The sequence below is a fragment of the Vulpes vulpes genome, chromosome 1 (genome assembly GCF_048418805.1).
Source record: "Vulpes vulpes isolate BD-2025 chromosome 1, VulVul3, whole genome shotgun sequence".
In the NCBI taxonomy this organism is placed as follows: Eukaryota; Metazoa; Chordata; class Mammalia; order Carnivora; family Canidae; genus Vulpes; species Vulpes vulpes.
Genome location: NC_132780.1, coordinates 79,871,378 through 80,135,654, shown reverse-complemented (window position 1 = coordinate 80,135,654; position 264,277 = coordinate 79,871,378). Strand labels below are relative to the sequence as shown.

The window sequence follows — 264,277 nt, the reverse complement described above, 5'->3', positions numbered from 1 at the left end:
ATTTGCTGGTAGGGGAATTCCAGCTCATTCTTCGGATCTCTTGGACTTGGAATAGAGCTTTCTCTCCTAAATTGTGCTGCTTCTGGAAAGAGCTAAAACCTGAAATTTCCAGGCAAAATAAGTCCTCTGATAGGAAGGACAATACCATGGCCATTTGGATATTTCAGATGTGCTAAAATTCAACACTTTAACCACTAGAAGTTATCATGATAGCATGATAATAGGTGGAGCTAGGAAAATCATTTGCAGAAAGCAACTAAGACAATAGGATTGGAACAATTTTTTTAAAAGATTTTATTTATTTATTCATGAGAGACACACACACAGAGAGAGGCAGAGACACAGGCAGAGGGAGAAGCAGGCTCCATGCAGGGAGCCTGATGTGGGACTTGATCCCGGGACTCCAGAACCATGTCCTGGGCCGAAGGCAGGTGCTAAACTACTGAGCCACCCAGGCATCCCCGCAACAACTTTTTAACAGCAAAAATTTTCTGTAAATTGCTCTACTTTCTCCTTTAAGATATAGAAGTATCTTGTGATCCAAAAATAGCTGGTCTCAGCATTATTTCAGCAAAATTTCCCTCAAAATAGAGTTTTGCCTTCTTTTTAAAATGTTATGATCTGCATGATTCTACAGAACTTAGTTCTTAGCTCTTAGTTCATCTTGGAATAAATGACAATTTAGTGGCCCAAGGAAGGGGGTCAGGCAGAGTAAGTTCTTTGTTAATAATTCTGACTCCCTTGAGTATCCCTGAGTGGCTCAGTGGTTTAGTGCCTGCCTTTGGCCCAAGGCATGATCCTGGAGCCCTGGGATCAAATCCCACGTTGGGCTCCCTGCATGGAGCCTGCTTCTTCCTCTGCCTCTCTCTCCTCTGTGTGTTTCATGAATAAATAAATAAAATCTTTTTAATAATAATAATAATTCTGACTCCCTTCTGGATTGCAAGAGGCTATGAGGACCCCAGGATAAATCCCAGGGGCAGGAGAGGGGGTGAGGGAAGCACAGGACTTGGGACTTGTATCAGAGACACAAGACATCACTGTACCAGAGCTTTTTCCCCACCATGCAAGGGCAAGTGTGGTGCATGTGGCACAGTTCATTTTTTGAGGGGCAGTGAAGTGCATTTTTCTTTCTCTTGTTCTTTCTTTTCGCTCTGTTCTTATAAACTTTGAACTGATTTAAATTTATCGTACTTTCCTCTTTTTTTTTAAAGATTGTATTTATTCATGAGAGACACAGAGAGGCAGAGACATAGGCAGAGGGAGAAGCAGGCTCCCTGCAGGGAGCCTGATGCAGGACTCAATCCCAGGACCCCAGGGTCACGCCCTGACCCAAAGGCAGACGCTCAATCACTGAGCCACCCAGGAGTCCCTAAATTTATCTTACTTTCCTAACACAGTGTTGATATATCCTGTTCCTTAATCATTAACACAGGACATATTTTTCCTGGAATTCTGTGAGGTTTTAGGTTTTTTTTTTATTGTTGTTTCATTTGTTTACTCTTGCTTGACCCTATCTAGAACTTTTTTGAAAATGGGGTTTTTGTTTGTTTCATTTTTTAGTGTCCCAATATCTTTCTGGAGTACTTTATTGCAGTTATGTTTGTCAACTTACCTTTTTTCCCCCCATTCCACTTCAATAAATATTTTCATTTTAGCTTTCAGATTATATTTTCTTGAACTTATTTTGTTAAACTAATTCTTCCAAGTATAATTAAATAAAACTAAAATCAGTCTTTGGATGATTATTGACTTCCTATGCTCAGTTTCAGTTGCCTGTCCTCTGGAAAATCAGTGGGGAAGATCAAAATGATAAAGTAGTTTGTATTATATCCTTGTTTGAATTCTTTTTACTTGGAGAGATCCTTTATCTATCCCATTTAAATTCCTCTATGGTATAAATAAAAAATTGTGAAAGCTTAAAAACTAGTAGACACATAATTTTTAATTCTATAAATATGTTCTTTCCTCTTGAAGTCAGGAATAAGACAAGAATGATTCCTATCATATTACTACTCAATACTCTTTTGTAAGCCCAGCAAATGAAATCAGACCAGGGAAACAAAGATGCATAAATATTAGAAAGGACAGGACAAAGAAGATGGTGAGTTAAAGATGGTATCTTGAATTACCCAGAAAAATCCAAGAGAAGCCTTTTCTTTTCTTTTCTTTTTTTAAAAGATTTTATTTTTTAAGTAATCTCTACACCCAATGTGGGGCTCAAACTCACAACCCTGAGATGAAGAGTCCCATGTCCCACAGACTGAGCCAGCTTGGGACCCCAAGAAAATGAAATGTTTGAAGCAGAAACTTCAAAAACAGAGAAAATAACAACAAAACCCATCCATAACCCCTCTAGTTGCAGAAAATATTGTTAAAACTAACACTGTGGTTTATATCTTCCATTATGTTTTTGCACATATGTATGTTCGTGTGTGTGTCTGTGTGCATAATATCTTTATTTCAAACATCTACTATCTATTTATACTGCCATTGAATTTTAGGTAAAATATAAAATGATCCTCAGGAGAGGTTTCTTGGTATCACCCTGGCCAGAATTTAGTCTCTGCTCTGAGAAGGATGATGAAGGCAGAGCACAGAATCACAACACTGACCCACAATTTTAAAACCAGAAAGCCCCAAACACAAGAATATATAAAGCTCATCTGGTAACAAACTTTGACCTACAAGACCTACAGTCTTAATTAGTGTTAATATTTATATGATATTCAAAAAGATCAGTACTGTGCAATGGGAAATTCCTTGAGGCTCCAATGGAGATTTTTATACTCTGTGTCACCTTTCTAAATATTATGAATTCTGAAACACAAATGGCCCCCAGGGCTTTGGCTAAGGGATTTTGTTCCTGCCATATGCTTTGGCAGTTTCAGGCTTGCCAAAAAACGTAAAAATATGCATGTTACCATCCATGACTTCACAAAATTGAAATGGTAATACACATGCATTAGAAAAACTTTAAACCTTTCAAATAAGCCTTTAAACAAATAGGCAGTCCTGGTCTGCATTGAAGTGAAGGGAGATATACCCTACTGCCTATGAATATTTAATATGTGTATGCCTCAAATAGTACAAGTTCATATTTGATGGATAGAGACTTAGCCTAAAATATAGAAGAGATATGCTTAACATAGGGAGAAGGAAAAATAAAGATTATTTATAGGTCCTAAATAATAGACTCCTCCTGTTGTAAGTATCAGCAACTTCATATGAATTAAGCATGAAAGAAGTCTATCATTTCCCATTTATGAAAAGTCCAGGCTTGAATGAGCCACCTGTTGGTCACTGGGCTCTCTGTCAGTCTATTTTCTTCTCTACTGTTCCATTCTCAGGCAGGCTCTTTCTACACAGTGGGAGAGATGGCCACTGGCATGGTCCCTCCAGGCTGCAGTCCCAGAAAGGAAGAGAAAGATTGTCCCTCCTCCTGCATCTATCTTAGTCCTTTAAAATGATTTAGCCTGGCCATGCTAGCATTTCAACTTGAATCTGTTTTAAGGAACAGGGAACGTTGGCCAGCGCAAGTCACATCTTGCGCTTTGTACCTGGCAATCACACTTGAGTCACGTGGGATGGGAGAAGTGTAATCACAAAAGTCAAAGGTGCCACAGCAGATTAATTTAAAAAAATAAATAAATAAAGGATTAGATGTGTCTCCTCCAACACTAGACTCTCCTCCTAAGAAAGACTTTTCGCTTTGCTTAGGAGGATATGCAGGCAGGAAGGGGAGCTACATTGTGCCTGTAGTCACAGAGAACAGAGGATGAGAGCAGCCTACAGGTGCCCAGCCCTCTTGGGTCACAAATGTTGATGGTTCTGCATATGAAAGAGTTCATGGGGGGAATTAAGAGGGATGATATAGGAAAGAGCTTTCAAAGTGCCTCATGCTAAATTAGGCGAGTCTTAAGATGTTTAAAGGAAAGAAGAGAAGTGCATTGCTGGAAGGAATGACGAAGTATTACAGGCAAAGGTGCAGCGTTTATCTGTATAAGTGATCTTGCCCTTGGCTGAGTCTAAGTTGGAATATCCTCCTTGTGAGTAGTTCCCTTTTTCTTCTAAACATGAGAGATTTTTGGATCTCTTTTGAACTGAGACAAGCTGGTGAGGACAGGCTCGTGTTTGATGGATATAGCCCTGCTCCAAAATACAGAAAAGAGATGCTTGACTAGGGGCAGGGGGGGATCATTTATAATCTCTGTGTGTTAGACTCTTGCAGGGGCAAACATCAGAAACCTTCATATGCATTCAGTGAAAGATTAATCTGTTGGCTCATTCAGAGAAATGTTTAGAAGAAGGAGAAAATTTTCTGACCAAGGGTTAATCCCATTTTAATTCTGACATTTGAGGACCAAGAGCATCCTGTATTCAAGCTTCAGTAGACTTCTAAATAACTTGCTGAAGTTTGCCAGGGACATGGTGTGTTGATGATCCAGTAGAGGAGGATGCAAAGGCGAAGGACTGTGTCTGCAACTTTTCTGCAAAATTAAGTTACAGATGCTGTTTGCAAGTCATGACAGAAGAAATCTTCCAATAGACGCTACTTATTCAGTCACGTGTACACACCTAGATACTTCTTATGTTCACATTGTGATTATGTTTTGGATCATCCTTTGTTTTGCCCTTGAAGGAGAAAGATTAAGTCTTAAATGCAGAAGTCAGAGAAAGAGATGATACATTTCGCCTGGCCTAGAATAATCATTTCTCCTGGCCTAGAATAATCCAGATCTGCTGAGTTAGACGCATGCAAAGCTGGATGGCCTCCAGCTACAGACCAACCCCCAATCCATTAGCATTTACTGTAGATTAAAGAAGAGAATAAGTGAGTCCCATAATGTGCTGGGCATTTACACAAATTGTCTTTGGAATTCTTTCAACACTGAAAGGAAGGTATTTTCCCTATTTTAATAAATAAGCAAAATAAGACACAAAGAGTTTTACTAGCTTTCTCATAACCATCAGTTCAAAGGAAGTAAAGCCAGGATTCTAGAACTGAACTATCTAAAATTCAAAGCCTGAGCAAGACTCTGGGCCTGGCTTCATGCTGGGTGGTGTCTTTGGGGGACTAATTAAGCGGTATAACACCTAGCTTTTGGTTTCTGTTACAAATCCACCTCTCCTTACCAAATATAGACTTATGATCATGAAGATAGAATGTAAAAAGCACAATCCAAGGAGCTGAGAAAGCAGACGTGAGTACAACTTTTGCCCATCAGCACTTCACAGACTACCTGAGGAAAGAGAACCCAAATGTGAAACAATAAACAACAACCTAAGAATGGTGTTGGGCTGAGCAACCAGAGAGCAGAAAAGACTCAGAGGACACAGACTCTCGGCAACCCCCTTGTCCATTTCCCCATCCTTAGTAAGACAACTCCCCCTGCCCCTCCTAGCTGGGACTACAGCCACCTGGAATCTAGACTACATTTCCCAGAATCTCTTGCAGCTCAGTGTGACTAAACTCTGTCCAATGGGATGAAAGCAGAAATGACAAGTGCAGCTTCTGGGGAGGATTCACAATGGAAAAGAAAAAACAAACACAATACAGAATTCATACCATACTTCATCCCTTCCACCTTCCTCCCTGTTGGCGCTTCTGCAGCCATCTGGAATCATGAGGAAGGATTGAGAGTGGAAGTCACTCAGGCCAGAGCTACAAGATGGAGGAAGCCCAGAGATGTGACGCTGTGTGGCACAGCCTCTGCTCTGGACTGCCAACCTCCATTCTTCTATGTGAAAGAGAAATAAATGTCTATTTAATTTAAGCCATTGTTATTTTGGGGTTTTGTCATTACAGGCAAATTTAATCTTAACTACTAAAAGGGCACAGTTTTATAGCCCCTCTTTCCCTCTAGATCCTACTGTATGTCTTTTAGGGAGTCACTTAACCTTTCCCAGGATGGCTGGAAGAACCCAACAAGACAAACCAGTGAGAGAGCAGAAAAAGCACTTGGAGATTTTAGTTGGCCTGTTGTGATACAGTATGGCAGGCGGGCTGCAGGGGGCGGGCAGGGGGGAGGATGGAGGCGAGGGTCTCAGGGAGTCTGGGGGTGAAGAAAAGAAAAGAGCTATATTAACCAGACTATTCAACTCACAAACTTAAAATGCTTTAAGAAATCAGAGAAAAGAAAATCTATGTGCTGGAGGAAATGGTGAAAGATTTGACTTAGGAAATGAAGTATGAGATGGGCCTTAAGGAATGAATTCAATTTAGTTTGTAAGTGTGACTCTTACACTTTTTTAAGGCTTAATTTTAATTCCAGTTAGTTAACATACAGTGTTATATTAATTTCAAGTGTATATTATAGTGATTCAACCCTTCCATACATCACCCGGTGCTCATCACAAGTGCTCTCCTTAATCCCCATCACCCACCTAACCCATCCCTCCACCCCCTCCCCTCTAGTAACCATTAGTTTGTTCTCTAAAATTAAGAGTCTGTTTCTTGATTTCTCTATATATATATATTAATTTTTTTCCTTTGCTTATTTGCTTTGCTCTTTAAATTCCACATATGAGTGAAATCATATAGTATTCGTATTTCTCTAATTTCACTTAGCATTTTACCCTCTAGCTCCATCCATGTCTTTGCAAATGGCAAGATTTCATTCTTTTTATGGCTTAGTAATATTCCATTGTTTTTTATATATATATATACACACCATATTTTTATCTGTTCATTAATCAGTGATACTTGGGCTGCTTCCATATTTTGACTGTTGTAAATAATGCTGCTATAAACATAGGGGTGCGTGGATCCTCTTGAATTAGTGTTCTTGTATTCTTTGGGTAAATATCTAGTAGTAAGATTGCTAGATCATAAAGTAGTTCTATTTCTGTAAAAACTCACAGGGAACTCATCAAAAAAGAGTATGAAATATAATAACATATGACTAAAAGGTGGGGAGAAGAGGAGAAAAGAATGGGTTCAAACTCAAATGACCATCGACTTAATACAGACTGCTATATGCAGAATAGGTTATATACAAAACTAATGGTAACCATATATCAAAAATCACTAATAAATATGCAAAGAATAAAGAGAAAGGAATCCAAATATAACACTGAAGAAAATCAGCAACACATGAAAGAAAGACCAGAAAGGATCAGAAAAAAAACTTCAGAAACAACCAGAAAACAATAACATGGCAATAAATACATATCTATCAATAGTTACTTTGAATGTAAATGACTAAATGCTCTAATCAAAAGACATAGCGTAACAAAATGGCTTTAAAAAACCAAGACCTATCTATGTGCAGCCTAAAAGAGACTCTTTTGACTTTTTTTAAAGATTTATTTATTTATTTGAGAGAGAGAGCTGGGAGGGGAAAGAGGAGGGAGAGAGAAACACAAGCAGACTCTGCTGAGCACAAAGACTAATGAGAAGCTCAATCTCCTGCCCCTGAGATCACAACATGTGCCGCTTCACTTAACCAACTGCACCACCGGGGCACCCCCAAGAGACCCATTTTAGACCTAAAAACACCTGTAGATTGAAAGCGAGAGGATAAGGTGCCTGGGTGGCTCAGTCAGGGTCGGTTGAGCCTCTGCCTTCGGCTCAGGTCACGATCCCAGAGTCCTGGGATTGAGCCCCATGTCAAGCTTCCTGCTCAGCGGGGCGACCGCTTCTCCCTCTGCCCTTTACTCTGCTCGTGTTTTCTCTCTTTCTCTTTTTCTCTCCTTCCTCTCTCAAATAAATAGATGAAATGTTTTTAAAAACAGAGAGAGAGAGTGAGAGGATGGAGAAACATCTATCATGCAAATTATTGTCAATAGAAAGCTGAAGTAGCAATACTTACAGTCATGACTCTTTCAGCTACAAGTTACAGAAATGCAATCTAACCTTGCTTTTAAGAAGAAAAAAAAAGTAGGCAGGGAGGGCGTTGGTGGTTGGATCATGTAATTAAGAAGGCAAGAATTAAGCTCAGGAAAGGCTGGATTGAGACCAAATGACATCATTAAGATGTGGTCTCAGCCCTGCTTTCCTGAGATCACTGCATTGTCAGAAGGCAAGTGGCCCATCTGGCAGCTGTGGATTGACAGCCCATCAGCCAGGGGTCTCACGTGGAGATGATCTCCTTCCTTAGCACTGCACAGAAGTCCTCAACTTACCTGACTCCCCGTGACTCTGCTCCTACAGATCTCATCATGTTCCCACCAGTAGTGGGCATGGGGGGCAGAGAGCTCATGTGGCACTAGTCCCTCCCAAACTACTTGGATTGAACTTTTTAAAAGGGTGATGAAAAATTAGAGAGGAAGACAAACCATGAGAGACTCCTAACTCTGGGAAACAAATAGGGTTGCAGAAGGAGAGCTGGGTAGGGGAATGGGGTGACTGGGTGATGGGTATTACGGAAGGCACATGATGAGATGAACACTGGGTGCTATACTATATGTTGGCAAATTGAATTTAAATTCTAAAAATTATTTAAAATGTTGCTGTTGGAAGGAAAAGCAAGACGCTCTTGGCAGTAGAAGGGAAATGGATGCTGGGAAGAATGTTGCATAGATTTCAGGGCATAGGAGAGGAAAAGCCAGAGATGCAGAGTCTGTGGACTGGAATTAGTGGAATGGAATTGAAAATTCATGTCAACAAGAAATATGCTGGCAGGGGACCCCTTTTTCCTCACCATATCAGTTTGCTAGGGCTACCATAACAAAACAGATGGCTTGAAAAACTGAAATTTAGTTTCTTCCAGTTCTGGAGACTACAAATCTAAGAACAAGGTGCTGGCAGGGTTCGCTTCCCCTAAGGACACTCTCCTTGGCCTGCAGGTGGCCGTGCTCCTGTTGCCTCTTCACAGGCTGTCCCTCTGTTCACATGCACCCCTCGTGTCTCTTCTACTTCTTACAAGGACACTAGTCATATTGGAGTAGGCCCACCCATATGACTTTATTATTTTATTTTATTTTATTTTATTTTATTTTATTTTATTTTATTTTATTTTATTAAGTAATCTCTACTCCCAACCTGGGGCTTGAACTCATGACCCCAAGATCAACAGTCATATGCTCTTTTGACTGAGCCAGCCAGGTGCCCCATGACCTCATTTTAATTTAATCACCTCTTTCAAGGCCTTATCTACAAATACAGTCACCTTCTGAGGCATTGGGGGTTAGGATTTCCACAATGAACTGGCGATGGGGGAACATAATCCAGTTCGTAACATTCAGAATTGTCAACAAAGGTAAAAGGGAAACACATAGATCGTGGATTTCTCATATAATTATAGAATATGGAACGATTGCAACTGAAGGGTGTGGGCACACAGTTCTCAGCAAATCTTCTGTATTATCCTATATCAGTAAAAGGGACTGTCTTGAATGGTAAATCTGTCCTGTACAGCAGCTAGTCTTCCAGAACCCTTAGCCTTCTGGAATGGCTCTGCCTCCTCACAACCCAACGCCCAATGTGATGGTATTTGGAGGTGGGGACTTTGGGAAGTGATTAAGATATGAAAGCAGAACGCTCATCCATGGGATCTGTGTCATAAAAGAGACCCCAGAGAGTTTCCTTGCCCCTTCCGCCACATGGGGTTGTAGTGAGAGGAGAGCCATCTAGAAATCAGAAAGTGGGATCTCACCAGGCACCAAATCTGCTGGCACCTTGATCTCGGACTTCCCAGCCTCCAGAAGTGTGAGAAATATATTGCTGCTGTTTGTAAGCCACCCACCCAGTCTATGGGATTTTATTATAACAGCCTGAATGGACTAAAGTTCTAAATCAGGGCATAGCTAAAACCAAGCAAACAAACAAACAAACCAAAGAAACTAAGTAACTAAGAGCCTAGCAAACCAAAAGTGCACTTCCACAAATGCTCTGCAACCAGCTGGCTACCTGTGGGAAGGGCACTGACACTCCAGACCTTCCTGGGCATGACCAAGACATATAGAGCTAGGATAGAATGAAGACCCGGCACCTAATACAGTGTTCTCTCTAGAGGAGACACACAGGAAGCAATAGCTAGGTTGAATTTCTCTAAAATGAAAGCAGAAAGAGGGAGAGAGAGCCCCTTGAGTGTTGAGTTGCCTTTGTTCTGACAACAGACATAAGGTGGAAAAACCCTCAACATCTGGGGCAGTGGGATGGAAGTGAAGGGGTAAAATCCACCTGCACTTTGATTCAGAAGCCCTTGGAACCCTACGCATGATATAAGATACCTTCAGAACGAATCCAAAGAGGAAGGGAAATGGGAGGAGGAGAGGCCAATGGATTGATTATGCTTCTTAGTAACCAATAAAAAATTGACTCTTCCCCAGGCTCATCCTATGGTGCCTATTAGTTCCCCATCCTATGTATTTTTTTCATAGCACTTATCACTGTTTGGAGTTGTCTTATATAATTGTTCAATTCCTTTTTTCTAGTCTACCCCCACCACCTCTAGAATATAAGCTCTAAGACAGAAGGATTTTTTCATGGTTCTTGCTATGTCTACAGTACCCAGGATATAGTAAGTGCTCAGAAAACAGTGTTGAATGAATAAAGGAGAAAGCAAAGGATATCAAAGGCTTCTTTAATAAAATAAAGGTGACCATGCCCAAATAATCAATAATTCTACAGAGTACTTGGCAATTCAGAATGCTTCATACTATAAAGATATTACATAATTAACATACACAGTTTGGTTGGAAAATTTGTGGCAGTATCATGAAAAATCAGCTTAGTTGTTTCCTTATTTCTTTTGCAATATTAATAGGAAAAACAGGGGTGCCCAGGTGGCTCAGTTGGTTGAGTGTCTGACTCTTGATTTCACCTCAGGTCATGATCTCAGGGTCTTGAGATCAAGCCCCATGTTGGGCTCTGTACTGAGTATGAAGCCTGCTTGGGCTTCCAGTCTCTTTTTCCCTCTACCTCTGCCCCTCACCCCTTCACCCCCTCACATTCATGCTCTCTATAATAAAAAAAAGCAGAAATACAATTTTTTAGTTGCTTTTATTAGGCTTTTTGTGAACATGTGTATTAACCATGTCTTTTATATGCTTTGACATCTGGGGCCTTGTGACCCTGGAGGGACTTCTTTCCCAGGGTGATGAGCCAGTTCCAAGAGATAGTAAATAACTCACCATGAGCATGCTTTTTAAACACAAATCAACTAATCCAGAGCCCATGCCCCAACACTCCTTGCTAGGGTTCTTGAACTCTGGGTCACTATCCACTGCCCTAATCACCCCAGAGCCAGGTACTAGACAACTAGGGACAGACCCTATGCCCTAGAGCCCACTGAAATTATTCGAACTAGTCAGTCCTAAACCTTTTTACCATGGCTCCACATTCCTTCCCACAGAAACCACAAGAAAGGCACCTACCCAACTGTTCTCCTTCCTCTGCTCCTAACCACGCCAGGTGCTTGGTGGGCCCCTTGCATGGCATGCCCCAGACTCCTTGGGAGCTGTGAGCAACAAACAGTATTTTTGATAGTAATTGTCTCCTGATCTGTTGATCTTACTGCAACTCAAAATTTCTATGAATATACAGTGTTTTAAAAGTAACATACCAGGGCCACCTGGGTGGCTCAGTGATTGAGTGTCTGCCTTTAGCTCCAATAGTAATCCTGGGGTCCTGGGATGGAGTCCCGCATCAGGCTCTCCTCAGGGAGCCTGCTTCTCCTTCTGCCTATGTCTCTGTCTCTTTCTCTGTGTCTCTCATGAATACATAAATAAAATCTTAAAAATATATATACAAGTCATACACTCGGTTGTAAGTAATAGAGAATCCAATTCAAATTGCCTTTTTTTCCATGAAGGAGATGTGTTGTGGGTTGAGCATCAGGACCATTGGTTCATTTCAGTCTCCACTGATCTTGTCAAAGATCCAGTGTCTTCCAGTCTCTCATCTGCCCTTGGCAATGTCAGCTCATGCCTCCATTCCCTAACCCACAGGCTTCCTTATTCACTGAGGGAAAGAGCCACATGTTCTTCCTTGAACCAGGGAGTCAGGCAGCTTGCAGGAAAAATGTATGCTGAATAGCGGAGTGCATGGGGGAGGTGTGGACACCCAAATGGATGCTGAGCAGTGAGCTAAGTGGAAAGGGGGAAGTGCACATTGAATGGTACCATGATGTCCATGCTGTAACATGACAGGATTTAAATATGAAAAATGAAGAAGTATCACAAGGCAAAAATTTGTATTGGAGTAGGTGGTGATTTAAGAAGAGGGGATGAGGTGCCTGAGTGGCTCAGTCAGTTAAGTATCTTCCTTGGGTTAGAGTCATGATCCCGGTGTCCTGGGAGAGAGCCCTGTGTCAGGCTCCCTGCTCATCGGGGAGTCTGCTTCTCCCTCTCCTTCTCCCTCTGCCTCTGCCTCTCCTCCCACCCCACTCATACTCTCTCTCACAGTCTCTCTTTCTCTCTCAAATAAATAAATAAAATCTTTAAAACAAAAAAAGAAAAGAGGATAAAACTCACAAAGCAGCTCCACTATCAGTATCACGTTGGCAAACAAAGCCTTCTACCTTTGGTGGCTTTTACTAAATTAGAGGGGGTCAATTCACTTATCATGAGACATGATCCTGATTTTGAGATGGCCGTATTAAAAAGGAGGTCATTACATTTATATTTTTCATTTCTATCTTACATTTGCCTGTCTCATCTTTTCAGGTTGTAAACTTGATGGGAAAAGAGGTCATAACACTTTTACAGCGTAGCGGTATTTAAAATGTCAAGAAGCAAAAAAATCAGAATACCTTTCAGCCTCAGAATTTTAATGCATGTTTATTGCTTTTCCTCAACAGTTTCTCTCATTTCATGCATACCCATAGACATTAGTCCTCCGTGACTCCCACCCCCAGACACACATACTTAGTCCAAGGAAAGATGTGCTATCGAACAAACACAATTCTTTATGAAAGTATCAAAGAAGGCTAATGTAATCAGTGTCTAGCGTGCAAGGAATGAAAAAAGCATGTAATGTAGAAAGGTTATTTGTGATCTGCTTCTTGAAAAAAATGTCTGCTTGATTTGTTTCTTTCTGTGTCTGTCTACAATAGAGGTTTGCTCCCCTCTGCCACAGACCCATTTCCAATCACCAGGCTTGTGTGGATTTATGCTCTCTTCCTGATTTAACAGCAACTCCCAGAAGTGCCTTTCAAGCATCGTGAAATGGAGGGTATGTTAGACATTCTGCAAGCATCTATCACATTTATCACCAAATTCGAGATAATTGTGAGCAAAGAAGAATAATTATAAAATTCATATATTATGCTACTGATTAGCCCAACCGTAATGATTTTAATATATGGATCTTGCCTTGATTTTTGCATTTGGTGAAAGTAATATATGGTATGAAAACAGGACTAACAAGCAACATATTATTTGTTCCTTCCAACAAATGCAGAATGAGAAAATGGATGTGAAAGCACTTTGTAAATTCTAAAGTACTATACAAATGTGAGTTATTGTTATTGATTTCATTAGTTGGTAAGTTTTATTGGAGGGAAGAAAGATAAGCAAAGAAGTGCATAGGTTAGCTCATTTCCTTCCTTTACTGGCATTCTAGATGCATTAGTGTTATCTACTTATTTTCTAGGTATTTTAACATGTTCAGATGGCAAATCCTACCCTGATGAATGTTTTCACAGTTCAAAAAGTGGTTTGCTTTTAATGTAATTTTTGAAATGGGCAAAAGACTGGAACAGGCATTTTACAAAAAGAGGTCATACAAATGACCAATAGATATATGAAAAAATATTCATGATTAATCACCGAGACAAATGCAAATTAAACCCACATCTATTTACCATTACATGCTCAACAGATTGGCTAACATTAATGAGAGCTACCAATACTGAGAATTAGCAAGTATGTAGACCAACTGGATTCTCATAGACTGCCAATGGGGATGTAAACCGATACCTTTTGAAAAACTATTGACAGTGTCTGCTGTTTGAATTTATGCGCCTCTTATTACCAAACATTCCCAGGCACATACCATTGGTGGGCAGAAAAAAGACCACCCCCCTTCCCCAAGCTGTCCACCTCCGAATCCTGGGAACCTGTGACTTTATTATCATACATGGTGAAAGGTAAATTGCAGGTGTGATTAGTGTTACAGACCTTGAGATAGAATTATCCTGAGCTATCAGTGGGCCCAATCTAATACCACATCAATCCTTAAAAGCCCAGAACCTTTCCCACTGTGGTCAGAGAGAAAAACTCAGTGAAGGAACAGCCAGAGACATGTGGCCAGAGAAGGAATCAAAGCTATCTTTGCCAGCTTTAAAGATAGAGACAAGGTCATAAACCAAGGAATGCAGAGGCCACTAGCAGCTGGAATGACGCTCAGTTGAATCAGCAAGAAAATGGGATCTCAGTCCTACAGCAGCAAGAAACTGAACTTTGCTAACAACCCGAGTGTGTGAGATAATGCCCAGTGAGACCGTGGCAGACTTCTGACCCACAGACCCAAGAATAACATATGTGTATTGTTTTAAGTGAGAACTTTGGGGTAAGTTGTTGCTGCAGTCATAAAAAGCAAATACAGTACCCAACAGAAATGTGTCTGTGCACCAGAAATCTGTACAACGGTTTTCACAGCAGTATTATTTGTTAAGAGCCCCTAATATCCCATGTGACCACTCACAGTGAAATATCCCATGTGACCACTCACAGAATAGGTAAATAAAGAGGCCTGGGCACACGGTGGGGATGTAGGGAGGTGAGAATAGAGGGTGGTGACAGCCTCCAGATGATGTTTGGTGTCATTTCTCACAGCATGAGTGGAGTACGGAGGACAGTGGGGGACACGCTATGTGGTTTCATGTATGTATATAAAGCTCAAAGCCAGAGAGAACTCTGTTCCACTGGTAGAGGTCAGAACAGTGTTTGTCTTTATTGGGGGGAAAGAACAAAGAAAAGGCACAAGGGGGATTTTGGAGGTGCTAGAAATGTCCTATGTTTTGATCCGGGGTGGGCTTCCCTGCATATACATTATACTTCAGTTGAAAAGTTCATATAAAAAGTAATCTAAAAAAGATAGTAATCTGTCTAAATTACGAAACGTTTAAAAAATATACCTTATACACCACTTTGCAATAGTTATCTTTTCTCTCTCATTTAATTTTTGGCTTTCCTGATCTTTTTTTTAAGATTTTATTTGTTTATTTGAAAGTGAAAGCAGAAGAGATAATACAAGCCAGGGGAGAGGCAGAGGGAGAGGGAAGAGCAGACTTCCCACTGAACAGGGAGCCCGATGCGGGACTCTGTCCCAGGACCCTGGGACCATGACCTGAGTTGAAGGTAGATGCTAAACCAAAGGAGCAATTCAGGCACCCTGCCTTCCCTGGTTTTTTCATCATGGAATATTCCTCTTACGCCAGAGGAATAGAAAAATGCAGTCAAATGCCACCAGGTATCATAGCACTTATGAATGAATTTAAATGTATGCACTGTCACACACTTTGCTTTTAAATTGCATTTATTTGTTTATTTCTTTCTTTAAAGATAATCAATTTTTCTCCCAGAAGCAAGTATTACATTGTTACCATTCTTTTCTACTTCCTTCCAAAGATTTTTCAATCACATTGTATGTGTGTATGTGTGATTTTTTTACATGATTGATAGCAAACTTCTACTTGCTTTTCTCACATGTTATAGCATGTGAGCAGAGTTATAATATCTAATAGCTGAGTAGATGTTGAACCACCAATCATTTGACTAATTCCCCTACTGATGAACATTTTAGGTTGTTGCCAGTCTTTTGCTATTATAAACAACCATGCAATAAATATCTCTAAATGTGCATCATTTTGCATAATTGCAAGTTATTTTTCAGTAACTTTTTTCTAATCAATAACCAATGGTGGATGCTAAGTTTTGTGGGTTTATTTTTCATTTTAAAAATGGACTACAGGGGGGATCCCTGGGTGGCTCAGTGGTTTGGCACCTTCCTTCGGCCCAGGGCATGATCCTGGAGTCCCGGGACCGAGTCCCATGTTGGGCTTCCTGCATGGAGCCTGCTTTTCCCTCTGCCTGTGTCTCTGCTTCTCTCTGTGTGTCTCTGTCTGTCATGAATAAATAAATAAATAAATAAATAAATAAATAAATAAATAAATAAAAATGGACTACAGGGGATCCCTGGGTGGCTCAGTAGTTTGGCACCCGCCTTCCACCCAGGGTGTGATCCTGGAGTCCCAGGATTGAGTCCTGCATCGGGCCCCCTGCATGGAGCCTGCTTCTTCCTCTGCCTGTCTCTCTCTCTCTCTCTCTCTCTCTCTCTGTCTCTCATGAATAAAAAACTAAAATTTTTAAAAATTAAAAAAACTTTTAAATAAATAAAAATGGACTACCTACTGAGAAGAATAGTCTTATTGGTGAATCCATTCATCTAAAGATACGTCAGTACCTAACTTCAGGTTAGACAAAGCCTAAGCAAACAAACAAACAAAAGTTAATCATATATCTACAAAGGATATATTTTTTAAGTGATGTATTAGTTTTGTAAGGCTACTGTAACAAAGTACCAAGACTGGGTAGGTGGCTTCAAACAACAAAAATTTATCATCAGAAAGTTCTAGAAGCTAGAAACCCAGACAAGAGTATTGTCAAAACTATGCCCTTTCCAAGGGTCTTTATTTTTTCCCCCCAAGGGTCTTTAAAGAGAAATCCTTCCTTGCCTCTTCTAATTGCTTCCTGCAATTCTTTGGCTTGTAGATACATCACTACAACCTCTACCTCCAGCTTCACTTGGCTGTTTGCTTATAAGGAAACCAGTCATATCAGATTAGAGGTCCATTCTAGCATAATCTCTTCTTAATTATGTTTGCAATGACACTTTTTCCAAATAAGGTCACATTCTAAAGTACTGGGGGTTAAAACTTCAATATACCTTTTGGGAGTGGGGGAGTAAGACACAATTTAACCCACGTTATGGACTGAATGTTTGTCTTCCTCCAAAATTCATATGTTGAAATAACCCCCAACATGATAATATAAGAATAGTACATTACTTCCTACTTCACTGAGGGAACAAATAAATATATATATACAAGTGTTGTCAGCATTCAGCAAATATTTAAAAAGTGCCTGTGAGGTGCCAGGCCTTGTTGTAGGCATTAAGATGGAACTCTAAAAAAGGAGGCAATTTCTCTGCTCTTTTGGGGCTCAGTGAGGAGACAGACAATAAACAAATAAACAAAATGTATCTTATGTTTAGACATTAATAAGCTTGAAGAAAAAAATAGAGCATGGAAGACAAATGTAAAGTGTAGGGAGCTGAGTTAGAATCTGAGACAGTGTGGTCCTGGGACGTCCCACTGAAGAGCCTCTTGCATAAAAATCTGAAGGAAATGAGCCTTGGGTTGGCTGCCTGAAGAGGAAGTACAAAGGCCTGAGTCAGAAGGAGCATATCCAATCTGTTCGAGGAAGAGCATGGCATCAAAGAAGCTGCAGAATGGGCAGAGGGGGCCAGAGGCAACACCGAGGTCCCAGGGGATAATGGAAGCCTGCCACACTGAGGCCATAGGAAGGACTTGGTTGTACTCTGAGTGATGTGAGAGCCTTAGGCGTGTTTAAGCAGAGGAATCACACCATCTGACATAGGTTTCAACATGGCTGCTTTGTTGGAAACAGGCTGAGTGGGGGCCAAGGGTAGAACCAGGGACACCAGTTTGAAGTTTACTGCAATCATCCAAGCAAAAGATGATGTGGGGTTTGGACTGGGTTTCTGGCAATGAGATAGGGAGGTGTAGCTCTATTCTGATCCTATGCAGAAAGTAGAACTGACAGTATTTGTGGTCAGATTCAAGATGCAAGAGGGGAAAATGCAAAGATAGTCCAAAGGCAGTTGATCTGAGCAGTTGAAAAGACAGCATGCTCATTAACTGAGACGACTCTGCAGGAGGAGCAGGCTCAAGGGAGAATACGAAATACAGTTTGGGATATGCTAAGTCTGAGAAGACAAGCATGAGTCTGGAAGTTCAGGGGAGCAGTCCAAACTCAAGAGACACAGCCTGGAGTCTAGTACCTGAAGTTGCATTGAAAGCCACAAGATGGGACGCCTGGGTGGCTCAGTGGTTGAGCATCTGCTTCCGGCTCAAGGCATGATCCTGGAGCCCCGGGATCGAGTCCCACCTCGGGCTCCCTGCATGGAGCCTGTTTCTCCCTCTGCCTGTGTCTCTGCCTCTCTCTGTGTGTGTGTGTGTCTCTCATGAATAAATAAATAAAACCTTTAAAAAAGGAAGCCACAAGACTGTTGAAATTATGTAGGAGGTGAATACAAATCTGAAGAAAAAGGAAAATAAATCTGGTTCTGGAGTTTAAGAAGTCCATGGAACACCCAGGTGGAAACTAAAAATACTAGCAGAAGAATTTGACTAAAAAAATAGACATTGGCCAATAAGAAATAGCTGAAAAATGAAAGTGAACACTTAGACATGCCAATGTTTACATGGTGGTCAAAAAGTTAGTAAATACAAATTTGGGAGTGGATCAGGGAGGAGGGGAGAGGAGGGCCAGGAGGAAGGCATGTCACAGAGCCAGGCGAGGAAAAAGTTTCAAAGAGGAGAAAAGTAGAACACTGCAGAAAGGTAAGAGGGCTGCAAACCTAACAGGGACCACTGGATTGGGTAATTAGAAGGTTTTTGTTGACTTTAAAAGTCAGATTGCAGGGCGATCCAGGTGGCTCAGCGGTTTAGCGCCGCCTTCAGCCCAGGGCCTGATCCTGGAGACCTGGGATCCAGTCCCCCGTCGGGCTCCCTGCATGGAGCCTGCTTCTCCCTCTGCTTGTGTCTCTGCATCTCTCTCTCATGAATAAATAAATAAAATCTTTAAAAGAAAAAATTCATATTGCAGTAGATGGAGGAATAAATGTGAAGTGAGGAAGTAGGGTAATATTATCTGAAAGGAAAATAAATTCCATCTTCTGGCCTAACAATACACCTCAGGTTTATGTATGACAGTGCTGACCTTTCTTCCCCTCCACCTGTGTGAAGATGTCTAAGCCCTCATTTAGTGCTTCCTTTTGGAGGATCCCATCCTTCCAGATCTGTCTGACAAGTGCAGCATCAATGCTGATCTCTGTTCCTGAAATGTCACCCCTGGCTCAGATCCCAACTCAAACACTCCCCTTTCCTAGAAGCTTTCTCCAATCTTTCCAGCTTGGAGCTATCTTTACCTACTCTGAATTTCTATAATGTTTATCCATACATCTTTTAAAGTATACTTTGCTTTAAACCTTTATTTCCTCTCATATATTTATTGATGTTTTTCGGCTGTTCTTCTCGACTAGACTAAATGCTTCAGACGAGATCCATAGCTGATTCACCTTGCCATTCCCAAGGATATCATATTTCTTTACATTTACACTAGATATTAATATTTAATACATGATGGCTGCTCAATAAATATTTGTGTAGTAAATTAATAAAGGGAGACTAACTGGACCCAACAGTATCCCATAAAAAAGGGTCCAACAATCTGGCACAATGTGCATATCTGTAGATTAAATGCTCTTTGTGGATGAAAACAGGAATTTCAAAGTCAACAGAGAGTTAAATGCCAAATATCTAAGCCAATTCAAAATCCAGAAAGTAACGTAAATGTCAGGCAAGGGTGGAAACACCATAGTAAATCATGTGACATGGGCTAAATTGTGTCCCCACAAAATTCATATGTTGAAGCCCTAACACTCGCACCTCAGAATGTGGCTGTATTGGAAATGAGGCCTTTAAAGGGGTAATTAAGTTAAAATGAGCCCACTGTGGTGGGCTGTAATCCAACCTGACTATATCCTGAGAAAAGGAAATGAGACACACAAAGGCAATATAGGGAGGCCCTCTTTGTAGTCAGAAGTTGGAAAGTGTGATTTGGGGAGGTCATGTTTTCTGCATATAGACAAAGACAATTGTAGTGAAGAGGAATGAGGCATAGGGTGGGGTCTAGAGATGGAAAGCCGACTGAAGATGTTAAATCTCCTGGTCGCAGTGGTTCCAGTGGACCAGCTGGATTCTTACTCTGCTATAGTTCCATTGCTCAACCGTTCCTTAGGATCTGGAGCAAATAAATCCCAGTTTTGGCCTAGATTACTTTTTTTTTTCTTTTTTAAGTAGGCTGCACTCCCAGTGTAGAGCCTAATGCAGGGCTTGAACCCACACCCTTGAGATCAAGACCTGAGTTGAGATCAAGAGTCAGATGCTCAACTGACTGAGCCATCCAGGTGCCCCTTGCCTAAGTTAATTAATAATCAGGTTTTACCCCCCCTGTAACATGGAGTCCTAACTCATTCAGTATCAAACAACTATAGTCGTATTTACATATCCCCTTTCAATTGTGTTAATAAGTATGCATCATTTCTTACAGAATTATAACTAGCAGCCTTTTATATAATTTTTATTTTGCTTTCTTTTAAAATAGTATATTATTGGGCAGCCTGGGTAGCTCAGTGGTTTAGCGCTGCCTTCATCCCAGGGCATGATCCTGGAGACCCAGGATGGAGTCCCACATTGGGCTCCCTGCATGGGGCCTGCTTCTCCCTCTGTGTCTCTGCCTCTGTCTCTCTCTCTCTCTCTGTGTCTCTCATGAATAAATAAATAAAATCTTTTAAAAATTAAAATAAAAAATGAAATAGTATATTATTAATGTTAATATTTAGATTTTATTATATTTTAATACATTAATATCTTAAATGCATATTAATAATAATCAGTAAAAGTTTCATAATAAATATAATATATAACAAGACATAGTTCCCAGGGTATAACATTCTCTCATTGTTGTGATAGTTAACAGTGACCCTTTATTGAATGTTCCTTATGTTTCAGACACTATATATATTATAGTGTGTGTGTGTGTGTGTGTGTGTATTCATCAAAACAACCAGTGAGGAATAATTGTTTCCAGTGTAGTGGTATAAAAACTGGCTTAAAGGGGCAATGTGACTTGCTCAAAATCACATAGAAAGTAATAAACCAAGTTTTGATCTGTCTCAGTGCAAAGCCACCCTCCTTTACCACACAACGTGGCTCTTTACTACCATGGTACATTAGTCTACTCTGGCTGTCATAACAAAATACCCCAAATAAATAAGCCACACATACCTATTTTTTTCTTTTTCTTTTTTTTTATTTTTTTTTTTTAAATTTATTTATGTATGATAGTCACAGAGAGAGAGAGAGAGGCAGAGACACAGGCAGAGGGAGAAGCAGGCTCCATGCACCGGGAGCCCAACGTGGGATTCGATCCCGGGTCTCCAGGATCGCGCCCTGGGCCAAAGGCAGGCGCTAAACCGATGCGCCACCCAGGGATCCCCCTATTTTTTTCTATTCTCAATCAAGGCTGCTGTTTAGCCAGTATGCACTGATCATGGATACTGACCATCATCCCTGGAATCTGGTTCAAATATCCCAGAGAAGTGGGTCATTGGAATTACCTACTGTTTAATGGAACCTGGGCAGGGGGCCAGGTCACAGAAGAGAATGGCTGCCCCCAAGAGAACTGTTGGTTGGAAATGATGAAAGAGTAGTCCTCAGAAGGAGAGCTGGTGCTGTGCAGATCAAGAAATACAGGTCTACCAATTGTGCAGTTCTGACTTTTCTTTTCCAAAATGCTAAGATAAAATAACCTACAAAAGGAAAAGAAAAAAATGTTGGTACTAAAAGCCATCTTTCTCAGTTTTATTTCTACTCTATCACAATTACAACGTGTTTTCAGCATCTTTGTCCAATTTATGGTTAAATGTGGTCACACTATACTGGAAGTCCTTGAAGAAACAAGAGGTTAGGGATCCCTGGGTGGTGCAGCGGTTTGGCGCCTGCCTTTGGCCCAGGGCGCGATCCTGGAGATCTGGGATCGAATCCCACGTCAGGCTCCCGGTGTATGGAGCCTGCTTCTCCCTCTGCCTGTGTCTCTGCCTCTCTCTCTCTCACTGTGTTCCTATCATAAATAAAAAAAAACATTAAAAAAAAAAAGAAACAGGAGGTTACTAGCATCTGACTTAGTGTCATCTTTATATCTCCCCTCGTTGAACATCAACATAGCTCATTCATTTGGTGGTGGAACAGCTTCGTATTTGATAGATCCAATTTCCTCCAAAATTTTCCACATTTAAGTTAAATTGAATTCATTCATTCATTCCTACACTTTAACCTCCCCAAGGCTCTAACCACATGAAAACAGGTCCCCGGTACCCCCCACAGACCTACCCAGACATCTCCCTTTCCCTCAGCATATGTAAATAAAATTTTAAAGACTAATTTGCATACAAATGTAATGAACCTGTTTTAAGTTCTTTAGAAAGAGCTTCTAAATTCTTACTCTTGCATATCCCCTAGTAGCAGGAGATAATTTGACTGCTGAGATCTCATTCACAGAAGAGGCGAGAAAGAATGATTTATTTCTGGGCATGTTTAATTTCATAGACTCTTAGGCTCATAAATGAGTGGTTGATTTCCAGTTCTTCCAGGCACAACCACCCCATGGAGAAAGGATTTTAAAAGATGAAGATTTAGTGAGGGCTTAATAAGTTTTTCAGGCCAGCGCTCAAGGTTCTCTTAATTTCCTATGTACTATTAAAGAGTGACACATGTCCTGTGGTTAAAATGCTCTGGTAGTGCACCTGTGGACAGAAATGACTGGATAACCAATAGGATCTGCCTAAGTGTCCAAACAACAAGCAAACATAACTGAAAATGGCTAACAGATGTGTAGAATGATCCCGGGGTGGCAGCCCGGACCCAAAGTAAAACACTGCCTTTGGGATTAAAGTCAAAGAAACTTCCAATGGGTGCTCAGGATGTGTGTTCCAAAAGAAACCCCAGGGCTCTTGTGGTTTGTTTCTTTCCTTGGCTTGTGATGCTTGCAGTGGGACTGCATTCCCAAACTCAAGAGCTTTTCCAGAAATGCATGGGCAAAGCTCTGCATCACTCCATAGGGCAAGGTATGGCAGAGAAAATACCTTATTATGTATTGTTGGTTTTAAATGAAGACTATCCTAATAAACAAAGAAGCAAATGTTAGAAATCATGCCTAGTCCAACCTGCCAGAGAGGTGGACCCATAAATGTAATAAAGAATGATTTGTCATGGGGAAGCTGGCTGACTCAGTAGGTACAGCATACGACTCTTGATCTCAGGGTTGTAAGTTCAGGCTCTACATGGAGTGCAGAAATTACTTAGAAATAACATCTTTTAAAAAAAAGATTCATGAAAAAAAGATTCATTTATTCATGAGAGACACAGAGAAAGAAGCAGAGGGAGAAGACACAGAGAGAGAGAGAAGACACAGAGGGAGAAGCAGAGGCAGAAGCAGGCTCCCTGTCGGGAGCCCAATGTGGGACTTGATCCCAGGATCACGACTTGACCGAAGGCAGATGCTCAACCACTGAGCCACCCAGTTATCCCTAAAAATAAAATCTTAAAAAAAAAAAGAATGATATGTCAGGGTCATTTTATAAACATTGGTTTAAAATTTTGTTCATAGAGAGCTAATTCTAGGGTTTATTACAGTTTCTTTAATACCTGTGTTTTACACTATCTGGCACCTGTCTAATTCTCCCTGGGGTAAGGTGTCTTGATCTATCATGAGATGAAAATCACAGCAGCACAGGTTTCCAGTCCGTATGCCAGAACATTGCCCCCACCCCCCTCCACACTTTCATTCCCTAAATGTTTGGGAATTAAAGTCATTAATCTTTTTCTTTCTTTTAATCATAAGGTCCCTACTGGCATGGTGATTAGCAATTTTAGCACAGAAAAAAAAAAAAAGAAAAAATTCTAGCACAGCTGCAAAAAAACAGACAAACAGAACAGCTGGGAAAACCTGATCTATTTTTGCTTTCCATTTTGTTGGAAAACAAAATTCCCTTTCGGAAAGAATTTCCCCCCACCCACTCCACTCCATTTATCCTCTCTTTTCTATAGCTTTCATTTGGCTTTTCTTTCCTTAATGCTGCTACCTTTTCATTCAGTGGACATTTCCTTACTTTTTCATTCATTTAACAAATATCTATTTTATCCCTCGTACAGATGAAGTACTCTGCTACGTACTGTAGGGCCGCATAAAAAGAAATCAACCTGAATACTGATATCAAAGGTTTACCATCCTAGTAGAGGATATGTCTGGTACATAAATAAGTATAATCAGGGACACCAGGGTGTCTCAGTGGTTGAACATCTGCCTTTGGCTCACATTGTGATCCCAGGGTCCTGGGATCGAATTCCACATCAGGCTCCCCATGGGGAGCCTGCTTCTCCCTCTGTCTATGTCTCTGCCTCTCTCTGTGTGTCTCTAATGGATAAATAAAATCTTAAAAAAAAATAAGTATAACCAAAAGTACAGGTGGGCAGGGACAAAATAAATAGAAAGTGACACAGAAGCTCAGAAGGTGAAAGATTCACTCCAGCTTGAGGGTTCAGTGAAAGTTCACAGAGGAGGTGTGTAGATAAAGGGCATTCCAGGCAAAGCAAAAAACAGCAAGAGCAAAGCATGGAGGCATTTTAATAATTTTTAAAAACAGAGAGAGATTTAGTGGCTAGAGTAGCAGTTCTCATGATGTGGTTTCCAGACCAGCAGCATCTGTGTTCCCTGAGAACTTGCTCAAGTTCTCAGGGAACTTGACCTGAGATATGGTCAGGTTGAGCCCCACCCCAGATCTACCAAACCCAAAACTCTGTGGTGGGACTCAGCAGACTATGGTGTCACAGGTCTCCAGGAAATCTTAATGCATATTCACATTTGAGAGTCACTGAATGAAGGCATAGGGCACAGGAGGTCTATGGGGGGTGGGACATCAGCTTTAAAGATAAGATTGGGGGAAAAAAAAAGATAAGATTGGAAAAATGGGGCTACATCAAAGTGAGAAACTTGTGCATCCAAGGACACATTCAACAAAAAAGGCAGCTTCCAGAATGGGAGAAGACACAGTTGACCCTTAAATGAGTAGGAACTACTCAAGTCCACTTGTATGTGAATACTACGCAGGTCCACTTGTATATGAATGTTTTTTCAATACATATATTGGAAAATCTTTGAAGATTGGTGACATTTTGAAAAAACTCAAAGACAAACCAGGTAGCCTAGAAATATTAAAAAAAAAAAACACAAAAAATTAGAAGTTAGGTATGTCATAAATGCATAAAATATATGTAGATTTTTATCATTTATTATAAAAGATACACAAATCTTTTATAAAAAGTTAAAATGTATTAAGGCTTGTGCACACAAGCATTTATAGACTACATTTGCAGTCAAGAAAAATGTAAACAAACATAAAGATGCAGGGGTTTTTGGGGGGGGTTTTTTAGATTTTATTTATTTATTCATGAGAGACACACAGAGAGAGAGGCAGAGACACAGGCAGAGGGAGAAGCAGGCTCCATGCAGGGAGCCTGACATGGGACTCGATTCCGGGTCTCCAGAATCACACCCTGGGCTGAAGGCGGCACTAAACCCCTGAGCCACCCAGGCTGCCCCAAAGATGCAGTATTAAATCAAAATTGCGTACAATTTTTTTTAGATTTTATTTATTTATTCATGAGAGACACACAGAGAGAAGCAGAGACATAGGCAAAGGGAGAAGCAGGCTCCTCACAGGGAGCTCGATCCCTGGACCCAGGATCATGCCCTGAGCCGAAGGCAAACACTCAACCATAGAGCCACCCAGGTGTTCCCAAAATTGCATAAATTTAACTGTAGTATATGCTGTACTATTGTGTTATTTTGTAGTGATCTCCTGTTGCTATTGTGGTGAGCTCAAGCACTGGAAGCATCAATGGCAAGTATCTACTTAAAATGCAGTGTGATGCTAATCATCTCCCCCTGAGCACTTTGTCTCTCCAGAAAATTACTCTGGCTCTCCCTATTAGTAGTTAAGTTTTAGGGGAGTCAAAAGTTATACACGGTTTTGAATTGCAGAGGGAGGGTGGTGCTCCTAACCCCAAGTGTTTTTCAAGGGTCAACTGTACTTGCAAATCATATATATGATAAAGGGTTAATATCCAGAATGTATAAAGGATTCCTATGGGGGATCTGGCTCACTCAGTGGGTAGTGCATGCAACTCTTAATTTCAGGATGGTAAATTCAGCCCCACATTGGACATAGAGCTTACTATAAATGATAACTATTATTATTATTATTATTATTATTATTATTATTTTATTATTATTATTATTATTAGGGCACCTGGGTGGCTCATTTGGTTAAACGCCCAACTCTTGATTTTGGCTCAGGTCATGGTCTCAGGATGGTGAGATCAAGGCCCATGTGGAGTCTCCTTGGGATGCTCTCTCTCCCCTTCTCCCTCTGCCCCTCCCTCATCTCCCACTCTTGAAAAAGGGGGAAAAAGGGATTCCTATCATGCAACAACAAAAAATCAACTAACCTAATTAAAAGATGGTCAGGGGTGCCTGACTGACTGGCTTCGTGGGAGGAGTGTGAGATCTTAATCTCGCGGTTGTGAATTTGAGCGCCACATTGGGGGGTAGAGATTACTTAAAAATAAATTAAAATTTAAAAACTAATACAATTAAATAAAACTAGAAAATGGGTAAAGGACTTGAATAGACACCTCTTCAAAGATGATATATAAATAACCAACAAGAATATGAAAAGATGTTCTACATTGGTAATTATCAGAGAAATGCAAATCAAAATCTTAGTAAGATGCCATCTCATTAGAATGGACACTATCAAGAAAAAAGAGCAGCCCGGGTGGCTCAGCGGTTTAGCGCGGCCTTCAGCCCAGGCGTGATCCTGGAGATCCCGAGTCAAGTCCCCTGTGGGACTCCCAGCGTGGAGTATGGCAAAACAGTATGAAGTATGAAGTTTCTCAAAAAAATTAAAAATAGAAGCACCATAGGATCCAGCAATCCCACTTCAGGGTGTTTATTCAAGAGAATTAAAAACAGAATCTCAAAGAGATATTTTCACACTCATGTTCATAGAAGTACTGTGTACAATAACCAAACTGGAAGAAACCAAGTATATATTGATAGATAAATGGATAAGCAAAATGTGCTAAATACAATGAAATATCATTCAGCCTTAAAAAACGTAAGAAATCCTATCACATGCTATGACTTGGACGAACGTGGAGGATATGACGTTAAATGAAATAAACCAGTCACAAAAAACACAAGTATTATATAATTCCACTTATTTGGTATGTAAAGTAGTCAAATTCATAGAAACAAAGTAGAATAGAGGTTGCCAAAGTCTAGGGGGAGGGGGAAAAGAGGGTTGTTATTTGATGCATATGGAGTTCCAGATTTGCAAGATAAAAAAAATGTGTGGAGATCTGTTTTACAACAATGTGAATATACTTAACACTACTGAATTGCTTAAAAATGATTAAGATGCTAAATTTAATCTTAAGTGGGGTTTTTTGTTGTTGTTGTTAATCACAATTTATAAAGAAAAGGAGGGTTGGGATAAGTGAGGGCTTGGAATTCTATGTGCTTTTCCTTCCTTCAGTCTATTATGAGACTATCACTCTTTTCTTTTCTTGAATTTGGTCCTGGGGACCAAACTTTGTGGGAAGTTAGCTTTGTTTTGTTTAGGGGCTTTATTGTTTTTTTTTTTGGCGGGGGGGGGTTACTACTAACTCAGTCTCTTTGTTACATTTCTTGGTTTTTTCCTTTGTTATATTTCTTTTTTTTTTTTTTTTAAGATTTTATTTATTTATTCATGAGGGGCAGAGAGAGAGAGAGAGAGAGAGAGAGGCAGAGCCATAAGCAGGGGGAGAAGCCAGCGCCCTGCAGGGAGCCCCATGAGGTACTCCATCCCTGGACCACGCCCTGAGCCAAAGGCAGATGCTGAAACACTGAGCCATCCAGGTGTTCCTCCTCTGTTATAGAAAATTACAATTTTCTATTTCTTCTTGAATCAGTTTAGGTAGTTTGTGTCTTTCTAAAAATTTTTACATTTCATATAGATTATCTGATTTACTGGTATACAATTGTTCAAAATAGTCCCTTATAATGTTGTTTATTTCTTTAAGTTCTAGCGTTATGTTTCTTCTTTCATTCCTGGTTTTAGTAATTTAAAATTTCCCTCTTTTTTTCTTGGTCAGTCTAGCTAAAATATTGTCAATTTTGTTGATCTTTTTGAAGATAAACTTTGGTTTTGTTGATTTTGTATTTCACTTATTTCCATTATAATCTTTATTATATCCTTCCTTCTATTTGCTTTGAATTTAATTTGCTTGTGTTTATCTGGTTGTCTTAAGGTAGAAGTTTAGATTTTCAAAAAAAATTTATTTATTCATGAAAGACACAGAGAGAGAAAGGCAGAGACGTAGGCAGAGGGAGAAGCAGGCTCCAGGCCAGAGAGCCGGATGTGGGACTCGATCCTCACACGGTGGATCACGCCCTGATCCAGGGGCAGGCGCTCAACCGCTGAACCACCCAGGCGTCCCAGAAGTTTTGATTTTTTATTTGAGATATTTTTTCTTTGTTATTCTAGCCATTTAAGCTATGAATTTCCCTCCGGTCAGTGATTTAGCTACATCCCACAAGTTTTGGTATGTTGTGTTTTTGTTTTCGTTTATCTAAAAGTATTTTCTAACTTCCACTGCTATTTTTTTTATTCATTGGTTTTTTAGGAGTGTGTTATTTAATTTCCACAGATTTGTGGATGTCCCAAATTTCTTTCTGTTACTGACTTCCAATTCCATTCCACTGTAGTCAGCGAATATATGTATATATATATTCATTATAGGCAGAGAGAAGCAGACTCCCTGTGGGGAGCCCAATGTGGGACTTAATCCCAGGACCCTGGGATCACGACCTGAGCCAAAGGCAGATGCTCAACCACAGCCATCCAGGTGCCCCAGGGAATATATAGTTTATAAGATTTTCAGTCCTTTAAAATGTTTTAAGGCTCATTTTATTGCCTGACATTATGGCCTATCCCAGAGAGCATCCATGTATACCTGAGAAGGTATATTCTGCTGCTGTTGGGTGGAGGGTTCTAACAATTATATGTTAGCTCTAAATGGTTTAGTGTTGTTTATTTTATTTCCTTGTTGATCTTTTGTCTATGTACCCTATCTAGTATTGAAAGTAGGGTATGGAAGTCTCCAACTACTATTGTCTATTCCCTCATTTCTGTTGGTTTTTGTTCCATGTATTTTAGAACTCTGTTAAGTGCATATATGTTTATGTGTTAGTTTGCTAGGGTTGCCACAACAGATACCACAGACCGGGTGGCTTAAGCAATAGGAATCTGTTTCCTCACAGTTCTGGGGGTTGCATGTCTGAGAGTAGGGGACCAGCAGGCCTGGGTTTCTATTGAAACTTCTGTCTTTGACTTGCAGATGGCCTCCTTCTTGCTGCTTCTTTATGTGGCTGTCTCTCTGTGCCCCTGGTGTCTCTCCAAGTGTCCTAACTTTCTTTTTTTATAAGGATAGCAGTCAGATAGGGTCAGGAGATAACTTTCAGGCCTTACGTTAACTTAATCACTTTTTAGAAGGCTCTATCTCCAAATACAGTCACATTCTGAGATATAGTGGTGATGAAGGATAGTTGGAAGAAAGGCAGATAGGGACAAGGTTCCTCCCCTGCCCAAGAGGAAATCTTAAGTATTTTACTTCACTCTGGAAGAAGCCCTCCACCCTTTCCCACATAAAAGATAGATGACAAAAACCTGTTTGAGTGACAAACACTTGGAGGGCTATAATCAGATTAAAACAGACCTCGAACAAGCCCATAAAAACCCCTAGACTTAGAAACTCCAACGGCACTCCTATCAGGTCCCCTCCCTCTTCTGGAGCTTTGTACGTCACTCAATAAACTTTGCTTTGCTGCCCAACACTGTCTGGTCTACCTCTTTATTCTTTGAAGGAGAAGGAAATTCTGCAACACCAAGAGTTAGAATTTCAATATGTAAATTTGGAGGCAGGGCACAATTTAGCCCATAACAATTTATAATTGCTGTATCTTCTTTATGGATATCTTTGTCTCTATTAAGATTTTTTTTCTTAAAGTCTATTTTTGTCTGATATTAGTATAGTTACTCCAGTTCCTTTTTGGTTACTGTTTGCTTCTACTTTCAACCTACTTGTCTTTGAATCTGAACTGTGTCATCAGTAGATAGCAAATAGTTGGATCAAGGGTTTGTTTTTATCCATTCTGTCAATATTTACTTTTTGATTTTGAGGGTTTAGTCCATTTGTATTTAATGTACTACTGATAAAGTAGGATTTATGGCTGAAATTTTGTTGTTTTCTGTCTTATGTCTTTTTGTTCCTCTATCCCTCCACTACTATCTTCTTATGTATTATTTTGTAGTATATCATTTCAATTCCTTAGCTATTTCTTTCACTGATGTTTTTTAGCTATCTCTCAGTAGTTGCCTCAAGGATTAAAATTACCTTCCAGGGATGCCTGGGTGGCTCAGCGGTTGAGCATCTGCCTTTGGCTCAGGATGTGATCCCAGGATCCTGGAATTGAGTCCCACATCGGGCTCCCTATGGGGAGCCTACCTGGTCTCTGCCTCTCTCTCTGTGTCTCTCATGAATAAATAAATAAAATCTCAAAAATAAAATAAAATAAAATTACCATCCAAATTATAATAACCTAATTTATTTTTTTCAATATTTTATTTATTTATTCATGAAAGACACAGAGAGGCAGAGAGAGAAGGTGGCTCCCTGAGTGGAACCCAATGCAGGACTCGATCCCCAGAGTCTGGGGATCATACCCTGAGCTGAAGGCAGATGCTCAACCACTGAGCCACCCAGGCATCCTATAACAACTTAATTTAGATTAACACAAATTTAATTTCAATCCTATATATAAACACTGCCCCTGTATTGATCATTCCCTCTCCCTTCTTTGTGCTGTTATTTCATACAAGTTACATTCCTCACTCTGGAAAACAGTATGGACATTCCTCAAAAAGTTAAAAATAGAACTACTCTATGATCCAATAATTGGACTACTAAGTATTTAGCTGAAGAATACAAAAATACTAATTCAAAAGGATGCATGCTCCCCAATGTTTACAGCAGCATTATCTACAATAGCCAAATTATGGAAACAGCCCGTGTCCATAAACTGATAAATGGCTAAAGAAGATATGATATATATATATATATATTATATATATTATATATAAACGGAGTGTGTGTGTGTGTGTGTGTGTATATATATATATATATACTCAGCCATAAAAAATAATGAAATCTTGCCATCTGCAACCACATGGATGGAGCTAGAGATTATTATGCTAAGCAAAATAAGACAGAGAAAGACAAATACCATATGATTTTACACATATGTGGGATTTAAGAAACAAAACAAATGAGCAAAGGGAAAAAAAGACAGGGGGTGGGGCAAACCAAGAAACAGACTCTTAACTACAGAGAATAAACTGATGATTACCAGAGGGGAGGTGGGTGAGATGGGTAAAATAGGTGATGGGGATTAAGGAGTGCACTTGTTGTGATGAGCACCAGTGTTGTATGGAACCGTTGAGTCACCATATTGTATACCTAAAATTAATATTATACCGTGTGTCAACTAAATGGAATTTAAATTAAAACTTAAAAAAAAAAAAAAAGACTATACAAGTGGTGACAATAAGGTGAATGAATGGTATACCCTTTTGAATGAGGCTATAGCCCAAGGTAGAGACAGCTCAATGGTTGACCCTTACTTCTTTTCTACCATTTGTGCACAGGCATGTCCTTAGTTGAGGTTTCTCTCAGTCCCAGATTATACTGCATGATCAAATTAAACTGCAAATTATGCTATCTCCAATATATATTTTTTGTTTTGTTAGGTTAATAGAGATACTTTGGTATTTTATTCTTGGTATATTTCACTCTTTCACATTCTTTGTTGGAAATAATTTCCTACTATATCATGTAGTGTTATTTAATAAATGAACATTCTTGGAAGCCCAATTGATCTTTGAATCCTAAATGAATAAAAAATAAGGCTGTGTTACCTTGATGAATTTTAATTCACATATCTGAGTCTCATTTTCTTATTCATAAATTGGGAATAATAACAAAAGCAGTTAAATTAATGCATAACATAATGGCATAGAGTAGGCATTAAAGAGTGATAAGTACATTATTTTTATTGTCATTTTGTTGTATTTTGTTTCCATATTAAGGGAAATACAACCTGTGCATGTGCAAAAAATGTTACATTTTTATGTTGTGTGCCCTAACACAGGTTTATGATTGCGGTTTACAGTTCTCTTTTAAAATCAGATAGGAGGGGGGGGAAAGTGTTACAAAGAAAAAAATAAAGTTATACTGCATTTTATACCTACCAGTGCCCTTTATTTTCCCATGTGGATTCAAGAATTTCTTAAAGGACTCCCTTTAGAATTCTTCTAGGGAATTGAAATGGTACACTAGAACACAAGCCAGTTTTCTCACTATTTTTATGGAAGAAAGAATTTCCATTTGCCATTTTGGCTGTTACCGTTTTTTCTTGCATTTGGAACCTGGGTGAGAGCTTTGTTTTCTCTGCTCAGTGATATCCTGTGGCCTAGAACAAGACATACACACACACACACACACACACACACACCCTGCCCCAGGCCTCTTTCTCTGATCCTCACCCTTTTCTCTCTGAGTAAGGATGCAAATGCAGAAAACTCTGCTCCAGACAGGGCTTGTAAAGCATAAGTACAATGCTAATGACATTTATTCAAATCTAAAAGAATTTATCCTGGGGCACCTGCGTGACTCAGTCATTATGCATGTGACTCTTGCTTTCACCTCAGGGTTTTGAGATAGAGCTCCACGTTGGGTTCAGCACTGGGCCTGGAGCCTGCTTAAGATTCTTGCTCTCCCTCTCCCTCTGCCCCTTCCCTCCTGCTCACATGCATGTGCTCTCTCTCAAATAAATGAATGAATGAATGAATAAATATATAAATAAATAAATAAACTTTAAAAGGATTTTATCCTGAAGGAAAAATGTGAGGTTTCCCTTAGCTTTGTGCTGGGCTCATTACCTGGAGACTTCCTCCCTATGAGGTCATCCTTTGTCCTACGTTCCTCCTTTCTCTCTTCCTCCCCCTTGTCCCTAAGATAAGGCAGGGTTGGGGTCCTCATGAGGTGATTTGGTCATCTCCTAGTCTGAACCAACTCAAGACCATGGGTCCTGCTGATATGGAAGCAGAAGTATTTTAGGGTCAAAGGGTCAAAGATAACTTGATCTAAACCCAGCCATGCCATTCACTACATGTGTCCCTGGAAAGTCCCTAAACATCACCTAGCCTCTGTTTACTTTTCTGTAGAATATGAGTAATAATATTCACCTTGAAAGTTCCTAAAAAGGTGGCACAAAGCAATGAATGTATTTGATGTGCCAGTATACTGCCGTGCATATAGTTGACACTCGACAATAATTAAGGCAATTACAACTATAGGCCATGCATACAGTGGGTGCTTGAGAATAATAATCATGCCTCCACATTATCCAGGAAAGGGGACTAATACAGCCATGTTTATAATCGTTTCCTTTATTAAACACACCTTACTCCCCGAAAGTTTTTACATCTAAACTAAATTCCAGATTATATTCAACTCTTTTGCTTTGGCCCTAGTTCGGGGGGAGGGGTGGGGGCAGCAGGCAGAAGAAGTGGCCATGAACTTTGTTACCACGATGCTCGCCAGCCTGTTGTAAAGTTACCGTTAATCCTGATTTCTCTGGTACAGCCCACTCAGCTCGACCCCTCTGGTCTTCCTTTGGTAATCCTTTGGCTTCTGTTGTGTTTCACTTTCTTCCGTCTCATCCTATGTGATGTACTTTGTAGGTCAGTGTGCTATTAAGGTTAAGGTCTGTGTCTCTGGGACTTGGATTCAGCTGTCAGCCCTCAGCCTCTAAAACAATTCAAGACAGAGTCAAAGCTGCTCTCGCAGTCAGAGGCTGCAGAAGAAACAAAGGCTGGATTTGATGGACCAGTAGAGGCAGCCGAAGCAGTCCCTTTAGACCTGTTTTCCTGGGGTAAAAAAAAACTCGGAAAGTAAGGTAGGGTAAAGAGTGTTCAGGAATAACTATAAACACCAGCCTTGAACACACATAAAACACGGGTCAGGAAATGCTGGTCCTATTTCATTATTTTTCACAAAAGATTCCCTCAGTCTCCTTTTGCTAATAGATGGTTGCCCTAAATCCTATTCATTTGCTCTTCCTTCTTTTGTTTATTTTTCATTACCTGCCCCACCCGATTTATTACAACACTTAATTGCCATATTCCCTTTTCTTGCGAGTTCCCTTGGCCTTTTACGGAATGGTCACCCTTGTCCTCGTTACAAATCTTTCAAGGTTGTTTATTTGATATAATGGAAAGAATGAAATTTGGAATCTGACGGCTCAGCCACTGGGAGATGTACAACTTGAAAAGAACAATGGCTTATTTCATAATTACCTCCCTCGGTTGTTAGAAGATGAAACGTTTTTATGTATACACAAAATTGGGACCTAGAGCTCTAAAAAGTATAGCTATTATTGCTGTTTTATATAACTCATGCATTTATGTTTTGTATTGGGCGAGACAGGGTTATTTGGCTACAAGGACAACTAACATCTAGTGAGTGGGGCCTGTGTTTAGAGTTGTTTTTTCAAGAATAAGGATAAGGGAGACTGAGTCATTCTTTCACATGTTTGATTTCCCTTCAACCAATGGCTGGCATTTCTGAGGATGAGGATTTACATTTGTCTGTGGGGAAATTTCCAGGGAGGGGAATGGGCAAGATATGAATGCCTAATTAGATATGAACTGGAGGGAGAAACAAAAGTTTAGGATAAAGCCCTGGTTTCTGGTCTGGAAGAAAAGAGGAAGTACAAAATAGAGAATTTGGGAAGAGGAATGTGATGCCAGTCATGTCAGAGACCCAGATCTGACCTCACCGTGTAAGGTCTTCATGGAAGGATGCAAATCTGTGAAGTGCTGGTGCATAGCAGAGGCTCAATGAAAGACAGCTGCTTGGGAACCCAGGTATCCCAAGCACAGGGCTGATGCCGCAGGCACAAGTACAAGGCACTGTCACTGGCCCTGACACGTCAGACTTGTAAGCAGTTATTTTTTTAAAAAAAGACTTTATTTATTTATTCATGAGAGACAGAGGCACACACACACACACAGGCAGAGGGAGAAGCAGGCTCCATGCAGGGAACCTGATGTGGGACTTGATCCCAGGACTCCAGGATCATACCCTGGGCTGAAGGCGGCGCTAAACCACTGAGCCACCCAGGGATCACCTGTAAGCAGTTATTTTAACGTAACTACAGGAAGTGCTAAATTAGAGGTGCAGGAGTGGCATTTCCAAAGTATGTGGGAAGTACCCTTAGCTCAGCCTGCCTATCAGAGATGGCTTCCTTGAGGAAGAGGAACTTTGATGTAAAATCTTTCCTTTGAGGCAAATGCAGTTCTCCAAATGGAACCATTTATAATGTGAATATTAACCCAGAGAATAAACCTGGTTAGTATTCACATTATTGGGGGTACCTCAGTGGCTCACTTGGTTGAGCACCTGCCTTCAGCTCAGGTCATGACACCGGGGTCCTGGGATCAAACCCTGCATCAGGCTCCCTGCTCAGTGGGGTCTGGTTCTCCCTTTCCCTCTGTTCTTCCCTCTCTGTCTGAAATATATAAAAATCTTTTTTTAAAAAAATTCACATTGTTGACATTGGTAGATACTACTCTGCCTTAGGTAACCAGTTCATCTGAAGTTAAGATTGGGGCTGGAAAAGTTTGAGTGGAGGATGGATGGCATGAAAATCCACCACATGGGAGTAGGGTTATCTAACATGGGAAAGCTGGCTAGAATCATCTGGCAGCTTTTTAAAAATTCCCTGTCCCTTTTTATTCTGGCCTCATGACCACTGTCTTAGTTTCCTGAAATAGATGTCTGTCTGGTCTCCTCCTCTGTCAGCTCTCTTCCCATCTCTTCTTCTGACATCTAAAAAAATGCTTCAGTAAAATGTCCTTCAATGGGGTAAGTAGAGAAACTGTGGTATGTCCATACAATGGAACACTACCCAGTCACAAACAGGAAAAATACTGATACAAACAACTTGGAGAAACCTCAAAGGCATTGGTATCACTAAAAGAAGCCAATCTCAAAAGCTGACATAATATATGATTCCATTTAGGGGCACCTGGGAGGCTCAGTCAGTTAAGCATCCAACTCTTTGATTTCAGATCAGGCCATAATCTCTGAGTGGTGAGATCTGGCTCTGCACACGGTGTGGAGTCTGCTTGAGATTCTCTCTCTCCCTCTCCCTCTGCCCTTCCTCCACTCTCTCAAATAAATAAATAAAATCTTAAATATATATATATTATTCCATTTATATGACATTCTCAAGAAAGAAAGAAAGAAAGAAAGAAAGAAAGAAAGAAAGAAAGAAAGAGTAAAACACTACAGTGATGGCAAACAGATTAGTAGTTGCCCCTGGCTTGGGTGGGGGAAAAGCATGACCACAAAGGGACAGCAGAATGGAACAGAACTGTTCTATATCCTGATAGCCACACAAAACTGTACAAGTGTTGAAATTCATAGCACTATTTGTCCCCAGGAAGGTCAATTTGAGATAAGTTAAAAATTAAAATTAAACAAATACAGTGAAAATCCTGTGTTTCTAAGTTTAATTAATAGAATTTCCTCTATTTAGTAGTCTTACTGATGAAAACAAACGAGAAGCCAAACCAGGGGTACCTGGGTGGCTCAGTGGGTAGAGCATGCAATTCTTGATCTTAGGGTTGTGAGACTGAGCCCCACGTTGGGTGTAGAGATTACATAAAGAAGTTAAAAATCTTTAAAATCCAAACCCAAACCAAAGAAAAACCCTTCATAACTCCTAGAGGCCATCCCGAAATGTCCTAGTGCCTCCAAAGATCTGTTACAATCTGACCCTAATTTGCCTATGGGGCTATCCCTGTAATATCATATTTAGCCTTCACCCCAAACACCCCAGAACACACACTGCTCCAGTCCTGCTGAGTTGGACAAAGCTCCCCAGATGCACCAAGCTCTCTCTTATTCCCTGCTGCCTTTGTACATGCTCTCTCTGCAGATGGCTCTCCCAGTCTTCTGCTTCCTGATGTCTCTGTGACCAGTGGGTGCCTCAGCCTTCACCATGTCACCATTCTGGATTTGGTGCATGCTCAGGACCACCTTCCCTGAGCCACCCTGCCCTGGTCTCTCTGTAAGACCTTTGCTCAGAAAACCCATTGGATCCCAGCCCTATCTCCATTTCCCTGATTGTAATCCTGCACTCATGTGGTGTCTGTCCGCAGATCCCATGCTCAGAAGCTGTGGCTTCTCTCTATACGTTCAGTATGTAACACAGGGTCTGGGGGTAGACTTGCAGTTTGAGGAGCAAATGAATAAATGATGTTCCTACCTCATAAGCAGGACCAAAACACATTATAAAGGAATGGAAATGGTGTTTTAAATGATCCCTTGGCCAGTCTTTCTAGGGGGTTCCAAATACAACGGCTTAATGTGTAAGATCAATCTAAACAATTAATAGGCAGGGGGGCCTGGGTGGCTCAGCCGGTTAAACATCTATCTGCCTTGGGTTCAGGTCATGATCCCAGGGTCCTCCCTCTCCCTCTGCTCCTCCCCCTGCTTGTTCTCTCTCTCTCAAATAAATAAATAAATAATATCTCTTAAAAAAACAAAATAAACAGGTAAATATTAACAGCCCCATTTTCCAGATGGGGAGCCAGGCTTCGGCAGCTGTACCCACCATTCCAGGGTCTGTAAGCACAACCACTGTTGCCCCAATAACAACAGCTAATGTTTATCTATTGGGCATCCCCCTGCATCTTTTAGCTCATGGAATCCTGTTAATAATATTGTGTATGTTGGATTTTATATCCCACATGAGAAAACAGAAAACAAAGGTGAAGGTGTTGCAGGATTTCTCTGCCTTTACTGCCCATGGTTCTGGGTCACACCACTTCAAAGAATGAAGAGGTGGTCTGGATGAGAGTGAAGGACAGCAAAGCACGGTTTGTTGAGCAAGAATATAAAGCCCCTGGGGAAGGAGGGGGGGCCCCGAGAGGGTTGCCCCGGAGTTTCTAAGTGTGGTGGGTTTTATGAGCTCTTTTGTGGAACTATCGTCAGCAATCAGGATGTGTTGAGTTGTGCCAATCTGGGCTTTGGTCACGTATCTGCCTGCCTATTAAGTTCATGTCCCCATGCTGATGGTCTATTTGGCTGACATCTGGGAGCTTTTGTCTTCCTGCCCCCTCCCTGTGATAGGGACAAGTGCCTTGTGGTTAATTGTCTTATTTTAGGACCTTTCACAGAAGTCACTTCTGCAAAGGCTGCAAAGCGGAATGCTAGTGCACTCCTGTCTAAGCTGCAAACAGGATGTCAGTGCTGTTTTATCTTAGCTGTCCTGACTCCATATTTTCTTATTGGGGACCCGGGCCCTGACTACACCTGTCCAACTCACTTATAACAAAGAAACATTAAGCAATCCCTCCAAGGTCACACAGGGGAGAGCTGAGTCTGTCCCACAGCAAAGTTCAAGCTCGGCCACATGACCCTCCTCATCACTCCGCCCACAAAGTCTACACTGTTGCAGGCCCTCGATGACCCCCAGGACTCAGCTCCCCCCCCCCCCCCCACCGCCCTGCCCTCACACTTGCAGCTCCTCTCTTTGTCCCCCAACCAGTCTTAGAGAGACTTGCCCAAATCTGACAAGGAGGATCCCTGGGGAATCTCACAAATTCCCATTACCAGTTTAACGATAAAGAAACCCAGCCAGTGTCACTAACCAAGAAAGAGTTCCTTTCACAAATCAAAGCACAAACAAGGCTGTTGGAATCATAGCTAATTTACCTAAGGATAACCATTCCTGTCGGTTTCAGAACATTTTGATTTATAAATTACACCAATTTAAAGGAAGTATTTATAGTCACTGCAACCACACAGTGAGGCCTCGTCCATGGCGGCAGGTGTGAGTTCCAGTTATTGTATACATTTGAAAGAAATAAAGCTTTATCCAGTTTCGATTTGAGAGGCCTAAACACAAAAACAAAAAAAAAGCCCTACAGCTAACTGGAAGAATCAGTTTAAAAAAAAAAAAAAGGAATTAGGACTTTCTAAAACAAAAAAGCCCGTTTGACCTCTATTTAACCTCTGCTAGTCTTCATATTAATTGCAATGCTTGCCAACTCACCACAAGCATTTGCTTGCATGAATTAGCCAGATTTTATTGTGTCCGGAACATATACTAATGGAGCCTGCAGCACAATGGGTAAAAAAAAATCTGAGAAACAGGGGGAAGGGACGGCCCTTTATTACAGGTGGATGAATCTTTGAGCTTCTACTGCAGATTGCGCTGGGAAAAAAACTGTGACTCAGAATAGCTACACCCCCAGCAGGGCTTGGGCCTGAGAGCCTGCAGGCGTTGGCAGATGAGGTGGTTGCCTTCTGTTTTAAGTTGCTTCCCGGTGGCTGACACTTAACTGTAATTGAGACTGAGTTCAGGTTTATTTTTTGCTCATTCCCCTGCCTCCTGCCCTTCTTCCCAAAGAGCTTTCCCCTCAGCCTGGTCCCCACCCCGCCCTCGTCTCCCAAGGAGCCCTGCTAGCCCTGCAATCAGATCACCAGCTCTCCGGAGGCCCGAGCCAGCGGTTCTGCTCTGCGCCTGTCTCGTCAGCAAGTCAGCTTGCAGGCCACACAGGTCGTGGTGCCAGAGGAGCAGGTGAGGATGCGCCCACTCAGCACAGCTGGGAGGTGCTCCCCGCAGGGGACACCTCTTATTCTCAGGTGCGGCTTTACAGCACAGGTTTCTTGGTTTCTCATTGGCAATCAGCTACAAACACAAGCCCTAGAAGAACACTGTCATTGACTTCTTCAGGGTGCTATTCTGGATCTTTCTGTTGTCATTAAGTGAAAAACCCAAAGTGTTGGTTCCCTTGAGTGACTTGAGGGTTGGCCTTCGGCTCAGGTCCCAGAGTTTTGGGATCGAGCCCCACATCGGGCTCCCTGCTCGGCTGGGAACCTACTTTTCCCTCTCCCTCTGTACCACTCCACCTGCTTGTGTGTGCATTCTCTCTCTCTCTCTCTCTGTCAAATAAATAAAATAAAATCTTTATTTATTTAAGATTTTATTTATTTATTCATGATAGACATAGAAAGAGAGAGAGAGGCAGAGACACAGGCAGAGGGAGAAGCAGGTTCCATGCAGGGAGCCCATCGTGGGACTCGATCCCAGGACGCCAGGATTGCGCCCTGGACCAAAGGCAAGCGCCAAACCGCTGAGCCACCCAGGGATCCCCTAAAATGAAAGAAAGAAAGAAAGAATAGAAAGAAAAAGAAAAAGAAAGAAAGAAAGAAAGAAAGAAAGAAAGAAAGAAAGAAAGAAAGAAACCCAGAGTGTCACTTACTCACATTTCCAGTTTTAGCCAAAATCCTAAGAAGAGCCTCAGGCTAGAACACAAGCAAATGAAGAATCTAGAAGAAAATGCTTTTCCAGAACTTGCCCAAGAAGATGCCATATGAACGAACATTATCTTTTGTGGCTGTTCCAGGTTAACATGTCCCTGGCAAAAAATCCCGACAGTTTTAACTCTTATTGTAGGTGCCTTTCCTTCTTTTTCTTTCCTCTGGAGGTTACATGTGCTTCTCCTAAAGAAATGATTAACAATCTATTTCAGCTTTTAAAATCCTTTCTTCATGACCAATTGAACAAAATTGAAAGTCAAATTACCTAATTAGACTTTACAATGTCAGACTGCTAAACTCGCTCTTCCCAAAGCAGAGAGATCAGGCCGCCCTGGGCAGCCAAGCCTGGGAGGACCCAGAGCACTTGCCATCAGAATGAACCCCCAGGAGTTTGTTCTGCAGACCTGGCAGCCTGGTCAACACTCAACCAGCTACAAAGGAGCTTGCAAACTCACTCCCAGATGCCAAGGACAGGTCTCTACATTGCTTCTCAGGAGAGGAAGCCAGGAACCCGACCAGATAAAAAAGAAGGGTGACTGCCCCCTGAGGTCTCTTGGTCTCTCTCCAAGGCAGAGCAGTTTCTGGTTCTCCTTGCTGCGTCTACTTCGTCCTTCTCTCTATGCAAATGGGATGATTTCATAGCTGCTGAAAATATCGTGTAAAAAAGGTAAAATTCCAGGCACAGATGCTGTCATTTTAGGCCAGGACTTGGTGCTCCTGATCCGGCTGTGTTCCCTGAAGCAAAAGCCAGCATGTATAGGGAAGAGCTTTGGGGAAAGAATAAAAGGCTATGTGCAGAGGTATGAAGATAGGAAAGATGAGGGCAGGTTCAAGGGTTGGTGTGCTGGGGTCAGAACAAGATGGAGTTGGGGACGCCTGGGTGGCTCAGCAGTTGAGCGTCTGTCTTCGGCTCAGGGCATGATCCCGGCATCCGGGATCGAGTCCCACATCGGGTTCCTTGTGGGGAGACTGCTTCTCCCTCTGCCTGTGTCTCTGCCTCTCTCTGTGTAGGTGTCTCTCAAGAATAAATAGGTAAAATCTTAAAAAAAAAAAAAAAAAAAAAAAAGAACAAGATAGAGTGGAGAGCAAGAAGGAGAAAGAAGGCAGGGTCAGATCTGGAAAAGCCCTTGTACCACATTAGGCACTGGGAGTTCACTCTTTGAGTGGAAGGTGGGGGTAAGGGAGGGGGTCCACCGAAGAATCTGGAGTGAGAAATTGACATGACCTGATTTGCATCTTAGGAAGATTACTGGAGAAATTCAGTGCTAACAAGGATTGGAGGCAGCCAAGAGCTGTCTGTCTTCTCCCCTACAAGCTCACTTGAGGCTGTATGCTGAATGAAAGCAGCCTCCCCAGAGTTAGAAGAGGCACTAACATTCAGGAGCAAGCAAACAAGGAAGCAATCCTGTGAATTGCTCACTGGGGACCCAGACACCTCTCAGGAAGGAGCCAATCCATGGCAAACGTGACCATGCTCTGAGGGACAGCAGGATGGCAGCAGTTAATGGGGGAGTGCGGGGAGGGAAGGAGGTACACCAACAGATTTCTAGAATTTCTGATCTAAGGAGCCACTTTGATGGTGTTACACTAGTCACCCTGTTCTTACACCCACTCATCCAGAAGGGGAAGTACCTGAACAGCTCTTTTTAATAGCCACCTGCTATTGGGGCTATCTTGGGGCTCCTGGGTGGCTCAGTCAGTTAAGTGTCTGCCTTCAGCTCAGGTCATGATCCTGGAGACCCGGGATCGAATCCCACGTCGGGCTCCCGGTGCATGGAGCCTGCTTCTCCCTCTGTCTGTGTCTCTGCCTCTCTCTCTCTCTCTGTGACTATCATAAAAAAAAAAAAAAAAAAAAAATGATCCTGGGGTCCTGAATTCAAGCCCCACATTGAGCTCCCTGCTCAGTGGGCAGCTTGCTTCTCCCTCTCCCTCTGCTTCTTACTTCCCCTGCTTGTGTTCTCTTTCTCTCTGTCAAATAAATAAATAAAATATTTAAAATAATAATAATAATAATAATAATAATAATAAACATGTCTCAATCACCTTGTTCACCAATTAAAAATGACCTTTAACATCTCTTATTCTAATCAATAAATCCTCTAGTCAGATTAAGTGAGATATTTGAAGGGCTTTCTGGGAATGAGCTTCTGATTAGGGTATTTTTTTTCACCTTAAAAAATTATGGTAAAATATACAAACCCAGTTGATCATTTTAACCATTTTAAAATCATTTCAAACCAGGGGCGCCTGCATGGCTCAGTCAGTGAAACATCCATCTCTTGATTTTGGGTTAGGTCATGATCTCAGGGTTTATGCGATCTAGGGCATGCTGGGCATGGAGTCTGCTTAAGCTTTTCTCCTTCTCCTTCTGCGCCACCCCCTTGCTCTCTCAAAAAAAATTTTTTCTCCAAACCATTAAATACTTCATAGTGTTGTGCATTTTCAGAATTTTTCACCTTCCCAAACTGAAACACTGTCCCCATTACACACTAATTCTCTATTACTCCTTCCCCTAGCCTGTGGCAACCACCAGTCTACTTCCCATTCTAGGAATTTGACTATTTGAGGCACCTCATGTAAGTCTGTCCTTTTGTGTCTGGCTGATTTCACCCAGCCTAATGTCTTCAAGTTGCATTCATGTTGCAGCATATATGTGAATTTCATTCCTTTTTTAAGGTTGAATCATATTATGATCAGGGTCTTTTAACTGTCAACAAAGCACTCCTAGATCGGGTGACCGGATGACTCAGTTGGTTAAGTAGCTGCCTTTAGCTTGGGCTATGATCCCAGGGGTCTGGGATAGAGCCCCTCATTGGGCTTTCTGCTTAGTGGAGAGTCCGCTTTTCCTTCTCCCCCTGCTCATACTCTCTCTCTCAAATAAATAAATACAATTTTAAAAACACACTCTTAGAAAGTAGATTAAAGTTAACTTGCACAAGCATATGCATGTCACACTGGGCGTGTCTGTGTGGAAGCTATCGATTAGGACAATTTAACAAGGAAGAATAAGAAGAGTCTAAATAAGAAGAGTCAATCAATAGCAGTGAAAAATAGATGGAGGGGAACAGGTGCCAAAAACTTCCAGGGGACAGAATTAATCGAGTTTGGCTACTGGATGAGGAAATGAGGGTGATGGTGGAATTTTGCTTGACCCACAGCTTTTGATGGTTTGATAAACTAGCAAGACATGAAATAGAAGGGAAGTAAGTATTTAGGGAAGAGAGGTGAGCTCATTTTGGAGTGCTCTCCGATGTACAAAGAGGGCAGCAGAAAGTCTGTCCCGGATCCCAGAAAGAGACCCGGGCTGAGAGATGCGTGGGACATCCTCGGCAAGTGAGTGGCCGCTGCGGCTGTGGCGGGGCTGAGCTCACTCAGGAAGGAGACAGAATGTGAGATGGGGCAAGAGAAGAACAGGAGAGCTGCTGGGGCAGGGCCTTGATGAGACATCGCCTTGACATAAGGTCGAAAGCACAGCTGCAAGACACCAGTGGGTAGTAGCCCGAGAAAAAGTTAAAACTGGGGTGCCTCAGAAGAAGAGAGTTTCCAGGGGACCCCTGGGTGGCTCAGCAGTTTAGTTATGTAGGACTCCATAACTCCATAAGCAGTTTAGTTATGTGGGACTCCTCCAGCCCAGGGCGTGATCCTGGAGTCCGGGGATCGAGTCCCGCATCAGGCTCCCTGCATGGAGCCTGCTTCTCCCTCTGCCTGTGTCCCTGCCTCTCTCTCTCTCTCTCTCTCTCTGTGTCTCTCATGAATAAATAAATAAAATCTTAAAAAAAAAAATAAAAAGAAGAAAAAGAAGAGAGTTTCCAAGGACAGGTCCCCAGCATCAAACTGCAGAATGGTTCCGAAGACGGAGGCTGAGGCATGTTCTCTGCTGGTGGTGGCTAGACGAGCAGAGGGCAGCTTGCCGAGGGGGTGGTGACAGATGCCAGATGGCAGTGTGTTGAGCAGTGATGGAGGGCAAGGTGAAGACCAATGAACTGTAGAGACTTCTCCCAAGAAACTTGATTGTGAAACAAAGGCAATCTCTAAGGGCATTTACTTGTTGCTTGTTTTTAAACCTAAAATAGATTTTGGGGAGCCCAGCTGCCTCTGTTGGTAGAACATTTGACTCTTGAGCTCAGCACTTTGAGTTCAAGCCTCAAATTGTTTGCAAAGCTTGCTTATAAAAAATAATTTAAAAATAGATTTAGGGGAGCCTGGGGGACTCAGTTGATTAAGCATCTGACTCTTGATTTCAGCTCAGGTCATGATCTCAGGGTGGTGAGATTGAGCACTGCACCAGGGTCTGTGCTCAGCATGGAGTCTGCTTGTCCCCCTGCCTCCCTACAGTGTACTCGCAGATAAATAAATAAATAAAATCTTTAAAAAATAGATTTAAACATTTATATGGAAGAAAAAAGTCAACAGAGGAAGAGAATTATGGAGGGAAGGGATGAGGTCCTTCCTGTGGGGCCCATGGAGGAACACCAGGCCAACATTCAGATAGAGGCCTCTGTTCTCTCATGCTAGGATACCAGAATAAGGACAAAGGCATTGCTGATGCTTTTGGAGTATATTAGTAGGCCTCACGTGGGGATATGCTACCTGGACACACACCCAGAGCCACAGGCCTCCTATAGTGAATGGCGACCAGGGCTGTCTGCTTGCCATGCACCGAGGGCAACAAGGACAACAGCCTCTTCACAGCCATCTCCTGTAGAGGACATAATTATGAAACATGAGACAAAAACATAAGGCCCGTCGTTTACAATTTCAAAATAAAAGGTTTTTTTTTTTTAAAGATTTTATTTATTTATTAATGAAAGACCTACAGGGGGGGCGGGCAAAGACACAGGCAGAGGGAGAAGCAGGCTCCATGCAGGGACTCAATCCCAGGACTCCAGGAGCACGCCCTGGGCCAAAGGCAGGTGCTAAACCGCTGAGCCACCCAGGGATCCCCCAAAATAACAGTTTAACATAAGAGATTTCCTACTGCATTTTGCCCTGATAATAAATAGGGGGAGAGGGGCACCTGGGTGGCGTGGTGGGTTAACCATCTGACTCTCGGCCTCACCTCTGGTCTTGATCTCAGGGTCATAAGTTCAAGCCCCGCATTGGGCTCCACCTTGGGGATGGATCCTACTTAAAAATACATATGTATATACTACATATGGAGGCACATGTATCAAAGAACATAGTGCCTGCTTCTCCTTCTCCCTGCCACTCCCCCTGCTTGTGCTCTCTCTCATTTTCTCTCTGTCACATAAGTAAAAATCTTTTAAAACAAATAAAAATAAAATGCTGTATTTAAATTTACATATATTTGCAATGCCGCTATTAGATCTGAAAATAGGTATTGTTTTAGTGTCATCTTATACATTTCTGGACCCTTTCAACAACCCTGGACTATAAGAAAAAGGCCATTGCATCTCCAGTCCTATTTAAATTGGTTCGCACTGAGCGCTTCCTGAGTTTTTATTTGCACATGGAATTATCACAGCGGATCCTGGCTCTGCGGTCAGGTCCTCTTTGCAGCAACGTTTTTGTTGTGAAAGTGTTTTGCGGCTCTGCCTGCCATTCAATGAGCTCATTTCCTCGTCATACATCTGCCTCTGAGAGCTCCATCCAGATCATGTTGGAAACAAAACCTCGCAGAGCACAGCTGTCGCCAAAATGACATGACAAACGCCAAGGTCTCAGCTCAGGTCTAATGACCTGAATATGCATTTGCTAAAAGTCATTAGAATCTACCACCTTCTTTTATAAACCTCTGAAAATTCTTGGGCTTGCAAATTCCAGTGTGGTTTCTTCATCCTTGAAACACAAACACAGAGCATTTTTAAACACCTTGAAACAACAAACACTTATTATTTCACAGTTTCTAAAGGTCAGGAACCCGGAAATGGCTCAGCTAAGCGGTTCTTGCTGAGGATCTCTGGAGAGGTTGCCTTCAAGCTGTCAGTCAGGGTTGGCATCATCTCTAGGCTCATTTGGAGCTCAAGAATCCACTTCTCAGGGACGCCTAGGTGGCTCAGCGGTTGAGCGCCTGCCTTCCACCCAGGACATGATCCTGGGACTCCAGGTTCGAGTCCCACATCAGGCACCCTCCATGGAGTCTGCTTCTCCCTCTGCCTGTGTCTCTGCCTCTCTCTGTCTCTGTCTCTCTGTGTTTCATGAATAAATAAATAAAATCTTAAAAAAAAAAAAAAAAGAACCACTTCTCAGTGCACTCTCGTGGTGGCTGGTAGGCACCAATTCCTAGCTGGCCCTTGGCAGAAGGCTTCAGTTCTACTATATACAGGCCTCTCCAGTGGGCTGCTCACAAGATGGCAACCTGCTTTTCTCAGAGGATGAGATGAGAAGAGAAAGAAGGAGAGAGAGACAATATACATCCAAGATGGAGCTGAGGTCTTTCTATAACCTAATCTCCGTGATTAATCAGGCATGCAGTCCAATCCCGGTAAAATAACATGTAGCATTATGCTTTGCAGTATCAATGCTTAAGGGTGTGGATTAATAGAAAGAACATATTGGGGTGCCAGGGTGGCTCAGGCAGTTGAGCATTTGCCTTCAGTTCAGCTCATGATGCCAGGGTCTGGGGATCCAGCTGTGTGTTGGGCTCTCTGCTCAGCAGAGAGCTTCTCCCTCTGCCCCTCCCACCACTCATGCTCACTCTCTCTCTCTCAAATAAATAAATAAAATCTTGGAAAAAATCTTAATAGAAAAAAATTATAAATAAGAATATTTAAATAAATAGCATTTACATATGTTGAAACTGAATGATTGTTTTCAAAGATTTTATTTATTTATTCATGAGAGACACACAGAGAGAGGCAGAGACATAGATGGGGGAGAAGCAGGCTCCCCTCTGGGAGTCTGATTCAGGACTCAATCCCCAAACCTGGGATCACGACAGGAGCCAAAGGCAGATGTTCAACAACTGAGCCACCCAGGCACCCCTAAATGTTTTTTTTTTTTTTAATTGATAAGAGTATATAGTCAAAAAGGCTGGAGACTACTGCTCTGGAGAGAAAGAAATCCTGCTTTGGAAATACTTCCTAGGTGCCAGGCACTGTTCTCAGCCTTTTATAGGTTTCCTCACAATTACTCTTTACGTCCTTCTAGTTTTATTCTTACTGTATGGCTGAGCAAACCAAGTACAGAGAGATTAAATACATTGCTGGAAGTCACACAGCTGCTAAGTGGCCGACCAAAACTCAATTCCAGGTAAACTAACAGAAACAGCTTCTCTCCATCCTTTCAACCCCCAGTTTCACAATCCAGTTTACTCTCCATTTACAATTCTCTGATATTAAAAAAAAAAAGTTATATTTATTTACATAATCACTACACCCCACTTGGAGCTCAAACTCACAACCCCAGTATCAAGATTCACATGCTCTCCTGACTGAGCCACCCAAGCATCCCCAATTCTCTGACATTTTCAAGGACTGTGCTAGGTCACGGAGAAACAAAAATGTGTAAATGTGGCCCACCCTTGAGGATACATGTAATGGGGATGCCTAGGTGGCTCATTGGTTGAGTGTCTACCTTTGGCTCAGGTCGTGATCCCAGGGTTCTGGGATCAAGTCCCACATCAGGCTCCCCACAGGGACCTACTTCTCCCCCTACCTATGTCTCTGTTTCTCTCTCTGTGTCTTTCATGAATAAATAAATAAAATCTCTCTGTCTTTCATGAATAAATAAATAAAATCTTTAAAAAAAAAGAGACATGCGATGTGTAAATGAATTAACAGGGAACCACTAATGATAGTTCTGAATTTCTGGTTATAAACCATCTCATTTCCATGGATTTGAGTGACGAAGACTGATTTTCTCTGCCTTTAGCAACATGGTCTCTAGCCTTATTGATTGTATACACCATCAATTTTTTAAAAACTGAGCACCCAGGGATCCCTGGGTGGCGCAGCCGTTTGGCGCCTGCCTTTGGCCCAGGGCGCAATCCTGGAGACCCGGGATCGAATCCCACGTCGGGCTCCCGGTGCATGGAGCCTGCTTCTCCCTCTGCCTATGTCTCTGCCTCTCTCTCTCTCTCTCTCTCTCTGTGACTATAATAAATAAGAGAGAAATATCTTTGTCTGTGGGCCTCCCCAGGCCGGCCCCTCCTCCTTGCTAACACCTTACCGGAGACCCAAAACTGGGCTCACTTCTCCAAGAGTCTAGAGGTTCCAGGCCATTTGACTCAGCCTGCAGAGGTGCCATGAAGAGCAAGGCAGCTCTTGAGGAGTTCCTGCTACAGAACGCGCCCCCATACTGCATCCCCAGGATGTGGAAGGCAGGACAGGGGGAGCAAGAAGTGGGTGGCTGGGGTTGGATGAGTAGGGATAGGGGCCTTCAAATCGGAACAGCAATTTCCACAGTGAATGTTGAACCAGACCAAAATAAAGAAATAAAGAGGTAGTGACAGGAGACAAACTGGAGGTTTTGCAGCTTTAGGAAAGAAGTCAAACGAAAGCCAAGACCAATTTCTTTTTTTTTTTTACCGGTTCCAAACACTTTCCTGAATCCCAACTGTGGCTCCGGCGGGAGAGAGGGGACTCCCATTTAATTATCTACATGGTTTTGAGTTTGGGAATGATAACTTAAAGGAGTTGCTTTTGCAACTTCTGCTGAGAAAAATTATGTCTTTAAAAGGGGAAATTATTCAATAATAAAGGCAATCATTCTTTAACTTAATTGCTAGTTTCTTCACACCAAGCTATCTCATGGGCATCCAAGAAACACTGTAGCCAGAGACAGTGATTTAGTGCTGTCAGCCCTTTCTTTTCAGGAATGGAGACAACTGAGTGTTTTCCTTCCTAGACTGGTAAAAAAGCTATTTTAAACCATTCAATTCTCTAAAAATCTTCTTATCCCTTTTCTCTGCCACCAAAAATTAGGCTTACTATTATTTTTGAAGAAAGGCTAAGATGGATTTTTTTTTCCTCTGCATCTCCAAAGTGTCTAGAAACCATTTTATCTGAATCCAATGAAATGTGGGAAATAAAAACTCATCTCATATGGATATTATAAGGTTAAGTCTAGCTCCTCTACCAATGTCTATGTCTTACTCTGCTTAAAAATTAGCTTCTTAATCTTTTTTTTTTTTTTTTTTTTGCTTCTTAATCTTTTTTAAAAAAGTATTTATTTAAGTAATCTCTACACCCAACATGGGGCTTGAACTCAGGACACTGAGATCAAGAGTTACATGTTCTTCCGAACAAGCCAACCAGGCACCCCCTAAAAAATCAGCTTCCAATGTTGGTGGTCACTAGGTGCTAGCTATCATTATTGAAGCTTTTTAAAAAATATGATTATAAGGCATTATCAATTTGTTAATCTTGGGGATTACATTGCTGCATTGACTTTAATGTCACAAATATTGATAGACAAGCAAATATATAACAGTTATTAAATATAGGCCAAAGAAGGATATGGATTTTTTTAAGCCAGAAAATATAAACAACAGTCAATTTTTGTTAAAGTTTAAATTTACCCTGGGAAATTAACATTTTAAAATTTTATTTCAGGAATCCCTGGGTGGCGCAGCGGTTTGGCGCCTGCCTTTGGCCCAGGGCGCAATCCTGGAGACCCGGGATCGAATCCCACGTCGGGCTCCCGGTGCATGGAGCCTGCTTCTCCCTCTGCCTATGTCTCTGCCTCTCTCTCTCTCTCTCTCTCTCTCTGTGACTATAATAAATAAATAAATAAAATTTAAAAAATTTTAAAAAAAATAAAAATAAAAAATAAAATTTTATTTCAGGCAGCTCAGGTGGCTCAGCGGTTTAGCGCCACCTTTGGCCTAGGGTATGGATCCTGGAGGCCCTGGATCAAGTCCTGCATTGGACTCTCTGCATGGAGCCTGCTTCTCCCCCTGCCTGTGTCTTTGCCTCTCTCTCTCTCTCTCTTTGTGTCTTTCATGAATGAATAAATAAAATCTTTTTAAAAATAAATAAATAAATAAAATTTTATTTAGAGAAAGAGTGCATGTGTGCTGGGTTGGGAGGGAGGGAGATGCAGAGGGAGTGAGAGAGAGAATCTTAAGCAGCCTCCATGTGACCTCTCCACCCTGAGATCATGACCTGAGCCAAAACCAAGAGTTGGACACTCAACTGATAGCCACCCAGGTGCCTCTGGTAAATTGACATTTTAAAACAGGGAAGCACCCCCTCCCATTCTTTATCTGCTTTCTTTTATCTTTCTTTATCTGATATCTGATATGATATTGCTAGATTTACCAATTTGTATTTTCCTAAACATTAGTGATGAGGGAAGCACAAAAGACAAGGGGCTTTGCAGAACCTGTTCTTAAGGGTAAGACGTTCCTCGTAGCTGATCTCACTGCTCCTCTTGCTTCATTTCTTGTTTGGTTTGGTTCCTTTAAGGTCTTTCAAAAGCTGAACTTGGACATGATATCGGACAAGGTGATTACAGGTGGATCCACTCCTTTTTTATTGGCAAGATGAAACCAAGGAGTTAAAAGGGTGTATTTATACAGCGGGGCCGAGTCAGGAAATCTATTGTTTCTGTATTTTATCAAGTCTGATTGTTTCAGAGTTAAAAAGCTTAGAAGCTAAACAAAATACCAACCTCTTAACAGTGTGTTGACATCTAATTTGGTTTAGTTTTCATTTTAAAGGATATTTCAAGCACGCTAGAAAACTGAGAAGACTGGAAATTGAATAAAAACAGATATCTAGGATCTTAATTTAGCCCATCTGAGAATATATAATAAATACATTGCTCTTTCTTTTTAAATTAAACCTCCCCCCTCCCCAGTTAATTGTAGATTCACATGCAGTTGTACAAAATAATGCAGAGATCCCAAATAGCCTTCACCCAGTTTCCCTATGGTAACATCTTGCAAAGCTATATAGCACATATCACAATCAGGATATTGACATTGATACAGTCAAAGTACAGAGCATTCTCATCCAAGGATCTCTTGTTGCCAGAGCCAGAGCCACTCCCTCTTCTCCCTTCCTTAACCCTTGGCTACCCCTAAACTCTTCTCCATTTCTATAATTTTGTCATTTTAAGTATGTTTTATAAAAGGAATCATATAGTATGTAACTTTTGGGGATAGGTGCTTTGCTTTCAGCATTATTCTCTGGAGATTTATCCAGGTGATTATATATACCAATAGTTTGTTTCTTTTTGTTGTCGTGTGAGATGTCTTCAAACCTTTTGCCCATTTTTTCTTCTTTTTTTACTCTTGGGTTCTGAGAATTCTTTGTACATCTAGATACTTGTCCTTATTGGATTTATCATTTACAAATATTTTTTCCCAGTCTGAGGACTGTCTTTTCATTCTCATAACTGGGTCTTAGGCAGAGCAGAAGTTTTAAATTTTGATAATCTCAATTTTTCCATTTTTCCTCTTACGCCTTTTATGTCAAATCTGAGAACTCATTACCTAGATCTATATCCTATGTTTTTCTCTTATTTTTTGAAAAATGTTATAGTTTTATGTTTTACATTTAAATCCACAATCCATTTGGAGTTAATTTTTTTAAAGGTATGAGATTTAGGTCAAGGTTAAACTTTTTTTTTGCCTATGCATGTGCAAAATGTTCAGCACCATTTATTAAAAAGGCTATCTTCCCTCCATTGAGCTGCTTTTGCAAATTGTGAGAAATCAGTTGTGCGTATTTGAATGGGTTTATTAAAATTGTTATAAAATTATTTTACATTCATTTTAAAGGCATTTAGCAAGTCAACTTAAAAGAATGCAAAATAAATCTTAGACCAACTTATCTGCCTCTCTTTAATTTATTACTAGTTAAGATATTTATCAGCTCACACTCTGATTATTTTCATGACTGAAGGCATGTAGGTTTTGGCTGACCAAATATTTTCTATAGTGATTAAATTCTATACTTTACTTTGGAGCAAATATTCAGTATTTTGTAACCTAATGGTTTTCTGGTTAGAAAAATGATAAGCAGTATATAATTGCATATAGATAATTTTATACTTATCTGTAACTCTATACTGGAATAACCATCCTCTTTGGCACGAGTTTAAAATGTATAGTCTTACTATAAGGTATTTCCAACATAACACAAAATTCATTACGCCATGAGGCTCTAGGCTGGATCCCTTCCAGGTGGATTGATTTCCTTGGAAGGACCTGATTGAATATATGTAATTATGATGATTCCAGAGCATAGACTTCCCTTCTCCTAATATCATTTAAAAAACTGTGCAAAAAGGAAATTGCTTTTCTCCCATATCCTTGCTTAGCTGACTGTTAATACCCATCAGGAAGCCAGGCAAAACCAAGAAAGTCAGTTCAATCTCAAAGCTGGAGCAGTCATTCTAGAGCTCAGTGGCACAGTAGCATCACCCAGGGAGCTTTTTACAACCCCGATACCCAAGCTGCACCCTGGACCAATTAAATCAGAATCACTGAGGTTGGGATGCAGGCATCAGTATTTGTTAAGATTCCCAGGTTATTCCAGTATGCAGCTAAGTTTGAGAACTACTCTTTACTTCTTTATGAAACTTATTGTTAGCATAATTTATTACTCAATACTGTGATAGCAGTATACTGGGTTGTCATAATATACTCTACGAACTTATATTCTTCAGGATATAGTGTTCCTTGGATAATTAAACAATCGCTAACATGCTTTTTATTCTGTTGGCAAAAGTAACCCACGTTCAATGTAGAAAATTGAAAAAGCAAGCAAGCATAATGAAGGAAAAAATTATTTTAAATTCTATCTTCCAGAAAGAATTATAGTAATATTCTCATCTTTTTTATAGGCATATATACATACATTAAAAAATATGTATATACATATGTGTGTTTTCAGCATTTATCCTATCAAAATTAATGATAGTGTATAATTTTCTAAGTTATTTTAGATATCTGATAAATAAATTAGTATCAATAACAGAAAGTGTGAAATTAATATTGGTTTGCAATGATAATTGCTATAGTTTTTGTCAAATTTTGCAATAGTCAAAATTGTTGAAAATGTCATAATTTTTACAAATTTTACATACACACCTTGATCTAAGTTATGGATATTAGTAGTTAAGATATACTTTTAAAAAGTCATTTTACATTGCTATAAAACGACATTTAAGGTATTTGACTAAAGGGCTCCTGGGTGGCTTAGTTAGTTAAATGTCTGCCTTTGGCTTGGGTCATGATCCCAGGGTCCTGGGATTGAGCCCTGCATCGGGCTCTCTGCTCACTGGGGAGCCTGTTTCCCCTCTCCTTCTGCCAGCTACTCTGTCTGCTTGTGCTCTCTCTCCCTATCAAGTGAATAAATAAAATCTTAAAAAAAAAAAAAAGTATATGCCTATCCTTTCCAGAATATTTTCCCCCTAAATTGACAAATTACAACTGATACCTCTGCTATCATTGCATAAATTTAGAATTATGGCCAAAAATGCATCATTTGCAGCCAAACTCATAAATATTATGTGAAGATAATTAAGTTATCATTTTCCCCCCAGATCTTTCAATACTTAGATTAGAATAATGATATGAAGTGGCAAAAGCATATAAAGTGAATATAGACTTATTAAATACAGAATGGATTTGCCTCTAGCTCTAATTCAGACTCAAATGCCAGTTGATTTACTATTCTCTGGATTTCAATGGGATATGCATGCATATATCAGGCACATGTGCCTCAATGTTTTCATTACAGGGAAAAAAACTCATACATATTCATTATGGAGTATTTAGGGAAGTCATAGAAGAAAAACAATTTTTTTTAAATAAAAATCATCTATAACTATTGTTAAATGTAAAATAACTCAATATAATTATGGATGCATCTCAATATAATTATGCTGAATAAAAATAGCCAGATCAAGAAAAGTATATGTACAGTAGATGACTCCATTTCTATGAATTTCTATAAAATTCTAAAAAAATGCAAACTCATTTATAGTGACAGCGACTGCCTAAGAAAGCAGGGTGGGGCCCAGGGCAATAGAGAGTGGAATTACAAGGGTACATGGAGAGACTTTTGGGTAAATGATTGTGCTCATTATCTTGACTGTGATGTAGATTCCAAGGAAGTATGCATTTATCAAAACTCATCAAATTGTATGCTATAGTTCTTTCTACACCAATTATACCTCAATAAAACTGTCAAAAAATATTCTAAGGGACTGTTGGCAACTTTCAATCAGGGAATTTGTTCTGTATAGTTTTGCTTGAAATACTGAATACTGCAATCACTCACTAGATATTATTTTCACCAACCCATCATTTTTACTTAGGAAAACACCCCGTAATTTTGCACTCTGAAATACTCAGTGTTTCAAATTCTCTCAGAGAAAGTAAAAATTCGAATATTTTACTCATAATTTCTTCCAAAGAATTCTCGAGAGCACAATAACATTCAAAACAACATATCTAAATGATTATTTCATTTTTCAAAGTTTTCACTGATTTAGTAGCATAAGCAGCTGCAGATTTTGGAATCCTTTTCATGTAATTTATCATGGTCCCAATGAAGTTATAATGGAGTAACATGCTGAGAGGAGGGAAGGGGAAGTATATCTAGTTTTACTATTGATTTTTTTATCTTTTATTCTGATTTATCACAGCTACCCCTCCTACAGATATTGCATTTGTAGGAGTAACCAGAAGTCATTAAAAAAAATGATAATAAAAAAGCAGCCAACAGAATTGAGATCAATCTCCAGGAATATAGACTCTCACCAGGCCTTCAAATGAGATTTAGATGGGAACTCTCTAAAATGGGCTAAAATAGTCAATGGCTCCTGTGTACTTGATTTTGGTAATTCTTCAGGTCAACCATTGGTCAATTACTGCAAATAGTAATTGAAGTATTTTCTGATGTCAAAGACAGCAAACATATTGTAGATCTGAGATTAAAAATTCACAAGGTGGGGGGCGGGGGTCGCCTGGCTGGCTCTGTCAGTTTTGATCTCAGGTTTAGAAGTTCGAGCCCCAGGTTGGGTGTAGTGTTTACTTAAAAATAAATACATAAAACCTTTAAAATTTTTTCAAAAAGGGATTCAAGTTCATAGAGGAACATAAAAATCTCGCAGTAATTTACAATGTGTGTTTCTAATGTCTTTCACAAGTCAGCAATGTTGACTTATGAAACCCAAGTTTTCAACTCTGAAAAGTCCCAAGTTTTCAGCATTTTGCCTGGTACTTAACTCAATAAAAGTCTGTTGAATTAGTATGTTAAAATATAGTTTTTAGGGCAGCCCTGGTGGCTCAGAGGTTTAGCGCCGCATTCAGCCCAGGGTGTGATCCTGGAGACCCGGGATTGAGTCCCACATCTGGCTCCCTACATGGAGCCTGCTTCTCCCTCTGCCTGTGTCTCTGCCTTTCTCTCTCTGTGTCTGTCATGAATAAATAAAAACCTTAAAAATAATAATAATAAAATATAGTTTTTAAAAATATTGGATACTTACAGGACCTGTGTAGAATTTATGAAAAGATTTGAAGTTATGAGGATTACAGTAACTTGGTCGGCCCTAGTGAGTAGGAACCTTCTGGATACTTTCGGATACCCTCCAAAAATTTGCCTGGAGAAATCTCTCTATATATTGGGCAAATCATTAACCACGGTTCTAATCATAAGTGGGTGGAGAGCAGCCTAACCCTAGAAAAATGAGGAGTCAAAGCTATCCTGGCTTATTGGTGACTGCATTTCAATTGTGTTCATACATTTGTTTGTTTAGATTTAGAACATCTTGAACAAAGTGTGGCAGTTACGTCAAACTAGTTCTCAGTGAAAATTCCTTTTTTTTTTTTTTTTAAGTTTTATTTATTTAAGTAATCTCTACATCCAACATGGAGCTTACATTCACAACCCTGAGATCGAGAGTCACAGGCTTGAGACGCCTGGTGGCTCAGCGGTTTAGTGCCTGCCTTTGGCCCAGGGCATGATCCCGGAGTCCTGGGATAAAGTCCCACATTGGGCTCCCTACATGGAGCCTGCTTCTCCCTCTGTCTGTCTGTCTCTCATGAACAAATAAATAAAAACTTTTTTTTTTTTTATACAAAAAAAAAGGACCTCAGGCTCCTCTGACTAAGCCAGCCAGTGTACCAACACAAAAATGAAAAAAAGATATATATAGTAACTTCTCTCAACCCCGCTACCCTTTTTTGTTACTTTAGCTTAATCTTAGATTTGGGTCAGGAGTCAATCTTAAATCTTAGTAAATGAAACAGATATACAAAAATCTGGCTTTATAGTTAACCCAAAGCAATAGATTTCTTCAAGTTTAGAAATTTAGCATTTGGCTGTATTTATGATGTATGTCTACAGTTGGTTGATCTTTGAACTTCTGTATATTGAACTTTTTCTGTAGCTTCTATATGAATGTTGGATTATTAGTCATGAAAAAATAAAATCGTTTATTCTTATAGTTTTCTAGTTTATAATTAGCCAATTCAAGAGAGGAGAGGAGGAATTGGGTTCTTAGGTGATATAGATATTTTGATGTAAGTAATTAGCTCAGAAAAAAAGTAGATTTATTTGGTGAATACAATGAAGTAATATGTGGTAGTTTCAAGGTTGAAAGTTGAGTTTCCATGTTCTAAGTGAAATTGCCTGAAGGCTTTGTAGCTAGAGAATGAATCTGTGAGGGTAGAGTTAAGTGCTGGTTTTAAATTATTTTAATAATTATAGTAACTACTGCCTTTTCAGGGGGTCTGTGTTAACTCAGTGGTAAAATGTTTCACATTTGTGAACTCATTGAAAACGTATTTGAAGATGTTTTGGTACATGCACAAGATGCCCAGCTATGACTTTAGCTTTTATTGGTAAATCTTGTGTGACCTGTCTTTCTGGGGAAGTTACGCATGAAGCATACAAGTTCAGCCTGCTGTACGGGCAACGTGTGTTTGTTTTTCAGAAATCTTAAACTGTTTTTATGAGAGTATCAACTCTCTCAGGGAAACGACTCAACCACCAGCTGCCCCATGGGAGACGATGTGTGGGACACCTGTGTCCTGCTGTTTGGAAGAGAAAGGGCTGCTGGCCAGAATTTGGGGTAACTGACAGCCTTGGACTGAGAAGTGGAAAATCGAAAACAGCTGCCTTCCTCTCTATCGTTGATCCTAATCCACGCAATTCTAAAGGTATCTCCAAAACCCTAAAAAAAGAAAACCTTGGTGACTTGACTTAGAGCCTTGAGGGGAAAGCACAGTAACTCTGCTTGGTACCTAAGAGGCATTTGATAAATATGTGTTGAGAAATAAAGGAATCAGACACCTGGCTGGTTCAGTGGGCAGAGCATGCAACTCTTGACCTCAGGGTTGTAAGTGTGAGCCCCATGCTGGGTGAAGAGATTACCTAAAACAATACAACCTTAAAAAAAAGAAAGAAGGAAAAAGAAATGGATGAAAGAAATGAATATAGTGTTCTGAATAGCATATGTTCTATTATATTGAATGTTCTAAATAGTATATCCAAGAGGTTGGGACATGTCATTGCTAGGGATAATAAATAGCACAACTACTCTTCTTAACAAAAATGACAGTAACTCCCCAGTTTACAAGTAAGATGGAAGAGGATTCTTTGGGCAGTCCAGAAACCAAAGGTGCTTGTGTGAATTTTTTTGTAGATGTCTTTCTTTCTTTCTTTTTTTTCTTTCTTTCTCTTTCTTTCTTTCTTTCTTTCTTTCTTTCTTTCTTTCTTTTCTTTCTTTCTTTCTTTTCTCTTTCCTTCTTTCTTTCCTTCTCTTTCTTTAAGAGCCTGTTATTCTTAATAACTCCTTATCAGGGAGCTGTTTCAGGCAGACTAGGGAGTACTAGAATGTGTGTATTTCTTCTTAAAATAAGGTTTTGCCTGGGCTCCTGGCTGGCTCAGTTGGTGGAGCATGTGACTCTTGATGTCAGGTTTGTGAGTTCGAGCCCCACATTGGGTGTGGAGATTACTTAAAAATAAAATCTTTAAAGAAAATAAGATTTTGCTTTTAAAAAATCAGAATATGAGCATTTTCATGGCCTGAAAAATAAACCCAAAGCAAGCAATTGCTAATCTAGGCAGACACTGGTGATGTCTTCCTCAGCTTGTGCGGTGTATACTGTTGGCTTGAAACCTACGTCCTTGTAACTAGAGCCTCTGAAAATTTGAAAGCTCTATGTGAAAAGCTTTGTTAAGAATTTCCCAAGAACTGAATAAGTATAATCTCACAGAATGGGACATTTTGATAGTGTTTGTACTACGTACTGATACATTTTCATATGTGCTGACGTTAATCATTCTCAATAGGCTTTAATAGGAGGTTTAGCCCTTTGTATCTTAGGTGAGGCCTTAAATGCCGCTTTTCACAGATAACCCTGAGAAGAGAGAACACACTGGAAGCTTCCTACAGAAGGGGAGTGAAGTGTTGTACTCAAGCTCAGTGTGGGATGAATCCTGTCCTTTTTGCCTACCGGCTGTGAAATCTTGAGCACCTGATGTAATTTCTCTACTTCTCTCTAATGGAGGCCTACTTGCCTCCATTCCATTGGTAAAATGAGAATAATAGGATCTATCTCCCAGAGTTGTTGTAAGGATTAAATATGACTAGATATGCAAGGTGCTTTGAACAGTGCCTAGAACATAGTAAGTACTGGAATGTTTCCTAAGTAATAAGAATTTAAGTTGAAATGGATGAAATGCTTAAAAATCATGAAGACCAACCATTTTGCAAATATATTGCTTAAGAAGCGATATATTCCGGAGCAGGTGGCCCTTATGTACTTCTTCAACTAAAAATGATATGTTTAGAAAAATTTTATGCTGGATCACCATATGCCGTTATACTACATGCCACAATTAATTAGGCACAGAATATTCTACCGCCGAACTCACTGCTGGCTGCCATCAATTCTCTACTAACCTGTACAAAATCTGAGTATGGGATATTTATATGGCATCTCGTGTGGCTATTCTGAGGTTCTTCATTCTTCCAACTGTTTGAGAAAACTAAGGCACTTAGTTGTCACTTAAAACTGGGGATAATTTTTGAGTCCTAGCACCTTCGTGCTTAAGTGCCAAGCAATCCAGCTAAAAATGTGATTCCGTTCAAATAGGTGTCGGCTGCGTTCTCTATCTGTTCCTACTATATTCACGAGTACGAAGGACGAGAGCGCAAGCCAACCGGGCTGATACTCTTTAAAGCCTTTATCCGTGGAGAACGACTGACAAATGGCCCGATCTGTGTCATCGTGTCTCCGCCTGGCCGCGAGAAGGGCCCGGGCGTCCAGCATCACGCCCTCCGAGGGGGACCGGGCCATGTCCAGTCGCAGCCTCACTTGCCCGAACTCCCCGGGGAAGGAGGGCAGCCGGTGTCGCTGATGGCATCGCCTGACATCACCGGTTCCGGATGATAGGCGAGCGCCGGGCCCACCTCATCCGTGGCCTGATGCGTTAACCTCTCGGTTCCCTGCTCCTGCCACGTGAGGTGTCCTAATATGGTCGGAGAAGCCGGGGAGCCTTGGCCTGTCTCCGGGCTAGTGAGGGGGAGGCTGGGACCAGCCGACGATCCCACAGCCCCAAGGAGAGCCGCGGGGGCTTGGGGTCCGCCTGGGGGCGACTGGAAAGCGCGCTGCCGCCGCAGCTCTGCCCTGGTTATCAATCATTTAATAAACCTCAGCAAATCCAATCTCCCCTGGGGGCCTTCTGGCCTCCCCTGCCCCTCCGCAAGCCTGGGCGTCCCCCCAGCTGGTGTCGCCGTGCGGGGACCGGGAGGGCCCGCGGGACCCCGGCGGAGGCTCGGGTGCGCCGCGGGTCCCACGGCCCGGGGGGAGATGCTGCTGCAAGGCGTGTCTGGGGCTGCGCTCATGTGATGAAGCGAGGGAAAAACAAGGGGGAGGAGGAGGAGGAGGCAAAGAGGTGGCTTTTTTTTTTTTTTTTTTTTTTTCTTTTAAGGAGTTTGCCGCGAGCGCGTCTCGTTCATTCGCAGTCTGGGCGCGTTCGGAGGAGGACGGCGGGAGAGGAAGGCGCTCCCGGGACCTCGCGGGCGCGCGGCTTCTGCTCCTCTCCGCGTCCCTGGACCCGCGGGAAGCCGCAGCCGCAGCCGCAGCCGCAGCCGCAGCCGCAGCCGGGCGCCTGGGCGCGGGGGAGCCGCCGCGGAGCCATGGGGGCCGGGAGCTCCACGGAGCAGCGCAGCCCCGAGCAGCCGGAGGCGGGGAGCACCACGCCGGCCGAGCCCCAGCCCGGCGGCGGCGGCCTCGCGGCGGAGGCGGCTCCCGGCGAGCCGGGGGACCCCGCCATCGCCGCCGCGGACCCCGCCACCAAGGTACGCGCGCGCCGGGCCACCTGCCCCGGGGGCGGGGGTTGGGCGGGGGGCGGCGTGAGCCCCCCCGTGTCAGCCGGCGGGAACTTCCCGGCGCGTCCAGCCCATCTGCAAACTCGGGAGCACGTACCCCTGTTCCCAGCTCTCCAGGGTCTCACGCGCCGGGGCGGGACCGGAGCGGCGGCGGGCGCGGCGGGCTTGCATCTTTGTCGCGGGTCTCGGGGGGAGGCGACTGCGCCATCCGCAGTAATAAAACCCGCCCCCCGCCCCCCGCTCGCCCTGCCTTTCTCCGCACTCTTCCGGTGGGGGCGACCCAGCCCGAGACTCGCGGGCTGCGCGGGGGAATCCGGGCGGGGTGGGGGGGCGGTTAGGGACCCGCGCGCCGAGGGTCCCGCGCGCCCCCGCCGCCCCTCCCCGCCCCTCTTTCTCCGGGCGGCGGAAAGTCAGCTGTTGGGCCGGGACCCGCGGCGCAGCGTGGCGAGCCAGCCCCGTGGGTGCCCGGCCGCGTGCGGTGCCGGCAGCGGCGGGGCCCGGGGCCACCGGGTTTGGTACCCGGTCCTGCGGCGGCACCGCCTTCCTGGTGCAAGAAAGCCTGCGGTGTAGCTCGCTCGGAGCCAAAGAAAACCTGGGCCGACGCTGCCCTTCCTAAAGGGGTGACAGGCTGCGTAGGCGAGGCGGGGTCCTCCTCCTCCTCCGTTCGCGGCCCGGGGGCTCCAGTGCACGAACACTCCGGGGGAGTCGCCGCGGGTCGTCCAGGGATGCGGTCAGAGGCGTCCGCGGGCACTCCTGGCCCCCTGACTCTGGACGCAGTGCTGAGCCTCCTAGAAATTGTGTATTTTATAGTCTTCTGTCTTCAAAGCTGAAATATTTCTTCTTGGCCACTACAGCCGCCAAGACTGTGACTTGTTTGGATCGTTGCATTTTAGATCTATTTTCCAGCAAGTGTGTTCGCTAGCAAGGCGTCACCTAACCTGTTTTGCGATATCCTGATAGGAAGATGGTGGATAACTTATGCTCATATATTTAAAAAAAAAAAAAAAGAATCTATGTTTTACATGGGTTGGGAAGATGGTGGATAACTTACATATTGATTTTTTTTTTTTTTTACACGGGTTTACAACCTGTGTTGTATCTGAGGATACAAAATGTGAGGACTTGTAGGTGTTTACAGTGTGAAAAACACCCCTCCCCCCTTACAATCTAGGTAAATTTCACAGAACTGTGACCTCATTGCCGTGACCTCTTTTAGCTGCCCTAGTCTAGTTTGGGCTCTTAATTAGATTACTTCTAGTCTTTAATTTATAACTACTTGTAAAACCCATGGTCCCTAGAGCTATAGATACTACCAAGTAAAAACTGCTGGAATATCTAATTTTCTAAGACATGCCAAAGCTTTGGGCATAAATAAGGTGCTAGCCCGTTGAGGTCTAAGTCACATTTTAATACCTACTGTACATCACCTTTTGATGCCAACTACTGCCAAAATGGCCACATAACCAGTATTTTAGAATCTGGTAGTGAACGTAGTTTTAACGTGTAATTGCTAAAAGCTTGCAATTGGAGACATTTTTTTTTTTCTTGGTTTTTACTACTTTCAGGTCTTCTTAACAGTTCATGCTGAAATAGGATACTTAATCCCTTTCCTGGAAACTTGACTTTGTTCATTTAAAAATATTCCTTCCGTTCTTTTTGTCCTTCTGCCATAACCTCACCCTCCCTCTTTCCTAGTCACCATCTTGAAGCAGCCAAGCAACCTCCTTGGAAAAAAAAAAAAACTACTTAAATAACATCTAGACTATCATTGAACTCTCTGGCACACTGCCCAGTTATCAATTTGGAGACAAATCAATACACTTACATGTATCCTTGGAAAATGGTGTCGTTTTTCATTTCAACTAGCAAAATTTATTACACAGGTTTTCAAAAGTCCTTTTGAAAAGAACTCCCTAATTAAGAATGACTCAGCACATAGCTCTTGCCTCCCCTCTTGGCCCTGTGAAACTTCAGTTGCTGACCCCTGAGTAATCCCATCTGCCTTTCCAGGCTCCTGTAGTACCCCTGACCCATCCTAGCAGTTTCTACATTTGTGGGGTTAGTGTTCATCTGGCTCTGGATGCTCCACAAGAGCATGGACCCCCCCACCCCCATGCGTTTGCCCAAGTGTTCCCCCATGTGTGTCATGCTTCCAGGCGTGGAAGACAATACTAGCTCTCTGGTTTTGATTGGATGTTGTCAAGTTGGAAATACCTTGGGCCATCTCCTTTTTCTACAATTTAACCTTTGACTGTGGCCTTATTGTGCTCTGCGTCATGTATCAGATAGGCCAAATAGGCCCTGTTATTAATAGACTGAGGAAATATTTTGGCAAAAAATGCTGATTCAGGGTCTTTGGTTTTCTACTTTTCCAGAAATAAAGTGGCTTGTTAGCATTGCAATTTCGAATTGTCTTTAATCTCAAATAGACAAAATATTATAAATGCAAGTGGCTCAAGTGAGTCCTGAAATACATTAAATTAGTCCTGAATTAGGTACCTGGATGGCTCAGTTGGTTAAGCGTCTCCCTTAGGCTCAGGTCATGATCCCTCAGGTTGTCATCCTGGGATCCAGCCCCTGTTGGACCAGCAGGGAGTATGTTTCTCTGTCTAACTCTCCCGTCTGCTCTACTTGTGCTCTTTCTCTCACGCTCTCTTTCTCAAATTAAAGAAAAAAAAGAAAAGACAACCTTTGAATTAGATATGAATCGCATCTTGAGCTATCTTGATTGGGTGTGTGGACATTTGGGGGTTTAGACTAATACAACCTCCCCTTTCCTGGTAGAGTGCTGATCATTAACTAAAGGCTATTAACAGATTTTTTCCCCCTATGTAATAGTATTTATATCAGTTGCCTGCTGCCTAGTTAGTAATCCAGTTTACTTTTTTTTTTTTTGTAAATTGTAGTTATCTGTCATTTACTAAGTACTCAGCCCTCAAAAGATGTTACACTAATTGAATATCATTTCTATCAGATCAGATGGAGTGTAAAAAACCTTGATTATTGAAGCCTAACATTCAGGCACACTGAGGTACATGTCTTGGGTTTATCTGGTGTATTTCTTTTTATTTATTTATTTATTTATTATTTATTTATTTATTAAAGATTTTATTTATTCATGATAGACATAGAGAGAGAGAGAGAAAGGCAGAGACACAGGCAGAGGGAGAAGCAGGTTCCATGCTGGGAGCCTGATGCGGGACTCGATCCTGGGACTGGATCCTGGGACTCCAGGATCACTCCCTGGGCTGGAGGCAGGCGCTAAAACCACTGAGCAACCCTGAGATTCTATCCTTGGTGTATTTCAATAGAATGGAAGGAGTCTTATCTTACAGTCAATTTTTTACAGTCTTATATGTGTAAATTCTGGGGCGGTGATGGTGTGATCAGTTATTTGCTAGGTTTAATTTTGAGACTTGGCCATTTTGGCCACTGCAGGGGTGGAAATATAAGACTACTGTCTAAAACACTAAATGCAAGTAGCAAATAGAGGCTCCTGTTCCCCAATCACTTGTTTTTAAAAGTTTGAAAGAATATTTTCACTTAGATGTCAATATAGCAATATAGGGTGGAACAAATTTACTTAGTCTCTGGCAAATCTTGATTTCTTGAGCCAAGTTGTAAGTTCAGTCTGGACAATCATAATTCTGTGAATTATTTTTGTTGTATTTTCTGCTCAATCAGTGACTTCAGAGCTGAAAATGGAGCAGTGGTCAGTTGCAACCATGAGGCCCATGGGGACTATTATTCTATGTCCTTCTGGCTATGGTTCCATTAAAATTCTTAGATTTTTAAAAGATTTTATTTGTTTGCCAGAGAGAGAAAGCATGCGCAAAAGTAGGGGGAGCTGCAGGCAGAGAGGGAGGGAGAAGCAGACTCCCCACTGAGCAGGGAGCCCAAGAAGGGGCTTGATTCCAGCCCTGGGATCATGACCTGAGCCGAAGGCAGACACTTAACTGACTGAGCCACCTTGGCGCCCTCCCTATGGTTCTGTTTGGTTACAAGAGCTATGAATCACCAAAACATAAAGCTGTACACAAATAGAAATCATCTGATAGGTAGATTTAAGGATATGTTTGCTCTTTATGCACTAAAACAGACAACTGAATTGGCCAGCTGCAATTCATATTTCTTCCCAGGCTGAGGTAGGATACTTTGTCCCACTTGTCTTCTGTTTACAGAATGGAATGGAGAACGACAATGACCTTAGTGTGATTATGTCACCGGTTTTATAATAAAAGGGCCAGAATTTAGGACGATTAGGAGAGAATTAAATGTTTGTTAACAGTGGTGTAGTGTGTGTGTGTGTGTGTGTGTGTGTGTGTGTGGCTACCTGTGTTCCTGTGGATTTCCCCCAGATTACAAGAGGTGCTGCTTTGTGAGTAGAACGCAGTCCAAAAATTGGAGATGTGGTAGGAGAATGATCGTTTAGGAGACATAGATTGCAGTGCCACCCCTTTAATCCGTTATAGGTTATCCCCGTAGGTTAGTGGATGTGTGAAATCAGTGAAGATTTCCATTCGAAATACTTCTATAATGAACAGGCCTCAAACATGCATCCTTTTGAGTCTACTTTAGGTCTGCTAATGTCTGCTTTGATCACTTGAAAGCAATTAGAATAAAGATTATTCTAATTTGGTATTTTATAGGATAATTAATAAAACAGGGATACTTGGTGGCTTGGTTGGTTAAGCGTCTGCCTTTGGCTCAGGTCATGATCTCAGGGTCCTGGGATGGAGCTCCACATAGGGTTCCCTGCTCAACGGGGAGTCTCCTTCTCCCTCTGCCCCTCTCCCTGCTCATGCTTTCTCTCTCTCTCTTAAATAAAATCTTAAAAAAAAACAAAACACAGAAATAACATGTTTTGCTTTAAAAAGACATTATGAAATTATTTCTTTTTCTCCATCAGCTTTAACACATTCAGTCTTATAGAATACCACTGAAAGGAAAGTCAAGCTACATGGTGCTTATCCTGTCCTCTATAGTTCTATATGCTATAGTCCATTCATGAAGTGAGAAACTAGAATTTATAGCAGTGAGAAAAAGATATCAGTACTTTTATCTCATGAAAAAAGCCAAACTAAATATCCTTGAACACAATTCTTTGTTCTCTTATAACCTGAAAAAAATTATAATATAGAATGTTTCATTTTCAAATAATGGAAAAATATGAAAAAAAGCTGTGTTTGGAAGAGAGAGGCACTGTATATTATAAATGTAAACTTCTTTAAAATTTTCAAAATCTAATTATAATGGACTTGCCTGTTTAGATTTTAGATGATTTTCTTGCAAATTAGCACCTTATTAGAGACTCTCAGGGTAGGGTTTTGTATGATCATCCTCTTGTTTTGTACATCTAATAAAAGGATTAAGGGGAAGATGTTAATCTATAATAATTTCAGTGATACATACTTTCATATTTCTTATCTTGAATAATTTATTTAAACATATAATCTGACTTTCTTGAATCACAAAGTCTTCATAAGATCAAAAGTCCTTCTTGTAATAATTTTTATTTAAAAGCATTACAGGGCAGCCTGGGTGGCTCAGCAGTTTAGCGCCGCCTTCAGCCCAGGGCCTTATTCTGGAGACCCGGGATCAAGTTCCAAGTCGGACTCCCTGCATGGAGCCTGCTTCTCCCTGCCTGTGTCTCTGCCTCTCTCTCTCTCTGTGTCTCTCATGAATAGATAAATAAAATCTTAAAAAATAAATAAAAGCGTTACATAACAGGATTTAGTGTTTATTTTTATTTCTTTTATTAAGTAATCTCTATGCCCAAGGTGGGACTCAAACTTACAACCCCAAGATCAAGAGTCATACCCTCTCTGGACTGAGCCAGCGGGGTGCCCTTAATATTTTATTTTTATAAAAATGTTAATGGTTGAGAACTTTGATTTGTAGAGTATGGTAAAAGTAAAAACCTCCTATTACCTCCTCATCCCCCAAGCATTCACCCCGCTGGCTGGTGAAGAAGCGAGCTTAAGAGTAAAAAGGTGGCTCAGGTACTACTCGTATTTACTCATTCCTTCCCAAATTCATAAATGGTCTTAATTTTATTTGCTTGGACAGGGACCTACTTCTTTAGCAAACAATTTTTAAATTTTTCCTCTGGGAGCAGTCTAAAATCGTCCAGTTGCCAGAAATTTCTTCCTACTTCTGATCCATGAAATTTTGGAACCTGGGCCTGGGACTGGGGGCAGCAGAATTCCACTCCTGGGAAACAATAGGCTGAAGGCCTTCCCTTGGGTTCTGTTCTTCTTCTCATGACAAACTACAGCCTGCCTCTGTTAACTGGAATAAATGTCCTTTCCCAGAAAAAAAAGTAGATGCTCCAAAGCACAGAAACTAAAAGATCTTTCCCAGACCATGTTAGGCTTCTCTTAAGACAAGTATTCATGTAAGTTTAAAGGTTTCTGTCTTCCATGCAGCTTGTCTGTGATCTTTTAAAAAAGGAGGGAACCCTGTGGTTTCATTCTGCCCTGCTTTACTCCCCATTTTAGCAAAATACCAATTTTATGTTTGATTTGTAAAATAGATAAGCCAAAATTTAAGAAGGGGAGATGATTGCAACTCATTGGCTGATCTTTTTTTTTTTTTTTAAGATTTTTATTTATTTATTCATGAGAGACACACACACGGGCAAAGACACAGGCAGAGGGAAAAGCAGGCTTCATGCAGGCTCCATGCAGGGACCCTGATGTGGGACTTGATCCTGCAACTCCATCCTGGGACTCTGGGATCACACCCTGGGCTGAAGGTGGTGCTAAACCGCTGAGCCACCCGCGCTGCCCACATTGGCTGATCTTTTGTTATGTGCAGACGTTGCAAATCTGACTGTACAGTTGAATCACCTGGGAGCTTTTCAAAGACCCCATCCTAGGTGCATTGAATCAGAATCCCAGGCAATGGACTTACTGCTCATCAGGTATTCTGATGTGCCTGGTGTGGCTATCATTGCCTTAAGGAAGGCGTACAGGATGTAGGAGTCAATAGAGGGCCAGGGAGATGTGTTTCAGGCCAACGTGACAGCATAGGTTGACCAAGGTTGGAGCCTGTATGGGAGGGAGAGTTTGAGATGATGTTGGGAGAGTAGGACTCCCACCACACATTTTCAAGAAAAAACAAAGGGAAATATTTCTCCTACATAATTTCATCCCTTTAGTCTACTGTATTAAAAACAAGTGTGCTGAGAGTAGAAGCTTTTCTAAATGGAATGTGCTATTCAGGAAAAATAGATGTTGAATTCAATGTGATTATCTTTTCTGAGCAAGAAGGAGCTGCTTGTCAGTGTTCATTTTCATTTCCACCTGATGCCTCTTAAACCTTCCCTCATTTATCAATTTACAGCTTCCACTGTGCTGGTAAGTAGGGAGTAGCTGAGAGCTCAGTGAATGGTATTTGGCTGGTCCAAAAACCCTTGAAGAAATCTTTTTTTAAAATTTCTTTATGATAGTCAGAGAGAGAGAGAGAGAGAGAGAGAGAGAGAGAGAGAGAGGCAGAGACATAGGCAGGCTCCATGCACCGGGAGCCTGACGTGGGATTCGGTCCCGGGTCTCCAGGATTGCGCCCTGGGCCAAAGGCAGGCGCTAAACCGCTGTGCCACCCAGGGATCCCCCTTGAAGAAATCTTAAAACCTAACCAAGTGGTTGCAGATCAGAGTAGGGTTCTGGCTTTACCCATCCTATATTTACTAGTTAGTCTTGATTGCATAAACATTCTATTAGCTTCTGTACTGCAGGCGCTGTGCCAGGAAATGGGGATACACAGAGTGAGCTCCAAGAACTGAGGACTGAACAAGTCGCAAGCTTTTCTTTCCACATATGTAGCTCCTGAATCTGCTAGAAACGAATTGTTTTATATCTGGAGGGAGAGATCCAAATTTCATTTTCCACACCACACCGGTTACCTGTTGTTTCCAGTAGTATCGATTAAATAGCACCTCCTGTTTAAAATTTAAGTTTCCGCACTAGGCATAAACCTGCTATTGTTTTTTTTTCTCTAAACAAATTCCCTACTGTGCTTATTTGTAGAGTAAATTAAATGCATTAAGGGAGTGGCTAAAATGTAGTCAGTTGTAATAGCAAGCCTGGAGTTTAAAATACTTTTATATTCGACATCTTAGGTGTTACCTATAGAGGCCTCTTTGAGGCAGCCAGCTTGAGCAGTGGAAACTGTTAAAGGCAAAAGGGCCCACAGCTGAATCCAGAAGGGCCCATCGGGTGACCCACCTCAAAATATCCATGAGCCCCAGCTGACCCATGGACTACAGTTACCAAAAAAGGGAAAGTTTCATATGTCCCTATACCTCCTCACCATCCTGCTTAAAAAACGGCCCCCACCTGCTGCCTCCCGGCAGACAGACGCTCCTCTGCTGCCCTGCCCACCGCTCTCTGGCAGTGTGTTCAATAAACATCTGTCTCCTTTGTTCTGCCCTGGAGGAAGCCTGTGCCACCGGCTTCCACCTGATTGTGCCCCACATTTGGGAGCCCCATCCACTTGAGACACCGAGACACCTGGCCTGCCATGGCTCTGGTAAGTTGAAACACCCCTAAATAGAAAAAAGTAAGTGGGAAGCAGATGTTATCTTCTAGACTTAATTTTTCTTGATATGTAATAACATGCATTAAAATCGGTCCAGTATTCCAGGGGCACTTGGGTGGCTCACTTGGTAGCATCTGCCTTCTGCTCAGGTCATGATCCTGGGGTCCTGGATCGAGCCCCACATTGGGCTCCCTGCTCAGCAAGGGGTATGCTGCTCCCCCTCCCCCTCCCTCTGCCCTGTCCCCTGGCTTGTGTTCTCTCTCTCAAATAAATAAATAAAATCATTAAAAAGAAATAGCCACGTGTTCCATAACCACTTACCATGTGAAAGGCATTGGTCTAGATGCTTTGAGAGATGAAGAGACAGGAACACGCAGCATTATCCCCGAGTGCCTCAATCTAGGTGAGGTGATAGGGTCCCTCTAGGAAATATTCAATAACGACGATTCAGACACACTGGAGAGACCATAGAAGAATCACCATTGCTTGGTACCTGTCTTCTCAGTGAATTGTCCAGTTGAATTGTCCAGGTAGCTTCTGGGAAAGGAAAAGGACATTTTGAAAGGTGTGGCAGGCACATGAGGCCATTGGTTGGGAGTCCAGAAAGTGCCAGAAGATGAAGGAGCTGCATGTTTGTAAGGGAGGGGTGGGAATAGCATGATCCATGGGGTTGCAGCCGGGCATCGGGAGATTTTCACAGCAGAGAGCTGGTGAAGGCTGCTCATGAATAACACAGCAAAGATGCAGTTGCCACATGAGTGGATCATCTGGGAGAGTGGGGGGGCATGAGACCAGAAAGCGTGATTGGGGGAGCTTGTTTCGTTATACCCTCTTTTTTTAAATAATAAATTTATTTTTTATTGGTGTTCAATTTGCCAACATACAGAATAACACCCAGTGCTCATCCCGTCAAGTGCCCCCCTCAGTGCCCGTCACCCATTCACCCCCACCCCCCGCCCTCCTCCCCTTTCGTTATACCCTTGATAGTCTTCCTTACTCAATACAATACATGTTGTTGTAGTGCATAAGACAAGATTGTTGATGGATTTTACGGTGTCTAATCTTTGTTTACATTTTCAGTGCTGAGTGATAAGTTTTCACTAAGCCCAATGCCTCTTAGGAAACTTTGGTTTGAAGTTATCCTTCATTTGGATATTTATGTAAAACAGTCTTACTCCATACCCGTAACAAATCACAGGCTGTGCAAAGTTCAACCTTAGGTGTGGTCTGTCGACTTTGAATTTACATGATAGACACTGCAGTGGAAGGGAGGAAGGGTTGGAGATAGGCTTATCATCTGTAGGACCTTGCTAAGAATTAGCCAGCCTCTCTATGATGAATTTTCCTTAATTATTTGAGAAATGACATGTTTAACCAATATTTAGACATGAGTTTTTTTAAGTTTTTATTTAAATTCCAGTGAAGTGAAATAGTGTAATATTAGTTTCAGGTGTACAGTTTTGTGATTCAACACTTAGACATGAGCTTCTGACTCCTGTAGTGTTAATCTAAATATTTAAAAGGAAATTTTTGTTCTTTGGCCCTGTTTTATATGAAGAAAGTTATTGAAAAGTAGTGGAAAATGTCACACTAATGTTTACTGAATCAGTCTTGATTATTACCATCTTTTCTCCAATCCTGACAAAAGTTAGTGTATAAAATTTAAACAAAAAGTAGTTGACAGTAATGGGGGAAAAACCCCAGTTGGTTTGGTTTTAGATCTGATGTTTTTCTTTGTAAAACTTTGAAAAGTTTAAGTTAACTTTAAACCCAATTTAATGGTAGTTTTAGATTCATCTTTTGTTTACAATATAGAAAGTTGTTTTGTTTTGTTTAAAACGAAGGTTGGTTATTCTCTTCATACTAATTAAAGACATAGTAAGGTCTTTTGAATGCTCAAAAGATTTTTGTCGTATATGCTGAGTCTGTGGTGATTGAAGAGGACCAACAATGTTATCTAGAAAGAGATTTCAAGTCACTTCTGGAACCGTGCCTGATAAACAGTCCTCCAGGACAGGGAGGAATGCAAAGAATGCTTAAGTATTCAGGGAACTAGGTCATGGTTTAAAGTATTACATTTGTCAGAGAAAGTTTCTCAAGTAGCCCCAATGGTGCTTGGGTTCCTGCTTACCCAGGGTGCTGTAGTCTTAGGCAAATTAGGAGGGCTGGACTAGAAGTAGCAGACCCACCATATTCGCCTGAACTCGCAACACCAGAAAGACAGTTGAGGCTCTAGGTTAGTGACCAGAAAAACCATAGATGTGATAAATGGGTGTTTTTTTCCCCCTTAACTGCATGATCTCAGACTAGAAATTATTTAAAGAGTATATAGGCAAGTGATGATAGACAGTAAATATATAGGAAGAAAAGGAAATTCAGAATTCCTTTTAAGTGAACTGGGGGTGTTTCTTGGCTGCCAGTGTTAAGCCCTGCAGGGGACCAGATGGGTTTCTTGTAGTTACATGTTGACCACAGTGCCCACATGGACTTAAGCTCATTGAAACCATATTTTGCCATGAACTGTAGCTGAATGTTGGACAAGGAATCATGAACATGACAGGCCCTGAAGGCAAGAGAAAGAGACATACTAAGGTACCAAGGAAGGTGGCATAGTGGATACTATGGATGGAGTGTCCCTAAAATTCATATGCTGAAACTTTAATACCCGATGTGATGGTATTAGGAAATGGGGCCTTTGGGAGGTGATAGGTCATGAAGATAGAGCCCTCATTATATGGTTAGTTACCTTATAAGCAGGGATGACAGACAGCTTGCTTTCTACTAACCATGTGAGGATAAAATGGGAAGACAGCCCTCTGCAAACCTGGAAGAGAGCTCTCACTAGGACCCAGCTTGGCCCACACCTTCATCATGGACTCCCAGCCTCCAGAACTGTGAGAAATACTTGTTTGTTGTCTAAGCTATGGTAACTTGTCACAGCATCCCCAACTAAGGCAGAAGAGATGGAATTTATGGTGAATTGTTGAAGAATGGAGATGCGTGAGAGGAGGCAAGAAAATTGAAAAATAGTAAGATAATAATAAATATTTAAAAGTGATAAAACGAAGCAAGAGGGAACCTTGTCACATTGGGAGAAATACTGAGTGAAAAACAGTCTAGGGAAAGTTGGGCTACCTACTCTTTCTTAACTGCAGAACTTTGCAGAATCTTTAATATCTGGCATCTTTAACCAAATGCAATTGAAAAATGCTGGGCTAGAGAAGAGAATGAAGCTGGAAGAGAGGAATCTGGAGAGGTAGCTTGTGGCTCTGCTGTGGAGAATATTGAATTCTAGGTTTGACTTCTGCATTTATTGTGATTGGCAATGTGAAGCCAATAATTGGGATCCAAATCAACATCTGTTAGCATGTAGGCGGGGACTGCCACTTAGTTTCTAATCCGAGACAATAATTATAAAAGATTAGGGAAATTTGTGCTTTTTGGTGGGGGCATGGGAAAGATGAGTTTTCATTTCATTCATATAAAAAATGATTGCTTTTTTTGTATATCTAATTTTTAAATTAATCACATCACATGTAGAGAGATTCCTCTGGTTAAAATGGGAAAATGTGGAATATGTCCCAGCTTTTAAATGTATGTTATTTGGGAAATGCCTCAGATTATCCTGAGATGAAATATTTCATGCTTTCATATCTTTATTAAGTGATGTCTAGATTTGCGAATATATTTTGGTGGGGGGAGGAGAGAGAAGTAGAAAGTTTAGGCAACAATCAGGATCATTAGAATTGGGGGGGTTGAAGATAGTTTGGATTAATTCCATTGTTCAGATAATCCAGATAATTGTATCAGATTGAGATTATCTTCAGTCTGTAGTGAGTCTAAGAAATGTTTATAGACTATTTCTATGGCATTTAACTGCACGTAGAGCTAAACATCCTAGCAGAAACCACGTTATGCCTTCATACTTTCCTTTAACCGTATTTTCTGGAGCCAAAGACAATTGGACTACTGTGGAGTTAAATGCTGTCAATTATTGTGTTCCTCAAACCCTTTCCAGCTCCTGCAGTGAATACTGGAGGTATTGTAACTGTATGTGAACTTGAACGAAGATCAGGGGAAGGTCAAAATAGAGCCTTCTTGAATGGAATTGCAAATTCTTCCTCTGGCAAATAAGAGTAAAGAGAAATGTCACCCTTTGTTGCTTTTTATGGTCATGAAGAAGAAAAAATTCTCAAAGCTTATGATTCCTTTGCTATGAGCTGATCAGCTGGCTTACTTGGGCTTTGGATTAGAAGTTGAGAAAGACACTGATGTATTTTCTTCAGTCTGATCAAAGCAAATCAGAGCAAATAACTGTATTTAAGATTGCAACTAAGCTAAATTTTAAAGAAGGTTGCCACTTTTAAAACCTAAAAATCAATGTAGGACTATTCTTGTAAGATTATTTTAGGCCATAATAAGCAGGAACAATTCAATTGAAGCATAAGCTACTGATTCTTGCTTCTAAATAAATATTTGCTATTACTGTATTTATATTTTTATTTATTTTTTTGATAGCAAGCATGAGTGAGCATGAGGCGGGAGAGGGGCAGAAGGAGCCAGAGAGAGAATCCCATTCAGGCCCCACCCCCAGCACGGAGCCAATGTGGAGCTCAGTCCCACAAGAGTTGGAGGTATAACCGGATTGAGCTACCCAAGTGTCCTACTCTGTTTTTTATTTTTTAAAGATTTTATTTATTGGAGAGAGAGAGTGCGAGTCTGAGAGAGGACAAGGAGGAGGGAGAAGCAGAGTTCCTGCTGAGCAAGGAGCTGATGGGGAATTTGATTTTAGGATGCTGGGATCATGACCTGAGCTAAAGGGAGATGCTTAACCAACTAGGCTACCTAGATAGATACCCACTGTGTTTGTTTTTTAAGTTAGTGTATGCATAGTATATTAACTGAATTGCTCACTTTTTTCTAAAGTGTAACTTTTGTGCTTATTCTCAATGCACTAACTTGTTTTCAGGGGAAGAAGACTTGTCAGTCCAGGGACTGGACTTGTCAGTTTTGTGTCTTTGCCTATGTTTGACATCTCCACACAGTTGTGCATGGTGTGTTTCTGTGTTGATTTCAAGGTTGAAATCTGTAGAAAATGAATTAAAGATATGCATAAACTGTAAGGTCAAGTATATATGGAAATATTTTAAAAGTTCCTCCTCTAAATAACTGTCAACTCACTAATGTTTGTCGGTTTTGAGTACCCATTAGGTCCCAGGCAGTTTTTTTGGGCTCTTCTACATACTTTTTTTATTTTACCAATCGCTCATAGCTTCTGTGTGGTAAATGGTATCCCTATGAGGGATAGGGATGAGCCAGCAAAATGAAAATTTAACTAGGAAATAGAGCTTTGGTTCACTAGCTCCTGCGCTCAATACTAGAGGTCTCCCCGTGGTTTGCTTAGCTCCCAGTCTTGGGGCTGGTGGGTATGGAACCACTGCAGTGTGTAGGGGGGTCTTGGCTATGAAGCCAAAGAGATGTCTCTTTATTTTTTTTGTCTCTTATTAACTTCTGGATACTCGATAGCTCCTGTGATACCAGTGCCCTCTGTTTTTCTAGGTATCTCATAATCTATTACTCCATCTGTAAATGTCGAATGGTTAGTTTTTATTAGCCAACCTATTTCCACTGACCCCACTCTTCCTACCCCATCATGACCTGGAAATAGCTGATGTGAGGTTGTATGAGAAATTTGGGTTTGGAGGCAAGTCATATAACCTAGATGAATCGATACCACGTATTTTTCTTTTTAATTTGGGTATACTTGAGTGCCAGGCCCATATAATCACCCTCTTTTCCCTTTTGGTTTTGCTCTGCCCTCCTGACATCCCAGTTCATCATCCGTCCCACTGTACCCTGTTGAACTCCATTCCATTTTAAACACATTTCCTCCCTTAGGATCATCCTCCAACTGATTTGCCCTCTGTGATCAGGCATTGTCCTTAGGACATTTTGTCCTCTCCCAGGGTTTTAACACTAAATTATGTCCACCAACTTTCAGTCTCATGTATACATCTGTGTATTAATTAGACAAGTGGACCTCACAAATAACATTCCTTCTGTCCCTTTTGCCTGCTTCTGGGAACCCTCTTGGAATCTGGCCATCTCAGAGAATGGTATCCCAATCTTCCTCTTGCTCTTCCTGTCATTGATCAATGTCCAGACTGCCATGAAGTTCTGTTGGTTTTAGTTCTGCTTCCTTAGACCTTTTCCTTATTTCCCAATTTTAATTATCCTATGCAATATATGCAGCATTCATCTACACTAGTCTTCCTACTGGTCTGCTAGCTTCCTCTGCTCAGGCCACCAAGTGGGTAGGAACATCCACTGCATGTTCATAAGCTGCTTTTGTGCAAAGGCAAACAAAATGGAAATAAAGTTGATGGAATATAGTTTCTAAAAATTGAAAAAACCCACTAGCCTTCCTGCTTCTGGCTATTTTTCTCTACATATAATTGCTTTATAGATGTAGGCGATTATAAAGTAGAAGTTCCCTGGACCCTGTAATTGGAGAGGCCCTCTGCTTGTAGGTATATAAAGCTCTCCAGACTTTGCTTTGCTTTTAGTCATGCACCTATCATTCCCTTATGGTTCATTCCCAAGTTGAGTCTTGAGCATTGAGAGAGAAGACAAAAAGACAATGGTTTACTAAATATTTTTTGATCTTCTATACATTTTTCTTCTTTTCAGTCAATGAATGTGGTAATGAGAAGTTTTCTTCATTGCATGTTTAATTTTAAGAACTTTTCTGTGTAGCACAGCAGCATGGCCTGAGAGAAAAGTCAACATGACTAAAGTAAATTTTCCACCACCATGGGCATAGTAAATACAGAGTATGGAATCTTGATCACATTTGTATGGAAACATAATTGTAGTTTGGGTTATAAATTTATTTTGTTATTAGATTGGCTTTTATTTTGGGAATTCTGTTTGAAGCAGAAGTAGGATCAGTTGACCTAAAGTTTCAAATGTTTGATTTTATTGGTGTTTTAATTTTCAACAAATAGTGTCTGGTGTGAATTAATGAAGTTGAAAAAGTTTTTGTTTTCCTTCTCCCTATCTCCAAAAAGAGAAAATCCCTAAAGCCTTTATGATTTTTATTACAAACAGCAGGCTTAGTATGGGAGAGATCTTAGTGAAGCCATGGTGTATCAGGACTATTTCACAGGTGAATACCATCTCAAAGGGCAGGCTCAGGGCAGCCCTCGTGGCTTAGCAGTTTAGCGCCGACTTCAGCCGGAGTGTGATCCTGGAGACCCAGGATCGAGTCCCACTTCAGGTTCCCTGTCTGGAGCCTGCTTCTCCTTCTGCCTGTGTCTCTGCTTTCTCCCTCTGTGTCTCTCATGAATAAATACATTTTAAAAAAATCTTTAAAAAAAAAAAAAGGGCAGGCTCAGCCCCTCCCTCGTCCTTCTAAAGCTGAGGAGACATTCTACAATGCCTGCCAAGTATAAGGTTTTGACCAGTTTTCTGGGTCTTGGTTTCCTTATACTTTAGAGTTTAAGCCCATTTCCTTTGCCTGCAAACCAAAGGTAGTTTACTACCCAAAGTTTGCAGCCTTTATTTATTTATTTATTTATTTATTTATTTATTTATTTATTTTTAAGATTTTATTTATTCTTGAGACAGAGAGAGGCAGAGGCACAGGCAGAGGGGGAAGCAGGCTCCATGGAGGGAGCCGGACGTGGGACTCGATCCCTGGTCTCCAGGATCAGGCTCTGGGCTGAAGGTGGCGCTAAACCGCTGAGCCACCTGGGCTGCCCAGTTTGCAGCCTTAGATTTATTTTTTGTATGTGTAAAAAGAAGTGTTGATGTGACTTCCAGAGTCCTTTCTTTTCTTAAACTTAAATTTTCTGACTCACGGGCTCTTTCTGAGAGTCTGGTACCTAAAAGCAGAAGTACCACCTCCTGAACTAGTAGCTTTGGACTTTGTCTAACTCAGAACTCATATAGTTATTGCCTTGCAAACTGGTCTATGAGGCATCCATTCAAAAAATACTCCACTGGAGCGCCTGGGGGACTCGGTTAAGCATCTGCCTTCGGCTCAGGTCATGATTTTGGGGTCTGGGTCCTCAAATGGAGCCCCACATCAGGCTCACTGCTCAGCGGGGAGTCTGCTTCTCTCTCTGCCTCTCAAATGAAATCTTAAAAATATATGTATTTTTAAATTCTCAGTTGCTTCTGTTGGTATTTTTTCAGTCATTACTACTTCCTAGGCTCTGTTGAGATCACAGTGTTCACTAACTTGGCTTCCATTACATCTATGTGCTGTTGAATTCTGAAACTATCCATCTCTACCTGGGATACCTATTCCATTGTCTTTCCCCCCCCTCCCCAAGGGAATCTGCTTGAGATTCTCTCCTTCTTTTTGTCCTCCCCCACCAAATATGCATGCACATATGCATACTCTCTCAAATAAGTAAGATCTTTCTTTAAAAGATAGATTTGTTTGTTTGTTTGTTTGAGAGGGATAAGAGTGAGCACACAGGGAGAGGAGCAGACTCCCTGCTGAGCAGGGAGCCCAAAGTAGGGTTCCATCCCAGGACCCTGGGATCATGACCTGAGCTGAAGGCAGGCACTTAAACTGACTGAGCCACCCAGCTGTCCCAAATAAGTAAAATATTTATTTATTTAGTAAAATATTTAAAGAAAAAAAAAAGAATTTGGCTTTAAAAATCTCATTTGCAGAAAATAATATACTGAAGCTTAAATCTGGGAAAACATAATTTTTCTAAAACTTTGTTTTAGGGACAAAATTAAATTTATAAATGTAAATTAAAGCATTCTTATTTCTTGCAAAAGCTTTATTAAGATAATAATTCACATAACATATTTTACCCATTTAAAGTCTGCTGTTCAATGGTTTTCAGTAATTAAATCTTAATTGAAAAATTATCTTTGAACAACTGGAAGCAAATGACTGATCTGAGGTAGGTGCTTATGGCTACTTAAGTCTTTTTTTCATAGGAATTCAGCTTGGTCCTTCTTAATTTTTTGAAAAAGTATAAGGAGGTTCTATTTGAACTTTAGATAGTGTAGGGGTTTCCATTAAATCACTTAGCTAGATTAACTTCCATCCAGTAGATTTAAAATACAATAGAAGAAAATGAACTTGAAAAAAATGTTGCTGAGGAAAATAAACTTGAGGGATGCCTGGGTCGCTCAGTGGTTAAGCATCTGCCTTCAGCTCAAGTTGTGATCCTGGGGTCCTAGGATCAAGTCCTACATCAGGCTCCCTGCAGGGAGCCTGCATCTCCCTCTGCCTATGTCTCTGCTTCTCTCCCTGCATCTCTCATGAATAAATAAACAAAATCTTAAAAAAAACAACAACCCCAACTTGTATATATTAAGGAGAAAGGATAATAATGCTTATTAGGAATCAAGCAATACATAGGTATGTAAAAGCCAATTTTTATTTTTATTTTTAAAGATTTTATTTATTTGACAGAGAGAGTGCACACAGCAGAGGGAACAGGCAAAAGGGAGAGGGAGAAGCAGGCTTTCCACTGAGCAGGGAGCCCGATGTGAGGCTGGATCCCAAGACCCTAGGATTATGATCTGAGCCAAAGGCAGTTGCTTAACTCATTGAGTCACCCAGGCACCCCAAAAGCCAATTCTTTTTCCATACCCATCCATCCCTACCATCAATCACCCTCATCAGATAGAGCCACAGTTAACAGAGATTATAACATTCTTCTTGGCCTGAGAATGGATTACACAGCAGATGTGGAAAAAAAATTAGTGATCACTAGGAGTCAGGTTGGGTTCACTAAAAATAAACCGAGTAACCACATTTTTTAAATTTCCTTTTTTGTTCTTCCTTTCTTGATCTTTTGTTGCTGTTCAGATTCCTGTATTATAGGATTTTTGAGAATGGACTGATAGTGTTTCTGGATTTCACTAGAGATTTGACAAAACTGAATAATTCAGTAACTCTCCTTAAATGTAGGCCAAACATACGGTTGAATAAACATAATTGATGGGTCATCCTAGTAAGAGTTGCCGGCTACAGAACTCTACCTGGCCTCACCCAGAGTTAATATTTTATCAACTTGCATAAGAAGTGAAGGCAAATGTCTCAAATTGATAGATGATTAAAAAGTTGAATAGAAAGCAAATGCTATATTATATATTTTTTTGAATGTAGACATGGCCACAGAGTTGGGACAAAGGGGAAGGACAGTATAGCTCTCCATGCACCAGAGCACACAGTATAGGACAGACAAAGGTACTGGGTCTGTGTAAGGACAGGGAGAGAAGTGCATCTAACAGAACAGAAGAAAAACACCCTGGAATGCATTGATTCTTATGTTTTTGAAAAATCAAATTATAAAGCAATTTGGCAGTGCATTGGACCGTATTAAGTGTTCACATCGTTTATTCCAGCACTTCTAAATCTGGAAATTCAGCAAATAGATAATACAAGGGAAGGAAAACTATATGCCCTGTGATGTTTATTACAGTATTTATCACTGTTTTGTTTAAGATACTGAAAGATCAGCAAAATGAATTATGTGTGGTGCATATACCATATTCTTGTCATTGAGGGACATGAGAAGAATTTGTAGCATCCTGAGCAAATATATGGTTTCAGGATGGGAGAAATATGCAGAACTGTACTCAAAGTCTATGTATGTGGCTAATAGTTGAAAGGAGTACATGAAAATGAAGAGGTGTTAGAATGACAGTGTTTTAGAACACTTCAGTATTTTTCCTTTTTATGATTACTGAAAACCCAGCAGATCAACATGGGAGGGAATTGAAGTTGAAAGGATCTAAATTATAAGCAGGAGGGAAGTAAAAAGCTGGGGGTTTGGGCAGCCCGGGTGGCTCAGCGGTTTAGTGCCGCCTTCAGCCCAGGGCATGATCCCAGGGTCCCGGGATCGAGTCCCACGTGGGGCTCCCTGCATGGAGCCTGCTTCTCCCTGCCTGTGTCTCTGCCTCTCTCTCTTTCTGTATCTCTATGAATAAATAAATAAAATCTTAAAAAAAAAAAAGCTGGGGGTTTTAATTGGTTTTAATCACAATGGTATAAAATGGGGGAGGATGGCTAATACACAGCATTTCAAATATATACTTATGCTGTATTAATAAGTTTGCACTGGTCCATATGGAGTATTGTATTTAGGACAGAGCCACATTTTATTTTATTTTAAAGATGTATTTATTCCTGAGAGACACACAGAGAGGCAGAGACATAGGCAGAAGGAGAAGCAGGCTCCCTGCAGGGAGCCCAATGCGGGACTCCATCCTGGGATTCTGGGATCACGCCCTGAGCCTAAGGCAGACGCTCAATCACTGAGCCACCCAGATGCCTCAGGGCCACATTTTAGTGTCAGATATTGCTACATTAAAGTCAGAAGTGTAGCTTTCAGGTCCTTGACAAATAGTTGCCCTGTCACAGTCCATAAAATGCCAAACTCTGGAGGAGGATTATTTGGAATAAGATGGTCTTCAGAGGAACAGTCCCATTTCCTCTGCAAATTTTGCCAGGTCAGTTAATAGACTTAAAGAACAAAGGACCAGATTTTGTGGCTATAGCCATTGTAAATGATTTTTGATCCCTGTTAACATAGCCTGTTAAATTTCTAGAATGCAGCTGTAGAATGATACCATAGTTATCCTCAGGTTGGTGAAGTATCACTCTTAATTAAGGAGGATTTTTCAAAGGCAAAAGTACCAGAGATAATCACAGGAACTTACAGTGTGAACGGTTCCATGGAAGGTGTAGGATGTGGCTTCTTTTTAGTGGCAGCTGAGATAAATCAAGGGCAAGGTCTCCAGGCCATTTCTTCCCTTTGCCAACAGGGAACATCCATTCTACAGGCCGTTTGAACCTTTCTTTTTGGGGTTGCTGATGGAAAGAGCCCAGAGATCCTTAAGCCCTCCCTAATCCTGATTACTGCACACACTCATTGGATGTCACTTTCTTGCCTGACAAATGGCCATTTTTCCAAGACCCCATGTTATCTTTTTAGTTCCTACTAAACTAAATTCAGGGAGAGCTGAATTTTTAATTTTCTTTTTTGAGCAAGACACCACTATTGGGATAATGGGACATGTTCTTAAATATACGTATTTAAAACAAAAATAAAAGTTTGGCCGCTATGTATATCAAACTAAGTTTCGTGTGAATCTGTAAATAGTGGTCTTATTGCTTATAAGAGAAGGCCTGGGCAGCCCCGGTGGCTCAGCAGTTTAGCACCGCCTCCAGTGCGTGATCCGGGAGACCCGGGATCGAGTCCCACGTCGGGCTCCCTGCATGGAGCCTGCTTCTCCCTCTGCCTGTGTCTCTGCCTTTCTCTCTCTCTGTATCTCTCATAAATAGATAGATTTAATCTTTAAAGAGAGAGAGAGAAGGCCTGATAATCTAACCAAATACCTGTGTTATATGGAAACTTCCAGCTCTGTTCAATGTTTCAGTTTTAGAATAGACTTGTGTTTATAATTTAAAGGGTATCTTCAAATCTCAGACCCTTGTTTTAATATTCCAGAAAGAAAACTAAAACTTGGGATATATCAAGGTTGAATAGACTATATATACCATGTTACAAATGTAGGAAGGAAGCTGTTCCCAATAGTGGGTATGGGAAACATTTAATGTTAGATGAGTGAACTTCATGGTTAAGATGAAAGGTGTTCAATCTTAGGTGAAATCTTTGATGTAGAACTGATTCAAACTGATGTAGGCAGTTTGAATATAGATGCTACAATGGCTTTCCTAGGTTTAGCTGTCACCTATCAGTAGAATCAATAGTAATCCCCAAATATTGCCTGAGTCTGTCTTTCTTTCTTTCTTTCTTTCTTTCTTTCTTTCTTTCTTTCTTTCTTTCTTTCTTTCTCTTGTATATCCTTCCTAAAGTTTTTATTTTGTGCAGAATTTCTATCAATATTCTCTCTTCCCCTCCAACTTTAGTGGAAAGGAAGCTTATTTCTACCATAAGACCTTGCCAAGATATCTGGAGGAGGCTTTCATAATTAAAGAATGTATTTGCTTTCCTTCAGGAATCAACACCACTCAGATCTGATTGTCATGACATTTTACTGTTGCTCAAGAAGCATTGTAGATCTTGTGATTAATCGGAAATGAACACCCTGCAGCAGATAAATTTATCCCAGAAAATATCTATGGGTAATTTTACTTGGAGGTATTTACTAGTCTCAATTGCTGAAAGAGTATTAATTGTTCCTGGTTGTTTTTTTTTTTTTTAAGATTTTATTTTTTCCAGAGAGAGAACAGGAGAGCACAGTGGGAGGAACAGGGGGAGAATCACAAGCAGATAAGCAGACTCCATGCTGAGCACAGAGCCCAACGTGGGGTTCGATCTCAGGACCATGAGATCATGACCTGAGCCAAGACCAAGAATCAGATGCTTAACCGACTAAGCCACCCAGATGCCCCTTGTTCCTGGTTTTTAATTTTTTTAAAAAGATTTTATTTATTTATTCATGACAGATGCACAGAGAGAGAGGCAGAGACACAGGCAGAGGGAGAAGCAGGCCCCATGCAGGGAGCCCGATGTGGGACTGGATCCTGGGACTCCAGGATTGTGCTCTGGGCCAAAGGCAGGCACTAAACCGCTGAGCCACCCAGGGGTCCCCTTGTTCCTGTTTTTTTAAATAACAGCTTTATTAAGATATAATTCAAATACAATTAACTATTGAAAGAGTACAATTCAGGGCAGCCCCGGTGGTGCAGCGGTTTAGCACCGCCTGCAGCCCAGGGCGTAATCCTGGAGACCCTGGATTGAGTCCCACCTTAGGCTCTCTGTGTGATGCCTGCTTCTCACTCTGCCTGTGTCTCTGCTTCTCTCTCTCTCTCTCTGTCTCTATGAATAAATAAATAAAAATAAATAAATAAAGTGTACAATTCAGTGTTTTTTTTAAAGAATTGTTTAACCATCATGACAATTTTAGAACCTTTTGACCCCCAAAAGCAACCCTATAATCACTTCCCTCTTCTTCTTCCCCTTAGTTCCTTGTAACTGCTAATCTAATTTCTATTTCTAAAGAGTTGCCTATTCCAGACATTTCATGTAAATGTATGGTTTTTTTTCACTTGGTGTAATGTTGGTAAGTTTCATCTGTGGCATATAGTACATGTCAGTACTTCATTTCTTCTTCTTGTGGGATAGTAAGATTGTATGGATATACCTCACATTTTATTTTATTTTTTATTTTATTTTATTTTTAAAGATTTTATTTATTTATTCATGAGAGAGAGATAGAGAGAGAGAGGCAGAGACACAGGCAGAGGGAGAAGCAGGCTCCATGCAGGGAGCCTGACATGGGACTCAATCCCGGGCCTCCAGGATCACACCCTGGGCTGAAGGCAGCACTAAACCGCTGAGCCACCAGGGCTTCCCACCTCACATTTTATTTATCCATGCATCAGTTGATGGACATTTGGATTGTTTCCCCTTGTTGGCTATTATGACTAGTACTGTTATGAACACTAGTGTACAAGTTTTTGTGTGGACCTGTGTTTTCCTCTCTTGTGGAGTAGAATTACAGGGTTGATATGTCAACTCTATGTTTAATTTTCTGAGGAACTAACAGACTGTTTTCCAAAGCAACTGCACCGTTTTACTTTCCCACCAGCCATGTAAGCGGGTTCCATTTTGTTTTTAGGGAACTACATTTCCAGTGTGCTTATTCACTCATGCAAAGCTAAAAATTAAGGTTGCCTTCTGAATAAATGTGTGTATGACAAACACCATAATGGATCCAAGCGCACATTGTGCGCTCTGCACCCCTGGCAATTAAAGCAATGTTTTTTCTGGTTTCTGAAAAATGGACCTTACAGCCCTGACTATTAAGCTCTTGTCTTTAAGAAGTTCTTTTTCTAGATGAAAGAGTTGCTAAAATAATATTTCCATGGTGGGCAGGGGGTAATGATGAGAATTTCTGTTGGCTAAATGTTTCTCACCAAATACATGGAAGCTGTCTAACATTTACCAGTCATCAACATTTTGTCAGATTTGTTTTCCTTCTCTTACTGGTATCCCTTTGCTGTTGAACTCTTAGATATCACAATACTTCACTTCGAAAGAGGTTACCACTTAACTCTTTAGAATAAATTCCTCATTCTTAACCACAGTACTGTTATCACATTTGAGAGATTTAACATTAATGTAATGATATCATCTAACAGAGTCCATATTCAGACTTCCCCTGTTATTCCTTAAATGGGTTTTTTTTAAAATTTTTATTTATTTATGATAGTCACACACAGAGAGAGAGAGAGAGAGAGAGAGGCAGAGACACAGGCAGAGGGAGAAGCAGGCTCCATGCACCGGGAGCCCGACATGGGATTCGATCCCGGGTCTCCAGGATCGCGCCCTGGGCCAAAGGCAGGCGCTAAACCACTGCGCCACCCAGGGATCCCCCTTAAATGGGTTTTATACTTGCATTTGAAAAAACCAGGATCTAGGATTTCCTGAAGGTTGTCAAATTTCATTCTGTTAGTTTCTTTCAGTCTCTTCAACTAGAATATGTCTCCCACCTTCTTGTTTTTCATGGGGTTTATTTTTATGGAGAGCCCCGGCTAGTTTCATGCATATTGGGTTTGTCCAATTTGTTTTTCTACAACTAGGTTCAGGTGGATATTCTTAGCCAGAATATACCTCCCTGATATTGAGTACTTAGTATTACATCGCACTAGGAGTCCTAGACCATTGAGTTGCTCCACTGTAGGAGATGCTAAGTTTGATTTGGTTAAGGGCTCCTACCAGATCTCCTCATTAGAAAGATGCTTTTCTCTGTGGGGTAATGTCACACATTGATGTGGACTGTTGTGTTGCCAAACAATATTTTAGCATCCACTGATGATCCTTGCCTGAATTTCATTGGAGCTTTGCAAAATGGACATTCTTATCCACCATTTTTTCCTACTTTTTCTCTACCTGGCATTCTTACATAGAGAAGAGTTTTTCATTTTTACCTTTTTCTGTCCCTTTGTTTTCCCCCTGAAGTTAAAAATATTTTTTCAACAAGTTTATGAGCATATTTCCAATTGTTATTTCAAACTTGCCTCAAGGAAGGAAACCTAGCAGGTCAATTCAAAGACTCCTCTCGATAGAAACATGTAATAGAGCAAAGAGAATGGTTCAATGATTATTGGTTGAAAGAATTGAGACCAAAGTGGTTACCCTTAGTTCTTGAGGATCATCTGGCTGTGAGTGGTGATGGAGGAGGGCAGGTAGGGGACACGGAAGTGATGCACTAAAGTAGCAGATCTAAATTTCATTGAAACATAATCAGAATTTTTTTTTCAGAAATGTTATTTTTTTCTCTTGGAGGAAGTTGTAGGGTCATATGATAAGACAAAACGAAGTTCTGCACCTGACCCTGTCAGGGTGTCTAAGCATTGTAAATATGGAAACTAGAAATTGTAGAAAGATTAAAAAGTAGCAGGGGAAAAAGGTAGAGGTTCAGACTTAACACAGCCATTATCACTTTTGTGTGTTTTTAGAGAAAGGAAAACTGCTTCAGTGTTCATAATTTTTAACTTTGGGGGTTGCCTGGGTGGCTCATTTGGTTCAGTGTCTGCCTGTGGCTCAGGTCATCATCCCAGGGTCCTGGGATTGAGTCTTGCATCGGGCTCTGTGCTCCACAGTGAGCCTGCTTCTTCTCTGCCTGCTGCTCCCCTGTTTGTGCTCTCTGTCAAATTAAAGTCTTTTTAAAAAGTAATTTTTAGTTTCAAAAGCATTAAAAAACAAATTCCAGTTCATAGCCACAATGGTATGAAAATGGAGGTAATATTTCTAAGCTAGTTCTCACAAGCCCATAGGCTGATGGTGTTGCACTAAGCGCCATTTTGTGTTGACAACAAGGATACCTAAGATGTCTTTTTTCTAGCTGCACCTGCTGCATCTGGAGGACATTTCCCTCTGAGGGAATCCAGAGCTAGACAGTGCCCCTCATGTTACATTTGAGGTTTCTGGTGTTTGACTCCTCAGAGCACCCCTTTAAGAATGCATGTCCAGGGGCACCTGGGTAGCTCAGTCTTAATCCTCTGTTTTTGGCTCAGGTCATGATCTTGGGGTCCTGGGATCCAGCCCCTCACGGGCTCCCTGCTCAGTGCTTCTCTCTCTCCCTCTGCTCCTTCCCCTGGCTTGGGCTCTGCCCCGCCCCCCAAGTAAATAAATAAAATCTTAAAAAAAAAAAAAGAATGCATGTCCATTTTACATTGAAAAAAGGGAACAAAACTGTGGAATACAGTTTTGAAAGATGAATCTACCCTACCCTCTATGAAGGTGATATTTAAAAACAGCTTGACTCCCTTAGAAATTCCATCATAGGAGACATCACACTGCTAAAGTTCACATTTTGCTGTAGAAGACCTTTGAATGAATCATTTACAGGGTTTTTTTTTTTTTTAATTAGAAAACACATTTTATATTGATTCAGTAATTCGAACGATAATTTTTTTTTACACTATCACTAGAAGACATAAGATTTTATAGAATTATTTTCCTGCCATCTGTTTCAACAGGACCACCTACATATTTTTTACCCGCCAAGTTGTACATTTATATTTTCCACTCTGGTGTGGGATTGCAGAAAGCCTGTTTTTATTATTTTAGTTGAATGACTTTATGCAGATTAAATCATTAAGATACCTCAGTGGCTTGGAAAACTGTTTTAATTATCTAGACATCTAGACTGGCTTTGTTTAATTGGCTAGCATTCATCTATACAGGAAGAAAATAGCTAGTAAATAATAAAAATTAGATTGAACATAATTATTAATAGACTATACCACTGACCATTTGTCTTGGTCTAACAGTTGTTCATTAACAAATTGATCAGACTGAAATTCTGTGTCCAAACAGAATTATGGTAGTGTTGAGCCTAAACAGACCGTGAAATAGAATTTGCAGAGTTAAACAATAAATTTTGCATTTGATTCCCTTCCATGTTCCCCAAGTCCTTTTAAATCTTGAACAAAATTTAAATGTAGCAAAGCTAAAACTGCAAAAGCTGATTTTCTTAGCATGATGTTCTAGTGGTTGGAGTCATTTTTGCAAAGGCTCGTTAGGAGGGCCAGGAAGGAGGTGAAGATGTACATTTCTTCCTGCCAGTGTTGGAAAGTGATTAAGACATTTTTATAGGTGCCAATACAGTCAGTGATTGCATATTTCTGTTTTTGCTTAGGGCTTTCTTTAGTGGAACTGAGAAAGGTTGGCTAATGAAACCGAGTTAGCTTTGTCAGCATTCCTGGCAGTTGAAGGGATATGGTTCACACCCAGCTCTGCAGTGACTGCAGCACATTTCCCTGTGGACACAGCCTCCCCGATCCTCACACAAAGGGAAGCCAGCAGGACTTGGGAGTGGCTGGAAGAGCACAATACACCTGGAGATCCAAGATTTGGAGGACCTTATTATTTATTTATCATTTATTTTTACCTTTTTCTCCCTAGGAAGTCACTGATTGTGTTTTATCACAGTCCTATACCTTAGATAACCCATTGATTTCTCTGTCCCTTTTTATTGATATATCTATTTAAAAGAAGAATACGAGGGGACCTGTCCTTTAAAAGACTATCCTTCATGGATTGATATGGAAGGATTGACTTTTTCCTGGTAGTTTTGAGGTGGAACTCTTGGTGTGTGCATCTCCACAGGCACATACTCCGTTTAAGCAATTTAAAACAAATCTTGCTCACAGTCATTTGGTTAACAAGAATACAATCCTAAAAACAAATACAACAACTTATAAAATCTTGAAGATACAGAAGAAAATGAATCCGTCCTTCCCTAGGGGTAATTACTTCTGCAGCTGTTTAAAGGTGGGTTCTGTGCTCTGGGGCTCCGATTACCATCAGAGCAGATGGAGCTGTTGAACAAATGTCTGAGCGTGGTTATTATCCGACGGGGCTGCAATAAATGTTTGTCAGTTATAAATGTTATGTAGACTGGAATGCTTTACTAAGCAATATGTATGCTCTTAATAAAAAAAAAACTTGGATTTTTATCTTTATGGGGTGGAATATGCCTATGATAACCACACCCTTGGAGATAAAACTCATTTTCTGGATTTTCTCTTTGAGTTTTTAAAATGTAGGATGGATGGAACAAAGACTCAGACAAATTATTTCTAAATGTCTTGATGTTACAAAAGGAGAACTTTATAGAACTGAAATAATATGAAACAATACCTGTTAAATTCCTTTAACTCAAAATTTGTTGCTTAATAAATAGTAGTCACACAATAGACATTTATTTAATGAGTTTCACACTTAGTTCTTAAAATGAAAATGTTTAAAACTGCAAATAGACTATTGCCTCCTATTTAACCATATTCTTTGGTATACTATATTTTAACAGGGCTATAAATCCTACTTCTTTTTTAGCTTTTCCCTTCTGTTCTTTTTGAAAAAAATATAAAAAGCCATTTTAAATGCTAATAAGAATATACATAGGAACAGATTTTAGGAGTAATGTGTAAATTTGGTAAGAATTTATTCTCCTGCTGTATTGGTTTGCCAGATACTGGTGCATCTCCTAATATTTAAAAAAAAAAAAAAAAAACATTTATCCCTGAAATATATGAGACATGATAAGCCTTTTCTTTTCAGATCCTTAGGGAATAACTCATAAGTGTGTGTGAGTGTGTGTTTAGTAGGGAAGAAATATTTCTTGTACTACTGTGAAAGGGGGATAGTAGAAGTTATTAATCATATTTAAATTTTATTTAAAATCTATAATAATGAAAATGTATCATGCCCAATAATTGAAAATTTCATGAATTAATATTAATTTCTATGTTGAAGATAGTCATTGGGTTTATACTGTATGAATGTGGATAGACTCACAATGAAGGATAATCCAAGTGCTGTTTATCATTATCATAGATGTACCAATTCAATCAAAATTGAATTTTGACTTTGGAAACGTCCATTCTTTGAACGTAGATCTCTTTCTCTCTGCAGTGATGTTATTGGTGCGGTAGTCATGAAAGGTTAATGTCTAGTTCAGGACTTAGATTGGGACAATGAGTTTAAAAGTGTTCTATCAAAACCCCATGCTTTTCTAAAATCCTTCAATAAATTTTTGGATTTGAAACAATGGATTTGAAATTGAAAACAATAGACCTTGAGTGTCATTACAACCTATACTACTTTAGTGGCCTGGAGTGCCCATACCCAGAATCTTATTCCAACTCTTGGAAAGATTCTTGTTAGTGTCTTAAAAGATTGTATTCCCTGGGGCACCTGGATGGCTCAGTCAGTTAAGTGTCTGACTCTTGGTTTTGGCTCAGGTCCCGACCTCATAGGTCATGAGATGGAGCCCCATGTGGGGCTCTGCACTGGCAGGCAGTTCACTTGAAGATTCTCTCCCTCTGTCCCTTCCCCCATTCACTCATGGGGCTCTGTCTTCCTCTCTAAAATAAATGAATAAATCTTTTTAAAGAGATTGTGTGGCACCTACGTGGCTCAGTTGGTTGAGCAGCTGACTCTGATTTCAGCTCAGGTCATGATCTCAGGGTCATGGGATGGAGCCCACATCGAGCTCTGCACTCAGCCTGGAGTTTGCTTCTCTCCCTCTGCCCGTGCCCCCAATCACATTCTCTGCCTCTTTCTCCCTCTCTAAAGTGAATAAAATAAATCTTTTTAAAAAAATTGTGTTCCCTAGTATCATCTTACTAAAATATTTTCTTTCTTTCTTTCTTTCTTTCTTTCTTTCTTTCTTTCTTTCTTTCTTTCTTTCTTTCTTTTTCTTTCTTTCTTTCTCTTTCTTTCTTTCTTTCTTTCTTTCTTTCTTTCTTTCTTTCTTTCTTTCTTTCTTCTTTCTTTTCTTTCTTATGTTACCATGTCACTTAAATATATTACAGTTGACTACACCATTATTTTTATTTGCCAGTGAACACACCGACGGCCGATTTCCATTCTGTAGGGCGTGGCTTGGTTTACAGGCCCTTCTCCTGTTATTTCTGGAAGGGAAGCTTCCAGGCTTCATGACAGAATGGGAAGAGCTTGTGTTTTGTAGGCAAGACATGAATTTGAATCCCCAGTCTGCCACTTACATGAGATAAGTGGCTTAACTTCTAAGTCTTCCTCTACAACTAGGATAGAAGGCTGTTAAGGGCATGCTTTTACAGGGTATGCTAATTTTGATGCCACTGGGAATGAGTAAGTGCTCACATTTCATTGCCACGTGGCTGATATTGGTAGTTTACTTTGACAGGTGAAGGATGGTATCTTTTTTTTTCCTTAAGATTTTATTTATTTATTTGAGAGAGGCAGAGATAGTGAGAGAGAGCATGAGCAAGGAGGAGAGGGAAAAGCAGGCTCCACACTGAGCAGGGAGACCAATGTGGGTCCATCCAAAGGCAGACACTCAACCAGCTGACCCACCCAGGCGACCCCAAAGGGTGATATCTTATGTTTGCTTTGTTTTTTGCATTGCCTTAGTGTCTTAGACCAAATAATGTTTCCATTTGTTGATTGATTTCATTTCACGTTATGAAGGGTATTTATTGCCCACTTGATCTATTGGGGTCTTATTATAGGTTTCAAAACTCATGCTTTATATTTTCACATTTGTAGGCAGTCCCTCAGCGATCTGATTTTTCCAAATTGTTTTTCTTGTGAATTGAGTTGCTGACAGCGTCTTCTCTTGGGTTTCCAGGCAGAGGTCCTAGTCCTGACTTCACCTGTTGTGTCCTGATGATTACACAGATTCCTGGGTTTTGGTGGGTAAAGCATTCTACGTGAGCTTGGGACTCAGTTTCTTGTGGCTCCTTTTTTTTCCTCCACACACATTGTTTATTGAAGAAACACATACTCTGTTCCAGGAGTTATTTCAGACACTTTACAAACATCAACTTGTGGAATTCTCTCAACAACCCTACATCATAGGGAAACCGAGGCATACTCTGTATGGTGGAGCATCTTGCCTCCTGTCACACTACGTCAGTAAGTGGAGCCTGGGTTGAAATCTTGGAGATCAGGCTTCAGAGATGACCGGCTTTACCTCCCTGGGTTTACTTCAATGGAGCATGCTGAGTTTTTCCCTTTAGGTATGGACTGGTCATAACCCAGATTTGGTTCTCATAGAAGCTCACCCCTAACATTTGGCAGGGCCCAGGGCAAGAATATAAATGAGGATCCACATACCACATGTCAAAATATTTTAAATTTGTTAATTAAGCTAATAAACTGTTAAATGAAATGTTGTATCCTCTTTCCTGACCATTAAACCTTCACAATGACCAAGAAGGCCAACTCTCAGCTTAGAAATCTTTTTTTTTTTTTTAATTTATTTTTTATTTATTTATTTTTTTTCAGCTTAGAAATCTTAAACCTTAGGGCTTCCAGGCCAGAATGTGGCGATGCAGGGAGCACCAGTTTCCAGCTTGTTTTCTTCTCACGCCTGGCTGACCCTGCTTACATCTTTTTTTTTTTTTTTTTTTGCTTATATCTTGAGGGGCCTCCAGCACATGCATATGATTGCCCAGTCCCTGTCCAAGCTTTATCCCTACACCCCAACCTTCATCGTAACAGATGCCCTTTGGCTGGCTTCTAAGCTCTGGGAATGCTGTGATCTTGGCCCTGGAGCAGGTGAGACAGTGATTACAGGTGGGTCTCTACTCTTGTTTCCTCTAGAGAGGAGAGGACCTGAGGAGGGCCAGAATGAGACTCTCTAAAGGGAGGGGTTCTTTGGTCTGAGTCTAATGGTGTTATTGCTCATAGGGATTATTGAAGCAATTGCTTTCCCTTGATGCTCTTGTGTGTAGACTTGATGCGATTCCTGCTGTCCTCCTCTATTTCATGTTATTACTCTCGAGGTTCAGGCTAGACAAATGTGAATTCAGTAGTTTACTTAGAGCATATTATGTGTAAGCTGCTGGTTGTGTAAGAGCTGCTGTCCCCACCCTCATGAGTTTATAGTTTTTTCCTTTGGCTTAGCCCTCACTAGTTTCCCACAGTATAGCCTGCATTCGTGGTGTGTAAAAGTACAGAGGTGACTAGCAAAGAATGTTGAGGATTTTGTCCTGATTAGCCCGAGTGATCGGTAAGGAAGGAGGGTAATGGAATGTAGAGGCTCTTCTAGAAGGCTTAGCCTCATGCTATAGATGGAGAGGAGTTAAGATTTAGGAAGTAAAGAAGACTCGCATGGCAGATAGAAAACTGAAGTTAACAGAGGGGTCAGCTCTCAGAACACTGCAGTCTGCAGTAAATCAGACATGCAGTATTGATGCCTGAACCAGAAGCAGAAATCAAAGAGTGGATGCCGACAGCATTGAAAACATGAAATATAATGGGACTTGATGGTGCATCAATATGGGGATGAGCAAGAAGCAGAGAAGCCCAAGAGGATCCCCAGGTGTCTAGGTTTTTGCACACTTGGGATGTTCTCTCTTTCCTGGGAAGCAGTAGTATCCAGAAAAGATGACCCAACTGTTGGGGCCAAGTGGAAGGAAAGGAACAAAAGCAGTGATTTGTTCCTTGTAATGCTAATAGCTGAAATTAACTGGATGCTTACTATGTGTCAGTTGCTTTCTTAAGCACCTCCTAATATGTACAAACTTGTGAATCCACTTTCTACCAATGGCCAAAACAGCAACTTGGGGTGGGGAGGGGAGGGAGAATGAGAGAATGAAGATAAAGATAAAGCCCAAGTTTAGAAACCTTGAACAGGCAGGGTTTTTTCTAAACTCAAACTGGAGGTTACAACCAAGCCTCTAATTGGAGAGCTCTTTTCCTAGTGTCAGGTCCTATGGGCTTCACTCCAAAATACATGACAGACAGATTGGGGGGGATTGTCTTCCCCAGGGTCTCCTCCCTAGTTCCAGTCTCCCTGCCTCCATTCTTGGGTTTTTGCATTGTCTACTTTGCAGCCAGATTGATGTTTTGGGCAATTTTTGTTTGCTTATGGTCAACTCACATCCAATAAAGCATTATAAACCTCAAGTGTGTAGCTTTGATGGATTCTTACAAAATGAATGTGTGTAAAGAGCTCCTGGTCAGTTTTTGTAGGACATTCCCAGTGCCCCAGAAGCCTCTTCCAGAGATTACCCTTTGCTCTGGATGAATCCTGACCCTGACCCCTTCAAAATTCATATGTTGGAGCCCTAGCCTCCAATGTGGCTGTATTTGAAGATAGGCCTTATAAGCAGGTAATCAAGGTCAAATGAGACCTAGAATGGGATCTGATTGAAAGGATTGTGTCCCTATCAGAAGAGCTATCAGAATGCTCTTATTGTCTCTGTGTATCTTTCTCCTTCCTTTGCCACGTGAGTGTACAGTGAGAAGGTGGCCATCTATGAGCTAAGAAGCAGATTCTCATCAGAAATTAAATTGCCTGGCACCTTGACCTTGATCTTCCCAGTATCCAGGAATTAAATTTCTGTTTTTTAAAGTACCCAATGTGTGGTATTTTGTTATAGCAGCTCAAGCTGACTAATACAGAGACTTTGGAAAGTGAACCTTGAAGGTCAGTAAGGAGAACAAAAATGCAAGAAGTTGTATGAGTATGTAGTGGTCTGCATTGCCAGAGTCCATGAACTTTTTTTTAAAGATTTATTTATTTATTTATTTATTTATTTATTTATTTATTTATTTATTTATTTATGATAGAGAGAGGCAGAGACACAGGAGGAGGGAGAAGCAGGCTCCATGCAGGGAGCCTGAGGCAGGACTCCATCCTGCGACTCCAGGATCATGCCCTGGGCCAAAGGCAGGCACTAAACCGCTGAGCCACCCAGGGATCCCCGAGTCCATGAACTTATTTTAAGAATAGTGTGCAGGTTGGGGCGTCTGGATGCCTTAGTTTGTTAAGTGTGAGACTCTTGATTTTGGCTATAGTCATGATCCTCAGGGTCCTGGGATTGAGCCTTATGTCGGGTTTTGCACTCAGTGGAGTTTGCTTAAGACTCTCTCTCTCTTTCCTTCTGCCCCTACCAAGGGCTCTTTCTCTTTCTCTCACTCAAATATATATTTTTTTAAGTCTTTAAGAAAATACTGAATGTCATGATGCAACAGTATGAAGTATGAAGCAACAGAATAGGGAGTGTTTTGGGGTCAAGTAAGACTAATTCTAATTCCATCAGACCATCTTAACTATTAAAGCAGAATGTTGTCTCCTACTCCCCATGGGCAGTAACTGCAGACAGTTTTATAAGACATTTGCTAATTTGTTTTTCAGCCGTTATGACATGATTAGATACCAAATAATATTTTTCTGTCTCAGCAGTGATTCGCTTTATTGAGTTAGCCATTGAACTATTTTTCCTTGCCAGAAGGTGATCAGGCACATTAGAACTGCATTTCATTTTTTGTGTGTCTTTTTCAAGCTGATTACCAGAAAGCTTTTAATCCTCAATGGAGAGTTTATGGAAAAGAGGGAATGGAGGTTTTTCAGAAAAATAAAACATATCGGAGACAAATGAATATTAAACAATCAACATTCTTTTTTGCTGTAACTTGTCTGGTAATCTACTCTTTTGTTTAGAAAAATCTGTTTTATACCAATAAAAGGGGTAGGTTAAAACCAGATAAAATTGGAAAATAACAGCATTCGAAGGACCAGGAACAGAAGTCTGACCCTAACATGAGTGCTTAGATGAGACACTTGAACTAGACAGTGCGTGTAATGATGAAAAGAAGGCATTTGCAAGAACTTAAGCACTATCTTCCATAAGATGCCTGTGTTATTTTGGAGAAAATGAAGTTTGAAATCTACTTTTCATCTTCAGTACTTTTCAGTGTTGTGATACCTTAGGAATGATGTCATTTTAATATAGTTCTTTCAGGGTGCCTGGGTGGCCCAGTCAGTTAAGCGTGACTCTTGGTTTGCACTCAGGTCTTGATCTCAGGGTCCTGAGTTTGAGCCCCACATCAGGCTCTGCACTCAGTACGAGTCTGAGATTCTCTGCTTCTTGCTCTTCATCTGCCTCTCCCCCTGCACGGGCATGCATTCTCTCTCTCAAATAAATAAAATATTTTTAAATAGTTTTTTCACTCCTGTGTATAGGTAATTATGTATTCTGTATCACAAAATGAAACTATGTTTTACTATCTTTAAACAGTCTAAACTTCCAGAAATCATTTACTTTGCTTATGAGGTTTTTGCCATGTGGGTAAGGAATCGGCCATCTCTGTTTAGATGCTAGTTATTAATCAAAGCATTTATGGATGAAACAGCCAGTCTAATCTGTCTGTCTAGGTGTCAAAGCAGATCCTTTGTTCTTTCTGAGATTTCTGAATATGACCTGTTTTAGGTTAGAGCTCAGAGTGCTGGGTTTATACTTTATAGAATAAAAAAAAGCAAGAACTAGAGCTGCCAGTGTGGACCTGACCAAGATCCCACCATTGTTGGCCTGGTGGAGCCAGCTCAGATGGGTGCAAATTTATTAAATTAAGGACCCCAGAGCGTGCTGTTTAAACTGACTTTCCAAACCATAGGTGCTAACGTTAATTATGTGCTATTGTAAAGTTGGTAGTTATAACTCAGGATTGCAGAGATCTCCTGAGATGTTTAATTCATATCTTTGTTGGATTTGGCATACATCTGTCTTGTCCACCCTGACCAGCCCCGTTCAGAAGTAAAAACTTATGCATTTGAAGGGATGGAGTGAATTCTTCCAAAATTAATGCTGCCTTGTAAATCAGGACAGGACTCCTGGTGTGTGTTTATGTGGGTAATGAGGCCTATTCTGTGTTCCACTTTATTGCTGATAAAGCTAAAAATCAAGGTATTAATGGCATTACTAGATGTTCTCTATGATAGCTGGCAGCTCTAAAAGCTATTTTGACAGGTATAACTTATGATTTATAAATTAGGTTAATGGATTCCTTTTTTACTGGAAAATGCACTTGTATGAGATCACTTATATTCGTGTAATAATTAACTGCCAGCGACGAGTGCAGATGAAGAGATTCAAGCTAAATACTCCCCATCCCGAACGCTGAGAGATGGTTATACAGCTTTGTTTCTTTGCAAACTCACCATGATGCTTCACCAGACTGAGTGGACTTTTAATTAGGTAATGCTCTTTAGAGTGCTTGCTTATCTATTAGTGAATATTCTGACCACTTTGTAGGTATCAGAAGCAGAAGTATGAGGGAATAAATTTAGTAGTAAAACCAACCAAACAAAAAAACTCCAAACACCTTGTAGTTGGTGTGCTTTTCACAGGGCTTTGCCGGTGATAAAGCTATTGAACGTCCACTTTTTAGAAACACCTTCCAGTGGAGTGCGTTAGATCCCGAGCAGAATGTTGGTTTATGTGCAATGCAATTTATTTAAGAACTTTGGGAGATTTTTAAAAAGTAGGAAAATAAGGAGGGGCGCCTGGGTGGCTCCTGGTCTCAGGGTGCTGAGATCAAGCTGTGCTCGGCTGAGAGTCTGCTTCAGATTCTCTCTCCCTCTCCGTCTGCCCTGCTAGATCACACATACTCTCTCTAAAATAAATCTAAAAAAAAAAAAAGAGAGAAAAGATTCCAGAGCTACCGTATTTCTATCTAGATGCTGTCTTTCCTAGAATAACTTGAGTAATACGGTCTAAACCAGTTGAGATTTACCTAGGGAAAAGAAGCATGGTGGCTCTTGAACATAGATACTGTGGAAGGCTTGGTTTTGTAAGGGGAGGGCAGAGGGGTGTCCCAGATGCCTCTTTCCTTCCCCAGGTTTTATTAATAATAAATAGCCTGTCTCAGCTCATTCAGAATGAAAACTGAGGGATGCACAGAGACGTGTATTGTATAATCTGGATTGTGACTCTTCCTTCGGCAAAACGATGACTAGTGTATTTAGGGTTTGTGACAGTTTTGTTTTTGTTTTGTTTTGTTTTCATATCCTTTTCCTTCATCCAGAAGGCCGGGTTTGGGAAGAGGCACCTGAGTGAGATTATTTGGAAGCTTACTGTTGGCAGAAGAAACACATTGACCAATATAAACCTGTTCTTAGAATAGTCAGTATTTCTTTATGGAAAATATTGGGGTAAATTTTGGGGTGCCTGGGTGGCTCAGTTGGTTAAAGGTCAGCCTTTGGCTTGGGTCATGATCCCAGGGTCCTGAAATCGAGCCCCAAATCAGGCTCCCTGCTCCATGGGGAGCCTGCTTCTCCCTCTCCCTCTCCCCTGGCTAGTGCTCTCTCTTGCTCACTCTCTCTCCAATAAATAAATAAATAAATAAATAAAATCTTAAAAAAAATATTTTAGTGCCTCTGAATGCTTATAGGACCTAGTATTATGGTGTTTATTTTCTGTGAGTCCTAGTACCTTGATCAGAGCCATATTGGTGACAGGAACACTGGGCAGTATCTGGGTGTTTGCTGAGCCTCCTGTAAGGGGGTTGGGTCAGGAGATCCTTCCAGCACACCACTGCTGCGCCAGCTGGACACCGAGAGGAGCCAAGTTTCGGGCTGGCCGGCGGGACATGAGAAGCAGCGCCTGCTGCCATCTCTTCTCTTCCACCTCGGTCCCCTCTATCCCACCTCCACTCTTCCATCCCTACCAGAGGGGAACTTGAAGCCAAGCCAATTGACCCCTGGTGCTAAGGTCTCAACATTCAGTTAGGCTGCCTCACTGTCTTTTTATGAAATGTCAGCTTCCTTTCCTCTTCCCTTTGTGGTGACTCCCAACCTTCATCAGTTTCTTACACAGGCAGAGGGAGAAGCAGGCTCCATGCCGGGAGCCCGATGCAGGACTCGATCCCAGGACCCCGGGATCACACCCTGAGCCAAAGGCAAACGCTCCACCACTGAGCTACCCAGGTGTCCCTAGTTTCTTCTTTTTGCCTCCCCCTCCTACAAACTCACCCGCATTCTGATTTTCCTTTTGAGAGCTGTTTACCAGCCATGGCAAGTGACCAAACCTGGTGTCCCCATTCACCAACTGTCAGTGTCCTGTGGTCACTATCATGTCTCTGAGACAGTGGCTTCCCTTGTGAAGCACCTGAGCAGCTTTGGATGTGACTGATACCTGGGTACCCCTCCCCACGTTCTGATTTCATTGGGTTGGGCTGCGGCCACAACAACTTTGCAAAGTTTTATCCCCATTTTATAGGCTCAGGATGAGAGATGTGGTCAGACGACTCTCGGCTAGTGAGGAGGCTCAGCTGGGATTCCCTCCCCAGCTGCCTGACGCTAACCCCCTTTCCCTTTCCTGCACTGTGCCATGCTGCTGGGGCTAGAGAAACTTTGTAGAATTTTTACCAGTTAAGGGAATGGCCCTGCCATCACCTGCCTTTTATGAATCTGTGGGCGGAGGCAGTCTTTGTTTGACTCGGACCAGACTTAACTGATAAACACTGGCCGTGCTCAAGGACCTGCAGGACTGAACTCACGTCACTTTTATTTTGGTATGCAGCAGGCCGGCTGAGTCCCAGGGAGCCCAGAGCTAAGCACACACGTCAGAGAATCCCATTTCAATTTATCATTTTAATTCTGCTCTTCACCATCCACAGACCCTAAATGGATTCTCCCAAATGGCATCTTTGAGACCATTATCAGAGCTAAATGTTTAATAACTTTATTAAATAATCCATGCCATGGTGAATCAGAAACTTTGAGATTTTTTTTTTTTTTTACACCAAAGGAGGCATTTCTGGAAGCCCCTCAGGATGGCTTAACCTAGCCCCCTCGCATCCTTCCTTGCTGAGCCCCTTCCATCCTAAAAGCTCCAGGCAGGAGAGGTTCTGGCAGCGGGACCCCCTGCTTGGCAGGCTTCAGAAAGAAGCAGATGTGAGGCAGACGTTTAATCAATTGAAAAGCAGTTCAGAATTCAGTCTGGGAAGCTATAGATACGCGCTTTAGCAAGCACAGCACGGCGCTCTATGGCTTAGCAACGTGTGGCTTTCCTAGTCTGTATCACATTTTTTCGGCGATTCTGCTAGAAGTGTTTGGAGTCGGACATTGTAGGATAGCAGTTGTCGATTCTTTGTTAAATCACATCATCTTTGATAGGCGTCTTTGAAAATTAAGTTCATTCTACTGAAAATAAGACAAGCGATTTTGCGTGTTCGTTTTCTTTTTTAATCAAAGGGAGCTACAGACGTAGAACTGAAGTCACCACGGGGTGATCGATAAATTTGCTCCACCTGGATTTTAATCAGCAGTTATTTTAAACAGTGTGGTTCAAAGGCGGTACGGCCACTACATTTGCATGCCTATCGTGCATGTTATTTAACTCTGACCTCTGTTATCCTCCTAATTAAATATTGCTTATGTTGGGCGAATCTTGCAGTAAACTTACAGTCTCATTTCCATACACTGGGGTGGAGCCTGCAAGAGGTGGTAATTTGTGTTGCCTTGGGCTGCTTAGAAAGTAGTTAGGGGCAGCCCTGGTGGCTCAGTTGTTTAGCACCACCTTCGGCCCAGGGCATGATCCTGGAGACCTGGGATCAAGTCCCACATCGGGCTCCCTGCATGGAACTTGCTTCTCCCTCTGCCTGTGTCTCTGCCTCTCTCTCTCTCTCTATCATGAATAAATAAAATCTTTTTTAAAAAAGAAAAGAAAGTAGTTAGCCTTTCTAAGGCATGCAGTGGATTTCAGAACTTTCTGTATTATTTGAATTCCTAAGCAAGGATGTGGTATCCTATTTTGCTACCTAATGCAGATCCCTTTGAGAGGATCTTAACGAGAGTAATTACATGAGTGTGAAGTGGTGTGTAGGATTAAGTGGGAATTGGGATCTTCTGCGTCTACCACGAACCTAATGAGTATGAACCTCATGGTATAGGGACTCAAAAGGAACAAGGCATGAGAATAGTTAGAAGTGTCTCAGAACACCAATCTTGTGTTCACCAATCTCATTCTCATTGTTCTCTTCACAGTAAGATTTTGATTATTTTGCATTTTGATCTGCAGGGGCCTATGAAGTCATTATGGCAGGCAGTTGATCTACCCTGTGTATCCTGCAGGTGCAACAACTCAAAAGGGAAAAATAATCTGCCTTGGATACTTATGATGTCATTACACTCGAAAATATGCTTTAGGGGCGCCTGGGTGGCTCAGTGGTTGAGCATCTGCCTTTGGCTCAGGGCATGATCCTGGGGTCCTGGGATCGAGTCCCTCATTGGGCTCCCAGTAGGAAGCCTGCTTCTCCCTCTATGTCTCTGCCCCTCTCTCTCTGTCTCTCCTGAATAAATAAATAAAACCTTAAAAAAAAAATGCTTTAGGGATCCATAGCCTGAGATGTCTAACATGGCCAGATCTGGAGAGTCCACCATCAACTCACTAACCAACCGATGTTAGGTGCCTACTACGGTTAAACATGGAAGTTCAGCATTGCTTGGAAGCTTAACGAGAAAGTAATTAACTTCAGAGTGGAGCTTGATTCCTGTCCTTGAATTGTTGGGTTGCTTAGTCTGTTTCAACCAAGCGGACACACCAGTTCAATCATTGTTCCCTTGATTATCTGTATTAGAAAGATTCTATCAGCGATGTAACCTAATATAAGTAAGATCACATTTTCTTGGTTTAAGGGAAGACTTGGAGATAAAGAACACAGTTAAAGTTCAGTCTTTACAGTTCTTTTCCGGTTCAGTGGGGCTGAGCAGTGACTCTTAGCCAGGAGTGTCAGGACCACCACCCAGAAGCAGCACATTTTGGAGTAGAGGATACCAGGAATGCCTCATGCCCTGCAATTCCAGCACATAGTGTCCACATAGGAGGATGCTGGTGCTGTCAGCACGTCAGAATCCATGGCCTAGGATTCATATGTTACTTTAGTTGTTTTATTGAGCATCTCTCTGTTCTAAGTCCGATACAGATGTAAATGTTAAGGGAGCTCCAGACATTCCCAGGTAGGCCTATCACATACTGGAATTCTGGTAGACCATCCTCACGCAGTGAAATCACTGTAGTTGGTAGGTGGTACTTTTTATTTCCCTCATCTCAAGCAGAGATCTTATAAATTCCCTTTGTCTGAAATCAGCATGGTTGATCTCTCCCACCTCACCAGATTTAGAGCTTTGTTTTCTTTCACATACTTTCCCAGAGAACTGAAGATCTTTAATATTTTTTAAAACAACTGTAACTTTTTAAAGTAGGGGAAGATCTGACTGAAAAAACAGATTGCATTTACCCTGGTGTCTTTAGTTACAGGGGCTGTTCATGGATGTGGCTCAAGGGTTGTGTGGGCAGGTCGTTTAAGAAAATGTTACCATGGGGAGCTTGTCTGGCTTAGTCCGCACAGCATGTGATTCTTGGTCTCAGGGTTGTGAGTTCGAGCCCCGCACGGGGTGTAGAGATTACTTAAAAATAAAATCTTAAAAATGTTACAATGATTTCCTCCTTAGAGGTTCAGAGTATACACTATAAAGATTGCCTAAATTTAAGCACATATGCTTAAATTTGTCTAGATTACAGTCTTCTAGGATGATTTGAGCCCAGAATATTACTGAGATAATGCCTGGCACACTGATGTTGATACATCTCGTGTGCTGATATTCTTGGGTACCTGTTTGAAAAATGCTGATCTTTGAGATTTAGAGACCTAATTTATACTTAACATTCCCAATAAAGGGATCACCTAGAGTGGCCCAGGCCTTGAGATTTACATAAACAACATGAGATACATTATTTATAACCACTTAAATATTTGAATACTAGCATGCAGTTGAATTAATTGTGCATGCTAAAAGCAACCTGGTGGTTTTAATGGATTTCTCTTTACTTTCATTCTTTCTCATGCCCAGGGGTGACTCTGGGTTATTCCTCCTGAAACTACATTAAGGACTTGAATGAATTTTGCTGATAATTACAAGAAATAGGGACAGTGACTGTAGACTTTGTATTTGTATATATCCCCTTCACAAAGTGGCATCTAAGGACCCACCGATTCAATGTGCTGTGCAGATAATCCAGAATCTAAAATTGTAAGCATTGAAATCTCCGAAGCATGGACTGTCTGATCGTGTGTGTTTCTTGTGTAAGGCTGGAGAGAAGGGAGCCACATTAACTCTAGATGATAGCGATGAGACCCCTAACCCCCTTTGCTGGGAACTTCAGATTAATTCAGTTTGGTTTAATGTCACCAACCAGGAAGGAGATATTTTTGTTTTTTTGTTTTGTTTTGTTTTGTTTTGTTTTGTTTTGTGTGTGAATATATGAGTGGGAAGAAATGGCATGAAATTGGGGACACCTGGGTGGCTCAGTTGGTTAAGCATCTGCCTTCTGCTTGGGTCTCCATCCCAGGATCCTGGGATGGAGCCCCATGTCAGGGTCCTGCTCAGTGGGGAGTCTACTTCTCCCTCTTCTGCTGATGCTCCCCTCTGCTTGTGCTTGCTTGCTCTTTCTGTCAAATAAATAAATAAAATCGTTTTTTTAAAAAAAAGAAATAACATGAAATTAAAAGCCAGCAGAGAGAGGTTTTATTTAAAGATCAGAAGCTTCAGGCCATCAGTATTTTAAGAAATAGAATTGCTGCCACACTTTTTAGGAGAGCCTCTTTCAGGAGGAAAATTGGGATCAGAAAGATCTCCAAATGTCACTTCTCAAAGATAAGGACATTATTATTATTATTATTATTATTATTATTATTTATTTTGAGAAAGAGAGAGCTTGGGTGCAAGGGGGAGGGGAGAAGGAGAGGGGCTGAGGAAGGAGAGAGGGAATATTAAGCATATCCTACCTCTCTCCCTGCCCTTGCTGAGCAGGGAGCCATGACCTCATAGCCCTGAGGTCAGGACCTGAGCTGAAATCAAGAGTCCATCACTTAACTGAGTCACCCAAGTGCTCTTCTCAATTTCATGTGGTTTGAAGAGTTTTGGTGCAGTGTTTTGGTGATACCTCTGAAACCTGAGAAGCAGGTCATTTTCTCTCTTTAAAAAGCCTTGCAAGTTTTAAGGTCTTCTTTTTTTGTTTTGTTTTATTTTGTGGATTATCTTGCATCCTTTCTAAATCCAAGGACTATAGAATAATAAACACCCACGTACCCATCATTCAGTTTCAGCTGTGATCAACATTGTACTGATCTTATTTTGTCGAATTTTATTTTTTATTTATTTTTTAAAAGATTTTATTTATTTGAGAGAGTGAGAGAGCATGTGCCTGTGCAGACTGGGGGTGGGGGGGCAGAGGGAGAGGGAGAAGCAGGCTCCCCACTGAGGAGGGAGACCTGTATAGGTCTCCATCCCAGGACCCTAAGATCAGGACCTGAGCCGAAGGCAGGTGCTTAACCAACTGAGCCACCCAGGTGCCCCAATCTTACTTTGTCAAAGTTTAATTTTTATACTTTATTTGCTGATCTGAAATACAAGATTGTATTGTCTGCATCATCATTATAGACCTAACGGTTGAAGACTTCATAAAATAACATGACCACATTATTATTGTCAGACTACAGAATTGACAACTTTTTTTTGGAATCTTAAAGAAAACCTTTAAAAATCATGTTACCACTCTTATTTTCATAAGATTTGTTTTTGCATCCCAGAGCTGGACTGTCTCTAGGGTAGAGTGCTTTCATACCCAGACAGAGCATCGTAAGGCTGACTTGTTAGAAAGCATGGCTTGTAGGGGAGGCCATAGAGAGATTAAATAATTCAGTCCAGTTAGCTCACAAAAATTAGGACTATGGCTCATCTACAGTTTTTATAAATATAGATTAGTGATGGAGTCATCAGTTTCCACATTTAGCCTTCAGCTTATTTCTAGAAATTTAAAAATAGTTTGGGAAATTCTCTTTGTGCTTGTGTTTAAATAAAAAGGAGAGATGAAATAGTTTCACCATATTCAGTTGTGAGCTGTTTGGACAGTTTGGTTTAGAGTAAATTGGAGCCATGGCTGTTGACAGTCATAAAAATGGTCAATTTTTTTTTTTTTTTTTTTTACTTTTATGTAAGTTCTCAGCCCAAAATGAGGTTTGAATTCACAACCCTAAGATCAAGAATTACATGCTCTACCAACTGAGCCAGCCAGGCATCCCAAGATGGTCAGCTTTTTTTTTTTCTTCTAAGACTTTATTTACTTTTTCATGAGAGACACACAGAGAGAGGCAGAGACGTAGGCAGAGGGAGAAGCAAGTTCCCTGTGGGGAGCTGGATCTAGCAGGACTGGATCCGAGGACCCCGGGATCACACCCTGAGCAATAGGCAGACGCTCAACCACTGAGCCACCCAGGCATCCCAAGATGGTCAACTTTTTAAGCAGTGTTGGTAGACGGGCACATTAATACCATGCAGCTCTGTGTGGTGGGGGGTGTCCTGTACAATCTTATTCTCACAGTAGGATAAGTTGCCTTTGCTTCCAGACGGTCAGACCAGCCAAGAACCCCAGGCACGAGAGCCGATATTTCTTCAGTCATTGTTTCCTTGTGGCCAAGTCTTTTCCAAAGCTATGGCCTTCCTACTGTAGTGGTGCCCTGTGTCTTGAGCTGCAACCCCATTTGTGTGCAAGATTGGGTAGAGTGAGAGGTCGTCTGTACACAGCTGTTTCTAATTTTGTTAGATCCCCTTGTCCTTTCAAATCTAATGCTGCCAATTCCAACACCATCCTCACTACAAACACAAGAGTTTTTAAAAGGTGGCCTTCGTATGATATAAAAATACTGAAATAGACAGCATACCTTGATTTGTACAAGTGGACTGAGACTCACACAGTAGCTTCCGGGAGGTTTTCAGTTGAGGAAAACTTTCTCAGATATTTATTTGAATCATCAAACAGTCTTAAAATTGAGATGATCATAGTCCACATTTATAATTGGGAGAATGAGCAAGGTCCCTTAGCTGATGAGAGCCATGCTGTGCCGTCTGCTGTTTCCTCTGTACTTTTTATGGTTTAAAAAAAAAAAAAACAGTACAAAATACTCCAGTGTCTCTCCTCCATTTAGTCCCTTGTGTAAACTCATTGCCCCTCTTTTCCCACCCAGAGCATTAGGAAATTAGAGCATTGGCAACCTTCATGCTAGATGTGTTAGTGCAGAGCATGACCCAGTCAGGAAGAATTCTTAAAGCTTTCATTTTAGAAATGGGCCTGGGACAAATAGTTCTTTCTAGATCATAATTGTTGACAGCAAATGGTATAATAAAAACAGGTAAAACTTAGGTTAACGGTTGACTTACTACCAACTTAACATGTGTCAGGGGTTGTTCCAAATATCCTGTGAGGTAGGTAAGATAAATTCTTAGCCATTTTACAGAGAAAAGGAGGCAGGAGGGCAGCCCCCGTGGCTTAGCAGTTTAGTGCCACCTTCGTCCCAGGGCCTGATCCTGGAGACCCGGGATCGAGTCGCACATCGGGCTCCCTGCAGGGAGCCTGCTTCTCCCTCTGCCTGTGTCTCTGCCTCTCTCTCTCTCTCTCTCTTTCTCTCTGCCTCTCATGAATAAATAAAATCTTTTTTTAAAAAAAAGAAAAGAAAGAAAAGGAGGCAGGAGAGGCTAAGGCCATCGATCGGACTCTGCTTTCCTGGCCACCGCCTGTTTGCTGGCCCCAAGCTACCCCGGTTCAGCCTGAGACAATGATGGGATAATTATAAAATGCTGAATTGAAGTACTTAATCGGGCCCCAGAGTATCTAGCCCTCTACTCTGCTTCTGAGCTCACTGTGTCATCTCACCTTGAGGAGGGAATATGGATTAGTTTGCATGAATAAACTCCTGAAATATGATTTCACTGTTGTTTCTTTCTTAAAGCAGTTCTGTTTTCCCATGAAAATTCATGTGACTGGTAGAAATTAGAATTACAATGCTTCACTGTAAAGCAGAATTTTCTTAGCTGCCTTTTGCCCATACTAAAAATAAACTGAAACAAAATAACTTGCAAAGGAAAAGCTCTCCCACCACCCAGTTGTAAAAGTAATCATGTTATTTAGGTAAAAAACAGAAAACAAAAAATAGAAAAATAAAGGATATCATATATTCATAGTCCCTCCCCCAATTTTATTTTGATACATTAGGATATTAACAGTTTAGTAATGTTGCTACTTTATGGTATATTCTTATAGATATATGTCATCATTGGGTATAACTGTTTAGTTCGCATTTTATTTAGGTTGACTATTACAACATAAACCACACCTCCATACTATTGTATTTATTTTTTTTATATTTCTTAAAGATTTTATTTATTTATTCGTGAGAGACAGAGAGCGAGAAAAACAGAGGCACAGGGAGAAGCAGATTCCCTGGTGAGCAGGGAGCCCAATGCAGGACTTGATTCCAGGCCCCTCAGATCATGACCTGTGCAGACACTTAACCTGCCCTACATCTTCATACTATTATATACAAGATTAGGCTATAATCATCCCCCAAATTTTAGATAATTAGAAGAGTTTCTTATTTTATGTTAACTTTTTAAAAATCTTGCATTCCTTCCTCTGTTTTTTGCAGTGACCTTAATTAACTATGGGAATTAGACCCATTTCATTACGTAAAGCATCCCCTCTTCTGTTCCTCAGTCTCTGACCTGAAGGTTTGTATGGTGTTTAGACTGGATTTTACAAAGTTTTCTACTTAAATTAGGTTTTACAAAGCTTTCTGCTTAGATCAGTTTGAAATAAAAATGGTTACTTCATAAAAGGAATGCAAACCTTTTGAAACCCATAATTGTCTTGCTGTTCTGTAAGTGACCTCTAAATTAGAGGGAAACTTTTAGCTTAAACATAACCCAGGCTGGTTGGTATTGTCACGATGACTTGTATTCTTATAGTCTTTGCCATCTTTGTGAAACGAGTTGGCTGGTTATTTTCTAAATTAAGAATTCTACACTTAAGAAACTCAGTGCCGGGGCAGATCACTATCGCACTGAGGCTGCATGTGCAGCGCTGTCACCTGGGTCGAGTCCCAGCTTCTTTACATCCTGGCTCTGTTCCTCTCAGTACCTCTCAGCTTCTGCTTCTATGGCTGCTGTAAAGCAGAGGTGATGATAATCGTTGCCTTAAGGCAGAAGATCAGATTAGCAAATGTATATAAATCCCCTTGTGGGGGATCCCTGGGTGGCACAGCAGTTGGCGCCTGTCTTTGGCCCAGGGCACGATCCTGGAGACCCGGGATCGAGTCCCGCGTCGGGCTCCCTGTGTGGAGCCTGCATCTCCCTCTGCCTGTGTCTCTGCCTCTCTCTCTCTCTCTCTCTCTCTCTCTCTGTATGTGAGTCTATCATGAATAAATAAGTAAAATCTTTAAAAAAATTTTTAAATCCCCTTGTGAAATGAGTCCATGCTACATGCATTAATGTATCAGGGGCCTCTGGTAGCTTGCTGTAGAGCTGAGATATTCTTGGTTCTGTCTTGGTCAATATATATATTTTAAAGATTTATGTATCTATTTCAGGGAGAGAGAGAGAGAAAGAGAGAATGCACCAGGTTGAGTGGGGAGAGGGGAAGAGGGAGAAGGGGAGAGAGGATCCTCCAGCTGATTCCCTACTGAGCATGGAGCCTGACCTGGGGCTCAGTCTCACAACCCTGAGATCATGACCTGAGCTGAAATCAAGAGTCAGATGCCTAGCCTACTGAGCCATCCAGGCGCTCCAAGTCTTGGTCAATATTTTTGATAAACGGTGTGGCTGAGGACATTATTAATGATCACATTTGGAGATCATACAAACAGAGGAGTGAAAGCTCTATGAGAGCAGTTTGGCCCATGGCTCATATGATCTGAAAAGATTTGTGAATCCTGGAAATCTGGGATTAGCATGCTTATAGCCAAGAATCTATGGATTTTAGGGTTCAAAGTATTTTCATCTTTGCACTGATAAAGTGAGTAAAAAGGAAACCATGCCTTCACATATGTATCAGTTATACCTCTTAGTAAAAAAACAAAACTCTCTTTCTCAACACCTTTCCAAAGGGGAAAACAAACAAGTCTACAAAGGCAGATTTTATGTAGTGTTATTATTACAGAGTTTTGTTCTGTTTTGTTTAAATGCTTACAGAGATCATAGGAAGTCCTCTCCTCCCCTTGTACCCTCCCTCCCTCCCTGTTAGTGGGACATTTCTTATTTTAAACACATGAAAGGATCAAACATTCTCCATGCCTTGCTTTTTCCCACTTAAACTGGAGACATCTACCCATATCAGTGTCTAGATTTACTGCATTCCCTTTGGTGCTGTTACCCAGATTGTGTGTTGTACATCACTGTACCTATGCCTGCATAAGTATGTAAAGCCATATCTATTAGAATAGTGTGGGGGATGGGGTGCCTGGGTGGCTCAGGCGGCTAAGCATGTGACTCTTGATTTCGGCTGAAGTCATGATCTCAAGGTCATGGGATCGAGCCCCACAGCAGGGCTCCATGCTCAGCGGGGAGTCTGCTTGAGGATTCTCTCTCCCTCTCTCTCTGCCTCCTCCTTCCTGCTCACACATCAGTGCTCTCTCCCTCTTAAAAAAATAATAGTGTGGTGGGGTGGGCATGCATATTTATGTTGTTCGTAGCTTATTTCCAAATTGCTCTCTAAAGACATTGTATACTGGTTTATTCTCTGATGTTTTCTTCTGCTTGACATTTTTAAAGGTTTACCTTCAAAAACACTCCCTATTAGAATGAAGAAAAAGACATTGAAGAGTTTTCTTTACAGATTTCGTCAGGGATTTAAAATACTCCTCCTTCCACCCTCCCTCAGATAAGGGTGCCTGGCTGGCTCAGTCAGAAGTATGCAACTCTTGATCTTGGGGTCATGCGTTTGAGTCCCACGCTGGGCATATTTATTAAATTTTAAAAACTTAATAAAACAAAATTCCCCCCAGATAATTTTTTTTATTCTGAACATTTGTTTGTGTGTCCTTGTCATATTGACTTGCTTCTGATTGGTCCGACCTACATCCATATAACAATTCTAGTTCTTGCATTTTGCCAGAATTATGCTGATCAGAGCCTCATTTACTATGTGCACAGCAGGATTGTGAGGCCAGTCCCAGCTGTGCTGGTCATCCAGTGAAGATGTCGACAGAGTATCACTTTTGTGGTGAAAGTTACTTAACCAGGCTCCTCTCCTCTTCCCCCAACATCCTGAGAGCTGTCAAGAACTCATCTGTTTTGCTCATAGTTTAACTCCCTCATTAAAGAGCTTAATACTCCTCATTAAAAAGCTTAATACCGGGCAGCCCCGGTGGTGCAGCGGTTTATCGCCGCCTGCAGCCCGGGGTGTGATCCTGGAGACCCGGGATCGAATCCCACATAGGGTTCCCTGCATGGAGCCTGCTTCTCCCTCTACCTGTGTCTCTGCCTCTCTCTCTGTGTGTGTCTCTATGAATAAATAAATAAAAATCTTAAAAAATGTTTAAAAAAAAAAAAAGCTTAATACTCCTGGAGCCCCTGACTAGCTCAGTAGAGATTCAGACATTTTGATCTCAGGGTTGTGAGTTTGAGCCTCTGTTGGGTGAAGAGATGACTTAAAGATAAAATCTTAAAAAAAAAAAAAAAAGGGTGTGTGTGTGTGTGCCTGAATGGCTTAGTTGGTCAAGTGTCCAACTTTGGATCTAAGCTCAGGTCTTGATCTCAGGGTTATGAGTTCAAGCCCCGTGTTGGGCCTCATGCTGGGCATGGAGCCTACTTTAAAAAGAAAAAAAAAAATCTTGGATACTCCTACTGTTTCCTCTGCTCAGAGCAAATTGTGGGGAGTCCTGTGGAGGAGGAAGAGGAATGGAGAAGTCTGATTTTTTTTTTTTTTTCTGCAATGCTTTGGCTGCCATTTTGGATATTCTCTGTTGTTCATAGAGCAATGAGAGGAAAACACGGTTGCTGGAAACATTGAGATTCTTTTTAAAGCTTGTTGAGTTGTAATGTGGTAATACTTTACGGGAATAAACTCTGGCTGACCCACTCAAAGGATATAAGCTTGAAAACATTAAGGGTTTTGATTTGCTCAAAAGAGGCGGTTACCCTTTTTGAAGCACAAATCCAGTGGGAATAGAGGTTTTCTGGTGCTGCTCACTGTGTATAAGTGCAGGGAGCATGTCTTTCAAGTTTAATGTGTATCTCAACAGTCAAGGTTCTATAATTGTGTTTGTCCAAGTGTAAAAGTAAGTACAAAAGGTATGGAGAAATCTGTGAGGGAGCTACAGAGTGGAAGAGCGGAGACATTTTCTTTCTTGTTTGGAAACTTGAATCCTAATAACTGTTTTCTTTCCTGAATTAGATGGCCTTCATATACTTCATCTGGCTCCAACATTCTCATCCCCTGTCACTAAATTGTGTCCTTAGCTCTCGGTGTTTACCTGGGCATAATTGATAAATAAATCCTTGTCTTCTGTGGGCATTTGAATTACAGACAAAAGAGAATGACTGAGGACAAGCCAAATACATATGAAAAAACATGTATTTCTCAGGGCACTGTGGCTCAGTTGGTTAAGCGCCTGACTCCTGGTTTTCTGCTCAGGTCATGATTTCAGGGTCATGAGACTGAGTTCTGGGTTGGACTCTGTGCTCAGTGGGATATTCTCTCTCTGCCCTTCCCCCACTCTCTCCTCTCAAATAAAGCGTAAAAGTATATATTCTTCTCTTTTTACAAATGCTTATGAATATATATATAAGCATAAAGACAAAAGGGACTTTAATGTTAAGGGACAGTGGGCTTGGTTTCTTACAATTTGAGGTGACTTTAACTTACTGATGACTCTCAGAAGCACCTGGATCTTTAACAATAGTATATAAATGTTTGGGGGTGGGGAAAAAAGAAAACACTTTTTTTTTAGATTTTATTTATTTTTATTCATGGAGATACACAGAGAGAGGCAGATACATAGGCAGAGGGAGAAGCAGGTTCCCCGTGGGGAGCCCCATGTGGGACTCATCCCAGGACCCTGGAATCATGACCTGAGCTGAAGGCAGATGCTCAATCACTGAATCACCCAAGTGCCCCAGAAAACACTCTTTTTGTCACAAAAAAGTGAATTATCCATCTATATGGACATATGAGATTTTGTAAACAGTATCTCTCTAAATGAAACTCAGAATGATGGAGATAATCCAAATATGGTTAAGAATGAAATCCTAAAAAAAAAAAAAAAGAATGAAATCCTAATTTTGTGTGTGGAGTGTGGATGTGTCATGGGCTTTGAATGCTCACTGGAGATATCACCTGCTTTGAATGCTCACTGGAGATATCACCTGCGGGGGTCAAAACTTGAGTTGTCCCCTTGCTTTGAGACCCAAGCTATGCATATAATAAAATTGGCTCAAAACTCAGGTTTTAATAATGTCCTTATCATCAGTTGTCTGTTACCAAAGTTGATTCATCAGGTGCCTTTTGGAAGTAGAGACAGTTGCACTGTGGTCACTGGGAAAAACTAATCCACAATGATCAACTTTGTATGTAAGGAGGGCTAGCAGGTGATCTCAGTTTTTAAGATTCATTTGATGTCATTTAATGTGCTTTGTTATATGTATGTAACATTTAAGGGCAGAAGAAAGTTTGTGCCTGTATCCTATAGGTCTTTCCCATTTAAAGACAGTCAATTTGGCTCTGGATATGAGATATCTTGAGTTTGACAATTCATAAAGAAGTATGAGACCTCTTTCAAGAATTGTAGAAATTTTGTAGGACTCTAGGGGATCCCTGGATGGCTCAGCGGTTGAGCGTCTGCCTTCAGCCCAGGGCATGATCCTGGAGTCCCGGGATCGAGTCCTGTATCGGGCTCCCTGCGAGGAGCCTGCTTCTCCCTCTGCCTGTGTCTCTGCCTCTTTCTCTCTCTCTGTGTGTCTCATGAATAAATAAAATCTTTTTAAAAAAATTCTGTAGGACTCTAAACTCTGTAAAACTTCAGAATTCTGTTTCCTAAACAAGGAGCATTGTTTATTGCATTGAAAAATTGAGGTATTAAACCTGCTTTCTCATGATCCCCATTTGGTTTGCCATATCATGGTATGTACATCAATGTTTCTTAGGTTAGAGTCACTGGGTTTCCATGCATCCGACGGTAATATGTGTTTCTTGCTTTCCTTCTCTGGTTCTTCTTCATGTTGTTAATCAAATCTGAGTCTGACATACTAACATAACTAGCAATTTTTGGTCCAGATACTCTTAAAGGCTGACATTCTTGCTAATGGGCGTTGTGGAGACTTCCCCCCCCCCCCCCCCTTAGGGGGGGAAGTCCTTAGGTTTCATTTAAGACTCCTCTATCTTTCATATTTTGGTAAGAGAAGACTTAAAGTGGAAATGTAATCCAAGGATTCTGTCTAATAAATAGACTCAGCATGCACATTTTGAAGCCAACTATTCCATCTGTAGAGTATGTATTAAAGTACAGTGGTATTATTTCAGGAAGCAGCTCATGTTGAAGGGCAACTTCTCTGGGAGCTGGGAACAGCCAGGTGAAATCAATTTAGCTCAGTTCTAGTCTTCTGGATTGACGGTCTTGAACTTGCTATCCCCTCAAGACTCTGATCAAAGTCAGTGGTTTGGCCAGTGTGCTCCATTAGCCTCTAAACAGCATGGAATGATGCCAAGTGGAGTGCCGTGGCTTTGAGAGTTCCTTGGAGTTGGTAGGTCCCTAGACTATGGAATACTCTAAATGGCATTTTATCATTATGCATAGCAACAGGCCCTTCAGCAATCTGTAGTGTTGTGAGAAAAGCCTGGAAATAGTTGGTGGTGAGTGGTGGCCTTTGGTCTATGGTGCCTCTATTCTAGGGTGTGGGACCTGTGGCTAGCCAACCCCCACCCTCTGTGATCACACTGAGTTCCAGTGTCCTCTTCTGTAAAATGGAAATACTCCCCCCGTCCATATTGGTTTTGATAAAATGGTAAGTGTGTATGAGCTCTAAAGCTTTGTCTAAATCCTTATCCTAATGGTTATTGTACTCTTTTTGTAATAGCCTTCAAACTTTTTACCCATATTCTCAGGATTTACAAAATGATATAAGGGCATATCTCATGTCTACTGTTTTGCAACTGAAAACATCCATTGCACAGGTTATCTTGGGGGTAGAGGACAACTGATGATTTTAGTGATATTTTAAGGAAAGAACAAGGACTCACAGAAGCACAAGTTACCCATCTCTCTTTCTTCTCTTGTCTCTGGGTACACTGATCTTTGATCCTTGGAATTCCATATTTGCCTCCTTTCCCTGCTTCCCCTGTACCCTTTCTCACACGCCCATTGTGTGGGAACTTAGATCTAGCTTTGTCTGTACTTCCTCCCTCTCCAGACATCCCATAGGTTAGGGCTCCTCTATTGTGACTTGTATATATTCCTCTGTTATGAGTCAAGACCATTTCCCTAATTGTTTATTTACATGTCTGTCCTTTTGTCTGAGAAGGACATATTGACACATAAGTATATTTTGGTCAAATACGCATCACAAGGAAGTGTTGTTTAAAAGAAAAAAAAATTAAGTAGACTCCACACTGGGCTACTTGTCCATCACTGGGCTTGAGCTCACGACCATGCTGTGCCAGTAAGAGGTGAGAATCAAGAGTCAGTCCCTTAACCAACTCTGCCACCCAGGTGCCTTGAAAAAACAATTTTTAAAAGTCTACTTTTCATAGTCTGTAAGCTCAAAGGGGCTGGGACCACACCTGACTTACTCCTTGTTGTATCTTGAATAGGCCTGGAATGGTGAGTTTGTCTATTATGGTTTTTGGATGAGTGGATAAAGGAGTGGTGTGCTCATTTACCCAGACACAAAGCCCTACCTGCTGGTTAGTAGCTCCTGGGGTACCTTTTGTAATGTAGCTGACTCATTCAGACTAATGCAAGACTTAAATCTTCATTATCACTAAAAGTAAGTTCACATGGTTTTGTGTTCCCTGTAGCTTCTGCAGAAGAATGGTCAGCTGTCTAGTGCCAACGGCTTAGCTGAGGAAGAAGAGTTCAGCCCCCAGGAGGGAGCCCTGAACGGCCAGGAGGAAGAAGTCACTGTCACAGATGGTAAGTGCCTTTTCAGGCTCTGGGCAGAAGCAGGGAGGGACTGAGGGACTTAAAACACCTGCTATGAATCCACTAGAAACAATAAAAACAGGCCTGGTTGGACCATACGATGTCCCACCTGGGGGCAGATGGTGTGGACAACAAAAACAATCCATTGGTTACAAAAGGAACTATTTATCTGACCTTTTGGGTGGCCTCTACACTCAGGTATAAGAAGTTCTGTCAAAATTTGGGTTTTGTCTGGGATTTAGGTTGGATTTTTTTTTTTTTTTTTTTAATAGTTGCCTCTCCTAACTACTTGTCTGGCGTCAATGTGAATTCTTGTTGGAAACTTCAGAATCGTGGTTGCCTTTAAGAGTCAGTAGCTCTCACTCTGGCGAGTAGCCTGCTCCCTTGTCTAGAAGTATATATTTCAAGGCGTATGCCTCTCTGCCCAAACTAGGATATGCTGAGTGTTATTTTTTTTAGCTCTTGAGCCTAGAGGCCCTGTGGTGGTAGTTATTGGAAAGTGAATCTTTCACCACATTGTCACCAGTTTGAGTAGGCCCACGTGAAGTCACGGGACCACAAATAGGGTCATAATCAAGCACCTTGACTGATAGGTCTTTATATAAGGGCCACAGGTTGAAATAGAAACTTTCTCTGTTCATCATTCCATTGAATCATAAACAAAGGAATAATTTAACAACCACTATTGAGGATACATAAAATGGTGATTTGGCATGGAGTGAAGTGAGCTTTCATGCAACGTGAAGAAGACAGATGAAGGAGAAAGTCCCATGTGAGGAGACTGGCCATTGCTTTGGTTCAATGAGACTCTCCTAACATGTGGAACCTGTTTCTCTTCTTGTTCAATGCCCCCATGGAGCTGCTTCCAGCAGCGAGCTGCTTTTGAACTTGGTGGGAAGACTGATCTTTATATAACACCACAGGAATAATATAAAGTTAGAAATATATACAGTCTCACAGAAGGGAGGATTTGCATGACCTGGTGTGAAAGTTTCAAATAATCTCCACCAAAAGAATTGGAATGGCCCCAACTCAAATTCCAAAATCCCGTGCTTTGTCCTTCCCATGGCAACTTTTGAATACAGCCAAGCCACAGCAGTTCTGGAGCTTTCTATGGCCAAGCCACTGTGCTCAGTGCTGCAGGGAAAATGAAAAAACTGACAAACAGCCCACCATTTACCCATCGCAGGGGACAGGAAGCGGGTCTGTAGAAGGATATGCAAGATAAAAGGAAGGTTAAGACAAGGCAATGTGGTGGGTATCAAATGAATTTTGCAAGAAGTGAGAGCTGCTCAGAGTTCTGGTGGTGCAATCCTTTGGGGTCAGATAGTGGGTAAGATCTGGGGACTGAGGGAAGATAAGGGGGTTAGATTTGTTGCCAAGGGATGCGAGCCAAAGTGAGAGTAATAACAGCCAACACTTTGCAAGCTTTTACTATGGGTCCTGGGAACTGTGCCTTTTGTGCCTTTTGGTCTTTAATGAGGTAGGTCATATCAGTGTCAAAAGATGCAAACCCAGATCAGCATATGTCCAAGCATGAGCTCTTAACTGCTGTGCCTTCACTGTACTGGGCATGTCTATAGGCTTGTCTTTTGTGACTGCATCATTTGAACAGAGTAGAATGAAAACCCAGAAAAGCAAGTGTAACAGGGCTGTGAAAGCAGAGCGCACCTGGGGAAGTATTTGGTAGCAGTGTGGGATCACTGTCATAGGCCACCAAGGGAGCCCCTGGGTCAGGCAGGCTTCCTATATGACACTGATGTATGCGATTGATAACAGAAGGTAGAGAAGAAGGAGCAAGGACAGGCCTTAGCAGACGAGTAATTCCATTGTCTACCTGAGCTGCCCCAGGCTTCTGATCATGGCCTTGGCGCTCTGAGCAAATATCGAATACCTCTTGCAAGAAGAATGGTAATTAATATACCTTGTCCTTAAAAAGATACTGAGAAGTTTCCTTGTCACCTAGGAAATGACTGGTGGGTGTCCTAGAGCTGCAGAGGCCACCACCCGAGGCTCTTCCTCTAGGATGAGCTTTTACTGTTTTAGGCAGAGCTGTTATTCCATTGGCTTATTAGGGTCTGCAATAAGCTTGGTACACGTGGTTTTTCTTCTCCCTTTTGCCTGGATAGCATTGTAAATACAGATAGTCTTTATGTTAAATTATTTAAAAATTTGTTCATACTTTAATTTTTTTAAAGATTTATTTATTTATTTGAGAGAGAGTGCATGTGAGCAGGGGAAGGGGCAGAGGGAGAGACTATCCAGACTGACTCTCGCTGAGTGTGGAGCCTGATGCAGGGGTTAATCTCAGGAGCCAAGAGATGAGGCCTGGAGCCGAATCCAGGAGTTGGACACTCAACCGACTGAGCCACCCAGGGATCCCTTTTTCATGCTTTTGACTGCAGTGATAGCCTATGGTTAGATTTTATGCTTATTTATAGAAATGCATTCTACACAGAAGCTTACTATATTGTAAATGAAGGCATAATTTTAGTATGTAGCACTGTCAACAGTAACAAGAATAGATCTGACCCATCTTGTTCCCAGGAGGATGGACCAGCAGTAGAATTTGGTCCTGCCATACATGGATCAATTAATGGGAGAAAACTACGAACAAGGGGCATTCTGGCTAAAAGGTTTTTTATTTAGAGTGGCCAACTCTATTTAGAGAAAGCCAGATGTGAAAGTATCTTCTGACCTTAACCTTCTTGCTTTGTTTCTGAAACCAGACATAGTGGTAATTCAGAACCAATCCTCTTCCTACAATGAAAGTACAATCCTGTTTCCTTATAAACTTTCCTCAAAGGACAGAAGAAAGAAACTGCTTCCTAAATTTCTTTTCGTCTGTGCAACAGGGTTAGATATGTATACAGGGATTCTGGAGTGGACTTGAAGATTATATAATTCCACGGGCCTTCTTTTAGAAAGTACACAATCAGGGTTGAGAACAAATAGTTATTAAAATGAAAATAATTCACAACAGATTACATTAGCCTAGGAGATTTGTCCTTCTGAATTCTTTTCAGGTGGTTTACCGTTTATCAAAAGTCCCTCTGTAGAACAGCAGCCTTTTCCCAACTAGAAAGTTCTTTCATGCCATGCTATTCCTGGCGTTCACAAGGGTCACATAAGTGCCACTTTTTTTTGTGGCAAATCTGCTTCTGTTGAAAGAATTTTTAAAAAAGCCCTTTCCTTCCCAAACTGCCCTTTTTCCTTAGTCTGTAGCTTTTAGATTTTCTAGGAATTAATGCCTCAACAGGAATGATTTTTAAAACATTACATGTTGGTCAAGGCCCAATTTTAGATTTAAAACTTTGCAAATTTAAACTTTAAGATTAAAGAAAAACCCTTAACTTTAGTATCTGTTGCATGGATTTTTTTTTCCAAACAGATGGGAAAATTCAATATCACAAAATCAAAAAACTTAAGACCTTCTTTATTTGGATAATAATATTTTTCATTAAAGTGCCTTCTCAACTTTTTTGCCATATGCAAATAATCAAGTGATTGTCTCAGATCTTAATTTTAATTTACCATTTACAAGGCAATTATTTGTTTCATTTTTGAGATTCACCTTTCTGCAAAGTAGACAGAACAGATATTATAAAGCCGGTGAACGTCATGATTCCTCCATCTCGTCAGGTCACGTTTATTAAAAGTAGCAGCCAGCTAACCAGATGGACAGGCTTTGTTAATGCTGATCAGGATGGTGAGAAATGGTGATGGCCGGGGTGGCTTAGTGGGTTAAACATCCAACTTTTGATTTTGGCTCAGGTCATGATCTCAGGGTCATGAGATTGAGCCTTGCATGGGACTCCCCACTCAGAAGGTATTCTTCTTGAGATTCTCTCCCTCTCCCTTTCTCTTTCTCTCTAAAAGAATCAATAAATCTTTTTAAAAAATGTGGCGAGGAAGGTTACTACTTGCAAGTAGGAGACAATCCTGGGAAACACCCTCTCAACTCCCAAGAAAATTTCAAAAACCAGGAGACACCCAAATGGACAGAAGTCTTTAAGAGAATGTGTGTCCTTACATTCTGCAGGATTCCACTTTTTCTACATCTGGATACTATTCCCCAGATACAGTAACAAAAACGCTATCTAGCAGCTTAATTTGCCCTATTATAGAGAATATCATTTTCCTCATGGTGTTTAATGTCACTGTCTTAGCTTTTATTAAATCTGCTGTTTGAAACCTACCAGAGTCTGGTGTCTAAGTGCCTTTGGGATATGGGAAGGCCAAAAGGTTATTTACTGCCAAGTGATCACAACCCTCCCTGTGGACCTTGTTACCTTACAGAAAATCCATTCTGGAGTTACTGGTAGTTCTTTGCTTTTTTGATCGTTTAATACCTTTATCTGGACAGTGAGTACCTAAGATCCTTTCCAGATCTCTGTTAGAAGATGACCCTCCCCACCCCCATACTTGTTCTTCTGTGAGAGGCTACACTCTTCAGCTGTGAAGAAATACAGATTCCATAGCTTTTCTATTTCAATTTGTGACATAACTGGTACCCTATTAGTATTCTCATGAAGACATACATGGCCTGTTGCCCACATTACTTACCCTCCATTCTTCCTTTATTTTTTTTCACATCAGTTTTTAACATGTGACATAGGACCTGCCCCTTACCTCCACCTCTGCTAAAATATAGGTGCCATGAGGGCAGAGGTTTCTTGGACTGAAGTGTGAGATCTATAAGATGGTTCTGTGCCGAATCCCCTAAACAGTGTCTGACACATAGTAAGTGCTTAACAAATACTTGGACCTCATTTCCTTTGGTGCATTAGCACTAGCAAAGCTGGATCCTTTTCCACACACCATGCTGTGCTCTCACAGGTGCTTACTAGAGGTTATCCAGGTGTTGCCTGGAAATGTGAAGTCAGACCCCGACCTGCTTGCGATGAAGTGACTCCTAGGAATGCTATCCAATGTGAGTGCTCAACCAACAAAGAGACCCCCCCACCCCCACCCCACTCCCGCTTTGGTATTTCGAATACTGTATTATTGCATGACATTTTCTCAAGCTGTATCCTGTTTTGTAATGTTTTGAAAACTAGGGGAGAGCACTCATGAAAATAAACCTTGAACATCATCAGGAGTCCTATACTTTGCAGTTCCTGGAAACCGGTTTTTATTCATTCCTTTGCTCTGCAGGAATGTTTTTAGCGTTCCTCTCTAAAATTACTTATGTCATTGACAAATTTCTGGTAACAAATAACTACTACTTTCATCTTTAAAGAAACAGAATTATTTTTTTAGTAATTAACAGTTAACCTAAACAGAGAAGACTTTCTCCTTCCAACTGCATTCAAGTCTGGCAGTCCAATGAACCTTTATTTTTCCTTCTTACTTGGTAAATGGTAGGGGTGTGAGGCAAGAAGGAGGACTTCTGGTCCTCCATGCCCTTTATGTGTTCAGTTCATTCTCAAGAATAAACACTGCTAAGGCTGCTCTAGTCATTTTTTCTGTGACCTTGAATAGAATCTACCCCTTTATCTCACTGACCCATCAGTTTTCATATGTAAAACAAGCATCCTCAGTTATCTCTGAAATTCTAGGACTCAGTAACATCAGTATTGCTAGTAGTATACATAAGCATTGAAAACCAAATGATGGGTTAGCCCTTGAAGTCACCCTGGTGACCTTGGGCAGGTGGGAATCGACCTGGTAATTTCATTATGCCTTTTTGTAAAAACACTTATAGTCTCATCTCAAAAGTCACCTTCCAGATTTGGGGCCTGACCAGCTCTGTGGGTGGAATGTGCGAGTCTTGATCTCAAGGTCATACGTTTGAGTCCCCTGTTGGGAGTAGAGATGACGTTAAAAAAGAAAAAAAAAAACAAAGAAACCTTAAAAAAAAGTCGTCTTCTAGATTTGAAGTTTAAATTTATGAACAAAAAGTTTAAGAGGGGAGAATTTATTCAAGAATGTCTCAATAGGTAATCATTTAGGTATGAAAGAAAGGTAACATGTCTCCTGCTATATAGGAGATTGGAATTGGTTATGGCCCCATTCAGTGACAGATATTGATAAATGCGATTATCTATTTGCCCTAAAGACTGTCATTCAATCATAAATGACTGTGAAGACTCACCTAAAATAGTTATAGTTGCTTTTTTTTTTTTTTTTAAGATTTCATTTATTTATTTTAGAGAGAGAGTACGAGTGGGGCTGAGGGACAGAGGAAGAGGAAAACAGACTCCCCAGTGAGCAGGGAGCCCGACGCAGGGACTCAATCTCAGGACCCTGGAATCATGACCTGAGCCAAAAGCAGATGCCTAACCCACTGAGCCACCCAGGCATCCCTTTCAACCTTTTTAACATGGACGTGCAGTGTGTGGACTGACACGTAAGCACAAGGCGGTTATCCTGCTATATTAGTTTGTTAGGGCTGCCACTGTAAAGTACCACAGAGCAGTGGCTTCAACAACAGAACTTTCTGTTCTCAACAGTTCTGGAGGCTGCAAAGTCCAAGTCCATCAGCAGGTAGACTTCTCTGAGCTTTCTCCTTGGCTTATGCATGGCCACCTCCTGGCTGTGTCCAGGCTTTCCTCCTACATTACTGGCCACATTACTGGCCTCTGTGCATCTCAGTCTCCTTGTACAAGGAAGGATACCTGTCATTTTAAAAAAGGGCAAAAAAGGATGCCTATCAGGTTGGCTTTCTAAACTTAATCCCTTCTCTAAATAGAGGCACATTCTGATGTGCTGGGCATTAGGCACTTCAACGTATGAATTTGGAGAGGGCACACAGTTTAGCCCAGAACACCTGCCTGCATGATTGATTTAACTTTAAAATCTGGTTTAGTGGCCGCAATGGAAGAAAACTTAGAGGTGGTCTAGACCAGGCTCCTGTCCCCATGCTGGAGGATCTTCTGCTTAAACACAAATTTAGGGAGTTTCTCCATAACAGGAAGCCAGTTACTCCACCTCAGGGAAAACATGCCTCCCTCTCACCCCCCAGCTGTTCTCCTCTGTTCCCTGTGCTGCCTTCTGGAACTGCATAGAACAAACTCCCCTCCCTTTTCCACATGGTGGCCCTCTAAGTATTTGAAAACATTTATCCTGTCTTTGCTTTAATCTTTTCTACTTTAGGCAAAACATTTGCAGAGAAAATAAGCTGTCTCACATTTAAAGAAAAATGCTAGGGTTTATTATATATTTGGAGTATGAATGTGCTTGATGGAAGCTTGCCAAGCATAACTGGGTTTCAGTTTCAATATTCCCTCCTTTTAAGAATAATGTCTCCAGCTCTTTAGAACGTGAGGACTTAGTTTGCTTTAGACCACAAATTATGTACTGAAAGAATGGCTTAGAGAGGAGATAAGTACATTGATGGAGAAGCATACAAAGGAGTCTCCTTATCAAGGATGTTGCTAAATGAGCCAAAGACAAGCAGAGTGAAGAAAATGTCAATGGTTATGTATATCGAATGTTGGAATTACAGCCACTCTTTGGGTATTTACCCATCACGAGCTAAAGATGAGAGTAAGATCATCTCCACTTTGCAAGTAATTGCTTGTCACAAATAAATGGAGGATTCTTTAGTTTCCACATTAGTAGCCTCCTGCAGAGCCCTCAACTCAGTGGCCTCACTAAACTCAGTGAATGAACTTTTTACAAAAGAGTAAGATTTTCCTCCTGTGTGTCATATTTTGGCCATAAACATACACCAGTTGCATTAATGTTTCCCTTCGTCACATAAACACATTAGGATTCTCTCAGTGTTGTCTTGATACATGTCTCACTGTTGGAAGCCATTGCCGACCTGCTTCTTAATCCCTGGGATGGCTCGCAGTGTCCTTTCTGTCCTTAAAGTCTTCTGAAAGTCTGACAGTGATGGATCTCCTTGTGAATCCATTTGTCACACGCTGGGTGACATTAGGAGTTCTTCCAGCTGAGAAGCCCATGCCCTTCACTTCTGAGAAATTATTTCATCCATTCCCCTCTTTTTCCTTTGTTTTCTTTTTGGAATTACTATTATTCAGATTTTAGACCTTCTAAAAGGTCTTAGGAGTTCTTCCAGCTGAGAAGCCCATGCCCTTCACTTCTGAGAAATTATTTCATCCATTCCCCTCTTTTTCCTTTGTTTTCTTTTTGGAATTACTATTATTCAGATTTTAGACCTTCTAGAATGGGCCTCATTAAAACTTTTTTTTTTGCCTCTGTTATTGATCTTCTGTTTGACTCTTATTTCATGGGAAGATGTGATGTCCTAGAGACTAGATTTCATTTTATTATTTTATTATTAATTGGTAAGAATTAATTATTTTCTAAACATTCATTTTTGAAGTATCTGGGTTTTTTTTGGCTATATTACTTTTCTGAGGATCGCTCTGAAGGTTTATTTCTCTGCATAGCCTCTGTCTCTTCCAAATTGCTTTTTTGTCTTTCATAACAGGTGTTTTCATTACATATCTGATTTGGGGGCAGATTTGTCATATTTAAAAATTGATTTGGGGGAGGGCACCTGTGTGGTTCAGTGGCTTAAGCGTCTGACTCTGGATTTTGGCTCAGTTCATGATCTCAGGGTCATGAAATCAAGCCCCGCAGCCGACTCCATGCTGGGCGTAGAGCCTGGTTAAGATTCTCTGTCATTCTCTCCCTCTGCCCTACACTCCTGCTCCTGTATGCTCTCTCACTCTCTAAAAATAAAGAAAGAAGAAGAAACAATAAAAATTAGTTGGTATTTATGTTACTGGGGCAAAACGGCCATCCCTGGATGGTGATCTGCTTGATCTTTTTTTTTTTTAAACATTTTTTAAAAATTTTTATTTATTTATGATAGAGAGAGAGAGAGAGGCAGAGATACAGGCAGAGGGAGAAGCAGGCTCCATGCACCGGGAACCCGATGTGGGATTCGATCCCGGGTCTCCAGGATTGCGCCCCCGGCCAAAGGCAGGCGCCAAACCGCTGTGCCACCCAGGGATCCCTGCGTGATCTTTTTTTTTTTTTTTTAATTTTTTTATTTGTTTATGATAGTCACACAGAGAGAGAGAGAGAGGCAGAGACACAGGCAGAGGGAGAAGCAGGCTCCATGCACCGGGAGCCTGACGTGGGATTCGATCCGGGGTCTCCAGGATCGCGCCCTGGGCCAAAGGCAGGCGCCAAACCGCTGCGCCACCCAGGGATCCCTCCCTGCGTGATCTTAACATGCCTTTACTTGGGCTCGTCAAATTCCCCCAGGAAGACTCGTGTTTCATTGTTCAGGCTCATTTTTGGAGCCTAGGAAGGGAGAGAGTCTGGGACTGGGGTGCATAAACTCACTTCCTTCTCATGATGGTCTGCTCTAATGTGCCTTCGCGTCTCTGCTTTCTCCACCTCCCACTCCTGTGGCCTGGAGACTTTTAAGTTTCACTCTTGTCATCTCTGGGACAGGTGAATGAAGAGTATCTGGCTATTCCAAGTATGGTAGTGGAAACCTAGGGTCTTTTTTTTTTTTTTTTTAATAACAATTTTTTGATTGTGGTAAAACACACGTAACAAGATTTGCCATTCTAACCACTTTTAAGCACCCAGATCTGTGGCATTCAGTAAATTGCCATGTATGTACAGCCAACACCACCATCCATCTCCAGATCCCTTTTTGTCTTGTAAAACTGAACCTCTGTACATTAAAAACAAATATCCAGGCAGCCCAGGTGACTCAGTGGTTTAGCGCCGCCTTCAGCCTGAGGCCTAATCCTGGACACCAGGGATCTAGTCCCATGTTAGGTTCCCTGCATGGTGCCTGCTTCTCTTTCTCCCTGTGTCTCTGCCTCTCTCTCTCTCTCTCTCTCTGTCTGTCTATCTCTCATGAATAAATAAATAAAATCTTTAAAAAAAATATATGTCCCATTCCCTCCTCCCTCCCCCCAGGCTCCTGGCAATCCCCATTGTCTCTGTCTCTGAATTTGATTACTCTAGGTACCTCCTATAGGAGGAATCTGTCCCTGTCTATAAAGTCTTGAGGCCTAGGTGAGTTGTAATAATGTGACCGGATTTCTGTCCATTTTAAGGCCGAGTAATATTTCATTGTACGTATATATCACATTCTGTTCATCCATTCATCCACGTCTTGGGACTTTTGACCAGTCTTCTTGCTTTAGGTGCCCTGAGGCTTTTGGAGATTTCTGTAGCATAAATTGAGTTACTTTATCCACTGCTAGTCTAGGATGCAGGTATATGGAGGTGGTCAAACCAGTTGCCACTGCAAATTTCTTATCTTTTCTCTGTTTTTCTGACCTTGGAGTTTATGCACTTAGTCTTGGTGATCCAGGAGTATGTTTTCTGGAGGGAGTAAAAGTTAGATATGCTGTTATCTAGAATTTACTCTTTATCTAGACAGTAAATTTTACACTGACTTAAAAAAATTATATACTTCAAACACAGTCTAGATTTGTAGAAAAAGTCATCTTTGTAAGTAAGCTGTAATTTATGTGACTACATATGTGATTAAATGTATTTCTTCTGCAAGTGTCAATTTTTGCTTTGCAATTATTTTTTATGCCAATTTAAATATAGGTTGACCTTTTAAGAAAAAAAATCATTTAAAGCACTTTCTTGATGTATATGATCACAGTAAAAGTTGGTGGGAAAAATAATAGATTTTTAAACATATTAACTCATGTTAACAAACTAAGAGTAAATGAAAAAGACAAGGTGTACCTACCTATTAAATCTATTTGTTTTATTCCTTGCCATGTAAAGGTCACCAGGAACTCATCTGTAGTCCAACTAAGTTAGGTTTATTTAAGGGCTCAATCAAGGGAAGATTCCTGCACAGGAGCCCAGCTTTAAATTGGAAACTGAGGTGTTAAGGGCCTTTCTGTGATTATCCTAATAATTTCTATCTAGAAGGCTAGGAAATTAAAGGTATAGAATTGTTATTGGCAAAGTGGAAGGAAGAGGGGAACACTTGGGGATCCTGGCTGGGTCAGAGATAGAGCTTGCAAGTCTTGACCTCCGGGTCATGAGTTCAAGCCCCATGTTCAGCATGGAGCCTACTTAAAAAAAAGAGAGAAAAATGGAAAAAAAGAAAAAGAGGAAATGTTCAGTTATGTTTGAAGTTTCCGAGCCGTTCTCTAGCCACATCTCATTATCTAGCACTTGAAATTCTACTAATCCTATTTGAGATGTGCTTTGTGAATAAAATACATCCTGGGTTTCAAAGTACAAAAAAAAAAAAAAGATTGTGAAATATCTCATTAATCATTTTTTATTTTGAGTATATGTTGCCATAACATTATGTTAATATTGGGTTAAATAAAGCATCATAAAATTAACCTTGATTTTTTAAAAATTCATTTTGATGTAGCTAATCTAAAATTTGACCTTGTGTATGTGACTTGGTTGGGGTTCACATTGTGATTAAGGAGAACAGATGTGGAATGCCAGTGGGTGCTAGGCAGGTCATCACCATTATACCAAGTCTACATTGAGCTAATTTCCACCACCCCACCCCAACTCCCTGACTCCTTTTGGCTACAACTTTAGGCAAATTAAGATCCTGTCTTTCTCTTCTGGAAAAGTGAGAGGAAAAGAAGCTCAGAGTGATTACTTCTAGCACAAGATGATACTTCTCTTCTTAGGATGCATTCCTGAGAAATTGATAATAAAGGGGCATTCTTGCCTTTCCAGAAATATTTTTCAAAGGATTCTTTAAAATGAGGTTTATTGTATTGAAAACAGTATTTCTCCACCTTTTTTTCATTATTGCTCCAGTAAGGGATATTCTTAGATATTTTATTAGCAACCCCCCATAACATTTGAATAGCACAAGATGTATGTCAGTTTGTTATGTACAGTATATCTCTATCTATCTATGCTTCATACACACATAACCTCCCCATTCTGAACCAGTTTTCTTCCCTTTGGAAGCAATATCACCCTTGTTGAGAAGTGCGTGGTTTAAAGTGAACTGATAACTAACATTTATTCTGCTTCTAGAACATACTCAGTAGTGCTAATGTTAACTTTCATTTGTATCTCAGAATAACATTACTGTGAGTGATCTATTTATTCTCCCATGAGTTGAAGCCCAGAGACTTCAATACTTGGCCCCTACCATACAGCCAACAGAGTCAGAACTAGAAGCTTCAGCTTTTGAAACTTTGGAATCCTGTTTTGACAATACTAAAGATGGGTGTTCAGACTTAAGATGAATGGAGAATTTGAACATGAGGCACTCAGCAAATAATTTATTCCTATTCGTGTATCTTACTGGATTTGGTAGTGAAGCAAGTTTTTCTTATTTCATAATTTTTAAAAATCACACTTTTTAAAAAAGATTTTATTTATTTATTCATGAGAGATGCGGGGGAGTGGGGGCAGAGACACAGGCAGCGGGAGAAGCAGGCTCCATGCAGGGAGCCCGACATGGGACTTGATCCGGGGTCTCCAGGATCACACCCTTGGCTGAAGGCGGCGCTAAACTACTGAGCCACCGGGGCTGCCCTAAAAGATCATACTTTTAATCTGCTGTCAGCTTGCTAATTTCTATATTCCAGTGATTGGAGGGTTGGAGATCGTATTTTGGACCACTGTGCAGTTTTTATAAAATATCAGAGGCATTGCTCTGGGGTTCAAGATCTGGTAGTGCTGGACCACCCTGTCCAACCCAAGCCAGGGGTCAAATGTGCTTGCATTCTAACCATAAAAGCAACAAAGTTGTGGAAGATTTGTAAAATGTAGGAAAATATTGGGGCGCCTGTGGGGGCTCAGTTGGTTAAGCATCGGACTGTTGGTCTCAGCTCGGGTCTTGACCTCAGGGTTGTGAGTTCAAGCCCCATGTGGTGCTTACTTTAAAAAAAAAAAAGGAAAATATTGAGTTGAGATTGCCCATCATTACACTATGGTTGGCTTTCATTATTTTTCTTTCTGGGCTTTGTTCCTCAGCCTCACAGATATATACGCATTTTAAAAAGCAGAATTGGGATTCTATTCAATATATAGTTTATATGGTGTTTTTTTGCCCTGAACAAAGGTGTAGACATACATATCCATGTAGCCATTTTCTTTGTCATTAACTGCTTCAAAGATATTCCTTTTGCCAAATACTCCACTGAAGGGGTTAGAGACACCATTTTCCTACTAGTACAACATTTAGGCTTTTCAAATATTATACACCCCAAGCAATACATATTCTCATACACACAAGTCTGTGCTCCTTGTGCAGTGTATTTTATAGAAACAGGATTGCCAAATCAAAGAATATAAAAATGTATGGACTCAATAAAGGGAGAAATAAATACTTTACCTCATTTTTATTATATTTGTATTGAGTCTTTACATATTTTCCCCTCGCTTCTTTTTTTTTTTAGCTGTCTTGTGAAGTGATTTTTAAATCCCCCTTTAGCTTTTCTGTTGTATTATGACAGACCCTTTGAGGAACTACTCAGATGATTTGTCTTGAGGATTTTGAGTCAGAGTAACCATGTCTATATAAACATGTTCAATTCAGCTGGACCATAAAATTCGATTAGCTGGTATTCGTTGGGGTTTATAAAGCATGGAGACAGAGCCCAGCAGAACCTACCCATCCTGCATGTGACTTGCCAACATCATCGAGATAGTGTCTGTGTTCATCTCTTTCAGCAGCTTTGAGCTCACCCTTAGATTGATTATCTTGAAGCCTTTTATTTAAGATTTTGTTTATTTGAGAGAGAGGGAGCAGGAGCAGAGGGAGAGAGAGAAGCAGGCTCTCAGCTGAGCAGGGAGCCTGATGTGGGGCTCAATTCCAGGACTCTGAGATCATGACCTGAGCGGAAGCAGACACTTCACCCACTGAGCCACCCAGGCACCCCTTGAAGCCTTTTAAAGGAGCCACAGTGGTGAAGACGCTCCCTTGGATCTCACCGGCCCTCTTCTTACCAGAGGAGGAGACTTCACAGGTTTTTGGTTGCCTTCCCTCCAACTTTAATGCCACCTTGGAAAAGCAGTGAAAGGGGGTGTAGAGGCCTGGGTTTGCTGTCCACCTCCTCATTTCCCTGGTTCTCATATTTGAGTTTAATATTCAAGCTCCCCTGAAGGCAGCCAGTATCTGTGGTCTTTCTGGTGTCTGGGCCCCTGTCCCCTCCCTCTCAGGAAAGTGTAAAGCACTCATCTTTATGGTGGTTATTTGTCTCCTAGTCACTCCTCCCACCCCCCATCCATCCCCCCCCCCCCCCCCCCCCCCGCCCCCCTTCCCGACTGAGGCCTCTTTGAGTTCCTGATCTGTGTCCCTGCTTTGTGTGACACACCAGGCTGCTGTCCTCCTCTGCCATCTTTAATCCTCTGCACCCTTGGCTTCTGATGCCACTTCCTCCTTGATTGTCTCTAATCTCTGTCCATGTCCATCGTGGTTCCATTTCGGATGATCTCAAGGATTTACACGACTTCACCTGCCCTCTATGGGCATCTCTGAGTTAGGGCGTAACTTCTAACGCCTTGCTCAGCTTGCTCACCACTGTGTCCATGAATCATGCTCCTTGGCATTGCTTCCCTGTAACTTACTTTATTTATTTATTTATTTATTTATTTATTTATTTATTTATTTATTTAATATTTTATTTATTTGAGAGACAGCAAGCATGAGTTGGGGGTGGGGTGGCAGGGAAGGCAGGTGTTTGACTGAGCCACCCAGGAGCCCCTGTAGCCTTTTAAATATCACAGTTCAAATTATGTGTCAGCTCTCCTCCAAAGCTTCTCATGGTCCCTTGGAGTCTTCAGAATTAATATAATAAGTTCCTTAAAAAAAAAAAAGCTTTAAGGAGATATAATTCATATACCGTGCAATTGACCCATTTAAAGTATATTTTTCATTGGTTTTTAGTGTAGTCACAGAATTGGATGACCATCACCCCTTTGAATTTTAGAACATTTTAATCCTCTCCTAAATAACCCCCAAACCTACTAGCAGTCAGTCCTTCTCTCCCCACCAATCTGGTTCTGCAACCATTAATCCATTTTCTGTTGATTTGCCCCTTCTGGTCATTTCATATGAATGGAATTAAATAATATTTCAAGGGGCACATGAGTGGCCCAGTCAATTAGGTATCTGACTCTTGGTTTTGGCTCAGGTTGTGATCTCAGGGTGGTGAGATTGAGCTCCAAGTTTCCTTGAGATTCTCTTTCCTTTTCCTTCTGATCCTTCCCGCTCTTTTCTTCTCTTGCTCCCAAATAAATTTTAAAGTATTTCAATATGTGTTCTTTGAGGACTAGTTCCTTTTTTTCTTTTCTTTTTTTTTTTTTTTAAAGATTTTATTTATTTATTCATGAGAGACACACAGAGAGGCAGAGATATAGGCAGAGGGAAAAGCAGGCTTCCTGTGGGGAACCTGATGTGGGACTTGATCCCAGGACCCCAGGATCACAACTTGAGCTGAAGTCACTCAACCACTCCCAGGTGCCCCTGGGGACTAGTTTCTTTTGCTTAGCAATGTTTTCATTGTTCATCCATGTTATAGCATGCATACTTAATTCCTTTTTATTTCTGCATAACATTCTATTATACAGATCTATCTAATTTTGTTTTTTTAATGCATCAGTTGATGATTATTTGGGTTGCTTCTAGTTTGGGGCTACTATGAATAATGAATACTGTTATTAGCATTCCTGTACAAATTTTTGCATGGATGTAGGTTTTCATTTCCCCTGGTTATATATCTAGGAGTAGAATTGCTGGGTCATATGGTAACTCTATGTTTAACATTTTGAGGAACTACCAGACTGTTTACCAAAGCAGCTCCACCATTTTACATCTCCACTAACAATGTATGAAAGTTCTGATTTCTTGATTCCTTATTATTGTCCATCTTTTTTATTAAAGCCATCTTAGTGGGTGTGAATTGGTATCTCATTGTGGTTTCGATTTGTATTTTCCTAATGGCTAATGAGGTTGAGTGTCTCTTCATGTGCTCATTGACCATTTGTTGTACATAACTTTCTAGAAATGTCTACTTAGAGCCTTTGCCCATTTTTTTTTTTTAAAGATTTCATTTATTTATTCACGAGAGACACACAGGCAGAGACATAGGCAGAGGGAGAAGCAGGCTTCCTGCAGGGAACCTGATGCGGGACTTGATCCCAGGACTCCGGGATCACACCCTGAGCTGAAGGCAGCTGCTCAACCACTGAGCCTGCCAGGCGTCCCACTTTGCCCATTTTTTATTGGGGTTATTTGTTACAAAACTATTAAATTGTCATTCAAATTCGTAAGCCCCAAATATTATATTTCTCGTTCTCATTCAGTTACCATCTTAATTTTGATTTAACAAGAACATGGAATGGAAGGAATAACAAAGTTTCCTGCATAGTGTACTGACCTTAGAGGTCTGAGCTTTACTCCTGCTTTCATACTGATTGATGACTTTTCTTTGTAAATGCAGACACACGGGGGCGGCAGCTGCGCCACACGCCCTGTCCTTGATTACTCAGGGGTGGAGATCAAAGCAGAACCGGCTGCTAAGAGAGTCAGCAAGTTGCCACCTGATCACCTGCTCTGCCTTGTGGTTTTAACTACTTCTTTAGGAATACTGGATCAGATGTGGTAATGTCTTTAGCAATGTCATAAAAAGAGAAGACGTTTAAGAAAATCACACAGCAATATATTTATCTCTGTAAATGTTTGGGGCCTTAAACTGGTAACCAGTTGAGGTTTCTTCTAGTTCAGCTCAGTGGAGCAGCTGATTTTGTTAGATCTTAGACTTCTAGGAAGGAAAGGACCCAATAATACAGTTAAGTAAGCTCAAAGCCAATGTACCTCTCAGTGGAATGTGTGTATTTCTGAGGTGGCACCAGATGATGGCCATGTGCTGTCCCCAACAGCCAGTGCTGAGAAATGATGCATAAGTGAGACCTCAGATCCCTGAGGTAGCCTGGGCTCTCGGGACAGTTCAGGGAAGGGGGATGTAGGCTCCACCCGGGGACACACACTTTGGGCTGATGCTCGTGCTTGGGAGGGCCGTAGACCATTTAATGTAGACCACCAAATGCAGCCTTTTGTGCACAGTCTGTACAGCCGGGATTCCCCAGGGCTGGGGCTGGGGGCGTAAGTGGGGAGACGGGAGGATTCAGAGCTGCCTGGACCCCTCAGCTGTGTGGACAACAGAGGGGCCATTCCACCAGCAATCTCTCACACACACCAGACGCTCAGTATAATTGAGGCAATTTGTGAACCCCACTTAAGAGTCCTCTAGGGAAGATGAAAGGTTAGGATGTGGCTGCTCTGGGCATTAGATCCCAGGCGTCAGGACAAGGAGCTCATCACTCGGTTCCCTGGGGGCATTTACAGCCAGGCTGGGTATTTACTGGAGTATAAGAGGGAAGCCCTGTCAACGGAGAGGCTGGAGCTGATTTTTGTAACACTGATCTGAGTACTAGTAAGGTTGCCTCCTTAACTTGGCTCAGTTTTGGTCTGACCCTGGTGCGTCGCGCCTCCTGGTGGCCAGAAGAAGCAACTAGGTGTGGGCCAGCATCCCCACACTCCTTTTTCTTGACTCTTCTCCACCCTTCTCTATACTGCTCCCTCTCCGCTCCCTCCCAGGCCTCTCTGCCCTGCAAGCAGTAATGAATAAGACCTGAGCCTTTCCATTTGAAGAGAAGAGCAGCAATGGTAAAACTTTCCTTTTGTTGCTGAGGGGAAGAGCCAGTGGTAATGGGGCAAGGCAGGCAAGGCATGGAGTGATAAACAGGGCAAGAATGAAAAGGAGAGGAAGCCAGGGGGTCTAACATTGACATACAAGAGCGTGTCAAAATTGTAAGACTTGTTCATCACTCACTCATGTTGTATCTTTGCATGGAACATTCTAAACCTCCAGGAAGAAGGAATTTGAGAATTTGGGGTTGCCTGGAATTTTTCATGAATGTTCCGTGTAGGTTCTGACCGATTGATTCTCATGCTGTGTGCTTAACTATTAGAGATACGACAGTGTCTGTGTTTTGGAATATGGCATAGTTTGATTTAAAAATTTAGTTAGTGGGATCCCTGGGTCGCTCAGCGGTTTAGCACCCAACCGCCTTCAGCCTCCCAGGGTGTGATCCTAGAGACCCGGGATCGGGTCCCACATCAGGCTCCCTGCGTGGAGCCTGCTTCTCCCTCTGCCTGTGTCTCTGCCTCTCTCTCTGTGTGTCTCGTGAATAAATAAATAAAATCTTTAAAAAAAATTTTTTTTTTTTCAGTTAGCTTCTACCATTAAAAAAGAAAAAACAACCCTATTGCTCCTATTGGGCTTTTTACAAGGTGCCATGATCGAGCGTTGGAGACCTAGAGTTTGCTTTGCAGCCCCCTTCTCGCAGCCTGCAAGAAACGGGACAACTGACCTCAGTTGCCAGCCCTCCGGTGCGTGCAGCTCGTGTGTGTCCAGCAGATGGGGAGATTACACAATACTCCAGGTGCGAAAAAGCAGACCGCGTTTTGCACCTCATCAGCCTTGACACAAGCAAGGATACAGAACGCGGTATTTAAAAAAAAAAAAAAAGAAAGAAAGAAAGGAGGAGAGGGTAGTGCTCTGTGCCGTTATTGGCTTTAAGTCATGCTACGAGCTGGGACACAAAAAGCACGTCGGCGCCAGGAGTGAAGTAACGGTTCAGATAAAATGCTGCTGACTCTGGGTTATTCGGTGCAACTTTTACACCCTCCCCGGTGTCTGCGGAGCCTCGCTGACCGTGCACGGGGACCAGCTCCGGGAGGGGGGCGCCCCTTCTTTAAGGGAAGCACGTGACCCTCTGGCGGGCCGAGGGCGGGGGGCGGGGGGCGGGCCGGGCGGGGGCGGGGGCGGGGCCGGGGCCGGGGCCGCCTATAATCAGCCGGGGAGGTGCATCCCGCGTCCCTTCTGGCCGAGGCTGCGCAGGCACCTTGAGTCCTCCCTGGTGGGCGCAGCAGGACTGCACGGGGTGGGCGAGCGCCCCAGGAGGGCGAGGACCAGCTGTCGCTCTCGTCTGGAGGGAGGTGCGCGAGGAAATATGCTGGGGATCATCACTATCACAGGTAAGGCCCAGGCCAGGCCCCGGGGTTCTGCCTCCGTGGCAGGTGGAGTAACCCCCTCCTTCCCTCTAACCTGCATTTGCCCGGAGAGCTTCGAGGCCCCTGGCCCAGCACGCTGATGGGCATTCGTTTCTGTGTTTGCAGACTTTCCAATGAGAGGAGCCCTCTCTGGGGCTCAAGGAACCCAGCGCACCCCAAGTTTGCTTTTTGCCTATGTGGGAATCTTCCTCACTGCATTAGCGGGGAGACCTTGAGTGCAGTTGAGATACGTGTTAGACTGGGGTGAATGTGAAAGCCTAATCCCTGGTTGTAGTCCTGAAAAAGTAAATTCCTGTGTTTTTTTTTTTTTTTTTTTTTTTTTAAATATTTTACTTATTCATGAGAGACACACACACACAGAGGTAGAGACAGAGGCAGAGGGAGAAGCAGGCTCCCTGCGGGGATCCACATGGGGGACTGGATCCCAGGACCTGGGCCAACTCAGGCGCCCCTAAGTTCCTGTTTTTGAGAAATTACGGTATTTGGCATTTTGACCTGCTTCTTAGAAAGTTCCAGTGAAGATGCACTTTGTGGTTTTAGGAGACTAAAATGTTAGCTCTGGTTAAATGGTGGTTTTGATGAACACAGTATAAAATTGATGGCTAGCAGGTCATAGCATTTAGGCACTAATAGTGAGAATGTATGTGTTTAAAGCATGCTTTCCAGAAATCTGGCTGTAAGTATGAATTATAATACTTAATCTGTACCTCTAGCAAATGAATCACATATATCAGATTTGTAGAAAACACTGACAGCTCTTCTCAGCTGATATTTGATCGTTTATGCAGTTGTGCTCTAGCCTGACCCCTTAGGAACCTGCCTGCCTGTTTTTTCCTGTCTCCTTTCCCATTCAAGAATAAAATGCCTATTGGCTACTTTAGATTTCTAACACCAGCTCTATTCTATTTGACATCACTGCTTACCGGATCAACATATTTTCTTAAGAACACAGTGTAGAATTTCTAGACTCCACACTTTTCTCAATATCATGGCTTCTGCGAAGCCTGCTTCTTCTGTGGAATCTTAAATAAATGTGAAAGATGAGCAAAACTAAAAATATCTCTCATTTCCTATAGATTAGTTTTACTTTGGGATTTCCTTAGAATCCCTTTCTCAAGGTAATGCTGTAAGCCTTTCTACCATTTGTATTGCACTTATGTTTAAGGAGATAGCTAGAATCTATTATTAAATAGACTATACAAAATAAAATAAATTAAAACCAAAATGTTTCATTTTTTCCAGATCATTGCTTTTTCTCTGAATGAAACATAGACATGCCAAACCCTGAGAGAGGCTGCTTGAGAGTGTGGTTTGTGGGGTGTCACGGTTGGTGGTGGGCCTTCTATGATTATATCTTCTGGGTGCTTTTTGTGTATAGCATGATCCATATTATATTCACTGTTTGCTTTATCACATGCTGGATTTCTTATGGGAAAGGAAGGTGTTTCTTTTTGGAAGTAATTAAGAGGGTAACAAAATTGGGGTACTTGGGAGGGCTTTTAGATATTGATTCAAATAAGCCCAATGGGCTAACAAATGAACAGAAACAGTTTGAAGGACGGTCTCATTTTTATGGCAACTCCAAGTAATTGCATCTGTTGCCTTCTGAGTTTCTCTTCTATTAAAATGTTGGTATGGAAGATGTGGCAAAATTTGGTACTTTTTCCTAGTAAAAAGATAGTGCACAGAAATTCTTACCTCCAAAAATGTAACAGCAAATAAACATTTTGCAGTGGGTGAAGGGAGTTTGAACTGTCACACTCCCCCTCCCCCCGTTAGTTATCCTGATAAGGAAGATTTACAGTGACTGGTCTTTAGTTAGTCAGAATCTTGCAAAGCAACAAAGCCTTTTAAAACTGGCATTAAGTGTTAATTAAATATCAGATTACTCATCTAAATAATGTGAAAGGTAGTAATTCTAGTGCTCTTCAGTGCTATGTGGAATATGCATGGAATATTTCACAGTGAACAGGAAGAGATCAGACTCATAACATTTTTGTACTTAGGAAGGAGTTTCCCTTTCTGAAAGCAGGGAAAAGCTGCCACGCACAGGACTGCTCCCACCCCCAACCCTCTACCAGTGAAATTAAGGGAGTAGAACTTGAACTATGAAATGATTGAATATTCACATACGTACTTGGTCTTTCTTGACATCTTACCATCACATCACATGAGCCTTACGTAGCTTAAAACTGGAAAATAGGCATATGGCTGGCTCAGTCAGGAGAGTGTGCAACTCTTGGTCTCCGGATCATGAGTTTGAGCCCCACGCTGGGTGTAGAGATTATTTAAATAATTTGAGGGAAAAAAAAAAGCCCTAGAAAATAAGTGATCAGATATGATGATGGGAGGTGTCTTCTCCCCTACCAGCCTATTAATGGCATGCCAGGAAAAAAAATGCTTTTTAATTTTGTAAGATACTTTGAAAATATCGTCCCTATTTTTTCTGATTTGCACACATTGAGGCTAACTGGAGTATCATGAGGAATTAGGGCAGCATTATTCTTTGTCTCTAAAATAAACAGAAGGAAGAGTCCTCCAATGTTCATGCAAGTTCTAGATGATTTATAATGCCTTTCTCTATGCAAACCATTTACAAGATTAAAAAATATATATATCCTTCACATGGCTGCTTCTGTATACCAAGGAGGCAGGTTAGTTGTCTCAGGACTTATGAGACATTAAATGAGTAGTACCCTTACACCTCTTAGAGTAGTAACTACCACCTACTGAGTGCCCATTCTCATTTTTCTGTGTAATAATCCTGCACAAAGTGGGTATTTAGCCCCCTTTTGAAGATGACAACTTCCACAGTTCAGAGTACCTTGTAAAGGATCTCTTTCTCATCATGTAAAGGATATTAATATTGCTTTAGTGGTGCCCTTATCTTTGTATGCCTGCCTGGATGTCCAAGGGACCATTTAGCCTCATTACTGAGGCCAGGGCCAAGATGATCATCACCTGTACCCCTCTTGTAAATGGGGTTCTGCTTCTCTGAGTTTTAATCCCGGTTAAACATCTCTCCTAGGTTTTGTGGTTTATGAGCATGACAACATGGGGAGTTGGGTGTGTAGGATATAAGGGATAGATTTAGAATGCAGAGAATTTCTGGAAAAAATCCAGGACAATGCTGCAGATCGTAGGAGAAAGTTAACCAGATCCAGATGTTGGCCTCAAGCAGGCCTGATGTGCCTACAGAACAGAACACACTGGTTACACTAAACGTAAAAAATTAATGTTGCAGCTTTTGCAATATCGCACTTTTTCTCCGACAGAATGACTCCATTTGTGCCATGGGAATTTGAGAGGTAAGTTTCGACAAAAGCCTTAAAATTTTGGAATATATGGCGACATGTTTCTTAATTCTTTTCTTCTTTTAAACCTCGAAAGTAAAAGAAACAAGTTATATTCTTATGTCTTAATCTCTTAAGTATTTGGAAGAGTGAAAAAAGACCCTGTAGGCTTTGGACCTGCAACTGTTTATTACATCTGTGGAACTTGTGGGTGGGGTATCTGTGTGGAGCGCAGCATCCATAGCCTCCTAAGAGGCCTCTCCCGTTGACATGCTGACCGGCTTCCCTTCCAAGCCTTCTTGCTGTCTTTGATGCCAGGCGAGAATGTAGAGTTTCTAGCCCAGTTACCACACCAGTGATTAAATGAGCACTGTCTTTGGACTTTACAGGAATTTGGGAAACTTGCTGGATTAATAGCCGTGTTCTTCATAGTAGGTAATTTGGATAGTTCAATTCCCCCATGGAGTGATACTTAACATGTTATGTCAGAAAGGCCTACTCTAAAACCAGTTGTTTCTGAGGAAGGACTTTCTGGGTGCCAGGAATGTACATCCCTGAATCAGTGATGCTTAGATGATCAAGCCTTTTGATCTTCCTCATCCTATCCAATCCGACAAATTGGATAATTAGATAATTAGATAATACTAGAGGGAGCTAATGTGTTGGAAACTATTGCAGAGGAGGTTCTGAAGTCCTTTAAAAGTAAAATTATTAATGAAACATTTCTGAGTGTGATTGCAAATGGATTCTGCTGTGCAGAGTGTGGGTTAGGTGAACACTGGCCTGTCCTTCCTGGAAGATCTTATTCTCACCAGCCTGCTGTTTCTCCTGCCAAACCGGGCCAGCAGGTTTGCTCACTGGGCTATGATCTTGAAATCATTCAGAACCATCATGCAGCCAGCACATAAAACCTGGAAAAAGGTGGCTGCTAACCACAAACTAGAATAGGGATGGGAATGAGGATGGTCTTTTCTAGACATTGCCCCCTTCAGGCAGCACCTGGGAAATGTATTGTGTACAGCTGGGCTGGGAAAGTGGGGGAGAAAGGAGTCCACAAAAAGGGCTGTGGCTCCGTTTGATCCACACTTGATCCAAAATGGGGTAAAGGATTTAGGTCCTCACATGGTGCAAATAAAGGAGGGGGAGGGAGCCATTCAGGATGTGTGTGTCCCTTTTTTCCCCTTAGTATCTATGTTGGGAGTCAAAAAGGAAAACTTAGAGGCAATATGGCATTAAACTGTACAGAATTTGAAAAGGAACCTAAGCTTTATGGATTGGTAGATTTTTGAATTGTCTTCTGGTCCAGGTCTGGGAAATTTGCAAGGCCTCCCGCTTGGCACATTTGAAAACTGTTCAATACTGCCCTCTTCTGTTCAAATACTTGCTCAGGGGTTTGGACGGTGACTTCTAAACGTGAACATTCATCGCATAGTATGGTGGTGAAAAATTAGACCAACAAATGATCTGCCAGTAGGAGGGCGTTAAAATGAATTATGTGGCCATTTTACCATACTTTTGAAACTATTGAATAACTTAGAAGAAAACAATCTGTTTTTTTTTTTTTTCAAACTGTATCCAGCTTTATTAAAGATACTTTTCATAAACAATCATGGTATTTCAGGCAGGACATGGGCAGACGATCGTTAACAGTATACAACAACTTTCAAACTCCCTTCTTCAATGGACTACCAAAATCAGAAAGCCACTATAAAACCCAATGAAGTCTTCATATGATGCTCTGAACAGGGAAAGTTTAGAGTGAGGGTTGACAGTTCACATTTAGCATCTTGTTTAACAACTTTTCACAAGCTGACCCTGACTTTCAGGAAATGAAATGAAAATGGCAGAATTATCAATCTGAAGATCCACAAGCTAAGAAAAAAGGAACTCTTTTGAGGGATGCCATTCTCAGTGGTGACACTGTAAAGTCCAGATGGCCTGACATACTGGGAACCATTTCATGGGGTCAGGTTCCAACAGGTCTCTGGGTTTAAGGGAGTCAAGTCTATGTTGAAGGCAGAGAAGGAGAAGAGGACATTAAAAATTAATTTTAGTTTTTCCACACCACCAAGGTGGCTCATGTGTGTCAACATCAAGGGATCCCTCCTCCTGGGAGCCAAGAGGAAGTTTCTCAAAACTAGAAGGGGAAGGTGTTTTTCACTCTTGTTATCAATCTAGCTTCGGAGATATTCTATTAGTGACATATGCCCTTCCCCCAAAACAACAATGAAGTGTTCCGTGTGCTAACAACATAGCTTAAAAAAAAAAAATTCTGCATTTTTATAAAACTTGATAAAAAATAGTATTTCAAACTGTACAGTCACCAGAAGTACACAGTTATCAAAAATGCAGGGCAGCCCTGGTAGCGAAGTGGTTTAGGCCGCCTGCAGCCCAGGGTGTGATCCTGGGGATCCGGGATCAAGTCCCACATCAGGCTCCTTGCATGGAGCCTGCTTCTCCCTCTGCCTGTGTCTCAGCCTCTCTCTGTGTGTATGTGTCTCTCATGAATAAGTAAATAAAATCTTTAAAAAAAAATGCACAAACTTCACTTGGCATCTCTAGCACCTTCAGCTTTCTGTGCCTGGTCTGTTTTGGCATCTCCATTTTCTGCAGGGTTATTTCCATCCTTGCCAGCACCAGCTTTCCCCTTTTTCCCTTTGGGTACCTTCTCTCCCTTTTTTGCAGGGACCTTTTTAGGCTTGGGCTCTGGCTTTGGAGGAGCAGGTTTAGCAGATAATCTTGCAGATCTCTGTGGCTCATCCTTCACCTTGGCTTTATGTCCTTTAGCATCCCCTTCAGCCTTTCTCTTGCGCATGGTGGCGACGGCGGCGGGACATAAGCGCTGGATGCGGGGTGCGGCGGCACGTGGGCTTTGGCCGGTCTGGGGGTCGTTCTCGGCTCTTCTTCACACTGCTCCCACAATCTGTTATCAGTAGTGATCCTCTCTGGACATTGTCTTTATGCATGTCATTCCCAATTTGCCAAATTTCAAAATCTGTGGTTTATATACATCAGTTTTGGAATTGGTGAAAAAAATAAGTAGTCATGTTCTGAAGAAGACAATGAAGGGGAAAAAATTATAGTTTTTATTTTATTTTACAGACAACCAACCGTTACTTCCTCCTAACAAGCCTTAGCAGGAAGAATGAAAGGTGACCTGCTTTAACTGAGGATGCTAAGAACAGAAACCTCAGGAAATTTGCCCAAGGGCCCAGTGCTAGATGTGGTGCAGCTGAAACTTAAACAAAATCTGTCTCCAGAACTTCTGCTCTTTTATCTTCCCCTCTTCTGAGTTCTCTTAGGGGTTTGGGAGAGAGTAGTTTTTCTGTCCCTTAATACATTGATAGAACTTACATTATGGTATATAATGTGAGGTAAAGAACCAATGTTTTCTACAACCAACCACTACCCTCTCCATTTTTAAAAAAAGATTTTCTTTATTTGTGAGTGAGAGGGCATGAGCCAGGGGGTAGGGATAGAGGGAGAAGCAAATTCTCTATTGAGCAGGGAACACAATGCGGGACCCAATCCCAGGACCCTGGGATCATGATGTGAGCAGAAGGCAGACACCCAACTGAATGAGCCCCCCCAGATGCCCTATTCTTCTGAGTTTTTTTTTAATTGAAGTATAATTAGCTACAATGCTGTATTAGTTTCAGGTGTACAACATAGTATAGCTCTGTACATGAATCACTGCTCACCATGGTATTGTCACCACCTGTCACCATAGATTCCCTGTGATATACTTTTAATCTCTATGGTTATTTTATAACTGGAATTTTGTACCTCTTAATCACCTTTTTATCTATTTCACACATCCCTGCATAATTTTTAAAAACAATAACCTCAAACTTACAAGGTGCAAAAATTAAAAACAAAAGTACAGAAAACATCTATATCCTTTATCTAGATTCATGTACTGTTAGCATTTTTACCTCATTTGCTTCATTATTTGATTTTTAATCTCTATGTTGGAAAAGGCAACAAAACCAAAAACCAGCGTATAGGTTCCTGTTATGTTTTATATAGGCAGGAGATAAAAATTTGTCTGAACCTTTGAGGATGAGTAATCCACGTCATTTGTTTCTGAATGCTCAAGTGTGTATTTCCTAACAAGAGATATATTCTGTTTTATAACCAGAGTACAATTTTCAGTGTCCTATATTTATATCATTACAATAACTGTATATGATCTATCATCCTTATTCCAATTTTGTCAGCTAGTTTAACAATGTGCAGTTTAACAATTCTTACCTTGCATTGTCAGATCCATCCTTGTGTCAGGTATTATGTGTTATATTCTTTAGCTGCTTTTAATCTGGAACATTTCTATAGCCTTTGTCTTTTAAGACACTGACATGTTTGAAGCATACAGCCCTCCTCTCTCCATTTACACTGTATTCCTTTGTTTATTTTCTCCTTTAGGTTATGCATTCTTAGCCACGGATGCTGCTGTGTCCTTGTTCGAAGTATCACACACATTATGCATATGTCTCTAATGGAGATTGATATTAAGATTTTGACAAATTTCCCCATATATAGGGTTTCCCTACCCTTACAGTTATTAGGCATGTAAATATCCTACCCACTCCCTCTCACGTCCACCACTTAGCACCCATAGATTCTTGCCTTATCCAGTTTTTATCGTAACGGATTTAAAATGATAGGTGAGGCGTGATCTTTTGACTCAATATCTGCCAGTGGGTGGGTAGGATATAAATGTTTTGTTTTGTTTTTTTTGTAGCTGACTATAACCACCAAAAACTATTTTTTTTATACTGAAATAGAATTTAAAGTGCTGTCTACATCAGACATAATAAGACACAATAGCGGTTTTTCCATCTAAGTATGGGAGTTGACATGTCTAAATACTTTTGTCATATATGGCTCTTACAGACTGTAAAATGTTACAACTTACAGAAAATAAGAGTTTTCACCCTTTGAAAGTATATGGAATTAATTTTTCCTTTAAAAAGACAAACTTTGTTTTCCTATTTACTGCTCCCCGCCCAACCCCCAGCCTTTGGCCCACCAGAGATACCACACCCCCACTATATGACACTTGTCAAGTCATATGACCATTTAAAAAAAATAGACTGTATAGTTAGAACAGTTGTGGTTCATGGCAAAAATGACTGGAGAGTACAGAGAGTTCCTATATCGTCCCCTATACATGCATCGCCTCTCCCACTATCAAATCTCACACCAGAGTGGTACATTTGTTATAATCCATGAACTACACTGACATATCATTATCGCCTAAAGTCCATAGTTTATATTAGAGTTCACTCTTGGTGATGTACATTCTGTGGGTTTTGAACAAGTGATATAATAATCCTATGTATCTACCCTTATCATAGCTTATAGTTGCCCCATGAACAACATGGGGGTTAGGGGCCCAGTTGAAAGTCTAAATGTAAGTTTTGACTCCCCAAAACCTAACCTACTATTAGCCTGCTGTTGACTAGAAGGGCTACTGATAACTATAGTTGATTAGTTACTGATTATAGTTAATTATATTTTGTATGATAGGTATATGATCTACTTTACTCTTAAGGTAAGCTAGGAAAAGAAATGCTTTTAAGAAAACCATATGAGAAAATACATTTACAGTATTATGCTTTACTTATTGAAGAAATCCATGTATGAATGGACCTGCATGGTTCAAACCCATGTTTGAGGGTTAGTATATAGTTTCACTGTCACAGTATCCTCCATGCTCTGCTTATTCATCCTTCTGTCTCCACAGTCCTTGGCAATACAGATTTTTAAAAATTGTGTCTGTAGTTTTGGTTTTCCAGAATGGCATATGGTTAGAATCATACCGTATGTAACCTTTTCAGATTGGCTTCTTTTACTCAGTGATATGCATTTAAGGTTCTTCCTATCTTTTCATGGCTTTGCCAGCTCATTTCTTTTTACCACTGGATGTGGATATTTTCTGAGGTTTATTCATTCATCCATTCGCATAATGAACATCTTGGTTGCTTCCAGGTGTGTTCAATTATGAATAAACCTATAAACGTCCATATGCAGGTTTTTGTGTGGACATGTATGTGTTCAGCTCATTTGGGTTAGGTACCAAGGAGCAGGGTGGCAGTTTGGCTTTGCCCACAACACGCCAAACTGTCTTCCAAAGTGCAGTAACCACATAATCATTTTTGAAGTCCAGATCTTCCTTCAAGCCCAAAGGCACTGTGATTCCAGATAAACTCCGTCATGGGAACGTGCACGAGGTCCACAGTTCTTGTTCCTAAACTCAAGAATTTAAAGTTCGTACAACCAAGCAAACCCCTTGCTGTGCACAGGATCCCGCTGTCTCTTCATTCACCGCTGTGCACTGCGATTTAGGAGCCCGCCACCTACTAGTGCATGCAGATCAGAGAGGCAGCCCAGGACTCCATCAGTTGTGTGTGTTTTTTTTTTTAAGATTTTAGCAATCCATTCATGAGACACACAGAGAGAGAGAGAGAGAGAGAGAGGCGGAGACACAGGCAGAGGGAGAAGCAGGCTCCATGCAGGGAGCCCGATGCGGGACTCGATCCCGGGTCTCCAGGATCACGCCCTGGGCCGAAGGCAGGTGCTAAACTGCTGAGCCCCCCGGGCTGCCCCGTGACCATCAGTATTGATGTGTTTAGCCGTTTGGCTGTCATTTAGCCATGTCGGGGTTCAGCCTCGAGCGTGCTGGAGTTGAAGGGATCCCATTGTGACGATGCCCCTCGCAGCCTTGCGAGGCCCAGCTCTGGGCCGCCAGGGCCACGCGGAGGCTGCGCCCTCTGTGACGCGCGCGGTGGCCCCCAGGGGGCGCCCTCGGCGTCAGCGGCCCAGTGGCCGTCCGGCGATGGGGCAGGCGGGAGAAGCCGCCTGGGCCTCCCCGGCCCCGGTGGCTCCGCCCTGCCGCCTGGCGGCGCGCGATGCCCTGGTGGAGTAACCTTTGCTGTGAGTAGCGCGCCCCCCAGCGGCCGTTCCTCCGGGGCCCGCGGCGGGGCGGGGGCTGCAGAGGCCGTGAGCGCAGCCCCCACCGCCGCAGCCCAGGCTCCTCGGACCGCTTAGGTCAAGAGAGACTGTGGACTGGGGATTCAGTTTTCCGTGATCCTATGGCCCTTTTGTTTTTGTTTATTCATGGGAGACCCCAGAGAAAGAGGGGGACAGAGACACAGGCAGGGGGAGCCGCAGGCTGCCTGCGGGGAGCAGGACACGGGACTCGATCCCGGGACCCCGGGGTCACGCCCTGGGCCGAAGGCGGATGCTCGACCTTGGAGCCCGCCAGGGAGGGGGCGCCTGTACCCCCCCTGGAAGTGCCCCAGTACCGACCTGTGTGAAGAGACCGGGTCTATATGGCAGCTGTCAGGGCTCTTTGGTGCTAGTTGGCAGCCGTTGGTCTTTGCCTCTCTAGTGGTGACTGTGAACACTCCAGTCACCCCCGAATCGAAGGAAAAAGGGGTCTCAGATGGAAACAGATTTGGGAGCATGGTGGGGGGGCAAAGGGGAGAAAGGCTGGGTGTGTGATGTGACCCCTGTTTTCTCCCACTATGTTAGCAAAAGCGTCTCTGCATTTTTCCAGTGACTTATTTTTTAATTTTTTAAAAATTTTTATTTATTTATGATAGTCACAGAGAGAGAGAGAGAGAGAGAGAGAGGCAGAGACAGGCAGAGGGAGAAGCAGGCCCCATGCACCGGGAGCCCGACGTGGGATTCGATCTCTAGCACCAAAGAGCCCTGACAGCTGCCATATAGACCCGGTCTCTTCACACAGGGTCTCCAGGATCACGCCCTGGGCCAAAGGCAGGCACCAAACTGCTGCGCCACCCAGGGATCCCCTCCAGTGACTTTTAGAAAGGTTACTTAATGAGCATTTGTTTTGCTCTCACGTTTGCTGGCAGGGAATTTAATTTATATTTGTGTTTTTAGTACAGTTGTGCTGGGATGGAGTTTATTGTTGTGGTTTGACTTTTTTTTTTTTCTGTAGTGTGTTTTCAGTGGTAGTGAAAACACTGTTTTCAGTGGTATTTCAGTGGTGTACGTTTAAAAATGTACACATTTTTAAAATCCCATCTCTTTTGTTACGTTAAAAGGGTTTGGGGCAAGTTTTTTTCCTGAGTGTGCTTTTATAGTTGGGGAGATTTATTATTATTATTATTATTATTATTATTATTATTATTATTATTAAAGATGAGAGACACAGACAGAGGCAGAGATGGAGGGAGATGCAGGCTCCCCGTGGGGAGCTCCATGCAGGGCCCGACCCCAGGATCACTGCATGAGCCAAAAGCCATGCTCAGCCACTGAGCCACCCAGGTGCCCCTAATGGGAGAAATTAAAATATATCTTAAATTATTTGAGAGAGAGAGAGAGAGCATGGGGGAGGAAATGAGAATCTCAAGCAGGCTCTGTGAGCCAGGAGCCTGACACGGGGCTCAATCCCTCGACCCTGAGATCATGACCTGAGTGGAGACCAAGAGTCTGTGCTTAACGGAGTCACCCAAGTGCCCCTTAATTGGGGAAGTTTGTACAAAGTAGTTCATGTCATGGAAATGGAATTAATTTAAAGCAATCTTTAAATTTTAATGTAAGGTTTATAATAACAAATGGAAATTTGTAGCATTTTATCTTACCTCAGAAGGTTATATACATGGTGCAAAAAAAATAAATGGGGAGAGAATATTTCCAGAAGATTTGCAGAATATCCATCTTCTAACTTGAAGGAGGGGGTGGGATACTCTAGGGGCATCTAATAACATGTCTAGACAGTCTGAATTTTTCTTTCTTGAAATATTTGCCATGGTGTGGGTGCTGATTATTTCTTTATTGTTTACGAAAGTTTAAAGTTGGTCATGTGTATTCCTGTGATTTTTTTTAAAGGAGAATTTGTTAGGAAGTGTACTTTAGATGAAAATTACTATGTCATTTTTCAGTTGTGGGACCTGAGCCTTAAAGAGCACATATTATTTACCAGTGGTCATTAGCTGGAAATGCTGGTATTTGAACCCACGTCTGTCTGATTCTAGAGCCTGTACTCTTTATAAGAATTTATTTATTTATTTATTTATTTATTTATTTATTTATTTATTTATTTATAACAGAGAGAGAAAGAGGGAGGAAGAGAAAGCCACGTGCGAGCACCAGCAGAGGGAGTGGCAGGCAGAGGGAGAGGGAAAAGCAGACTCCTCCGTGAACAGGGAGCCGGATGCTGGGCTCCATCCCAGGACCCTGGGATCATGACCTGTGCTGAAGGCAGATGCTTAACTGACTGAGCCACCCAGGCGCCCTTAAATTTGTTATTTATTTAATGCTATCTTAGATGCTGACATCTGTTAGAATCAATGAAAATTGGCTGCTTTCCAAAGTTTTTACAGAGAAAGGTAGAGACAACTATGTCACTGATGTCACCAAAGGCTCAGTCTACACTGTGGCATGTGGTTAGTGATAGAATGCTTCCGCAGTGTCTCTCCCTGACTGTCTGCAGAAAACCCAACAGATACTATGATGGAAATTTGTAGACATAGATTTGTAATATTTCACGTAAAAAATGAGACTGTTTTCATGAGGAAGTAAGATTCTATAACCTGGATAAACATAGGAATTTGGGGGAGCATGTTGTATATTATTTCCAAATATATCTGTAATTCATATATTTATGGATACATTTTAGGTATTGGTATGGATACTGCTTATAATTAAGTTTCATTTTACACTGTGGGTATTAAGTATAATTTTATTAAGACCTTTTCTGGGTCTATTTTAATTGACCTTTTTTGTTTATTAGAGAAGGCAGTACATACCCTATAGAGAAAGGAAGAAAATTCATAGAAGCAAAACTAAACTATATCACAGGGGCGTCTGAGGCTCAGTTGGTTGGGCATCTAACTCCTGATTTCAGTTCAGGTCGTGGTCTTGAGGTTGTGGGATCGAGCCCTGCTTTGGGCTCTGTACTGTGTAGGGAGTCTGCTTGAGGTTCATTCTGTTTCCCTCTCCCTCTGCCCCTCCCCCCCGTTCATGTGCTCTCTTTCTCCAATAAACAATCTTCTAAAAATATAAAAATAAAATAAAATATATCACATATCCATCCCCCAGAGATCAGGTGAGGTTGGGATGTGTGTGTAGGGAAGTTAAACCAAAATGAAATCATAGTATATATACTATTTTGGTAATCTTTTTCCTTTTAGTCAGTTTTCAGCTCTTTCCTTTCAGCAAAAGTTCATTTCCTCTAATCCCAAATCATACATTTTCCCAAGACAAGCCAAAAATGTCTTTTGGCTAGTTTGCCCTAACTATCCAATTTAGGACCATGACCATCATGTCTTATTATTATGCTTCTTAAATGTATTAATCTAGCACAGTGCCCTCCTCCCTTTATTAAACCACATTGTCTTACTTTTTAAACAACCTCAATGATTTTTTAAATTTCAAAACTATAGACAAATACACAGCATATACACTTGACCTAATTCACCAGTCATTGATACTCTAGCACATTCTCTCCTGCCCACCCCTACCCTCATTCTCTCCTTAAACTATTTTAAAGTTATTTGGAGAAAATCTACTTGTGTTTTTTATTTTTGTCCTTTGTGATATTGACATATCAGGCCAAGCTAGTTGTTATACAGAATATCCTTCATTGATTTATCTTATTGTTTCCTCACAGATTCTGTTAAACATTTTTGGCAGGAATACTAGAAGTGATTTATTGGCTTTTTCAGTGCCTCACATCAGAAAGCATGATGACAATTCTGTTCCATTATTGGGGAGCTAAGTTTTAGGCACTACCTGCCTGATTGCTCTACTGTAAAGGAAATTTTTCCTTTTGCTCGTGTGTCAATAGACTAAACTATAGGTTTCCTGATAACCTTTGACTCAGTGGTGTTAGCATTGCTTGATTTTTGACTGACTCAAGTTACTACAAAGGTATTGGTAAAGAACAGTTTTCTCAATCTGATTACAACCAACCAACTAGGATTTTTCAAATAAGATGACTGCTTAAGCTATCATAAATCAGAGTTACCTTGCTCTGCTTTCAAGTCTTTTTTTTTTTTTTTTTTTTTTTTTTTTTTGCTTTCAAGTCTTTTCTGTAAAAACTTCTCCCCTAACTCCTTTCTTTTTTTTGTTCCTGAATGGCTGATTTTTTAATGGAGATAGAACTAGTTCAAAATTTATCCAATCACACCCACATTCAAAAGAGTAAAACTTCTTGTAACCACAGTTGCCATGAAACAGTGTTGCCTATTATTTTATATTTAATATAATGAGAAATGATTTTTTACTTTCCCAAGCAATTGAAAGTCTGGTTCCAATGATCCTACTGATGAACTGAGCTAAACTTGGCTTTCTCCTCCCTAAATAACTTTTCTCCTCCCTAAATAACTATAAGAGAAAATCCACTTGTGTTATTTCATGTAAGTGGATCATACTTGATGAATGACACAAATACATCCATAAAGACAATAATGCTCCACATTTTTCAAGGCTGAACAGCTCTTTACCATGGTCTAGGAAGAGCCTGTGTAATCAGCTATAAAAGAAACATTTTTGTAAACTCTTGTCCCTAATAAATGATGTGTGAATCTCAATGCAGTCTGAATTTTGAAATTTTAAAGAAAATGACTAGATCAAGGTGGAAATTCTATCTAAATTTATTGATTGGCATTTTTTCATAAAGAATTATTCCCTGTTCCCTATTTACTCTTTTGGTATCACTCTTGATTCATGGATGATGATTCTTCTACTACTACTACTACTACTACTTCTTCTTCTTCTTCTTCTTCTTCTTCTTCTTCTTCTTCTTCTTCTTCTTTTAGAGATTTTGTTTATTTATTCATGAGAGACAGAGACATAGGCAGAGGGAGAGGTAGGCTCCCTATGGGGAGCCCAATGTGGGACTCAATCCCAGGACTCCAGGATCACACCCTGAGCCAAAGGCAGACACTCAACCATTGAGCCACCCAGGCGCCATGTGCCGTGTCATCCATCGCCCCCCCCCCCCATCATGGATTCTTTTTTTCATTCAGTGTTGTATAAGCCCCATCATTGTCATTATTCTTTATGTTTCAGTGTTTGTCCAGCAGAAACCCCTCAATCTGACTCCTGTGTTCCTCTGAAATACGCTTCTCAGCTTTTGAGCACTGCCTTTCTTTTTTATTTTTTAATTTTTTGAGTGCAGTTGACATAGATCGTTACATTAGTTTCAGGTGTACAGCATAATAACTCTTCAAGTTTCTGTGTTATGCTATTGAGTATCTCCTTTCTGTCATAATAAGTTGTTCCTTGTATTTTCCCTGACCCATAATTTCCCTATGGGGCTCTGGTCTGTTTTTTGGGACTCGTTAAAAAGACCAGCTAGTTGTCACATAGAATGCCTCTCTTTTAGATTGGTCTAGATTCTTTCGTTAGCTTATTTTTCTAAGATGGGATGGATTCTAGATCATCGGTGTGATGACTGATTCCATTTAACCTGCAGCAGAACCTATGCCATCTTCTTGCCCCACTTTAGTGATTTTTTTAAGGTTTTATTTATTTATTCATGAGAGACACGAAGAGAGAGGCAGAGACATAGGCAGAGGGAGAAGGAGGCTCCACGCAGGGAGCCCGATATGGGACTCGATCCAGGACTGCGGGATCACACCCTGAGCTAATGGCAGATGCTCAACTGCTGAGCCACCTAGGCATCCCACTTTAGTGATATTTCAGCTATTTCCATTTAATTAATGTTCTAGTACTTGAGTATATTAACTCTTCACAGGGAATAAAAGGAGCAAAATAGTATCTCTAAACTTGAATTTTTGAAGGTCATTTGAAAGAAGTACTTGCCTCATGTACTGAGATTCTCAAATCCTGATAAGACTGTTACTGTGAAAAAAAAGAAAAAAAAAAGACTGTTACTGTGTCCTGAAATTGCCTGACATTAAAGAAAGTATTACTTGGTTATATTTTTCAAATATGTAATTTTTCTGAGCTGTAATAATTTTCTCCCTTCTTCCCCACCATTCTCCTTTTTCTGTTAATAGTTGGACAGAGAGAGTCTGAAGATGTGAGTGAAAGAGACTCAGAAAAAGACATGGCTGCTGGTTCCGTAGTTGTTCAGGACATCACAAAGGATGGGCAGGAGGAGATGCCTGAAACCATCGAACAGATTCCTTCTTCAGAAAGCAATTTAGAAGAGCTGATACAACCTACTGAGTCCCAGGCTAATGATGTTGGATTTAAGAAGGTGTTTAAGTTTGTCGGCTTCAAATTCACTGTAAAAAAGGATAAGACCGAGAAGTCTGACACTGTCCAGCTACTCACTGTCAAAAAAGATGAAGGTGAAGGAGTGGGAGGAGCAGATGGGGCTGGTGACCACCAGGAGCCCAGCCAGGAGACTGGAGAAGCAACAGCCAAAGAAAGTGAACTGAAACAATCCACAGAGAAACCTGAAGAAACCCTTAAAAGTGAGCAAAGCAGCACACAAATTTCTCTTCAGGCTGAGTCTGGTCAAGCAGCAGAAGAAGGCAAAGATGAAGGCGAAGAAAAGCAGAAAGAACCCACCAAATCTCCAGACTCTCCCACTAGTCCAGTGGCCAGTGAGACCGCGTCACCCTTCAAAAAATTCTTCACTCAAGGCTGGGCCGGCTGGAGAAAAAAGACCAGTTTCAGGAAGCCTAAGGAGGATGAGCTGGAAGCTTCAGAGAAGAAAAAGGAGCAAGAGCCAGAGAAAGTAGACACAGAAGGACAGGAGAAGACCGAAGATTCCTCTGAGAAGTTGGCTGCCCCTGAACAGGCGCACCCACCGGAGACCACCGACAGTGCTAACGCGGCCAGATTGTCAGCGGAATATGAAAAAGTGGAGCTGCCCTCTGAAGATCAAGTGCAGGGACCTCCTGAAGAGAAACCTGCCCCTTTAGCAACAGAAGTATTCGATGATAAAGTAGAGATTGTTGCCGAAGTCCACGTTAGCATGACAGAGAAGACCGAAGAGCAGAGAGCTGAGGTAGAAGAAGTAGTAGAGCCCTTGCCATCTGAAAAAGTGGCGGAAACACCTGCTGAGGAGCTGGTGAAGACCAAAGAAGTGTGCGCCCCTGGAGGGGACCACACCCGGCCAAGCGACCTAAGCCCCGATGACAGAGTGACGACTGCACACCCTGAGGGCGTCGTGAGTGAAGTGGACATGCTGTCCTCGCAAGAGAGAATAAAGGTGCAAGGAAGCCCTTTAAAGAAACTTTTTACTAGTACTGGCTTAAAAAAGCTTTCTGGAAAGAAACAGAAAGGGAAAAGAGGAGGAGGGGATGAAGAGTCGGGGGAACACCATCAAGTTGCAGCAGAGTCTCCAGACAGTACAGATGAACAGAAGGGCGAGAGCTCCGCTTCATCCCCTGAGGAGCCGGAGGAGATTACGTGTCTGGAGAAAGGCATCGCGGACGCCCACCAGGATGGCGAAGCTGAGGAAGGAGCCGTCTCTGATGGGGAAAAGAAGAGAGAAGGTGTTACTCCCTGGGCGTCTTTCAAGAAGATGGTGACGCCCAAGAAACGTGTTAGGCGGCTTTCAGAGAGTGATAAAGAAGATGAATTGGATAAAGTCAAGAGTGCCACCTTGTCTTCCACGGAGAGCCAGGCCTCTGAGTTGCAGGAGGAAGCGAAAGGAAATGGAGAAGAGCAGAAACCAGAAGAACCAAAGCGCAAAGTTGACACTTCAGTATCTTGGGAAGCTTTAATTTGTGTGGGATCATCCAAGAAAAGAGCAAGAAAAGCATCATCTTCTGACGATGAAGGGGAACCAAAAGCCGTGGGAGGAGACAGCCAGAAACCAGATGAGGCAGGAAAAGACAAAGAAACCGGACCAGACGCTGCCTTTGCTGGTTCCCAAGAACATGATCAAGGGCCAGGAAGCTCCTCACCTGAGCAAGCTGGCAGCCCCACCGAAGGGGAGGGAGTTTCCACCTGGGAGTCCTTTAAGCGATTAGTCACTCCAAGGAAAAAATCGAAGTCAAAACTGGAAGAGAAAAGTGAAGATTCTGTAACTGGGTCTGGTGTAGAACATTCAGCTTCAGATGCAGAACCTGGGAAAGAAGAGTCTTGGGTTTCGATTAAGAAATTCATTCCCGGACGACGGAAGAAAAGGTCAGATGGGAAACCAGAACAAACGGCTGTGGAAGACGCAGGACCAGTAGAGGTCAATGAAGAGGACTCCGACGTCCCGGCCGTGGTTCCCCTGTCCGAGTATGATGCAGTAGAAAGGGAGAAAATCGAAGCACAGCAGGCCCCCAAAAGCGAGGAGCAGCCTGAGCAGAAGGCAGCTGTTTCTGTGTCAGAGGAGCTCAGTACAGATCTGGTACGTGGGGTCACGGTGACTGTCCTTGACGGGGCAAGGGCTATTACCAATGTGGAAGAAAGGTCGCCATCTTGGATATCCGCTTCGGTGACAGAGCCTCTTGACGAAACGGAAGATGAAGCCAAGCCCCCAACCGAGGACGTGTTTGAAGGAGAAGTCCTTGCAGAGGAAACCTCTGTTACCAAACCTGTACCAGAGGGTCAAGATGCCATTGATGACACAGTCGTAAGTGAGGCGGAATTAACTTCGGAGGCTGTGACAGCCGCGGAAGCTACCGGGGCCCTTTGTGCTGAAGAAGCAGCAGAAGCATCTGGTGCTGAAGAGACCGCCGACATGGTGTCCGCTGTTTCTCAGCTAACTGACTCTCCAGACACCACAGAGGTAGCAACACCTGTTCAGGAGGTGGAAGGTGGCGTACCACACCTCGAAGACCAGGAGAGGCGGACTCAAGAGGTCCTGCAGGCAGTTGCAGAAAAAGTGAGAGAAGAATCACCACTGCCCGACACCAGAGGGCCAGAAGACACAACTCAGACAACGCGGGAAGCAGAAGCCAAGATACCAGAGAAGGTGGAGGAAGCGGAAGAGGATTCTCAAGGGCTAGACCTGAAGAAAGAGACGGAGGTAGCGCTGGAAGAACGTGCACAAGAAACTGAACCTGAGACTTTGGCACAAGGGGAAGTAATCGTACAGGCCACCCCAGAAAGCTTGGAGAAAGTTCCTCAAGTCACAGACAGCGTGGAGTCCAGTGAGCTTAGAACCACTTGTCAAGCTGAAACCCTGGTTGGGGTAACATCAGAATCGATTCTGGAACAGGCTGTTGCCCCGGACTCAGCCGAAACCCTCACAGACAGCGAGACCAACGGGAGCACCCCAGTAGCTGATTTTGAAGCTCTCCATATAACACAACCAGAGCAGATCCCGGAGATGCACGAAGGTCCTGAGGTTGCATCGGGCGCACCGCCCCAGGTCACAGAAGCAGAGGCAGTTCCTGCACCCGAAGAGGGGCCTCCAGCACCTTCTAGTTTCCCATCCCAAGAAGAAGATAAAGGACATTCAAAAATGGAAGAGATTCTAGAATGCACGGACAAAGAGGTATCAGTGGAAGCTGTACCCACTCTTTCAAAGACCGACGTGATAGAAGAGGAAGGCCAGTTTGCCGATAGGGAAAGCAAAGACGAAGCTCTCGTCGAAGGCCCTGATGTGACAGCGGCCCCTGAAACAACCATCAGTCAGGAAGAGACGAGTGACCTTGCCCTTCAAGATGAAGCTACTGAAGACCCCGAATTTCAGAAGAAGGAGGATGATACCGAAGTCCGGAGCCATACACCCTCTCCCACCCCGGTGGGGAGAGAGTTGGTAGTTCAAGTAGAAAAAGAGGAAATAGAAGCAAAGCCAACCCAAGCCACCGAAGAAGAACTTGAGCAAAAACCCACCACCATGACCGTCTCTGAGGAGCTTAGCAAGAAACTGGTGCAGACAGTTAGGGTGGCCGTCATCGACGGGGAAAAGGAGGTCACCATTTGGGAAGAAAGTTCTCCCCAGCTAGTTGAAGAGGAAGCGGTATGCACAGAAGTCCAAGTGCAGAGCTCTGAACCGTTACCTCTAACAGCCGCAGTGGTGGAGGAGAAGGTCTTCGGAGAAGCTGTCAAGAGTTTAGACACCAGTGAGACCCTGGAACCTGCGGGTGCACATTTAGGCCCAGAAGAAGAATCCTCCACAAAGGATGAAGGCCTGACGGCCCAGCCAGGGGCGGTCGAGGTCGAGGTGCCCACGGGGACTGAGGCTCGGCCAGAACCTGGACCGGGAACCGCATCAGCTGAGCCTGACGGAGGCACGAGCGCTGCCCCGGAAGGAGAGAAAACCGCCCCCCAGAGACAGACCTCAGAGGAAGAGGACGGGCCAGCTGCTTGCCAGGAAGTCCCGGCAAGAGAGGAGGATCTAAAGGCTAAAAACGACCTTTCGAAACTTCAGACCGAGAGTAGTAAACTTGTACAGAATGTGATCCAGACAGTTGTTGGTCAGTTAGGAGGCACGGAAGAAACAGCCGCTGACCTCCAGACCCAGGCTCAGCCGCTGACGGCGGACGGCCAGGAGGCCAGCTCGGAGGCCAGGCCGCACGTTGAGAGGGAAGGAGGCGAGCTTCAGGCCTCTGCACCAGATGGAACCCACACTGTTGGCGCCAAAGAAGAACCCCCACTAACCGCCGTGGAGCAGACCCCTTCTGAGGTTTCTGAAGCCTTGGAAGCTGTGAGTGAAGCTTCAGAAAAGATCACAGCCATCGAGGTAGAAAGTTCGAGCGTCTGTGACCAGCAGCTTGAAGAGGCAGCTCTCCCATCTGAGGAAAAGAAAGAAACAGCCAGAACCGAGCCTGTCCCAGAAGATTGTGATGGTGCCGGGTCAGAAGGAAGGATAGAGGAGTCGCTCTTTGAATCCCAAGAAGATAAAAAAGGTGATGAGGTTGATGACCCTGAGAGCCACCACTCCTCACCCCTGGAAGATTCCGAGGCCCCAGGAGACGTAAGCCAAGAGGCCCCGGACACAGATGGACCAACACGCAAAAAGAAGGAAGGTGGCCAGGAAGTAGAATTCCAGGAAGCCAAAGTCCACAGCAAGCCAGAAGATGAGATTCAAACCCAAACACGGGACGAGACACAGAAACAAGAGGGAGAACCGGCCAAATCAGAACCCACAGGATCCTAATGCATCATGTAAGCAAGCTTCCTTTCCCCCTAAAGCAGTCTTTGCCTCTTTGTGGCCATTTGATGGCATATTCATTCTAAGGGAAACAGGAGTTTAATCCTTATGACTTTGAGCAGAACCTTGAGTTGAATAATAATCAAGGAGATCTAGGCTCCCTTCCTTTGTTCCCCTCTCACCGATGTGCCATTCAGTCTTACTTGTGTCAGGAAAATAATGGCCTCGGTTCACCCCTATGTGACTGCTTTCAAGGAAAATCAGGGGGTTTGTATGTATGTGCGTGTGTGTGCGTTTGTATGTTTGGCTCGAAGGCATAAGAAATATGTTGTGTTCCCAGCACCAGACTAACCAGTTTATTGGATTTTTCCCTATAACCAGAAGTCCAACATAAGTTTATATCCTACAGCTTGAAATTTTAGTTGATAGCTCTCTAGAAAAAAAAATTATCCCCCCATCAGCAGTAACAAGCATTTAAAAATTTCCCAGTGCGTGTGATACGCCTGGATGTTGGTGTTGGGGAGCCACAGCTGCGGGTTTGGGGAGCGCCCAGCCTGACCTGCCGTGGGCCCTGACCCACTCACTTTCCCAGGGGCTGCACTCCTCTGTCAGGGCTTCTGCTGCTCCTGGAGTGAACGAAGAGGAGAGGAGACTTGATCAAATTTTGATTCTTGCTTCCCCCTACAGGTCCACCCTGAGTGTCTGCAAGACCGGAATGTGAAGACGAGTGGTAGGAGGAAATGGACGCTGCTGACAAGACACAAGACCAGTGTTTCAGACTCAGAACCGAAGAACAGGCCCCTCGACTGACCTCCTTTCTGGAGCACCCTGACAACCCTGAGGCTGCATCGGGAGCTAGAGCCATTTAACGTTTCCTCTTTGTAGGGCCACCCCATTACTCTCCCTTGATACCCTTATAATGTTTCTGATTTAAGGTCCTAAATTCTTAACCTGGAACTGGAGTTGGCCAAACCTAGTTCTGCTTCTCAAACTGGAGTATCATCCTTTATGTATTTATATGTATGTTTTAAGTAACCCTCCTCCTGTATCTATTGTATATTTTTTTTTCTTAACAATTAAGGAAATGTGCAGTTTTGTATCACACAGCACGTGGCAGGGGCATGCAGCCGTGGTCAAGCCTTGGGAAGCTCTAAGCCTCAGCTGTAACCTGTGAAAACAGCTTCCTGGAGACAACATTCCTGATCAGAAGCTATAGTTTGTACTTTAAAATCCACTAAGGAGTAGGTCTGTGTTTCATATCGCTCTAAAATTGGTCACTCTCCTATTATGCAGTGTGCTAAAAATAAGCTTTTTTGGGGGGGGGAAACATACAGAATGTTCCATTGTTACTGTGAAATTTTTCTTTCTAGCTCAGTGGGGGTTGGAAGGGAGTTTTTTTCAGTAGCAGATTAACTTTTAAGCCTTTTCTCTGGATTGTGGTGGTTTGGACAGATGAGTGTGCTTAAATCCTGAGGCAAAGCAGTGAGAAATGTTTTTCATCTTATCGAGAAAACAATTTGGCTGTTTTTTAAGTTTTTGATTCTACTCTTCTATGCTGGACCACACTCACACGCAGCATGAAGTCAGTCAGGATCTTGACAAATGGTATTTTGATAGGTACTGGATTGTATCTGTGCCATATTTGTGCCCACTCTTTTAAGGACAATGTTGCATTATGTTCATTTGGATAAACTGTGATTTGACAACTGATTAAAATAAAATATTTGCTTCACTTAGATTTGCTGGTTTTATTAGATACTAGGAAGCCTGGGGCGTGTCTCCTGAGTGCTAAAAGCAGATAAAGTAGAAGTTTCTGGTGTAGTTGCCACATGATGTCAAACTTGATACCAGTTTGAGGTCATGTACCGAGGAACTCCTAGCAGAGAGGCATCAGCTAAAATAAACCAAGGGCTTTTGAGACTGACAGTACTGACACAGTGCCACCATCTGGTGGTGCGTCTTCCTGAAAAGGTCAATTTTCTTTTATTAGTTTCGGTCTTAAACAATGAAAGATATCTAGAAAGAAATCTAAGAAAGCTTAATGATAAAAATGCCTTACCTAACAGGTGCTTTTAGAATTTTTTTAAAATGTCAAAATGATTTATGATTCATGCTAAGATGTAAAAAGTTTTGTCAAATTGCCACAGTCGCCTGTGTACTCTATAGAGTTCCACTTTTTCACATGTAGAAATGGCGTGGCACATAAAGAAAGGTTTCTTAAATTGCACTGAAACGTAGAACTCTGGTGTGCAAACCCAAATTTCACCTGCTAGCTAATGATTTTAAAGCATCCTAGATGTTCTAGAAACATTAGTCTAGCAGAAGGAAAATAGGCTGTTAAAATCAGAAAATAGTTGATGTTGTATTAACAAACCTGACAACCAAGTAAAATGGCAATATTAGACATCTCATGATAACATTATATGGCCTTGTAGTTGGAAAATGTTTAATAACCCTTTAGGAGTTACTCTTATATGTAACAGTCATCCAAGCTTATTATTAAGCTTTAAAATCCCCAAATTAAAAAAAAAAAATAACACAACCCTGATCTAAGTATCTTTTACCAACTGGAGACTTAAAAATTAATCCAAGTGCTGGTGTCAATTTTCGAAGATCAACCAGGAGATAGTAGAGATGAGAGGAATGTCTAAGGGGCTCCAGACAGGTCCAAACACCTACTTCGTCTCTATGGCCCAAGGAGGCTTTGCTTTGAAGAGATTACAGATTCATATAGTCAAGTGATAGATGAAATTTTTTTTTGTTTTTGTGTTTTGTTTTTTGTTTGTTCAAACCCCATCCTGCCATTCCACTCTGTATTTGCTGTTCTCTGACCACATGTGGCCAAGTTATCCTGGCCATTGCAAGTGAATTTCCAGCAGTCGTTGCTTCGTGACTGTGCTTTTCATACTCCTACCTGGATGTGCCCTGGGTTCCTTCTGTACGAGCTCTATACCAATGTCTGTTGAGCAACTTTTATTAACCAGAGGAATGCAATTAACAGTAGCATGAAATAGAATACTGTAGTATAATTCTAAAGCTGCTGTTAATACATAATAGCCAAATGTAAACTGCAAAAGTTCGAACAAGTGCCTATATTTTGCTATTTTTGGCATTACTGTAGAGCCATGTACAATAGAAAGCAATGCAAGACTTGTAAACTTCTCACCTCTTCTTGTAATCGAGGAATACCAAATGCTCCCCCTCAGGTTATTTTGCTAATGGTACACGTAAGTTGCCTCTCTCTGTTACAAATACTGTGTTCCAATATTTTACTTTGGTGTTTGGAGCTACAAATAGTTAAGGGCTGGAAATTTTAGCTTTCAGTAAGCTTCAAGCCTAGCCATTTCTTTTTAATCTGAGACAATATTTGATTCCTAGTTCTGTTTGGGGGTGAATTTTCATTTATCTAAATAAAATGCAATGCAATTAAATACCATGGATTTTCTTTCTGTAATTTCACCTTAATTCAATTTTGATTGCTTTTCTCAATACTGCCCTGATACTCATCACACAATTTAACTTCTACTTTTAATTACTTACCCGTCCTTTGCAACATTTTCCACAAATCATCGTGGGAGTTTGGAATGTATCGGGGATGTGTGTAAATGCACAAGACGCTATCAGCGATTCATAACTGTTTGGGGCCAAGGGCCCCTTTAGTTAGAATCTCATTAAGCCTCTGGCTGACCTCCAACTCCCCAAAATACAGCTTTTGGGTAGTTCCACTTACCTCCCCTGAAATCCCAACCAGTAACTAGAACCAGAGTTAGAAACCCCTTCCCCAACTCTACCATAAAGGAAATGGGCCCCACCCCCAGGGGCTCTAGGTGGTGAGAGGATGGGAGCCAAGCACCCAACCGGTGTCTGTAACTTCAAGTCTACCTGCCTATTCATTTCTAATTTGATTCTCGGATTGGATTTGCTAGACATCCTGGCACAGTCTTGTGTAAATGCAGATTTCTCCTTCCTGCTAAATTCCTTACCATAGCCAGCCTGTGTCACTGGAAGTGAGCTGGGGATTTGGTCTTAACCCATAGGAGAAAGCTGAGGTTTAGATCACCAGCTTTTAAGTCACTTAAGGTTTTTTGTTGCTATTGTTCTTTTTAACCTTTATGGTTTTGGCTAAGGTGACCAGGATTTGGGATGGCATGGTGGTGAAGATAGTCATGACTTCTTTTGATGCTGGCTTAGAAATAAACCCTACTTTTTTGATATCTAACTATAAAAGACATTGTGACAGTGCCATACCTCCAGTTATGCGTGAGTGATCTCATAACTCTGCATATGCTTCCATTGCTTGTTGACATTAAAAATTCTAACACAAGAAATATTACATTAACCTCGTAAGAGCAGCTTCAGGGGCACCTGGGTGGCTCAGTCGGTTAAGCATCTGCCTTCGGCTCAGGTCATGATCTCAGGAGCCCCGAGTCAGGCTCTCTGCTCAGCAGGGAGTCTGCTTCTCCCTCTCCTGCTCCCCACCTCGCTCGTGTTCACTCTCTCAAACCTTAAAAAAGCAGCCTCACTGTAACACGTGATATTAAAGTCATGGCCATTTGGCTGCCAAGCCTTGCGTGAGCTCAAGAGAATGGGACGTAGAATCAACAGGGCACGACGCCTTATTATCTGTCATGGGAACTCGGTGGGTTGAAGGAGGAAGCTTCTGGGTTACCAGCCTGCATATGGAGCCAAACCCTGACCTAGGCGGGGGCCACAGATAGTAGTTAGTTTGGGCAATGTTCAGTGAGGCCCATGAGTTATCGAAGGGCAGAAGCAGGATTGGTAGCTGGATATGTGTCAAAAGAGTTGAGAACAATGAGACAGCAATGGCTCTTCTGTTCTCTGTCCTTGGAGACCCAGAGGGGGAAATAACCTACATGGATCCTGCAATGTGTCTTAAAAGCTCGACACAAACTTTGGTTGGGTGACTGAGCGAGACGAGGCTTTAATTACTTGTCACAGCAGAGTCATTTCAGAACATAGAACTACATGCTTCACGAGTCTTTCCTGTTGCAAATGTGCTTTTAGAAACTAGAAAGCAAAATGCATCGTGATACATTCATATTAGTCATTAGAAGAAAAAAAATTTTTTTTAATTTTTATTTATTTATGATAGTCACACAGAGAGAGAGAGAGGCAGAGACATAGGCAGAGGGAGAAGCAGGCTCCATGCACTGGGAGCCCGACGTGGGATTCGAACCCGGGTCTCCAGGATCACGCCCTGGGCCAAAGGCAGGCGCTAAACCGCTGTGCCACCTAGGGATCACCCAGAAGAGAAATTTTTGAAAAAATATTTATCCATGAGAGAGGCAGAGACAGAGGTGGGGGAGAAGCAGGCTCCATGCAGGGAGCCCAACATGGGACTCGATCCCAGGTCTCCAGGATCACGCCCCAGGCCAAAGGCAGGTGCTAAACTGCTGAGCCACCCAGTGATCCCTAGAAGAGAAATCTTAGTAAGACTGTCCACCAGAGGCAACATCGTGATTGCTAATGACGGCTGTCTCCTTCAAGATTTTGATAAACTCAGAATAAAGACACTGATCTTTCTACAATGTTATGAATATATACATCTTATTCGGACGTGCTCTGTTTTAGACATGAAACATCCACTTGGGTGTCCTCTGCATTTCTTTTCTTTCCTCCCTTCTGCCTTTTCAGCTTCTGTGGCCCCCTGTGCCTCTCCCCAGGAAGACTTAACGGGCCACACATGCTACATGGGGTGGAGGGTCTGTGGGAGGGATCTTAAATTCATAGTGTCCTGGGCACTCCTTGGTTCCTCCGGACACTGTATCATGCAGGGTCCTGGTTCTCTCCCACCTTTATCTGCTTATGGGCATCGCTACCTAACTGCAAAGATGATTCTTTAGTTCCATTTCTTTTTTTTTTTTTTTTTAATTTTTAATTTTTTCATTTATGATAGTCACAGAGAGAGAGAGAGAGGCAGAGACACAGGCGGAGGGAGAAGCAGGCTCCATGCACCGGGAGCCCGATGTGGGATTCGATCCCGGGTCTCCAGGATCGCGCCCTGGGCCAAAGGCAGGCGCCAAACCGCTGCGCCACCCAGGGATCCCTTTAGTTCCATTTCTTTTGCTGACAAAAAATTATAGAAATACATTGAAACTACTAACAGCTTGGAAGCATTTCCCAGCTAGTGTGATGGTAGCAGGAGGGCCCTGGCTGAGGAAATGGGGGCTGTGTACCTACTGCTAGGTGGTTGTGTGGCCTTAGCCAACTACCTAATGCCATTTTGTTGCCTCATCGGAATCCCTGCCTCTTTAACGAAGGAGAAAGTGAAGTGGCCTCCCCAAAAACTACTTAGGATATTTGTTTACTTTGGCTTCATTCCTTTCTACGCTCATAGGTTGTAGGGCCATTTCGAATGAGAAGAGAGAGGTTTAGAATGAAGCTCACTTCTTTCTTCTAAGAGCTCCTGTACCAATGTGTACGGTGCACATATCTTATTAGGGAGCACTTGCTTCAAAGAAAGAAGAATGCTAGAAATGTCACAGGTCCCTGTCTGACCCTTATGAGCTCTCCTGGTCATCACATTTCTGAGAAGCAAGTAGAACTAAGAAAGGACAGTAATAGAGGAGAAATAATACAGTATTGCTGTGGTTCTCAAAACGTGGCTCCTGAGGGTGCCTGGGTGGCTCAGTTGGTTAAGGGTCTGCCTTCGGCTTGGGTCATGATCCCAAGGTCCTGGGATGGGGCCTTGCATTGGGTTCCCTGCTCAGCGGGGAGTCTGTTTCTTCCTCTCCCCCCTGCTCATGCTCTCTCAAAAAAAAAAAAATCTTTAAAAAATATGTGGCTCCTGGTATCATCATCATCTCATTTGACAATCTGTTAAAAATGCAAATTCTTGGGCCTGACTCCAGACTGATTAAAAAGTCTTGGGACTGAATCAGACACTCTGCCAGGCTGAAAGTCTTGTTAAATCAAGTCCTCTAGGAGATTCTGATGTGCTTGTTTCAGGATCACTGCAATAATATTAGGCTGTAGAACGGATTTAAGTTAATTGCCTCGATAGCAGAACAAATAGGTTACCAGGTGAAAAAGCTTTCCCTTCCCTGCTCCAGGCACCTCTGCCCCAGTAATCGCTTCTAGCCTGTAGAAATGTTTGCACATTTGGGAAAATCTCTTTTTTCCCCCATCTAATATAATTTGGACAAACCTGGGTCTGAAACCAAACACAAAAAAGTAGGTCAGGTGAGCAAGAAAAGCCGTGCCTTGTACTTCTTTTGCTGAATCAAAGGCTTGTCAATTACAACAATACAGGACTTGTCAATCGCCCAGGGCTGGTCATAGGTGCATGGTAGGTGTGTAACATCCCTGGGGGAGTAGAAAGAGCATTGCTTTTTGAGTGAGCCACATGGGGATTTGAATCCTGGCTGTCTCTATTTGGCTGGATAACCTCAGAAAGGTTATTTAATTTCTTTGGGGCTCAATTTCCTCATTTATAAAAATGGGACACACGTCTGCCGGGATGGGAGAGTAAATGAAAGCACCTAGCAGACACACACAGTTGAGGATCTTGCATCCCCCTAACCCAGCCCTTCTGTGACAATGCCTTTTTCACAAGGTGAGACGTTCATAATGAACAGGAAATTTAGGCAGGGCAGGTCATTACGTATTTCCCAGAGAATAGCACAAACTTGAGTCCAGAATAACCGTGTTTTATGTTCAGAAATATTTTGATCTGAGAATGAAACCATAGAATATCATTTCATCCTGGTCCATTTTTTTTTTCACGTTAAAGATTCTGGGTCTAATTTTTAAAAAAGATTTTATTTATTTATTCATGAGAGACACAGAGAGAGAGGGGCAGAGACATAGGCAGAGGGCTCCATGCAGCGAGCCGGATGTGGGACTCCATCCCAGGCCTCCAGAATCACGCCCTGGGCCAAAGGCAGGCGCTAAACCGCTGAGCCACCCGGGCTGCCCCTGGGTCTCTTTTTTATGTAGAGAGCTGCTAACAGTTTAGTTGATATTCTTCCACTTGTGTTGAAGGAGCTAGTTCTAGAAGATGTGGATTAGTTGATTTTAAGATAATTAGTTTTTAATTTCCTTAAAAATTTCTAAGCCTAATTATTGCTCACCTGCAAATGATGTATAGCAAGAATTTGTTCCAGACCAAAATGGAGAACTGCAAAACAAAATGCAATTTAAGTATTTTGAGGATTCTTAAAATTGTCCTAAAAATGCAGTCAACCTCAAGAACATTCCATTCCAGTAAACTACTCTGCAGAATATAAGTTTATCTCAACATTCCTTTCTAGTGAATGAGTGGAGGGCTCCCCCTCCCCCACCAGAATTCCCAAGCAAGTTGTAGGAAGTACCCCCCCACACCATCCTCCCCAACCATCCTCCTAAGTGCCTTGATCTTTTTAAACATAACAGTTCAGTGTTTTACCTGAAATGCATGACCAAGGCCTAACATTTTGAACTGAAGGGCTCATTCTGCATGCCTCAGCACTTTCCTTTTCTTGGGAGGGAGGTTACAAATAACAATAGTGGCTGGTTCTATCACTTTTATTTTCTGGTAAGATTTTATTTATTTGAGGGACAGAGAGAGAGAGAGAGAGAGAGAAAGCATAAGTGAGGGGAGGGGCAGAAAGAGAGGGAGAACCAGACACCCTTCTGAGCAGGGAGCCAGATCTGACCTGGGGCTCCATCCTGGGACCATGAGATCATGACCTGAGCCGAATGCAGTCACTTAATTGACTGAGCCACCCAGGCACCCTTGACTTCTTTTCTTTTCTTTCTTTTTTTTGGTAAGATTTTATCTATTTTATTCATGAGTGACACAGAGAGAGAGGCAGAGACACAGGCAGAGGAAGAAGCAGGCTCCCTGCAGGGAGCCCGATGTGGGACTTGATCCCTGGACCTAGGACCCCCGGGGATTATGCCCTGAGCTAAAGGCAAACCCTCAATCACTGAGCCACCCAGGTGCCCTGACTTTTTTTTAAAAGATTTTATTTTTAAGTGATCTCTACACCCAACATGGGGCTTGAATGTACAACCCTGAGATCAAAGACCCACATGCCCAGGGAGGCGCCACCCTCCCCCATGGCTTTATAAAGGAGAATGTTTGGAGTCCACTCCATTCTCCATTCTTACATCATTATTCAAAGCTACTTTATATACAGATGTATATATTTTCCAGTTTTATTGGGGAATAATTAACAAATGCCTTTTAATGGCAATGCTTTCTTCCCATTACAGCCATATTTCCCATGGTAAAGTAGAATCCTACAGTATCTTACAAATTTACTTTTTTAGCTGTATCTGTTGAACAAACAAGTCACTTTTATTTTTAATTTTTTAAGAAGATTTTATCTATTTGAGAGGGAGTGAGAGAGCAAGGTAAGGAGCAGAGGGAGAAGCAGACTCCCCACTGAGCAGGGAACCCCATGCAGGGTTTGATCCTAATCCCAGGACTCCAGGTTCATGAGCTTAATGGACTGAGCAATCCAGCCCCACCCCGCACCATGAGTCACTTTTGTTTTCCCTATGAAACGGAAGGTTGTAGGACCGGTGGCATTAATAAGGGCTGAAGCATGGGGAGTGACAGCTTAAATTAATGCTGAGGCTCAGGTGTTCAGATTGATCATACTATCACCTGAAATTTCCAAAGCTTGCTTAAATTGGTGCCATCAAAAATTAAGAATGAATTGTTAAATTTAGAGCCTTTTGTAATGAAATAGCCAGTGAGCATTCTAGGGTACGGGGGGGACTGGCTGGTTTGTCACAGAGGACGAGGTGGCCACAAGCTAGGGCTAGGCCACAAGCTAGGGCTAAGAGCCCCTGCACCCCACCCATAAGGAGTAGCTGCACACAGCTCCTGCCCCTCCCCCGTCACCACACGGTGGGAAGTGAGCTGTGGCTCCCCCATCTCAGCCTCACCCCCAGTTATCCCTCGGGACTCCCATGACTTTCTGCTCTTGAAGAGCCTCTGGCCGAGTCCCATGTCGCTTGGAGCCTGCCTGGAGTGCTGTGGAGGGCAGCGGGGGCATGCCTGGATTTCCCCTTCCACATATATTCACAGAAGTTAATTTGGCACAAGACTCACATTTAAATTGGGAGATTTGAATATAGTGTAAAAACAAAAAGATGAATTCAGTGGAAACCTCTCAGTATTTAAGAATCTAGGTGAAGGGGCACCTGGGTGGCTCAGCTAGTTCAGTGGCTGCCTTTGGCTCAGGTCATGATCCCAGGGTCCTGGGATGGAGCCCCGCATTGGGCATTGGGCACTGGGCTCTGGCTCCCTGCTCAGCAGGGAGCCTGCTTCTCCCTCCTCCTTTGGTCCTCCCTACCACTAGTGTGTTCTCTAGCTCACATACGTCTGTGCTTTTTCTAAAATAAATAAGAAAAGTCTTAAAAAAAAAAAGAATCTAGGTGTATATAGCATGATTTTGTGTCATTTTTTTGTTAAACACCTCTTGGGGTCTTTTTTTCTTCCTTGTAAAACAAAGATGGGTAGGATGGCCTCCAGATCCTATTCCTAGCCAAGGCTGGCCTGTCCATAGCACCTTCATTTAGTTTACTCATTTGATTTCCACAATGTGATGATCCAGCGGTCATCACTGTCTTCATTTTACAGACGTGCACCATGCCACTCTAGTGAAGGGGGCTGCCCTAAGCCCTGCCGACAGAAGGAGTGCAGCAAGGAGATGCCTCCTCAGGTAACTTCCCCCACCCTGTATCTATTTGGGTAGACAAAAGTCATACGCAGATACAATAAAATACCCATTTAATTAAATGTTTATTCAATGAAAGTATGTATAAAAACTTACAAATCTGAGAACGCAACTATACATGAAACAGGATGACGGGATATTCAGTTTTTCACATATACGTACAGCACAGCTATGAACTGTTCTTCCCTTTTCCCTTCAGTCCTTGTTTCTGGCTCCTGTGTTGTCCTGTCAGACCATTCTGTGATTGGCCCAAGGAAAGATTAGTGGACACATTTTACTGCTTTCAGGCCAATGGAGGAGATTTCGGGTGTTTTTTTTTAAAAAACAAAAAAGTGGAGACTAAACAACAAAATCAAATTTTTTCCCAAACAGCAATTAGGTGTTGTTGTTTTTTTTTTTTAATCCTGATTTTTCTCTGCCATTTTTGATGCTTCAATGAATGTTGCCGGTAAACTATTAGCATTAACGTTTAAAGTCATTAAAGTTACTACATGCTTTGCCCACAACTTCCCCCTGTGAGATGCACTTTCCTGCATCCTTCTTCCTGCAGCACATACACTGATTTAAAGCAGCAAGTCTGTGCTAAAACAAACTTAGCACTGGAATAATGCTGCTGGAATGGCGTGTCGTCTTCAGAAAGACAATCTATAGACTAGTACTTTCAGATCTGATTTTTAAAACAGCCAACAGATTTATCAGAAACTAAAATAGAATTTTGTTCTTGTTCAACTTTGAAAGAAGCCAGCATTTTGATAAGGCATGTGCGTTAGTACACCTGTTTATCGCAAATATCCATACATTTTCTCTTACAAACACACAAACTCACAGCTTTGTCATGTTTTATCCAAAAATTAAGATTGCCATCACATTATTACTTTTTCTCTTTTGTGTTGTGTTCAAGTAGATTTCTTAACGAATGATTTTTCTTGACTGGACATAATCTCAAAGGATGCATTCTGAAATAAGACCCCTGGAGGATAAATACTAAGAACATTTTCTTGGGTTTAAAGTTTCCCCACACCTTCTAGATTTTGCATAGTACAGAGCCCAGTGGTATCTCTAAGAAGCATGCTGTATTTTCTGACATTTTCTGAGAAGGAAGACTTATTACCCAGGGAAAGTCATAATTTTAGCTTACCAAATTGCATTCTAGTTGTTTTGTTTTGTTATATACCCTTCATTAGTTCCAAGTATGCTTTTTAAATAATCTAAAACGTCTCAAAATCTATTTGAGTTTATAAGTACTACTGACCATTATCTTTCCAATATCCCCTGAATTGAAGTAAATATGTTCCAGGTTTATAATGCACAAAGCCTTTGTGGAGGAAGGGCTGGGGACGGGGAGGGCGTGGGGAGGACGGAGGGACCAGGGACCTGTCTGTATCATGCCATGGAGAACTACAGTTCTGAACTGGGGGAAGAGAAGGGAGATCGTCTCTGTAAAAATGACAGTTTTTAAAAAGATAAAGTAACATTCAGTCTAACAACACCGTTTCCTGTTCCTTTTTGATGGAAGCTAACACCGGGTGGTCAGGTTCCGTGACTTCGGAGTCCCCGCTGCCCAGGAGGATGGACCGCCCCTCGTCTAGGGCAAACACGTCCGAGTTCTGGTTTTGGCATGAGTGTTTAACCACCTCATTGGGGGTCGAGAATGTTTTGTCACACAAGTTGCATTTGTAGGGTTTGTTGGTTTGTACCAACATGTTGTCCATCTGACTGCCTTCCTCAAACGTGCAGAGTTCCAGAGTCTGTTTGTCCACCATGGTGTAGGTGTCGATGCTCTGATTGAGGCACACGTGCCGGGCCGCCTGGTTGGCCCTGCAAAAGCTCTTGTCGCAAGTGCTGCATTTGAAAGGCTTCCCGGTGTGTATGTACATGTGCTCCCTCCAGTGGCTCTTCTGGATGAACTTGCGGCCGCAGATGGTGCACTCGTACTTGCGCCTCTTTACCTCCCTCTCCTGGTCCGCCTGCTCCAAGTTGTCAATGTCCGCGATGTCCGAGGGCGGCGGTGTCTCCGAGTGCTGCTGCCCGTCGATGATGGGAGAGTCGGAGATGTGCTGCAGCTCGCTGTCGCTGATCATCCCGGCCTCAGGCACTTCCATGGCGTCTTTGCCCAGGTCGGCCGCGTTGCTACAGAGGGACAGGGGCCCTCGGCTTTCACCGGGCTGGCTGGGCGGGAAGGGTACTCCCGTGTGAATCTGCAGGTGCTCCCGCAAACTGCTGCGGAGGGTGAAGCGCCGGCCGCACAGGTGGCAGGCGTAGTACTTGGGAAAGCTGCCGTTCCTCTTCATGATGCTCGGCTTCACGTGGGCTATGGTGAGGGACGCGGGCTGCTCGTCGGAGGAAGATGCTTCCAGGTTGGTCTCCTCCCCGGGAGGCGGGGGAGGCACGGGGGTGGACACGAGTTCTGGAGACAGCGAGGTCTGCAGCGGGTCCGAGGGAGTCAGGTGCGTCCGATTCACCTGGGCCAGGTTGGAAGTCAGCTGAGAGAGCTGCGAGGCCTCGGGCACCTGCTCCTGGCTCATCCTGGGGGCCTGTGGCCGCGGTTCCCGCCCGAGTTTCTCGGGGGCTGGGGCCAGCTTGCTGGCTTGTCTCAGCTGGTGATCGGCGATCTGAATGCCGTACAGGGAGGAAGCCAGTGGGAAAACTTGGTCGGGATGAGAGAAGGCTCCTTGGCTGGCCAGGCTGGCCTCCTGGATCAGCGGGTAAGCGTGCAGGAACTTGATCCCCTGCTCCAAGCGAACGGGATCAATCAGCTGGGGCGCCATCTTCCCAGTGTACATCAAATGCAAGAGATAGCTGAAAATGTCCGGCTGTATGTCAGTTGGTTTCAAGCGGACACACTCGCTGGAAGAAACAAGGGAACAGTCTGTAAGTAAGGGTCACCCCGAGTGTCCAACGATGACACGATCTCTTTTATTTTAGAAGGTTTTATCTGTTTATTCATGAGAGACAGAGAGAGGCAGAGGGAGAAGCAGGTTCCCTATGGGGAGCCTGAGGTGGGACTTGATCCCAGGAGCTGGGGTCACATCCTTCCTGAGCCAAAGGCAGATAGATGCTCCACCACTGAGCCGCCCAGGTGCCCCAGGGGGCCCCTTTAAAGGCAAATAAGACAAGAGTGTTCCCCGTTTCCTATTATTAGCGTTTCATGAAATGGAATCCTCAGGGGAGATTACTGGAACCTATGTAATTTAATCGTACCAAGACAGGGATTTTCAAGGGCTGAGAAAGAAAAAGTTCACGGCAAGCTTAACTCTTATCTCAGCCTTAAGTCTTGACTTAAGTCAGGACGTCTTAACTCAGACTCTTGAAGCCCTTTTTCTCCTCACGGTGTATGTGAAATTCAGTCATATTATATTTTTAGATAGAACTCCAAGAGTTCTATATATATAAAAAAATGGTGTGTTTTGCGCAGAGGACCTATTGCTTTCTGGAAGTGGCCTGTGACCTAGTGACGGGTAAGAACCACCCACCCAGCAGATCTCTTGGCTAAAAGTCTATGATTTTCTATTGATCCGATGCCATCCTGGGCTCAGCAGGAGATCTTTTCAGGCAAATCAAACAATCTACCCGATGAGAACGATTTTTCATTTGTAAAATGACACAGGGGAGCTGGACTAGTATGAACAAGTGCTAAGAGCGACACGACACAAGTGAGAGAAAAATAAAGCCGAATTCTCTCTGTGCTCTGCAGCTCTCTGATCTGTGTCCAGCATGAAGGTGGAAGCACTGTAAGAGATGGAGAAACATCTAGCTCTAATGGGGTCAGATCACCTTCCCAGTATTGCTAGATTGCATTAAAAAGTGGTTCCAGGACAACTCCCTTCCTTACCAAATGTAAATACCAGCACTGTCAACAGAACTACCACTGGGCTTTACAGGCATTATCTCATTAAATTGCCATTAATTCTCATTTTACAGATAAGGGACTGAGGCTCAAAGAGATTTCATGTCGGGCAGCCCTGGTGGCCCAGCAGTTTAGCGCCGCCTTCTGCCCAGGGCGTGATCCTGGAGACCAGGGATTGAGTCCCACAGCAGGCTCCATGCATGGAGCCTGCTCCTCTCTCTCTGTCTGTCTCTAATAAATAAAAAAAAAATCTTTAAAAAAAAAACGATTTCATCTCTTGCTCAATATCACGAGTCAGTAAGAGGGATTTAAACCTCGGTCTCATTCCAAGCCCATGCCACCAAAATTGTTTAGAGTATGAAAACAATCCTGTGTAGCAGTTATGGTAGATCTGATTGTTCCCATTTGAGAGATCTGGAAACAGATCCCCAAAAGTTAAGTGATTTATCTGAGACACTTAAAGCATCTGATTTTCTAACTTTTAGATGCTAGTGTTGGCCTCATTCCAGAAACATCACTCTGATCAAGCAGCTATCATCAAAAAGTCCCAAAGAACTCTCCCTAAACCATCACTAATGACAGAAATTCTAACACATCATTAGAAAGTAATGATTATACCTATACAGTATGAGGTATGTGCTATCATCCACTGAGTGGAATATATTCTACAGACAGTGCATTTTCAATTTCAAAGACAGCTTCCTTGAGTGCCTTTAGAATGTATAATCATTTTTTTAAAATGGATCAGTTATTTAATAGGGTTCTTAGAATTCATAATCATTTTTGATTATATGACTTCTTATAACTTTTGGTCTCCTTTAGCTGTTTATCTTACTAATAAATACTTTCCAATATGCTAAAAAAGTAACAGTAGACCTTGCTCTTACAAATTTAACACTTACTGTTTTTTTAAAGGAGTGATTTTAATAGCAATCTGTGACAGAACAGATGTGAATGATTCCTGTCTTGCTATCAGTGTGTGTATATTTCAAGATGACTGCATACAAACAATCATGTAAAAAATGACTACAAAGTATGGAAGTCAAAGAATAAGGATGACGCATAAAAACTAGTAGCATTTTGATGTCAGAAAAGAACAGACCTTATGTGACTCTATTTTTTAAAAAGACACACAGAAAAAAAAATAAAATAAAAATAAAAAGACACACAGATCATTCACTCTTCCTTTAGAGTCTTTTTATAGTCCTTTATTTATATTCCCTTAAATAGGAATGCAATTACAGGTGGCCTTCCCGTCAAGCACAGGGTGAGTGCCAACAATACTATGTGTATACTAGAATATGTTTATGGGGCTCTAAGGAAGTTCAATATTCAAAATAAAGGCTCAGGGATCTTGCATGGTGAAGAATACTTTAATAACATAAACAATCACCTCCAAAATAGAGAACTGGGAAACCATTGGTCTTTAAGGATACAAAGTACTCCCAGGGGACTATAGGGCACCTTTGTTCTACCAGGAGGGAATGTTCCTCCAGGCAGAAGGGACAGAAAGAGAAGAAGCAGGTGAAATCTCACGAGTGGGGGAGGGGCTACATATTATAGCATCTGTGAGTGGTAACTACCAAGCAGGGCCCCTTTCCATCAAGATTTTGTTGTAAGTTTTATGATTTTCTTTCATTTGTTATTGTATAGGTTGTCCTCTGTCTACTGCCTGTGATGGGCAATGACTGAGTAGAGCTCAGGTGTTCCAGAACTGTGCGCTATCTCTGAAGGCAGGGGCTGGGAGACCCCTCCAGGCTGGAGAAGGGCTCTGAAAGGAACCTCCCCCCCCCCGGGGGGGGGGCACTGGTGAGAAACCACTGGGGACAGAGATGCAGCCAGTCTCTGGGATTTAATGCCAATGCCTGGGGCCCACACAGGTTCCTAGAAACCAATTATCTTGATTTTAGTTTTTTTTTTTTTTTAAAGCAGAAGAACACATGCACACATATACACACAGAAACACTTAAAAATTATTTTTAAAAGTTCCTTAGGTTGCATTCTAGCAATTTCCATCCTTGACTGCTTTCCCTCCCAGGCAGCTAGACCTCTCCGCTCACTATGGGCCAGACTTTGGTCATTTCCAAGTCCTTCTGGAAGGACACAGCTCTCCAGATAATTACACCTTCGTGGTTTGATTTGCAGATGTCTGCCTGACAACACTTTTATAGGGAAAACATGGTTTTAGCACAGCGGGGGGTGGGGGGGCCTTCGTAAAACTTTGCATTTTTCATTTTTCCTTTACTTAGAGTCTCTAAGTAAAAGATGGGCTTAAAGAACTTTGGAAATAACTTTTAAATAATGTTTGACCTTATCAGGAGGTTGTGCTTTAGTAAAACCAGCCTTTCCGCAGCTTTGCTTTTAAGGGAGTTCCATGTCTGCAGTCCCACAGGATTTAAAACTTAACTACTGAGAGTGTTGCACATGAGACAGAGACATCTAGTGGTACTACAGACATTAAACACTCTTAAGCCAACTGAAAACAAGGTATCCTCAGGCCACCTTTAAACCTCGCAAAAAAGGCGCTGGTTTAAGAAAGGGGCCTTGGGCCTTTGCCTTACATTTGCTTTGTCTAAAAGAGAAAAGGCTTGTACTGCCTCTAGCACAGTAGCACTCCATTGCTTCCTTTTGGGACTCCTACCTACACAGATACCACACTTCCATTAAAAATGGAATGCTTTTTACAAAGGCATTTAACTGCCCTACACTTAAGTTTCTTGTATCTGTTTAAAACTCATTAAACTGTATTCTTCTACTCCTCAAAATGAAAATCTTCCCCCTTTCAATTCAGTGTACTGTAACTTCTAAGAACCCATTAGTTATGAAGTCCCTACAATGGGGTAAGAGGGAAGATCTTTAGTTAGTGTAGTAAGACAATGCATCCTCTGCTTGCCACTATTCCTATTATTCACCCACTCTGCTCCTCCAGACATTGAACTAGTGGCTATTCTGTACAAATCCCTGACCTATACCCTGGGGCCTTCAAAATGATTTGTCAAACCCAGTCTCTGCCCTCAGGAAACTGACAAATGAGGAGAGGAGATAGGTATACCAAGAATAACACAGGGAAAATGTGCTGATATTGTCAATGGGCATAAAGTACTAGGAAATGTGAGAGAGGAAGAGATGGGTTTGGGTCACTTCGGGGAGGGGTCATGGAAGAGGCGATAGGGGAGCTGGGCTGAGGGACTGGGTGGGCCAGAGGGGCTGGCCCGAGGTGGCAAGGTGGCCTAGGAGGCTGGAGGTCAGGCTGCCAGTCTGTGGGGCTTTGAAAGAGGAAGAATCTGTGTGCTGTTTTGATGTGCAATGGATGGATATCCTCTAGGTTTCTGATCAAAAGAGTAACAGCATGGAGTAGAGTTTCTGATCAAAGCACTGTTTAGGAATATTAATCTGATGGGAATGATCAGGAAATGGAAGGGAGTAAGAAGGGGAAGGAAAGGGCTAATGCAAAAGGGACTGTGAGGGAAAGAGGATTTGGGGACCCAGAGAATGGGCTGCCATTGCAACATTGTGCGGGTTACTTGGAGATAAACAGGGAAGTCAGGACCCAGGAAGGCCTAACTCAGCGTCAGACATGCTGGCATTCAATTCTGTCCCTTGAGCAGCCAGCTTCACAGCCTGGGGAAGCAGAGTTCTAGACGACTCAGAACAAGGTCAAAGCCAGAACTGTAAACTTGTGGTTTCCAGTGGTGGCCAAATCCAGGAGAAATAGAAGCTCCCCTCAGGAGAGTTCACATGGAAAGACGCAAGGACAGCCCAAGACCAAAACTCAGCACGACTCCCAGGAAGGTCCTGCCCAGAAGGCAGGAGAAAGGGGAACATTGTGCCTTATCAAAGTGCAGATGACGGCCCTAAAGAGGAAGCAAGCAGTAGCAAATACTGCCGAGGACAAGGATGTCAGAGGCTGAGAAGAGTAATGGTTTTAATGAAGAGGTGACCTCTGAGAAATGATTTTGGTAGAGACAGAGCACAAACCACAGTACCACTAGTGAGGAGGGGTGCGGGGGGAGCACCAGCAAGGTCATGGCTCACCCTCTGAACACTTTCTTGGTGAGATAAAGGAGAAGCTGCCCCATAAGTCAAGTAGACAGCACTGTCAGGGTGGCAGGGGAGTGTTGGGTCCTTGAGAGACTTGGGTGTGGGGATGGGGGGAGTGCACAGTGACAGGTACAGAACAGAGAGGAAGAGGTAGGATCTGGTAGCCTGAGAGCTGGAGAAGATTACTTTTCCTGAGACATCAAGGGTCCTTTTCTCCAGATGGGAGAGATGAGAAGGAAAGATCAAGCAAAGATACTGAGATTGAAATGTTTCAAGAGAGAAAAGGAGGAAACTGGGGAATCCATGCCCTCAAGCTTCTCATTAGGCTGGCAGACAAGGATAAAAATAGGGAAGGGAGTTGGGGGTGGGGGGGGAGAGCGAGTGTGTGTGTGTGTGTGTGTGTGTGTGTGTGGCAGCAGCCAGTAGAGTCAGAGAAAGGGATTCTGGAGGCTGGGGCCACTGATCCTGTCGTGCGTGGGACACCTGGCCAGGGAACTGGGGTGGGGGGGCCACGGGGGACGTGAAGGTCAGTGAAAGTGTGAGTAACCAGGATGGGCAAGGGGGCCAGTGAGGTCACGAGGGGAAACTGGGAGCCTGGGAGCCTAGATTCCAGGGAGGGGAGGCGGGCCCCATGGTCTGAATGGGCTAAGAGCAGGTTCCGGGGGTGGGGGGGGAAGAGGGCCACGAAGTTCAGCGTCGACAGTCATTAGATTATTATCAAGCACGTTAGTTACCTGGTCTGATGGACAAACAACATCTTAAAGTAATTGGAGAATGAAGCAAGAACTGATTTGTGTGCCTTGAAGTACACATCGCCGATGGCAACCGTGCAGTCACACAGGAAACCAAACTCTCGCTGAGCGTTTAACTGTTGCAGGAGAATAAGTCCATGGTTGGCCAAATCCATTTTTTTAAAAATCTGCAAAGCAAACAATTTTTTTTTTAAGAAGGTGATTCACAAGTAAGTATGTGTCCTTTATAGTCACCAATAGTAATGAGCACAGCTCACAGGACATGCTAACAATGTGGCATCAATTCACTCACTCAGTCTCCACTGCACCTGTGTGAAGGAGCTGCTCTATCTTCACTCCCATGTTACAGATGATGGCATTTACAGTGTCTTGGGGGATTACATGGTCTGCTCATGTTTACACAGACAGTGAGTGGAGGAGCCAGGGAAGGAACTGGTTGTCTGCTCTGGATATAGCAGACATCCCCAGATCATTCAGTCTTTAGATTTACCATTCCAAAATGCAAATTCTAACGACCTATCAGAGGTTGTCAAACCTTTTGGAGAGATCAGTAAATTAAGGTCCTGGGGTGAAGCCACAGCATGATAGGGTGAATATCACCCAATTGGGGCAATTTTCCAGCTCCTGCTGTGTGGCCAGGGCTGCCCCTGGCAGGGGATATAATAACTGACCCGTCCATTATTCCCCTGGACACCTGTAAGATGGGAGGGAAGAAGTAGGATGGAGGGAAGAAGTAGGATGGTATTCTTCCTTTTTTGTGGAGGAGGAATTGGGCTTTGAGAGGTGGAAATAATTTGCCCGGGGCCATCTAGCTAGAAGGTAAGAGGGCCCAAAATGAAATCGGAATGTTCTGACTCCAAATTCTAAGGTCTTCACTCTCACACTTCATCCTAGTAAACCACTTGGCCTGTATCATCCACATAGTAGGGGAACTGCCTCTAAAGGAGATGGTTCATCAAATCTGTAGACTGCTCCTTTCCCACAAAGAACATTTATAACAGTCCACAACACATAGATCAGCATTGTACTTAACAGTAGACTCAATGTTATGAAGAGCGAATGCTCTCTCGCTAAGACCGTGAACAAGGCAAGGATGCCCACTCTCACTACTGAACATAGCACTGGAAGTTCTAGTTAGTGCAATAAGGCAAGAAAGGAAATAAAAGGCACATAGACAGGAAAGAAAGAACTAAAAAACTGTCCCTATTTCCAGATAACATGGTTGTTACCTATAAAATCCCAAGGAATCTACAAAAACCTCCTACAACTAATAAATGAGTTTGGCAACAACCACAGGGAGGCTATAAGATAAAGATGTAAAAGTCAACTGCAATTCTATATACAACTTTGAACTTGTGGACAATGAAATTAGAAATATAATATCATTTACAATCACTCAAGCTATTGAAATACATATGTTGTCAATCTAACAGCATATATATGACTTGTATGTTGAAGACTCTAAAACGCTGAAGAAAGAAATCAAAGAATATCTAAAGAAATGGAAAGACGTACCATATTTATGGTTAGGAAAACACAACATAGTAAAAACAAATTTTTCCCAAGTCAATATATAGTTTTAACAAAATTCTTACCAAGATTCTCACAAGATATTTTTTTATAGAGATAAGAATATTCTAAAATGTATAATGTAAAGCCAAAGAAAGCAGAATAGCTAAAATAACTTTTAAAAAGAATACTAAAGTGGGACGAGTCAGTCTGACTTCAAGATGCATCAAATAACTACAGTATTCAAGACAGTGTGGTATTGTCAAAAGGATAAATATACAGACTAATGAAACAGAGTGAGATCCCAGAAATAGATCCACATAAATATGCACAATTGATGGTCGACAAAGGCACAAAAGCAATTCATTGCAGGAAGAGTAATCTTTTCAACAAATGGCGCTAGATCAACTGGACTCCCATAGGCAAAGAGAAAAAAAAAAAAAAGAAAAAGTGAATCCTAGACACAAAGGCAAACACCAAACTATAACTTTTGGGGGGAAAATCTCAGGGATCTAGGGTTAGGTATAGAGCTTTTAAACTGAACACCAAAGTATAAAATGAGAAACTATTAGGTTGGATTTCATCAAAATTAAAAATTTTTGTTCTGTGAAAGAGCCTGTTAAGAGGATGAAAAGACAAAGACCGGGAGAAAATACTTGATAACCTCTGCAAACTGTTGACAAAAGACAGGTATATAGAATATATAAAGAATTCTCAAAACTCAACAGGAAAAAAAAAACTATTTAGAAAATAGGTAATAGGGGATCCCTGGGTGGCGCAGCAGATTGGCGCCTGCCGTTGGCCCAGGGCGCGATCCTGGAGACCCGGGAACGAATCCCACGTCGGGCTCCCAGTGCATGGAGCCTGCTTCTCCCTCTGCCTGTGTCTCTGCCTCTCTCTCTCTCTCTCTGACTATCATAAATAAATAAAAATTAAAAAAAAAAAAAAAAAGAGAATGCTCTTTAAAAAAAAAAAAGAAAATAGGTAATAGACTTGAAGACCCATTTCACCAAAGAGGCTATGCAGATGGTGAATAAATATTTGAAAATACCTTTAACCTCGTTGGTGACTGGGAAAAGCGAATTAAAACCACAATGAGGGCAGCCCAAGTGGCTCAGCGGTTTAGTGCCGCCTTCAGCCCAGGGTGTGAACCTGGAGACCCGGGATCAAGTCCCACATCGGGCTCCCTGCATGGAGCCTGCTACTCCCTCTGCCTCTCTTTCTCTGTGTGTCTCATGAATAAATAAATAGAATCTTAAAAAACAAAACAAAACAAAACCACACAATGAGATTTCATTATGTACCTGTCAAGATGGCCAAAGTGAAAAATAATGGCAACACCCGATGCTGGCAAGGATGCCAATGAACTGAATATGGGTGGGGAGAAGGTGAAAGGGGGTAGCCACTGTGGAAAACAGCAATTTCTTAAAAAAGTCAATATGCAACTATTGTACCACCCAGCAACAGTGCTCATGGACATTCATCCCAGAGAATGAAAACTCATGTTCACACTGAAACCTGCCTGTAGATATCCATAGCAGCTTTATTCCTAATAGTCAAGAACTAGAAACAACCCGGATGTCCCTCAGTAGATGAACAGTTAGGCAGTGTGGTATGCCCACACTGTAGGAAACCACAGAGCCGGTAAGGAGAAATGCACCACTGATACATGCATAGGGCAAGGTGGGTGATTTACGCGGAGTGAAAAAAGCCAGTCCCCAAAGGTCACTGTACAAATTCTATGTATATTACACTCTCGAAAATCATAGGAACAGAGAACAGATTAGTAATAGAGGGTGAGGGGAGCACGAGGGAAATAGGTTTGGCTATAAAGGTCAGCACCTTGGTTGTGATGTGGAGCTACAGTTCAGTGAGAAGTTTCCATCAGAGGAAACTCGGTAAAGGGCTCATGGGATCTCCGTTATTTCTTGTACCTGCATAGTTATCTCAAAATAAAAAGTAAAAAAAGAAAGTCCTACCATACATTAATTAGCCAGATTTCAAAAGAAAAAGATAACTATGATGTTTATTTTTTTTTAAACAGTCACCGTCTGTGTTCTTTTTTTTTAAATTTTTTTAAAAATTTTTATTTATTTATGATAGTCACAGAGAGAGAGAGAGAGGCAGAGACATAGGCAGAGGGAGAAGCAGGCTCCATGCACCGGGAGCCTGATGTGGGATTCGATCCCGGGTCTCCAGGATCGCGCCCTGGGCCAAAGGCAGGTGCCAAACCACTGCGCCACCCAGGGATCCCAACTATGATGTTTAGTTGCAGACCTGGGAAAGCTACTGTGGAGAATGCATTATCAATAAGCTTTAAACAAAACAAAACAAAGCAGACCCATGGCAATTCTTACTCAGCTGGTACTGAGCTCCCCACTCTCCTTCCTGTTCTAGGCATGATACAGCAGATGCAGAATTAACAAGTGTGACTTAAAAGAAAAGAATGGAATGGAACAATACTTTGAGAGACCCAACAGATCACAAAGCAAGGATGGAGGTTGTCAAGTCTCATGTTTCCTTTTCTTTCTTTTCCTTTCCTTTCCTTTCCTTTCCTTTCCTTTCCTCTCCTCTCCTCTCTTTTCTTTTTTCTTTCTTTCTTTCTTTCTTTCTTTCTTTCTTTCTTTCTTTCTTTCTTTCTTCTTTCTTTCTTTCTCTTTTTTATTAAAGATTTAATTTATTTCTTCATGAGAGACACACAGAGAGAGGTAGAGACACAGGCAGAGGGAGAAGCAGGCTCCCTGCAGGGATGTGGGACTCGATCCCAGGACCTCGGGATCATGCCCTGAGCCAAAGGCAGAGGCTCAACCACTGAGCCACCCAGGTGCCCCAAGTCTCATATTTTCTATCAAGAGCTTTCTCCAGGGATGAAAGGCAGGAGAGTCACCTGAGTTAGCAGCAATCTGAGTGCAGAGACCTAGGTGTTTGGCTCATTTACGCGTCCACATCCAGGGAGTGTATCAGGACCTTAGTTCCCCCGGTATTTTCTGCACATGTCAGAGAAGTAAAAGCACTAAGATTAGGAAAGGGACACAGAAACAAGGCCTGGGGTTGACGATGAAAACAAGAGTTGGTGGCAGGTGATAGGGGCCCAGGGATTACACAGAAACATCACCCTAACCTGACCTCACCAGGATCTAACCTTAGAAGCTGGTCTCCAAGGCTGCTGGCTGAAAGGTGCCAGAATACTTTCTTTTCCACCTTGCTAACCTTCCTTTCTCTACAATAAAGTGTAACATCCTCTGAGAGCATGTTACCATCGAGCTGCTTTCTCCTGCGCTCTGTCTCTGAGTGGGGTTCCCGAATATGCTCCCGCCGCTCCAGGTGTCACTTCACTGACAGCAGCTTCAAGTATGGTAACACGTTACTATTTATTCCCTGATGATAATGACAAGAGCGGCTCTTGTTTATGGAGGAGTGTTTACCGCTGACCATTCATTTCCATATGCTATTCATTTAATCTCACACCGACTTCTATCTGAGGGACTGCTGCGCATATCTTACAAACGAGGAACCAGGCCGAGGAACCAGGCCGAGAGGTTCGCTAGTTTGCCCCTGACTACAGAGTCAGTAAGGGCACCAAGTGAGACTTAAGCCGGGTTGTTTGATTTGTCGGAACGTGCTCGGCGCCAGTGTGTTTAAAATCAATCGGAAACCTTCTTTTTATTGCTGCTTTTAAGTATTTATAGTTGTTAGAAGAGATTCAACTCTCACGGACGCACAGAGGCGAGCTGCCCATCCACTCCACCCCTGTTGGTTTCTCCGCTCTGACAGCCCTGGGTATTACCTCTTCTTCCAGAATCTTTGCCAAATCCATTCTCCTTTTCTTACCTTCTATGGATTTAGTGATGAGAGGAAGTATATTTTTATGCTTATTGATCATTTACATTTCCTCTTCTATTTCTTCATGAGCTCTGGCCATTTTTCTATCAGGTTGTTTGTCTTTTTCTTATCGATCTGTGAAACCCTTTGTATAGAATAAAAATGAGCCCCTTATCACATAGATCGCTAACATTTTTCTCACTTTCTTTTCGTTTTCTTTTATAGAGAATTTTAACGTATAATTTTATGTTGTGATGTCATCAAACTTCTCAGTATTTTATAGGATTTTTGAAGCATTTGTTCTTACAGTGAAAATCTCCTTTGATATAACAAAAGGTAGAGCTCCTTCTCATTCCACAAAAAGACTAAGGTTAAGTATTTTTTTCAGACTGTAAGAATGAAGCCATGAAAATGTGAAATGTTTCTTTTTTTTTAACTTTTTTTTTTTAATTTTTATTTATTTATGATAGTCACAGAGAGAGAGAGAGAGAGGCAGAGACATAGGCAGAGGGAGAAGCAGGCTCCATGCACCGGGAGCCCAACGTGGGATTCGATCCCGCGTCTCCAGGATTGCGCCCTGGGCCAAAGGCAGGCGCCAAACCGCTGCGCCACCCAGGGATCCCAAATGTTTCTTTTTTTAAGAGGGTCTATCAGTTATTATAGGATCTTGTGAAATGTTTCTTTTTTTAAGAGGGTCTATCAGTTATTATAGGATCTTGATTTAGAGATTTCCTATTCAATCTAGAATAGGAAACAAACTGAACATGTCTTTCACATACAGAGGGAAGAATACATGTATGGGAGTCTCAGGGATGTGAAAAAGCCCAACGAGAGGAGGAAACACGGAAAGAACAAGTCTTATGTTCAAAATTCACACAGAGAAGACAAAACTCTGCACAGATAAATTTTTAAAAACCTTACTTTGGAGACCCAAAAAAACCTTTCTCAGGAGAAAAATCAGAACCCATCCCCCCACCCCCGCAGATCTGACACATGTGAATGAGTCTGAGAAAAGGGGTGGGAGGGGATCTCCAGCCTGGACTCCATCAGAAGGGCATCTCGGGTGGTGCCCCCCGACCCTGCCCAGCTGACAGCATCCCCCTTTCCTAAATCTCCTTTCTTCACCATGGCCCCCTTCAGAGCCATTGCCATGTAGCCTATGCTGCACAGGCTGAGGCCACAGCATCTTCATGGGGGGCTCAGCTCTTCACTCCCCACCTCCATCCACTGCTCATGGGCCACATCACTCCTGCCCAGTGCACTGAGATGGCTCAGCAAGGTCACCCAGGACCTCTACTCTCCGGCCCCCCACCCTGAGCTTACTCCACCTTTCTGCGGTATTAAAATACTCTTCCTTCTGCTCCATAAATATTGTCTCGGGCTCCAAGGCTGCTGTGCTCTGGTTTTCTCTCACCTCTGGCTGTTCTATTTTAATCTCTACCAAGAAAGAGGACCTCTTTTGCTGATGCTCCTGTGTCTTTGGTCCACAGCCTACTTCTCATTCTGGGGACTCTCTGTGGGGATCCAGTTCACTCCCATTGGGCCATCTCACATGACTCCTCAATTCAGAATAGGAAAAACAACTCAAATCCCTCCTCTTCTCACCCTCATTTCCTCCAAAGGAAAGTAAAAGCCATGAACACAAATCCCTTCCTTCTGTATCCCCAGCTTAGTGCATGGCACCACCACCCACCCATCTCTTGACCAAACCAGGAATCCCAATCCCCCCTTTCAGGCAGGGCTCCATTGCTTCCCTAATTCCTTACTCACTCACTCATTCACTCACTCACAGCCCACTAATTTCAACTCCTTATCCCACCACCATGCTTAGCCCCGCCTCCCTACTCATCTCTCCATTTACAGCTTTAGCTCTTGAATCCGACCATATGGAACAGCAAGAATGATCTTTCCAAAGGGCAAATCTGATGTTACTATCTTGCTTAAAGTTCTCCTGATTCCCTACTGCCTTTAGGATGGAACCCAAAATTTTCAGCATAGCTTACCTGATCCTGCATTGACCCAACCCCTGCCTAACTCTGCACAACACGCTCTCATGCTGATTTAATGGTTTCCAAACTTTTGGGTTTCACAGACCTACTAAAACACAGACTAACCAACCTTGAAGCAGTCCAATAGCGTATCATTCCCTCTTTATTTTGCAAGAAAAGATACAAAATATTCACATACACAGTAGGGATGGGGGACTTCTAAATATAACTGGACACAAAGGACATACGGTCAGAGTGCTTTTCTAAAGGAAGGACTGTTGGCACTATATTCATTACATGGAAGAAAAATTTTCAAATGCAAAAAAAAAAAATCAGTGTAAAATTTTACTTTATGATATTAAGTTGTGCCTAATTGTCTTCTTGATGTAAGATTACCCATTCAGTGATCTTTACGAAGTGATCAAGTATCCAACTTGTTCTGAAATTAAGGCCATCACCAAAAACCCAGTTTCATCTGAGTATGTTGATGATAATGGAGACAAAATGATGTTATTTCACTCACTTGAGAAACACTGGATGAATTAAAATAAGCTGAAAAAGGGCCTTTTTCTTTATAACTAGCCCGAAAGCCCAGGCCATTCCTGGACTCCTTGCAGTCTGCAACACTCACTGCTCAGAAGCCTTACTCGTAAAGCTGAACCCAGTACCACATTTCTACTCCCACCATTGGGAGTGATGGCCTGTTTAATGGGGCCTTAGAACCTCTATGCTCGACCTTCAAACATGCCCCTTCCAGAGGGAGCCACCACTTACTACATCCTCTTTTCCCCAGTCCCAGTCCTACTTGTCCTCTGCAGAATTTCCCTGACCCTCAAGTCTGGGAGGCTCTCCTTATCCCTGGAGCATCTGTGAACATTCCAGTTTACATATGTCTGTATGATGCTTCCAGAAAGCCAGCACTGAGTCTTATCATTTATTACTTTATTCCATGTACTTAGCATATTGTCTGGTGTTCAATATTTGTTAAAAAAATATATATGTTCAGAGAGGAGAAGAATGTTGAGTTCTTGGTCCCTGAGTAGCTGGGTGCTGTGGAGCAAGAGTTCAATAGATTAACCTAAAAAATTCACATCAGTTTAAAGGATGCAATATTTTAGAAAAAGTTTTTTTTTTTTTTAATTTTTATTTATTTATGATAGTCACACACACAGAGAGAGAGAGAGGCAGAGACACAGGCAGAGGGAGAAGCAGGCTCCATGCACTGGGAGCCCGGCGTGGGATTCGATCCAGGGTCTCCAGGATCGTGCCCTGGGCCAAAGGCAGGCGCTAAACCACTGCGCCACCCAGGGATCCCCTAGAAAAAGTTTTTGATATTTAAATGTCACTTTGTGTTTCTTCATGCTAACAATTAAGTTCTAAATAGTGCTTTATATTTTATAGTAACTCTTTTTACACTCATCATCTAATCCTCAGTAATACCATGGTATATCATTTTCTTACTCTGCATGCACTATTAATTATAATATTAATAACTATAGCATTAATAATAAATGACCAACTATGTGCCAAGGGCTAATTACCCTCTCTCCAGAAGAAATCTGTTAGACTTAGGAAGTTAAGTAACTTGCCCACATGTAGTCCAGCTCTAAAGAAGCAGATCTGGGACGTAGTCATGTACTTGGGGAGAGCTTTCTGAGGTGATGCGTGTAGTGGGTACAAAGGTATGCAGAATGCAGTTTGAGGGCAGAATCAAATCAGTATACCAATTTACAATGTGAAGAAAAATACAAGGAACTATGAGGTCATGAAATTAGGGTCTAATTTGGGGGCTAGAAGTCAGGGAAGGCTTTCGTGAGGAAATGCCAGGTAAGCAGCTATTTAAAGAATGAGAAGAGTTAACTGGGTGAAGATGGAGTAGTCCAGGCTGAGGGATCAGCATGCAAAGGCCCTAATTAGGACAGGCAGGAACAAGGTGAAGCTGAGGAACTGGGAGGAGGCCCATGTGACCGAGGGTCAGAGAGCCAGAAGACAATGAGGCAAGGCAAAGTTGGAGACTCAGGTCTTCTTAAGGGTTTTGGTCCATATCTGAAAAGCAGGGGGAGCCACCAGAGGGGATTTTGTAGGACGAGTAGTCAGATGGTTGCACTGCCAAGCCAGGCAAATTTGATGAGGGGAGTGAAGAGGCAGGTGAGGATGGGAGGGGAGACCTTCCCATGGTTCTAGAAGAGAGATGACTGGGTGGTGGTGATCTGAATGGATGGTGAGGGATGGGATCTGAAAGGTAGTTAGAAGATAAAGACTCAACAGAATTGGTTGGTGAATTAGATGGAAGAGGGTGGAGGAAATCGAGTTGTCCAAGACAACTCCTACTAGATTTTTTGCTTGTGTAACTAGAGAGATTGTGGGGATTCCTGCCAGGAGAGGGAACACGGGCAAAAAGCCAGTTTTGGGGGGAAAAGGATTATGAGGTTATGTTCAGGCATGCTGGGACCGAGATACTTCTGAGACAACCAAGGAGACACCAATTTACAATGCGAAGAAGAATACAAGGAACTACGAGGTCAAGAAACTGGGGTCTAATTTGGGGGCTAGAGGTCAAGGAGAGGTTTACAGTAGACATTAGTTACACTGGTCTGGGGCTCTGAAGTCCCTGCTGGGATTTATGTTCCGAGTCTTTCGAGAAGCTGGGTGTATCTGACTCCAACCTTCCATCCCTACATGAGAGGTTATGGGTATAAACGGGAGGCAACTGAACTCTGTCTTTGGGGTGTAGATTACACATGTTTTCCTCTGTCCTTCCTGGCTCCACAGATCAGTCCCCAAAATTCTTAGTAGCCCTAGTCACAGAGGGCTGACATGAAATCTTGACAAACTGAAGACCTATATAAAGCCCCCAACCATTTAAAGCTATAAATGGAACTTAAAAAACCCAAACTAAAAAAAAAAAAAAATCATGTCTCTCTTAAATCAGAATAGTGAGCAGAAAGGAACTGAAGCAAAACAGAGATGGGAGAGGGGAAGCAATCCTTTTCTTTTTTAAAAGATTTTGTTTCTAAGTAATCCCTACACCCAATGTGTAGGGCTAGAATGCATAACCCTGAGATCAAGGGTAGCATGTTCTATTGAATGAGCCAGCCAGGTGCCTAAAGGGAGGGGAAGCAATTCTTACAAGTGGATTTTCAGAAAATGCCTTCTTTATGCATGTATAGGTGTATGAAGTTTTTTTTTTTTTAAGCAAATTCTGAGACTGGGAGACACATGTTGAAATATGTAAAAAACACTTTGCAGAGCCAAATATAAATGACCATTCATATTATTTAACGCTTCACCACTGTTTTCCACACTGATAATGCGATGCTGCCTAGATGTCAAGTGCCTTCACGTCCAACATGTAGCACAAGTGGAGCTGATTCCTACATAAGTTACTCATCTTTTGGAGGTGCAGCTGAGTGGGACAAACAATCACATTATATTTTGACAACCCAACTTCCGCCTACATTTTCAGTATAAGTAGACCAAAACAACTTTTGGGAATTGATGACTCACTTTTTAAAGATAATAGCTCTCCTAAGATACTAAATACCACTTAGACTACCCATTTCGAGGGCACTAAAAGGGTCCTCTGAAGTCCTTAATTTTATTTAAGTGAAACATAAATGAATACTGTAATGCACAGGACACATCACTAACAGAAAAAGCACTACCCACAAGTAAGATTGATTCTTTCAAGTAGTTCAGACCACTTACCAGGATGAAAAACTGCTTTTTCAATTAGTATTATTAATAATTAATATTCATAGCTTATAAAGTAAACCTGAATGAGGCTGGTCATTTGAATTTTAACGTTTTAAAATTGTAACTCAAAGCTAGGAAATGTATCTTAATGAGTTGTGGTGACAGGTTGGTGTATTTTTCTTAACATTTCTTTAGTCAATCCTCTTCCACAGTAATTAGAAAAAGGTGGGACATAAGCTAATCAATAGCAAGTATTTTGACTTTGAAAAGCATTGAATTTGTAAGAGACTGTCTTTTCAATTACAGGTTGCTGATGTTAACTTTGGAATTAGTTTTTAATTTCTAAGTGAAGGTCAGAAGGAGGCAGTTCCAGGACAGTTTGTGTCAAGGGGAACCAAGTCAGAGATTTATGGCTAATAAAGAGTTGATATTAAAGCGACCATTTTAAAGGCATTACGCTATACTCAACTTTAAGGAAAAATACATATGCCTACATAGCAAAATTTAAAACCTAATCTAATTTGCTATTTTTACAAATCTCTTTAACAGAAGACAACGGGATTCTGCATTTACTCTATTTCTCCATTTACTTTGTTGTGATATCTGTTTTGGTTGAGTATTGAAAAAAATCCAACCTCACTCACATATGTAGTGAGAAAAAGAAATATATTAATAACTTTTCCAGGTAACTGTGGATATTTTTCTTTTATACTATACCAAAACTTAACAAGTTTTAGTTTCTTAAAGGTTAGCAGTCTGATCTAAAAAAAAGTAACGAATGAAATTTTCCTTCTCTGTTATAGTAAAATACGTTGCTCTAGCTTGCATGTTGAACAGATCTTTTACCCATGTGTGGTTTTTTTGAGCATCACCCATTGGTCACTGGAAAATGTCAGCTCAGTGAGTTATGCAGCAGATCTTTCCAACGTTGACACATTTTGTCAATAGTTAAAAGGGACGATAACATCTTAGCATTATTATAAAAATTGCTTTGACTTCATGGAGATTCAGAAGGGTCTGTAGACCACACTTAGACAACCCTTGGTCAGAATCACTTTAGGGCTAAGAATCTAAGCAGGTAGGTGTGGTGTAGAACACAAAGACACTTTGAAACTGTTCTCAGATGCTTCTGATAGTTCATCCTTGCTTGATGCAGAACTTAGGTGCGTGCACAATTTAAAGAACTATACTTCTTGTAAAGTAAAAAAACTATTTTGTAAGTACTTAGATACATCAAAATGCTTTACAACTTCCTATCTTGCACATGGAGCTTTCTTGAAGAGAGAAAGTCGTATGTATACCTCATCCACGTGAACTGGGAATTATGTATTTGAGTATAAACACAGCCTCTAACTTGGCTCTTATAACACAGAAAAAGAATGGTCCTAAAATGTCTTGGACTGCCAACTCCTGGTAAGTATTTTGTGGCTACTGACTCCATCTCTTAATGGCATATTGGCATTGTAAAACACTATTATTTACTATTGACTCAAAGTAATACTTTCACTATTTAATTTATGAATAAAATTATAACTTACTTGAGCATAAAAAAGGTTTAGAAAATCTTCTCAGTCTAATGCTTAAAATGTTTATATTTTTTTTTTCTTCAGGAAAATAAGAATTCTCAATTCCCTTGTAGGTTTTTAGAGTCATGCTTTGTGACCGTAAGGAAGTAGGGAAAGTGATAAATTCCCGTTTCTGCCGGTGCATTCTGAAATTTACGGTAGTCTTCAGTAGACCAGCAGTAGGCTGGAACCACACCACTTGCTCAATGTTTCAAAGTTACTTCAGGGAAAAGTCAGTGGGTCTAGACATGAAGTATCCAGGCAGTTAAGAAGAGATGGCAAAAGTCTCCCAATTCCAAAGCCATTCCCAAGCCAATGCCACACAGCAGGCTTAGAGGCCTCCTTCACTTTCTACCTCCGTTATCAGGCATTCTCAAGCTGGGGAAAGCATATCCCCATACACAGGACACGCAGTGTTTACAAGGAGCATCTTCTTAGAGCTTTAAGGTGAAAAAAATTTTATATTTTAGGTAATCTGCACAAAAGTGCAGATCTTTGAGGACAGTGCAAAATTTATATTAATCTTTACGATAAAAAAGAAAATGTCATCTTGGCAGCTGTTATTCTGTGATCTAAATCATGCCCAGTGTTTACCCTGCTGCTGGAGTATTTCAGTGGAAGTCAGCAGAGCACCATTTATTTACACCCTCTTTGAGAGCAGCTTTAAAACCGGCAAGTGGTTGGACTAAACATTGTAACAAAGCTTCAGGGGTGCTTTATCTGCCGCCCTTTAAAAGATTCCTCCACTACTATTTGCGGCATTACACCACTGGTATGAACTTGTACTTGGGAGATCTTACCATGGTGTCAATAACAGGCCAATTCTTTGGCTAGAAAGCACACTTCTATCAACCGTCAATTTATTAAGTGAGAAATGCCCAGCTTAAAGTAGCGTGGAACTTTTTTTCTTAAAAATTACCTTTTAATTGTTTGAAAACACCCTGGATACACACCAAGGTCATTTAGAATGCAAAATAAGACCTACTTTAACAACTGATGTTGGCTTTTAAGAAATCGCAGGCATGAGGATTTGAAATGTCTTCATTCTGACTTTGTATTAAGTCTCAGGCCTCTCCAACTAAAATGCCAGTGATAGGTCCACCCTGCTCCAGCTCTACACGGATGGCCCGTCCTCAACAGGACATGGCAGCCCACTTAAGGAAACCCTGAGCACCCCCAAGTTCTGCGTGAGCCCCTAACTCTGACCTTTTTAATGCGTTATTTTACTGAAACAATAGCCTATGAAAACGAACAGAAAGAAGACTCCCACACTACGTGGGCCCATTGCATCTGAAGAGCCAACGAACACTGGGCCGGCGGGGGGTTAGTTCCCTAAGGCACCGTTGAGTTCAGCAGCTCAAGTTCTTGCGGTAACTGCCTGCATTTTCGCCCTGCCCCATCTGGTGCCCGCCGCCAGCTAAAAGCATCCAGAACCTTGCTCCCTGAGCACATCTGTATTCTCAGCTCTGCTCGCAGCCTGTTTAAAAGTCAATGGGGGTTCCGCTCCGCCGGAAAGACGCCTCGGGCCCGGGGGCAGCCTCCCCCTCTCGGAGCCCCCCGGGTCGCGAGGGCCGCGCCGACGGGGAGCGCGGCGCGGACGCCGGGCCCACACCCCAGGCGGAGCAAGCAGCCAGAAACCACAGCGCAGCTCCGGGGCAACCGCGGCCTCCGCGGACGCGCAGCTCGGCGGGCAGCGGAAGCCCGAGGCTGCCGGCCCAGCGCGCCCACGCCCGCGGCCCGGGCCGCAGCGGTCCACCCGGGCGGCGCCCCAGGAGGCCGGCAGCCCAACGGCCGCCCAGTCCCGCCTCGCCCCGCCCCGTCCCGCGGGGAGGGGGGAGGGGGAGGGGGGCGGGCGCCCGGGCGGGGGCGGGGCCGGGGCCGGCCCGACCGGCGGGGACCCGGCGGGCCCGGGCGCCGAGCACCCCGGCCCCGCCTCCATCCCCGAGGGGCTGGGGGGGGGGGAGGGGAGGGGAGGGGAGGGGCGACGCACTCCGGCCGCGCCGCACGCTCTCCGCTCCCCTCCGTCCCGCGTGCGCGCGCGCGCTCGCCCCAAGTCCCGCGGAGTTTAACACAATGCCGACGCCTACGCCGTGCGCAACGCCCCGGCTGGCGCAACAGCTCCGGCGCCGGGGGCGGGGGGTGGTCAGACAGGGCGAGGGGAAGAGCGCGCGCGAGAGCCGAAGACAGCGCGAGACCCGAGGAGGCCGGAAGCGCGCGTGCGCGCCCCCGCCCGCGAGCGGGGAGGCGGAGCCGCAGCAGTAGCGGCAGCAGCTGTAGGAGCCGCTGCAGCTGGGAGAAGCGCCAGAGAGGCCGGGCCTGCTCCGGTCGGACCGGATCCCTCCCCTCCCCCTCCCTCCCCGCTCCCCTCCCCCAAACCCACTTCCGCAGCTCGCGGCCTTGCCGCCGAAGCAGCAGCGGCGGCAGCAGCAGGAGGCGGCGGCGAGGCGTCGGAAGGATTACGCACCTGGCGGGCCCGCCTCTCAGGGCTCCAGCGCGGGACGCTCACCGGCCGCCGCCGCTCGGGACGCGCTTCGCGGTGGCGGCGAGAAGGGAGGGACCGGCAACGGGGAACGGAACGCGGATCGCCCCCCTCCCCTTCCTCCCTCCTTCCCTCCCTCCCTCCCTCCGATCCGCCGCCCGCCCTCTCGGCTTCCGTCCCCTCCCCCTCCCGCAAAGCCCCGGATGGAGCCGCCGCCGACTCGCCGCCGCCTGGCTCCGGGGGATGGTTTTGTCAGGCGGCCAGAGCCCCGGCGCCAGGCGCAGCCGCCACCGCCCCCGCGGGGCGCCCCTGCCCTCGCTTCCCAGAACTGGGTCCCCGTGTGGTCCGGGCCCTCCGCCTGCCTTCACCCGGAGCCCCGGGACCGGGGTCGTTCGTCTTCTTTGTTGCCACCGTTGGTGCCGGAACCGTTTGCGAGCTCCGGTGGCCCCCGCCCCCCCTCCGCCTTCCCGGAGCCCGGGCTGGGGGCGGCACGTGGGCACCGGCCCCGGGAGGTGGAGGCGTTGCGCGCTTACCTGTCGCCGGTGCTGCTGCGGCGGGGGGTGTGGAGGAGGCACCGCTGGGCAGCCTCGGCCGTGCTCTCCCCGCCGCCGCCGCCGCCTCTGCCTCTCGCTGCTGCTGCTGCTGCTGCCGCCGCGGTCGGTGTCTCCGGCGCGGCGGCGGCGGCGGCGGCGGGGCTTTTCCTGTCCGGTTACGTTAAGGTCACATGACCGAGAGAGCGGAGCGACTAGTGCAAAGAGGCTGAGAGCGGCTCCCGCCGGGGGGGAGAGGCGGCGAGAGAGCAGTGGCGGCAAGAGCCCCCTCCGCCCCCCCAGCCGCCTCCCCTCCCCCCGCCCGCCTCCGCCTCCTGCTGCTCTGCCGCCGCCGCCGCCGCCGCCTGCAGCACTAACTACACTGCCGCTCCCACCCAGGCTCCGCTCTGCTCCAGCCAAACTTCTGCAAACCATGTGCAGCCGAGGCGAGGAAACTTCTCTCCACCTATTGGGGCTGGAGGCCTGAGTCACAAGCCCCATGTTTACATAAAGTGTTTAGGTAGGACAATCCTGGAGATGCTCGGGGTAGGGATGCAGAACTGCTCGGATCCTTCTGCAAGCTTGTGCTTGACATCTCTTGGCCAATACCATCGTCCCTTTATTTCCCGTGTGTCCTAAGTATTCATCTGGAGAGTTGAAATGAGTGGACTTGAGAACTGGGGAGAAACTTGTAAATCACTAGTACCTTTCTGTCACCAGTGGATTTGAAAAGTCACACCGAAGTAGATATGTCTGTCTGTGCTGTGTTTGAAGAGGTGCAAGTGCTTCCTTAACAGACTGGTTGAGTGTGATGTCAGACGTGCCTGTTAGTATTGAGTTTGATGCTTATTTCAGCAATTGTTTTAGTTTATGAAGCGTTGGTCCAAAAAAACCAAAAAAAAAGCCAGTTTGCAAAAAGTATGTTTGTTACTTAAGAACAGTTCACTTTCCTGTAAAGTTTTCGGTCTCTGAGGTTAGAGTGGATTTAGAGTTGGCCATTCTGTTAAATTTGGAGGTCCTGTAGCAGGTTACACGGCAGGCAGGGGACTTAGATTTTCTGGTGGTCATTTTTAACATTTCAAAGTTTATATTTGTGTTGCCATTTTAGTAGAGTTTTATTTTTGTCTTTGGAAGTACAATTTTTGAGGACTGGATATAATGATTTCGGTGTTTTACACAGTTAGGATTTGGGGAGATTTAAAAAGAATATGGCTTGATTGTTAAGGAAATGGAGGTAGCAGTTTCCAGGATTCGCTTTGGTTTTAAAGCATGCAATTCAGCTAGAAGTTCCTTAATTTGATGTTGAACCCATTTTGGTTTACAGAGCCAGACTTTAGCAAAGAGATCTGGCACATATTTCCCAAAATATTTAAGGTAAGCGTAATATCTTAAGACAGTTACTTTGACATACAGAAGTGTCCCCTCCTAAAAATCTGAGTTTGATTTAGTAATCCAGTTACACCCAGGGCTACCGATGACTAATTCCTCCTTCTTTGAAGACAAAATAAGCAGCTGTGTAACTTTAGTGGTCCAAAAGTGAATAATAGATTTCATACATACCTGCCTTGAACTTTCTTATTCTTTGATCAGCTAGATAAATGACTTGAGTGGTTAAATGTCTGCCTGCAAAACTAAATTCTGACCCTGATACAAGTATTCCTAGTGCACTATCACTAACACATCAAAGTTAGCCTTCAGACTGGCATGCCAGGTTCCTTGGATTGACTCTGCAGTTGAAGTCTGTTTCATCTTACTTGGAAACTAAAGTGATTCTGATTGGTACAACAGTCATAGTTAGAGATCTTTGGGTTCTTAATTCTTTTAGACCTTGACTGTGAACTTTCAAGTCTGATGGAGTGCCTACATGGAGAGGGAACTGACTTGAGGGAAACTAAAGGAAAAAGTGGACAAAAAAAAAGTGGACAAAACTGATGCTAAAGTTTTGGGTTAGTTTTAGCCATTGTGTCTAGAGTAATTGGCCTTGAGTTTCAAAGTAACTACTTTCTCTTAAGACCAGTGAATAGTTTCTCAGTACTGTACTCTTACATAGTTTTACAGAAATAAACTAGGGTTATTCCTGAAACCCTGGATCACATTCCTAGAGAAAGTGCTGTCAGGAGCATCCTAGTCTTCTCTTCAGAAGCTGCTGCTCTTGACTTTAGAACGGGGCTGCTCTGCTGCCAGTGTTCTCAAGGCATAGGCATGCCTACTTGAATTTTGCCAAGTATGCTAAGTAATAGCATTATAAGGAATGCTGTACAGATTATATCTGCTTTCTGCAGCTTGCTGAAGTGGAATATTTAGGTGGATACATATATAAAGTTTGGGGAGAAAAGAGTCCTTGTAAAGAACTAGTAGTGTATTTCAGCATTGGGACAAGGAAAGCTGTCTGGTTGTGGGAGAGCCACAAATGCCCTGAGTTCAGTTATAAGAAAAATCAGAAGTTAAATCATCTCTTTAGTGCTTATGTACTGACTTATTTTGGTATTTTGAAAATAAATTTGGTAAATTAGTTCAAAAATAGTTTCACACATTTTACTTCAAAGAAAATCACAGTGTAAGCAAATAATCTAAGTGGATTCATCAAATGTTGAGTTATGCATAAATATTCTACAGTCATGTGCTGCTGAAAGTTTTGATGCATGTTATGCTGAAATACAATTAGAAAAGTAGGCACTTGCTTGTGTTCTGAAGAGGATAATTCCAGTGAGACTTGGACAGTGGGCAGAAAGCAATTTAATAGTGTTGTACTTACTTTTTTTTTTTTTTTTTGCAAAAATTTGTGCATTTGTGCTCAGGTGGAAGATGGAGTTTCCTTGAACCGATAAAAGTAATCGGGGAAGTAATAGATGTGGGTAGATCCCAAAGCAGCTTTTTCACTACATAATTTTATAAGGATGTCCTCCTGAGTAACCTCTTGAATTAGGAAAATGACATGATTTTACATGCTTAAGTCTACCATGCCCTCTGTGTTTTATATCAAGTTTAAAATATAAGAAAAGATATTGAGAGTGTCTTATATTTCATTGGTTTGGTTATAAAGTTTGTAAGAAATCATATTTTATAGGTGGTTGTTACTGAGTCCATATTCCCTCAAGGATTCTATATATTTTAGAGGACTTTTTGTTTTAATCCCATTAGTGTTGGCTTTGGGGTTTCAAATCTTTTTGGTTATAATTCTAAGATGTATGTTTTATTAAATGCTACCTGGTACACATACATAAAGTTTAAGCAGTTTTCAGAAAATAGTACTTGTTATTCTGAGTTATAGAATGTATTTTTTTCTAACTTAAAAAAAAAAATTGGTGGTTTAAATGAATCAAGGTCCACTTTTTGAAAAACACTGGTTGGTAGATTATTTTTATTGCTATTACAGAGTACCCCAAAACTTCATGGCTTAAAATAATAAACATTTGCTTATCTCATACCGTTTCTGTGGGCCAGGAATCTGGACTAGGATAGCGTGGTGGTTCTGGGTTAGGGTCTTTCATGAGGTTACAGTCAGAATGTTGACTGGGCTGGAGGATTTGCTTCCAAGGTGGCTGGAAGCAGGTTAATCTCTGGCAGGTTAATGCTGGCATTGGCAGGTCTTAGTTCTCAAACAGACTGCTTGAGTGTCCTCACAACATGGTAGTTTGTCTCCCTCAGTACAAGCTAGAGCAAGGAGGAAGCCACACCACTGCCACATGCTGTTAGTTAAAAGAAAGTCACTTAAGTCCAGCCTACAGCCAAGGGCAGTGGAATTAAGTTCCATATCTTGAAGGGTGGAGTATCAAAGAATTTATGACATATTTTAATAACTACCACAGTTCTGTATTTTTCCTGTTTATGGGTGAATTAGGATTGAATCAGAAGCCTTGTTGAAGTCAATCTGTAAGTAATTATCTTAGTTAATTAAGTCAGTTTTTTTCTCTGAGGGCTTTTAGTCTCACGCCCTCAATCTTAAATTTGAGAAGGGAGGCTCAAAGAAGTTAAGTAATTAGCCAGCGCATGGCCATTCAGTGTAGGAACATTTAAACAGATTTTTCTGTTTCTTTTTTTTTTTTGTCATGAATGATGTGTGTGCTGATTAAGATGAGAAAACTTGTTAGTGATTTTTAAATATATAAAGAAGTTATAGTATAGAACTGTTGTTTCCTAGTCTCGTGGTTTGCAAACTTCTACATGATAGTAATACTTTGTTTGGCCTACAGATAATACCTGATGTCTGTGAATTTGCAGACTCCTCATACCAGTACCGCCTTCCCATTTATTTTTAGAGGAAACAAAATATACTTATGAATTTAAAAGATTTAAATGAATGAATTTATTTTTAAAAAATATTTTGTTTATTTATTCATGAGAGACACAGAGAGAGAAAGAGGCAGAGGGAGAAGCAGGCTCCATGCAGGGAGCCTGATGTGGGACTCGATCCCGGGACTCCAGGATCATGCCCTGGGCTGAAGGTGGCCTTAAACCGCTGAGCCACCCGGGCTGCTCTGAAGGACTTTACTTACTGTTAGCTCCAGATGCTGCATATATACCGACCTGGAGACTGTACTCTGTAACTATTCTAGATAGCACATTTCTAGGACCTAAAAGAAGGTATTATAACAAAGATAATCAGGGTTTGAGTATGAAAGAAATGGATACCACTTTCTGCTGTGAGACAGTCATGGAAACTTTGGATCTAGTAAGATTTGTTCTAAGACCAGTTTTTTTCTTTGTGGTATAAAGGAGTAGGATGGGACCCTGATATATTATACATGGATAATGTGAGTAGAGCCAGGATAAATTTTGAAGGCCTCCCTTAACTTTTTTCTTTTAAATCCAGTAGACTTTCCTGAGTAATAGGTTGGGGATACAGTAAATTTTCTTACACCTCTGCTGTTGCAGAATTGACAATAGCTGCTTTGTTCTTAAACTGCTTTCCAGTTTCTCTTACCATCAGGACACCTGACAGTTGCTGTTCAGCCATGAAGCACATGCTTATGTGCATTATATTTACGTGATTGCTCTTGTTGTTTACCTGTGTCTTGTAACTCCCATCCCCACTGTAAATTTTTTACAGGGACTTCTCTTTCCTATATATTGCTGGTACTCAAATGCTTGCAGAATTGAATTTGTAGTTGAAGGACCTAACAAGATAATTTTTCCCACTAGAACTGAATGAAAAAAATGTTTATTGTACAAAGCCTTTGGATACAGGTGGGAGGTGCTGGTGATATATATGTTAATATCTGTCCTTAAGATATTCACAGTCCAGTGGTGGAAAACACAGTCATATACTTTATATACAGTTTGTTCTTTATATACACATATTTAAAGTGTAGTAGTAGTATAAATGAAGTTGGTATTTAAACTGAATCTTGAAGGGTGAGTAGATGTTTGAAAAATAGACTTAGTTTTGTGACCTGTTTGGTTGTGCATTTCCTTCTTTATTTATTTGAGAGAGCGAGAGCAAGCGCGGGGAGGAACAGAGGGTTAGGGACAAGCTGACTCCACGATGAGCTCAGAGCCCGACGATCCCGAGATCATGACCTGAGCTGAAATCGAGTTGGATGCTTAACTGACTAAGCCACCCAGGTGCCCCAAGTGGTTGTGCATTTCTCACCTTTACTCCTTTATTATACATCTACCTTTAATTGTTTTATTGTTGAGTTGCCATATTTTGATAAGTTGCTTTTTTCTCTCTCATGCATGTTCTTTTTAAGTTACTTCTCTAGAAGTGTGCTGTCCAATGCAGTTAGCTACTAGCCATACATGCCTTTGCAAATTAATGTCACACTAGCCACATGTGGATATAGGCTACCTATTGGACAACACAGATACAGAATATTTCAATTGTTGCAGAAAGTTCTTTTGGACTGTGCTGCTCTAGAATCATGTTTTGCTCATCTGCATATTTTCACTTTATTATAATGTATTGAGTTAGGAATAGAATGAGTAAATTTAATAGCTTTCTGACATCATTGGAAGAGACAGTGGTTGGTATTTATGACTAGAGGAGAGAGAGTATAGGATATTTACATTGATGAAGAATATAGGCTTTGCAGTCAAATCTAGGTTGGAATCCTGCTCTGTAACCTTAAGTAGTTTGGCTTTTGGGCATGTTCACTTCTGAGCCTCAGTGTTTTGTTTTTGTTTTTGTTTTTACTCAAATAGGGATAATATTTATCTCTCAGGTTTGTGTGCCTATAAAATAAGAATGTATGTAAGGGGGCTTAGCACAGTACCTCAGTCCATGATAAGGTCATTAAGGTATTTTTGAAGTAATCACTGATTAAAGAAATTTTAAAAATTATACAGTGAAATTTTTTTCTTTTGGTGTATAGTTCTATGAAGTAACATAGATAAATATTTGTGGTAACTACCATCAGTTAGAATACAGATCACTTCTACCACTTTCAAAAAACTTGCCCATGCTGTCTTTTTGTATACTTAACCTCCTCCCACTTGATATCCCCGACAGCCACTGATTTGTTCTCCATCATCATTTTTGTCTCTTAGCATGTTTTATAAATGGAGTTGTGTAATATGTAGCCTTGGCTTCTTTCCTCAGCCAAATTGGGTGAAGGACTCCAAATTGTAACATAAATCTCAGTAGTCACAACTGATTTTTAAGACATTTATTTTAATTTAGAAATCTTTCTTAGAAATCTGCATCTGAATTTTTGTTCATAGAATTGTGTTTGACTTGGGATTTTTATGTTTGAAAGTGAAATCAGTGACGAAATTTACAGGGAAACACTACTTCCCCTGGTAACTGTGTCTGTGTATGATACCCACTTGTTTTTCTTTATGAAAGTGATTGATCACTGGTGGGGGAGATTCCCATTTTTATTATTTATTAAAAGATTTTATTTATTCATGAGAGACACAGCGAGAGAGAGGCAGAGAGATATAAGCAGAGGGAGAAGCAGGCTTCATTCAGGGAGTCTGAATGTGGGACTTGATCCTGGGATTCCAGGATCATGCCCAGGGCTGAAGGCAGTGCTAAACCGCTGAGCCACCCAGGGATCCCCTAGATTCCTATTTTTAGTAGTTTATCCATATTAAAGATCTGCGAGTGGCAGGAGAGTCCTCCTGTGAAAAAGTTGTTTGTCTAAACATTAATTTCTAAAATGTGGTCTGAAGCTAGGATAATCAGCTGGCTGCTTTGCTCAGGTCTTCCCTAGCCTACCACTGAAAGTCTGGCTGCTGCAGGAAACCTCTCAGTGCCAGGAAATCCAGGATCTGAAAGAACCATATAAAATTTGAGGACTCCAGTTTATCAGATTTCATTAGTGAACCACAGGACAAGTATTCAAACTAATCATACTTGCCATCAGAGTGCTTAGAGTCAAAATCTCTAAGGTAACCAGAACCTAAACCACATGAGACTTTTTAGATTAAGATCAATACTCTGAATTTAAAGACGAGTGTTTGGTGGCTTAGATTTGACTGGAATTACTTCATTTTTTTGTTGGTTTGTTGCCCTCTGTATGTAAGTCTTTGTGTGATGAGTTCAAGTAGTAGTCAAGTTACATATTTCTATATTAGCAATATTAAATTCTTGTAAGCAGGTTTTTAAGACTTGTGTATTGAAGCTAGATTAGGGGCAGCCCGGGTGGCTCAGTGGTTTAATGCCGCTTTCAGCACAGGGTGTAATCCTGGAGACCCGAGATCGAGTCTCCCTTCATGGAGCCTGCTTCTCCCTCTGCCTGTGTCTCTGCCCCCCCCCCCCCCCCCCCGTGTCTCTCATGAATAAATAAATAAGTCTTAAAAACAAAAAAAGCTAGATTGAAAGTCAAATTCATACTTAACCAGGATCTCTCCTGTTTTGGGCTTCTTTTCAGTTCTAGTGCTGTCTAAATTGCACATAAATTTTAGGTTCTTTAGTTTAACTGTTGTGTTCACCTTTCCTGATTTTTTCAGAGATTTCTTTGTGGAACATCTGCTATCTTTAAGCAGATTAGTTGTTTACTTGTCCTACAACTTTCATTTAAATGTAAGCTTCATGAAAGTAGGAGCCCTTTTCATGATCTCTGCCAACTATATTTTGGAGCGTAGAGTAGCACATCTTAACTTGAGTATTTGTTGTATTACATGAAAAAAAGGAGGGTCTCTGTGACTAGGTTTTACAGTTGTGTGCTTTCCAGCCTATTCTATCATAACAGTCTAGGACATGTTGAAACATTTTTTTATTTTTAAAATTTTTAAAAGATTTATTTGGAAAGAGCACGCAGGCACGGCACAGGAAAAGGGCAAAGGAGAATATCCAAGTGGACTCCCGCTGAGCATGGAGCCTGACGCCAGGGCTCTATCCCATTACTCATGAGGTTAGAACCTGAGCAGAAACCAAGAGTTGAACATCTAACCGACTGAGCCACCCTGGTGCTCTGAAGCATTTTGTTTTTTAAAGATAACATTTAAATCTATGTTTCAAATTGTGCAGAAGGAGTGAAAAAAATGTGCCCTTTAAAAAATCCTGTTCCCTTAAACCCCTGAGGAAAGGTCCCATAAGGAAAGGGAATTTGGAATAGTGACCTTAAAACTTCTTTTAAAAATGGCAATTCATAATCAGTGGAAAATTGAAAGTTAATAGGCTTGGATTGGAAGTATTTGGAAAAGCTTCCTTTACTCATCTTCATCATCTCACAGCAAGGGCCCCACACATAAAGTTTGTAAAGGCAGGGAGAGGAGAGCATGAGGAGATTGGGGTAGGGAAAGAAAAGGAATTACCTGAGGAGATTCAGTACTTAGTACTTTAAATGGAACAAGAAGGTGCTAATGAATTACTGAAAAATCTCTATCTTTGCTTTCTCAGTATAGGGAGCATGGGAATCTCTTGGAGAGTTTTAAAAAAATATTCCTTAGTTGCAGCCTCAGAAATCCTGATTGCGAAACACAGGAATATAAATCAGGGGCACCTAAATGTTTGCTGGGGAATTGGTCTGAGCACCACACTTTGGAATTAAAAATAGGTGAATATGATGAAGTTTTGTAAAAAAATGTTTCTGAGAGTAGAAGCAGTATATTAATTTTATATGTAAAAATATTCCTGTTTCTGACTGCTGTGATTATCTGAAGGCGGCACCCCAGAATGCCTATTGGCAGCTGCCTGGTACATACAAAATATGTAGAGTTTAAAAGCCTTTTGGGGCATGCACTGAATAGTCAACTTGTTTTATTTCAGAATCCAATAGATTTTATACTCAGATGGTTTGTAATAACAGTAAACTGGTAGCTTCACATGTGTTAATTCCATTAATCCTCACAGCAGCTCTCTGAGGTAGTGGTACTGTTAAAACCATTTTACAGATGAAGAGACTTAGACCCAGAGAGGTTCAGTGATTTGCCCAAGGTGATAGAGCTAGTAGGTGGTGGTGAGGAATGCAAATCTAGGTTGGTCTTAGTCACTCCTCTCATGAGTGATAGAAATTTGATAACACTTTGAGGAGTGCTTCACCAAGGTGAAGATACTTTAGGCTTTCCTCAGTCTTCTGGTAGGATTTCTCATTTTGTTGTTAAAGAAGTTGTGATCATGAAAAATTTTCTTCTGTTACACCTAAAATAATTAAAAAAAAATAAAACAACTGGGGCACCTGGGTACCTTTAGCTCACATCATGATCCCAGGGTGCTGGGTTCAAGCCCTGTATTGGGCTCCCTGCTCAGCAGGGGTCTGCTTCTCCCTCTCCTGTCACTCCCCCCTGCTTGTGTTCTCCTTCTTTCCAATAAATAAAATCAAGTTCTAGGAAAGAGGTTTTTTTTTTTTTTTTTTTTAAGTTGAAGCTTTTTCATAATTTAAGGAGTTGAAAAAGATGCAGTTTCTGATGAATCGTTAAGTATTGGTATTTAAAAATAAAGGTATTTGTCATTAATGTATGTAGTGGAATGTAATACCATAATGAGTGTCTGCCATGATTGCTTTAATAAACGTAAGTAAACAATTCATACTTAACTGTTCCTTTTTTCTTCTTGAAAAACTGTTAATTCCTCCCACAAAATGTTTACCTAATAAATTTTTGCTTGAAGGTCTTACTGATTATCCTTTTGTTTATTGTGGCATATTTGTATATAAGTTGAAATGTTAGGTTTTGCAATGACCATAAGACACCAAATGTTCATATTTTGTTGTTAAAATTGTTATAATTAACACACAGTTGACACAGCAAATGTACATATGATACTTAGAGTAAAACTTTATTAGAAATGCCCCTCTTAATACGTGGGGGCTTATATGGTTCCTATGAAATTAGAAAGCTTTGTTGACCAGTTATTTCAAATTGTCTTCCTGTTGGCTTCCCCAAAATTTTTAGATATAGGTTAAATACACTTACAGGTTTTTAAATATAGTGGACCAAACTAACATTGAAGACTGGGTGAGAAGGGAAGATGTGAAAGGGGAGAACAGGCTTCAGGCTTCATACATTGGCTGCAGGTGTGTATACAGGCAGAACAGCTTTATATAAAAGTGCTTCTGTGGAACTTAAAGATCTAGAATGCATTACTTGACTCTGCATGCCCACATGTTCCTAGGGAAGTCTTAGGATATAGGATATAGGTGTTTTAGCAGACTGCTAATCAAACTCTGGCACTGTGCTAAAAATGAAAATGGTACTAAGATGTTTACCTTTGCACTATTAGAGCAAATAAGTATGTAAATCTGGTAAGGGTATAGGTATATGTATATTTTCTTTGTGAAATAGTGTGTAGCAGTTAAGTTGCAAAATAAGTATCAAGTTAGAACAGTAATACTGTTTTCATGGATATAAACCTTGAACAACAGGTTTTATTGAGTTTCACAGTTCCATTTATATGCAGGTGGATTTTTTTTTTCCATAAACACAGTACATACAGTATGTAAATGCATTTCTCAACCTTTCTCCAACTTGCCTTATTGTAAGAATACAGTAAAAATACAAGAAATGTGTTAATTGACTTATTAGTAAGGCTTCCGGTTGACAGGCTTGGTAGTTAAGTTTTGGTGGAGTAAAGTTAGAGATTTTCAACTGTGGGGGGTGAGTATGTCTAGCCCCTGCCCCCCCCCCCCATTCAAGGGTCAACTATAATGCATGAAAAAAAAATAGAATTTTTAATGGTGAGGCAAGTGGAGGTTATGCATAAAAATGAAGATAAGGAATCTGCTTTTTAAAGACTTATTTTAGAGATGTTAAGAGCATAGGGGGAAGAGGGAGAGTCTTAAGCCCAAGATGGGGCTGGATCTCATGACCCTGAGATCATATCTGAGCCAAGACCAAGAGTTAGGAGCTTAACCAACTGTGCCACACATGTGCCCCAAAAGGACTTTGCTTTTTAAAAATGTTCATCAATTCAAGATGGTAAGCACATAAATGTCAAGTTCTTTGTTCTTGGCATTTTTTCATTTCCCGAAAGTATGTGTGAAACAAAAAAAAATGTGTGGGAAGAATATTTTGACTAGGTTGGTAGTAAAAGCATGGATAGTCCTGATTAATAAAGGGAGAAGTGCCAGTGAGCAGCCATACTGAAATTATGCCATCCAAAGTACGTATATAAAATTCACTCTAGTCATCACAAACCTGTCCTGTATTTATTTCAACAGTCCAGAGTTTCCTATTTGGCTTTCCTAGGCTGGGATTGATATTTCTTGGAGACAGGTGAGAGGTAGTGCCCAAAATCTAAGCCTTTTGGCTTTAATAAGTATCTGCCTGCATATCCTAGGTGCTAAGCTTTCTATAGTTCTTTAAAATATCTTCCTTTAGGGATCCCTGGGTGGCGCAGCGGTTTGGCGCCTGCCTTTGGCCCAGGGCGCGATCCTGGAGACCCGGGATCGAATCCCACGTCGGGCTCCCGGTGCCTGAAGCCTGCTTCTCCCACTGCCTGTGTCTCTGCCTGTTTCTCTCTCTGCATGACTATCATAAATAAAAAAAATAAAAAAATAAAATATCTTCCTTTAAAATTCTCAGTGTTAAAGACCCAAACACCAGATATTTCATAATTTTTATTCAAGCAGCAATACATTTAGGAGCTGAAAAAGATCATCACAACTTCTTGATTTAAAAAAATTAAATACCTATTAAGAGATTTCCCCAACAGTGAGCATTTATTTTTGATTGTAGAACTTGAATATCTCTTGTACTGTTAACTCTTCTCTGATTATCACTTGATCAGAAAAATACTCGTCCCAGCTCAAACATTACCTTAGGGTGGTAAAAAGTGAGATTTATTAAATTTCATAGCAAGCCACTGGTAAAAACTAAAAATGACTTTTCCAAAATTGTGATTAATGAAAAATGCTCCTAAAGTCTTTCCCATACGGCAAGCTGCAGATCTGAGGCAAAGATACTTGCTGCTGGGTCGTACATGAAAAATATGCAGCCAGAACTTTCTCTAAATGCTGTCTTTAAAAATGGAACTTCTCCAAAAATCACACTTCATGCATTTGCAATATTACCATAGTCACTTGAAACTTAACCTCACTTCCAAATATACTTAGTAATCAGAACAAAGCCATGCTCTTTTCCACTGTCATTTTCTATGTCAAAAAACATTTTTTTTTTTTTTTTTAGATTTTTAATGTTTAAGTCATCTCTACACCCAATTTGAGGCTTGAACTCAGAACCCTGAGATCAAGAGTTGCACACTCCACTGAGCCAGCCAGGTGCTCTTACTTTGATTTTAAAAAGCTATTTACCTCGATGGTGATGAGGATGACAATCATCCACTCCAGGCGGAGCGCCCTCTTCTCAGTCAGGTGATTCCGCATTAGATCTGTCAGCTCCATACAGTGCTGAAGTTTTTCATTCATGACCTGCATTAGAAAAACCTTAGGAAATATCTTGTATTTACACTTAAACAAGTTTAAGAAATAAGTTAACGGCACACTTCAAAATTTGAAAGGTCTAAAGTAGGTACACGGTGAGAATTTATCCTTCAATTCTTGCTCTTCGTTACCGTGGCCACTTGCCAGCAGTACCTGCCTCTTGTGAGTCCACCTAGAGACATTTTGTAATGTACAGATTGAACTGCAAGAAGTACTTTGCCTACTGATGCTCTTACATTAAGATTTTGATAGAAGATATAAAAAAGTTTTTGAGTCCGTGTTTTTGGTACCTGCCTCTGGGAGTGTAGTAGTTAAGAAGGGCAAACTTGAAACATGTGCTGTGGCCAAAACATGCCCTACAGATGACAAAAACAATGATTACCTTCTACAGTTCAAGTTCTGTGCAAACCCCCAGGGTTCTGTACCACTTGACCTGCTGCACATGTGCCACTAGTTGGTACTGCTCTCAGTGCTAGACTACAGAGCTTCTGAGTTCTGATGCCTCCACCAAATGTTGGTGGGGGTGGGGTCACAGAAAACAGTCTGGGATTTTTTAAAAGATTTTAAGTAACCTCTACACCCAATGTGGGGCTCGAACTCATGACCCCAAGATCAAGAGTCGCATCTTTACAGAACAAGCCAGCCAGGTGCCCCCAGAAAACAGAATCTTTGAATTTAAGACTTGGATGTGACCACCGGTAGTTCTACCTCCTTGATCCCTGTATCTCATTTTCTTTTGGAACTTGGAAAGTCTGGAAACCTTTTTTTTTTTTTTTTAAGTTTGACTTCCCCTGATTACTTTTTTTTTTTTTTCTCTTTTTTCTCTGGAATTCTTTTTTTTTTTTTTAATTTTTATTTATTTATGATAGTCACAGAGAGAGAGAGAGAGGCAGACACACAGGCAGAGGGAGAAGCAGGCTCCATGCACCGGGAGCCCGACGTGGGATTCGATCCCGGGTCTCCAGGATCGCGCCCTGGGCCAAAGGCAGGTGCCAAACCGCTGCACCACCCAGGGATCCCGACTTCCCCTGATTACTTACGGGGCACGCCGAGGGTATGGGTTTGGTCTGGAAATCTCAGACAATCCTCACAGATGCATGTTGGGGATTGATGGAAATGCGTTCGTGTGCCATATGTACTTGTAATTATTGTACAGATCATTAAATCGCCTCAATGAGAACATAGGGAACCAAAATCATAAGCATATATTCGCCATGTTCCCAGCCTTTATGGCCACCCTGTAGTTTCTACTCTGTAAATGCTTAGAACACTGCCTCCTCCTTTCCTCTTTCCCTTGCTTCTCTATTGGCTGCTCCATCTTGGTCTATAAACACACTCATCCTCAGGCTTGCTTCTGTCTTCAAGGTGCTGTCCCAACCCTCTTCCACTTTTATCTCTGAGTAGACAGACACATTCTTCCTTCTACTTCCTCATCACCCTGTCACTCCGTTTATTCTTTAGCCCTTGGAAGTTGCATATTACAACTCCTCTGAAACTTCCAAAAGTCTGCAGATTTAGTTAAGTCTAACAACTTTTCCTGGTTCTAAATCTCAATCAACTCAAGCATTTGACAACATCTTGAAACGCACACTTCCTTTGGCTTTTTCTCCCCTAAGAACTAGGTTCTACCTCTGACCATCCTCTTTTCCTGGAGTTTCTCTATCTCTTGCCTTTAGATGACATTCCCCAAAGTCCTGATCTTGTCCTTCTGGCTCTATGCTCTGCTTGCACAATCTCACCCACTTTGGCTTGTGTAGATGTTCCCTAAACTTCAGTCACTTTGCATCCCACCATCACTATTTCTGTGATGTATATGTGCCACCTGTACTATTATGTAATTTCCAAAAGACTTTGCTTAATATGTTTATTTTGAAAGTAAACTGTCATTACCATCAATGGACAACAGTGTGATGTGAAACTGTTGCCTATAGGAAGCGGAGCAGGACGCCTGGGCAAGTGGGGGAGCAGCATACACCAGAGGGCCCATCAGGACCCTAAAAGCAAACTAAGTGCTTCTCCTGACAGTAAAGAGAACTATGACTTGCTTCAATGTTACTCAGAGTCCATGTGTTACCTATATTCATCTCTCTCTTTTTTTTAAGATTTTATTTATTCATGAGAGACACAAAGAGAGACAGAGAGAGGCAAAAACACAGGCAGAGCGAGAAGCAGGCTCCACGCAGAGGCTGACATGGGACCCGATCCCGGGTCTCCAGAATCACGCGCCAGGCTGAAGGCAGCGCCACACCGCTGGGCCACTCAGGCTGCCCCTAAATTCATCTCTTGAACAAGTATATGTATCCCACATTTTGGGAAAGACTTAAACTACTATTTCTTTTCTACTTCCAAATAGAACTATTTAATCCTGGTTTCTTCTCTGGATTTCTAACTGCCTATGAAATATCTTATAGGTTTCCTGACCACATCTCAAATTTAATGTTTCTCAAGCTAAAACTGACAACCTGGCCAAGTCTATCCCTTGTCTTGGCTTCCCCTTTTATCTGGTTATGCTGTCTTCCCAGTCACGTGGGGTGGAGACCTTTGATCTCTAATTCCCACTCCCTACAATTATGCACCATTGTGGACAGTCCTGGATCTATCCCTTTCTTAGCATTCCTTAATACTATGTAGTAGGTTTTTATGAAATAGTCATTATTTAGGAATGGATCCATTGCCCCATCTCCCTGGGCATCAGAGTTCTCATTCTAAATAGCTGGATCATGTCACTCCTCTGTTTCATGGCTTTAAACATTTTACCGTATATTGCCTTCTCGAAATCAAAGAATCCCAGATCATTTGGTCCTGTGCATGGCATCCTATGCTTCCCAATGTGCTCTTTCTGTGGTGCTCCTAGAACACTTTCTTTGTTTTAGTGCTTCCTTCATTTTGCCTCAGCTATCTGCCCAGCACCCTGCCCTGCTGATCCCCGCCCTCTGGGGGAGTTACTCTTCCACAATTTTCAACCACCTGAGGCGGCCAGTCATGATCCCAACAACCCCCAAAAGCTCCGGAGTGGAAGGGGTGCATATAAGACCCAGGCTTAGTCGACCATAATGGCCACTTCCCTCATCATATGGTTGGTCAAAGCTTGGACACATGGCCCAATCCTTTGATGTTGCCAGGTAGAGTGAAATATAAACTCGGGACATTCCCTCTTCCCACTCCCATTTCTCCCCATTCTCACAGAGAAGGCCACTGAGAGGCAAGAAGGAGGCCAACTTGGCACAGAAGGTGCTGAGGAAAGAGTCTTGATTGACTTATTTGGGTCTGCTACAGACACTATTCTCCTGCTCTAACCTTGTTCTCAGCCGTACGTGGCGATAGGTAAGCTCATTCAAAATTTTCTCTGGTGTGCAAGCAAGAGAGTCTCCATTAGTGTATGCTTCCGACTTCATTTAGCTAGAGTCCTGCATGTTACATGCACACACAAGGGAACACGAGAAAATGGATGGTATCACAGAGGTGGTAAATGTGAAGTAGGCTCTAAATAGGCAGGTGCTAGGAAGAAAGGGTAGAGAGCCACGGGAAGGGGAGAGCATCGCAGGAAAGAGCACAGAGGCAAAGCATGCTAGATAGTTGGACGAAGTGCTTGAAAATGAGGTTAAAAAGGTAAGTTAGTGCCAAATTGTGAGAGGAAATGGAGACTGTACATGGTAGGCACAGTAACGGTCCCCCCAAGGGCATTCACACCCTACTTGCTGGGACCTGTGAATATGACATGGCAAAGGAGAGTTATGACTGCATATGGAATTAACGCTCCAAATCAGCTGGCCTTAAGATAGGGAGATAAAACTAGATTATCGGGGGAGGGGTGTCCAGTGGAATCACAGGGGTCCTTACAAGTGGAACTGGCAAGTGGAACACTTAAAGTGATGCCCCGTGAGGAGTCATCAACTCACTTCTGTAACATGAAAGAGGCTGCAAGCTGAGGAATGTGGGCAGCCTGTAGGAGCTGCAAAAGACAAGGAAAGCCTTTTCCTATGCAGAGCCTCCAGAAAGGAACACAGCCCTGCCAACACTTTGATTTGACTCAGTGACTCTCATGTCAGACCTCTGACATACAGAGATGTAATACAATACATTCGTGTTAAGCCAGTTTCAGGTAATTTGTTACAGCAGCAAGAGAAACCTACTCCATTCTGTAGGTAATGTGAAGTCCTCTGTGCGGTCTTCAAATATTGGTTGTGTTGACTATACTGGGCTGGGTGAGGAGATGGAATGGTGCTAGCTCAAGGGGCCAGTGGAGAGGTGGGGGTGGGGTGGGTGAGCAGGAAGGGAGTCAAGAATGTCTGAGACTGGGTGGGGGGGTGGTGGAGAGGAGGGTGAGAGGCAGCAGGAATGTCACAGGGGGACCTGAAGGCAGGGGTCAATGCAGTGTCCCCCCCCCCCCCCCCCCAGTTTTTACTAGCCTATCCTACAGCCTTTGATAAGTATCTGGCAATGAACGAATGACACTGAGGAGAAAATGAAAGGAAGGCATGACAGGATGTGGAGGGTGAAGCAGAAAGAGGAAACCACTGTGCATGTCAGTTTTCTGGTTGACTGACAGGTGGATGAGGCTAGTGGTCCTGCCACAAGCTGAAATGGAGAATAGAGAAGATTCAGTGTTTTCTGGGAGAATACCATGGGTTTCATTTTGAAATCTTAATCACTGATTAATTCTACAAGTATTTGCTGAGCATGTGCTCTATGTGAGGTCTTGCCAAGAACTGGGAATATAACAGGGAAAAAAATAACCCTGGTCTCCAGTCTCAGGGAGCCTACATTCCAGTGTGCAGTGATACAGAGAACTGATTCTCAAAGGGATGCTATAGGGTAGGTCAGTGTGGAAGCATGAGAGATTTAGTAGGCAATAGGAAACACCTGGAAGGCCAGCAGAAAACTGAGGTTACAGATACTTGTTTGAAAATCATCAGGACAAAACAGCAGTGGAAGGAAACGAACAGGAGCACTGCTGGAGCAGGCCGCACGAGGAGAGCGCCCAGGACAGAATGTTGGGGAACATCAATAGAGAAGGTGCGGTGAGGGACCCACTGCCACCTGGCTTTTCTGTCCCTACTGCACTTCTGGAACTTCTCTCTGATCTTTTCCAGGGCTTAGTTACTGAATGAAATGTCTTGACCCCCATCCACAGCTTCGTGGACTGCTTTCAGCACATCTCATGCCTCCTAATACTCTTATTTTCTTCAAGAGTCTTTCCTCTAGGAAAAAAAAAAAAAAACAACCCAAACAAACAAATGGAACAAGGAACAACTTTCTCCTGGCATTACCACTAACTCTTTGTTCTGTGCATTTTATTAGACAGCAAAGCTTGCTAAAGGGCACCACCAGCTCTTAATTTTCTTTTGTATCAAGTAAAGCGCCAGCGTTGTATTCAGCATGCTAAGGAAGGCTAATTTCTTTTAACTCCTTCTAAATAATCTTCACATAACGCAGCGAGTCCTAACTGCCTTTGGTGTGCTAAGAAAATACTCTGAGAAATGTAGTTTGGGAACTTTTAAGCATGCTTGCTAACTCGTGGAAGATTTCACACCGAAGAGATAGCTCAGAGTGGGTCTCGGGAATGAACAATTAGCTGTAATGACTGAATTAAGCCACAAAGGTGACAATGGTAATGATTATAGGGCACCTCTGCAACAGGGGAGACAGTCAGTGGAATGTGAGGGGAGTGCCATAAAAATTGGCAGTTACCAAAGGAATTTTGATGAGCCTTAAGTTTTAGCTGCTATATAATGAGTTTTCAGAAACGGAATCTCCAAATCCATTACATAAAAATGAAATGTAGTTCAAACCCACGTGGCCATCATGCTCAACAGCCATTTACGGGCTAGAGATCCCAATCCACATACCTTGCCCTCTGGGCCCATGAGCCAAATAATCCCTCTGTCTCTAGCATGCTCATTATGTTTAGATATTTCGGGGGAAAGTAGCTTCTATCCCTTTTGCTGCTGTGTTTTAAGGAGAGGGGGAATCCCACGAGTGTAGCTCCAATTTCATATTAAGTCCCTTTCCCCCCTAATACATTGCTACTTCTACTTTTAGCAATCTTGCCCCAGTTCCTAACATAGAATCCAATAAAGATGTGGTAGAAATATGTAATTTATAAAGATAATTAAAATGAATTTTGACTTTTGGCTCCAAAATAAAAAATAAAGTGGATTTTCAGGGACTGTTGGTATTATGGAATTAATGTTTGTGTCCCCCTTAAATTCTTATGGTGAAAACTCTAATCCCAACGGTGATGGTTTTTGGAGAGGGGGCCTTCAGGAGGTGAGGGTGGGGTCCCTATGATGGAATTAGTGTCCTTTAGGAAGAGGAGGCGACATCAGACAGCCACGTGAGGACACTGCGAGAAGGTGGCGGTCTATAAACCAGAAGAAGGCCCTCACCAGGAACTCGGTCTGCACATGTAATCAGAACACTAAGATGCGATGTGTGAAGTGCTGCAGCTGAAGGATGCAGACCAAGTACTCCAGAAACACAGACCAGATGGGACAACTTTCCTAGAACATGACACTTGGGCTCATTCAGGCAAAATGCAACCAGGGATGGTCCTGGCCCAAAGGTATCAAATGAATCAAATCGCATCAACTTGGAAGAACATAAGCTACAGATAGGTCTATGATGGTGCCGAATTTAAAAAGACTCTTATTTTTATTCTGATTAACTGCAATGTATGCATTCTCCTTATGTACTCAGTTAAGGACTGAGAGGCAAATAGTACTGTAGTTTATATATAGTTCATATGAGATTAAAAAAAAAAACTGCTACAGAACTGACTTGTTCCAGGATTTTTCCAATTTTGGGACTGACTGGACCCTACCCTACTTGCTCTCTGGGCTGCATAGTCAACTTTCCAATAGTGTCTCCATTGGAGGTGCCCTCTTTGGTCTAGCATCAGTGATGATGCGGTGGCACTTTCTCCAAGTTTCCCCTTTCTTCTTACCATTTTGATTCTGGTCCCACTAGTTGATTATTTCATTGCACTTCTGGTTTCATTATTAATCCTGCTTTGACATTTCTCACCTTTAAAACTGGCTTTCCTGTTGAACGTAGCATTCACGCTGAGCAAGTTCTTGAAAGACATCCTTATTCTTTATACTTCTCCTCTGAACCATTGACTCAAATCACCTTTATAACTGGTGACCATGATCTTGTCCACAAGGACATGTGAGGGACACCTTGGGCATCAATATTACAGAACCATGGTTTGAGGGAAGACAGGATGGGCTGGGGGAGCAAGCCTGAGCTCAAACTTCCAAGCAGCTGGCTATCTTGGTTATTGCTCAGCCACTTTCATTAACTCAATTAAGCACAGCAGGCTGGTTATCAGAAGAGGTAGAGAAGGTTCATATCTGCTTGGTGTAAATGACTTAACACCTCATCACAATGATCACGATTCCACAAATCTCCATTCCCATCCAAGAACATTAATACTGAGTGTTCTTAAATTCATCCCCAGTGGGACGCCTGGGTGGCTCAGCGGTAGGGCTCCTGCCTTTGGCTCAGGTCGTGATCCTGGGATCAGGGATCAAGTCTCACATTGGGCTCCCTGTGAGGAGCCTGCTTCTCCCTCTGCCTACGTCTCTGCCTCTCTCTCTCTGTGTCACTCATGAATAAATAAATAAATCTTTAAAAAAATATAATAAAAATGAAGTTAAAAAAAATTCATCCCCAGTGTATTTATCTCATCAATACTGATGATTGGGAACCCTGGGTGGCGCAGCGGTTTGGCGCCTGCCTTTGGCCCAGGGTGCAATCCTGGGGACCCGGGATCGAATCCCACGTCGGGCTCCCGGTGCATGGAGCCTGCTTCTCCCTCTGCCTGTGTCTCTGCCCCTCTCTCTCTCTCTTTCTGTGTGACTATCATAAATAAATAAATAAATAAATTTTAAAAAAAAATACTGATGATTTTGTTTAGTATTGTTTTTAAAAAATTCTCACAAAAGACTTTATTTTAAAATTAATTTTACTGAGGCATAACTTACATACAATAAAATGAAGCCATTCTAAGTACACAAGGTTTCCTTGTGTGCTCCTTTGGAAACTACAGCCCCATTTCACCCACCCCCGCCCCAGCTCCAGGGAATCATTGATCTACTTTCTGTACCTATAGATTCAATTTGCCTTTCTAGATCCCATAAATAAAATTGCACATATGTTTCTGTGTCTAGATTTTTTCATTTGGCATAATCATTCTGATATTCACCCATGTTGTGGCATGGATCAATAATTAACTTATTGTTGCTGAGTGGTATTCCACTGTATGGATATACCACATTTTGTTTTTCTACTCACTTACTGATGGGCACTTGACTGCTTCCAGTTTTGGGCTATTATGAATACAGCTGCTGTGAACATTTGTATATGAAAGAGTGGGAGGACATGTGTTTTCACTTCTCCTGGGTAAAATACTTAGGAGTGGAATGGCTGAGTCTTATAGTAACACAATGGTTAATTTTACAAGAAACTGCCAACCTGTTGTACCACTTTACATTCCCACAAGTAATGAAAGTTCCAATTGCTCTATATCCTTATTAACACTTGGCATTAGGCTTTTAAATTTTAGCCATTCTAGTGGGTGTGTAGTGATATCACATTGTAGTTTTAATTGCACTTCCTTGGTGCACAATGACACTGAACATCTTCTCATGTTCATTTGGCCATCTGCACGACTTTCTTTCGTGAGGTGTCCATTCAAATCTTTTGCCCATTTAAAAAATTGAGCTGCTCTTTAAATATTGAGTAGAAAGAGTTCTTTGTATATGCTGGATAAGTCCTTTGTCAGGTATATATACTGAGAAAGTTTCCTCCCAGACTGTGGCTTGCCTTTTCACATTCTTAGCAGTCTCTCAAAGAGCAGTAGTTTTTAATTTTGAAAAAGTTCAGCTTATCAAGTTTTTTCCCCCCAGGTTCATGCCTTTTAAATTTTTTTTTAATTGGTTTTAAGAAATCTTTGCTTGGCTGAAGGTCATAAGGCTTTTTTTTCTATATTTTCTTCCTGAAGTTTTATAATTTTAGCTATTACATTAGGTCTCTGATCTGTTTTAAAATGGTGTGAAGGATAGAGTTCAGCTATCCAATTGTTCCAGCACCATTTACTGAAAATATTATTCCTTTGTTATTGAACTGATTTATATTTGTCAAAAATCAATTGCTTTTATGTGTATTTCTCAACTCTCTTCCATTCCATTAATTTATATATTTGTTCTTATGCTATATTCAAATATCTTGATTACTGTAGCTTGATTTACTGCGAGTCTTAAAATCAGATAATAAAAGTCCTACAACTTTGTCCTTTCTTCGACATTGCTGTGGCTAGTTTAAGCCTCCTTGCATTTACATTTTAAAATCAGCTTGTTACTTCTAAAATAAAAAAAACCTTTGCTGAGGATTTTATTGAGATTGAGTTGAATCTATAGGTCAACTTCCAGAAGTTAGATCTTTATAATGTTGAGTCTTCTATTCTATAAACATGATACATGTCTTCATTCATTTGGTTTCTCAGCTATGTTTTATAGTTTTCAGGGTACAGATCTTATTTTTAAAAATCTTTCCTAAGGAATATGAGGTTTTGATGCTATTGTAAATGATATTTCAAATTTTTCATTTTCCAATTGTTCATTGGTGTTATAAAGAAAAAGAATTATCTTTTATACAGTGACCCTGAATTTTGTAACCGTGATAAATTCACTAATTAGTTCTAGTTGCTTTGTGTAGATTCTTTTTTTTTTTTTTTTTGGTGTAGATTTTTTAGGATATTCTACGTATAAAATCCTATCATCTGTGAATAAATTCAGTTTTACTTCTTCTCAAAGATGTTAAATGTTGGGGCTATAAATATAACCACCCACAGGGATTAGTGCCTTTAATAGCTGGAACTGCATGGACTTTCTCTACCCAGAGACAGGTTAGCATCTGATTCTCCCAACTGCTGATGTGTGACAGTGGTTACATGTCAATACCGTCATGGAGGGACACAACCTCAAATTGGCCTGATACTTGAAAACAAGAGTACTCAGCATACAATAAGTAGAGGGGGAGCCTACACAGCTCTTTTGCTGTCACTGATGTTTTTTCTTATGTTTGCACTTGAATTAGTTGACCATTTGGTTGTCAAGGTATTCGTCACTCAAGGTGTCCTCAGTTGTAGACTTGATGCCAATAATTCCATCTAGTATTGTGAGGATAGACAAAGATGGTCACCTTCCAGGTGGAAGATGAGATAATTTCTTTGGCATCAACCTTCTTGCACAAGCCAAGTGGCCATGGCAGTTGGCTTACTGATGATTCAGAACATGAGACCAGTGATGCTTGCTGGCAGTACCTTTGGTGGTGTGAAGGAAGGAATCACTAAAGTAACCGCACTATGAGGATGATGTGGGTCACAGTGCCTCCCAAGTAGGCTTCTAAACTTTTCTCCACCTTTTTCAAAATCTGAAGTCTGTGTTAGGCAGACTTCTAGGATGCCACCCAAAGTCCCGGTTTCTGGGCACTCACACCCTTGTGCAATTCCCTCCCCTGGGCTGTGTGCTGGGCCTAGTGACTTGTCTCTAACAAAAAGAATACAGCAAAAGTGATAGGCTGTAATTGCTGTGATTAGTTTACAAAATATTGTTTTAAAGTCTGTCTTGGCAGTGCTCTGACCCCTTCTCACTGGCTCACCCTGATGAAACAAGCAGCCATGTTGGGAGATGCTTGCTCTCTGGAGAAGACTATGTGGCAGGGACCTGAGGGAGGCCTCTGGCCAAGAGTTCATAAGGAACTGACACTTCAGCCCAACACCCTGAGAGGAACTGAATCTTGTCAACGACAAACACATGCATGAACTAGGAAGTTAACCTTCTCAGCCAATCCCTGAGATTACTGCAGCCTTAGGAGAGAGCCAGAGGCACTGGCTGAGCTGGACTTGGGTTCCTGACCCAAAGAACTGTAAAATAGTAAGTGCTGTCTTAAGCCACTTGATTTTGAATAATTTGTTCTATAGTAATAGCTAACTAATACAACCACAAGATATCCTTCAACTCTGGAAAGCTTTCAGCATCCCTTTGATAGCCCCTGTCTTCAGCCTATCTACATAGTCCACACCATGGGAAGTCCAATGCTTTTCATGTCTGACCAGACATCTGTATGGTCAAATCCTGTTTAGCTAGATGTAGTATCTAAAACCATATTGGAATCCACTGAAGTTTGAATCTCATAGTATCACTGATCAATCTTTTTGGGTCAACTAAAAGCAACATAGTTTGGGATGGGCCTCTTTCCCCAACCACTGGCAATGACCTCCACTCTCCTGTGCTGGAAGATGCTTGTATAGGAAGGGTTGGTAACAAGGTCAGTGACAACTAAGGTAAGTTCAATGTTATTCCAGGGCAAATGTCTGCCTGGAGAAAAAATATGTAGATACCAGAGCTGCCATTTTAATGAGCCATGATGGGCTGCTGAAATCGTAAGTCATTTTTCAGATTTTATTTATTTGAGAGTGAGTGTGCATGCGCACAAGCTGGGAGAGGGAGAGAATGTGATGCAGGGTTCAATTCCACAACCCTGAGACCATGACTTCAGCTGAAATCAAGAGCCGAATGCTCAGCCAACTGAGCCACCCAGGCACTCCGTAAGTCACTTATTTTTGATGGGGCGTAGGATGAATGTGGGTTAAGTGGTAGGAAATAAGATTGAGGAAGAGTAGAGAATATGAAGGTCCTTGTATATGAAGCAAAAACAAACATAACACCTGAGGCACTGAGAGAAAACTAGAGGTACTGACAGAGGGATTGAAAAAAGGCAATCAGGAGATACTAACATCAAGATAAGTCAGATTCTGAAATGATCTGACAAGCATTTTAAAGTGGTTATCGATAAGCAATTACGAACATGCTTGAAACAAGTGAAAAAAAAAAAACAATTTCAGCAAAGACATAGACAGCATAAGAATCAAAGGAAAATTTTAGAACTGAAAGATACAATAAGTAAAATTTAAAAACCCAGTGATGGGTTTAGCATCCGAATGAGGGTGATGAAGAAAAGAATGGGTGAACTTGAAGACAGAATGATGGAAATGACCCCATTCAAACAACAGAGAGAAAACAAGTGAACAGAACCTCACATATGCATGGGAGTGTAAGAAAGGACCTGATGTTATCCCATTAGAAACCAAGCAGCCCAGCACTAAGTGCCATAGCAATTTTTGGGTGCTGGAAGAGAACTGCCAGCCCAGAATCCTAGAGCTTGTAATAATATTATTTGGGAAGGAAGGGGAAATCAATACAGTCTGAGATGAAGAAAAATTAGAATGTTTCTTTTTTTTAATTTTAAAGATTTTACTTATTTATTCATGAGACACGGGGGGGGGGGGGGGGGCAGAGACACAGGCAGAGGGAGAAGCAGGCTCCATGCAGGGAGCCTGACGTGGGACTTGATCCTGGGTCCCCAGTATCACACCCTGGGCTGAAGGTGGCGCTAAACCGCTAACCACCCAGGCTGCTCTAGAATCTATTTCTACAGACTTGAACTCATGGAACATCACAAAGGAAAAAAGAATGACAGAAAGAATAAAAATACAGGTAAACACAATGGAATCTCCTTTTCCTCTTGAGTTTCCTAAATTGTATTTGATGGCTGAAACAGAAATTGTAACTGTGACGGAGTTTTCAATGTCTGCAGAAAAATAGTTCAGACAACTGGTAGAGGGTAAAGGGATGTGAAGGGTAGGAGATTTCTGTACTTAACTTAATCTGGCAAAATGTCAAAACTAGTGGACTATGATAAACAACATATATATAATATAACATCTAAGGCAACCATTAAATGCCTAAGAGATATACTAAAAACAGATAAATCAAAATAGGGTTCCAAAAAATGTTTAAGTAATGCACAGGAGGGCAGGGTTTGACACATACAACAACTTAGATGAATGGCAAGGACATTATGCTCAGTGAAAAAGTCAGTTTCAAACAAAAGTCACACATTGTATGATTAATTGATGTAACATTTTCAAAATGACAAAATTATGGAGATGGGGAAGATTACTTGTCAGGGGCTGGGGATGGTGGGGGAGGGGAGGAGGTGTGACAAGAAAGGGGCAGCACAACGAGATCTTTGTAGTGACAGAACAGCTCTGCATCTCGACCGCGTGGTTATGTGGACCGTAATGTAATAAACATAGAACATAGAACTATGTGCAATGGTCATTCAACATCCATTTTGTTTCCAACCCTCCTTCCCCATCTCCATCATGTGGTTTATCTCCATCACGATCACCTCCATCCACTTCCATCATTCTCTTGATACCTATGTCACTCTTCTCAATTTTACTTCCATGCATCTAAATGCTTGCGTGATGGTTCTCATTGGATGGTTTCTTGCCACTTACTCTCACCATATCTTCGGTTTTGCTTTTACACTCCCCTTGACCCCACCTGTTTGTTTTGTCATCTTCCTATCTGTCACTCACAGGCAAACGTCAGTCATCTTTGACTCTTCCCTGTGTCTGTCCTCCCGTTAACCAGCCACTGGATTTGTCTCAGAGAATTCTTTCTTGAATTCATTTCTATTCTCACTGCCACCAACACAGTTCCAGGACCCTTGAACTCTTGAGACTTGATCAGAGCTTGCTAATGGAAGAGTAGGCCTCAAAACTCTCACTACCTTTATCTAGTCTGCAGAGCAAGTATCAGAACATGATCTGATACAATAAAGAAACATGTTGGAAACTGTATTTAGTAGATGGGCAAGGGGGAAATCCAGAGATATGAATAAAAGTCAAAGTATTTCTCCAAAACTAGTTAAACACATTAACTTCATTTAAAATTTCTCTTCAGGGGATCCCTGGGTGGCGCAACGGTTTGGCGCCTGCCTTTGGCCCAGGGCGCGATCCTGGAGACCCGGGATCGAATCCCACATAGGGCTCCTGGTGCATGGAGCCTGCTTCTCCCTCTGCCTGTGTCTCTGCCTCTCTCTCTCTCTCTGTGACTATCGTAAATAAATAAAAAGTTAAAAAAAAAAATTTCTCTTCACATAGTCACACAAATTAGAAGAGAGTTGTCTTTCTCAGTAAAAGTGCAAAATACATACCTTAACTCTACGAGTGATGCTAAGGAACTGACAGGTTTTATCATAAAGCTGTTCCAGGTTTTCTCTGTCCCAGTAGAAATCGGGAGTGATCAAGAAGTCTGAACTCAAGTTTATACGGTGTCTTAAAAAAAAAAACAAAATGATAACTTTTTAATTCTGAATTATAAATCAGTCCTTATCTTCTTTTTACAAAGTACTTTATGAAAACATCTACTAGGGATCCCTGGGTGGCGCAGCGGTTTGGCGCCTGCCTTTGGCCCAGGGCGCGATCCTGGAGTCCTGGGATCAAGTCCCACGTCAGGCTCCCGGTGCATGGAGCCTGCTTCTCCCTCTGCCTGTGTCTCTGCCTCTCTCTCTGTCTCTGTGACTATCATAAATAAATAAAAATTAAAAAAAATAAAACATCTAATACTGACCTTTCTGAGAAATATGTAAATACAAAAATTTACATAAGCATTTTGAAATTTGCAACCAAATTAACTCAATCCTTAACGTTAATGTTATTTATGTTGTTAGAAAAATAAAACCTCTCATTTTGCTTTTAATATCTGAGCTTTTTTGTTTTCTTTAAAAAATTTTACAATATAGGGATGCCTGGGTGGCTCAGCGGTTGAGCGTCTGCCTTTGGCTCAGGGTATGATCCTGGAGTCCTGGGATCGAGTCCCGCATTGGGCTCCCTGCATGGAGTCTACTTTTCCCTCAGCCTATGTCTCTGCTTCTGTGTGTCTCTCATGAAAAAATAAAATCTTAAAAAAAAATTTTTTTACAACAACATATATACAGTTTTTTATTGGTAAGTAATTATGTGGCTATAAAGACAGAAAAGGTAAACTGACAAATCCCACTCCTATTCTTCCCATCATTCCCTTTCTCCCACCCATGACAGGTTAACCCTTCCTCTGTTCTTCCAGTGTTTCTGCAAACGTTGGACAATACACGCATACACAAACCCTTATTTTCTTTTTATGTGAGACACCTAGGTTTACTTTTATTTATTTATTTTAAGACTTTATTTATTTATTTATTTATTCATGAGACACACACAGAGAGAGAGAGAGAGAGAGAGAGAGGCAGAGACACAGGCAGAGGGAGAAGCAGGCTCCATGCAGGGAGCCTGATGCAGGACTCAATCCTGGGACTCCAGGATCTCGTCCTGAGCCAAAGGCAGGCGCTCAACTGCTGAGCCAGGCATCCCCCCTACGTTTATTTTTAAATGAAAATTTAAGGCACGGAAGTAACACGTAAGTGGCTGTTCACTATATCAAAGAAAGCCCTAGAGAAGAACTTGGGAAACAGTAGTTAGTTCTCTTACCCTAAAACACAGCCCAAATCCTCTAGGCTCTGTGAACACTCCCTCTACTGTGTCCTTCCAGACCTTTTCTATGCATATATTCATGTATGTGTGCATACACAAACACAGATGTTTGGTATGCATACATATCGAGATAAAGATGATTATTCATTTTTGTTTACACAAGTTGGATCATACCATACATAATGTGGACTTGATTTTTCACCCAATGTTGTAACCTGCCATGTATCCTTTTTTTTTTAAAAAAAATTTCATTTATTCATGATAGACATGGGCAGGGGGGGGAGCAGAGACACAGGCAGAGGGAGAAGCAGGCTCCAGGCTGGGAGCCTGACCCGGGACTCCAGGGTCACATCCTGGGCCAAAGGCAGGCGCTAAACCACTGAGCCACCCAGTGACTTCTGAGTTTTGATAGGATGCTAATCTGCTGTATCAAATTTTACTGGCATCATCAAGAGAAGAGGATAGAGACACTCTCTACCTCGCTTCTTAGAGAACTCAAGGCTCAACGCTTCAGATATGCTATGGAACGCTCCTGATGGATGGGTTTTCATCTTGTTGGCATCCTGAATGAGGGCCCCTGGGTTATGAAGAACACAGAGATGAAGAAATCCTGGACCACTTCTCTCCAGGCCAACCTCTATGGGGAATGTGGAAAAACAACTCTAAACTATTTACAACGATCTCTAGCAGCTTACACAGTAGACTTTGAGGGAAAAGACCTTGAATAATGCTGCCTGGTAAGAATAACGCCAAGATTCAGGATGTTTCATTCCATAAATCCTGGGAAAATTACAAAATTAAAATAACTGGACACCTTTCCAGAAACTTATTTAAAATGACGCACTGATGTACTTCATCAGTTTTTTTTTTTTTTTTTTTACTTCATCAGTTTTAAGACACTTTTCTTTCCAGTCTCTGAAAATGGACAGCAGCTTTAAAGCTGATGATGTCTTACAGGTGGCAGGCAGGACTTAGTTGTCATTGCCTTAACTTCCCTCTTGCCTCCCTTTTACGTATGCCCAAGGGGGAATGTGATGGAATCCACACCCAAATACAGCTAAAGGAGTTATTTCAGCGTAAGATGTGAATTCTGTGATAAACAAGCATCGTTATCATAGCTTCACTGACAGCATTTGTCTCTGCTGTGGCGTCTTACCGTGTGTCTGAGTCAATATGGTACATAACTTTTCTATAGCACTTGCTTCTACTTAGCGACAGGCAATTTTATATATATATTCTTTTAATTCCAATGTAGTTTACGGTGTTCTATTGGTCATACTAGGTGTACAATATGGTGATTCATCAATTCTATATGTTGCTCAGTGCATGTCATGATAAGTGTATTTTTTTTTTTTTTAAGATTTTATTTATTTATTCATGAGAGAGAGGCAGAGACACAGGCAGAGGGAGAAACAGGCTCCTCACAGGGAGCCCAACACGGGACTGGATCCCAGGACTCCAGGACCATGCCCCAGGCTGAAGGCAGGCGCCAAACCGCTGAGTCACCCAGGGATCCCCAGATAAGATGTATTCTTAATCCCCTTCCCCTACCTCCCCCACCCGCAGCAACTATTGGTTCTCTATAGTTAAGAGTCTGTTTTTGGTTTGTCTCTCTCCTTTTCCCTTGTTCATCTGTTTTGTTTCTTAAGTTCCACATATGAGTGAAATCATATGGTATTTGTCTTTCTCTGGCTTATTTTGCTTAGCATTATACTCTCTGGATGGAATGAGATATTTTTACCGAGAATTCTCATTTCCAAATTCTAGAATATATCTTTCTACCTACAGAGAGCATCTACTGGGCTCCCTCACATAGCTTTAATGTAGATTAATTATGATCTCTGTGCATATGCAGAATTTCTTGCAGCGCAGTCCTAGTACAGCCTATGTGCCTCTAATGGGTAAGAGATTCCCCTGCTGAAAATCCATGAGATATAAATGGCTGCACTTCCCATAAAGGCACACGTTTGCTTTTTACTATACAAGTACAGGAATGTCTTCTTCAGACTGTTAAATACATACATTAATTTTATTTACAGAGAAAATTCTACCTCAGGGCAAAGAGTTCACCCATTTTCTGCATAACTTCTTCATGAGATAGTTTCACTTTCTTCCCAGCTTTTAAAGCCTATTTGGGAGGGAAAAAAATACACACATACATACATATACGTACAAACATATCTCCAACAAGTAACAGAACCATAAAGCACATTCTAGAGCAGATGTAAATGACATCTCTTGAATGATGTCTCTGAGTCATTTTTCTTTGAAATTTCAACATCTTATTAGGTAGAAATTTTGTATTCCCTTGTTCTATTTCCCTTCCCACTAGCATTTTCTAGGATCTATCCCTAATCTCTTACTGAAAAGAAAAAAAAAAAAAGCAGGACCTCTTTTCTCAAGTATAACTCCATTATTCTTACAATAAAAACAAAATAACAGTAAACACGAGTTTTGGTGTATTCTGAAAAAACTTTATATGTATTTTCAAGCCACTATTTGTCTCATAATTCAGCAAAGCACTTTTCAATCAAGATAACTGGTCATAAACTTTTTCCTTAGAGAGTAAACAGCTCACTTTTTAAAAAATTCAGTTACATTACAAATATTACACCACCAGACAGAATTAGAATTCTAAGTTTTCAAAAGTAAAAAAAAAAAACCTATAAAATTTTTTATTATATATGTAACAAGTGTTCTGTTTTGGCTTAAATTCAGTGTAGTGTTTATTACTACTTTATTGTACTCCTAAGTATATTGTTAAGGTGGGAAATTTGTATTTTTCCCAAATACAAATCAATTCTTGAAAACAAGCATAAAACTGGCATAATTACCTCTGGAATTGACTGAATAGACTCAACAAATTTATCCAGTGATGCCTCCCAAATAGCCAGTTTCACTGCGGAAAAAAATAACAACAATGGAACATTTTTTTCATCATCATATTCATGTTAATACAGAATACATAAATTAACTGCCCAGTACCTTTGCTGCCATTTCAACAAGAGTTTAAAAAGCAATGCACTAACAATATACAACTGAAAACTTAAGAATAGTTCATTATCATAAAGGGCAGCACTAAAGTGAAAAAGATGGAAGATATAGAGTAGATACCCAAGCCCTGCTGGCAGACCAAAGCGGTATTTAGTAGAATTCCTGATTTTCTAACACCGGATCTCAGAAGCCCAGAGTGTGTGTAAGGTACATCCTGAAGGGAAATGGAGCCAGGCCTACTCTACCTTCCCCCACCCTCCTTCCTTTCCTTGGGGCCGTGTGTAAAGCTCCCAAGTCCCGAAGCCTCTAGAATGGTGTGGATAAGGCCATGTCAGACGCAGCCTTGTGGAGGGGGCACTCAAAAAATTCTTAGAGAATTTCTGCAGTTTTATTCAGGGGCATGCGTTTCTGTCCCATTGCTGTGAGAACTGGTGTGCACTTTTTACAGAGGCCTGGGGCTTTCTCTGCCTGGATCAGCAACAACCTGAGAGCAACAACCACACTGGAGAGGACAGGAGAACTAAGAGAATAATGATACTACAGAAAATATTTTTGGAGAGGGTAAGCTTTATCAATACGGTTAATAATGAATGAACAGCTTCAGCACAGATACTCTATTCTCTATATGTTTTTTTCTCTTGAGAAGAAATGTTATGGCTTTGCTGAGTAATCTGAAAATATGCCGAAATCTTTACTGAATGCTTAAACTTCCCCAATGAAATGAAAACTATGTAACATTTTTTCTGATAAGTAGCAATAACTTACCTGAAAGGCAAAGAGCATTAGAGAAAGCAAATTTCTCTAGAATGGCGTCATCTAAATCTAGCTCTGAATTTAATCTGATTTCCCCTCTGTGAAGTCTCGACTGTCCCCTGTGAAGAGGAAAAAAAAATGATCTTCTAAATCTTAAAAAGCCTTTAAATTTTTTTTTTAACTTTTCCTTTTGAAGAAGTAGTCACCTTATACTCTTTCTAGAGGTCATTTCGGCAATTTGTACCAAGTCTTAGAAAAGTTTTTAGGGATCCCTGAGTGGCTCAGCGGTTTAGCACCTGCTTTCCACCCAGGGCATGATCCTGGAGTCCTGGGATCAAGTCCCGCGTCGGGCTCCCTGTGAGGAGCCTGCTTCTCCCTCTGCCTGTGTCTCTCCCTCTCTCTCTCTCTGTGTGTGTGTGTGTTGCTCATGAATAAATAAAATCTTTTAAAAAATAAAAAAATAAACGTTCTTATACCCTTTGATCCAAGTAATTCCACATCTAGGAATTTATCCTAAGGAAATAATTAGAGATGCAAAGAAAGATCTGTGTGGGAAAAAATTTTTTGACAGTCAAATGTTTAACAGTAAAAAATTAAGAAAGAAACTAAATGCTCAACAGGGGAATGGTTCACTTATAGCAAATCCACATGGCAAAAATTAATAAGCATGTTTTGATATTTTGTAGAAAAGGAACATGATCACAATAAATTGCTAACTGATCACATGGTAAATATAAAGCTATCTATACAATGTGACCTAAAGCCACAATGACACGGTAGAAACAGGGAGGGAGGTGGGGAAGCGGTAAAAAAAAAAGTGAAGTGCACATGTAAGGGCTTTGGGAGGACTGGGAATTTGGGAATAGAAATGTCAAAAGCAAATAGGAAAAATATAGGGTAAACCGTACGGAAGATTGAAGCAGGAGAGGGGCAAAGCTGTGGACCAGGAGGCCCAATGGAGAGCAGTGAGGTACAATGTGCTGACAACCTCAGGTGGAAGGAAGAAGAAAAGAGGAGAAAGAGCAGAGTTGACAGGATGCTTTAATGAAGGAGCCCAGCCAACATCACAGAACTGCTGGAGTCAGCAAACAGCTGGAATCATTGGCAGGACTCACGTAACAGCCACAGTGGTGGCAGCTATGATGGGCTTTTTGACAAAACCAAATATAGGATCCGGGATCCAAAGAAATCTCAGGTGGGGACTTTACCCCTCCACAGACTATGAGGTAATAAGTGAGCATGCCTGTGTGTGTGTCTGTAAGTGCCCAGGAACAGTCTAATCTGGATGTAGAGTACAGAAGGGAAGTTCAGGGGAAACAACCACAAGGCCGAGGGCTTAATAAGAAAATGAATAACATTCTATTAGCTCTTCCTCTGTTGTGTCTCTCAGGTTCACAACCTGACTTTCAAGTATATACACTCTGGGCCCAGGCCCTCACGCACTGGTCAGGTGCCCAAGGGCAGGACGAAACATCTCCAAACCTTGTCCAAAAGCTAGCTAATGCCATTTGCAGGGTTTTTTGTCAGGATTAAACGAAAGGATGTCTGGTAAGCACCTAGAACAGTGCCTGGTGCAGGGCGAGTGGTTTATCTTTGTTGGCTGTTATTATTTAGCTCTGATCCCATCTTGTCTGTCTACAGCTGGTGTCTCTTACAGATTTTCCTAAAGCTCTGCTTTCATCACTTCCTTTCTTCCATTCTTAATACAAAGAATTCTTTTTCCATGTTCCACTAGGTCACTCCCCGAAGAAAAAGGCATTGCAGTTTTGATCACACTGCCTTCTCTCGACCCTGACATGTATCCTCATCTCTCCCTGCCTGCTGAGACAAGAAAGTCAGCTGGTATGCTGCCTACCCATGCACCTTCCCTGAGAATGCTGTGAGGCCCCCACTTCCTGCAGGCATCCCCATTTCTTAGATCACACCCTAATCTGTACTCAAAATCAACAGGGAAAAAACGGACTTACTTATGAGAAACCTTTACTATAGTAACTTGACAGGTTCATTTTGATGAAGGCAGAGCATTTTACTGATTTAGGTTGCTTAGGACACTCAATCATTTTGGGATTAAACTATCTACTTGTTTTAATTTATGGGTAGCCTAGTAAGTGCAAACCATCATGTTTACCTACTAATATTTATTATATAGTTTAGGCTTTATATTTGCACCAATAACCTTTTTCTTAAAACCAGTCTCCAGACACATAAGTTGTTTATCACCTCCAAGTTATGCCAAGTGCCCTTTTCGTAAACTCGATAAAACGCTTACTCTGTCTTTATGTAGGTAAGCTCTTCATTTTCCCAGTGCACCAGCGCGATTTCATAGGGCTGGATTTCATGCTTTTCTAAGACCTGCATCACATGCTTCATCTAGGAAAGAAGGAAGACAACCCGAAATTATACCTGACTCTCTCATTTACAAAACTATGGTACAGTGTTAAATGCATATAATATTTTTCATCACATCAGATGACGTTTCTTCTGTTTAGTTTTTAATTAACAATACTTGTGCCTCAGAGAAACCTCATTGGCTATGATCCTGCCACTGAGCGAAGGTCTTCTGTTTAGTTTTTAAGGAAAAGGCAAATTCTTTGTGATATTAAATTCATCAAGATAATATATTGTTTTTATATTTAGAAAACACAGATTAGCAAAAGGAAAAAAATTAAAATTATCTTATTCCAGAACCTAAAGAAAACCAACTAATTAACATCATGGTTTGTATCCTTTAAATCTTTAAAAAAATATGTAAGTTACATACCTGTAAAAATGTAAACTACATAAAGGTACAGAAAAGTGGCAGTCTCTTTGCTTTCCTGAATTCTTAACTCCCAAAGGTAACCCTCACTAAATTTGCTGCATATCCTTCCAGATCTTATTTTTTAAAAAATGGGTACATATATTTGCTTTTTATAGAACAAGAGATCATACTGTGCATGTAAACATTTTCAGTGATACTCTCTTAATACAGAAATGATTTATTTAATCTTCTCCAATGTCCACCCACAGATTATTTCTACTCTCTACTGCTACAAGGGCACAAATGTACTATTTTTATGTGTGTATCTCCATGGTCTTATGGGGCTATTTCCTTAGGAACTGCTAGATCAAAAGACATGCACACTTACAATTTTGATAAATGTTGCTAAACTCTTAGCAACATTTTTTTCCAGTTTTAGAATCCAAATATTTAGGAGAGCATTCTTAAAAAATATTGGGTATTATCAGCTCTTTATATCTCTGCCACTTCAAACAGCCCTTTTTTCTTATATTTATTAGTCATTTATATTTGTTTTTCTTCAGGAAAACCCCACCCTACCATTGCCGTGTGTACGTGTGTGTAGGGAAGGTATATTACCTTTTAGTAAAACTGGGAGCATATGAGGCATGTTTTTTCACCAGCTCTGGCATTATAATGGTTATATTTTATAATCTGCTCTTTTAATTTAGGCAATTTCCTAGGAATAGATATTTTTCTACGTGATTTTTAAGAACTGTAGTATATCCTATGGAGATATTTAATAAACTGCCTATTACATATTTTGGTTATTTCTAATTTGACCACAGTAAGTAGTACACTGATGAACATATCTGTACATCATTTATCACACATAACTGTGATTATTCCCTTTAGATAATTTTCAAGATGTAAAAACTTTGCTGAGTTAAATATAAAGCTTTGATGTGTATTACCAAACTGTCTCTAAAAAGACTGTAATAGTAGTAACAAACTGTGATTGAGATAACAAAGAAATTATTTCCTGTGCATGAGTAGGTTCTAGAAAACTTTATTTTTAAAAGATTTTATTTATTTATTCATGAGAGAGAGAGAGAGAGAGAGAGAGAGAGAGAGAGAGAGAGAGAAAGGCACAGACACAGGCAGAGGGAGAAGCAGGCTTCATGCAGGGAGGCCGACATGGGATCCCGGGTCTCCAGGATCACACCCTGGGCTGAAGGTGGCGCTAAACCGCTCAGCCACCCGGGCTCCCCGAAAACTTGATTAAAATAAGATTTAGTACAGCCAGCTTCCACTGAATTGTATTTTATTTTTTAGATTATTATGTACAAAGTATACGTCTTTCTGTCTGCAGTGTAGGTAGGATTGTTCTGATTCTCACAAATTAGACTCTCACAAAGTCCAGGGGATAAAAAAATGGAAGAAACTTGTAAGCCAAAATATAATCACTTTAGAAGATAAAAATGCTAGGATAAATAATGACACATAATGCAGAGCAAATAAGTTGTGAATTATCTGCTAATTTATCTTCTAGTGGTTTGATTATTGAGTGATAATTAACAATTTTTTTCTCAGAAAACTAAATTTTTATATTTTTATACTTTATATATACTTACAGTCTTGTCTTTCACATTCCAGAACACAGCAGCTCCTTCTCTGATTTAAAAGAATAAAATAATCAACTAAGTTAATGCTGGAATATATTCTTTAGGGCCATACATAAAGCCATGCTTAGGTAACTTCTATAATATATCCAGAAGGCAATTTTTAAAAATGTGATTTATTACTTATTTGACATTATGGTTCCTAGATGGATTTGCTAAAACAAGAGCTATTATTGAACTCTTGATAAAACCTGAGCTCCCCCAAATTCATGACTTCTCACATGGCTTGCAGAATAAATATTATTGTAATACTATATAACTTCATGTATCTAGACTGTTTCATACCTGGTTCAATTCTGATGTACAGAATAAGGAAAATTTTGGGACCCGTCTTAGCTGTCATTAGGCAGATTCTGCTATAGGAAAAGAATAAAGGATCATGTTTTTAATAGTTGTGGAATAAAAAGACTGTGATAAATTAAAGCCAAAGATGGCTAAAAGCACCCATGGAAAAATGCCACCCATCCTTACAGTGCTTGGAGCAGTACAATGAAGCCATCTATTTCTGGCTTTGAAAGAATATAGGGTCTAAAAACTATGAATGAACTTGTTTTGATTCCTAAAGTTTGACATGGTGAACTGTTTTTGGTGGTAAATAAAAAAAATGAGAGAGAGAGAGAGAGAGAGAAGTTATGGCTCTGAGTTATTGCACTGGAGGAAGGAAAAGTGGAAATGAAGGAGAAGGTAAAAATTCTGTGGTCCCCGACCGTTATTTAAATGTTTCTTAAGCACCGTGCTTAGTATATGTGTGGATCTGTGTGTTGCATCAAAAACAAAGATGAGTATGGTCTAGTTCCTATCCTCAAGGAATTGCCAATTTAGAAAAGACTGACAGATAGACCTCTAATTGTAGTGTGGCGTGGTTGGTGCTCTGGGAGTTATGCAGCTTGTACTCTGGGATGTCCATGGGAGGGACACAGTTCTCACAGGACGAGTAGGACTAGCCAAAAGAGACAATGGGAAGTGGAAATACGGCAGATGGAACACTCTGCCTCCGTGAGGAGGTATGAGGAGCATGGCAACATCTCAGAATAGATAGCTAGTTGTCTGCAAGGCTGTGGATGTGGGCAAGCAGGAGGCAATCAGATCAGAGAGACGGTGACAAGGAGTTTAGTCCAGTTCCACAGAATTTTAAGAAGGAAAGTGGAGTGATCCAAAGCACCTACTGAAAAATGATCCTGTTTATATACAGGCAAGCAGACTGGCAGAGGGGTGAGTGGACAGGCAAGGGGGACCAGAAAGCAAGCTGGGCAACCAGCCAGTGTAGGATCTATGATGTAGATGTGATTGGTATCTAAAGCCACAGGTGGAATATTCTTAGTTCAGACTATCACTTCTAGGCAGATGAGAAATCTGGGGATCATACCCCTCTCCCTTCAGGGAGCTGTGCTATGCAGTGTGGCACTCAGAGACCATGTGGGCTGTGGAGCACTTGAAATGTGCCTGGTACACACCAAGTAATGCTGGAAATGTAAAACATGCACTGAGTTTCAAAGACTTAGTATGAAAAGGACAGTGTAAAAATCTCATTAATTATATTGACTGATCACATGTTGAAATGAGAGCATTGTAGGTATGTTGGTTAAATAGAACACATTATTAAAATTATTTTCAGGCAACATATAATACAATTCGTGTTCAAATTCAAATCTTTTTTTCTAACTTTTAAAAATGTGGCTATTAGAAAATGTATCATTACATATGAGGCTTGCCTAGTGTTTCTACTGGATGGTGCTAATATAGAGGCCCTCAGAAATCCAAATTCCTCACTGAGTTAAAGGGGATGCTATTCTACTTGGGCTGAATGTTGAACTCTTGATTATCTCCAAAGTTATGTCAAAAGAAGGTAAGGCACTGATGGGAAGCAAGCTGGAGCTGCCAGTTATCATCAACTACACAAAATGATATCACAAACATTTTATCAAAGTTTGGGTTCTTCCAGACATTCTATGTGTTTCTCTTCTGCCACAGAATAGTCCCATGACTGTGGTTATTTCCCTGAATCTCTCTCACATTTAAAAAAAAAAAAAAAGAAAGAAAAGAAAAAAATCTCTCTCACACTGAGTTTCCCCAGCTCCTTAAGAGCTGTGAGGACAAACAAAATTATTTTAAGTGGTTTCTATTATCATAATCATTCTCAATCAGCTACTCGGGAGTATCTGGTATTAAAACAACCTTTAAATAAAAGGATTAAGTATATGTGACTCAAGGTTCTAGTCTGAAGTCTCTGGAGGGGTAAGGTGGTCTGAAATTATAGCAAAGGAGCTACAGAAGGAGAAAAAAAGGAAGAAAAGACAGAGGGGTGGGAACATGAGTCCGATAAGGAGCACTGCAGATGAAAATAGGATACTTTACCTACTTTCAGTAAACAAAAATCCAGACTTGTAAAGACAAGCCATGGAAAAACTATTTATTTTAAAAATTGTTTTATAAGAGGATTTACCAGAAAATTCCTAAAATTGACAAAATCTCCCAGATCAAATAAGAATCTAAGGAGAAATTTAAATCACAGTAAGTTTTGAATACATTTACTATTAACGGAGAAGGTGCACCTTAAAGTTTAAAGATCATGTTATCTGGACAGCCACATACAGAAGAATGAAACTGGACCACTGTCTTACACCAGACACAAACATAAACTCAAAATGGATGAAAGACCTAAGTGTGAAATAGGAAATCATCAACCTCTGTGACCTTGGCCACAGAACTTCTTACTAGACATGTCACCAGAGGCGAGGGGAAAAAAAGCAAAAATAAACTATTAGGACTTCATTAAGATAAAAAGCTTCTGCACAGTGAAGGAGACAATCAACAAAACTAAAAGGCAGCATACAGAATGGGAGAACATATTTGCAAATGACATATCTGATAAAGAGCTAGTACTCAATAGTCTATAAAAAACTTTTCAAACTCAACACCCAAATAATCCAGTTAAGGCATCGGTAGAAGACACGAACAGACATTTTTTCCAAAGAAGACACACATATGGCTAACAGGCACATGAAAGGATGCTTAACATCACTCATCATCAGAGAAATACAAATCAAAATCATGAGGAGATACCACTTCACACCTGTCGGGATGGATAAAATTAGCAACACAGAAAACAACAGATGTTCCCAAAGACGTGGAGAAAGGGGAACCCTCTTACACTCTTTGTGAGAATGCAAACTGGTGCAGTCATTCTGGAGAACAGAACAAAGTTTCTTCAAAAAGTTAAAAACGGAACTACCTTACAATCCAGCAATTGCACTACTAGGTATTTACCCAAAGGACACAAAAATACAGATTTGAAGGGACACATGCACCCCAATATTTATAGTAGCATTATCAACAATAGCCAAACTATGGAAATAGCCCAGATGTCCACTGACAGATGAATGGATAAAGACGACGTGGTATGTATACAATGTAGTATATATAGATATATATTGAGTATATATATAATATATATAACTTAATATATATGTGTATATATATATTATTCAGCCATCAAAAGAATGAAATCTTGCTATTTGCATCTATGTGAATAGAGCCAGAGTGTACTATGTTCAGTGGAATAGGTGAGCCAAAGAAAGACAAACCAAATGAGCTCATTCATATGTGGAATTTAAGAAACAAAACAGATGAACATATGGGAAAAGGGGAAAGAAAAAGAGAGAGAGATGGAAACAAACCATAAGAGACTCTTTACTACAGAGAAGAAACGGAGAGTTGATGGGAGGTGGGTGAGGGGTGGGCTAGATGGGTGATGGGCATTAAGGAGGGCACCTGTTATGATGAGCACTGGGTGTTATATTTATAAGTGAGGAATCACCAAATTCTACTCCTAAAACCAGTATTATACTATATGTTAACTAACTAGAATTTAAATGAAAATTTGAAAAAGGAAAAAAATATTACAACGTAGAAAATGTGCAAAATGCAGAAAGACAAAAATAAACAAACCGTCTGTAGTTCTACCACTCGGAGAGGAAAAAAAAAAAAAAGACCACATTATCTGACAGCAGGCCATTTCCCAGTAAGGGTTGCTCACTTGTCCTACCTGAAGAAGAATATTGTTCCAGGATCGCCTTCTTTTGCCGAGTGCTCCACACCCATCACCAAAATATTTGCTGCATCTGTGATTTAAAATAAATGAGTGAAAAGCTACAATCAGAAACTGATACAAGGTTTAGGAGTCACCTATGAACTTTTAATAACGTATTTATGATCATTCCTTCATATACCATTGAGTGTTCGGTAAGATTCTATCCAATTTTAGGTTTCTGAAAGTATTTGACATTTGAAAATGAAAAGACTATAAGAAATTACTTTCACAAAACACTGAAACACCTGTGACACTATTATTAGTACTATTTAAAACTACTCATTGACACTCATTTTCATTCAGTAGTCACTAGTCCAGTTAATAATTATTAAAAGTCTTAGTTTTAATACACTAAGATTCAAGACTTAAATTATCTACAAAATTCTCTTTTAAATACCATTTTATTAAAAATATAGTATTACAAAACTCATTTTGATGAATTTTAAATTATATAGAGAAAATACACAGAAATGAAGATATTGACCATTTCAAAACATATCTGAGTTCAATTAATCATGAGAACTACCACAGTAGCCACCCATAACTATTTTAATATTTTAACCTTTCAAATATTATTAAATATACATATTATATACATATATATTCATCAATGAGTAGTTGCTTTCTATACAAGCATAGTTAATATTTGTTATAAGTATATAAATATTCTACAACAAATTATAAACATACATGAATATATTAATACATATACTAATATTAATATGCAAAAAATTGTATGTAATTTCTTAACCAAAAAGTAGGACCAACAAAACTTCAAGTTTCTAATAGAGGTTGGGGTACAGGGTGTTCAGATAAAGACCAAATTCTAAACTACCATTTTTGGGTGAGTTCTAATTTCCTTAGGCACACTACATCCTACAGAGGGCAAAGTTCACCCATGTAGCCAAGAGCAACGTAAATGAAATAGAAAAGACCTGCCAGGGCTGCGGGACTGGTGCTAGAAGCTAGCCCAGGGTACCAGGGTCACCCTGCTGACAGCCCTTGGAATCAGCCAAGGATATACCTGGGAAATTTTTTATCTTCAGGGTTCTGGATATAACTCTGTTTTTCTCAGTCAATTTATGTTTGTTTCTGCCATCAAACAGCACAAAAAGTCTGTTTCGATCCCTGAGGCTGAAAGAGCACAATGACATTTCAAGAGTTTCTCATGGGGTCAATGACTCTTTGAAGAATTTTCTATGTAGCAGGGAGGTTTTCAACTTGCCATTTTTGCTACCTTCTGGTAAATTCATGAATTTCCATCAGAGTGCTCCAAGTTACTTATCTTTTAATATTAAAATAGGCTTTTTTTTCCCCAAGAATCCTTCCTGATATTATCCTAACGTCCTCTTTTTATTTTAATTCTCTTTTTAAATATTCTTTGTAGTTCTCTTTTAGTTCATTTTGTTAGTTTTAAAGTATCAGATTGTACTGGTAAATTTTTCTTTAAAGGCTCTCCCCCCATATTTCTGTCAATTGCATGGTTCTTCTATAATACTGAAACAACTTTTTAATGCAATAGAAATGAAGTGTGACTTTGATCATCCCAAGTCACAGTGTAAAGCTTAATAAATCATACTGATTTTAATCTGTGAACTAAGTTCTCTGTAAATACATTTTAATTTCTTATCTTTGCCATTTGTATAAAGAGACTCAACATTTTTGTGATAATCTTTTATTTTTTTAAAAGATTTAGTTTAGAGAGAGAGACACAAAGAGAGACAGCATGAGAGTGCAGGAGGTGGGAGGGGTGGAGGGAGAGGGAGACAGTCCCAAGCAGACTCCCTGCTGAACACAGAGCCCAATGACCTGGGCTTGATCTCATGACCCTGATAATGACCTAGGTCAAAAATCAAGAGTTGGATGCTTAACTAAGGGCACCACCCAGGTGCCCTTGATATAATCTTTTAAAAAGAAAATGGAACGTAAATAAATGCATATTTAAGGTTTATCAGAGGAAAATTATTTTCTCATACGTTTTAACATACTTGGCCCCAGGTTCAAGATGTACCTCTAGGCAAGCTTGTTACTTCAACATATCCACGGGAGGTCAGATCTTGAGAGAGAGTCCCGAGATGATATTCATCTGCAGTTGCAAATGCTGTGCAGTGCATCAGGTCCTGTGTTGGCGAGATTAGCATGACATGGGTTACCAAGAGGTTAAAATGTCTGTGATGGCTATCATCTTCCAGGACTCCATTTTGCAAAGCAAGCACTTGAGAGTTTTCAATAGACATCTCAAAAGTTCATACAAGAGGTTCCATAAGGGTGAAGAGAAAGAAGGTATAGGGAGACAGATTTCAGCCCAATCTGTGAAAGAACTTTCTCTTGCCAGCCACCAAAAAGATGTAATGGGCTAACCAGAAAAGAGAGCTGCTCCCCCAGTGGTAGTGTTGCAAGCACAGATTGAACAAAAGATATGGAGAGGATTAAGGCATCATATGGCCCTGGGTGGAATGATATTTACAGTCTCTCCAAACCTTTTGCTTCCAGGACTTTTTCACAGCAACATAATTATTAGAGGTCATCTAATTTGTCACTAGCCTTCTACAGCAGAGATTATTTCAAATCTACAAAGGAAGCACAGAACTTTTACTCTGGTTAATATTAAACGAAAAGTTGTTTATCTGAGAATCTGTCCCAGTTTCATTAGTGCATGTTATCTCGCCTGTGTACACACATGTACATCTGTGCTATGTATGTCTATATAGTACAGAACATGGCACAACACAGTGCTTCTGTCACATTGTAAGTCACAGCCCATCAGTGAGTTCCTGCTACTGATTTAGGTGACTCAAACCAGCTTTTAAAAAAATTAAATACAATAAAATAGAAAATGTTACAGTCCATTATTCAGAGTAAAGCTAAATGTTATTTTATGAAGTTTTTTTGGTCACTTATGTGTGTCTACGTATGTATAATGGAAAATATATTTCTCACTAGGGGATGAAGTCAATTAAGATTAAAAGCTATTGGCAAAGGCTTCATGAGTTCAGCACAGAATCTGAATAGTATTTTTTAAAAAATCAGAATGACAAAATGTCTATTACAGAGTTGTGAAGTTGAAACAAGCTGATGTCAGCTGCTCAATTTCATGGCTAGCACAAACGATCAATTATTTGTTAGATTACAGTGATTTCTGTTGCATGTACAGGTATGTTTAAACCATCAAAATTTATGGGAGGTGAAAAAGTTTATCTAGTAATTTACATCTGAATTTTCATATGGTCATCATTTTATATTTCTGATCAGGACATGAGTGATTCTATATTCATTTGATATATATGCTGCTTTTGCCCATCACTGGTTAAAAGAGGTTTATGAGTCACTGATTCAAACTTTCCTCCTAAGAGTTCTTCATCTCAGCACTGAACTCTTTCCCTTTGTGTTACGTGCCTAGTACAAAATTTCAGAAAAGTAGTATATTTATTCCTTCCCGTATCCTACATTTGTTACCTAACTCCTGGTCCTATCTCAAAGAAATGGCCTAACCCTGCTTTGCCTTTTCCTTAGTCTGTTACACTGTTTTAATGTGTGGTTTAAAAAGTAGCAGAGTAATAAACAGAGGACCTGAGAATACACACAAACTGAAAAGCCTAAAATCAAATATCCACTCATCAGCAAAATGATTTTAACTTAATTGTGGGGGGATAAAGAAAAGTCAGATGCAGAAATTGTCGTTGAAATGTGAGGATAAATGGATGTAGCACCCCTTCTTTTTTCAGGTAGGCTGATAAGCTGATTCCCAGAGTCACCATGAAGGGTAAGAACATACTGATACACAAATCATATGGATCCGTAGAGCCAGAGTATACATGGTATAGATTACAAAGGCATCAAGGTTTAGAACTGCTAGCAGTTATCTGTTCAAGGCTCCATGGCGTTAGAAAGAGCTGATAGGACATGTGATTAAGCCAGATCAAAGAGAGGAATCCTGGTAACAGGCATCAGGGAAAGCCACAGTGGGTGGGCTCGGCTCTGCAGGACACCCAACAAATTTATCAAAGCTTGCCAAGAAAAATCAGTCTATTAGGTTGGATGTCAGAATTACTTCTGTGACTACTACACCTGACACGCTTTAGTCTGGGCTGGAAGGAGAAGGGCAGGGGGCACAAAAAGGCAAGAGATGAGGAGAGGGGTGCCCGGGTGGCTCAGTCGGTTGAGTGTCCAACTCTTGATCTCAGCTTAGGTCTTCTTTTTCCTTTAAAGATTTTATTTCTTTATTCATGAGACACACACACACACACACAGAGAGGCAGAGACACAGGCAGAGAGAGAAGCAGGCTCCTTGCAGGGAGCCCAACGTGGGACTCGATCCAGGACCCTGGGATCATGCCGAGCTGAAGGCGGACACTCAATGGCTGAGCCACCCAGGCATATCTTTTTTCTTCTTTTTAAGATTTTATTTATTTATTCATGAGAGACCCGCAGAGAGGCAGAGATACAGACAGAGGGAGAAGCAGACTCCTCACAGAGAACCTGATGTGGGACTCGATCCCTGGACCCAGGAACATGCCCTGAGCTGAAGGCAGATGCTCAAATGCAGAGCTACCCAGGCGTCCCTCAGCTCAGGTCTTGATCTCAGGGTCGAGAGTTCAAGCCCTGCACTGGGTTCCACACTATGTGTGAAGGCTACTTAAATATTTTTTTTTTAAATTAAAAAAGAGAGATGAGATAAGGGGGCCCCAGTCCCAGAACTATTCTAGTGGAGGATCTTTCCAGAACTGTACTGAAAATGGCAGAGGCTGATTGTCTCTAGAATCAGAATCGTGGACTGGCAGCTCAGAGAACTAACCAACTCAAGAGGTGACCCATCCAGTGTTTTGAAGATTTGAATTCTTCATCAACAACGAATTAAAATTTCACACAAAACCCAGATTTCCACCAACTTCTGATCAAGTGGAATATCTGGCAATGATCAACTAAGATTGGGGGGTGTGTGTGTGTGTGTGTGTGTGTGTGTGTCTAGTTCTCCAGTCAACCCAGTCCCTCTCCCCTTCCCTACTGTCCCCTGCCTGCCTTAACATCATTTGTCACCAACCAGACCCATCCATGCTAAAAAGGTATATTACTGCGCATGCTCAAGGATGGGACAAAGCAGTCGCTGCTTCCATGAGAAAGTATATTGATTCCAAAGAGATTAAAAATAAATCTTGAAACACAATCTGTTTTTACTTAGCCATTCCAAGGATTTTTGCAGACTTTCTGAAGATTGTCACCTTTCCTTCTCTGTCTCCTGTTTGGTTTGGCTCAAAGTTCCGGCCAGTGTCACACAGCTTACATGGTTTGCCACAATACTTCCCTCCTGCCCACTGTGGCCTTCCCTGATACCCATTACTGCTTACCTCCTGAAGCACCTTGGATCTCAGTCTCTCTTTAAGTTGTGGCTGCTTCTATTAATAAATGATTCACTAAGTTTTTCAGTTTGATTTGCTAGCTCTTTTCTAAGTTTTATATCCTTTAAACTTCAGGACTGTACTCAATCTATTTGGTAAAGGGAAAGATGGGCCCATGGAATGTGTTCTAGTCACATTTTTTCCCTATTATATTGTTACATTGTAAGAAGCTTTTGTTTCCATACATGTCTTTTTCTGGATTTTTATAATGAATCACATATCTATATATAGAGAGAGAGCGTGCAAATTTCAGGGTTTAGGATAAGGATTAACAACTCATTCTTAAATAAATGTGCCAAATTAACCTAAAATAGTTACTGCATTTAACACCTACGTTTAGGCCTTTCTATTTTAAAATGTTAAACAAAAACAAAAACAAAAACAAACCCCTCAAACTCAAAGCCAAGAAAGCCCCTTTGTTTCAATATGTGTTTCATTTTTCTGGCCACAGAAAACATGTTCCAGCAGATGGGGCTAGAAATCTATATATGATTCTTGTTTTAGCACATTACACACTCTGATGGAATGCTTTTCTTGAAAAAGAAAGTTTATTTTTATTCATATTCTAGTACTAAAGAAATTTAATGCATTACTGCAACGTTACTTCTGTACTGTCAAAGAATGCATGTTTTTCCTGTTATGTATACATTAGAGATAAAGTTTTAAAACACAAATACATTTTATGTTAGCAGTACAATGCTTTGGCTTTCAAGTTTTTTGACTACACTCCATGGTGAGAAAGCCTTTTGTATACATAGTACACATATGCATATGTGCATACATACCAGTAATTGGCACAGAAAATTCACAAAATAGTTTTAGCTCTACCACAGTAATACATTCTCATGCTTTTTATTCTAGTCACAAAAAAAGAAAAAAAAAAACCCAACCAACCCATAACAAACAACTATTAACAACCCACTAGTTAACTTTACAGTATACAGTGGTGATCCTCCGAAAATCATTAGCAGGCACCCAGCACCTTCCCTTTCGTGCCCACCTCCATGCTGCTCAGAGCAGTGGCTGTCATCATCCAGCATGTTCCTCCTGAGAGACAGGACACATCAATAGGGAGCACTGCTGCTGCCATGATAAACTATGAGCCAATGGCACATGGGCTGAATATCTTAGTAGGTTATGATCTCTGCAAAATGACACCAGGTAAAGACTTGATTCCAGTGGAGAGGGTGCTTGACCTCATTCAGTCAATTTGAGAGCATGCTATGTGGCAGACGAAGAGGGCGAGTTCAGAAGCATGAATGGGGACAAGAGAAAGCACATCCGCTCTCTGGTACAAAGCAGAGTCCTTCTTGTCTCAGTCTAGAAGGGGAGATAGGGCTATACCACCAAAAAGGATTTGTCAGCCCCATGATGCCCTCCATCTGGGCCAGACAAAAGCCAGTCTTTGGCCTTGGGGATAGAATATCCAGTCACATCTCAAGACTATGCTCACCTATGAAAAGTAAGATCATCACAAATAACGTTCCATGGGGCACCTGGCTGGCTTGGTGGGAAGAGCATGCTACTCTTGATCTCGGGGTCATAGGTCAAGCCCCACGCTGGTGTAGAGAATACAAAAAATAAATAAATAAACCAAAAAAAAGTTCCAAAATTGCATTACCTGAAATCATTCTAAAAATGCCGTCACAAACCTAAGTTTTCTATGATTTCCTTGTGCTTTTACAGTGACAACACGCTGTTTCTGTTTTTGCAAAACTCCAACTGAGGTCACATCTATCATGTTACATATCTCTGATATAAGAACCCACGAAATAGGACTCCTTAAATTCCATGATACAAAATCATGATTTTCTCATAAAATATTGTTATGCTTTTCTTTTTTTCCTGTTAAAGAACAACAGATGTACAACCCAGGAGGATTTCCTTTTTTTCTTTAATCATTGGGCTTCTCAGAACTCAATATTCATACCAGGTACTTGGAGCCAGTTACTTCTCTGTGTCAATTGTTGGCTCCTTTAAAACTACACTGAATTTTGAAAATCTACCTCAAACCCTTTCCTGGAAACAGGGAAAAAAAAAAAAAAAAAAAAAACCAAACCCTTAAAAAAGAAAAAAAAAAAATTCAAAAAAATTGCCTCCAAGTCTGAGGATAGCCCAAAGAAATAATGCCTCTGAGATAGTTTACGACCAATAACTACAAAAAAGTGACATCTCCACTATATCAGCCTCTTTATTAAGAAACTTGATTATTAGATATAACAAAAGAACAAAAGGAGCAGATCTTCCTCTTTCTTGGATCTGCCATGAATTCAGGTTTTTATACCTAATATCATCTGTCACTTAAATGCTGAATTTCCCAAACTACCACAAAGCTAAACAATACAATAAAAAAATCAGGAGCTACAAGGAAAAGACTAGCACACATGCAACACTTCCTTCATTTCTACTCTAGGTTCAGAGACCCCACACAAGAATTCAAATAAAGCTAGAGTCCAAACTAAAAATCATGAATCAACTCCTAACTTCATAACCTGAGGATCAATACTGAAGGCCTATAAGACCTTTTTGTTTGTTTGTTTGTTTGTTTTTTATAAGACCTTTTTGAAGGAAGTCAACTATGCAGTAAGGAAAAAACCCCACAAATTATACATGTTTAGGGTACCCTCAGAATTAAAATTTTAAGACTGATATTTTAATCTGTTTTCTGATAGATTCAGAAGGCCTGATCAAGTTTTGAATATTTTATATTTCCAGTGTTAATGTTGATGACCATGGACCTCAAAGATCCCTTGTCTCTCTTCCCTCTTTTCCAATTTTTTTTTTCCTCTTTTCCAATTTAACAAATGTTTATTAAGTAGAAGGCACAGTCCTAGGTATTATGCAAGATACAAAAGTTAGCAAAGGGCTCAATCCTGATCTTAAATAGTACTGATCATTCAGAAGCCAAATGCAATTGTAGCTGAGAAACTCCCACAAACTTCTTAACAGTGAATGAAAAAACCCCCTTTAAACCTCAAAGGCTAAAGAAGCAAAACCCTGTTTTCTGAGTGTACTTCCCATGTCATCTCACTAACCCATCCCATACAGTTACCACAGACTAATGAGCACTCACCTGTCCGCAGAGCTACTAAAAAAATGGTTATTTTAATTTGATGAAGAACTTCTATAGTTTGAAATTTTTTAACTGGGTGTTTTTATGGTACTACTCCAACACTGGACTTAATACTAGTCTTCTTTCTCAGTTTCCTTAAGTCTGGAACTTGTCACAAACTATATTTTCGTATTTAATTTTTTTTTAAGATTTTATTTATTCATGAGAGAAACAGAGAGACAGAGACAGAGACAGACAGAGAGACAGAGACATAGGCAGAGGGAGAAGCAGGCTCCATGCAGGGAGCTGACCTGGGACTTGATCCCGGGTCTCCAGGATCACGCCCTGGGCTGAAGGCGGCGCTAAAACGCTGAGCAACCGGGCTGTCCTATTTTTGTATTTAATTGCCTATACTTTGTCTTTAAACATATTCTTAATTCTTAAAACTAAGATGCTGATTTCCTGGGATACCTGGGTGGTTGTCAGTTAAGCATCCAACTCTTGATTTCGGCTCATGTGATATCTGAGTCCTGGAATCGAGCCCCACATCAGGCTATGCACTCACCATCCACGCAGTCTGCCTGAGATTCTCTCCCTCTCTCTCTCTCTGCCCCTCCCCCTACTCATATGTTCATGCTCTCTCTCAAATAAATAAATCTTTTTTTAAAGATTTTATTTATTCATGAGAGACAGAGAGAGAGAGAAAGGCAGAGACACAGGCAGAGGGAAGAAGCAGGCTCCATGTAGGGAGCCCGACGTGGGACTTGATCCTGGGACTCCAGGATCATGCCCTGGGCTGAAGGCAGGCTCTAAACCGCTGAGCCACCCAGGGATGCCCTCAAATAAATAAATCTTAAAAAAAAAAAAAAAAAAAAGATGTTGATTCCCTTTGGATATCACAGGCTTTACTACTAGGCTTCAAAGATCTTGTTGCCAGCCCTCTTATGTTCACGGTACAGCTGTGGTGCCATGGATACTAGTTACAGTGCAAGCAATGATTATAAAACAGACTGCCACCACCACACGTTTTTACCTCATTGACAGACAGAACTGGAAGGTTGGTCCTGGATGGCTGCCTGGTCCTCGATGCCTTTAGTGGTCTCTTGATTTGCGGAAAGTCTTGCTTAGGAACAAGTGTTTCTGTTGATATAGATGAGTAATGCCGCTCTAATATTTTTATAAACCACTTAGAACCTAATAGATTTGGTCTGTGAGTCACTTTCCTGTGAGTACCAAAAGATTTCCTGGTTGGAAGGTGCACTTTTTCTTCTTGGCAATGCACAGCATTTAAGGGAGAGAGTATGCTTGTATTTGAGATTTTCTGATTCCTTTCCAGGACCTGGGACTTATTCAAACCACCAGCTGCTATATCAGGAAAGAACAAATCCAAGTTTTGACTTCTCGTTGTGGTGTTGCATGTCGTAGTCTTAAATTCCTTAAGTGGTTTTAACGTTCGCTGGACAAGTCTTTGGCACTGACACACTTTTGATAAAATACAGTGAGATCCGGCCAGGGCTCTGAAAAGTCTGGATGACATTACCACATCCCAAGCTAAAAGAAAAAGAGTTTTAGAAGTTTGTTTTTTCCGTTTCGTTTTTACATATTTTCAAATATATACAATATTTTCCTAAGTAATAAACAGATTTCTGTAAAAACATTTACAAAACAAACATACTTTAACCTGAGTCTAGTAAAAGAATGAAGTTAAAAAAATAAATACAGGTGTTTCCACCACGTTTCCTTTGATTAACCTTTGGCCTTCTTTCTGGAAGATTACAACACTATAAAGCCAATGACATGACAAGGACCTAAAAAAGAAAAGCACAGTAATGGGATCTCTTCATATATTTCATTGGCATATGAACCGTTTAAAAGAACGATTCTCCTGAATTCCTTTATTCAAAATTTATTCAATGAGATATACAATGAGTTAGGGCCAGGGATGCATCCATGAAAGGCACAGCCCCTGCCATCCAGTGCTAGTGGTCTCCTAGAGACAGACATTTTCAACAGCTCATTATAACTCAGGGGGATAGGTCCTAGGTTCTACAAAAATCTACAGCACAGGGTGCAGAGGAAACATACAAGAAGCTGGCCTGATTCTACATCAAGAGTCAGGAAAGGCTCTCAGAAAGATTTGAGCTGCTTCTTGAACAGGAAAGTGCTTTTCAGGTTGAGACTGGGCCTGGTAGTGGGGGTAAGGGATGTGAGGCACTGAGAGAAAGAAACACTTCAAAGGAAAGAGACTGCATATGTAAGCAATTCCCCCTTTATTTACAGCACAAAATATTTGTTCTTTAAAAGCAAGCCTAATTTATAGGGGCATCTGGGTAGCTCAGCCGGTTAAGCATCTGACTCTTGATTTGACTCAGGATCCCGAAATTGAGTCCTGCCTCGGGCTCCACACTCAGCAGGGAGACTGCTTGAGGATTTCTCTTCCCCTCTCTCTCCCCAACTTGTTAACATATTCTTCTCTCTCTCTCAAATAAATCTTTTTTCTTTAAGATTTTATTTATTTATTCATGAGAGACACAGAGATAGAGGCAGGGACATAGGCAGAGGGAAAAGCAGGCTCCATGCTGGGAGCCTGATGCAGGACTTGATCTCAGGACCCCAGGATAACAACCTGAGCCAAAGGCAGATGCTCAACCACCACTGAGCCACCCAGGCGTCCCAATAAATAAATCTTAAAAAAAAAAAAAAAAAAAAAAAAACGTAAGCCTGGGGCACCTGGGTGGCTCAGATGGTTAAGTACCTGCTTTCGGCTCAGGTCTTAATCCCAGGGTCCTGGGATCCCAGGGAGTCTGCCTCTCCCTCTCCTTCTCCCCCCCCCCTCCCCCTGCTTGTGCACACACATTCTCTCTCTCTCTCTCAAATAAATAAATAAAATCTTAAAAACCCTATACTGGGGAATCAATAATAATAATTTATAAAAATAGCATGTTAGGTGCTAGGGGTATATGAGTGGATCAGTCATCTCAGAATTCAGTCTAGCTGGGTAAACAGAGTAATGTAATAAGTTCTGAACAGAGCGATGTACCAACTGCTATGGGGCCCAGAGGAGGGAGCATCTGGGGTAATGGGTGGGTGGGACATATTCACAGTGGTGACATCTGAACTGGGTCTCAAAAAGCCTAAGGAATCATCAAATCAAACACCTCAGATAGACTACTGTTTATCTGACAACTGGAGTGCAGTCACAGGGGAGGCAGGAGTAAGCTGCGGGAGATTAGGACAGAGGAGGAGCCAGGCATCAGACAGTGAGTGATGCAAAAGAGTGTTTACAGATAGGGGGAAGCCAGAGATCTTAAATGAGACGCTCACACGATCTGATGTATGTTTAAGAAACCTATCTTTGGTAACAGGTAGAAAAGGAACAGAGACTAAGACCCTACTCACTGAGTATTGTCACACATGAGGCTCTGGGCTTTACCTGAACAGAACCCCAGGAGGCATTTTACAGATGATGAAGCTGAGGCTAACTGCTCAGGTAGGAAGTTACTGAGATGTAATTACATCCCAGGCTTTTCCAGTTCCAAAGATGACACCTAACCACTGTGCTCTATCACCAACCTCCTAGAGGAGGACCAGGGTGCATCACAGCAATGTTTAGAAGCTACTAAAATAGTGCATAAAATATAAGCATAAAATATATGCTTTCAAAAATATTTCTGGAATTCTGTGTTTAGTTCTAGTCCAATTAGCTATTATAGTTCACCTTTAATTACTACTATTCCCTGCCAGTTGAGCCAGTGGGTTTTGAAGAACCTAATTATAAAAAAAAAAAGTTAGAAATTTGTATACACTGATTCTTTTCTAGGAAATTCTTACCTTGAAACTAGAGACTGCCTTAATATAGAGGCCATGCAAAGCATTAGGACAAAGAATGCAAAAGCTACAGGACAAACAAGAAGTGTGTCTTTTGTCTTTGCAGAGAAAGATGTAGCACTTAAGGTATCCAACACACACACCAGATTTAGGCTTTGTTAAAAACTGGGGCACATCTCAGGAAAGTTAAATTGTAATTGCACAAACTAAATTTAAAGGTTAAAAGTTTATTAGATTGTTAATTACTCTAAAAGCTCTGCATAAGCTCTGCACAGAGCAGTGGTGGACACGAGTCTACCAATCCCCTAGCCTGGGTTCTCTGCCTATCTTGTCTTCCATTCTCCCTCAATCACTCCCTCCCGGGCTCACATGCTCTCAGCAGTATAATAGCCACGAAACACAAACAAGGACTGAGCACTTGAAATGTGACTCAAAAACGCTAAAAATTTTTTGTACTTGGCTTTTATACTTCATACAAAAAAGCAAAATATCTCCATAACTTTTACATTACTTGTTGAAATAATATTTTAAGTATATTGAGCTAAGTAAATTAAAAGTGATGTCACTTATTTTTACGGTTAAAGCCCCTAGAAAACTTCAAATGCCGTTATATAGCTTGCACTGTATTTCTCCTAGAGGGTCTTGCTCTAGATCCGTCTTTATCAACAACTGCAACCTCACCCGCTCAATTTCAGGTGTGCTACTCCAAACCCCATGTCTGGTCTTTTAAGCTCACTTTCTTCTCTTACTCAATTCTAACAATTCTTCAGCCTCAATAGGACCTAACCATACAATGATCCAAACACCCTCCAGTGTCCTTCACTCCCCACACCTCTCTTCCACCATGCTCAGCCTACATTCCGCGGCCTATCGTCTCTTCCTCTCCCATATACTTCAAACCCCTTGCATCCCTCTCTCCTCCACATCACATCAACCAGAATTAAATATAATTCACCTAATTTGTGGGTGTACTCCTGCCTCTGAACATGGCTACAACCAACAAACCAAACCAACTGGTCTCACTTTAAAATCATGAATGCTTCCTTCAGGAGTGCCTTTCATGCTGCTCGACAACCATAAACTGTTTCCCTACCACAGTCTATTCTGTGCTCTCTCCTCACCTCCGATGCCTCCTCTTCCATTCTCCTTCTCAATAATGACCTTGTTTCCTCTTTTGTTGACAGGGCAGAAACAATCAGAATAGAATTTCCACAAGTTCTCACCAGGATCCACCTGCTCACCAGCTGCTTCTGTGTCCATGTATTTTGTCTTCCCTTCTGCCACAGAAGAGCTGCCCCTGGTCCCATCTGGAACCAAGTCCTCCATGTGCATACCAAGTCTCACTCTTCCTGCCTATAGCAGGAATGGTTAAACTCTTCTTTTCTATCTCATGCTATTTATTTTTCCTTCTTTCCAGTAGTATATTCTTTTTTATTTATTATTTATTTATTTATTTTTTTACGATTTCATTTATTAATACCAGAGAAAGAGCAGGAGGAGCAGAGGGAAAGGGACAAGTGACTCTGGGATAAGCATGGAGCCCACTATGTGACTTGATCTCAGGAACCTGAAATCATGACCTGAGCCAAAACAAAGAGTCAGATGCTTAACCAACTGGGCCAGTGGGGCGCCCCTCTCCAGCATATTCCTATTAGCACATGACTATGCTTTGATTTCTTTCTATCTTATAAAAACAATTCTCCCCTGACTCCATCTTTCCTTCCACATATTACACCTTTTCTGAGTTAGTTTCCTTTAAAAGTTTATTGTCTCTAACTCCTCTGATTTTCTTGAATCCACTCCAATCAGGGTTTCATCCCTACTGCTTCACCAAAACCCACTTGTCAAGGCCACCAATGACCTCCATATTTCTAATTCCAATGGTCACTTCTCGGTCTTCATTTTACCTGACTCACCAGCAACATCAGATAAGTTGATCACTCTACCCTCCTGGAAGTACCTTCTTCACTTGGCTTCTGGGATATGACACTGGCCATTGTCCTCCTACCTCATTGGTTGTACCTTCTGTCTCTTTTGTGTTTTCCTATACCCTCAACAATCGAAAGCACCACAGCTCAGTATTTGGGCCACTTCTCTATTCTCAGCTCCTTATATACAATCTATGCAGTAATGAATAGCAAATATTTATCCCTAAACCACTCCAATAAGCATGAAAAATACAACATGCTCAAAACAGAGCGTCTAAAATCTTCCTACAAGTTCTATTCTTCCCATAGTCTTCCCCATTCACAAAATAGCGATTACACCCTTATCTTTGCTAAAGGCAATAACCTATAATCCGCTTTACCTCTTCATTCCCCATACCCAATCTGTCAGATTGGCTTTATTTGCATCAGGTCTCAACCAACACGGCTACTATCATGATCCAAGCTGCTGTCTTTCCCACAATTACTGAAATAGCCACCTAACGGGTCTCCCTGCTTCTGTTCTTTACCTCCTACAGATTCTTCTCAGTGCAGCAACCAAAGTGATCCTTTTTTAGACCTAAGAAGGATCACGTCTTTTCTCTTGCACAAAATCTGATGCCAGCCTCTCATCTCACATGAAACAAAAGTCAACGACCTTAAACTGGATGCATGGTCCCACTTTCTGGCCCTTTATCTCCACCTTAACATCTCCCACAGCTCTATGCTTTGCTCATTTTGCTGCAGTCACTCTGTCTTTTGGTACTTTTTTGGTACTTACTATTCCTTGTGTTCTTCTAGGAACCTGTAAAGCTCACTGCTTCACCTCCTTGCTCCTGTGAAGTCTTTCCTAACAACTTGATTTAAAATCTACAATCCAAGACCCACTATCTTCCTTCACTTTTTATTTTTCCATTGCACTGAACATCACTTGGATGCCTCATATTTCTAATCTGTCAATTCTTACAACAAAGATGAACTGAGTTCCTGCCATGTGTCAGACTTTCTCTTCAAAGGTGATAATATTCATGAAAATGAAACACAAAAACCCCTATCGTTTGAACCTTACATCACATTGGAGGTGACAGACCATAAACTGGATAAGTCAGTGAAATATATGTTAGTTAGTGACAAAGCGAGGGGCGCCTGGCTGGCTCAGTCGGTGGAACCTGGGGCTCCTGACCTTGGGGCTTTGAGTTGCAGCCCCATGCTGGGTGCAGAGATTACTTAAAATATATGTATAAATTTTGTTTTAAAAAATAGTGACAAAACTAAAGGAGAAACCAGGAGAAGAAAGAATAGATTCCCCTCTCTCTTTAGAATGTAAGCTTCCTGAGGATAAGATTTGCCTACCGTTCCTGCTGTGTCTTCTGCAACCATAGTGCCCAGTATACAGTATTCAACTCCTATTTTCTGAATGAAATACAAGGCAGCTACTGGCACATTTCCTACTTCTTAAGAACAATACCAAACAATAAAACAGTATCAGCCAGATTACGATTCAACGGATAAGCGGCGCTAATCCTTTGGGGAATGCCTTCCAATTACTTAAACTCAATTTTTTTTAAAAAAAAATCTTTGCGGTAGGCGCTATGCACTGGCTCAAAAAAAGGTTCAGTAAGTGTTTGTGGACTGCGTGCTTCAGTCCCAGCTAAGTCAACCAAAGATCACCGCAGCGGTTCCGGTGGAACCTGTGACCCGTGACCCCAGCGGTTCCGAGCGGCCGCGACCAAAGGTGAGGCCCGTGGTGAGGGAACCACACAAGCTACTGGGGAAAAGCAGCGCACTAACCTCTCCGCCGGAAAAGAAGAGGGACGTGCCAAGCGCGCAAGCTTCCGCGACCCGGCGGCTGGTAAGAGAAGAGCAACGGCAGCCGCACCTCCCGCTCCCCGCAGCCTGCACCGCCGCTCCGGCGGCCCTCCCGGCGCCCGCACTGCGCAGGCGCACAGGACGCCGGGCCCTGCGGGAGCGGGAGCCGCCGGGGCCACGTGACCGGCGGACCACGTGACCCGCGTCGCCGCGACCTTTTCCGCTCCCTAGTGCCAGGGACCTCCCGGTCCCTGCTTGCTTCCGCCTCCGCCCGCTTCCTTATTCCGCTGCTCTCGTCGCCCTCCGCTGTCCCCGCCCTCGTCCCCGGAAGATCTCCGCGTCCTCCAGCCGGCCGTTGTTTGTCTCTTCCACGGGCACTAAATAAAGTTTCTTCATTCAAACGCATTTTTTTAAGCCCCGGCCCCTCCCTCTCCCGGCTCCTCCTCCGCGCCGGGACCGCCTCCCTCCCTGCGGCGGGTGCGACGCGGGCGGCGGCAGCGATGGCCGGGTCCCCGGCGTCCCTCTCGGGGCAGGACGTAGGGTTCGTGTCGCTTTCCTCGCGCAGTCCCTCCGCTGCTCTTCCTCCTCCCCGCGTCTGCGGGAAGCCGGGCGTCGCCGGAAGCCTCTGGGTAACCATCGGGGGAGTGCGGCGGGCCGAGGGGCCCCGGTGCCGCCGTCCGGCCCCGCTGCCCGGCGCGTCTGCTCGGCGCCCCCCGCTCGGCGGCGCGGGGCGCGGGGCGGGCTGCGGGCTGCGGGCTGCGGGCCGCGACTGCCCGCCGGGGACCGACTCGGATCGGCTCCAGCCGTGTGGCCGAGCTCCGGCCGCCGCCCGCGCGCCCTGCCGGCATCCTCCGGTCCCCCCGCTTCCCCCTGCGCGCTTCTCCGGGCCTTTTAGGAGGCGTTGGCTTCCCTTCACGTTAAACAGCTTGTCTTTGAAGCGACCCCATCCCATGCTGCTCTTTCCTTTTTTTTTTTTTTAAACTTTTCATGAGCGTCTCAGAGTTTAAGCCTCTTCTGTCCCCTTTCAGGGTGTCGCAGCGCCGAGGCTGTGATCATTTTCTATTTTGCTCCAACAAGCGCTCTTTTGGGGGAGGCTAAAATTCCCTGCAGAAGTCAGGGGTCTCAGATTTGTCGGGGAATAGGTTTTTTCCCCCCAGGGCCGTGGAGATTAATCGGTGATCTCGCTGTCCGGTGCCTGCAGCTCTTCCCCTTCCACGCGCCGTGCCCCAGATTTGTTTTGAGCGCTGGGTTCCTCTGGCTCTTCCCTGGTCTCTGACCTGGGACTTTACCCTCCCAGATGCAGGTCTTTGAGGAAACTCCGAGGAAATCTAGTACTGTTGACTCTTACGCAAGGTGGTGGTGGCGGATTGAGGTTAGGGGTCCTGACACCCCTCTCCCCCTTTGCTGGGAAACCCTCAAGATTTAACTACTGCACTTGGGTGATCTGAAGATATATACATGAACTGATAACCTAAGTTTTGTGCCCTAAAAATGCACAGAATTTCATCACTTAGTCTAATTTTTTTTTTAAGATTTTATTTATTTATGAGAGAGAGAGAGAGAGGCAGAGACACAGGCAGAGGGAGAAGCAGGCTCCTTGTAAGGAGCCCGACGTGGGACTCGATCCCAGGTCTCCAGGATCAGGCCCTGGGCTGAAGGCGGCCCCCAAAGTCTAATTTTCTTTCTTTCCTTTTTTTTTTAAAGTCTTAATTTTCTAACTGAATCCTATGCATTTGCTTAAAAATTCATTGTATATAAAATGATCTGTAAATTTTGATTTTTGTATGCCAAGAATCAAGAATATCCTTTTTTTTTTTTTAAATGCAAGTCTCAAGTTTTCTCATTCCTCTAGCTTTCTCATTCTTTGGCGCTTCTAGAAAGTCTCCTAATTTTTTGGTTGGGAGAGTGTGATGGTAACCTGCCTTAATTTTGTTTGGGGGCACAGTGGGATGGATTGGATGAAGTCACTGTGTAGGTAGAGAAGGCAGGAGGAAAAAAAAAAACCTTTGAGGAGAATTAAAATTGGCTAAGAACATAGACTAAAAAGAGAGAAGCAGGTTCATAAATATCTTTATATTCTAGCACATTAGAGGCTTTCATGCAGGTTTACATCCATTGCCTCATTCATCTAAGTATATGAAGTCACCTACTAAATAATAAACCTGGCACAAGAGCCTGTTTTGTTTTGTTTTTTAAGATTTTATTTATTTATTCATGAGAATACACAGGAGAGAGACAGAGAAGCAGAGACACAGGATTCTCTCAAGGGGAGAATCTGGGATTAGAGGTACAAAGGCTGTTTAGCTTTCATGACCTGTAAAACCAGCAAAGTTTCAGGATTTTCCTATGTCTTAATATAGTAGTTGAACAATGGTGGCTTACTTTATAATACTTGTATGAAAAGGAATTTTGATTCAAATGAAACTGGAAGATGGCCAATCTGCTGATAATAACGCTAAGTAATGTACTGTGTATGTGGCTCTCTTTTCTAGATCGTTTGCATATCTTACAATTAAAGACAGAATACCACAGATCTTAACCAGGGCTATTGATACATTGCATCGACATAAAAGTGAATTTTTTGAGAAACATGGAGAGGTAATACCGTGTTTTCAGTTTAATTTTTTGTTAACTTTTTTTTTTCCTCGTTAACTCTTTAACAGAAACACAATAGCTGTTTTCCTTCTGTGGTAAAGATCTTGCCTCCAGAAGATAAGAACCAAAGGGTTCCTAAGAAGAAACTTAAAAAAAAAAAAAAAAAAAAAAAGAAAGAAAAAAGGATAGAATCGATAAGACAGGATAATGTGTGTGTTCTTTGATTTTCAACTGAAGATTTCTGAATTTCAGTGTTTATAATGGTTTGTAAAAGACATGAAATGTAGTTTGGAAAGCTAGTTATTTTTTTTCCTTCTTTAAGACCTTAAAAATGTTTTATGGTAGAGGACTTATTCCTATATAAATTAACTGTTTACATATATGAGTTATATATTTATGGATTATTTATATATTTTAGGTATATAAATTTTTTTCATTTTTCTGCAGAAAGGCACAGAAGCTGAAAAGAAAGCAATTTCTCTTCTTTCTAAATTACGAAATGAATTGCAAACAGATAAACCAATAATCCCCTTTGTTGAGAAGTTTGTTGATACTGACATATGGAATCAGTACCTAGAATATCAGCAGAGTCTTCTAAATGAAAATGATGGAAAACCCAGGTGGTTTTACTCACCTTGGTTGTTTGTAGAATGCTACATGTATCGTAGAATTCATGAAGCAATTATCCAGAGGTAAGTACATAACATCAAATTATAAATGTTTAGATGACTTAATGCTTTTTTGAAATTATAAAATGGTAAGTTTAAAAACCAGTGGAAGCGAGAATTCAGTTCAACAGATACTAGTGGCAGTATTGGACATTTCTGCAAATGTTATTGATATAATAGATTCTTGGCAATTATATCTTAATATAATATCCGGGGGTGCCTGGTTGGCTCGTTTGATAGAGCATGTGACTCTTGTTCTCAGGGTTGTAAGTTCCAACCTCACATTCAGTATAGAGATTATTAAAAATGAATTTTTTCAAACTCCAATAAAAAAATACAAAAAAAAGGCAAATCGAACTCCAATAAAAAAAATACCAAAAAAAAAAAAAGAATTTTTTTAAAAGGATATAATATCTGAAATGGGAACTAATTAAAAATTCTTATGAAGACTTAGTTTTAGAGTAAAATTATATTTCCTGAACAAAAAATGTTAATTTCAAATAATTATTTCTTTTTTTTAAATAATAAATTTATTTTTTATTGGTGTTCAATTTGCCAACATACAGACTAACACCCAGTGCTCATCCCGTCAAGTGCCCCGCTCAGTGCCCATCACCCATTCACCCCCACCCCCCGCCCTCCTCCCCTTCCACCACCCCTAGTTCATTTCCCAGAGTTAGGAGTCTTCATGTTCTGTCTCCCTTTCTGATATTTCCTACCCATTTCTTCTCCCTTCCCTTCTATTCCCTTTCACTATTCAAATAATTATTTCTGTAAAACAAGATAGGGCAAAGGAATCATATTTTATTTATAAAAATAGATAATATGTCAGTTAATTTGGGGTAAGAAGTCAACAGAAATGTGATCACTACAGTTTTTTTTGCACTACCTTAATTCTTAGCCCCCCTTTTTTTTAATGGCTAGATTACAGACAGACTTTAAAAGTTAAACACAAATCAAAATTACTTTTTATAGGCTTGTTTATACTAATTTAATTTTTCCTAGGAAAATTCTGATATAGAACCGATTTAAAAAGCAGAAGAAAATGTAATGTGGATTATCCTTTTAGGTCATTGGTTAAAAAATACAGGTTTGCTAAAAGAAATTCTTTGGTAGTAGTTCAAAACATAGGAAAGGATAATTTAGAACAATTGGTCAAATCAGTACTAATAATAAAATAAAATAAATATTTGGGGAAACAAGTTGAGGCTATACATTAGCTTTTTCTATCTAAATCTTTAGAAATTATTTTTTAAAGTGACAGCTTGTTTTTGCTGAATAAGTGTATTTAATTAATTAGTTCTGTCTCACTCTGCAACCACTGCTGAATAAATGTATTTTAAAACTTTTGCTTTAAAAGCAAAGTATATAGGGATCCCTGGGTGGCGCAGCGGTTTGGCGCCTGCCTTTGGCCCAGGGCGCAATCCTGGAGACCCGGGATCGAATCCCACGTCGGGCTCCTGGTGCATGGAGCCTGCTTCTCCCTCTGCCTGTGTCTCTGCCTCTCTCTCTCTCTCTGTGACTATCATAAATAAATAAAAAAAAAATTAAAAAAAAATAAAAGCAAAGTATATATACTATTAAAAATGTAGCACATTGCCTGACACAGGGGAGGCACTTAAGCAAGATGATAGCTAATACTAGGAGCTGTCATGTTTTGGACACCAGCTATGTTCCAGTTACTTTGCAGCCCACTGAAGTGTAGATATTAATTATGGTTTTCATTTTACAGTTGAGGAAACTGAGGTCTGATGATGTTATTAATAAGTTACCTGGGGTTACATGGATACATGGCTGGTAAATGGTAAAGCCATTACTTGACCTTGGTCTGTGTAAATCTGCTTAGAGCCCTCATTAAACCTTTTTTCAAGTAGCAGATTTGGATGTCTGTCAAGGACTAAGATGAGTCTGAAATTCTGGGTGATGGTTTCATAAATCTGGAAAATATCCATGGTATGAGTCAAAGCTGCTGAAGTGTTGAAACATGGGGTAGCTCCCTGTGTGGGATTGAGGGAGTTTGGAAGATAGAAAGCTAAAAGGAATATGTTTCTAAGTTTGATTTTGGAGGTAGATTAGGTTCAGAATTTAAAAATTTAGGGTAGAAGTTTACAAATCTGGCTACACATTTATAACCTAGTTAGAGGAGAAATTTTTTTTTTTTTTTAACATGCAGGGTTTGAAATCATTATATTAAAATAAACACCAATGGTTTAATTTCTTTGCAGTAGGGCCTGGGCATCAGTTTTTCTTTCCATGCCTCAGGGAGATTCTGGACATCCTGGCTTGATATACCCACTGGTTCAGGAACAGCTTTATTAAAAGGGGTCAAGGCAAAATATAGCTTTAAGTTGCAGGAACAAGAATGTTAGAGCTCTCCTCAAGTGATCTCTGTGGCTGACACTCAAAAGTCAGGACATTTGTAGCAGAACTCAGGTTTTAGGTCTATGTGTGGAAGATATATCCTATAGGAGAACTAGTGCTGAATATTTTTAAATGTCCAATTCATAGAAGGAATTCCTCTCCTGGGCCTGTAATAGCTCCAGCGACCAAAGTAGGATCTTTACTTTTCTAGGCTCCCAAAGTACACATTAGCTTTAAGACATGTTTATGTTGATTTTGCCCCTTACACTGAAATATACTTCTAATTTTCTTTGCCAAGATGCATGTTTTATAGTTTTTATAAGAGTTAAATAGGTTGGGCTCAGCGGTTTAGTGCTGCCTTCAGCTCAGGGCCTGATCCTGGAGACCCGGGATCGAGTCCCATGTCGGCCTCCCTGTATGGAGCCTGCTTCTCTCTCTCTCTCTCTCTCTCTCTCTCTCTTTCTCTCTTTCTCTCTTTCTGTGTGTGTCTCTCATGAATAAATAAATAAAATCTTTAAAAAAAAAAGTTAAATAGGTAAGTAATCTGCAGGTCTAAATTAAGACTTAAAGTATCAGCCGTATGCAAAATTTAAATAGATTAAGTGAATGTACTTCAGATATTGAAAAATAAAAGTACAAAGAAAATAGCAGACATTTAAAAGCTTTTAATAAAGTATAATGTATATCCAGAACGTATCTTAAGTGTTCAACAATCTTTACTAGAACACACTTAACGTCCCAAGCACCCAGATCAAGAGGCAGAGCCTTACTAGGACCCAAAGAAGCCTCCCCTATGGCCCCATTCCATCCTGCCATTCCCACCCCTCAAGGATAACACTATCTTGACCTGTGTTAGTTTTGCCTGTTTTAAAAACTACATTTAAGTGAAATTATTTTGGAGATAATTTTGTGTCTGGCCTCTTTCATTCAGTGTACATTGTCAGGATTCATCCATATTGTTGCATATAAATGTAAATAATTTTCATTGTTACATCAGATTACATTATATGCATATATCACAGTCTGTTTATTCTATTGTTGATGGATATTTGAGTAGTTCCCAGCATGGGGTTATTATGAAGAATACTGCTACAAACATTTTAGCACATGTTTTTGGTGAGCAAACACATGTATTTCTGTTGGGTGTAATCTAGGACTGGAATACCTGGCCATAGTTTGTGTACATATACAGCTTTAGTAGATTCTAAAATAGCAAACACTTTTAGAATCAGAAATCATATATAAGTGTAGGAGTTTACTAAATACAAGGAATAAGGCTCACTCTTAATATATGTTGTGACTTTAATGATTGACTAATAAAACAGTAGAACAAGGATTGGCAAATTGTTCTGTAAAGGGCGGAATAGTAAATACTTTAGACTCTGGGGGCCACATGATCTTTGTTGCAGCTCCTTGGCTCTGTCCTTGCAGTGCAAAGCAGCCACAGATAGTGTGTAAATGAACAAGCATGGCTGTGTGTCAATAAATGTTCTTTATGGACACTGAAATTTGAATTTCATGTGTTTTAAAATAATCCTTTTTCAACCATTCAGAAGTATAAAAATCATTCTTAGCTAACAGGTCATACAAAACAGAGTGGGCCACGATGGGTCTGCGAGCTGCAGTTTGCTCACCCTACTCTTGAACCTATGCGTCCAAATAATTTTTATCTTTTTAAGTCACTTTTTTAAAAAAGATTTTATTTACTTTTTGAGAGAGAGAGACATACTAAGAGCGAGAGCACAAGTGGGAGGGAGGAGCAGGCTCCCCAGTGAGCAGGGAGCCTGATGTGGGGACTCGGTCCCAGGATCATGACCTGAGCTGAAGGCAGATGCTCAACTGACTGAGCCACCCAGGCCCCTCCCCACTTTGTAAAGGTTTTATTTATTCGTTTTAAATCACCTTGAGAGACTAATTTATTTCAGCAAAGCTGCCATTGCTGAAGTCATCTTTTAATTCTTTGGAACTTCTTTCAGAGCCGGTGTACAAGCCTCAAAAAGAAATTAGTCTCATTAGTTTTTAGTCATTCTTCGTTTTTGATAGAAAATCTATTACTCCATTTGATTTACGCCTGTCACTCTACTGAAATTTCTCCAAGTGACTTGGCTCCAGATTAACTCTAGAAAATAAAGATGTGCTATCACTGATGGGACGTTCAATAATGTGCCACAGGTTCTGAAGGAAATTCCAAAAGTGCTTTGAGCAATGGCAGCATCCTTGGAGTAAGGATGTAGCTTCCCAGGTGACTGGAAGGAAACCATAATTGTGTGGATGTATGAATCCTGGTATGTGTTTGCTTTTTCAGTGAGTCTCACATCAGTCACATTGGTTTTATCTTAAGGCAGATGACCCATGGAAAGAGGTGCTAACTTAGAAGATCAGCTGATCTGAATGTCTCTTCTGTTTGGTTCTGTAAAGTCTATGATGTTCTTATTTATACTTGCTAGATATGTTATTAGGTCAGTATTAATATTATTTGATCTCATTGGACAGCATAAAGCCCCGGCATGTATATCACCATTGGTCAAAACCCAAAAAACTACATATATGTCAAAATTTGTCAAAGTTTGTTATTACAGTAAAATTTATGTCAATATTTTCTGATTTCTTGCTAGTTGTTGTGTTCCCATAGTACCATGTGTTTGACTCTATTGGTAATTATTATATACAAATATATGCATATATTTGTTTTGTGAAACCCTGCCACATTTAGCATGCAAAAAATACTTGTTAAAGTAAGGCAGTTATCTTGAAAAGTTGTTTCTTTCTCCTTTTGCTCTAGAAACCTTAGTGGGTAAATAATTATGGATATGGGTATATCAGTATAATTATTCCAAATTCCAGTAAAATATTTGATCAGGGAACTTCTGACAGTTAACTAAAATGAGTTTGGGGATTTATTTTTGTGTAATTTGATCAAATTGATTTATTTTGTGTAATTTGATAATTATTTTTCTGTAACCTGATTTATGTTTGATACAGTGTCTATTACCAGTAATATTCTCTTTCCTTTAAAAATAACTGCAATTACCCAAATGTTAAAAAAAGAAGGTACAGAGTTTTATAAATGTTTGTCCTAAATGATTTTCTCCTCCTATAGTCCACCAATTGATGACTTTGATGTATTTAAAGAATCAAAAGAGCAAAATTTCTTTGAGTCACAGGAATCTATTGTTGCTTTGTGCACTCACCTACAAGAGTTGGTAACAGCTATCAAAGACCTAGATGAAAATCAGCTGAAAGATGAATTTTTCCGACTTCTTCAGGTAAATGTGATAATTAATCTCATGAGCCTATTCATATATTCAGTTAAAAGATGGTATTAATTTAACAACAAAGCACATGTATGTATTGTCACTTAAGTTATAATGGATCTTTTTTTTTAATCATTTTAGTGATAGTGTTTCCACCTAATCTCTGAAAAAAATTTTTTTTCTTAAAGATTTTATTTATTTATTCATGAGAGACACAGAAAGAGAGAGAGACAGAGAGGCAGAGACACAGGCAGAGGGAGAAGCGAGCTCCATGCAGGGAGCCCAACATGGGACTCGATCCTGGGTCTCCAGGATCACGCCCTGGGCTGACGGCGCTAAACTGCTGAGCCACCTGGACTGCCCCTGAAAATGAGTTTTGAAATCTTCAGTTGGAAGTGATTTTAGTGGCACAGGAGTCATCTGGATTTATAGCTTCTGTCATTCTTGAGAGAAAATATTTCACAGTCATTTGGTTGGCCTAGCCTGCCTTGGGCTTGAAAGCTGGTTCTGTTACTTTGTTACTGGACCTGAGGCAAGGTACTTAATCTCTCTGAACTACAGTTTTCTTTTTTTTTTTTTTTTAAATTTTTTTTAACTTTATTTATGATAGTCACAGAGAGATAGAGAGAGAGGCAGAGACACAGGCAGAGGGAGAAGCAGACTCCATGCACCGGGAGCCCGACGTGGGATTCGATCCCGGGTCTCCAGGATCGCGCCCTGGGCCAAAGGCAGGCACCAAACCACTGCGCCACCCAGGGATCCCTGAGCTACAGTTTTCTCACCTGTAAAATGAGGATGGCATATTTACCTTGTCATTTGACGTGAGAATGAAGGTAGATTCAATTGTGTCAGCGTGGAGCACAGAGCCTAGAACAGCTAGCCTGCTGCTGTTGTCAGGTGGAAACACTCAGGTGGTCAGTGGTCTGTTTAATATGATTTTATTACATTTCTTCATCTGTCTTGCATTAAGTTTAGTTTTTAGTTCTCATTCAAAACATCCTAAGATTTAAGATGTGTTATTAGAATCAGAACTATTTGAAAATGTGTGGTTTTATGCAACAATATCCCCAGCCCTCATCTCCCAGACAAAGTTAAAAACATTTTCCAGAAAGAGATGCTCTTAGGAAATGCCAGGAAGAGAGAGAAAGCAGGGCAGGAGAATGGGGATGTTGGGGGAGATGCAAGGGAGCAGTTTTAAGTGGGGCTGCCAAGCAGTTTTAAGCCTCAGAGGGTGATGGGGTAAGACACGAGACAGGTGAGGGAGTGGGTCACATTGCAGGTGTGGGGTAGCGTTCCTGCCAGGGTACCTGAGGTGGGAGCCTGGCAGGTGTGTGAGAGAAACTGCAAGTAGATTCTGCAGAAACGAGGTGAGATGAGAGGACTGGAAGGGCCACAGAAGGCCTCATAAGCATTTTTACTTGCATTGCAATCATCGGGGAGCTATTAGAGTATTTTCATCAGAGGAGTAAGAAGGATCGACATGTTTCAAGGATTACTTCTTGGGACACATGGAAAGGGTACAAGGCTAGACACGGGGAAGTCTGTTACTAATGCAACTTGGGTGAGGGATGACTGGACCAAGAAGAAGTTTAAATGCCACCAGCACTCTGGAAATACTTTGACAATACAGATGGCGGAATCCTGTTAAAACTTAAAGGACACGCAGTGTAAGGTGCATGATTAAGAGGAAAGGTTTATTTTAAGTTGGGAAGAAAAGTTGTTTCAGGGTACTGTTAAATAATAAGCCTAATTATCCCCACCCCCCACCCCACCCCCGCTGGAACTATCCTTTATGCACTGTTTAGAATTTTAAAAAGAAGGAAAAAAAGCAGTATCTAGTCAGTCTTTACCCCTCCATGGCCCATTGTTTCAGGGAGCGACCTTTGACTCTTCTCTTTGTCCCATGAGTCTAGTAAGTTGTAAAGAAGGAGAAATATCACTGTGTTTTCTGTCCTTGAATTTGGCCGCATAAATGAGGCCAAAGTTTCAAAGTTTCCCTCTGTTAGCCCTCACGATGACCAGCAGGTTAACTTCCCACAAGAAACCTGAAGGTGTTTTAGTTTGCAGGGAACACTGATCTGTTTTTAGAAGCCAGAACACCACCACCATCCACAGAGCGAACAATTCAGTGCCTGCTCTGTCAGACTGGATGCTGGGCTTGTGATGGCAAGGAAAACAGGCAGTTCTTGCTATCATAGAACCTGTAATCTTGAGGGAATATAGATGGACAAATAATGGCACAAATCAACATGGAATTACAAACTGGAAGATGGTATGAGGGAGATGTGCAGGCAGTGGACTGAGATCCTGACGCCAGCAGAGGGGTACCATCGCCTACACTGCTGTGTTCCGCATCAGGTGGACACTTACCGTTATCTTATTATTTATAAGATGATGATATTATTCATTCATCCACAGTATTATTTAAAATAATATTCTTAGGATGTGCATTTTCCTCTTATTTTGAATCACACAAGAGTAGAGTCTGTTTTGGCAAATATTTACAGGGTATTGTGTATATTACTTAAATATATTATGTCAATTCTCACAGTAACTCTACAAGGTAAGTGCTGTTATGTCATTTTTCAGTTGTGGGTGCTAAGCCTTAGAGAACATACATAATTGACCAACAGTTATTAACTAGAAAGTTATATTAACTTTCTACTTATATTATATATTACAGTATATAATATATAAATATATATTACAGTATACATTAATATATATTATATATAATGGTATATTAACTAGAAATGTTGGGATCTGAACCCGTATCTGTTTCTAGAGCCTGTACTCCTAAACACATAATTTAATTACATACCATCTTCTATAAAATAAGCCTCAGTATCATTTCAATTTAAAGTGGAATGATACATGATTGGAGTTGGAGGATCTTTAGACATCACTTTGCCCAATTTCTTTATTTTTCAAGTAAGAGAACTAAATACCAAAGAGATTGCTTGGTCCTAGTTATACAACTACTGAAAGAAACTGAGCAGTTTGGGGAGGGAAAAGGGAACTTCTTTTTCTCTTGACTTTGAATTTTTATTTATTTTACTATTATTATTATTTTTTAAGATTTTACGGGCAGCCCCAGTGGCGCAGCAGTTTAGCGCCGCCTGCAGCCCGGGGCGTGATCCTGGAGACCCTTGGATCAAGTCCCACGTCGGGCTTCCTGCGTGGAGCCTGCTTCTCCCTCTGCCTGTGTCTCTGCATCTCTCTCTCTCTCTGTCTCTATGAATAAATAAATAAATAAATCTCTTAACTCTTAAAAAAAAAAAAGATTTTACTTATTATTCATGAGAGACATAGAGAGGCAGAGACATAGGCAGAAGGAGAAGCAGGCTCCCCGAGGGGAACCTGATGTGGGACTAGATCCCAGGACCCGGGAATCACAACCTGAGGCAAAGATAGACGCTCAACCACTGAGCTACTCAGGTGTCCCAGACTTTGGATTTTTAAATAAACTTTGTAGCCTCTTTTTTTTTTTTTTTTTAAGATTTTTATTTATTTATCCATGAGAGATACAGAAGTAGAAACATAGGCAGAGGGAGAAGAAGCAGGCTCCCCTCGGAAAGCCCGATGCAGGAGTCGATCCCAGGACCCGGGGATCACCACCTGAGCCCAAGGCAGATATTCAACCACTGAACCAGGCATCCCTTGTAGCATCTTTTTACAGAGAAATATTCTAATGTCTGCAAGATGCAAAATCATTCTCATTTAAGCCATCCAGGTCATTAACCTCATTCAAACTAGTTTTTTTAAAAAATTTATTATATAGTGACCAATAAAATGTTTCATTGTCTTAACCTGGTTACATCATGATGTAAACACAGTGTTTGTATTATTAGAGAAGGTGTAGATCTGAAGGTTATTTTATATCGAGTGTTGTGGAAATGAATTTTATGAATATTTTTAACAACTGTTCCCCCCACATTTTACGTAATAAACTTTTGTTGGTTATTCAAAAGAAGAGTAAAAGTTATGTACTTTTTCTTTTTCAGATTTCACTGTGGGGAAATAAGTGTGATCTGTCTCTATCAGGCGGGGAAACCAGTTCTCAGAAAATCAATATAATAAATTCTTTGGAGGAACTAAAACCTCTGATTTTAGTGAATGACATGGAACATCTTTGGTCGCTGCTTAACAACTGCAAGAAAACAAGAGAAAAAGCATCTATTACTAGAGTTGATATTGTTCTGGATAATTCTGGGTTTGAACTTGTTACAGATTTAGTTTTAGCTGACTTTTTGTTGTCCTCGCAACTGGCTACTGAGATCCATTTTTATGGAAAAACTATTCCGTGGTTTGTTTCTGATACTACTATCCATGATTTTAACTGGTTAATTGAACAAGTCAAAAGTTCTAATCATAAGTGGATGTCCAGGTGTGGGGTTGACTGGGAAAATTATATTAAAATGGGCAAATGGGTTTACCATGACCATATATTTTGGACTCTGCCTCATGAATTCTGTGTAATGTCTCAGGTTGCTCCTGACTTGTATGCTGAACTACAAAAGGCACATTTAATTTTATTCAAGGGTGATTTGAACTATAGGAAGTTGACAGGTGATAGAAAGTGGGAATTTACCATTCCATTTCATCAGGCTTTGAACGGCTTCCATCCTGCCCCTCTCTGCAGTATACGAACATTAAAAGCGGAGATTCAGGTTGGGCTGCAGCCGGGGCAGGCTGAACAGTACATGGCCTCTGAGCCCAACTGGCTGACCAGTGGCAAGTATGGAATATTTCAGTTTGATGGTCCGCTCTGACTTGCTTTAGGAACTCTTAAGTTACATAGAAAAATACGACCCACACTTTGCATCCCCAGACAAAGCAGTGTGTGAATTTAGTCACATAGCTCTTCTGCATCAGCTCTGGGAAACATGGCTTCTCAGTGTTCATGTATGTACACTCTGGATGCTTTTCTCTTTGGGCATTTTGCCCACTACATTGTTTAGGAGATAAGTGGATTAATCTAGTTGTAGATATTTATGTTGGAATTTTAATAACATAATTCCAAGCGGTTTTAATGAACTTTTAATTGGTCAGAAAGTAAAATATGAGAGAATTCTGCTTTTAAAGTCAGTTAACATTGTTTTAATGCTATGCTGCATGGTATTTAATATTCAAGGAAGCATGGGATTTTATTTCACTTGTTTTGGGCTCTAGAAATAAGGGCTCTGAAAACAAACCTCTTAAATGAGACATGCTTAGAAAGAGACATTTCTTAGAACTGTGATACTTGAACAATGAAAGTAAAGATTACCTCATAAGTTAATTGTAAATTTTGTTCTCCTTGAACTTTTGCACGCATTTGTATTTTGATTGACCTGAGGAATGGATAGTAGGAAACCCAAAATTAAACAAAATGAAACATGGTATTTGAAGAACTGATATCTTTTACTTCTATTTGTGATATTCATAATCAACTGAACTATATTAATACATAAGTGCTTTACATGAACAGATTTTTAGATTGTTCTGAAGTTTTTAAAAAATGGTTTAGATAGAAAAGATTCTTATGCATTGAATTTGGAGTACTAAGTTAATTTTTTATATGCTTACCCATTTTTTGGTGACCATTAGATATTAAAGTATATAAGTTTCAGGCCAGTTTGTTTTGAAACAAATCAGCAGTAAACCTGGAAATGTTTTTCTGATGGTATAATAAAATGAATCATACTGAAAATCTTGTTGGTTTTATTTTCCAGTGGGAGAAGATCCAGAAGGGAAGATTAAATATGAGTCTATGTAATAAACTGATAATGTGTATGTCGCCAAAGCAGTTCTTAAATTATGTCACAATGAGGTTATGGTCTGTGTCCTTGCTAAGTGTTTCTAAAAAGTTTTGTAAAATGTTTATATAAAACTACACGTTTTTATTTTATTTTATTTTTTTTTAATTTTTATTTATTTATGACAGTCACACACAGAGAGAGAGAGAGAGAGAGAGAGAGGCAGAGACATGGGCAGAGGGAGAAGCAGGCTCCATGCACCGGAAGCCCGACGTGGGATTCGATCCTGGGTCTCCAGGATCGCGCCCTGGGCCAAAGGCAGGCGCTAAACCGCTGCGCCACCCAGGGATCCCAAAACTACACGTTTTTAAAATATTTTATTTAAATTCAATTTGCCAACATATAGTATAACACCCACTGCTCATCTTGTCTTGTGCCCTCCTTAATGCCTGTCACCCAGCTACCCTATCCCTCACCCACCTCCCCTTCTGCAACCTGTTTTGTTTCCCAGAGTTAGGAGTCTTCCTCTCTCATTTTTCCCCACTGTTTTCCTCCTTTCCCTTATGATCCCTTTCACTATTTCTTATATTCCACATATGAGTGAAACCATCTGATAATTGTGTTGTGCCCAAGATTGCGAATCCGAGAAACCACCAAGGAGCCGACACCGATGCAAGCGCACGAGGGTTTATTAGCAAGCTCGAGCTTGGGTCCAAGTGTGCCCGACACAGCGGAGCAGGGACTTGGATCCCAAAATGGTTTACAGCTGGGTTTGTTATAGGCTGGTCTAGGAGATTTTCAGAAGGGGTGGAAGAATTTCTCCAAGTTCTGTTTACATTCTGATGTGAGGCTTTCAAGGGCATTGAGCTCTGTTCTCATTCTAATATGGGACTTTCTACCATGGGCGTGGGCTCTGTTGTCTTTCTGACAACAAGGTAAGTGCCTCGGGGATTACCTGCCGAGGACATTCTGCAGTTTTTTGCATAAAGTTCAGCTCTTATTCACAGGGGCCTAAGATGGCTGTCCTTGTGCTAATGCTAAACTTTAGGTGGGATGGCCTTAATTTTTCTCGGCCTCCATATTGTCTTTCTCCAATTGACTTATTTCACTCAGCCTTATACCCTCCAGTTCCATCCATGTCAATGTAAATGGTAGGTATTCGTCCTTTCTGATGGCTGAGTAATATTCCAAAGTGTATATATATCACATCTTTTTCTGTTCATCTGTGAAGGATATCGTGGCTTCTTCCACAGTTTAGCTATTGTGGACATTGCTGCATGTGCCCCTTTGGATCACTACATCTGTATCTTTGGGGTAAATATCCAGTAGTGTAATTGCTGAGTCATAGAGGATCTCTATTTTTAACTTCTTGAAGAACCTCCACACTGTTTTCCAGAGTGGCTGTACCAATTTGCATTCCCATCAACGGTGCAAGAAGGTTTCCCTTTCCCCACATCCTCTCCAACATCCGTTGTTTTCTGGTCTTGTTAATTTTAGCCATTCTCACTGGTGTGAGGTGGTATCTCATTGTGGCTTTGATTTGTATTTCCCTGGTGGCAAGTGATGTGGAGCATTCTTTCATGTGCTTATTGGCCATGTGTACATCTTTTTTGGAGAAATGTCTGTTCATGTCTTCTGCCCATTTCTTGACTAGATTGTTTCTTGGATATTGAGTTTGAATAAGTTCTTTATAGAACTTTATCTGATATATCATTTGCAAATATCTTTTCCCATTCTGTAGGCTGTCTTTTAGTTTTGGTTACTGTTTTCTTCGCTGTGCAGAAGCTTTTTATCTTGATGAGCATTTTTGCTTTTGTTTCCCTTGCCTTCATAGATGGGTCTTGCAAGAGGTTGCTGTGGCCAAGTTCAAAAGGGTTGTTGCCTGTGTTCTCCTCTAGGATTTTGATGGATTCTTGTTTCACATTTAGATCTTTAAACCATCTCTGTGTGTGGTATAAGAGAATGGTCCAGTTTCTTCTGCATGTGGCTGTTCAATATTCCCAATGCCATTTTTTGAAGAGACTTTTTTCCAGTGGATATTCTTTCCTGCTTTGTCAAAGATGAGTTGACCATAGAGTTGAGGGTCCATTTCTGGGTTCACTATTCTATTCCATTGATCTATGTGTCTTTTTTGTAAAGCTGCACATTTTGAATTTACTCTCTACATCTCTTCCTGTTTTAAGTACTAAGTTACTAAAATATTGAACATGAGAGAATTGTTTGTAGACACTTGACATAAGTTAGAACACCACTGTATATGTGTATTGAGTTCATAGCCACAGTGTGGACTATGGTGTAATATATTGCATTTTCTAAAGCAATGGATTTTTTTTTTCTGTTTTTACCATGTTTTATTAAGAACACAAAATTAGAATTTGGTAAGGAATAGTTCAACCCCTCCTATAAGAGCAAGGAAGCAAAAGAGCAAGCAAGAAAAGTGCCAGTTTGGAAGAGGAAGTTGGTTTAAGATGGCATTTTTCAAAAATGCTTAGCAGTGGTAGGTAGGACCTGCCTGAACGGGTTGGGTTTTTTAAATTGGAGTTTAGTTGGCACATAATATTACATTAGGTTCAAGTGTACAACACAGCAACTGGAGAAGTCCACATGTTCTGCTATGATCAGCACACGTGTACCTTCTGTTACCACACATTGCTGTCACAATACCATGGAGTATTCCCTAGGCTGTACCTTTCATCTGGGTGATTGTTCATTCCCTAACTGGAAGCCTGTATCTTTCACTCCCCTTCACCCACTTTACCATCCCCCCATCCCCGTCCTCTGTGGCAACCACCAGTTTGTTCTCTGTATTTGAGTCTGTTTCTGCCTTTGTTATTTGTTTTTAGAGTCTATGTATAAGTGAAATCATACGGGCTTTGTCTTTGTCTGACTTCTTTCACTTTGCATAATACCACTTCAGTCCGTCCGTGTTATTGCAAGTGGCAGGATCTTTTTTTTTTTTTTCTTTTCTCTTCTCTATGGCTAACACTGTGTGTGGGTGTGTGTATATCACATCCTTGTCCAGTCATCTATCAGTGGACATCTAGGTTGTTTCCATATCCGGGCTATTATAAATAATGCTGCTGTAAACATAGGGGTGATATATCCTTTTGAATTAACATTTTATTATTCTTTGGGTACATACCTAGGAGTGGAATTACTGGATGTATTATATTTCTATTTTTAATTGTTTGAGAACCCTCAATACTAAATTGGCTGCAACCAATTTACATTCCCACCCACTCTTCCTATGCAAGAGTTCCTTTTCTGTTGTTTTTGAATTGTTTTAAAACCAGCTTTCTTGAGAGATAATTCACATACAATTCATCTATTTCAAGCATACAGTACTTTAGTATATTTACAGTTGTGCCACCATCACCACAATCTAATTTCAAAACATTTTTGTTGCCCCAAAAAGAAACCCTGTACCCCTACACAGTCATTGCTCATTCCCTTCTCAGCATTTGGCAACCAGTAATTTACTGTCTATGGATTTGTCTGTTCTAGATATTTCATATATAAAGAATAATCAAGTATTTGGGCTTTGTGGCTGGCCTCTTTCCGAGGCCATCAGTTGTAGCATGCAACGCTTTGTTCTTTTTTGTTGCCTCATCATATGGTTAGGTGGATACATGGAAATGTCCTATTTATCCATTCATCGGTGATGGACATTTGGGGTGTTTCCACTTTTTTGGCTATCATGAATACCACTATGAACATTCATTTACAAGTGTTTGTGTGGACATATGTTTTCAGTGCTCTTGGGTGACCTTACCTAAGAATAAGGTGCAAGATCCCATGGCAAGTATGTTTAACATTTGGAGGAACTGTCAAAACATTTCCAAAGCATTTGCAGTGTCTTATATTCCCACAAGCTCTGAATGAGGGCTCCAATTTCTCCATATCCTTGTCAGCACTTTTTATTATCTATGTTTTTTATTACAGTGTGCTACTGGGTGTAAAGTGGTATCTCATTGTGGTTTTGATTTGTATTTCCCTAATGACTAAGGGTTAGCGTATTGGAGCATATTTGCCTGTGCTGATTGGCCATTTGTGTATCTTCTTTGGAGAAATGTCTTTAATTCCTTTGTCCATTTAAGAATTAGATTATCTTTTTA

At 41.5% G+C, this 264,277-nt stretch overlaps 4 protein-coding genes and 2 pseudogenes across 9 annotated transcripts; 2 read left to right on the top strand and 4 right to left on the bottom strand.

Annotated features, from left to right (window-relative positions):
- The first annotated feature begins 60,244 nt into the window (after positions 1 to 60,244).
- AKAP12 (A-kinase anchoring protein 12) lies at positions 60,245 to 155,956 on the top strand. Of its 2 annotated transcripts, XM_072767878.1 has the most exons (4): positions 60,245 to 60,608; positions 113,824 to 113,938; positions 149,227 to 154,234; positions 154,908 to 155,956. In XM_072767878.1, exons 1-3 carry the CDS (start codon positions 60,447 to 60,449, stop codon positions 154,224 to 154,226), a joined length of 5,277 nt encoding a protein of 1,758 aa, XP_072623979.1. In that variant the 5' UTR covers positions 60,245 to 60,446; the 3' UTR covers positions 154,227 to 154,234; positions 154,908 to 155,956. The 2 variants fall into 2 exon arrangements, with proteins under 2 accessions (XP_072623979.1, XP_025853788.2); XM_025998003.2 differs by lacking the exons at positions 60,245 to 60,608; positions 113,824 to 113,938 and adding an exon at positions 132,676 to 132,896.
- On the bottom strand, positions 138,756 to 139,060 carry LOC112919523 (non-histone chromosomal protein HMG-17 pseudogene; annotated as a pseudogene).
- Positions 155,957 to 164,960: 9,004 nt separating the features above from the next.
- ZBTB2 (zinc finger and BTB domain containing 2) lies at positions 164,961 to 189,342 on the bottom strand. 2 transcript variants are annotated; one of them, XM_025998004.2, is made up of 3 exons: positions 189,147 to 189,342; positions 173,537 to 173,721; positions 164,961 to 167,761 (listed from the first exon to the last, which is right to left on the bottom strand). In XM_025998004.2, exons 2-3 carry the CDS (start codon positions 173,707 to 173,709, stop codon positions 166,390 to 166,392), a joined length of 1,545 nt encoding a protein of 514 aa, XP_025853789.1. In that variant the 5' UTR covers positions 173,710 to 173,721; positions 189,147 to 189,342; the 3' UTR covers positions 164,961 to 166,389. The 2 variants fall into 2 exon arrangements, with proteins under 2 accessions (XP_025853789.1, XP_025853790.1); XM_025998005.2 differs by lacking the exon at positions 189,147 to 189,342 and adding an exon at positions 188,599 to 188,775.
- An 11,733-nt stretch (positions 189,343 to 201,075) lies between these two features.
- RMND1 (required for meiotic nuclear division 1 homolog) lies at positions 201,076 to 245,742 on the bottom strand. 3 transcript variants are annotated; one of them, XM_025998006.2, is made up of 12 exons: positions 245,529 to 245,742; positions 239,018 to 239,535; positions 231,548 to 231,656; positions 229,492 to 229,567; positions 225,399 to 225,438; positions 223,315 to 223,415; positions 221,058 to 221,164; positions 220,133 to 220,197; positions 219,350 to 219,426; positions 215,984 to 216,104; positions 201,782 to 201,898; positions 201,076 to 201,287 (listed from the first exon to the last, which is right to left on the bottom strand). In XM_025998006.2, exons 2-12 carry the CDS (start codon positions 239,519 to 239,521, stop codon positions 201,255 to 201,257), a joined length of 1,350 nt encoding a protein of 449 aa, XP_025853791.1. In that variant the 5' UTR covers positions 239,522 to 239,535; positions 245,529 to 245,742; the 3' UTR covers positions 201,076 to 201,254. The 3 variants fall into 3 exon arrangements, with proteins under 3 accessions (XP_025853791.1, XP_025853792.1, XP_072623974.1); XM_025998007.2 differs by lacking the exon at positions 239,018 to 239,535 and having other exon boundaries at positions 245,529 to 245,696; XM_072767873.1 differs by lacking the exons at positions 201,076 to 201,287; positions 201,782 to 201,898 and adding an exon at positions 214,198 to 215,737 and having other exon boundaries at positions 215,927 to 216,104; positions 245,529 to 245,719.
- LOC140595715 (U4 spliceosomal RNA) lies at positions 223,478 to 223,602 on the bottom strand (annotated as a pseudogene).
- A 29-nt stretch (positions 245,743 to 245,771) lies between the features above and the next one.
- ARMT1 (acidic residue methyltransferase 1) lies at positions 245,772 to 260,116 on the top strand. 2 transcript variants are annotated; one of them, XM_025998008.2, is made up of 5 exons: positions 245,772 to 246,087; positions 248,039 to 248,144; positions 248,589 to 248,833; positions 254,271 to 254,436; positions 258,429 to 260,116. In XM_025998008.2, exons 1-5 carry the CDS (start codon positions 246,047 to 246,049, stop codon positions 259,194 to 259,196), a joined length of 1,326 nt encoding a protein of 441 aa, XP_025853793.1. In that variant the 5' UTR covers positions 245,772 to 246,046; the 3' UTR covers positions 259,197 to 260,116. The 2 variants fall into 2 exon arrangements, with proteins under 2 accessions (XP_025853793.1, XP_025853794.1); XM_025998009.2 differs by having other exon boundaries at positions 245,996 to 246,175.
- The last annotated feature ends 4,161 nt before the right edge of the window (positions 260,117 to 264,277 follow it).

What these genes read in the sequence shown, in the direction of transcription:
- ARMT1 (XM_025998008.2), top strand. Translation starts at nt 246,047, where the DNA reads ATGGCCGGGTCCCCGGCGTCCCTCTCGGGGCAGGACGTAGG. An exon ending in CTCTCGGGGCAGGACGTAGG is followed by an intron (nt 246,088 to 248,038) that starts GTTCGTGTCGCT and finishes TCTCTTTTCTAG; the next exon opens with ATCGTTTGCATATCTTACAA. An exon ending in TTTTTGAGAAACATGGAGAG is followed by an intron (nt 248,145 to 248,588) that starts GTAATACCGTGT and finishes ATTTTTCTGCAG; the next exon opens with AAAGGCACAGAAGCTGAAAA.
- RMND1 (XM_025998006.2), bottom strand. Translation starts at nt 239,521, where the DNA reads ATGTCATCCAGACTTTTCAGAGCCCTGGCCGGATCTCACTGTATTTTA. An exon ending in AGTAACAAGCTTGCCTAGAG is followed by an intron (nt 229,568 to 231,547) that starts GTACATCTTGAA and finishes TTTAAATCACAG; the next exon opens with ATGCAGCAAATATTTTGGTG. An exon ending in GGTGAACTCTTTGCCCTGAG is followed by an intron (nt 216,105 to 219,349) that starts GTAGAATTTTCT and finishes TTTTTTTTTAAG; the next exon opens with ACACCGTATAAACTTGAGTT.
- AKAP12 (XM_072767878.1), top strand. Translation starts at nt 60,447, where the DNA reads ATGGGGGCCGGGAGCTCCACGGAGCAGCGCAGCCCCGAGCAGCCGGAG. An exon ending in CCGCGGACCCCGCCACCAAG is followed by an intron (nt 60,609 to 113,823) that starts GTACGCGCGCGC and finishes TGTTCCCTGTAG; the next exon opens with CTTCTGCAGAAGAATGGTCA. An exon ending in AGAAGTCACTGTCACAGATG is followed by an intron (nt 113,939 to 149,226) that starts GTAAGTGCCTTT and finishes TTCTGTTAATAG; the next exon opens with TTGGACAGAGAGAGTCTGAA.
- ZBTB2 (XM_025998004.2), bottom strand. Translation starts at nt 173,709, where the DNA reads ATGGATTTGGCCAACCATGGACTTATTCTCCTGCAACAGTTAAACGCT. An exon ending in TTGTTTGTCCATCAGACCAG is followed by an intron (nt 167,762 to 173,536) that starts GTAACTAACGTG and finishes TGTTTCTTCCAG; the next exon opens with CGAGTGTGTCCGCTTGAAAC.